Source organism: Mustela lutreola, chromosome 3 (genome assembly GCF_030435805.1).
Source record: "Mustela lutreola isolate mMusLut2 chromosome 3, mMusLut2.pri, whole genome shotgun sequence".
In the NCBI taxonomy this organism is placed as follows: domain Eukaryota; kingdom Metazoa; phylum Chordata; class Mammalia; order Carnivora; family Mustelidae; genus Mustela; species Mustela lutreola.
In genome coordinates, this window is record NC_081292.1 from 60445870 (window position 1) to 60678933 (window position 233064).

The following is a 233064-nucleotide window of genomic DNA, read 5'->3' on the forward strand; positions in this document are numbered from 1 at the left end:
CTCCTAATCCTGAACTTCAGAATTGGACAAATGTACACATTCAAGCATTATTGACAAGCTCACCCACCACATCAGGGCTTTTTCTGCCAAGTAGGGCAAGGCATTTCCACTGTGTGGACAGGCTGAACCCTGAGGGGAGAGATGGAGACTTGCTCCATCTCTAGGGAGGAGGAAGGAAGGTCTAGGTCAAGAGAAAAACCCTACCTTCAGAAAGCCTTGAGGAGTGGGGGATACACATCCATTATACATGTCCCTCAGATATGGGAAGAAATCAAGGATACCAATGACTGATCCAGTGAAGAGTCAGATACAGGCCATAAGAGAAAAGAACTACAAAATGTTACAGAGCTTCAAAATCAGGGCAGTAACATCCAGTGGGGTGGTCAGAGAAAGCTTCACAGAAGGTAACAGTGTTTGAAATGAACTTTAAAGACAGGCAAGATGGAGGGAGAGAGCATTTCTAGAAAGATGGAATAACATAAGCAAAGATATGCTTTGCATTTGGGAATGATACATTTGATGGGGACACTAGGTAGTATAGGGGAAGTGTCATCAATTCACATGGTTATAGGCACCCAGCCAGGACCAGATCGAGAGGTAGAGCACCAATCAGATAGAGGCTGTGGTGAACCAGGGCTTGTTTCTCCATTTAAGAGGCCACTCCCGCCTAGCTTTGTGCCATGTGGCAATGTGTAAATGTGAGCCACTAAGTGAAATAAGCAACTAATTCCATATGTATAAAAGTATCTGTAGGTCGAAGAAAATTACACGGGCAAACTAGATCTGCCTTTGTGGGGCCATTCATTTATGCATTCTCAGGGTCAAAAGAATTGAGGGTGATACAGCTCAAAAGATAACCTGGTGACACCTAGTAGGAAACCTCAGATGCCAAGCCTGAGTTTGTATTTGCTCTGTTTCACAATGGCAGATTTTGAGAATGAAAGCAAATTATTGCATTTGTGATTTAGGAAGGTTCATGCACGTTATAACCTGAAGGCCAGGTTAGAATGGAAGAGGGCTGGAGGTAGGGAAAGCATTTAGGATGTTGGTTAAAACTTGAGGTGAGACTTTGTCAGTAGAAAGGTAGAAACGGGAATGGGAAGGAGAGACTAGATAATTAAGATGTTGTGGCAAAGGACTTCAAATTAACCGGTTAGCATAGGGTATCAGGAGAGAAAGAGCCAAAACCAGTTCATTTCTAATTTTAGACATAAGATTCTCTGAAGGAGTTGCTATTTGGAAGGAATAAAATGATGAATGCAACTTTGGGTATAGTCCATTTAGGGTGCCATCAGGACGGAGATGCCAAATAAGTAGTTGGAAGCAGTCTGCAGCTCTGGAAAAAGATACTGATGGGAACTAGATCTTGGAGAAACATTTGCCTAGCAAAGCCCATGGTTCTCCTAATTAAAAAAAAAAAAAAAAACATAAGAGAAGAGAGCCCAGATTTTCCTAAGGGATGGAAGGAAATAGGAAGAAGACAAAAACAGATGTGGGAGAACGAACATGTTCCATGTTCTTGAATGCTTTATATTAATGTGTAAAATACATTATGAATATGTATGTGTTTGTATACATTATTACAGTGCATTCATTCCTGGAAGATAGCCAAGTAAACGTAAGTGGATGTTTGTGCTTATCTCTGAATTTCAATTGAAAATGGCTTAGATATTATTACCTGTACTACTTCTGTCTGCTGATCAACTACTCAAAGTGTGGTCAGTAATTTGAGAAATGGGAAACAGGAGAAAAGCTACTCTCAAACAAAAATTTGATGAACCCTTCTAAACATCTTTGATTATCAAATGGATTTCATTTATTCAGCTCCTAGTATGTACTCTTAACATTTTATATTACTTTGTAAGCATTAGGAAAACCCTAAAGAGTAGGTATGTGACATTTTTGCTGTTTTATAAATGAAGTAAATAAAGGGTTTTTATTTTGCACTGGGTCTGTAGCTAGAAAACAGGAGAGCTAGAGATCTAACCTACTAGGATTCAAAGCTCATATACATAAACTTAATAGAATTATAATTTTTTTAAAAACTTAAATTTATGTGATACATCATGATTTAGTTACTTAAAATTTATGTGATACATCATGATTTAGTTACTTAAAATTTAGAGGAAGACAGTCTTTGCCCAGAGAGGAATATCTCCCGGTCTTCAGTTGAGTTTCTAAATTATGACACTAAAACATCCTGTAGCATTTATACTAGTGGAGTGAAAATCTCTGCCTCCTTCTCCCCCACGAAAAAGTTCAACCCAAGTCAATGCAAGAAACGAGTGGAATGTTTATTTCTTTCTAATAAAGCAAGATATGAGATCTACTGACAATAATTAATCACTTTTTAAGCCTTGGATTAAATTTAATTTAACTTATGTTTTTCATTAAATTTTCAAAAAGTTAAAAGTTCCCCCAGGCTCTACTTCCTTATATTGCACATACTCTTTTTGTTCCTCATGAACAGGATTTATTCAGTACCGAGAAGGCTCAACCACCCCCCTAATGAGAAAAACCCAAGGTTGCAGAGATAAGTATGAGATGCCAACTTCTGATATCGTAGCTACCATGGATGTTAAATTTATGTTTGAGTTGAAGACAATCTTGCAAGAAATGACCTTTTTGCATTTGTGATTTGGAAAGTCCTCCAGTGAAAGAGATATTAATCATAGTCTTGGAAAACTGTATCTTCTAGTAAATATTTAAGATAGGAAGATGGAGTCTTGATTTTAGGGTGAGAAAACAGTTCTTTACAAAGAATAATTGCTTCAGCGAAGGACAAATCATTAGCCAATGACAATTTCAAAGAAATTCCCTAAAAAAACCCAGACCTACTGTCTTTTCTCTAATTCTATGCTTTTCTATTAAGCAACCCTCTAATAGGTAGTTTAAAATCCTGAGTAAATATAGTCCCCCAAAAGTTGGTGCCTTCTTTGGATGATATATCTTAAATCTAGGATTGTGTATGTTAATTAACGTACTGTAATTCTGATTCCTCTGTGAATCTGGTTGGTGTGAGCTGGTATACAGATCCTGATTATTCTGGTCAAATTAGTGAATTGAGGATTTGCGTTTTTCTGTTTGTTCTGTTTTGGTTTTTTACTAGAAAAATCACTTCAGTATTTTTGGAAGAATAATTTTCATTTTCAGGAATTTCAACAGTGCAGAAGAAGAAAATTCAAAAAGTACCTCAAATCTCACCAGTCATAAATAAAATCAGGTGTATGTCTTTCTCTGTATATTTGCAGATGATATAGAACTACTTTTATTGTAATGGGAGCATTCTATGCATGCTATATCAAAGTTAGTCAACTTAATTTTACTCCAGTATAAGAAATAAACAAATGCAAGTGAAGACATGCATAAAATCCAATTATTATTAATTTTAAAATATTTTATTAATCTATATTTAGATCTACCTTTAGATTTATCTCTGAATCTAGATCTAAACCTTTTTTCCCCTGTGCCCAGCACATAGTGTGAACTGAGAACCATCTTAATCATTTTATGAGAAAGAACATCAGCACTAGAGGTCAGTTGGTGATGAGATGGCTCAAACGAAAGACACTAGACTCTCTAGTCACAGAGGGAGAGAGGACCAACTAATTGAATTTCTGAGGAGTGGGGAGCAAGTAGGAGATCCAGACAGGTGAGTGGCAAACTGTGTTTAGGACTTGACAGAAGGAAATTTGGTCTAGTCTGGCCGGGACTGTTGTCAAAGACTAGCAGCATGGAGCCACTACTTGTTGGTCTTTAGTCAGGAACTCATTGTCTCAGGACAGGTTCTTAGGAAACAGATACCGTGATGGAGATAATGTGCCCAAGAAGTTCACTGGGGAGTGCTGTCAGGAACAGCAGGTGGAATAAAGGGCAGAGGAGTTAAATAGCAATGCAGTGTCATTGAAATCTTTAGCCAATCTCGCATGGAGCGCTGGAGCTGGAAAGGCCCTTCAGTGTTGTACAACCCTGGCAAGGAGATTTCACTTTATAAACCTCATCCCTTTCCTCACTGATCAGTCATTGGCTCACTGGAGGTGGACCATGTTTGACGAAGGGTTTGACCCTGGGCAAGGTGGCTCTCTTCTGCTGAGGAAAATTCCTGAAGAGGCACAAAAGCCATGAGCACTGTCAGCTATGAACACCACCAACACCACCCCCCCAACAGGAGAGTGAGTACCACAGTCCTAAAAGAGAGATCTCATTGGCAGAGTCCAATATCCCTTTCCCCAGAGACAACCAAAATATCAGGTGGGGGATGAAGATGAACACCTAAGGAGAAGGGAGAAGATGACTTTACCACACACTGGTAAGGATTCTACTAGGAGAACCTACTAGGAGAATGTTCAAATGACTAGACTCCCTGGTCAATGTCAAGGAAGTAGATAAGATCACGAAGTACCCACAGATAACCAACAGTGGAAGGCTGTTGCCACCCTTATGGCTGAAGAGCTAAGGGAGGAAAATAGTATACCTGGGCCCAGTGGGAACTGAGCTGTAGAAGAACAACAGTCTGGCAGGAACCATAGTCATGAGGGATGCCAGAAGGTGTGCCAAGGGAGCAGGTAAGTCCCTGACCTCTTTTTACTACCACTTTCCACCTCCTGCCAGTGCCTCCCATCAGTCAAACCCAGCTGAAAGTCATTTGGCAATGGAGCCTACGTGAGGCATTCCACAGGAGTCAGGGTGACAGAGAGCAGATTTGGGGTAAGATCAGGGTGACAGCAGATTTGGAGTAAGCAAATGGGGAACAACCAGCAAAGACCACAAGTTACAAATAGTCCATGGATTACAACCAGGAATGAATGTTGAGATGCTGCTCCACTCTGCCTTCCAAACTTTCCTATTGGACAAGACTGAGGCTGACCTAGAGTCTGGGAGTGAGACTGGGTTTTGGCTGGGTTCTTGATGTGAGGACTGGATCTAAAGCATGGGAACAGGGTTGAACAAAGGATGGTGAAAGGATAGTGGGGCTGAGGGAAGGATATGGAGAGTAACGTGAAGCCCAAGAAATCAACAAACTCCACAGAATTCAGAGGCCATTTGACCTTGTCTCCACTCCCACCAAGCCCTCTTGTTTTTGTTTGGTCTCCAACTAAAGTCTCCAAAACAGGAATCAGATGGAGGACCTTCCAGGTGCATTTGAAAAGTGACCTTGGGGAGGGAAGCTTGAATATACCATGTACCCTGAAAAATCTAAGATGTAGGAAGGGGAAGAGGAGACTGAAAAGCTTTTTAAGTGTAGGAGTTGGACTGGATTGGGAGGGGGCTCAGGTGTGCAGCTGTAGTCCATCTTTATTAAAATACTTACCAGCATCTCATAAAGAATGCATAAGAAGTCCAAATAATGCCAGCAAGTATTTGTTCCTTTTCCTGCACAGCAGCTTGAATCAGGCATCTGGGAATCTCTCCCTCCTTGGTCTTCTCCTCTTTGTTTTTAATCCTTCCACCCCCCCCACCCCCATCTTGGCTCCCTCTTTAGTGGGAGGTCAAGGCTCTGGAGATGACTTTTCCTGAGAAGATGAGAAGATGGTGGCTTATAAACAGTCTTCTTTAGAGGTAGACTTGGTCTTTTAGATTTGTCATGGCGGAACACCTATAAGACAAACACACACCCCTCCTGGTAAATATGGTCACTCCCATAACACTGCTTTGATGTGTTATTCAGGTTAGTGTCTCTTCCCACCAGGAGTGAGACTAGGAAAGAAGGAAGGACGGGTGAGGGTGATGAAAGCCCTGTTCTTCCACGCTCAGAATAGTAATAATAACTATTATTCTAGCAGCTAATTATTGAGCAGAGGCTTATATATTGTGTGGTTGCTCTATACTGGGTACATATTAGATGCTGTGGTGGATTAAATGGTGTCTGCCCCCTCCCTCCTAAAGGTAGTCCGCGTTCTCATCCCTGGAAGCTGTGAATAGGAACTTATTTGGGAAAAGCGTCTTTGCCATTAAGTCAAGGATTTTGAGATGAGATTATCCTAGATTATCCAGGTGGACCCTAAAAGAGAGACATAGGAAAAGAGGGTGAGACCATGTGAAAATAGTAGCATAGACTGGAATTTTCTGCCCACAAGGTGAGAATGGCCTGGAACTCCTGGAAACTAGAAGAAGCAAGGAGGGGATTCTCTCCTAGGGCCTTTGGAAGGAGAGTGGCCCTCCAACACCTTGATTTTAATTTTCTGGCCTCTGAACTCTAAAAGGATAAATTCTTGCTGGTTTTTTTTATTTAAAAAATTTTTTCATTTATTTATTTGACAGAAAGAGAGAGACCACGAGAGAGGGAACACAAGCACAGGGAGTTGCAAGAGGGAGAAGCAGGCTTCCTGCAGAGCAGGGAGCCTGATGTGGGGCTTGATCCCAGGACTCTGGGATCATGACTTGAGCTGAAGGCAGACACTTAATGACTGAGCCACCCAGGCGTCCCAAATTTTCGTTGTTTTAAGTCACCCAGTTTGTGGTAATTTGTTTCAGTGGCCCTAGAAGTCTGAATAAATGCTTTACATGCATCATTTCTATCCCCACTATCACTGCCAAAGTGAAAGTATTGTTTTCTCATTTTATAGATGAAGAAATAGTGAGTTAGTAACATATCCACATTCTCACTGCTCATAAATTGCAGACCTAGGGTTTGAACCTAGGCTCACCTGTCCCAAGTCCCTGCACTCTCCATCGTATTACATCCTCTTTGAATATTATCGTTAATGTCCTACCAGTTTAAAAAGTGCTCTTCTATATTCCTGACTTATGGGCAGGTCCTTGCTTCCTCCACTCAGGCTCACTCATGAACAACATGTAATTGATGGGCCATTTGTGTTGATCACGGATACAAATTTGATTATCACTAATTCCCCTTCCTTACCCCATTTAGGGCCTGAAGCTTCAAGGGAGGGAAATATAGTTTCCCCATCTTGGAAAATAAATAGATATATTGTAGAATCTGAAGTAATAATTTAAAATTTTAGTAATAACTGGCTTCTGTACAGTGACTTATGGATTACAAAGCCCTTTCACTCATACAATTCTATTAGAGCTTTGGAAGATAACGGTTATAGTGGGACATTACATATGGATGAATTCATGGATGAGGACAACGGAGGGTTTCCCAAGCCAATGCCTCCCTGACTGCCACACGGTTACTGAGAGGCAGCTCCCAATAGTATGCAGTCTTCAGGAACACTTTATAAATCTCCTCTAGGCCCATCATAGATTCATATAATGAGTTGTCTAATCTTAAGTCCTTAACATTTATTTAGTTTTTCTATCTGTATTTTTCTCTTTTAAATATAAAAAGGGAGGTGTTGCCCGGCTGGCTCAGTCAGTAGAGCATGTGACTCTCAATATCAGGGTTTTAAGTTTAAGCTCCATGTGGCGTGTAGAGATTACTTAAAAATGAAATCTTACTACACTGTGGGAGGAGGGGAACTAAGAGGACAGCATCATTGGAGGACCCTAGGCTCATCTAGTCCCACAAAGACAACTAGATAACTATCAGAACATTATAAACACACCAGAAATCAACCTGAAGACCGATGGAACAAACTTCACAACTAAAGCGAGACAAGAGGCCCCATTGAAGAAGGTAGAAAGTGCAGAGATGTGGTTTGGGGAAGAAGTGTATCATGGGTGCTGTGGTGGGGAGGGAGCCCTGGTCATGGAGAAAGACAAGAGAGAGGAATGCACAGGAATATGTACGAGAAGAACACTTCCCCAAAGCCATTGGCTAGGAAAATGAGAGGTACTGATTTTCATGAGTTCTTGTAGCCAGCAGGGTTTAAAGATTGGAGATTTAAAGGTCAGAGGGCTTGGCGGGGATAGAGACCTGGGGCCACTGCCCTAATCCTGGAGAGAAGTTAGGCAGGCAAGCAACCCTGGGATAGATGGTGCAGAGACAGTGGCCTGAAGAATGCTTGGGGCACACAGTGGGGAGATTATTCTCACTTCTTGGAGCATGTCCCTGAGAGGTAGTGTTTGCAGAGACACCTCTCCAGGGACGAAGGAGCCAGCAGATGTAATTTCCCTCCCCTGCCCCTCAGCGTAAACATAGAGCCAACCTGTGGGAAGCAGCACAGCGCTGACATTGGCTGCCTAAACTGCTCACGCCACGTACCACAGCCCTGTGCTCTGATGGGACAGCACTTCTCAGTCAAGTTTGCCTCAGTCCCAGCAGGTCAGGCCTCTTTCCCAGAAGACCAGCAGAAACCCCTTTCTGGTTTCCTGACCAGAAAGGTCTCAGTTCTGGTAGTAGTATCAGGTCCCATTTAACAAGCAGACCAGAGCACCTCTAATTAAAACTTGCCACCTTCTTGCCAGGACCAAACACTGCCCACTGCCGGCAAGGAGAGCCTCTGCAGATGACTGGCCTGAAGGACAGAACAGTCAAAACACAGTAGCAGAGTGCATGCTACACACCAGAGAGGGCCAGGCTCTGGACACATGACCTCTTTCATAAAGCCATGACTTTCAGGAGCAGGAAGCATAATGGACTTTTTTAACACAGAGAAGAAGGCAGAGACTTAGACATAATGCTGAGTTGGAGGAATTCAGCAGAAATGAAAGAACAAAATAAGGTCACAGAAAGAGATCTAAGTGAAACAGATACAAGTAATGTGCCTGATGGAGAATTTAAAGCAATGATCATAAGGATACTCACTGGGCTTGAGAAAAAAATGGAAGACTTCAGGGAAGCCCTTACTGCAGAGATAAAGGATTTAAAAAACAATCAGAAATGAAAAATATAGTAACTGAGATTCAAAACAGGCTTGATGTAATGAACACAAGAATGGAAGAAGCAGAGGAACAAACAAGTGATATAGAAGATAAAATAATGGAAAAGAATGAAACTGAACAAAAGAGAAAAAAGAATTACACAACATGAGAATAGACTTAGGGAGCTCACTGACTTTATCAAACATAATAACATTTGTATTATAGGAGTCCTAGAAGAAGAGAGAGAAAAGGGGGCAGAAAATTTATTTGAGGAAATTATAAGGGAAAATTTCCCTAATCTGGGGAAAAAAGCAGACATCCAGATCTAGGAGGCACAGAGAGCTCCCATCAAAATCAGCAAAAGCAGGCCAACACCAAAACATATTGTAACTTAATTTTTGAAATATAGCAAGAAAAAAAAATCTTAGAAGCAGCAAGGCAAAAGGAGTCCCTAACTGAAAAGGAAAGACCCTTAAGTTTAGCAGCAGATCTCTCCATAGAAACTTGGCAAGCCAGAAGAGAATGACATGATATATTCAACTTGCTGAACAGGAAAAATCTGTAGCCAAGAATACTTTATCCAGCAATGCTATCACTCAGACTAGAAGTAGAGAGGAGAAGCAGAAAGAGAGATAAAGATTTTCCCAGACAAACAAAAACCTGAAGGAGTTCGTGACCACTAAGCCAGCCCAGCAAGAAATAATAAAGGGGACCCTGAGTGGAAAGGAAAGACCAAAAGTGACAAAGATTAGAAAGGAACAGAGAAAATCTCCAGAAACAATGACAAATCAAGTAGTAAAATGGCACTAAATACATACTTATCAATAATTACTCTGAAGGTAAAGGGGCTAAACACTTCACTCAAAAGACAGATGTGTCAGAACATATATATATATTTTAAAAGGCCCGTCTATATCTTGCCGGCAAGAGACTAATTTTAGACCTAAAGACACCTGCAGATTGAAAATGAGGGAATGGAGCATCATTTATCATGGAAATTAATGACAAAAGAAAGCTGGAGTAGCAAGACTTATATTGGACAAACTAGACTTTAAGCCAAAGACTGTAACAGGAGATGAAGCAGGGCACTATATCATAATAAAGGGGATAATCCAACAAGAAGATCTAACAATTGTAAATATTCAGGCCCCCAACATAGGAGAACACAAATAAAACAATAATAAACATAAAGGAAATCATTGATAATAATACAGGAAGAGTAGGAGAATTTAATACCGCATTTCCATCAACGGACAGATCATCTAAGCAGAAAATCAACAATGAAACAATGGCTTTGAATGACACACTGGACCAGACCGGCTTCACAGATATATTCAGAATATTATCCTAGGCCACCTTGGTAGCTCAGTCAGTTAAGCATCTGCCTTTGGCTCAGGTCATGATCCCAGGGTCCTCCCACAACCTTCTTCTCCCTCTCCCTCTGCTGCTTCCCCTGCTTGTGCTCTCTTTTTCTCTCTCAAATAAGTAAATAAAATCTTTAAAAAAAAAAAAAAAAAGGAACATTCTCCTAAAGTACCAGAATGCACATTCTTTTCAAGTGCACATGGGACATTTTCCAGAATACATCACAACTAGGTCACAAATCAGGCCCCAACGAGTACAAAAGAATTGAGATCATACCATGCATATTTGCTGACCACAACACTATGCAGCTTGAAGTTAACCACAAGAAAAAATTTGGAAAGATCACAAATACATGGAGGTTAAACAACATCCTACTAAACAATGAATGGGTCAACTAGGAAATCAGAGAAGAGATTAAAAAAAAAATACATGCAAACAAAAGAAAATGAAAACAATGGTCTGAAACCTTTGGGATGCAGCTAAAGTGGTCTTAAGACAGAAGGATATAGCAATACCTGCCTACCTCAAGAAGCAAGAAAAATATCAAATAAACAACCTAACTTTACACCTAAAGGGGTTCGAAAAAGAAAAACATGAAACCTAAAGCCTACAGAAGGGAAATAATAAAGTTTAGAGCAGAAATAAATGATATAGAAAGTAAAAAAAATAAATAGTCAATGAAACCAGGAGCTGGTTCTTCGAAAACAATTAATAAAATGGATAAATCTCTTGCCAGACTAATCCAAAAGAAACAAGAAAGGACCCAAATAAATAACATCACAAATGAGAGAGGTAAAATAACAACCAGCACCACAAATTATAAGGGAATATTATGAAAAACTATATGCCAACAAATTGGACAATCTAGAAGAAATGGATAAATACAAATATATAAGCTACCAAAACAAATAGGAAAAAATGGAAAACTTGAACAGAGAGATAGCCAGCAAAGAAATTACTGAGTAAATAAAAATCTCCCAAAAAACAAAAGTCCAGAGCCAGAGGGCTTCACATGTGAATTCTGCCAAACATCTAAAGAAGAGTTAATACCTATTCTTTTCAAACTATTCCAAAAAATAGAAATGAAAGGAAAACTTCCAAATTCATTCTATGGGGCCAACATTACCTTGATACCAAAACCAGATAATGACTCCAACAAAAAAGAGAACTATGGACCAATATCCCTGATGAACATGGATACAAAAATTCTCAATAACATAACTAGCAAACTGAATCCAACAGCACATTAAAAGAATCACTCACCATGAACAAGTCAGATTTCTTCCTGGGCTGTAAGAGTGGTTCAGTATTGCAACCAACATGATACAACACACTAATAACAGAAAGAATAAGAACCATATGATCCTTTCAATAGATGCGGAAAAAGCATTTGACAAAACACAACATCCATTCATGATAAAAATCCTCAACAAAGCAGAACTAGAGGGAACATACCTCAACATCATCAAGGCCTTATGGTGACAAGCCCACAGTTAATATCATCCTCAAGGGGGGAAAACCGAGAGCTTTTCCTCTACAGTGAGGAACAAAACAAGGATGACCACTCTCACTACTGTTACTTAACATAGTACTAGACGTCCTAGTCGTAGCAATCAGACAACAAAAGGAAAAAAGAGGTATCCAAATCAGCAAGGAAGAAATAAAACTTTCACTATTTGCAGATGACATAATACCTGGAAGATTCTACCAAAATATTGGTAGCATTGTTAAATAATTTCAGTGAAAGTTGCAGAATACAAAATCAACATACAGAAATCTGTTGCATTTCTATACACCAATAATGAAGCAGCAGAAGGAGAAATCAAGGAATTGATCCCATTTACAATCGTACCCAAAGCCATAAGATAGATAATTGGGAATAAACTTGACCAAAGTGGTAAAAGACCCATACTCTGAAAAGTATAAAACACTGTGAAAGAAGTTGAAGATGACACAAATAAATGGAAAAAACATTCCATGCTCATGGATTGGAAGAACAAACACTGTCAAAATGTTTATACTACCCAAAGCAATCTGCATATTTAATGCAATCCCTATCAAAATACCACTGGCATTTTTCATAGAGCTAGAACAAACAATCCTAAAATTTGTACAGAACCACAAAAGACCTTGAATAGCCAAAGCATTCTTGAAAAAGAAATGCAAAAGCTGGAGACAGAACAGTTCTGGACTTCAGGTTATATTACAAAGTTGTAGTGATCAATGGAACAGAATAGAAAACCCAGAAATGATTCCATAGCTATATGGTCAATTAACCTTCCACAAAGCAAGAAGGACTATCCATTGGAAAAAAGACAGTCTCTTCAACAAATGGTGTTGGATAAACTGGAGAGCAACAAAGGCAGAAGAATGAAACTGGACCACTTTGTTACACCATACAGAAAAATAAATTCAAAATGGATGAAAGACCTAAATGTGAGACAGTAAATCATTAAAATCCTAGAGAAGAACATGGGCAGTAACCTCTTTGACATCAGTCATAGCTTCTTCTTACTAGATATATTGCCTGAGGCAAGGGAAACAAAAACAAAAATGAACTATTGGGACTTCATCAAAATAAAAACTTCTGCTCAGCAAAGGAAACAATCAACAAAACTCAAAGGCAACCTATGGAGAAGATATTTCCAAATGACATATCTGATAAAGGGTTAGTATGCAAAATATTTAAAAACTTCTAAAACTCAATACCCAAACCCCAAATAATCTAGTTTAAAAATGGACAAAAGACATGAATAGAGGAAGACATACAGATGGTCAACAGATACATGAAAAGATGCTCGATGTCACTCATCATCAGGAAAATACAAATCAAAACCACAATGAGATACCACCTCACACTGGTTAGAGGGCTGAAATTAACAACACAAGCAACAACAGGTGTTGGTGAGGATGTGGAGAAGGGAACTCTGTTTCAAAGTTGCTGGGAATACAAACTGGTGCAGCCCCTCTGGAAAACAGGATGGAGGTCCCCAAAAAAGTTAAAAATAGAACCATCCCCTAACCCAACAATTGTGCTACTAGGCATTTACCCAAAGGAAACAAAAATACAAATTCGAAGGGACACATGCACTCTGATGTTTACAGCAGCACTATCAACAATTGCCAATGGAAAGAGCCCTGATGTCCATCATCTGATGATTGGATAGAGAAGATGTGGTATATACATATATAGATACACACATAATGGGATATTAGTCAGCCATAAAAAAGAATGAAATCTTGCCATTTGCAATGATATGGATAGAGCTAGAGAGAGATATGCTAAGTGAAATAAGTCAGTCAGAAAAAGACAAATGCCATATGATTTCACTCACGTGGAATTTAAGAAACAAAACAGATGAACAAAGAGGAAGGGGAGGAAAAATACAATAAGACAACAAGGGAGAAGGAGGCAAATCATAAGAGACTCAACTATAGGAACAAACTCAAGGCGACTGGGGGGAAGGTGGGTGGGGGATGGGGTAACTGGGTGACAGGTGTTAAGGAGGGTGCATGAGCTTCAGGTGATACATGAAAGTGTTGAGTCACTATGTGACTACCCCTTCCCCTACTCCATGTTTTGTTTGTACAATCCTTTGTGTGTTTGGTGAAATACACATAACAGAATATTTACCACCTTAATCATTTTTATGTGTACAGTTCGGTGGCATTAAGTACCTTCTCACTGACAGTCTTGTTTTGCTCAGGACTAACATTCTTCCCTGCTACTTTACTTTTCTCTTCTTGGCTTCACTTCTGCCATCCCAACCCATGGGCAATGTCACTGAAACAGACATTACACTGTATATTAACTAACTGGAATTTAAATAAAAACTAAAACTAAACTAAACTAAAATTAAAAAAAAAAAATTTAAGAGAGGACTGCCCACTGGGATTAGGAGGAGCTGGTTCCCATTTGAATGGGCTTGAGATGTTGAATAAATGGTTGATGTCAACAGACAGCCTGAGTCAGAAGAAAGCTAAACCAAGACCTGCTTTAGAATAAATATTTGTGATTCCTTGAGCAGTTCTTTCCTCTTAATGTATGCCATTTTCAATGTGCTTGCAGTCTGTACCTTGACTGATGCTTGTGTTTAAAGAAGTATGGAAATTGCCGTTGGTACCTGGTGATCTAACCAAGGAATTCTGCTCAACACAGAAAGTGTATGCGTGCCCCGTTGAGGGCACAATTCCTTTCCTGGGAATGCCAGTTGATATCTACACAAAACAGACAGTAAGGAGAGACATTAAGAGTGTGTTGTGGGTGCCATGCTTCCAGCTGAAACTAAAGAGATAGCAGTGTGTGGTTTTTCAACAATGCTATAAGCCTGGGTGTAATCTGAGACCTTGTGTACAATGAACAGACATCAAAAACCTGTCTTAATCTCACAAAACAAACTGAGGGTTGCCGGGGGGAGGGGGTTGGGGAGAAGGGGGTGGGATTATGGACATTGGGGAGGGTATGTGATTTGGTGAGTGCTGTGAAGTGTGTAAACCTGGTGATTCACAGACCTGGGGATAAAAATATATGTTTATAAAAAATATATGTTATAAAAAATAAAAAATTAAAAAAAAAAAAAAAAAAAAAAAAAAAAAAACCTGTCTTCCAAAAGCTGGGTCTGGTGAAATCATGCCTCTGGGGACCTCATCCTAAAAGTGATGATGTCTGAGGTAGGTGACAGACTTAAAGTCTATGCTCATGGGGTGTTGTTTTGACACCAACAAAAAAGAAGATAAGGCAAGAAACCTCTGGCTTATGACAAGTCAGTTTCACTTAATGTCAATGTACTTTAGCAGATTAAATAGATTCACAAGTTGATTTACACATGACAAGTTTTGCCACACACGCTTGGAACAATTTCTGACAACTACCTCCTTCCCCCACTACACGTTTTGTTTGTACAATCCTTTGTGTGCTTGGTGAAATACACATAACAGAACATTTACCACCTTAATCATTCTTATGTGTACAGTTCTGTGGCATTAAGTACCTCGTCACTGACAGTCTTGTTTTGCTCAGGACTAACTTCCTTTCTTCCCTGCTATTCTACTTTTTCTCTTCTTGGCTTCACTTCTGCCATCCCAACCCACAGGCAAAAAATTCTGAAGCTTTTGTACGAAAGGGGAAAAAGAATGATCCGCATGGCACCCCATGGTGGGATAGCAAGCAAAAACACAAGTCATGGAGTGAGCTGTGGAGGCCTTACTTGTGTATTATTTTCCACTGCCATGGTAAGAGGCCCCCCTCTTCTGGCCTGGGGGACAGTGATGGGCTGGCCAGCAGTGTGGAGGAGGGAAGGTAGTAACTTCTCAGGACAGAATGGAAGAGATTTCTGTTTCTAAAGTCAGGTCTTCCTTAATCCTAGGGAGGCCAACTAAACTTTTTATGTCTCAGGATCCTTCTGTTGCCCAACTCTGCCTAATAGGCTGTCTGGTTCTATGGTGGCAGAAGAGGAATGAGCTCTTTTGTGTTGTGGAGGACTCTGATCCGGACAGGTGGGAAGGAATTTTAAAAAGTTCTCTGTGTCTTGAGGATCAGATGCTAACATGATGCATGAGCGTCCACATAGGTCCCAAGACATTTGGGGCTGGTGGACACATGTGTTGTTACCCAGAAAGAGTGGTTTCCAGAAGACCCATCTATGTTGACTCCTCAGTTGTGCAAAGAGTGGAATTATCATGACGTCGACAATGGAAATTGGTCTTGGAGAGAGAGTTGCAAGCTCTCAAGGAAATCTAAGGACTCTGGTATTACTTGTATAGACCAGATAAGGCTAAGGACAAATAGAGTCCCAGTCATATATTGAGATGAAAATTCAACACATAGTGGGAAGGTGTGGCAAGCCTATGCTTTGGCCAGGGGCCTCCTAAGCAGGGAACAAAATATATTCCTGTTACAATGTAGTTGAACCCTTCCTGTGAAAACGATAATAGCTCAAGGAGTCTTTCTTATAATTTGGCAAACTTAGTTCCTGAATTCTTTTTTTTTTTTTTTTTGAAAGATTTTATTTATTTATTTGAGAGAGAGCAAGAGCAAGACAGATCACAGAGGGAGGGAGAGGGAGAATCAAACTTGCTGAGGAGCAGAGGGCCCGATGCAGGACTCAATCCCAGGACCCTGAGATCATGACCTGAGCTGAAGGCAGATGCTTAACCCACTGAGTGTCCCAGGCGCCCCTCCTGAATTCATTAGTAGAAGCTGTAGATGGCCTTGGGTGAGTATCTCCATCTAAGTGTATAGTTTCTGCTTATAGAGAGTTTAAATCAACACAACAACAAGTGAGTTGACCCCGTGCAAGGCATTGCAGCGGGCGTTTAAGGGTACGTAGGATACAGTTCTTGCCTGTGGGCAAGCTGCCTAGGGTCAAATCCCCACTCTGAAACTCGCTAGCTGTTGAACTGTGGCCTGCTGGCTTTGCCTCCCCAAGGAGCATCTAGAAACTGGAGTTGTAAAAACACCAAAGTAATAACAACACCTACCCCTTTGGGGGTGTGAGGAGAGTTAAGTGAAATAACGTATGTAAAGTTTTTAACACAGTGGCCACCACATGGTGTTTGATGGTGGTATTTTAATCCTTCAGGACAGTTCCCACCTCTCAGGGCTTGAGCAACCCCCTCGGAGTGTCAGGTGTCGGGTGTTGTGGGAAATGGAAGCTCGGTTCGGACAGCGTGGGAACAGAGAAGGACGAGTCAGCCACTTCCCCCTTCTAGACCCTCGTCCTGGAAGGGCTTGACTGGGATACAATTACCAATTTCTGGTTTTCTTTTTTATCTTAGCAGAAAGGGTGTAATTTTAATAAGATGAAAGAAGGCTTGCAGGCTCCTGACAACAAAGAAAATCACCAGCCGCCGCTGTGTGCCTGCACTTTCTCTTCATCTTCCGGGGCAGATTAAGGCATCTGAGGTGAAGGGATGACATGGATGCCCTCCACTGAGACTCGGTCTTTCCCGCCCGGGGCATGGGATGGGCAGGAACAGAGCTCAACAGCTCTTTCCAGAGCTGTTGTTGTTAGGGTGGAGTGTGTTTAGGGACACGTGTGTTTAGCGACCTTTTCTGAGCATTCCTGAACTCTGTCCCACCAGGGCTCTGATTCTTTCAACTACCTGGTGACAGTTTACAATTCTGAGTTAGGGAAAAATGAGTACATTTTTGGGTTTTTTTTGTTGTTGTTTTTAAAAAAATTTTTTTTCAGTGTTCCAAAATTCATTGTTTAGCACCATACCCAGTGCTCCATGCAATACGGGCCCTCCATAATACCCACCACCAGACTCACCCAACCCCCTACCCCTTCCCCTCCAAAACCCTCAGTTTGTCTCTCAGAGTCCGCAGCCTCTAGTGGTTTGTCTCCCCCTCCGATTTCCCCCAACTCACTTCTCTCTCCATCTCCCAATGTCCTCTGTATTATTCCTTATGCTCCACAAGTAAGTGAAACCATATGATAATTGACTCTCTCTGTTTGATTTATTTCACTCAGCATAATCTCTTCCAATCCTGTCCATGTTGATACAAAAGTTGGGTATTCATCCTTTCTGAAGGACACATAATACTCCATTGTATATATGGACCATGATTTCTTTATCCATTCGTCTGTTGAAGAACATCTTGGCTCTTTCCAGTTTGGTGACTATGGCCACTGCTACTATGAACATTAGTGTACAGATGGTCCTTCTGATCACATCTGTATCTTTGGGGTAAATACCCAGTAGTGCAATTGCAGGGTCATAGGGTAGCTCTATTTTTAATTTCTTAAGGGATCTCCACACTGTTTTCCAAAGTGGCATCAACTTGCATTCCCACCAACAGTGTAAGAGGGTTCCCCTTTCTCCCCATCCTCTCCAACACTTGCTGTTTACTGTCTGGTTGATTTTGGCCATTCTGTCTGGTGTAAGGTGGAATCTCAATATGGTTTTGAGTTGAATCTCCTGGATGGCTAGTGATGATGAACATTTTTTCATGTGTCTGTTGGCCATTTATTTGTCTTCTTTGGAGAAATGTCTGTTCATTTCTTCTGCCCCCAAAATTAGTATGTTTTTGAAAGATAAGAAGTACATGCTCATATCAGAGTTTAAATATTGATGCATAGTCTCTTGAATGAAACTTTACCCTGGCCCCTTGTTTTCCCCCTTGTAGTTTTCAAGTGAAGGACACTTAATATCCAACATTTCATTCAAGAAAAGAGCACACAGTCTAGGATTCCCTTCCACATACATGCCCCTGCCAGCCCCGTAGCGGTTTTCTCCTCCCCCCCCAGTGGTTTTGTCATTATTCACAGCCCTATTGTCCAGTGCTCAACACTGGCACAGGAAAAGACATATGAATCATGCCATAGATGTCATCTGTGAGGGAGTGACTTACTGGATCATGCCTCTGTCTTGGAAACAGCAACTTTCACTGTCCCCTCCCTACCTCTGCCTCTGGTTCTCAAGGAAGTAGTACCCAAAGTCAGAACACTAAACTGTAAGGGTTGTTAGGTTGCTAAGAGGGAGTATGACATCTCCACGGAGACCCGTGGGAGGAGGAGAGACCCAAGCAGGGAATATTTAGAGGCCGCGCAGACTAGTACCAATCACTGTCGTCCACCCAGGCTAAGTCAGGTCCTGTACCAAGTAACTAGCAAGCATTATTTGATTTCACTGATTCTTCATAATGACCCGAGGATCCAGGTATTTTTATTATTGTTCTATCTATGTTTTGGTGAAGCTCAGGAGGTTAGGTAAATTTCTCGAAGTCCCATAACTAATGGCAGTTCATGGCAAAACTGAGATTTGAGCCCATGTCTGTCCTGTGCCAAAGCCCATGCTCTCAGCCACTCTGCTGCACTCCAGGGCATGGGACCCTCTGCGAGACGATAGAAAAGAAAAGCTGCTCTTCCCAAGCAGTGTATGGTCTAGAATGAGCTGGAACATGTGTAATTATATCTTGAGGCAGTACCTGAACTTAACTTCACTATTTGTTTATCAAAAAAGACAAAATGGAGGATTGCCAGGTGACTCAGTGGGTTAAGCGTCTGCCTTCAGCTCAGGTCATGATCCCAGGTGCTGGGACTGAGTCCCGTATCGGACTCCTTGCTCATTGGGGAGCCTGCTTCTCCCTTTGCCTGCTGCTCCCCCTGTTTCCCTCCTGTGTTCCCCTCCACCTCTCTGACAAGTAAATAAAATCTTAAAAAAAAAAAAAAAGAACAAATGGAACATCTGATTTTGCCAGGTGAGGGAAGAGACACAGTGACAGATTCGCGTCCCAGTGTGTGGTTTAGACTCCCTTTCCCCAGCATCAATCGTGTAGAGATGTGAATATTTACACTGGAGCCACAAGCGGCAAATTCAGTGCAGTCCCACTAGGTGAGGAGGAGGCCTGGGGACTGTGGGGGGTTGAGTATGACGGAATGATTTGGCAATGATTATGAAGTGTTGCAGACAAATCCCAGTGGTTTTGTTGAATGAAAATTACAGTCTTCTCCAGGAGTGTCAAAGTCTGGGCCCATAGCATGACAGAAAGATGGGTTCCTCTAATTATAGCCGCTTTCCTTCCGTCAGGGAGTGATTTAGCCCTAGCTATGTTGTGGAAGAGAAAAGGATAGGCACTGGCATAGGAATTAGGAATACAAAGATAATTTGTCCCTTTGGTTCTTCGCTGAGGGAAATACAGACCCATAAGCCACCAATTCTAACACTGAGGTTCAAGTGCAGAAATGGAAGCGTGTACGGTTCTGTGTGAGCACAGAAGTTAGAGGGTCTAATTCTGCTTGTGACCCTCAACAGGGAGGAGGATTTGTGAGGCAGAGAAGAGAAGAGAAGGTCAAGGAGATGGTCTATTCAATGGCGTGGAGGTGTGAGCACGTACGTTGTTATTATGGGGGTATAAGGAATTTGTGACGAAGGCTGGGATGCATGTGGGGAGGTGAGGAAGATAGGACCCCCATAAATAGGGTTGATGACGGGGGCGCCTGGGTGGCTCAGCGGGTTAAGCCGCTGCCTTCAGCTCAGGTCATGATCGGGGTCCTGGGATCGAGCCCCGAATCGGGCTCCTTGCTCAGCGGGGAGCCTGCTTCTCTCTCTGCCTCTGCCTGCCTCTCTGCCTACTTGTGATCTCTGTCTCTCTCTCTCTGTCAAATAAATAAATAAAACCTTTAAAAAATAAATAGGGTTTATGACAAAGATATGTGGCAAATCTCTTCCTGTTATATTTTAGGGCCAGCTTCTTATCTATAAAAGGGGAAGAGAAGCTTTGTAATATAATTTTTGTGACCACTCTTTTTAGAAATAGATCCACATTTTCACATATTCAACAGCATAATAATCCTTTTGGGTCCTGGTCAATTTTTGGACACTGAGTTTCCCATTCCAATCGAACTCTGGAAGTTACAGCTACTCTTCTTTCAGTTACAGAGGACAAGACAGGATGACTTATTATGCCTTAAGAGATGTCTCTGGAAGATTGGGGTGGGGCTCTCAAATATTTTCTTGATCTTGCAAGGAAAGAAATGAAAAAAAAAAAAAAACAAAAAAAACTTCAAGACAAAATAAGACAGAGTAAACGCACAGGAGTTTTCTTCTTTACTCTTATCATCCAAGTGTAAATCAATGCTGTGCAAAGAATTCACTGGAGAATTATCTGTAGCCATTTACAAGATTGCTCTATTTCATAGTTTCAAGCTTTTACATGCACATTGGTAATGAACTCCAAATATCAAATAAAAGAATTTGATGCATGTCATGATTTGCAGGGCTTGCAGGCCATTCCAGTCTATCTACTACACAATTCATAGTGACACTTAAGCCAGTTAGAAACTGAAGTGAAAGGGATTTACTTTAAGAATGCACTTTGAGATAATGCGGAGGCAATCAAGACTCCCCAGGTGGAATTCCTGAAAGCCCCAGAACACCTCCTCCCAGAGTATGAGTGATCTGGTGCTTTAATTTCAGGTTTGGTTCTCTGAGCCTGTCCCAGAGGATGAAGTCCCCCCAGTCCTGGCTCCCGACTCACTCAGAAAAGTACTCAGCGAGAGAAGTTTCTGAAACGTGAGAAAGACTATTGCTATTCAACCTTTCTTCTTCAGTTATCCAAAGAGAGGTAGAACACAGTAACCACAACAGTTTCCGATGATAAACTTTAAATTAAATTAAAGGAGAGAGTGAACAATAAGTATAAAAACAAAATTCAAATTCCACGGAAGGAAGACCACGACTAGCAATTTCCCACTTCCACCCTTTGTGCGACGAAGCCTCCACGGGCTGGCATCACAGGGCTGCCCGTTATTGTAGAAAAGGAATTTGTTATTAGCATATCGATGAGTCTTCCCAAGCATTTTGTGGATTTGATTTTTCAATGCCCCTCTTTCACGTTCCTGAGTGTTTCTGGGACAAGATCGCTCCATCCAGCAGGATTACACATGGCCAAATTCATTTTATATTGGATGACAAATTGCATTTGAATTTGTAGGGTTGAAGGTCAGGGCTGTTCTCTGTGAGTCAGCCAGGCGCCCTCAAAGTGTCTCAGTCATGAGAATGTGTTGGAATTCCCTTTCTGCTGCAGCCTGCTCAAATGCTCATGAATCCCGAATTCTGCCCTGACTTGGATGCCTAATAACCGAGTGCTTCCTGAGGAGGAGATCACGCCAGGGGACTGACGCAATGAACAGCGTCTCGCCCGTCACCAGATTCTTCCTAGTTAACGGGAACCCAGAATTTTGAAAAAGACCCGTTTCCTGAGCCCTCAAGAACAGATGTATTTTGAGGGCTCGGCCTCAACCTGTCAACCCGAGAAACGCTCTGTGCCAGGGGTATGTCCAGAATTATCAGGAGGGGGAACAAAAACATCGCTCCACACTCCTAAAACGCTAACTAACACAGAGTCGAGAAGCTGCCAGTCCTAAAATGAATGAAGGACGTTTTGAATCTGAGCAGCCCACCGGCCCACCAGGTAAACTCTTGTGCTGAGTTTACACTAATTTGATTTAAAGTGACTGACCCCAAATGTCTGGCTCTCCTGTGAGCACGCTTGTTCACATCTCTGTGTGTGCTCCCAATAAATGTCAGGCTGCACACCTCCAAACACACGTAAGGAGGAAACCCCCATTAGTTCGGACTGCTCATTTTCAATTTCGTGACATCCACACAGATACTAGCTAGAATTTAATGTGGTAGTCTCTGTAATAAAATGACTTTTCATAGACCTTTAGTAGTGTATACTTACGTATACATGAAAGATTATTATTTTGCTCAGGAAAATAATTTTTCCAGGTACTTATATGCTCTAGCTGACATACAAACAGCTGAAAGGCTAATTCAAGTCATTTTTACATAGTCATTAAAGGACTTCCTTTCAAGACTTTTACTAGGTATATTAAGACCTATTTCTCCAACTAAATAATTATTCTCCCCTCCTTTCTTCAGCCCAGGGCCCTGAGTGCCTTGAACTGAATAAGTTTTCAGAAATGTCTTTTGAGGGGTGCCTGGGTGGCTTAGTTGGTTGAACGTCCGACTCTTGATTTCAGCTCAGGTCATGATTTTGGGGTTGTGGGATCGTGCCCTGTGTCAGGCTCCATGCTCAGCGGGGGTTTCTCTCTTCTCCCTCTGCCCCTTCCCCTGCTTGCTCTCTCTCAAATAAATAAATCTTTTTTTTTAAAGTCTGTAGATAATTATGTCCAAAATTATGATAATTAGATACTGCGCATAATTTAGTTACTTGGTTTTTTTTTTTTTAGATTATTTATTTATTTATTTGTTAGAGCAAGAGCAAGCACGAACAGTGGGGAGGGGCCAGGGAAGAGGGAGAAGCAGATTCCCCACTGACCCAGGAGCCTGATGTGGGGCTCCATCCCAGGACCCTGAGATCATGACCTGAGCCAAAGGCAGACACTTAACCGACTGTGCCACCCAGACACCCCATTACTAAATACGTATTAAAGCAATAAATTTGTAATAAAAATTCCATAACTCAAGCTTTTCCCTTCATGAAGTATTTAATAATAGTTATCATTTATTAAACCCTTATTTTATCCGGATGCTAAATGCTTTATATTATTACCTTATTTAATATTTTTGCAGTCCTATGAAGTAAGTATAAATATGGTATTTACATTGCAAATGAGATTCAGAGAGGTTAAGTAACTTGCCCCAGCTCACACAGCAGGTGAGTGGCAGAACTGGATTCAAATTCAAGTCCTTCTGATTTTAAACCCCAAATATTTAGCCACTATGATGTACTATATTCATGACATGGTTAAACCTATTCCCCATGTGTCTGAATTGGGTGGGATTTTTACTGGCCATCTCAATGGCGAGGCCTGGCCTTCGTGTAGTCATTGAGCGAGCATTTGTCCTGCCTTTGTGGACATGTTAGAATGAATGAAGAGTCAAGGTTAAAGACCAAACAATAGGTAATATCTACGACAGGAAAGGCTTTTAGCAAAATTATGAATTTTCATATTCTTGTATAAAACAAAACTCCAGAGCCTGCTAATTTTTTTGGAAACATGAATAGCCATTGTTATTCATACTTTTGTAGAAAGCAAACACTTTAATTAAATGGTCACTGGTGATAAAATAGAAGTGCATACATCTCATTTATTCATTTTTTAAATGTATACTTGAGTTCTTTCTAAGTGAAAGAACCTAAATCTTCCCTAAAAATCTTCAAGTGACAGAAGCTAACAAATGCATTTTTATTGATTATAATTGGTTCATTAGTATTTAGACCCATTCCCTATTTAAAGATATTAGAAATATGGTTCAATTCTCCATGTATTTATCGATAGGCTCCATATGGCATTCTCCGAGATGGATGTTGAAAACACTTTTCTTTACGGACATAGATTGCAAGTCATATATGCCAAAAGTATGGAACTGAAGTTTTAAAATGATGGTTAGGAATATTACAAATCGTATAAATATACTGGCCCAAGCATATCTCACCGATATTTAGCATAAGCAATAAGTGAGTAATGATAAAATCATGATAAATTTGGAGGTAGACACACACACCCAGAGAACACGTTGTTTTATGTTGTTTATGCCACCTATTATGGTCCCTAGTATGTGGTCCCTTGTTACGGGGGTGAATGTGTAAGGGTGAAGGCAGAGATCAGGTTGAGGTTTCTATAAGCCTAGGGCTGCAGAGATCGCCAGCAAACCAGAAGCTCAGAGAGAGACATGGAGCAGATTCTCTCTTACAACCCTCAGAAATAACCAACCCTGCTGACCCCTTGACCTTGGACTTCAAGCCTTCAAACTGTGAGACAATAGATTTCTGTTGTTTATGCCACCTAGTATGGTCCCTAGTATGTGGTCCCTTGTTACGGGAGTCCTGGCAAACTAGTCTGCTATATAATTCTGAGCTAACTCCTTAATTTCAACAAATTTTGGCTCATTCATCTATAAAAGAATAATATTATTACCCACCCTGTTGGGTTATGGTGAATTTGAGAGTGCGTATCACATTGTGTTAGAATGACTTCTGTGTCCACTTACTTGTTCACTTCAAACTCCTTGAGGGCAGGGATCGAGGTTGTTGTCCTTTGTTCTGTCACCAGTGGCTGCACAGTAGATGTGCAATATTTATTAATGATGAAGTGAGGTTTTAAGTGAGGAAACGTATGCAAAGTGTGAAGCACACGATAATGATAGCGCATGCTTATTCGGTACTAGCCTTGCGATCTTTTCTTCCCTGTCCACACCGTGTTTCGATTTAGTCCCCCAGCATCTCTGTGAAAGTTAGGTGCTCTTTAACCTCTTTCATTTTACTTAAAAGAAAGGGAGGCAAAGAGAGATTAAGAAAGTTGCCAAGAATAATATTATCCACAAGCTGAGCTTTGAACCCAGGCAACCTGGTTTCAAGTGCTGGTATTTTAACAACTACACTGTGCTGCCTTCTGGTGGTTGCTGTGGTGCGGCTGTAAATACTAGTTTCTTCCATAATGCTGTCTTAGTCACTGGGATGGCTCTGTGGTGTGTGAGACTGGCCGGGGTAAACTATAGTCTTTTCCAGAATTCCTTCCCTAGTATGCTTCTAGTAGAGTAGGTTACGAGAGAGATTCTCTCACGAGAGCTGAAAATAGAAGGGAAACTTCCGTAACACACACACACACACACACACACACACACACACACACTTTTCCCAGTTATTCAACCAAACCTAATTGAGATGCCACTGTGAAGAGGTTTCAAAGATGTAATTAAAGTACCTAATCTTTCAAGTTAAAGTATCCTGGGTGGGTCTGACCTAATCAGTTGGAGGGCTTTTAAAGAGAGACTGGAGAGAGAGAGACCAGAGAAAGCAAGAGAAACCAGAGAGAGGGAGCAGAGAGGGAGAGAGAGAGAGAGATCACAGAGAGAGGGAGAGAGGGAGAGGGGGAGAGAGACAGGAGTCTGGTGATTCTCTTTGAGATGATCTCTGGCATCACGTGTTGCTCAGGTGTGACCCATGACTTCTTTCAAGGATGACTATGTGTTTTCTGTTTGGTTTCCTAACGTTCACCTCAGTTTAACTCAATACCATTTATGAAGTGCTTGTTATAAGTCTGTACTGAGAAGGGCCTGAGATTGGATACAAATCCTCAAGAAGATAAATATGTAAAATCAGAAGAAATTTTAGCCAGCACCTTGCCTGATCCTTTTGTTCTGTATACTGGTGAGTGATTTTCTCAAGGTCAGACAGCTTGTTAATTTTGGAGCCAAATCTAAAACCCAAGTCATCTGATTCCTAATGTTGTTACCAAACTACCTCTCAGTTGTCATTAATTTTTAAAGTTAGTGTCTTAGACATTACTAACTTCATCAGATATGATGAGGTCTTTCTTTTCAGATCATCTCATCCTTCATACTTATTTAGAGTTGCAAATCCTAGTTAGAAATGACATCAATTCACTGTGGCCCATTGTCTTGTCGGCACGCACATCCGGAGGTAAAATTCAGATGAGTTCGGTCTGTATTTTATGAAAAGGCAGCAGCACACTTAGCACCGAATTATTGAGGCATTAGGATTAAATTTAGCTGTGAATCGAAGACCAAGAGGAAAGTAAGGTGACTCTTGCTCTCACCGGACAGGGCTTCCTCCCTTGGGTTGAGTTTTCTCTGAGATCACAGGGAACACAGGAACAAAGCTTCTCATGTACCACTCTGATAAGGACTTCTGGTCATCTTATGAGCTACCGGCTGGGTTCTCAGAAGCCCTGATTGAATTTCTCTTTCTTCATCTCTGCAGGTGCTCAGCCTCTTGTCCCTTATACCCCTTTGCAAATGGCTAACCTGGAGTCAGTCCCACCTTCTCTCTTCATAGTCTTTGGGAAATGTGGGGTGTACAATGTGATGTTTGATGGGTGTACAAATGTCATGGAGTATATCACTACATCAAGACATACGATTTTGCCATTGCCACAAAATGTTCCCTTGGGACACTTTGTCAACCCCCTCTCCCCAATCTCACCCTTGCAACCATTGTTGTTTTTTCTTTTAATATTTAATTAATTTATTTATTTGAAAGAGAGAGAGAGAGCACAAGCAAGGGAAGGGACACTAAGAGAGAGGGAGAAGCAGGCTCTCCACTGAGCAGAGAGCCCAATGCAGGGTTCAATTCCAGGACCCTGAGATCACGACCTGAGCCAAAGGCAGCTGCTTAACCAACTGAGCCACCCAGGTGCCCCTGTGACTCTTTACCTAGTTCAGGGTTGTAGAGATTTTCCGCTATGTTTTCTTCTAGCTGTATTACAGTCTTGGGTTTTATATTTTGATCCACAATCCATTTTGAGTTAATTTTTGTATATGATATGAGGTGTGAATTTAAGTTCATTTTGCATATGGATATCCATTTGTTGAAAAAACTGCCTTTTCCCACTGAATTGCCTTTGCATATGTCTATTCAACTGATTTTTGCAAAGGTGCAAAGGCATGCCTATAATAGGCCTTGTCTTCAGTTTCATCACTCTATTTGTCTGTGTTGACACTGATAGCACATTGTCTTGATTACTGTAGCTTTGTAAATCTTGAGGTCAGTTAGTGCTAGTCCTCCAACTTTGTTCTTTTTCAAAGTTATTTTTGGCTATTCTAAATACTTCAAATCTCCCTATAGATTTTAGAATCAGCCTGTAAATTCTACAAAAGAAGTGTGCTGGGGTTTTGATTGTGTCAAATCTATAGATACATTGAGATGAATTGACATCAGTTTTTTAAAAATCCATAGACCTGTATCTCTCCATTGGTTTATATATTTTAAAATTTCTCTCAGCGATACCTTGTAATTTTGAGTCTACAGGTTTTACAGCCTAAATATTTCATTTTGGGGGATGCGATTGTGAATGATTTTGTTCTTTATAATTCCAGTTTCTGATAATTCTTTGCTAAGATATAGAAATACAATTGACTTTTGCATATTGACCTTGCAGGTGCAACATTGCTAAACTCACTTATTCTAATGACATTTTTTGCAAAAGGACTTTTATTCCTTCTTTTCCAATCTTTTATATTTTGTCTTGCTTTATTGAACTGGCTATAGTGTAATGGAGAGAGAAGACATTCTTGCCCTGTTCCTCATCTTATGGAAACAGCATGCAGTCTTTCATCATCAATTTTGGTGTTAGTTGTAGGTCTTTCACTGATACCCTTTATCCGAACATGGAATTTCCCTTCTATTCCTGGATTGTTGAGGTCTTTTCTCAGGAATGAGCATTGGATTTTGTAAAGTGCTCTTTCCCTTTTAGGGGTGCATCTATTTAGATAATCATAGATTTGTTTTATTTCAGTTTTCTTTTTAATATTGCATTGATTAAGTTGATTGACTGTTTTTATTATTGGATGACCCTGTTGCCCAGGGAATAAATCTTCGTCGATCATGATATATTATTTCTTTTATATATTTTTGGATTTGATTTGCTAAAATTTTGAATTGGTCTTCATGAGGGATACTGGCCTATAGCTTTCTTCTCTTGTAGTGTCTTTGTCTAGGTTAGTATTAGGGTAATTCTGGGCTCATAAAATAGATTGGGAAATATTCCTTCCACTTCCTTTTTAAAAAAGATTTTGTTTACTTACTTGAGAGAGAGAGAGGGAGCAAGGGGAGAGGAAGAAGCAGACTCCCTGCTGAGCAGTGAGCCCAATGCAGGACTCGATCGCAGGACCCAGGGATCATGACCTGAGCCGAAGGCAGACACTTAACTGACTGAGTCACCCAGGCACCCCTCCACTTTCCACTTTCTCTGGAAGAGTTGTGTATAGTTGGTTATTATTTCTTTCTTTATTGTTTAGTGGAATTTACTAATAAAGCATCTGGGCCTGGAGTTTCCTTTGTGAGCAGGTTTTTAACCACACATTCCAACTTTTTCATAGATACAGGACTACTCTAGCCATTTATTTCTTCTTGAATGAGATTCGTAGTTTGTGATTTCAAGGGATTTAAATTTTTTTTAAGATTTTATTTATTTATTTATTTGTCTCACAAGCAGGGGGAGCAGGAGGCAGAGGGAGAGATAAGCTTCCTGTTGAGCAAGGAGCTTAGTGTGGGTCTTGATCCCAAGACCTTGGGATCACGACCTGAGCCAAAGGCAGACAGTTAACCAACTGAGCCACTCAAGGACTTTATTTATCAGAATTTTTGATATATAGTTCACAACATTTTATTATCTTTTTAAATCTTTTTGATATATGTAAGATTTATAGTGAGCTCTCCTTCATTCCTGATATTAGCAGTTTGTGTCTTCAAAATTTCTCTCTTTTTTCTTAATTGGACTGGTTCCAAGTCTATCAGTTTTATTGCTCTTCTTAAATAGCCAGCTGTAGATTTCATTGATGATTTCTATTGATTTTCCTTTTGCTTGATATATGCTCTTCTTCTTGTTGTTTCCTTTCCTCTGCTTGCTTGAGCTCGATCTGCTCTCCTTTCTTTAGTTTCTCAAGGGCAAAGCTTACATTATTGATTTGAGATCTTTTTTCTTTTCTTTTTTTTTTTAACTTTTTTTTTTTTTTAAAGAGAGAGTGTGTACACATGTTGGGAGGGGTAGGAAGGAGGGCCGAGAGAGGGAGAGAGAGAATCTTGAGGAGGGTCCATACTCTGTGGAGCTGACACAGGGCTCGACCTGACAATCCTGAGATCATGACTTAAGCCAAAATCAAAAGTCGGATACTTAACAGACTGAACCACCCAGGCACCGTTCTTTTTTACTTCCTAATGTAAACATTTGATGTTATAAATTCCCCTCTAAGAACGACTTTAACTGCATCCCTTAAATTTTGCTATGTTTTCTTTTTAATCATATTAAAGTATTTTCTAACATTTCTGGTTAATGCCTCTTTTAACTAAGGATTATTTAGCAGGATATTGTTTAATAGAATGTGTTTTGTGATTTTTTTTCTAGATATGTTTCTGTTATTGATTTCTACTTTTAATTCACTGTGGTCAGAGAACAGACAGTTATATGATTTTAATTTTTAAAAAATTGTTGAGGTTTTTCTATGACTTAGGATATGGTCTGCCTTGGTGAATATTTCCTAAGCACATCAAGTAAATATGTATTAAAGAGTTCTCTAAATGTAATTAGACCAATGTTTTTAATAGCATGGGTCATTATAGCCTTATGATTTTCTGTCTACTTTTTCTATCACTTACTAAGAGAGGAATGTCAAAATCTCCAATTATAATTGTATATTTATCTAGTTTTTCTTTTTGTTCAATCGGCTTACATATTTTGAAGCTCTGTTAGGTACATGCACATTTGGGTTTGTTATACCTTTTTTTAATTTCTTTTTAAGATTTTATTTATTTATTTGACACACAGAGAGAGAGTTATTGCGCACGCACAATAACAAGTAGGCGTAGCAGCGGAGAGAGGGAGAGGGAGAAGCAGACTCCCCACTGAGCAGGGAGCCTGATGCAGGGCTCAATCCCAGGTCCTTGGGATCACGACCTGAGTTGAAGGCAGACCCTTAACTGACTGAGCCACCCAGGCCCCCCTCTTTTGGATGAACTGACTACTTTGTCATTATGCAATGTGTTTCCTTATTTCTAAGTTTCTTTTGTTTCTGAAATACTGATATTCTAATAGTAATGTAACCAATGCTGACAATGTTGAGTAGTAATTTTGTGGTATATCTTTTTTTCCATCCTTTCACTTTTAATCAGTTTGTATTTCCCTGTTTTTAAAGTGGGTTTCTTATAGACAGCAAATAGTTGTGTCTCATTTTTTAATCCAATCTGACAATCTTATCCTTTTGGTTGGGACTTCAGCTCTACTCATACCCCAAAGAGGATCTGTTTCTGGTCCCTTGTTCTTTCCCCAATTCTCCTCATGAGCCTTGTGTGGAAACCACGGTAAAGAGCTTGTGGGTGAGTGCCGATTTTCCTTGTGTCTGGTGATCCTACTTATTCCAAACTGACATGCTAGCCCGCACTGACTTTTAAGAATATGTCACAATTTTAGATCTTTTTTTTTTTTTTGCACCCACTTCTAAGGTAGCCCCCTCCTCTATCCTTGGTCTGTCAGAGGTAAACAATATTTGTGTCCCATCTTCCCTCACAGGGCTTGTCCCTCTTTAGGGTTTCATTTATTTGATTGCCTTGTGACCGGAGTTTCTTGATGGGTTCGAGAAAATTATGATTGTGTAGATTATCTGCCGTGTGTGCATTGTTAGGGGAGCTCTGTTTTCCTGTGGCTTTCTACATCTTCGGATGGGAACACAGGTTCCCTGGAGGGTTGCAAACAACAGAGTGTTATTATCTGATTTACAGCTTAAAAACTCCCTCCAACTTGCTTGGTGGAGAATGCATTTAAGGGGGATAAGAGTGCATTGGTGGAGAATGCCTTAAGGGGGATAACCCCTGAGGAGGCTGCAAGGCAGTTCAGTTAGGAAAGCATGCTGGCCTGGACTCAGGTGGCACTGGAAGGAAAGGAGGGATTTGGGACACATTTTAGAAGTGAACCGAGAGGATCTGACAATGGACTAGACGAAGAGAGGCAGGGAAACGGAGGACTCACGGATGCCTCCTAGGCTTGGTTTGAGCAAAGGAATGAACGCTGATGCCACTTCCCGATAGGAAAACAGATCTGGAGGGAAAGTCAAGAATTTTTCTGTGATGGACATGTGAAGTTCTAAATCAAGCGGAGGTATCAAGCCAGAAGCTGGATACTCACATCCAGAGTCCGAGGAGAATCCTGGGCACCCATTTAACATAAGATCAGGGAGGAGGGAGCAGAAAGGAGACAGAGAGAAGCAGTGGCCAGGAACACAGAGGAAAGACTTTATGATCCCTTGGAGGAAGATTTTAATCTAGATTTGGTAAGATCCCTAAGTCACAAAAACACTGTATTTCATTCCACAGAAACTTGAGATACTAAAACTGTATTAACTCTTTTGATTACTAGGCGAATGACTGCCAGTTGCTTCTGGATTCTTGGGCCTGGGATTTTCCGTGATAACAAGCAGAAGTCTGCCATCACTGAGGGGAGGGCCAGAGCCTCTCTCCTTCCAAGACGAACTGTAGACAACGTCAAATTGGTTCTTGAAAGAAACCCTGTTCCACCTCCTACAGGATCAGAATGGGCCCTTCATTTGGTACAAGGTCGCCTGTAAGGGTACCTTGTGGAAACTTTATGAAGCTTGGCAGGTCTGCGCACATGTCAGAGGGCTGAAGCTCCTTTTAGACATTTGTGTCTCTTTCTTCTCCCTCTGAGGCGGAGGCTCCCCAGGCCGACGGGTCCTGGCTGCCTCACAGAGAGTCCTCCGGTCTTTGCATGTGTTATTGTGAAATCCGGTTCTTCAGAGGAGACATGCTCTATTGAGTAAGAGAAATGTGGCTAAAGGAACATACTAATGAGACTGATTAGATGCTTTTATTGGTTGTGACCTTTCTACTTAACCCTGAGAATGTGCTGTTTTGGGTTTTAAAAATAAATCATAAAGCTCACATTTCTTTCATTTGGCCTCTGAGTCACATACAGACTTACTCTGTGTAACAAGGTTTAGAGATTTAAAAAAGTAATAATAATAATTAGTGTGAATTTGGATTTAAATTCAGGCAGTTAAGAACAATGTCATGCCCCTCTCAAACTTCCGGATGAAGAGAATGATGTGAGGAGCTCTGCGGAGGGGGGCGCGTTTTCGTCTGAGAGCACCAAACACCATCATTTCTCCTTCGGTTTCCTAGCAACTAGAAAAGGCCACTGTCAGCGGCAGGCACCTAGCATACTGCAAACTGGTCCAAGCACCTGTCAAGAAACACTTCAGAAATAAATTCTGTTGGACTAAAGAGCACTGGTTGGTCCTCAGGTGAATGTTTCTTCCCCTCTTAAGGCACATACATGTGAAGTTCATCCTGATCCATATCCTTCCCCTTGACACCTACAAGGTCATTTTTTCCAAATAATTATTTTTAGTTAGTTGGGTGTCTCTGTCTTCTCATGCCATCTTAAGGACCTTGGTTCTCTCTGCCAACCCCTGGGAGTGGGCCTCCATGCTAGCCCCGTGGGCGGTGGCCCCCAACCAGCAATATCCAAGATGGCTCCTCTTCTCCTTCCACCCTTGCCTGGGCGGGGGGGGGGGGGGCACCGATGCGCCCAGCAGGAACATTCGCAGTGGAGAGCCCAGGACCAGAGTGGGAGGTGTTTTTCATTTTCCTCTTTTACAGACTCAAGATGCTTTACTCATCCTTTTTTGCACATTGCCTTTCTTCGTGTTTTATTTTACTTGTTTGATTTATCTGGTGTGTTTCCCCCTTAAATCTCAGAGAGGAGTATGAATAATTAGAAGCAAGCTGTGGCCACTAGCAACATTTTATCATCTAGCTCTGCTTCTTAACATGTTCGCTGAAGATGATTAATAGGAAGGTAGTCTGAATTTAAACGCAATAAATGTTTTGGTTTTTATGAAACGCAGATGTCCAGGTTGGTGGGGGGTGGGGGTGGAGGCGGAGGGAGGGGCAATTTCCTTGCCGCATCTTTTAAGAGCTCCTTGAGTTTGGCTGAACACTGTGAACCTATTGCTCTCCCTGAAGGTACGTGAGTTCCTGGGGAGGCAACAGAGAGGCTCTTTCTCATGGAATCTGGCTTCACATTCTTGCTTTTTCCTGGATGGGTTCAGGCTGAGGGTCGTCTTGCCATCGTCAGGTGTTGTTTTTGTTCTGTGCTATGACAACTCAGACACGGAACTTAGCTCGTTCCTTTGGGTCACACACACGTGCACACATGCACGCACACACATAAATACACACAGAATCACTTGAACAAGGCATGCAGGTGGGCTGCAGACGGAATGTGTTTGAGAAAATGGAGCAGAGATAGACTTTGCGGAAGCACAACATTTAATATTATACATTAGGGATGTATATTAGGGTTGTATTAGGGTTCTGCAGAGAAACAAAACTAATAAGATCAATCTATCTATCAAGAGAAATTTATTTTAAGGAATTGGCTCATACGCTTACAGAGATTGGCAAATCCGAGATCTGCAGTTGAAGTCTAAAGCTATCAGATTTGAGATTAAGGAAGGAAGGCCACCTGCTGGAGAATTCCTTCTGGCTGAGGTGGGGGAGGGGCAGTCTTTTGTTCTATTCAGCTCTTCAACTGCTAAAAAGAGAGCCACCCTCACAAGGGTGGGCCACGTACTTTACTCAAAACCCATTGATTTTAAAGATTTTATTTATTAATTTGAGAGAGAGTGCTTGTGTAAGAGAGAGCATGAGAAAGGAGAGGGTCAGAGGGAAAAGCAGACTCCCCACTGAGCAGGGAGCCTGATGTGGGACTCGATCCTGGGACTCCAGATTCGTGACCCAAGCTGAAGGCAGCCACCCAACAGACTGAGCTACCCAGGAGCCCCAAGCCCATTGATTTTAATGTTAATCTATCCAAAACACCATCACAGAAACATCCAGAGTAATGTTTGACCACCTATCTGGGAACCCAACTGCCCGGGAAAGTGGACACATAAACTTAACCTTCACCCCTACTATTCTTCCCACGCTGAGTTGCTCAACAATCCCAGGGTCTTTGCTCTTCACAGGGCTCAATCTCGACACCCTGAGATCATGACCTGAGCCAAAATCAAGAGTCGGACACTATGCCTGCTTATTGTCAACACTGTAACATCTGGCTGCTGCTTTTGGTTTAATCTTCTGAGTCTTATTCTGTATCCCGAAGTGGCTTATCAATCAATGTGTTCTCCTGAGCAAAAATGTTCCCTCCCTATGAGTCCTGGGTTCGGATGCGAAGATGATCATCTTCCCCACTCAGTTACAAATATAAAAATGCTATCGACGTAGTGGCGATTAAAAAAAGTAATCTTTCAGGAAGCCCTCTTTTAAAGAAACTGAACAATCTCTTGCATTTAATAAACATATTCGTAATTTAAATTATAAAAAGACTAATTGGAAAGAGTCCCTTTAAAATGGGAAATTCCCTTGCAAGTTTAATATATGGTTGTGTATAAAACTTGGTTTCCGTGCGATGTCTCAGGATGGGTCATCAATGAGAAAAGGAAGCATAACTCAAGTTTGTTTTTTAGCCAGCAAGAGTCTGTCATGTGCCGCCTAGAAATCTAGCTAGAATGACCTGGGGTACTTTCCTTCTGCCTTGGCTCAGTTCTGCGTCCTGCCTACAGCTGAAAATACCTCGCTCCTGGCCAGTCCTAGAGTGGCCGAGGACAGTAACTGCCTAGAGGCAGAGAACTTCTTTCTGTGATTTTGCTCCCGTCATCATTATCAGCACATGTTTATTTTTTATTTTATTTTTTTTTTTGAAGAATTCTTTTTTTTTTTTTTAAGATTTTATTTATTTACCTGACAGAGAGAAATCACAAGTAGATGGAGAGGCAGGCAGAGAGAGAGGGAAGCAGACTCCCTGCTGAGCAGAGAGCCCGATGCGGGACTCGATCCCAGGACCCTGAGATCATGACCTGAGCTGAAGGCAGAGGCTTTAACTCACTGAGCCACCCAGGCGCCCTCAGCACATGTTTATTAAGACGGTGATGGCTACCTGACATTTCTGCGGGTCTGCCGTGTGCCAGCACCCCTATCAATCCCAGTATATGCTTATCTCCCTCAATGTGTACAAATCTCTCTCCCTGGGTACTCTTATCAGCTTCTTTTTGCGGCTGAGGAATTGGAGACTTGAGTGCTCTCCACAAGGTCACACAGCTGTCCGATCCTGGGGCTGTGATTTTCATCCAAGAGGAGCTGACTCCAAACCTAGCCAATGTGCCGGGCTCTCTCTGAGCAGGTATGGGGTTTTGTGGTGCGGGATGCCGTCGACGACAAGCCTCCCGGTTTTGGAAAATCTCAGCTATTCAAATATGTGACGTACTTAGCCACTTAGTAGCACTTTGCAATGAAATCAGGAACCCCCTTTCTTTTTCTCAATTCCTTTTTGCAAATCAAGTTTTAGTGGGTGCAAGAGGGGCCCTGACTGGGACGGGGAATGAAGAACTCAGCCTCTTAAGGTTCTGGCCTGCAGTATCTCCAGGCAAAAAGTTCTGACTCATATCGTAGCGGTACGGCCTGGTGCTGGTGTTGGCGTTGACATGCCATAGTTCCATGCCAAAGGCTGAAACATCATCCCGCAAGACCGCCAGCTGCCCTGATGTCCCAGACGGGGTAATCTGTCTTCTCCTCCTCCTCCTTCTTCTTCGATTTTATTTATTTATTTGACGGAGAGAGATCACAAGTAGGCAGAGAGGCAGGCAGAGAGATGGGGAAGCAGGCTCCCTGCTGAGCAGAGAGCCTGATGCGGGGCTTGATCCCAGGACCCTGAGATCATGACCTGAGCCGAAGGCAGAGGCTTAACCCACTGAGCCACCCAGGTGCCCCTGTTTTGCTCCGAGTGACTTTTAGAAAAGAGGATTCTTGGACAATTCCCTAAGAAGTTATTCCAAAATCGGAGAGCTATCCAAGTCAGAAAGAAGAGAAAAATGTTAAGACAGAGCAGTAAACAAGAGCATTCTGAATTTCACACCAGGAGGGACTAGTGATCCTATCCGCAGCATCGATGGAGAGAAGGAAAATGAGAATTGCCATTTGCTGTCACTCTGGTCACTCCCACAGCCAGGGGCAGGCAGTGATCCCGCTGGCCTGTCACAGAGCTCCTCCTGAGCTCTTGGAGACCAAGAGGAGGTGTCTGTTTAGTAAGTTGCACAGAAAGTTTCTAGGCTGGAATGAATGATCCCGCTGAAAGGGGTTGGGAGCATTCTTGTACTGCCCTGCGCTGCCCTGGTGCCTGAGCCCCGGCAACCATAGGGGTGGGGACCTAGACCCACAGGACGGAGAAATGCAGCAGCTAGAGCATGGTCCCCTTCTCCACCAAGCAGTGCAGACAGCTGGAGAAGCGCAGGACACATGGAAGGGTGAGAGAACCTTCCACAGTAAGGAACCAAATGAAATTAGAGCCTGAGGACGCCCGCTGCCGTACCCCAGCCTGAAGGTAGAGAGAAGCTGTGAAAGCCCAGCCCAACCCTCCCCCAGTGCAGACGCTATCTGGAGGAAGCTAACCACCATGTGGGTGTGATTAACATTGTTGACATTGCTCTTAATCATTTCTTTCCCTTGCTATGCAGGTAATATATGATGATGGTAAAGGAGAGAAAGGAGAAAGGAAGGCAGGAAAGCGGTGGGCTGGGGGCATCTGGGGGAGGCTACAGAAGGGAAAGGAAAAAGCAAGCAAAGAGAAGGGGGTGCCATTGAGGGAAACCTAGTGAAGGGTACATGGGACATCTCTACCCCATTTTTGCAACTTCCTATATATTTATACTATACATTTATAATCATTTCCAAATACAAGTAAAAGAAAGAAGAAATCCCATAATGCCACCGCACAGAAATCCCACCATTGATAGTGCAACAAGTGCCTTTGGTTCCATGCGTGTGTCTGCATAATTCATGGAAATTACCGAAGCACGGTAAATTAAATGAGAGCTAGTTATAGAGCAGGACTAAGTCATTCTCATCCAGCATGTTGCATCTTAATAAAGTTCCCACAATTCCTCCACGTAAAGCTGTATATAGTCCTGAACCTCGAAGGCTTTGACTGACATAAGAGTAAGGATCCTGTTGCTTCAATTGGCAAGACTCCTGCACGCAGCTGCCTTGTGGAATTCTGCCTCAAATGTGTGTATTTATCTCAGGTATATGATCTGTCTCAGTCTCCCCTAGAAAACACTCCTGCCCCGAGGGCTCGGAATCCTGCCATTTAGGTAGGAAACAATTCTCGGACATTGGCTAGTATAGCCCAATGAAGAACAGAAAGAGATATAGAAAGAGATTTCAGAGAAATCCGTATCCTGAGCACAGAAGATGGAAAGGAAGGAGATGTGGTGAAGGGTGTGTGTTATGGGCCTCAAAGTCAGTCCAGTACTATGTGGTGTCTTGACATCTGAAACCAGAAGGGCCTTGAATGGTCTAACCACAAGTTCCCCTCCCCACTCTGTTCCTGTGGATAAGCTGCCTTAGCCAAACAAGCCTGCTTAGCCTTGAGTATCAGGCTTTAAAGTCCCGGCGGGCCCACGGAATTAGGCCAACAAGCCAATCGCATCCTCCCTTGGGAACAAGAGGGCGGCCCAACCTCTTCATAGTACACAACCTGGCCTCCGGGGCTCCGCTGGTTCACGCTGGTTCACCGTGCCCCAGGGCAACCCCTGCGAGGCTCGGTGTGGCAGGTGGATTCCTCCTTCCCTGCGCGGAGAACACGTGACCAACAAGCTGCTGCCAATCTCAGCGGTCCAGGGTCCAGTGTCGCCGGCGAGCCTTTGGCCATCCCCCAACCCAAGCTCTAGGTCCGGACTCGCTCCTTCACCCACAGGGGGAAGAGGAGGCGACCGCGACAGGGTGGGGTGCTGCATCAGCGGTCGGAGTTCTGCCTTTCCTACAGAGTAAACGTCAACAACCCCTTGCCTTGCAGGGGTGGCTCCGCCAGCGTGGGAAGAACTACCCCAGCAGGGTAGGCGGACAGCTGCAGGGCTGGGCACCCCCAGGCAGCTGCGGAACAGCTGGGCGGCAGAGCTGGGAGAGAGACACGGGCGCACACCCCACTCGCTCGCAGGAGGAAGGAAGCTCATTCTCGCTGCGCGGTCCTATTTTCTTGTTAGTGAGGTTTTTCCACATTAAATGTGTAAAAGGGCATAATCAGAAGCATGCTTCTGAGTTCTGGGCATATTTGAGTAATTCAGAACAGGCGTCTGCTATCCAAAGGGGCTAATAAACGGAAAGGCTAGGAAAACAATCTCCTGCCATTATCTTTCCTTCAAGAACCAAAGGAATGAGAGTAAATAACTTCATTAAAGAAGAAAGTGTCCTCAGTTGTGTTTTGGGATCATTAGTCATATCTGTCCTTTCGAAGACCTTCATACTTTGGTGGGGGCAGTTCTCCCAAAATGGTTCAGAATAATCCCACGAGGCGCAGGAGGAACTTAATATTTATTGAAGACAGGAGGAGGCGATGTAGACAGTATTCTTCTTGGAGACCAGAGAAGTCTCTTGTTCAGACAGAGCTGATAGCTGCGACCTGCAGAGTCAGCAGACAGCAACGTCAGTGGGAGAAAAGGCTGGCTGGTACTCAGGCCTGGTGGTGCCTTGGGGTTCTGTGCCCCACAAGCTCCAGGTGTGCCTTTCCAGAGCCCGTTGGGACCACTGCCTGTGCGCTTGGCTCTTCCCAGCTGCAAAAGGGCCACCAGAGTGTGGCTCTTTGTTTCCACACCTACAGGTTGACTCCTAGCCCCTGGTACTGGGCTCCATGTTTTCTTGACCCTGCTCGAGGTGCTTCTGTGACACCTTCCATAGACTTGTCACCCTGGATGAGGATGTGTGGACCCTGTCCTGTCTTCCTCCAGACAGGACCAGGAGACTGCACAGTGAGAGATTAAAGGACAGTCACTAAACTGCTTATGGGTCTGACTGCATCAACAAATCTCAACCTGGGTCTGGATTCCTTGATACCAGTGGGTGTCTACTGTCCTTCTTTAGTGACGAGGAGCAGAGGCACGCTCGCTTGGCTTAACAGGGCACTGTTGTCAGAAAAACCTAGAAACAAGGACAAAGGACTCTCCACCATAGAGGCCAGCCTTAGAGAGAGGGAGCTCACCTAGAATGGAAGTGGTTCAAGAATGGAAAGGTCTAGTGGCCAGGTTATTCTGGGGGTCCCTCAGTAGCATGAGAGCCCTTTAACCATGGCCAGATAGTCTCGGTCTTTGTTTTTAGAACGCTGTTCAACTTCTGCTCCTTTAGCCATTGCTCAATCCTCTTTCTGTGTCTCCTGTTCAAACCCCTCAGAATAGGATTTGATGAATGGACTATGTCATTATCATTATTGACAGGCAGTTTTGCCCCAAACCACACCACATGTGAAGCTTTAGGTCCTGGATGGGCTGCCTTAGATCAGATGTCTCCCCACTCTGGTCCAATAAAGTTGTGGCCAGGATGAAGGGGTCCTAGGCAGTAGTAAGTCATCTTACAGGGAAGACCTTTTGGCACCCCTGAGGGTAGGTGGGTCTCAGGAGGGTTTGCTGGCTCAGTCTACCTTGTTTCTTCTTCCTGGAAAGGGTGTCTAATGATGGTCAATATTTATGAAAACTCTTCTAATTGGAGAAACAGGTCATTTCTTTTTTGAAATCACTATGAATTTTATTCCTTCCCCTTTCAATTCAATCCCACACTACTGCAATAGTTGTCTGTAAATAGATCTTAAATCACATCAAGATAAAAATCTTTCGGTGACTTTCCATTACCTTCAGGCTGAAATGCTGACTCCATTCTTAGCACGGCATTCAAGACCCTTATGATCTGGCCGTGAACCTCTCATCTCCTCTTCCATTCCGCAATGCTCCCTTCCCCACACAGTACACACCTTCACACACCTACACACACACACACAATGTGCACACAGACACTCTATGCTCTAATCATGGCCAGACTCTTCAATCTTCTACATTTATCATAGTCTCCCATGTCTGAAGACCTTTCTAGAACACGGTTCCCTCTCTCTTCCGATTGACTCCTATTCACCCTTTGGGATTCAGAGTCCAGTGTCTTCATAAAACCTCCCCCACCCTAGAGAGCGCACTTGGATGACCTCTGTCTTGAACCCACAGCATATGACCCACCTAGAGCAGCTCACCACACTGCTTTGTAACTGTTGACTTGTTGATTTCTCGACTGGATGACATACTTAACTGTGAGCAGGGGTGATATTTTATGCACTGTGGTATCTTTACATGCTGTGGAAGCTCAAACATTTTCTGAATGAATGAATACACGAATAAATGAACCTCCTCCACCATGGGTTCCTGTTGCAGGAGCAATGAAATGAATCTTTAGAATCTTGAATCCCAGCTCTGCCACTCACTAGCTGAGTGACCCCGATTTCTCCGGGGCCTGCAGTTCTTGTTGGGTGGGCTGAAGGATTAGGAGTTGGAGGGTCTGCTTTCTTAGCTGTAGGCTCTCAAGGACCTGTGTCCACATAGGGCCATCAGAAGCCCTAAACAGAGCTTTCTGGCCCATGATGGCTAGTCACCAAAGAGATGGGGCAAGTTGTTTCTCCCACCTGTAAACCTTTGCACTATAAACAGGACTGTTCAGTAGCATTTTTGTGCTCCTTTAGCATTTTTACAAAATGGTGCTTTGACTCAGTTTATTTACTCTAATCAATCTTTTAAAAGAACAACACTCTGGGGGCGCCTGGCTGGCTCAGTCAGAAGAACATGCGTCGCTTGAAATCAGGGCCGTGAGTTTGAGCCCCGTGTGGGTGTAGAGATTACTTAAATAAATTTTTAAAAACTTTAAAATTAAACAAAATAAATTTAATGGGGATAGTGCTTTGATTCTATAAATTTGGAACTAGCAAAAAGAGAATGTAATTAGGATCTACCTACGTGTCTAGACTTTCTCCCTGCTCCATAACTCCCACTCCATACTCCTTTTTTTTTTTTTTAGACCTTTATTTAAAATATTTAAAAATCTTCCCTACTTGAAGCTTTTTGATTTGGTCTTTTTTCTTTTCATCAGAATGAAGTGTCCTGGGACCAAGACTGTCCTAGAGACTTTCTTCTAACAATGGTATAAAATTTTCGAAGGACCATGAAACAAATGGATTACCCAAAGAACTTGCCTGCTGGGAAAGATGCAGCTAAACTCACCCATTGCCAACTTACTGGTTAATATGTCTGTTGCCGGAATGTGCCGAATGTGCCCAAGCAAGTGATTTCAGTTAGTTGTTGATTCCAAACCCATTGTCTTTCAAGTTTAATATTGGTCCGCCTCGTCACTGTGGCCAAGAACTTTGAATGGAAACTAAAGATGAGGTGGATTATTGGCCCCCAAGCACCCCTCAAGGGCAAACCTTGCCTTTGATTGGGTTTTTATGTGGATACTCTCTCCCCATTATGGTGTTCAATACCCCTCGCTCTGCATGCCAGAGCTGAGTTATTGGTGGGGGCGTGTTTACTTGCCTTTGGGGATAAGCTTTTAATCACCTACAAAGAGCAGTTGGCCTCCCCTAAAAACATTTCAATAAAGTGGGATTCAGCCCTCAGTCGGCTCAGCCCTTGTCAGCCCCAGATTTCCTCATGCCAGTAAGCTCTGAAGCCAGAAACGGAGGTCAAAAAGTTACTAAGTGTTGGCCCATCTTGCTGGCTGGCTTGTTTGGTAGATCCTTATTAAAACATAGGTGAATGTTGGTTAGCCTTTTCTTCATTTTTATAAATACTGTCGTGTCCATTTTCATCCCTTTCTTCTCTCCTGCTTTTTGCAAAGATGGCTACTATGGCTGGTGGGCAAGCTGGATTCGTCGGTAAAGCTGTCAGCTTATAGGCGATTCCTGGCGTCCCAGATGATTAGTGCTGATGAAGGACATCAGGGGGTTATGTGATGAGATCACCGGGGAGCTGGCCAGATGGACCAGAACAGTTAGGGCTAAAGCCTTCCCTGGAATCCAGCTAGCTCCTCTTCGAGGGCTTCAAAGGGCGGCTGAGCTCTGTCCACTAGATGGCACAGTGACACTGGGCTCACACATCATGGCGCGCCTCTGGCTCTCGGGACCTCACTGCTCCTGCTTTGGTCTTCCCTGAGTGAAAGCTGAAGGACAGTAAAGGCAGAGAGCTGGGGATCAACTCCCTGAAGTTCTCTATCTTGGATTTATTTCTCTAAATCTTCATGTACGTGTCGTGAAAATTCTGCGGATTTTGTAAAACTCTGGGTGATAATTAATGACGGGGAGCCATAGATACAAAATTGCTTGATGATGTAGGAGACATGCCTTTTCAAGTGCATCTGATCATCTCTGATGCTTAGATAATGTATCCTGCTCTTTTGAAGAAAATATGTGACTTACTTAGCTCTTACTTTATGCCACATTTATGCATATGCATATGCTTTATATGCATTCATTCATTTAATCTTCATAATAACTTACAAGATAGGTGCTATTAACATAGTAATTTTGAAGACAGGGAAACTGAGGCACAGAAAGGAAAGCTGAAGGTCCCAGAGCTATTTAGTGATGGGGCTGAGACTGAAACTTCCAGAGTTTGGGCTCCAGAGTTCATGCTGTTAGTGACTATACAATCCACAAAAGAAAGCTCTGGGGAACTCTGCAAAATAAGTTTTTAAACATCTTCCTCTTTAATATCCCCCCTTTAACACTACTGTATTGGGACATCATGTATTCGTGTTCTCTTGTTCTAGTTCAACAGCAAATGTCATCGTCCTTACAGAAATAATGCTGGGATTTCAAAATTTTTTGCTCTATTTAGAAGAATGTTGCTGTAAAAATATCAGCCTGCTGTTTGGTAGGGGGGGGGGATTGGACAGCAGCTAGACTAGATGCAAAGCCCACTTAGGAGGTTTTGGCAACAGTCGAGATGAGCTGAGACAATTAGGATGGAGCATGCTGAGGGAAATCAGGGGAGGGAGTTTTAGGGACATTTCAAAGACACTTTATTTATATATGTAGGTATGAATAATTTGTAGCAAGTTTTCTCCTGCCAAGGATTTGAGGTCGCACTGCAGGATTTGATGATCAGACAAGTGCAGGGGCTGAGGGAGAGGAAAGCACCCAACAAGATTCCCAGTCTCTGGACTGGATGATGGGATGAACGGAGAGCAATTCATCCATATGGGAAATGAAGGGACAGGAGCCCATGCACAGGGGCTTGTCCAATGTTTGACTGCAAACATATGGCATCTGAAATGTTGTGGACCATCAAGTGGCTACTGGGACCGGCACCTTGTGAGCAAAGCTGAGGTCAGAAATGCAGAATTTGGAATTCTCAGCATATTGGTGGAGGGCAGATATCATTACAGACTCTGATCAAAAGACGACCCATGAAGTTGTTTGCAGATGTTTGGCTATGTCATATCTCATAGATCTCTCTGCAGTTTTTCACCTTTCTTCAAAAGTTTAAATGCCATAGAGACAGCTTCAGGGATAATAACAGAACTGAGTGACAAATACAGTGTCTCCAGGATTTCCCTCGGTCTGCTTTTTCTTGTGCCCAAAGACCCATGCACGTTTTATACTCAAAGTTCTTCCCAAGATAATTCGAAGATGGGTGCGGAGGGAGGAGCCCTGGAGATTTCACCCAGATCATCTGCAGATTCTAGACAGCACTTCCCCATCAGACCTTGAGTAATACTCTGGCTTTTTGAAGACCTGGAAATAACATGCTTCCACGGCAGGTAAAGAAAGGGGGAGAGTTGGAGCTGGCTTCAAGCTTGTATTTATTGTAAAACCATGTAAATGTTTAAAATATGATATGTAAACTTTCTTTTACAAAGTCGCCTTGATGGTTAGCCATTAGGTTTCTCCAGGGGCGGGGGAAGAAACACTCTGTGTTCTTTTGAGGAAGCAGAAGCAGAAACGTCACTTGCTAGATGGCACGGGGGGGGGGGGGGGCAAGGCAAATGGAGTTGCTATCTGCTCTCAGCTTTGGCAACAAAGAGAAATCTAAGGAAGGTGTGCCATCACTCGGGTGAAATGATGCACCTTGTTCCTCCAGTCTCAGGGCTTCTACCATGGTAACAGACAACTCCCAAATCCAAGTGGCTTACGCCAGCAGACATTCATTTATTCATAATGCAGCATGAGAGCAGCAGATGGACTGTGGCTATGCTCAAGATTGTGGGCTGACTCTGGGTTGGCATCTCATTTTCTTCTGGGGCTCAGACCACAGAAGCAGTCCTCACCTTCTGTGCTTCTGGCAGAGGGCAGAAGCACAAGGCTGAGCCAAGCCATGCAGTCCCACTTTGGTTGACTGTTCAGAAGTGGCTTGTGTCACGCCCACTTGCACCCGATTGGACAAAAAAAGGTCACATGGCCGAGCCCAAAAGAATGTGTTCTAGGAAAGGAGAAAGTGAATAGTTGAGCATAGTAATACCATGGGATACAGTTATACATTCTTTTGTCCAATATTTATTGAGTGTCAGCATTGTACTGGAAATTGATCTGTAGAATTAGATCTGTTCCCTGCTCCATGGAGTCTATAATCCAGTGTGGGACACAAATGATAAAACCAGCAATGTCAATAAAGCCTGAGCCCAGTCTCAGATTTCAGGGCAGTGGAAGGTTGGTGGAAGCTGCAGAGCATAAAATGATTGCCATGAACTTTTAGGAATGAATGAATTACTACATTAAGGCCTAAACAATAGTTTTCCATGGATGGGGTGGGAAATGGTGGACTAAGTCTGTTCTCGAAAATTCTACTCAGCTCACTGACCTTCTGGGACTTGTTATAGACTTCTCTGTTGAGAAGGTGTTAGGCCTAACATGTTGCCTGTCTTGACATTTTTTGTCCCACTTGCCACCTGCAAACCCAACCCTGTCTCACTTCCATGTCTGATCATGTCCTGAATCAGTAAGGACTTTAACAGATCGAGCTCTGTATTTGGGGAGCTGAGGATAAAGTCACCCTTGGCTATTTGTCTCTCAATGACCAGCTGTCCGAACTTGGAAAACTGTATTCCTGCATATTTCTAGGCCTTCTCTATTACATTCAATGCTCTTCTATACACTCATGCCCATACTTTGACCCAAACTCCAAGGTTCTCACCCAGTGATTCCTTTATACCTGTTGGACCCCCCGACCCTGTTTCCAGGGTTAAAGAGTCCAACCACTCCCTCCACATCTTCACAGAAAGCTATCCCTCAGAAGACTCTTTCTTTCTCTAGCCCTCTTGAACTCAGGACAAGGAGACTTGGGAATGTTCTCCTTACTCCTCAGTATGGTTTCGTATACCCTGCTGTGACATTCTATGTTCCTTGAAATGGTGAAATTATTGGTTACATATATGTAGACAGCTTCTTTGGGGTTCAGGGGAGGCGCTGGCAGAGGGCGACTGCTAATTTTCTTCATACTCACTACTTGGTGCAACCAAAATGTTATGCATGTATCAAGGGGTGAGCCCATGCACATGGCAAGCAGGTAATGCCCAGGAAGGGCTTTGAAATATGGAAGACCAAGAGTTTCCTTCAATGACTCATTCAAATTTACCTTTTATATGAGTTCTGGCTTCAAGAACAGTGACCCCAGACATTGGGATATAAATACACCCAGAGGTTCTAGAGAGGTTTACACAGGACTAGTTAAGGCTGAAAGCAAGCCAGCCAAGTGGGGAAATAGCTCAAGTGCCCTGTCTGCAAAGCTTTACTAAGATTTATTTGGAAATTTATGGTCTCTCCCAAAATGAATCCACAGCTTGCCTTGCTCTGATTATAAGAAGAACGTTGAGATCTTTATTAACCGTCATCATTGGATTCCTTCCCTCCTTAAGGAGATTAATTAGGTAAATTTCATTACAGTAACACCAACTTTCTTGGAAAGAAACCATGCAACTTCAGAATGACTTTGAGTTTATATCTGAAAACGAAGCAATGTTAATGTTTACAGTTGAGAATGTGAAACATTGGGTTTTAACAGATGTTGATGTCATTCTTGGCATCCTGCAGTGATATAAACTACCCTGTGAAGAGGTAACACATTGTTAAATGTAATCACAATGCAAAGAAAGAAGTTGAAATGTACACACACTCACTGTTCGACCCTGCCTCCCACTTACCCACCCGGCATTTGCCATTTGAGCCGAACCAGAGAATGGCACTTGACATGCTCCCATTTATCTCAAATGTCCAGACAGAGAAATGAAGGAATTTCTCCCATTCTAGTTAGTGGCTTGATGCTGTAGTATTTTCAGAGAAGCCCAAAATGGCCAAGGAAAGAGAGGTCAACTTTAGTCCTGGTTTAGCTATTACTTGTTATTTGACCTTGGACCAATCACCCTGTCTGGGCCTCAGTTTCCCCATACCTAGCAGGAGTCTAGACTCACTGGCTTCCAACAATCAGCATAAAACAGTTTAGAGAGTACTTTTCTTGTTATGTGGGTAGATGGTCCAATATGCAGTCATCTGACAACCACCATCCCCTTCAGCCCATGGTGGGGTGTGTCTCGGAACTTAGGGCCAGAAATCTGTCAGGTGGGTTATTGAGGTGCTGAACTGGCCTCATGACAGTTAGGTGCTGGGACAGTTCTGAGACAGCCTCAAACAGGACTCGGTGAAAACTTGCTCTTTAAATCCTCTATCTCCAGCTCCTCGTGTCGTCTTTCTGTTTTTATGGTTTTTAGAGTGATTGATTTCATATGGGATAGTATTTTCACATTTCTGCAAGGTGGGCAGGACAAGAGTATGACACAGAACTGCTAAATGATGCTCAAAGGCATTAGGTAAATTGACATTTTCAGCCACAGTGTAGAATTCCCCGCATAGTACTAGGGATAGGGACATCTCTTGGTGACTTCTTAGTGCGCCTAAAATCATTCCACTTAGCAGCCTTTGGAGGGAATTTGACAAGCCCCAGATTGACCTGTATGCCCAATTTCCCCTCACAGTGAGTTTCGTCCTCTTGAGGGGCTTTAGGACCTGGCCAACATCTCAGTTGTCCTTTAGACCACTGAGGGATCCTAGTAATAAACAGAACTTTCCACATGTGAAGTTCTAGGATAGATCTAACTTTCCTTCCATACCACCTTTCACCTAAAATATTGTGTGGATGAACTTGAGTAACTGAAGTTATGTTTAGGACTACAAGGATCCCAGAATAGATTTGTCGGGGCCTGGAGAATCCAGGGTTTCCATTCATACCCTGGGGGTTGGGGCCTCCCAGTGAAGCAGGAATGCTGGGCTTTTTTGCACTGGTTGAACACACCCTCAAAATACTGCACTCTGTTCTGGCCTCACAACTTCAGAGTGATAGGAAAAAACAACAGGAAAGCACAGAGGTGAGCCATGATGATAAGTGGATTGGAAAATCATTTTATGCATGAAAATGGAAAAACCGGGTGAGTTCACTTTGGGGAGAGATAGTCAAAGAAAGGACTAGTAATCATCTTCAAACACACAAAGATTATAGTGCAAAGGCTGAAGTCGTTTACTCTCCACACAGAGTTAACGAGGAAATGCAGACTCATATTCACGTTCAGATGGATTCAGTTAGCGGGAGGAAGGCTGTCCTCCCAGTCAGAGCAAGAAAGCCTAGAAAGATTCTAAGGAAGCTGTCAAATGCCCTCCTCTGGCCCTCTTGTAAGCAGAGGGACCTCTCTTCCAGTGAGATCAGATTTCCCTGATGGTAGTGGAAGGACTGGATCAGACATACACATTAGCACTCACCATGGTGGCTCTAATTTTTTGTGGAAGGACAAATAAAATCCACCTACAGACCTACGGAAAACAGTATTGAGTGAGAGCAAGAACATGAGAGAAAAAGGAAATATTTTAACTGCTGACTACAGGAATTTTAAGCATGAGAGCTGGGATCTAGGGCCACCGCCTCAGGACATGGGAATGCCCAGCTTTGTTTCCCTCAACTATTCCTAAAACTATTTACAAGAGTGAACTAGCTCTTCTTTCAAGCTTCTAGGATTCCAGGATCATACCTGCGTTTTTATTAAAAAGAGGGTTTTGAAGTTGTCTACAAACTCTATAGGAACGACTCACTCTGCTCCATTGGTCGCTTGGGAAATTAGACAAGAAGCAGCAGCACTGTTTCAAGGTCAAAGGTCTAAGTCAATAGTGAGGGTTGCTTTTGCTATGAGTGCCTAATTTGCAAAATGACAACCTAGTTTGTGTGTGTGTGTGTGTGTAGATAACACATCCATGGTGATAACAACGACGTGTGTTGTGTCCTGTGGTGTATTTCCTTTTTTTTTCCCCCAAAGATTTTATTTATTTATTTGACAGAGAGATCACAAGTAGGCAGAGAGACAGGCAGAGAGAAAGGGGGAAGCAGGCTCCTTGCCATACAGAGAGCCTAATACAGGGCTCAATCCCAGGACCCTGAGATCATGACCTAAGCCAAAGGCAGAGACTTAACCCATTGAGCCACCCAGGCACCTCTTGTGGTATGTTTCTTACTGTAGGGTTGGCACTCTTGTGTCTCTAGTCGCACAGCAATGGGTTGTGGTAGAATGGGTAATAGCCAGGAGAGCTTCCGACTCTGCATCCCTGACTCGTTGTCATCACAAGGGACTGTGTGATCTCAGACAAGCCACCCAGTTTTCAGAGTTCCAGGTTCCCTTCTATAAAACAAAGCCATTACAATAAAGCAGTGTTTCCTAAGCATCAGCCAATTTGTGATTAAATGTCATATCTTAACCCTCCAAATGCTACCTGCATTTTTATATTCATGTTTTTCTTTACATGAACCCATTTTTGATGATAAAAAATTATTTTAAAGGAAATTTTGTATCTTACCATATAAGGAAAGATACCCTACTTGCCATGAATAGAAAGTAAATACAATGAAAGCAAAATTATGCAATTCAATTCTAGCTAATAGCTGCTACTTGCCTAAGGCTGAGCCCTAGTCTTGCTCTCTCTTTATCTTATTTACACGTATGTATGTATGTGTGTATGTAAAGAAGTAAGTAAGCTCCACTCCCAACATGGGGCTTGAACTCAAGACCCTGAGATCTAGTGTAACGTGCTCTACCAACTGAGCCAACCAGGCACTCCTGTTCTCTATTTATTAGAGAGGGAGATTATCAAGTGTTCAAAAAATGTGAAAGATGCATTAGTTCCAAACTGATACTTTCTTTTTGACATAATCACAAGGGTTGAAAGAAACTTGAAAGACTGGCTAACTCTTCTGTAAGAAAGCTTTTTATTTTTTAAAAAAATTCTAAACTTACCTAAAAGGAGTAAGAATAGTGAAAAAGGACTCCAGTACACCTTTTGTCTGGATCTGCCAGTTTTGAACATTGGCCACATTTGTTTGATCATTCCCTCTCTTTCCATCTATATTTTTAGAATTTTTGCCTGAACCACTGAGTAGTTTGCATACACCATGTCCTTAATGCCCCAGGATGTACTTCCAAGGACAAGGATATTCTCTTCTATAACCACAGCATAATGATCATAGTCAGGAAATTTAACGTCACTGCAATGCTTCTACCTAACTGCAGGCTATGCTTCACTTTTGTCAGTTGACGCAAGAATGTTATTTATAGCTGTTTCCCCAGTACGGGAATTGGTTCAGATCATGTGTTGCGTGTAGCGATCACGTCTCTTTGGTTTTCTTTAATCTGGAGCCATTCCTCACCTTGCTTTGTATTCCATGACTTTGACACTCTGGAAGGATGCAGGCTAGTTCCTTTATAGACTGATCCTCAATTCTTGGTTGTTTGATGTTTCTTTTTGATTAGACTCAGGAGAGACTGGCGTACTTTCGGTTCAGCATTATGTAATGCCATGTCCAGGTTCCTAGGAAGTCGTCTTTTGTATAACAGAGAGAGCCAACCACACTTGACTGACTCTGAGAGAGATTATCTCCATGGCTCCATTGAGGACCTTTTAGTTTTTATTTCTAAAGAAACCCAAACACTGGTGTTAACCTAATTACACTATTCATAGTAAGCCACATGATCCAAAGTATTTCACGTTGTTTCTAGGAATTAAAGAGAAGCTCCTCCTTCATACCTCTCTATCTCTGACAGGGACCGAAAATGCCTTTTGAGAGTGAGGCAGGGCCAGAGACAGAAGGTAAAGAGAAAGGATTCATGAATTACATGTAGAATGAATGAGTAGTTGTAGCAGTAATTCCTGCTCAGTGTGAGCTCCATTGTGAATGGAAGTTGAAAATAAATAACGGGAGAGGTATGGAGATATTTGGGTCAAAGAAGAAGTTTCCATAACTAGTCACAGAGGTGGGTGGCAGACAGTGGCCAAAAAGTATAGCTCAGCTCTGCTGTCCCTTCTGCTATGGAAAGTATCTTTGGAGAGTTTATGTTGTTATTGTTTTTTTAATGTTTAGAGACAGAAAAGCAACTCGAACTGGCATAGGTAAAAAGAAAAATTTACTGGATCATTTACAGGCTTCAGGAATGGCTAGATCCAGGGGCTCTAGTGACATCATCAGAGTGTCTTTCGACTCAGCTTTATTCTTTGTTAGTTTCTTGCTCCATTTGCATAGAAAAAATGGTCCCAAATAACTCACATGACAATTGTAATCACAGGAGGAGAGACCCAATTCCCCATACTGGGTCTCTCCAAAGTGGACTTTGAATGACCTTGTGTGGGTCAAGAGTCCACCACTGGGCCCATCATTGTGTTTTGAAAGATGGGATACTCTGATTGGCCTGGGCTGTTCACATACCTCCCATTTACTGGGTAATTAAGGCATGTGGTTGATAATACCACCAAGTGTAGAAGAAGTAATTCCGCTATGGAAAGATGTTATTCAAGGAAAAAAATAGCAGATATTCAACACGAAGTTATGATGCAGTATAGAGGATGATTTCTCGAGCTCTCTGATGTTGTGTGAAGAAGAATTGGTGCAGTATGGTGGCTGAATCCAGGTTTTGGATCTGAATTCTGTACTGTATCAATCATTAGTTAGATACACATAGGCAAGTTCTCTCTGAAGCCTAGTTTCTTCATCTGGAGAAAGATGAAAATACCCCATTTTGCAAATACTCCAATCTGTAAAATGGGTAAAATTGCCATATTATCAGGGTTCTTACTTGCAAACTCGACCTAGTTTAAACACAAAGAGATTTACTGGAGATAGTGGATGGCTCATAGGACCCCAGAGGATTTAGAGACATGGGCTCTGGGGTACATTTCCAGAAATAACTCCCAGCACTATTCTGCCTCACTGGCTTAATGAAGGCCTTGCTGCCTGCATCCACCATTCGAGTTGCAGTGGTGTGAGAACTATGTCTACCCCAGAAACATACTGTACTCACTGGACACCATGCAGCAAGACAGGACTCCCCCCACCCCCACCACAGCCATCTCTCGACGCATCTCACTCCTTTCAGGCATGTGTCTGATCATCAGATCAGTGTCTACCTACAGAGCGACTTTGTGACAACGCAGCCTGTGCGGGTAAACGGGGATCCTCCCTCGGATGGGGCCTGTGCTTGGCTTACTGGTCTACTGCTGGTGCTGTCTTGAAATTCTTACCAATTTGATCTTTAAATTTGTGTGTTTCCTGTGCAGGCTGGTAGGACAGTGGAGCCCATGCACGGGCAGAGGAGATGCCCCAGGCAGAAGCGCACACACATGCACTCAGATCCGCAGGTGTGAGGGTGCCCAGTGCGCACGTTCTCACCCGTGACCCTCCAAGGCACCAGGAAGTTTCCAGGTGGTGGCTGGGCAGGGACCTGGGCCCAGATTGGTAGTGGTGATGGCAGTAGCAAAGCAGCAGCTGTGGCGGTAGTAGCTACTCCCTGGAGAGAGAAGCGGCTCTGGAGAGGGTAAAGCAGGGACCAGAAAAGGAAGCCACATTGTCTGTACGTCCTTGTCAACTTCTGTGCAAATATGAGTGCCATGAATGTAGTCTAACTTATACTCCCCAGCCTGAGAGCTGGAGATAGAAACTGCTGGTGCTTAGTGAATTATTACAAAATAAAAGCATACACATGGACATTGCAATAAACATATTAAGGAATAATTAGAATTCTTCAAAGAGTCTGGAATCTCTCATTTTTAAAACTCTGCAACATTGCAAAGCAAATACCAAATTTTGATATTGTCACATTTGATGGGAAAAGAACACTGTTTTCAGATGAAGCTTTAGAGGAATCAATTATCAACAAGGAAAATAGTTTTAAGGTTAGTCTCTTTTTGTCATTGAAGATACAGTGACGTAAGGTTTAAATAGTCCCTTTGAATCGTGTACAAATCAGGACCACACTTCCAGGTTCCTATATGGCCTCAACAAGTTATAGGAATTACCAAAGGAAACATAAAAATATTATTGTATATGTTGGCATTTAAAATTAATCAGACCTACACAAAACTAATTTTAATGAGGAATTAAATCTTTTTAGAGAAGTTATTCTGCAAGAACTATCAACTCTAGAGGTACTAAAATTTGCATTTCAAAATAACTCATCAAAAATGTTGTCAGAGACTATAAAATACTCTTAACAACTCCAATTAACAGTGGCATCAGAAAAGTCCTTCTCAAAATCAAAACTGATGAAAAATTATTTGTGATCTTACATTTGACAAGAACAATTGACATCCCATTTGATTACATGGGCTGAAAATCATCTTGCTAAAAGCATAAATTTTGAGGACCCAATAAATGGGTTTTTGGAAAAGAAAGAGAAATCTTAATATCAGTCAAGGTAGCACATTATAAAGTATTGTTCCTGATCTAATTTAAAATTAGGACACAATTTTTTTGCAATTTGTATTTTTATGTTGTTATTAACATATCACTATTACCCCATAGTACATTTTATGAGTAATATAGTATTTTTGAGGGAAAATGGATTATATCGAACTACCTTTAACTGCACCCTTCCCTTTACTTTTTTTTTTTTTAAATATTTTATTTATTTATTTGACAGACAGAATCACAAGTAGGCTGAGAGGCAGGCAGAGAGAGAGAGAGAGGGAAGCAGGCTCCCTGCTGAGCAGAGAGCCCAATGCCGGGCTCGATCCCAGGACCCTGGAATCATGACCTGAGCTGAAGGCAGAGGCTTTAACCCACTGAGCCACCCGGGTGCCCCCCCCCCTTACTTTTTGAATAAGGAACCCCACATTCTCAATTTTCACTGGGCCCCACAAATTATATAGCTGGACTTGATTATATGCTTGTGTACCAAGCACGTATGAGGGAAGCTGAGAAATGTAGTTTTGGGGGTTTCTACCTTGGGAAGGAGGGTTTCATAAGGCAAGAAATCAGCAAATCAGGAATGACAGAATATCGACACCCCATCCACCTCACTGGCTTCCAAGCCACTAACCATATTTATTTTCTCTCTTCCTTTGGGTAGTCCCAGCAGAGTCTGAAAAAGGATTAGATTCAGTGTATTAATCCCAACATTCTAAGGGAAGATCAGCAAATTCCCATGGCCAGGGTAGTGCATCAAAGTAAAGGAGCTCTCCCCTGCCTCCGTGAGGTGTGGTCTCCCTAACTACATGTGACCGCTTGGTGCTAACTCCGCTTTCCCCGTGCCTCTGGGCACCTGCCTGCCTCCCAGAAACTATTTTTATTCTTTGGTGCTTTCCTGATGCTTTAAAATGCACAGAATCAATAATCTGCAAATATTTACCTTTCTCAAAAGTATTGACTTAAGATCATTTAGTTTCATGCCATTTTTATTTTCAGTGAATGACTGCAAGTGATTCTAAAATTCTCCTCCGCAAATATCCTGAAAAGAGAGGAAGAAGAACATGTTGTTCTGAATTGAGGAGTAAATTTGATCCTGTGAATCAGGAAACTCTCCTGCAAACTTGGCAAAGATGCATTCACTGTCAGTGATGGGGTTTTGCTTTTTTATGCCCCAGAGGACACCATGCGTGTGGATGGCCAGTTTCCTCAAATAAATCTCCGTGTGTCTCATTCCTGCCCCAAGATAGACCACCAAGCTGCCAGGGCAAGAATGGTGGCTACAAAAAGAAGAATCACCAGTCTGGCACCCCCAGAAATTTGTTAGCGTTTCAGAGATAGCTGATGTCAGTTTCCTAAGTTTCAAGATAAGAACCCTGTGCCCGGGAGGCTGCTTTGTTGGTTGGAGGTAGAACTGGGGTCACCCGAGGCCTGATACAAGGCTCTTCAGCTTCCTCTCCATGTGGCTCCATCACTGTCAAGACCAAAGAAACGGGTGTCCAGGGGCAGCCACTGAGTGGGCATCCACTGCCTATTAAACCTAGTATGTGGTGACTTCTTGGTCCAGAGCTTTCACAGCAGGGAACATAATGAAGGAAAGGTCAAGACTAGAAGCCAGCTGTTTAGATTTGCAGCTGGAATGCTGGAGTGAAATGGAACAGGAATAGAGGTCAGAAAATTGGCTCAGGCAGGGATCGCGGAAGTAAGAAAGTGAGGGTGCGTGCCATTTCTGTGTAAGAAACATCTAAGTTTAGCACCCCGGGACCTGTGTGTGTGTGTGTGTGTGTGTGTGTGTGTGTAGCGTGTCATTTAAGAATGACAGTTGTGGGACCAGTTCCTAGCTCTATCATTTACTAGTTGTACACTCGGCAAATTAAGTCATGTCATCTCTCTAGGCCTCAGATTCCATAGTTCTGAAGTATGGAGAATATTCATAGTTACTTCATAGGGACACTGTGAGCATTAAATGAGATGATCTATGCAAAGCCCTTGGAAGAGTGCCTGGCTGTTGGTAAGTGACCCATAAATGTGGACATCATCACATCAGACAACATCTATGACCCATACTTTTTAGGTTGATTTTCTGGAATGGTGCCCAGCAGGTAATGCTTCTCATCTGTATATAAAACTAACACCTTCCATACAGACTGCATGTCAGCACTTTTGTGCCCAGGAAGGGACAAGTCCACCTAACAGGACCACTCCTCTGTGGGGCGAAGCCCAGTCCTCTAACCCCCCCACCTCAAACCTGCCTCCAACAGGCGGTGACGTGATTGGATGTCCACCAACCACAGCTCCTTTCCCCATCCCTCCATAAAATCATAGTCTCCTCCCTCAATAAGAACTTCTGTGTCTGAATTTTCCTTTGAAAAATGTGAGATCTTAGAACTTACGCCTCATAGTCGACCTTTCATTAAAAACAAAACAAAACCCTTTTGCATGACTAGAACAAGATCATCACATTGAATAGAAGATTTTATTCATTATAAAAACAAACAAACAAACTTGCTCCTTGTTCCTTCTTTCAAATCACTTTATGGGCCTCTGGAATTTCCTGGCCTTTGTGCCTTGGTGACTACAGCTATTGAAATGTCCCTAGTACTGAACTGACGGGGCACCCAGAGTCCTGCCCTTCTGAGGCTCCAGAGGGGGGTGGAGTACTGGCAGGTCACAGGATCGGGGGATCTGTGGTTTCAGGAAAGATTCTAGCCCAAGCAAGTTAGAGCGAGTCAGTAAAACAAGAAACTTAGAGGCAACACTGAAAAAATAAAGTTTAAAAAAAAGAAAGAAAGAAACTCAGAGGTGACAAATAACCTCATGGAAAAATGGAAGAAGATTCTGTGTTGGCTGGAGAAATTGTGTGCTCTCAGCAGGGCTGAGGCAGCAAGGGGTCACTGTCTGGCTGGAGGTCACGGGGACCAGTGTTGCTCCCACTGCCACCTGCCTGGACTGACGCAAAGCAGGCTGTCATGCGAGGACTCTAGTCAGGCAGCTCCCAGAGGGCCCATATCTCTGGTCCTACAAGATTCGTGCCTCCCTCTGCTCATTGTCCAGGCAGGGCAGCATCACTGGACAGACTCTGTGTCCTTAGTCATCTCTGTGCTCAGGGCAAGTTTCCGTTAGGTCTAGAAATGTGGGTAGAGTAGGGTAAATCGTGCGTTTGGGGTAATTGTGGTTGCCAGGACCTGCCCTTGTGTTGTGATATGGCTTCCTCTGAAGGCTAGCCAGGTCCCAGGCTAAGGGAACTTGAATGTAGATTGTGACATTCTGAATTGATAATTAAGTAATATCGTTGCCTGTCCTCTTAGCAATTTGCTCCCTCACTCACCGACACGCCCATCCTACATCTGCTGCACATCTACCATGAACCAGACCCATGCCGAGTGACAGAGGGATGGAAAGAAGGAGACAGAGCCTCTGTCCCCAGATGGTTGCACCTATAGGTGAGAAATCTTTAGTTATAGAATTGTGATGGTTAATTTTATGCATCAGCTTAGCTAGGCCACAGTAGCTAGGTATTTGGTCCAACAATATTCCCGATGTTTCTTCTGGGCAGGTCTTTTTTAGATGAGATTAAGGTTTAAGTCTGTAGACTTTGAGTTAGATAGGTTATCCTCCATAATGGGAGTGGGGCCCATTCGGTCAGTTGAACACCTTACTAGAGAAAAAGACTGACCTCTCAATAAGACAGAATTGGACCAGCAGACTGCCCTTGGACTCCAACTGCAGCATCAACTCTTCTCAAGGGCTTTAGCCCGCTGCTTACCCTCAGGAGTTTGGACTTGCCAGCTTCCATAATCATCATATGAGCTGATTCCTTACAACAAATCCTCTCATTTTGTTTCTGTTTCTCAGGTCACCCTGACCAAGACGGGAATCCAGTCTCAGTTTTATTGCCCTCTTGATGACTTTTGTACTTTATTAAGCAATCTTTATTTAGTTAGTTAGTTTTCTGATGATAAAATGCACACTATGCAAGGCAGGCAGTATGAACAAAGAGCATCAAGATGGCCGCCGTGAGCGTCTTCCTGAAAGTTCTTCTTTTCCTATGTGTGCAGTGGCATGTATACCCAACAAAATTGGAATCATGGGTTTTTATCCTGTCCTTTATTTTTTTAATAACATTAATTGTAAGCATTTTTGAAATGTCATTAAAATATATGGAAAGATGTTTAAGGCCTGCCTACTAGTCTGTTTTTGTTGGAAATTTAGGTTGTTTCCTATTTTCTGTTATTATAAATAGTTCTGCTAGGAAAGTTTTTGTCCATAAATTTATGTCTGCCTCTCTGATTATTTCCTTAGGGAAGATTCCAGGAAGGGGACTTACTAAGAACCCTGGCCTCATAAATGAGAGAATTATGAAAAATGGAAGAGGAAAATGCAATAAATTAAATGAATTGGGTTGCTCGACTCATTTTAACTGAGAAAATAAGAAACACCTGACCTTCCCCGGGGCCGAACTCATGGTCATCCACATTACTTAGGGAGACCAGGAGGCATGATAGAAAGAGCAACAGATTAGGATCCAGAGCTTGAGTTCTGAGCCCGCCTCATTTCTCTTGACAGCCAGGAGCTCCCGGACATCACACCGTGACACGTTCTGCTCCCACTTCTTTGTGTAAAGTGGAGATGCAGTAACTGTCCCGCCTACCTTCAAGAGATCCTGAAGAACCGATGGTGGAATGTGTGCGAACCACTTCTTAACCCACCAGCCTTTCTTCTCCCGTTAGAGCTAGGTGTGACACCGCTTTTTCTGTTAAGTCTTTCCAAGGAGAAATCAGAAGCTTCTACCCTAACCCTTGCTCCAAGCTTTTTTCTGACATCTGTGATGTGGAGTTACAATGATTTGTTCATACTTCTCTTGCTCCAGCAGCCCCTGAGCCCAAGTCTTACTCATCTTTTCTCCCCACTCATGCTTAGTATAGTGCAAGGTCTTCAATGATGCCCGATGAATGCTGACCAAAGAGATTGTCAAGTACTCCACAAATATGATATCATCCACAAGCATTTATTAGGCACCAAAGATGTGTCTCTGAACTCAAGGCACTCACCTTACTGTGTAATAAATGTAAACCCACTGAATGGAGCTGCCAAAAGACCAATGGGTTGTGCAGATACAAGTTGTGACAGGAGCTTGGAGCAGAGCAGGAAACTGCCATGGAGGGCTGTGGGAGCCAGAAAAGTCTTCTTGGCCCAGACCTGGGTCTTGGAGACACACCAGCCCTGGACAAGGGGAGAATAAAAGATGTTAACCCAGATGGGGGAGTCACATCAGCAAGGTGGTCCCAGGTCACTCTGTGGTCTGGTATACAGTAGGCCCTCCACGCCAACGTGCTCAGTGACTGAATGAAGAAGGCAGTGCGGCCCCACACATTCGGAGAACAAGATGGCCACGTGTGCCTTCCCAAAGAGGCTCTTTATTTTGTCCATTCAAAAATATCGTGTTGCCCAATAAATATGAATGTATTGTCTAATCACCTCATCGGTTTCCAAATACAGGTATAAAAGCTGTTTGGCTAGATTTCCTCGGTGCTGGGCACAAAATTACAGGCACATGTACTTACATGTGCTCACCCACCTCCCTCCATGAGCCACCTGGATCTTCCACAGACCCACGTCCAGGGACAAGCTACGGCTCTGTCAAGTCAGCTTCCATCAGCAGGTGACATGCAACTCCACGGTGACCTGTCACTATTCATTAGTGACATCAGATGAGATGTTTTTTAAAAACATCAGAGAGATGGGTTTTTTTTTTTTTAAAGATTTTATTTATTTATTTGACAGAGAGAGATTATAAGTAGGCAGAGAGGCAGGCAGAGAGAGAGAGGAGGAAGCAGGCTCCCTGCTGAGCAGAGAGCCCGATGCAGGACTCGATCCCAGGACCCTGAGATCATGACCCGAGCCGAAGGCAGCAGCTTAACCCACTGAGCCACCCAGGCGCCCCAGAGAGATGTTTTTAAAAAATTATTTATTTATTTTCAGATTTTTCTTTCTTTCTTTTTTTTTTTTTTTTTAAAGATGCTCTGTCGGCTCTGTTCCAGCTGACCTGGCCCAACCTTTCATTTGTGTAAGCCATATTGCTTGCCAAAGACCAAGAATTGGGAGTTGTGGGGCTTTATCACAAAGTCATCAGTAAACTGCCAAATAATCATGTGGGATTATATATTTTGCCTCCCAGCATCTTACTTTAGGAAAGAGATTCAAACTAGTCTTTAAAAATGACGGGTCTGGGGGACACCTGTGTGGCTCAGTGGGTTAAAGCTTCTGCCTTCGGCTCAGGTCATGATCCCAGGGTCCTGGGAACGAGACCTGCATCGGGCTCTCTTCTTGGCGGGGGGCCAGCTTCTCCCTCTCTCTCTGCCTGCCTCTCTGCCTGCTGGTGATTTCTGTCTGTCAATAAAGAAATTTTAAAAAATTAAAAATAAATAAAAATAAATTTTAAAATGACGGGTCTGGGGCGCCTGGGTGGCTCAGTCATTGAGTGTCTGCCTTCAGCTCAGGTCATGACCCCAGGGTCCTGGGATCGAGCCCTGCATCGGTCTCCCTGCTCAGCGGGAGGCCTGCTTCTCCCTCTCCCACTCCCTCTGCTTCTGTTCCCTCTATCATTCTGTCTCTCTCTGTCAAATAAATAAATAAAATCTTTAAAAAAAGACGGGTCACAGGGGCGCCTGACTAGGTCTGCCATATAATTGTTAAGTTTATCCCTAAGTATTTCACGTTTTTAAAATATTATTGTAAATTATATTTATTTTTTACTTCATTTTCCAATTTTTATTACTAATAGATAGAACTGGAATTAATTTTTATGTATTAATTTTATCTTGTGATCTGGCTAGACACATTTATTACTGTTAGCATTTTTTGTAAGTTCATTAGGATTTTTCATGTGCAAGACTATCATTTGTGGCCTCCAGTAAAATGTTGAAATGAAGTATTAAGTTCTGGTTCAAGATGGCAACCCCCAAATTCACCTCCTCCCACAGACACACTGTATCTCAGCTAAGTATGGAACAATTTTCTCTGAAAGAAATCCAGAAACCAACTGAGTGAATCCTATACATTGGGCAGATGAGGGGGGAAAAGGGCAGGAGAAGCTGGGACAGAATTTCTCCATAAACCCTACCCCTGGCATAGCAACACACACTCAGGAGGGCACTTACAACTCCCAGCTTCTCGAAGAGTGATGGGTTTGGACTCAACATTTAGCGCTGGGTGGCAGAGCGGTTAAGCATCTGACTCTTGGTTTCAGCTCAGGTTATGACCTCAGGACCATGAGATCGAGCTCTGAGTGAGGCTCAGTGAGGCCTCTACTTGAGATTCTCTCTCTCTTCAACTGTCCCTCCTGCTCATGCTCTCTCTCTCTCAAACAAGTAAATAAATAAATCTTTTAAAAAAAAAAAAAAAGATGGGTCATGCACAGAGAGACATTTTTCCGTTAACATTAGGTTCAACTATGAATAACAGAACCCCGCTGCTCCTACCCCCCAGCCCCCACCAAAAACAATCGGAACAGGATAGTAGTTTAATTCTTTCTTGCACATAAGAAGTTCAGAGCCAGGTCATCCCAGGGTTTGTCTGTCAACTCCGTTGTCACCAGATGAGAGTGAAGAGAGAAGGTGTGGCTCCTCCCCTCTACAGAACTCACAGAACGTCCTGGAAATCCCACACAGCACTCCTGCTTCACATCTCATTGGCCAGAGCTTCGATGGCCACCCAAACTGTAAGGGAAAATGAGACCTGTCCTCTTCTGGCTGCGGGTCAGTGTGCTCCGCTAAAAACCCGGCTCCAGCTCGTTTGAAAAAGGAGAAGCTGCATGTTTGATGAGCAAAGAAGATGCAATTTGTTTTCTGAATCCTAGGTTCTAATATTTCAGAGATTAGGGCCCTGGCATATCCAGTACCCTAGCGTGTATGTCTACATAGACAGAACTAATATTTGAACAGACCACTTTCGTTTTGCAAATTCAGCAATGTTTTATTGGCTTGAAAACATTCAGACCTTCTGTTGGTCACCAGACTAGAGATGAGACACCTGTTATGTTTTTCTGATTCAACATTTTTTAGATTTCAATTATTTTAGCCTTATATATTGTGAAATGTACCTACAGGCAAAACGCTTAAAGCAATGTAACTTACTTTAAAATAGAGCTTTCACGTGCATCTACATCATCATTTTCACTTGCTCTCCTCCGTAGCTCTGTGAGGAAGGAAGTGAGGAAACACGGCAGAGGTCTTTCCCAAGGGTCAGAGCCAGGGGTGGGTCCAGAACTTGAGCTCATGTCTTCTGCCCTCAGAGCCCACTACTGCCTCTCGCGGAGACTACAGAAATCTTGCAAAATTTGGCAGAGACAGAAAGAGATGTGACTTTCTGGAAAACTGTTGGCACTTAAAAACGACCAAAAAGGACTAGTGGTCACTGTGGATATTTAAATGGAAGATAACCCGAGAGCAGCGGTGTACATGCAACAAGATTGGCAGCTTGAAATAAACAGCGTCCAGCAAGAGGAACGTGCAAAACTGCTCTCAAAGATTAAAGATTTTACTATAAATGAAATAGAGGGAGGGGGAAAAGGACACGTCTTTGGCAACCCTTTCTCCTTGTCACTATTTTTGGTTCCCTGTCTGAAGAAAGTTTTGAAGATTTCCTTGTAAGGACAAGAGAAAAAAAATTATGCCGTGATCTCATGACCTCAGTAGGAGCAACCATGAGTGACTATGCTTCTTCTCTAGCCGTTAGAAAGAATTGATAGCGGACTGTAAAATCTTCCCACCCACCCACAAACGGCATAAACTGATGAAATCAGTTCAACAGTTTCAAAAAGTGGTCTCTGGGAATCATTAACTTCTCTAGTTCAGATATGGAATGTCCCCGGGGATTTGAATAAAGGGCGCATCTCAGGGAAGGAGCCGCGTTTCTTCCTTAAGTAGGCATTGGATCTGAGCCTTTGTAAGAGATGTTTGGTGATATATATTCAGTTCTCATAAACTCTTTCATTTATGGAATTTCTTCTAGATGGCGGAAAGAAGCAATAAAGCGAGTGACTTGCTCCCGTATATCTGGAGATCCATCGTAATTGTGTGAACAATCTGCTGAGGCACAAGTAATAAAGAACGATTCTTCTCTCACAAAAGAATGCTGAGCCTACCCAGCTCATTTACTTATGAAACACACACTTAAATAAACCCTTATTGAGTGCCAATGAGGTACTTTACAAATACGAACTCATTTACTACTCCTAACCACCTTCTCAGGGAGAGATTATTTTACTAGTGAGGAAACTGAGGCACACAGGTTTTAATTAGTTGACCCAAGGTAAGAGCTTGTCCGTGGGCCCAGGACTCACACAGCTCCCATCTTCCTGTAAACAGAAGTCCAAGAAGACTGTTGGATGACCGGATAACTTGGGAACACAGGCTAGGATAAGATACTTGTTAGATTAGTGCCTTGTATAGCACAAGACTAAAAAGAAAGCTCCATTTCTCTCACTACTACTACTATTTTAATTTAATTTAATTTAATTTATTTTTCTGACAGGGAAAGACACAGCAAGAGAGGGCATACAAGCAGGGGGAGTGGGAGAGGAAGAAGGAGAAGCAGGCTTCCCGCCGGGCAGGGAGCCCAATTCGGGGCTCTGAAGCCAGGACCCTGGGATCATAACCTGAGCTGAAGGCAGACGCCCACCGACTGACCCCCGCCCCCAGACACCCCTACTATTACTATGGCTACATCTGAAACAAACATGTGGGGCCTTCCCCTCATGACCCATAGAGCGAGGTATGGGGAAAGCACAGAGCTTCCATGACCTCTGCAGATGCTCCCCTCTTCTGGCATTTCCATGGGTTCACCAACTCCGAAGCTCTCTGAATCCCTTCCCGTAGGATTTTTTTTTTTTTTTTTTTTTTTTTAACGGAAGCTTCATTACACAGACACAATTAATGAACCATTGGCCATTCATGGTCAACGTCAACTCCGGGCCCTCCCCGCTCCCTGGAGGTGGAACAGGGAGGGGGGCACTAAAAGTTCCAACTCTCTAATTCTCAGGTTGGTTCCTTTGGGAACCAGCTCCCAACCTTAGGGACTTTCTAGAAGTCACCTCATTCATATAAGCTCAGGTGGGTGGAAAGGGCTTGTAATGAATAAGAAAAGATGGTTTGTTTGTTTTTAATCTTTATCGAGCCAGAATAATTTCAGGAACTGGGGACAGAAATCAAATCTTAAACCAAAACGTGCTCCTTTCATCTTTATTGCTTTGGGACTGTTTTAGGAACCAGGAATGAAGACCAATATAAATATATATATATATATATATGTATATATGAATGAGCTTATATGAATGAGGTGACTTCTAGAAAGTCCCTAAGGTTGGGAGCTGGTTCCCAAAGGAACCAACCTGAGAATTAGAGAGTTGGAACTTTTAGTGCCCCCCTCCCTGTTCCACCTCCAGGGAGCGGGGAGGGCCCGGAGTTGACGTTGACCATGAATGGCCAATGGTTCATTAATTGTGTCTGTGTAATGAAGCTTCCGTTAAAAATATATATATATATATTTCTTATTATACTACAGTGTCACAATGGCAGAATACTCAGCGCTCTACAGAAGGAAGGAAGGGAGGAAAGGGAGGAGGGGGGAGGGAGGATGATTTGGGCATTTGATGGTGTTGCTAAGGCTGAAGCTATATCCAATCATCAATTTCCTCAATTCTTTCGTAGGATTGTCACAGCGGACATTCCTTCATTATGGTTTATTTATAAATACACATCCAAATCAGCTTGATGCATGTCAAAGCACTTTAAAAAACAAATTGATACGTACATGAAGTATTTTTGCTATTTTATGGTCAAGCCAATCCCTTGTTTTCAATTTTTCCTTATTCCACCCTCCATTTGACTTTGGGGTGAAAAAAAAAAAAGAAGAGACTCAAGAAACGAAAATGTTCATGTTCTCTAGAAGTCATTAGAGCTAGCTACTAATCTTTTTGCCTTTGGCTGAACATTCCACATATTACACCACTTCCCCAAATGCAAAACATTCATTATTATAATGACACCTTCATGAAGGAAACATTTTCTGAATGGCATTCATCCAAAATCTTGAAGTACACTCATCTTCAAATGCTGGAGGATGTTTTATTGGCTTGCAAACATTCAGACCTTCTGTTTGTCACGAAAATAGAGATGATACACCTTATGATTATCTGTTATCTGCAGCAGCAGAACTTTCTTACATGGAGTTTCTTTTTTTTTAGGCCCCTTTCATAGTAGTCAGTTCTCAATCACAGAGCAAGGGTTCACCCCCTTTGAGGTATCTGTTGTCTCCTTTTCTCCTCTTTCTGGGAGAGTTGTTGTTGTTGTTTTAAGATTTTATTTATTTATTTGAGATAGAGAGAAAGAGAGCACTGGTCAGGGGAGGCTGGGCCACGGAGGGAGAGGGAGACGCAGACTCGCCGCCAAGCAGGGAGCCTGATGTGGGGCTCGAGCCCAGGACCTTGAGATGCTGACCTGAGTTGAAGGCAGGTGCCTAACCCTGACTGAGCAACACAGGTGCCCCCCTGGGTGAGTTTCAACTGCAGGCCTTCAGGCCATCTGAAAGGAGGGCTGGGACTTAGGGAGGGCTGTGAAAGAACACAAGTCTTCGGCGCCTGGGTGGTTCAGTTGGTTAAGCAACTGCCTTCAGGGTGGGGGGAGGATGATTTGGGCATTTGACGGTGTTGCTAAGGCTGAAGCTACATCCAATCATGTCTCAGGTCATGATCCTGGAGTCCCGGGGTCGAGTCCCTCATTGGGCTCCCAGCTCCACAGAGAGTCTGCTTCTCCCTCTGACCTTCTCCCCTCTCATACTCTCTCACTCTCTCTCAAATAAATAAAGTCTTAAAAGAAAAAAAAAAAAAGAACACGAGTTTTCTATGGACTCTATGTTCAGAGTCAAATAGAACTTTTGGGCTTATCTCTTTCTGTTTGTTTCTCCCACATTTCTGTTCTGTTCTCTTAGCTTGGATAATTGAGATTTAACATTTTAAATCCCTCCTCATCCATTCATTCCTCAATCTGTTCCAACCAGAATTCCACCCCCTTCAATTTGAAGCTATTTTTGTTGCCTCAGGCAATGGACAGGCCCTGACCTTGACGATCATGTCCACTCACAGGGAAGAGACAAGCAGTATATGACACAGTAAAGGCTTTGACAGGTGTTTTGGGGAGGACGGAGGGGGCCTACTGACCCAGCTGCATGTCTGAGATTGGTGGGCAAGTTGTCTTTACACTTCTTCTTTTGGTGTCTAGAATAATACATCTTGGGTTTCCTTTCTCTGGTCATTCCCTCTCGATCATTTTTCATGGCTCCATTTCCCCTATTCATCCCTTACCTATTGGTATTCCTCACGGGTCTAGACCAAGGCTTCTGGTCTTATTCCATAGACTTTCCTGACACTATCATCCATATTTCTGACTTAATGTGTCACGATAAGTTAGTGACTTCCACATTCCCACTTTCCAATTGTACCTCTCTCCTTAGCTCCAGATTTGTTTGTCTAACGCTCACCTGGATATCCTACAACCATCTCAAACCCTACACCTCCAAATCTGAGCCGTCATCAGGAGCCTTCTTTGCTTCCTGTTTCTTATCTCAGTGGTACCACCAGCCACCCATCCCCATCAGATCGGAAACCTGGGTGTCATCCTTGGTTCTTCCCTCTTCCGCACACCCTCAGTCTCCAAATCCCACCAGTTCTGCCTCCTCACGGCCACCATAGTGGCCCATCTTCAACTGACCTTTCATACTGTGGCTAGAAGGATCTACCATAACACAAATCTGCTTGTATTACTCGGCTGTTTAAATGACTTCAAGGATTGCTCATTGGCTCAAATAAGTCCTAACTGCTAGCGTTGCAGAAAAGGCTCTTAATTACTTGTTGCCTGTCCACTGCCCTGAGAAGCCGAGGCTCCCTTAGCCACACTAGCTTCACTCGGCTACAAATTACTTTGCGCCTTTCACTCCTCACTCCTGCACACTCAGCTCAGACAGCAAGCATTCGAGAGTGCCTTCTTGTGCTAGGGTACTGGTGACTCTTCATTTCCGAGGCTGGCCCGCAGACACACGTCCTCCCTCAGCAGATGTGCCTGTCTTCCAGTTCGCTTGAAATCAAGCAACTGCCACAGGTCATGCTCGGGGCTCGGACTTTGGAGTCAGACAGACGGGGTGGGGGGCGCTCAGATCCTGGATTTGCCACTTATTAGCTGTATAACTTCACCTCCTGGGAAAATGAGAATAATAACACTCATTATTAGGGGATTCACTGAGACAGTAAGTGCAATGTATGCACAGATCAAGTGTCCCATAAGTTGCAGCTAATAGTGTTATTAGTCCTACTCGCGAACCTTGGAAATCTATCAAACATCTTAAAAATCTACTACTTCCAGGAGAGAATGGTAGGCCTGAGCCCCTCCCTCCCTTCTACTGAAGAGCTGAGATGTGAGAAATGCAGCTGGGCTTTGTTTATTTTTCCTAAGGCCACTTCCAGCTGAATAGCCTATCATTCACATAGCTGTGCTGTTCTTCTTGGATATAAACACGCTGCAGGAAGCCTGCCCCCCAGCCTGGGCCTGCTGGTGTCTCAGGTGGTCCCTGCAACCCAGATGAGCCACGCCACACAGAATCAGAGCTTTGTTGCATACAGATTTCTGAGACGAGCACTTAGATGTCTCCTTTTACCTGTGCCTTCAATAACTGGGCTGTCACCCGCCATGCTTCTTGGAGAGAAGTGATTTCATTTTGGATACAAAGATGGAATCAGACAGTGAATGTGGACCCCTCCAGCCCCACCCTCTGCCCTGTAACGTTTCTCTGACATGTCCTGTTATTAGCAGCCAAGTCACAAATGGAAAATAACCTTCATCTCTTCCGTAAGAGGAAAGGGGGAAATATGATGAAATAGAAAAATGCTCAAAGAGCAGGGTCAAATTGTTCCCAATGTTTGGGAACAAGTAGGGGATATTTGTGTTATTTTTTTACACTTAAAAAGTAAATGCGGACTGTAAGAATATGAAAGAAATTGCTACCCAGTGTTAAATTAATTTTGGCGGAGGAGATTCTGATGCCATGTTGGCTGGTCTACTTAAGCAAACCCAAATCTAAGCCTGTTAATGTCCCAACATTAGAAAAACTAAACACTAAGGACAACCAATCACCCAATCACAGAAAGTCAATTAGGATTTTGCTGCGGCCAAATACTTTCCTTGCTTCCGAAGGTTCTGTGTCTGTCTTTGCTGTGATCCTACCTACCTAGGGTTCCTAACCACTTCTGGTTCGGTACTGTCTGATTTGAGTCAATAAATGATCAAATAAACTTAAAAAATTTTTTCGATGTGCCTCAGTGTATCTTTTAACACCAGAGGCTATGTAAGACTGGACCTCCAGCAGTGCTGCTTAGAAAGGTGGACCCATGATAATAGTGTGTGGTCGAATAAGTGATACTATATTTTCACAGAGGCTGGGCTTATTCTATGTGGGGTTGAATTGGCCACAGAACATTCTTATTTTTATTATGTATTACAAAATTGGTATAGAGAATAACTGGACCCAGGGGCCCTGAATGATTTTCTTTAGTGAATTTCACCCAACTTATATAATGATGAATCAGATTAATGGTTCATTTACAAACAAGACAAACCAACCAAGAAAACAAAAGCCAAAGCATAAATACAGAGAACAATTAGTGATTACCAGAGGGGATGGGTAGGTGAAGTGGGTGAAGGGGTTCAACTCTATGGTGACGGGTGGTAACTAGACATACGGTGATGATCATTTTGTGGTGTACACAAACATCGAATTATAATCTTGAATACCTGGAACTTATTGAAGTTAGACATCAATTTCACCTCAACCAAAAAAAAGAGAGAGAAACTAGTTAATCTGCATTTTAAGTGAGTAAGTTCCAGTCCTTAAAACAAATGTGTTCTACAGATTAAATAAACAATTCATGCAGCACTGGGTGTGGTGCAAAAACAATGAATACTGTTACGCTGAAAAGAAATTTTTAAAAAATCATAAAAAAATAATAAATTTTTAATAAATAAATAAACGATTCACTGCTCTACCTGCTCTGTGATTAAAGTGTACATTCTAGAAAATTTGTATTTTACTCTGAAGACCATTCTGGAAAGAAAAGACCATAATGGACTTGTAAATATCTCAGGAAACTTCATATTTTTTTAAGGAAACCTAGTAACAGTCATGGTCCATATATTTCAAATATAAATAAAACATTTTTCTGTCCTGATTTCTTTGTTTCTTATACTATGGAGATTACCAGAATGGAAATGTTTTTCAACCCATCTCCCTATCAATGAGGGTAATAGAATTTTGCCCCAAAGGTATTAAATTGATTTTCACCTGTAATTTCTTTTCATTTAAACTACGACAAAATCAAGGTGGTTATGTCTCTTTCTTATCACCTTACTTAATCAGAATATTGTATTTGAAAGTTATATTTTTTCACTACCAAAATGATTCTTCTTCCCTTCATTTCTTCCTTCATTTTTCCATCCATTCAGCCCCACCCACACCCTTCCTTCTTTCCTTCAAGTATAATTTGAGTACCTACTCTGTCATATAACAAATTAGAGGTTGGAGATTAAAAGATAATTCAAACACAGTCTGTCACAGAAGAGGCAAGTGTAATGGAGAAAACAGATAAGCGAACAGTGCAGTGACTGAGACATAGACAGGAAGCATAGGTGAAAGGCACATCTCCAGAAACCACCGCGGTTGAAAATCAAGCAGGGACTGACTGCCTCCAGGCAAAGTGAAGCCCTTCCTGTGCAGGTGGAGGTGAAGGTGGTCAAGGCTTTCCAGTAAGTGAACATAGGTTGAATGAAGGAAGAGAAGTCTGAAATAGTAGATCAAGGTCAGGGAGTAAAAGCAGGTCAACAGTGTATAGACTGAGGTCAGGAAGAGTGACAAATGATGTTAGGGGGGCGCCTGGGTGGCTCAGTGGGTTAAGCTGCTGCCTTCCGCTCAGGTCATGATCTCAAGGTCCTGGGATCGAGTCCCGCATCAGGCTCTCTGCTCAGCAGGGAGCTTGCTTCCTTCTCTCTCTCTGCCTGCCTCTCTGCCTACTTGTGATCTCTCTCTCTGTCAAAATAAATAAATAAATAATCTTAAAAAAAAATGATGTTAGGGAATTGGTCTGGTAGCAGATCATGGGGAAATCTCTGTGCCATACTGAAGATTTTTAATAAACATTTGTTGAATAAAGAAAATAATCTTTATGCCTCAGGAGCAGTTTTATTTACATATTAGATAATTAATTCAATTCATTTTAATACATATTTAATGAGTATCTAGTCCTATATGGGCTTAAACTCCCAAGAAATTAAAGAAATTCTCGGGGCACCTGGGTGGCAGAGTTTGTCAAGCATCTGACTCTTGATTTGGCTCAGGTTGTGATCTCAGGGTCATGAGATCAAACCCCAAGTCGTGCTCTATGCTCAGTCGTAAGCAGTCTTAAGTAAGACTCTCTCTCCCTCTGCACATCTCCCCATGTACACTTTCTCTCAAATAAATTAATAAATCTTTAAAAAAAATAAAAAATTCTCATATGGCTACAACAAATTCATTTATGCATTTTCTACAGCTGTTCACAAATAGGTCAAAATTAAGATGCACATGTAAATGAGGCCCCCACAGATTTTTGAGTGCTTTGTATTTGGCTTATGTCCTCTGCCTGAGGATGCTATGTTCTGGAGTAGACTAATGACTACTTAGAGTATAATGTAGGGCTTACCCTTAATGTGATGCCTTCACCTCAGTCCCCACATGAATAGATTCAATGCGAATACATTTCCCTTACTTGATTTAGACTTCTATGAAATAACTATGAGTATCCCCGTTTTACAGATCCCACATTCATTCAACAAATATTTACTGAACTAAGGCAAATACTATTCTAGCTATTAGATTAAAAACTGAGTGAAAATCAAGTTCTCTACTCTCATGGGACTTCTATTCTTTCAGGAGGCAGACAGCGAGAAACCAGAGAACTAAACAGAAGAGGATGGTAATGGCCATGAAGACAATCAGGTGGCTATGTGGTCCAGAGGGACTAGTGTTGGGGACACCAATGACTTTTCTGAGGTGGTGACCTCAGCTCAAGTAATTGAGCTGCTCCAAGATGAGGATCAGGAGTCAGTCCTGGGAAGGTCCTAGGGAATAGTATTCCAGACAGAGGGAACAGCAAGTTGAAGGACTCTGACATACAAATAAATTGTGTCTAAGGGATGCATGTAAGGCCAGTGTGGTTAGAGCCCAGTGGAAATGAATGAGGTGAGACTGGAAAGGTAGGCAGGGACCAGATCAAGTAGGACCTCCTGGCCCACAGCAAGGTAGAGCTGGATATTATTCTAATGACAGAGGGGAACGACCGAGGGCTTCAAGCAAGCAAGCGACTGCTGGATGACATTATCTATGGGATCCTCATGTTCCTACACAGCCCAGTTTCTTTGAGCAAAGGAATTGATAGCCAATGTTTATATAAAGAGACATTCCAGGATAGTAAAGCTTAGTAAAGTCTCCCTCTCTCTGGAGACAACCCAGTAATAAAGATAAAGCTTAGTTCTTCCCCTCTCTAGAGATTTGCTTACATTCCAAGGTATTGAGTAAGCTTTCCCCTTAGAGGGGAGGCTGGGAGGGTTACCAGCCGCACTATATAAGATCAGGTTTTCCTAATTTCCAAGCTCATCAGCTCTAACCCACCTCACTGCATGTACAGGAGCCATTTGGCCCTATCACGCTGGGGACCAAAGCAAGACATTGCTCCAGCTGCTGCTTTTGCTGTGAGGAATAGATGGTCTTTGTCTCTGACCCAGAGCTCTCATGTCTCCTGACTGTACAAGTATATACACCTGTGGCAGGCTAACTTGTTAGCTTGCAAGTAGGGTAAAATCTCAGACCCTCCAGTTTCTGACTTAGCAATGACCTAATCTAATTTGCTTCTGAAAAAAATATAATTAGGAGACGCAGGGTAGAGCATGCTGAGACCGCTTGCCCAAAGTGTAGGAGACGAGGCTCTCATTGGGACTTCCAACACCAGAAGGCTTCTTAAGCACTTTTTTGGTGCTTCTCAGAAGAAACCATCCTGGCTTCTCCTTCTGAACTCCCCAGGTAGGTTACAATATAGTTCCTGCTCATGATTACTCACGCCATTCTTCTGAAGGTCTTCTATATACTCAAAAGGTGATACAAGAAACAGCCCAATGGAAGAGGGACATAGAAAGTCAGGACATTTTGCTTATTTAATTTTAAAGATTTTATTTATTTCAGAGGAAGAATGAAAGAGAGAGAGAGAGAGAGAGCACGGGAATGGGGAGGGTCAGAGGGAGAAGCAGACATCCCGTGCTGAGCAGGGAGCGCCATACAGGACTCAATCCCGGGACTCCAAGATCATGACCTGAGCTGAAGGAAGTTGTTCAAACAACTGAACCACCCAGGCACCCAAATCAGAACATTTTAAAACAAGTTATGAAAAACAAGGTAAATAGACATGTTACAGGTTCCTTTGAAAAAGAGGATTGAGGCTTGATCGATTCCCCTGTGAATTGAGTTTATTGAAAAGAGACTTTCTATAAAGAAGCCCTCACATCATGTGAAAGCAGCTTCTGAGGATACCATGCACTCATCCCTATCCTTCTGTCTGGGATGGTCCCAGTCTGTCGGAGACACTGGCTGCTTCCAGCCCACGCACAACAGAACACTCTGCAGGCGCCTCCCCAGAGGCCCAGGGCTCAGCTGGAGTGGGAGGCTGTGTTTGTTTCATGTCACCTGGAGAAAGCAGTCACAAAGGGAAAATTCTCTGGAGGACTTTTTCTGCTTATTTGTTTTGACTCTGTGTGTTGAACACGAAGCGAGTGACGCCCTTGATTGAACTTACTACTTCCAGTTTCTGTTGAACATCTGTTCTCCAGTAAATAATATTGTTTGGACCCCAAAGCAAAACAAAACAAAATAAAAATCACTATTAAGGTGAAGAATCTTGTACTTTCTTTTGCAAAGTCCTTTCCCCACTAAAGTCTTCTATAATCTCAGGGCTCACAGTCAGTATTTCCATTTTGGACTCACATATTCAAAGGAATTTGTCCCTTCAGAATTTGTTCTGCATTAAGCTGCCATTTACTGCCATATTATGTCCTATTTCAGGAAGCTCTTAAGAACTGAACATTTGATGTGGTATATCTGCAATGGAATATTACTCAGCCATGAAAAAGAATTTAATCTTGCCATTGGTGACAACATAGATTGAGCTAGAGTGACCATTATGCTAGATGTGTATGGTCACTAGAGTGACCATCAGAGAAGGACAAATACCAGATGATTTCACTCAGATGTGACATTTAAGAAACAAAACAGAAGAATATAGGGGAGAAGGGAAAAAGAGAGAGAGAGAGAAGAAAACCACAAGAGCCTCTTACCTGGAGAACAAACTGAGGTTTCCTGGAGAGGTGGTGGGTAGGGGGTGGGCTACACTGGTGATGGGCATTAAGAAGAACACTTGTGGTGTTGAGCACTGGTCTTGTATTTAAATGAAGAATCATAAAATTCTACTCCTGAAACTAATATTACACTGTTTGTTAACTAAGTATAACTTTAGTAAAAACTTGAAGCATTAAAAAAAAAAGAGTTGATCATTTGGATCCATTATAATTTTATCTGGGTGGCCAATAGGGCTGTGGTTTTCAGCCTTCTGTACTGAACATATTACCAATTGCTAGATGAAAAACCTTTGTTTCTTTTTTTATAGAAGCAAAAATAGTAGTTTTTCTAAAAAGTCATTTCCACATCGGCATGCAGTCTGTCAGCGGCTTAGAACTTCTGTGGAAACAGTTTCCCACCCGACTACTTCGAAGAATCAGTTTACAGTATCACCAGCTCCCATGGCGTTTCCCTTACCCCGCAGTCTTGATCACATCATGGTTTTCATGACAAATCTTGATGCTCAATTACACAGCTACATGGGATGCTATTTATTTATTTATTTATTTATTTGACACAGGAGAGAGAGATCACAAGCAAGCAGAGAAGCAGGCAGAGAGAGAGGGGGAAACAGGCCTGATGCGGGCTCCATCCCAGCACCCTGAGATCATGACCTGAGCCGAAGGCAGAGGCTTTAACCCACTGAGCCACCCAGGTGCCCCTCCATTTTATTTTTAAAATATCTATTTAAAATACATTTATTTTCATTTTAGAAAACATTTTTATTTCTGTGATTCAAAAAAATATGTGGCCACAGCAAAAATTCAAAAGTTATAAAGTGGCACTGGATGAAAATTGCTATTCTATGTTCATTATTCAATATATTTTTTTTCAGTTAACTTTACATCGTGGAGATTGTTTACTATCAGAACACAGAGAGCTCCCTTGTTCTTTTAAGCATACATCATCTACCATTGTATGGAAGGAACATAAATTTATTTCTTGCATTTATTTCTGAATATAATCTGACTAGATATAATATTCTTGAATTACACATTGCCTCAGAATTTCACACACTGTTCAATTACCTTTCACCATTGGATGTTGGTTTAGAGAAATTTGGCAATTGCCTAATTTCCTTGTAGGAAGTTCAATTTTTCTTCATGGTTGCCTAGAGGTTTTTTGTTTTGTTTTGTTTTGTTTTTATTCTTCAGTTTTAATACCCCTAGCATATTTCATTTTGAGTGTTTGGTATGAATTTTTCCAGGCATATGGTATGAACTTTTGATTTGCCAACTCACTTTTCCTCCAATTCAGGAAAACTTTCCCCATATAATAGCTTACAATACTTTTTTCTGATACTGATCCTTTTTATCAGGCTATTTAGTTCAAGGATACCAATTATTCTTATGTTGGAACATCTGTGTCTTCTGTAGTTATCATACTCAAAATTGCTTTCATCTCTTTGTATTTTTCTTTGAGATCATAATATTTATATCCTACTTCCTTCTTTGTCAGCAATAAAAGTTGTAGTCATAGCTACCGACAATGCATATTTATTATTATTTTCTTAAAGATTTTATTTATTTATCTGACACAGAGAGAGAGAGATCACAAGTAGGCAGAGAGCCAGACAGAAAGAGGGAGAAACAGGCTCCCCGTTGAGCAGAGAGCTGATGCGGGGCTTGAGCCCAGGACCCTGAGACCATGACCCAAGCCAAAGGCAGAGGATTAACCCTCTGAGCCACCCAGGTGCCCCGAGTACACTGCATATTTATTAAACTCTTATTAAAAACCTAAGCACTGTCCCAGAGTTTCCACCATTGCGACAGCTATGTGGTCTCAGACGCATTTTTAACCTCTCCACCTCAAACTCTAAGTCCAAAGAATGCTGTCCAGTCACCTGGACACCTTGTCACCCCAGCCCAGAGACCCTTGTTGAAATTGTACCTACAGAACTGTAAGATAAGAAATTTGTATTATTTTAAGCCACTAAATTTGTGGTGATTTGTTACAGCAGTAATAGAAAGCGAATACAAGCTTTAGTTCCATCACTGGGGTGCTGCTCTAGTAAATACCCCAAAATGCGGAAGGGGCTTTGGAATTGGGCAATGGGTAGAGGCTGGGAGAATTTTGAGGCCCATGACAGAAAAGCACAAATGACCTTGAGCAGATTGTTGTAGAAATTCAGATGTTAACAGCTCTGCTAGTAGGGACATAGGAGAAGTGAGGAACATGGTAGAGAAAGCATAAAGAAGGAATAAAGGACAGTAGTTATGGAAAACTAGAGGAAAAGGAATCCATGTTGCACAGAGTCAGAAAGCTTAGTGGAATTGTATCTTGCACTTATGTGGAAAGCACAACCAAAGAGTGATGATCTTGGGCAACGGGTGAGATTTCCAAGAAAGGTGTTGAAGGTGTGGCTTGGTTTCTCTGCTTAGAGTAAAATTGTAAAAAGGACAAGATAAATGAGGGAAGAACAGTTAAACCAAGAGAAACCACGACCTGAGGATTTGGAAAATTATCAGCTTATCCAGATTAGTAAAGATGTTTAAATTCAGAGAATCCCTGGCAGGAAAGTATGCCATAGCAGAAAACTGAAGGTGTGGCTGAACCACATTTAAACAGCACCTTAGAAAGACCAAACATTCAAAATATTGGGTCACCAAAAAATCTCATTTTAGATGAAGGCTCATAGATCCCATAGGCAACTCAAGAGAGACCAAAAATGAACATGGGGTTATCTGAGAAAGATCTTGGAACGACTCTCTTGTCTAATGGAGTGAATCACCAAGACTTACCTGGGAAACCCACCAGGTTCTGGAAATCTTAAACCAGCAGAACCCCTTCCAGCTTGGTCTGAAAGGTTCAGAGAGATCACGAAATGAAAGAAGCCCATTGGTGCTCCAAAATTCAGTAAACAGGCTGATACAGCTACTCGGTACGAACACATGCACACTGACCCAGAGAGCAAAGGGACAAGCCACAGAAGATTACTCCCAGGTCTTGAAACCAAGTGGAGTTTGCCCACTTGGATTTGGAAATTGCTTGAAATCAGTGATTCCTTTCTCCCTCCTTTTGTCCTTTTTTGAGTAAGACTATTTCTCATCATTATCCTATGCCTCTCCTACCATTGTATCTTTAGTTTCACAGGTCTGCAAAAATACAGAATTGTGCCCCAGGGTGGATTACACTCAGAGGCTCACCCATACCCTATTTAGATGACTTAGATATGAGACTGGGAACTTTTGAGCTGAAGAGATTTAAGTGAGATTTTGGACCTTGTGTTGATGCTGCCATGCATGGAGGCTTTGGGGACCTGGGTAAGGTGAGTACATCCTGCATGTGGGGCAGACATGGAACATTGGGGGTCAGAGGATGGACTGCAGTAGGCAGAATTACCCACCCCCACCCACGCTGTCCACACCTTGGACATCCCCAGAACCTGGGACAATGTCACGTGGCATGGCAATGGGGATGAATGCAATTGAGGTCGGGAAGAGCCCGCTTTGAAATGAGACAGATTGTGTGGGTAGGCTCCATCTAATCACAGGAGTCTTTCAAAGTGGAAGAAAGGTTAGAGAACATGAGAATGGAAAGGACTGGACCTGCGTTTCTGGCTTTGGAAATGGAGAGTAAGGCCCTGGGTCAAGGAATGTTGGCAGCCCATAGACACTGGAACAGGCAGGGGAACAGTCCTCCCTTGGAACGTCCAGAAAGGAATGCAGCCCTGATAACCTTGTGATCTCAGTCTGTGAGACTGACATCAGACTTCTGACCTTTAGAAGGCAGGATAACCCATCAGTGTTGCTTTGGGCCATCAAGTTTGTGGTAATTTGTTATGGCAGCAGGAAAAGAATTCTGTGTGCATCAGGACACCTAGAAGGCTTATTAAAATACAGATTCTCACAGTTGCACCTGGGCGGCTCCGTCATTCAAAAATCTGATTTTTGACTGCAACTCAGATCATGATCTCAAGGTCCTGAGATCAAGCCGCATGTCAGGCTCTGTGCTCAGTGCAGAGTCTGCTAGGGATTCTCTTTCTCCCTCTGCCCCTCCCCCGCAAAATAAATCTTTTTAAAAAAATACAGATTCCTGGGCCTCATCCCCCAGAGTTTCTGATTCAGTGGGGCCCGAGAATTCTAAGCAGTTCCCAGGTCACTGGACTAGAAAACCCTACTTACAATCTCTGCTTTTTTTCATCAAAGCCCTAAACCGCCCTAGGTCGTTCAGTTTCACAAGCGTGTCATTTGATGGATCTGCCATCCTTTGTATTCTTCAGGTAGGGAAAATGAAATGAAGTGAAAGAGGCCTTGAAAGTATGGGTATCATGAAGCAAACATCGCCCTAAGCATGCCCACAGCAGTCTGTAACAGTCACTTGTGTTCCCTGCAGCATGTGTTTGGGGACACACCCGTATTGGAGAGATCAGTGGTGGCGCATTCAAGAGTGTAATTAGAGATAACAACATCTGTCTGTGTTAAGCTTCTCGTGGTGCAGAGCGGGGTCCAGGGGCCCCATCACTCAGCGTGGCAGTAATCCTTGGCATGGAGCTAGATGGAGCAGTGACTTCAGAAGGACAACATTGACCTTGATTTTAAACTGAGCTCAGGAATTATTGCATTCTCAGGTTTCGCCGCATGTCTGGTATTGCCTGAATTCTTCAGGCTTTCTTGCTAGAAGTGGGTCTTTTTAAACTCCGAAATAACTCTATAGGCTGAGTGGAGCTTCTGACCCAATGGCAGGCACAACAACGGGAGACTGAACAGATTTCTTATTGTTTTGGGGCAGACCCAGCCTCACTGTGGCTTAAGAAGAATAGACTATTGTACTCTGTACTAATTTTCAAAGCACATTTACATCTTTCATCTTATCCTGTCTGTCACAAATATTAATGACAAAGCCAGGCGGAGAATCCAGGTTTCCTAAACCCTAGCCCCATGTTCTGTCCACCTCAAGCTGCTGGAAGATGTTTATCTCAGTCTCTCGATCACTGCCCAGAATGCTCGTCCATCTGCAGAGAAGACATAGCTGGAGAGAGAGTGAGACAGAGACACAGAGAGGGGGAGAGAGTGAGAGAGAGACTGACAGAGACAGAGAGAAGAGAGAAAGGACAGAAGGAATAAAGGAGGGGAAAGGAAGAAACAGAAAATGATAAGGACAAGAAGAAAAAAGAGAGAAGAAGAAAGGAGAGACCCTGAACATCCTAAAGGACAATTGGGAGCCATAACACTCCATGTCTGTTAATAAGAATAATGGTCTGTTCTCTTGGAAAGAAAACATCAGGGCGCCTGGGTGGCTCAGTGGGTAAAGCCTCTGCCTTCAGCTCAGGTCACGGTCTCAGGGTCCTGGGATGGAGCCCTGCATCGGGCTCTCTGCTCAGCGGGGAGCCTGCTTCCCCGCCCCCCCCCCGCCTGCCTCTCTGCCTGCTTGTGACCTCTCTCTCTCTCTATCAAATAAATAAATAAAATCTTAAAAAAAAAATAAAAAGAAAAAGAAAACATCATCCCAAGCCTAAGCGAAGCATAGGGTGTCTCACAGTGGTTGGCATTATGGGTAGCAGTTGTCATCTCCTTCCTGTCCCCTTATGACAGCAGCTTGGCTCAGAGTCGCTCCTCTCCACCACCTTGTCTCCCTGGCTGACAGGGTCTGAGACGGCCATGTCTGCAGGTTACTTTGCACCGTCCACCAGCCATTCTTGGGGATATAGTGGGGCCAGGGTGGGCTAGGAAATGACATGGACATGCAGACCATGTCTAGGCTCTTAGATGTCCTGCAAGGTGCCTGGAGTTATTTTCAATAACACCAGATGGAGATGCAAGAGAACAGAAACTGGCAAAACAACCCTTCCCATCCTTTTTCTGTACTATCTTGATTTTTTATAGGAGTTAGATCATGAAAACTTTCCACAGGGAATGTGGGTCAATTTAATACTACTTGAGTGGCAAACATCAATGGAGACCTAAGACCCATTAGGCAAGTCTGCTGTAGCAGCTGTCACTGTGGCCAGGTTGGGAGAGGGAAATGCCAAGCAGAAATTCCTGACGGGGATTATTGGATGCACTGTGTTTTGTTTTGACTCTTAGCATCCAGAACCATCTCTCTCTGTTCAAGGATCTCTTTTGCCTCATCTGTATTTTTCCTATTCTCTCTACCCACAAAGTTCTCTCTTGAGGTCATCTAGCCCCTCACACAGCAGCGGGTACACCGCAGGCACGTAATAAATAAGTAGGGGAATGCACAAGACAGGAAGGATCTGCTCCCAGGAAATCCAGAACAGAGGGCGCTTGACCCTCTATTTGTTGGAACCCCGAGAGTCATGGATAAGATGCATGGTTAGACTCCATGACTTTCCAATACCTCAAAACCCAAAAATTCTGGGACACCTGGGTGGCTCTGTCGGTTAAGCCTCCAGTTCTTGATTTCACCTCTGGTCGTGATCTTGAGGTTGTGGGATTGAGCTCTGTGTCCAGCTCCCCGCTTGCTGCAGAGTCTGCTTGGGACACTCTCTCCCCTTCTCCCTCTGCCCTTCCTCCTGTTCATGCTTGCTTTTGAATATTCTTTCTCTAAATAAATAAATAAATAAATAAATCTTTTTAAGAACCCCTAAAATTCTCTAATGCTTATGTATTTGGGCAAGTTTAGGAATGCCAATATCTGCATCTGAAAGGCCATTTGTTAAAGATTTATGGTAAATTTTCTTGTCAGAGGTTTATTTATTTTTTTTTAAGATTTTATTTATTTATTAAAGTGAGGGAGAGCACAGAGCAGAGAGCCCAATGTGGGACTCCATCCCAGGACCCTGAGATCATGACCTGAGTTGAAGCCGGACACTTAACCAACTGAGAGCCATGAGCCATCAGGCATCCTGTGAGAGGTTTATAAATAGTGCTATAATTTGTCTTTAACATAGTTCCAAATTTTTTTATTTAATTATATTCTATTTTGATAACACAATTGGAAAATGTAATCTGTGATAACTCTTCCCATTGTCATATCTTACTTCACAAAATTGAAAGGACACATTTTTAGAATTCCTAAAGAAAGATGACTACTTCAAATGGAGCAAATACCAGTAAAACATAAATTGCCTCTGCCCAACAAGGTATGTAGTTTTTAAAAAGGATCAAAACTTGGATCTTTCAAGTCTTTCCATGATATCATCTATCAATTCAAGCTCTGAGGGGGCATGTATCGCTAAATAAATGGCTTCCTGTGATGATAATGTTTACCTATAAGAAAAAGGGAAAAAGGGGCACCTGGGTGGCTCAGTGGGTTAAAGCCTCTGCCTTCAGTTCAGGTCATGATCTCGGGGTCCTGGGATCGAGCCCTGCACCGGGCTCTCTGCTCGGCGGGAAGCCTGCTTCTCCCTCTCTCTCTGCCTGCCTGCTTGTAATCTCTGTCTGTCAAATAAATAAATAAATATTTAAAAAAAAAAAAAGAAAAGAAAAGAAAAAGGGAAAAGTCTGAGGTTCTACAGGTGAAGAAAAAGGAAAAGATGAAAGGAAGCAAATATGATAACTATAAAATATAAAGAAAATTTGAGAAATGTTTGACTTCTAACAACTATCATTGCTTTGTGGAAAGTGCAGTACCAAATATTCAGTGTCCCCAATCTTTTCTAAGATTTGCCAGGTTCTATGCTCTCGAGGAAGAGAAAGAACAAGGGGCTGGATAAGAGGAGCATAGCACATTGCAGACACTTAATTCACACTAAAGCAAAAACGATCCAGTCTTGTCTAGGAATTTCCATATCGATCATACTTCCTGGGGGGCTGGAGGCCAAAAGCTTCACAGAAATATTCCATATGTTTTGGAAGGAAAGTTAAATGAAATAACTTCCCACATAAGAAGCTCCACAAACTCAAGCTTTAGCCAGTTACTGCAGAGGTAACCTTCTTTGACACTTGGTAACACTTCATATCAATTCACCCATGATTTGTTGGTCACAAATAAAGAAGTGTGTTTTTACAAAGGAGGGATAAAGTTGTCATCACCTGAACCCACTATCAATTTTCATTTCTCACTAAAAGTGAGAGGATAAGACATTATGTCTCCAATGTCATGCATTAGGAATACATTGCATCATTATCAAGTATCTTACCAAGAAGTTTGAACTCAAATTTTATCAAGACTCTGGATCTAATGTAGCAGTTTTTAGGAAATAATAAAGGATAGATGAGCTGGTTAAATGACACCATGAAGAAGCCAGTAGAGACATCCAGAACGTGGAAACTTTGATAATACACCTGTGCCATCTTTTCAACACATCAATGGCAGGGGAGAAGACAGCATGTGTGTGCATGTTGAAAGGGGAGAAGCTGTTGAAGATTATAAGAGACTAAGGAAAAAGAGCAAACAAATACAGCATATGGGCTTAATCTGGACCCTGCTGAAAACAACCAACTGTAAACAAATATTGGGGGAATGACTGAGGAAAATTAGAATGTAAGGCATTATTAAGGAATTATTGTTACATTTTCTCAAATGTGATATTAGCATAATTGTTGTATAAAAACTGACTTTACTTTTTAGAAATGTATTCTGAACTATCTAGGGAGAAAAGAGCCTTTAAAATGCTTCAACGGGTTTTTGTATGATCATAGTATCAATTCCTTTCATGATTAAGTCAGTTTGAACTGACTTTTCTTAACAGTATGAGTGAATGCTTATGATAGTTATCTAGTAAAGAGGGCAAAACTGATGATTCAGTAGAGTGAAGAGAAATTTCTGGAGTACTGTTCCTGAATGAAGAAGCTGGGCTCTGATACAGGCCTGGCTACACAGGGGGGCTCACGGACCCATACCGGCCTACAGAGTCTGTCACTGATCCTTAACAAGGTAAGTTCAGAAGCTGAGAGTACACTCTTTGAAACTTTTTTTTAAAGATATTATTTACTTATTTGTCAGAGAGAGAGAGTGCAGAAGCAGGGGGGAGCAGCAGGCAGAGGGAGAAGCCGGCTCCCAGCTGAGCAAGGAGCCCGATGCAAGACTCAATCCCAGGACCCTGGGTTCATGTCTTGAGCCGAAGGCAGACATTTAACTGACTGAGCCACCCAGGCATCCCAACTTTTTGAAACTTTTATAACAGTTTGAGGGTAATTTTATGTCCATTGCTCTAATAATTTTAAAATTTTGCTTATAAAAAACAGACGGGCTTTCTGTTACTTATGATAGAAAGATTCATAACCAACATATTTGTTATTTTACCAACACTCTTTCCAAGGATTCTTTTTTATTATTATTAATTAATTTTAAAAATTTAATTATTTCAGTTAGCCAACATATAGTGCATCATTAGTTTTTGATGTAGGGTTCAATGATTAATTAGTAGCGTATAATACCCAGTGCTCACCACAATACGTCTTTCCAAGGGTTCTTGACTTGGGTCCTTGGACATGCTTCAGGAAGTCTGTGAACCCACTGCACTTGTATGCCCAGTGCATACAGTGCCCAGAATTGCACACAAATCCCTGCTCACAAACACCTCCGTACATGTCTTATGCGTGCAGCACAATACCTTTCATCAGATTCCGCTAGAGCCCTACGACCCACACAAGTGGACAAACCCTTGCCTTTGAATAATCCTCCCCATGCTGCTTAGGGTTGCCTGTATGAACACTTTTTTTTTTCTCCCTCCAGATTTTCAGATTTTAAACTTCTTGAAGACAAATTCCTAGCTCTTGAAGTGTGTGGCCCCATGACCTATAGTCATTAAAGTCCAAATGTCTTTGGTTGTTCTCATCACTCTGCCAAAACGGAACTCTTAAAAACACTAGGTTTTTGAGAGGTTGTCCTCATGATGGACAAGCTCCCTCACACCCAAGTCGCGTGAAGGGCAGGGCTGTAGGGAGTTTTCTCAAGCCTCAGGCACCAAGCACTCAATGCTTGCCCATCTCGGTTCTACCAGATTGGCAGGCCCCATTTGAACAATCCTTTTTGGCTTAGCTCCTCACCACACGATTAACTGTTTAAACAAATTCCAGAAAGCACATCAATTATTACTAATGAATTCCAAATCAAATCATCCAGAACTACAAAGGGCCGCCAGATGTTTGAGGCAAGGAGAAAAGAGGGGGTGGGAGGCGTGGGGAGAGGGGGGATTCTTTCCCACCGCTCTATTAACTTGGATCTGAAAGCTATAATTTATCAGGCATCTGACACAAAAGGGAATCACACACATTTAAAAATATTTCTTGGAGGTTGTTCTAGCATTAATTTCGTGTGGAATATTACTTTATATTGATATCAGCCTTAACAAAAACTTTCAGCCCTCTGTTCCCTATATAGCTCATTTTATCCTTACAATATCTGAGTGAGGGAACAAAGGCTGTGAGTATTTCCCATTTTTCCAGATGAGTCAAATAAGGTAAAGTGAAACATACAGGTTCCTTTCTTTTTTTTTTTTTTCTTTTTTCTAATAGCAGGACTATATTTAGAAACCAGATGTTCTGAGATTATTGTTGAATACTACCATTTTTGAACAGCCAGTGAGCTAATAGAAATAAAAACTTTCTAAGGAATAAAGTCACTAGGGCTCGTACAAAATGAGCACAATAAGTTTTAAGGTATATATCTAAATGGGACTTACCGGGGCAAGGAAACCAACTTGCAGTGGTGAGCCTGAGGTTCATAGTGAGAAAGTGGGGAAGGCCATGGACAATTGAAGGCCCCCAGGGGCTGGGACCCCTGGGTCAGGGGTAAGAGCTGGAAATCTGTAGGCATCCGGATGCCATCAGCAAAGACATAAGAAAGTTCCCCATAATGTATCTAGGGGCAGCTCATCGGCGGTCAAATACATGGTCTAGTCCTTCTCCGAGCAACTTAACTTCCCCTGGAAGCTGGTTCCATTATCAAGCCAGTGGAGAGAGTCTCACTGGACTTGTGTCTAAAATAACACTCCTCCAAATGGATGTGGGGTCAGCGTTATATAAAATATGGATGACTGAATGAGATGGTTAATAGACTAGGGAGTGAGAAGTAGGGAATCATGAAGGGGAGACCAGGAAGGAACCTGAAATAACAAGGTTCAGCTCTTTTATCCCTCAGGTGAGGGACTGAGAAGAGTGTACAGGATTCACAAGGCTACCTGGCTTGTTTTTAGGTACAGAAGTGATCACGTGCCAATGAATTGCTTTCTTCTGCTTGTTCTCATTTTTATGCTCATTTTAAATATCTCTGTATCTTCAGTGAACTTAGAATATTTAAATTTGTGGTCCCCAAATGCTGGAATGAGTAAGAATTAAGTGTTGTTTTTTTGTCTCTCCTGTTACATATTTCTTCAAATAACCAAATTTTCTTTAAAAGTAGATTTTTAATTTTTTAAAAAATAATAACATGTTAACTATCTCAAAAAGTTCCCAAAGTTACAGCCTCATGAAGGAAAAAGTTTAAGTGGCTACACTTCTGTTTCTGCTGTGTAAGGACTGCAGAATCCGGCTGAATTTTTATTTGTGAGCACATTTCATGCTGCATTCCATCTCTACAATACATCTGATTTATAAACTCTAAAAATAAGACCTATTTTAGAGAAAGACGTGGGCTTGGTCAGAGTGAAAGTAATGGAATAAACAATCTCTTGCAATCACAAGCATTCCAAAATCATTTTCCAGGGTGATCATCAAGCCAAGAACTACAAAAACCATTTTCTGTAATTTGCACTCCACGAACCAATGCAAAAAAGGGAAAAGCCCTACTTACTGACTCAAGGTCCCATTTGTTTATTTTCTAATCCCAAGATCTAACCATACACTTCTTTTAGAAAAAAATGAGGTGATAGGACAGTTCGAACCACACCTTGCTTCTTTCTCTTTTTTCTTTCCTCTTTTTTATTGGATTTTAAATGAACTTCTATTTAAAAATTAGAATACATACATAAACACGCACATTAAAAATTTCAAGCTTTTAACATTTCAGTTACTGTTTTGAAATTTAAGGAGGGCTGAATGCAAGCATAAAATCATACCTCCTGGACCATCCACCTTGCGGTTTTTGAATAGAACAGTCATTCAACAAGTATTTATTACTGCCGGACATTTACCAGGAGTTGGATTGCAACGATGAGAAAGGGATAGTCCCCGCCTCACAGGAGGTCCCAGTGCTGGAGAGGAGACAGGAAAGCCGGCCCCATACTGTAACAAGCACTGAGATGAAGAAATAATAATAATCACCGCTAACATTTATGAGATGTTTGCTGAGGGCATGGCACGGGGCTAATTACACACCTGGGCTCCAACAGCATGGGAAGGGGCAGAAGTGTTTAAGAAAACAGAACAGTCTGTTATACAGAAAAACAATCATGGGCTGTGGACTGTCCCATGAAAGAAAGAAAGAGGAAAGAAAGAGAGAGAGGGGGAGGGACAGAGGGAGGGAGAAAGGAAGGAAGGAAGAAGAAAGGAGGAAGGAAGGCTTCATATCTGCATATATATGACAGATGAAATGTATTATGTTATAGAACAGAGATGAAGTCAGACTAATTGAAAGCCATCTTCTTTTCATTGCCTCCCCGACCCAAACCTAAAACAACAGATATTTCTGAGCCTCACTCAGCTTCACCATCACCCAGGCAATCAAAGAAGTGAAGGTCTGGAACAGACCAAAATGTCATCGGTTAAACCAGACAGCTGAGAGTTGAATGAGCTTTTCTCTCCGCTGCAGAAGGTGCCAGATCAAACGGGCTCTGGCATCACAAGGGATGTTGAAACAATCCCATCAAAAGAGGTGGCCTTCGGATCTCCAGAGCTGCCTTCTAAATCTCACTAAGCCCGCCGAGGGGCTGGCTGAGTGATCCTGGATACGCTTCTAATTGAATCTCAGCGTCTCCCTCTGGGAACGGATCAGAGAACACCCACCTCCGGGGCTGCCGCAGAGATGAAATGAGAGATAAATAAAGAACCATACCCAACACCTGACCCCCCAAAATTGGTAGCTGTTACTATTGTCATTATTCGGTCACTTGCTAGTCTCCAGATGACAGCCCACACAACCTTGACACCTGGGACCCAGACTCTGATTCCCGAATTCACTGTGTGTGTGTGTGTGTGTTTGTGTGTGTGTGTGTCCTGGGCATGAGGTGTAAGAGAAGGAAAATGGTGGGTCAGTCTATATCAGAGCTTCTCAACCTTGGCACTACTGACAGTTTGGACTGGATAATTCTTTGTTGTGGGGGCTGTCCTAAGCATTGTATCCCTGTCCCCCATCCACTAGCTGCCAGTACTGGTCACCTCCCTGCCACAGTCCTGACAACCAGCAATGTTTGCAGGCATTGCCGAATGTCCCCGGGACGCAGCGCTGCCCCCAGTTGAGAGCCACACCGCTCTACACATTAGACTTCTACCTTTCTTGTTGCCAACCATATAAATCATGGAGATGGAAATGATAATTAGTCTGCCTAGGTCAGTGTTGCGTTAAAGGTTTCCAACATCTGCTGAAGGAAAACAAAACCTGCTTTGACGGACAGACCTTGCCGATGTGACCTGCGGGCTTTCACTCACACTCTTAGCAGCTCAGTGCTTTTGGTTTCTCGAGACCAAATACTTCTTTTAGAATTATCTCACTCTCCAGGCTTCCTGACCCAGCCACAGGCCACCTCCCCCTTCTGTATTTGTGCGCGGGGACAGTATGACGTTCTCATCCCGCTCACCTCACTGGGCTCCTTTTCGCGTCTTTCCCAAGCAGACACATTCATGACCTTTGCCTTGTTCCTCAGGATGTCTCTGTTCCCCACTCCCCACTCCAGCTGAAAGAGCCTCCCACATACTTCCTGCCTGGTCGCCCCTTCTCTTCCTTACAGATCCTCTTCCAAACCATACTCCGCAGGGACATCTCTCCTAACTCTCTGTCTAGCAATCTCTCTTCCTCCAGCCACTTTCCCATGACCACATCCACTCAACTCTCCATGAAACAGATTCTGAAAAGAGCATCATTTGATAATATGCCTAGTGGCGTAAGAGGCCATTTCATTAAACACAAGGAAACAGTCGCTGCTCTCTGCCCCCTTGCTGAGCGGCATTTGCTTAATGGTGATGGTGAGTTTCATAGTCGTCTCTGATATTTATCTTGGTCAAACATCAGCTTGTTCTACGTGTACTGGTATTTCAAAAAGGAATGCCGATGCATTAGATGATTGGCTATTTATAAAGTCCATTTACTCTCAGACATGGATCACACCGCCAAACCCGTGCCCTCGAGCAGTCTGCTCTCAACCTGCTCTTTGCCAATTTTGCACTCTACTTTGGTCCAAATTGATTTTGTTTTCCAAGACTCCTCCCTTCTTTTCTGGCCTTTAGCTCTCCGGTTTATAATAGTTTCTTATAGACCTCAATTCTTGCTATGAAGTTGTAAGTCATTTTTAATGAGGGAAAAAGACTTAAAAGAAAGGAATAGGAAGTAACTAAAGGGATGGAAGTGGGTGGTGGAAATGAAGGCTTTGGGGGAATAAAGCTGTATTTCGTGTTCATGAGTCACTTATATTAAGACATATTAACATTTTTAGGTTTATTAATGCATTTCATTGAGCCAACAACATCTTCAAAGACTACTTAGCATACTTTCAGGAAGAAGTTTGGACACATCCTGTGCTAAATGAATCCAGTTACCAAAAAAAAAAAAAAAAAAGGAAAAAAAAACCTTAATAATTAGCCTGGCCTTTTCTTCTGTGTTAAAATATAGAACATGCCACTGAGCTTTTTTTTTTTAATTCCTTGGTGAGCAAATGTTAGTCTCCTGGTTTTCATTAAGGTAGCACGTGATGACGCACCTACCAGTCTTGCCAGTTGTTCACCATGTCCCTGATGGCAAGGGAGTAAACAGTCCACGGGTTCTTTTTATGGAGTCCTCTGCGTCTTAGCATCTCTAAAGCCACATTCTTACTCTGCATGTCCTCCATCATCCACCCCATTCATGAGTGGACATTCCTACATTTCTTCACAGAAAGTTGTCCATTTTACCCTATGGATGTTTATTTTTGTCAACATATTTTCTGTTTGCACAGACAAAATTTTAAGACTCACCTGGTTGCCCCTCTTTTGAGAAAGTTCAGTTCTGTACATGGTCGTTCATCTTCCTGTCATAATAGCTTTATAGAACTCTGGAGTATAAACCAACTGAAAGCCACCTTTTAGGGATGATCAACAGGACAAAAAGTTGAGTTGAGGACCACCTTGATCTAATCTTATTTTACCTCTACTAATGTCTGTCTGAACTGGGTTTCAATCCCAGTTCCACCACTTTCTAGCTATGTGATTTGGACCAAGTTACTTAATGCCTTTGAGTCTTGGTTTTTTCTTCTATGGCTCCTATTTCCATAGGTTATGATGATTTGATGAACTAGTAATATACATGAAAGCCCTTAAAACAATTTCTAGCACATAGTAGAGACTCAGAATATTAGTGTGGTTATTATCTGGGACTGTGATCTCAGAAGAGCACCTCTTGAAATAGTGTCAAGGTAAAGATATAATAAGTCAGGAGGCTTGCTGACTATCATTACCCCCACAAGTTAGAAAATACTAACTATGAATGGTTTTTTGAAGCCATAAACATCACTTTTCAAAGTGAATTACTTACAAACAACGTAATTAAAATATGGGTGAAATACTTAAACAAACATTTCTCCAAAGAATATATACAAATGGCCAATGATATACAAATGGCACATGAAAAGATGTTCAACATCCTTAGTTATTAGGAAAATGCAAATTACCACCACAATGAGATAACATTTCACGTTCACTAGATTGGCTATGACAAAAAAGAAAAAGAAAAGACCAAGTATTAGGGAGGATGTAGAGAAATTACATATCGCCATGAGAAAGTCACGGCGATATGTAAATGTTACAGTTTCTGGAAAACACATTAACAGTTCCTCAAAAAACTAAACATAGGGGTGTCTGGGTGGCCCAGTTGGTTAAGTGACCACCTCTTGGTTTCAGGTTAGGTTGTGATCTCAGGGTCGTGAGATCAAGCCCCATGCAGGCCTCCATGCTCAGCATGGAGTCTCCTTCAGACTCTTCCTCTCCCTCTGCCCCTCCCTACCTCTGTCACTCTCTCTGTCTCAAGCTTGCTCTAAAATAAATAAATCTTAAAAAGAGAGAGAGAGAGAGAGAAGAAGAAGAAGAAGAAGAAGAAGAAGAAGAAGAAGAAGAAGAAGAAGTTGTTAAATAGGGACCCCTGCATGGCTCAGTTGTTAAGCATCCAACTTTAGCTCAGGTCATGATCCCAGGGTCCTGGATGGAGCCCCTTGTTGCACTCCCTGTTCATTGGGGAGCCTACTCTCCCTCCCTTTGTCCTTCTCCTCAATCATTATCTCTCTCTCAAATAAATAATATCTTTTTAAAAAGATAAACACATACTTAACCATATGACCTAATAATTCCATTCCTAAGAATATATCCAAAAGAATTGAAAATATGTATTCAAAAAAATACATGTAAACCCATGTTCAAAGTAGTGGTATTCACAAAAGCCAGAAGATAGAAAGAACTGGAATGTCTATCAACAGATGAATGGAGAAACAATAAATGGTATATCCACACAACAGAATATTATTTGGCCATGAAAAGGAATGAACCACCAATACATACTACAACCTGGACGAACCTTGAAAACCTTATGCTAAGTGAAAGTAGCCAGACTCAAGAAGTCTCAAACTATATGATTCCGTTTATATGAAATAACCAAAACAGGTAAATCCATAGAGATAGAACATAGATTGGTAGTTGCCAGGGGCGGGGGGGGGGGGGTGGGGACAGGGAGAATTAGAAGTAACTGCTTATTAAGCACAAGATCTTCTTTTCGGGTTGTGAAAGTGTTTTGGAACTCCTTGGGAGTACTGGGTGCACAATACTGTGAACATATGAAAACCTCTGTTGTCTAGCTTCTATGACCCCACTGCAGCCTCTAACAGTCTGGTGGTAACTCAATGTTCTTTTTCTCGGTTATCTGTACAGCTCAATGAAACCAGATTGTACTGAGTCTGGCTTTGATGGCTGAATTGCTTCTAATAAAATGGTTAATTTTGGGGGCGCCTGGGTGGCACAGTTGGTTAAGAGTCCACCTTTGGCCCAGGGCATGATCTCAGGGTCCTAGGATCAAGCCCTCCTGCTCAGTGGGGAGACTGCTTCTCCTTTTACATATATATGAGTATATATTCATATACTCTCCCTCTCTGTCTCTTAAATAAATAAATAAAATCTTTAAAAAAATTAGTTGGGGTGCCTGGGTGGTTCAGTCATTAAACCTCTGCCTTCAGTTTGGGTCCTGATCCCAGGGTCCTGGGATCGAGTCCCATGTTGGGCTCCCTATTCAGCAGGGAGCCAGCTTTTCCTCTTGAACTCCCCCTGCTTGTGTTCCCTCTTTCCCTGTCTCTCTCTCTCTGTCAAATAAATAAATAATATCTTTAAAAATTAAATAAAATATGATTAATTTTATGTTATGTCAATTTCACCTCAATTTTTTAAAAAACCTGCAGTGAATTACTCATTTGTTAGTGAGGGTGATTTTTCGGGAACTTTAATACATTATTGAAAGAGAAGGTAGATTTTTTTTCTACTGTATTTCTGTAAACCTAAGAAAATTTTGCAGAAATACTTTCTTTGAAGAGCAAATATCCCAGGCAAAACTGGTAGTGAACTCTGGACTTGATATTGCTTTTCAGAGTCCAAGTGCCTTCTCCCTGCCAGGGTAGAGCAAAACCATGACTGTAGCTGCTCTTGCTTAGAGAGTTGCTGTAGCACTGGTGGCCTGACCAGGGGCTGGGAGTCTACTGGGTGGAAAAAGGAAACTGAACAGGATAGTTAGGTTACTTTTTTTTTTTTTTTTAAATGAAAGAGGAATGGTTGGTTCTCTTGTTAGAATCTTGCAACCTACTATTAAGGTACACATTATAACAGCACCTGGAGTGCCTCAACCCGGAAGGGTAACGAGTGGGGGGAATTTGGGACGCCGCGGCTGAGCAGTAATCACGCAGATGGCATTTGCAAGGTGGGACTTTCCACTCATTTTCCGTGCATCTCATCAAGCCCAGGGGTACAGCCCGCGCTGCTGGAACAGAACCAGTTTCAGAACAATGGTTTAGCTAATCCAATGCCCCTTTTGACTGCCAACGCAGAACTTTCGAAAGCTCAGTTAGCCCTGTGGTTTTAACCACATAAAGCCTTCCACTGTCCACGGGCCACATAGTATTTTCTGCGATGTCCCATCTCCAAAGCATCTGTCGCTTGAGTTCAGCGGCCCCTGTCTACATGGCTGCTCCATGTGGCTTCCAATTTCCTAGCTCCTCTCTTTGGTTGCTGTCCAGCTTTCATGACTGCACTAAAGCCTGAATTCTCCAGCGGTGACTACATGTTCTCTCCTCCTCCATTTGTCCAGCTCCACGAAACCAAATTGCATGGAGTCTGGCTTTGGTGCCGGTTGACTGGCTCCTCTCCAGGTGTGAATTAATGAAGAACTTGTCTTACTATTTGATATTAATTACTCTGTGTGGGCTTCAGAGGGGAAAAAAAAAAAGTCTAAAAAAGGAATGTGACATTAGAAACAGATTCAAACCCTGAGTATCCTGCCCACCAGACCCATGTGTACTGAGCTTTTCAACCCTGGGAGGAATGAGGCAATCCTCATGGGTGCTTTTAAGGAACTTCAAAGACGGGTGCACCTAAAGCACAATGAGAAGAGCCGAAAGAGGACGATCAAGGGTGGGAAGGACAAGAAAAGGTCAGGTTAATAAAGGGGCAATGACTCCTGAAGCATTACCTCTTAACCATCCTTAATATTAACATGAGACGTAGATGGTTACTTTTCATGTGACTTTGCTGCAAAAAGGCTCAGTGGGTAAGACCATTGACTTGAGAATCAGAACAGCATGGGTTTTAATTCAGGCTCTTCCAGTTAGTTATACACGGGTGGACAGTCTAACCTGCCAGATCCCTAGTTTCCTTTGCTGTAAAATGAGGATACAATTTTTTAAAAATAAGGATACAATTGACCACAGATTGTCTCTATTATGAGGAATGTTTCAGTTAATGTATGCAAGGTTTTTTATCACAGACTAAGTAAGCAATAACTGATACCTGTCCCCATAATTATTATAGGAGTGGCTGTTTCTAGAGTGTTTTACCTCTTCTCCTTCTCTTTTTGGATAACTTGGTAGAAAAGGAGCCCGCAGAGGTAGTGGAGATGACCTCCTTATTTAGGTTTGAGCTATTAATACAAAGCTGACCAAGTATGCTTAAAACAAATGTCTGTTTCTTGTTTGTTTGGGTTTTGTTTGTTTTGCACTAGACTCAAGCTGAGTTCTGAGGTGCTTGGCTGGAAAAGAGAAAAAGGATGGAACTGACCCTTGGAAGGTCACTGTGGAGCCAAGAGACCACACAGAGATTTGAGGGGGCAGGCAGATGCCAAGGAAATTTACAGGGGGCAGAAATAAGAGCTCAGAAGACAGATAAATGAGAGACAGGGTAGAGCTTGAAGATGACCTGGGCAGTCCCCAAGCTGGAACACAATGGAAAACCTCAGCGTCCCATCTGTGTGTTTCTGCCCTGTGTGTCTCCTCTACTACTTTGGCCATCAAACATGTAGAGTTTGTCCCACCACAAGCAAGTCTCTGGGACACCAGCTAGGTCTCCTTTGATTTAATTGAATTTCAACACTTTACCCAGAGATAGCACACACACACACCCATCAGATGTCTAACATAAGCCCAAGTTGTCACCTGTGCTGCTCACCAACAAACCGCAGATTGAAGGTTCCTATAACCTCCTCCTTGGGATCAATTAATTTGCTAAAGCAGCTCTCAGAACTCAGGAAAACAGTTTACTTACATTTACTGGTTCATTACAAAAGGATCTGATAAAGGATACGGTGAGCGCCAAGATGGAAGAGATGTGTAGGGTGAAGGTATGTGGGAAGAGGCACAGAGCTTCCATGTCCTCTCCAGGCATGCCTGTCTTCTAGAACCTCCACATGTTCACCAAAAAGAAGCTTTCCAAGCTCTATACTTCGCCGGTTTTATGGAGGCTTCATCCTGTACGTGTGATCAATCATTAACTCTCTTTTCAGCCCTTCTCCCTTCTCAAGAGAAGCAGGGTGGGTTAAAAATTCCACATTTCTCATCATGGCTCAGGCTTTCCTGTGACTAGCTCTCAACCGGGAGCCATCCAAGAGCCCACCCAGAGTCACTACATCAGGTGATCCTCCCAAACCCCAGGAAATTACAGGAGTTTCAGGAGTCCTGTACCAGGAACCAGAGGTAGAGGCCAATATATGTTTTCCATGATCTCACAAACCCTTTACTCGGGAGTACACAAAAACTTTCCCAAGAGCATGCAGTTCGCAGATAGCTTTAGGAAAATGATGTTCTAAACATCAACATCATATACGTAGTCTGCCCCACTCATATCCACGGGGAATCCATTTCAAGACCTCCCCGGTGGATGCCTGAAACAGCCCTTAGGACCCAACCTCAGAGAGACTATGTTTTTTCCTATACATACATACTTGTCATAAAGTTTAACTTATAAATAATGCTTAGTAAGAGATTAATGACAATAACCAATAATAGCACAATTGTCACCATCTACTTTAATAGAAATTTTGTGAATGTGGTCTCTCTCTCTCAAAATATCTTACTGTACTGTACTCCCCCTCCTTCTTGTGAAGATGAGAGATGATGAAATGCCTGTACGATGAGACGACGGAGGGGAATGATGTGGGCACTGCGACGTAGCATTAGGCTACTCTTGACCTTCTGACCACACATCAGAGGGAGGGTCATCTGTTTCTGGGCGCGGATAACTGAAACCACAGGAAGTGGAACCACGATAAAGAGTGGACTTGTGTATATACTTCTTCATATGTCTTTGTCCAGTGGCGCACAGATAGGCTGGAAGATGGTAATTTTCCACCTCTCCTTTCTAGGCTGTCCCTCCATTTTAAAGAAGAAAGCTCTCCTCCATCTCTAGTCTTCCTACACTGCTTTGTCCTGGGGCTCACAAAACCCTGGGCTGCCTAGCCAAGTTCCTGCTAGTGTTGGTGTAGAGAAAGTCAACTCAGGTGTTTTTCCAAGTATTTACTTTGAACAAAATTGAAGAATGACCTTTTTGAGCTATAAGCTGCTCATTAAAAAACACTTTTGATGACAGAATACTCTAACCGAGTTCAAAGAGTCGAGGGACTTTCCCGTAACAAAATATCTTCCATTTCATGTACTTATGTGAACAATTTTCTCAGTTCTCCTATAAAAAAAGAATAAACTTTATACTGCCCTATCTCATTATAGGAATAAGTATATTTATTCATGGTTATATGAATGAATTAAAAAAAAATCTCAGCTGACTCATTAAGAGATATATTTCAGGAGCACTCCTGCACCCCTGGCTGCCTTCCCCCAAGATACCCTAGGGCCTCTTGCTACTGAGATCCCTTCTTACAGGTTCTGTGGATGTGAGAGAAGCACTTACTCTACTGTCCCTTTCCTGGAAATGTGCACTGTCTGGACTAATCTACAGACAACCCTCTATGGCTCTCCTCAGCCCTCTCACACAGCCCAGCTGAATTAATTAAGGGTAAAGGTCTTTTTTTTTTGGTGAAAATGTGGTGTAAGTAGATTCTTGAACCTCAGAACTTAGTTAATAACAAATACAAAACAGTAAAATTTTTTTTTTTAATCCAGGTGTTCTTTTTTTTTTTTATTTATTTGTCAGAGAGAGAGAGCACAAGCACAGGCAAACAGAATGGCAGGCAGAGGCAGAGGGAGAAGCAGGCTCCCTTGCCGAGAAAGGAGCCGGATGTGGGACTCGATCCCAGGATGCTGGGATCATGACCTGAGCCAAAGGCAGCTGCTTAACCAACTGAGCCCCCCAGGTGTCCCCCAGGTGTTCCTTTTAAAAATACTCTGTCAATACTCTGTCCTACAACTTTTGGGTCATCTTTGGTTTTTATTTTTATTTTTGTTTTTTTTTTTAAGATTTTTATTTTTATTTATTTGACAGAGATCACAAGTAGGCAGAGAGGCAGGCAGAGAGAGAGGAAGGGAAGCAGGCTCCCCGCTAAGCAGAGAGCCCGATGCAGGGCTCGATCCCAGGATCCCAGGATCATGACCTGAGTCAAAGGCAGAGGCTTTAACCCACTGAGCCACCCAGGCACCCCTGGGTCATCTTTGGTTTTTAAAGTCAGATCTAGTGGAGTCTAAAATGAAGTCTCTTATTGAAATTAGTGATTGACTTGTATTATTCCATTGAAAGTTCCTTTCTCTCACTACATAGTTCATTAAGACAAACACCTTACCCTACCCATCCCACACTCAGATTAGGCCACAACTGCTTAATGCAGTGGTTTTCAAAATATTTGTTTATATTCCCACACCCGCAAAAAAAATGTAGTAAACTTCGTAACGCTCATGTCTAAAAAAGAAAATGCATCTAAGATTCTCTTATCATTGATATAATTTGAGGCAAATGATGCAATTCCCACTGTAGTATAAATATTGATACTTAAAAATAATACAATTATGTAACTCTTTTAAATACATCCACGGAACTCCAAGAACCACCATTATTTTACGACTGCGGTCATCCCTTCGTAATACATGGAAAAATTCCGCTCTAATGGTGGGAAAGTTTGCAAAGTTCTTTTGCCTCCTCGAACTTGTATTTCCATCCCACTTCTCCCGTAGAATTTTATCCTATTATCTTGTTATGCTTGGAAGTTCTATTAACCATTCCATCATAATTTTCTACAATAAAAATATGCCTATAAGTTTAAATGCTTCGAGTTCCTATGACTCTAAGACTGTATAGGTTAAAAATGTATTCCCGAGTGAGTTATCAAAGATTAGGATTCACTGGCTCGAAACATCATATGCATCTAAAAAAAAAAAAGTTTAATAACTATTACACACATTGCATACAGTTTTACTGGAAATATATTTCAGAGCGCTTCCAACTTCTTCCTCAACAGCACCCTAACCACAGTGTCTGTGGGCAGCAAAGTAAATTCCAGGAGATGAGCTTTTTTTCTCCGTGGGAACTGAGCTGAGCGGTGGCCGGTTCAGAACAGAGGCCGAGACTTGGGCCAGAACAACTGTGCCTCAGTCCTGTCCCAGAGGCTACCTGCTTCCGTGGATCACCTAACCTCTTGAGTCTCCATTTCCTGTCCTTGTACCCTGGAGATAACATACCACATGCCCTGTTTCCAGTGCAGAGCTCTAGAAAGTTCTTCCCAAGAGAATGTAAAAAAGTTTAGCATGCAGCAAAAACAAAATACAAGTGCTCCTCACAGTTATTCATAAAGTTATCCAGAAATGCTCTTTCTGGAAGGTTGACCTTGGAAGCCTAGAACCGAAAGAGCCGTTGGATCATTACCATGCTAGTTTAATCTGACCTGTCAGGTATCATTTTAGGTTTATTATTAGGTTTATTATTTAGGTATCTGAGATATTGGAATAAATGTATTTTTCTGAGGAAAAATAAGGGTCCTTGGGGGAGCCTTGAATTCTCTTAAAAATAAAATGAAAAGGATTCTTAGAAGCCTAAATGATTCGGTGTTCTTCTCGTGAGAAGTTAGCTCTCAGCCCTCAGCCCCATAAGGAAGGCAAATCACCACTGGACAACCAGGAATGAATTTGTGAGTCACAGAATCACACCCTGTGTGCACAACGGCCAGACAGCTTCTGGTTTTGAGGACTTTTCATCTTAGATTCTTGGGAAGGAAAAAAAGAGAGAGAGAGAAATCTACAGAGTAAATAGACACAAGGAAATCAGCAAGTCAGGGAAGAAGGGGGAAAGAAACACAAAAATGCAGCGTGTTTGAAGTCTCCCCATCTTGATTCCATCAGTTCAGGCCCCAGGAGAACACCCCAGGTGAGGGGGCGTATTTATCTCCCCCTCTCTCCCAGGGAGGGAGGGGGGCTACGAGGAGGGAAGGTGGAGGAGAGGTGGGTGGAGCTTGCCCTCCGAAGACAGAGCCTCCTCTCGGCTCCACTTTGAAGCTGACCTGAACGGTCCTTTCATCAAGTTCTCAATATCACTGTGGCTATAATTTAAACTTGAAACAGGAACAAAGTGTTTTTGCTCTTGAGTAAGTCCTCTGTTAGAAGAGCAGATTCTCCCCGGGGCAGATGGCGTCTCTCTGCTTTTGGTCTTGGTGGTGCGCCTAGCCTCCACTTTCCACACACAAAGCCTGGAGAACCGTCCATCCCTCCATAGCGCGCAGAGAGCGAGTCAACAAAACCTACCCCAGGGACCGGCCACCCCTAAAGCGCCCCCTCCCTCCCTTCCTTTCTTGCTTGCTTCTTTTCTTTTTTCCTTAGAAAAGTACTTTTTCATTCGTTTGTTTCCTCGTTGATCATTGAAATCGTCTGGGGCTTTGTATCGCACAGAGATTCTTGGTGTCCTGTCCCAGACGACACAATCAGAATCTCCGGAGAGACAGTAATAAACCAGCACATCTCTGTTTGGGCAGCCTCTGTCATGGCTGCTGGCTAGTCGCCCAGCTGTCAGGGGTCCATTCAAGGCCACTGAGCTGTGGCCAGGGCCTCTGGGCTTCAGGAGGCACAGGGGGTCCCTTCAGAGTTGAGAGTGTGACAAACTTCATAACACCTGTCTGTGACAATCCTTCCAGGCCATCCTCTTCTTGCCACCAGGGGATTTTAAAAATACATCCTAATCAGGTCATGTTCACTCCAGCTTAAAATCCTTTGCTCACGCTTACATCTTTTTAGACAAGGACTGACATCCTTAACATGGTTTACGTGAAAAGAGAGGTGGAGAACAGATTTTTTTTTTCAAGATTTAATTACTTATTTTAGAGAAGTGGGGTGGGGGGCAGAGGAAAAGGGAGACAGGGAACCTCAATCAGACTCCCCAGTGAGCATGGAGCCCAATGTGGGGCTTGATCCCAGGACGCCAAGATCATGCCCTGAGCCGAAATCGAGAGTCAGACCCTTAACTGACTGAGCCACCCAGGCACCCCTGGGTGATTTGTTTTGTTTTGTTTTATTTTTTATTATTATTATTTTTTTAATGGGAAAAACTAATAGCAGAACTGAGTACCTAGAGACCTGGGTTCGGGTTTGGATCTTGCATAACCATATCAATCCTGTGACTTCTCTGGACTCAGCTGTGAAAAGTATATGGTTGGGTAAGATGATCTCTAATTCTCTCAGCTTTAAAAGATTTCTTGGGTCTCCAGCACTGTTTGGGGGACAGGAGTAGGAGTAGCAGATATTCCAGAGTAGGAGATAGGATTTGGGATTTGGTTGGAGCAACCAGGCTCATGAATATGTCCACCTCATATTAATTGATGAGAAGTAAAAGTGAAAAATCAGTGGTAATAAAAGATCCTCTGTGCAAGATCTCAACCAAAATTTGCTGTCCTAGACAACAAACGGAGCAGATATGCTCCTTCTGGCTTTCGATGACACAATCAAATGGTTATAATGAAAACTGGGATTCTTAGACTGTCCTTTCAAAGAAATAATTCTAAAGCCTGCTTATGAGCATGTCCAGGTTTTAGCTCAGTGAGCACATGGCAAATGCTGAAATAACTCAGTCCCAAACAATCTGTGTGAATTGCTACAAGTGGGAATGTTGTGAGACTAACTACCAAGAGAAAATGAAAAGTTTCTACGGATGACTGGTCACATTGCCGCCCTTAATAGTCATCTGCAGGGTAGATGAAATAGTGTGTCAACAATTCACTGGTTGGATGATTATAATGACCTGGTCAATTGATGAAGAGGCTTGAATTGCAATTTTTAAATACTTTTAAATACTTCATGCACTTCCACCGGGCAGTGTGTCTGTCCCTGAGGTCAAAGATGGCATCCGTCACTTTGACATACTTGGGCCTTTAACCAGTTCAAACTAATCCACAGCAGTAGACGGAGGCCGGTTGTTGGAGGGAAGATTGTTCAAAGACTCTTTCATCTGCTGTCGCACTTGTGTCTGCCCTCGACTTTCCAGTTTGCCTTCAATGTGCTAAAATGCCCTTCTCTTTGGCATGCCAGACTTTCTCTGTCATCATTCAATCATTTTACCTTCACCAAGAATGCTGTCCTTTATTGGATGGATAGGGGTTGATGACTTGTGATTTCTAGTGCTTTATTAACCATTCCATCTTCTGTGTTGCCATATCATCTTATAAATACCACTATTATAAGATTTAGAGTATTAGTTCTGTCTGTCTGCGCCTCTAGTCTAGATTGGATATTTCTTTATAGCAGACATCATCACACATCATCACCCCCATGTTCTTATCTCCCGCATCTACCACAATGCCCACCTTAGAGAACAAGAATTGTAGTGATGACCTGGCAGGGGGAGGGGGCGTTAGTTACCACCTCATAAGGACTTTTACTTCTATTTATTTTATAATAGGTAAAATACTACATATCGACAACAAAAATATAGCAGAATGTAATACAGTTTGACTATTAGTGATTGAAATAGGAAAATGCTGTATTGGAAATCCTTGAACGATGGTGTTTAAGGAAGAGAAAATGAAGTGGTTTAAATAAAGGAAGTGAGGAAGGGTCTTCTGAAGATTCTAGGAGGCACTCACACCTCTACCCAGGTCAAGATAGATTTCAAAGCACAAGGACTTCTTTTTCCTAGACTTGAACATTCTTACATGTTCCCATTATATATAGGATAATTTACAGGCTGCCAAGGTAGGTAGAAGGAGGCACAGCAGAGAGAGTGAAATAAAAGATTGCTTTGAGGTATTTGAGCAAGTTAAAAGGAGGGAGTAGGGGAGTTGTTATGGGTTGAATTGTTCCCCTCCACCATCTGTTGAAGTCCTGAGACCCTCAATTGTGTCCTTATTTGGAAATAATGCCATAGATGTAATTACTTAAGTTAAGAAGAGGTCTTCAGGGTGGGTCAGTTGGTTAAACATCTGCCTTCAGCTCAGGTCATGATCCAGGGTCCTGGGATGGAGCGCCTCATTGGGGGTGGGGCGTCCCTGCTCAGCAGGGAAACTGCTTCTCCCTCTGCCCCTCCCTCTTGCCTCCCCCAACTCTCAAGCTCTCTCTCTCAAATAAATAAATAAAATCTTTAAAAAAAAAAAAAAAAAAAAGAGGAGGCCTTTATGCAGTATGACTAGTGTCTCTTTTTCAAAAAAAGGGAAACTTGGACCCAGAGACATGCATTCAGGAAGAACACCATGTGGACATGAAGATGCCCGTCTACATGCCAAGAAGAGAGCCCTGAGACGAGCCCTCCCCTCACAGCCTTCAGAAAGAACCAACTCACTGACAACTTGATTTCAGACTTCTGGCCTCCACAAATTTCTGTTGCTTAAGCCAGTTTGAGGTGCTTCGTTACAGCAGTACTCACAAATTAATCTAGGAATGAAAGAGAATGTGTGCATACATGTAGAAGAACAATTTCCTAAAACAGAATGAACTGAATTGTGAACTGTGAGATCCACAAATAGGGGGAGACAGTTCTGAGGAAGGAGAGGACATGGAGTGAGTTCCAGGTGCCAGCCAGCAGATGGCGGTGTTGATCGGACGAGCTCTCGGGGAGCGAAGAGAGCCCGCGGGTCTTTCCAATTTGTCAGAGGCTTGCAAGTGGAGTCGCCAGAGGTGGTAATGACTGGACATGCAGACCGCTGCTAAGCTGCGTCCAGCATCCTCTGTGATTCTTGGAAGAGTGCAAGCGGGGGCTTGTGGGAAATATTTCTGGCCGGTTATAACCAGATGGGTGAGCAGTGTGGTATGTGGACATGGAATTTAAACTTTCGCTGCATTAGACTAAAGTGCAAACTTCTAGAGGGTTTGTCACTGTGGTTGTGCCATTCTCTTTGCATAGCATCTTAAACAAAGTTAGAAAATATCTGTTCTTTGTGATAATAATTTTATCCTTTTAAGCCTACTAAAAAGAGGCACCGTTTTTTCTTAAAAATTACATTTTGGGGGCGCCTGGGTGGCTCAGTGGGTTAAGCCTCTGCCTTCCGCTCAGGTCATGATCTCAGGGTCCTGGGATTGAGTCCTGCATCAGGCTCTCTGCTCAGCAGGGAGCCTGCTTCCTTCTCTCTCTCTCTCTATCTCTCTCTGCCTACTTGTGATCTCTCTCGGTCAAATAAATAAATCTTTAAAACAAAGACTATATTTACATCTACTTAAGTCTTTGAGGCATTCTCCTATTTACTTCTTAGAATTTTTTTTTAAAGATTTTAGTTATTTATTTGACAGGCAGAGATCACAAGCAGGCAGAGAGGCAGGCAGAGAGAGAGGAAGGGAAGCAGGCTCCCTGCTAAGCAGAGAGCCCAATGAGGGGCTTGATCCCAGAACCTGATCATAACCTGAGCCAAAGGCAGAAGCTTTAGCCCACTGAGCCATGCAAGCTCAGAATATTTCTTAGAATATTTCAAATATTCTTAGAATATTTTAAACTACAATTTTAATATAGAAACTTCAATATTACAGTGACCAAAAAATAATAAGAAGTGTTTACAAAGTACTTTTGCGCAGAGCCCTGTAGGCTCATCAACATAGACCTTATAGCCAGCTTTACAGATAAGGAAAATTGAGACTCCTAGAGTGTAAGCACAAGTAGAAAGTAGCAGAAGAAAAACCAAAGCCTAGTTCTTCCAACCCCCAGTTCAACATGTTCTGTCACTGATTAAATGTTTAAGGATTTAAGGAACTGTTAAAAGGACACATGGAAACCACAGTGAGATAACCCCACACCTGTCAGAATGGCTATTATCAGAAAGACAAGACATAATAAGTGTTCATGAGGGTGTGAAGGAAAGGGAAACCTGTGCACAGTGGGTGTGAATAAAAATTGGTGTGGCCCTTCCAGAAAACAATATGGTTCCTCAAGAATTTAGAAATAGAACTACTGTATGATCTAGCAATTAATTCTACTTTTCTGTATTTATCTGAAGGAAATGGAAACACTAATTAGAAAACGTCTCTGCACCCCGAGGCTCACTACAGCCTTATTTACAAGAGCCAAGACATAGAAACAAGCTAAGTGCACATTAACAAGTGCATTAAGAAGCTGAGACATTTATGTAAATATACATATGTATGCATACATATCTATTATTCACCCAAAGAAAAGGAGGAAATCCTGCCGTTTGTAACATGCAACGTCCTTCATAAGCTAAATGAAATAAGACGGAGCAAGCCAAATACCCTATGATGTCACACATATGGGGAATCCAAAAACAAGAACAAAAATGGAACTCATAGATACAAAGGACAGATTGGAGGTTACCAGAGGTAGAGGGAAGAAAGAAGGAAAAAATGGGTGAAGGGGGTCAAAGGTACAGACTTCCAGTCAGAAGTCATAGGGATGTGACGTACAATGTGGCAACTACAGTTAATGATACTGTGTTGTATCTTTGAAAGGTGCTGCGAGATTAGATCTCAAAAGTTCTCATCCCAAGAAAAGAGTTTGTAACTAACAAAACAAAACAAACAAACAAACAAAAAAACACCACAAGAGATTAAGGAACTGTTAATAGAAAATTATACCACATGGTTTAATGTCCTCAGTTTTTTAAACGATTGAACCATGTGCTGTTTCTCAAGATATTTATCATTAAGAGCCTGCGAATTTTAATAGAAATACAGTTGTTGATTCTATACTTAGCTCTGAGTAGAAAAAATGTAGACTGTTGAAAGTGCACAGAATGGGTTTGAACCTCTCTAGTTTGGGCAAGAGATTCAACATCATCAAGCTACAGTTTCTTAATTGTCAAAAATGAGCAAGTAATACTTGGCCTCTTAAGCTTTCACAGAATAAGATACAATAAGTATTTAATGTAGTTCCTGGAACCAAGCAGTCCTTTATAAATGGTAGCTCTATAATTCCCTACAAAGGAGAGAGTATCTGGAGGTCTAGCGTGCAAAGAACACATCTTCTCTCAAGCTAAGGCCTAGGATCAAGGTCAAAGTCATAAAATGCAGCCGTGGACCGACTTCACACCCACGCAGGGCTGCTGGGCAGTCAGTGAGCACACTCACTTCCCACTTCTTAGAACTAAATGGAGTAGGAACATTCCTCTGCCTTGAAGGGGCACATTTCTGTCCGGCTTGTCATGTGGCAGGCACTTCTCGGGGCTTTGTGCCCTGCACGGATTAAGTGGGAGTTTTGAATGTATGAAGCAAGAACAATTTGCTGTAAAGATCCCTGCTGTGGATCGGAGGAGGTTATTTTACCGTAAAAGGAGCAAATTACATGACTTCTTTAATGTCATCCAGATGATTTTCTCCTTCTCATATTTTAAGCTTTGCTTACAGCTCCTCGGAATTTCTTAGCAGCACGGGCCGCACTTGGCACTGTCCTAGCTTCACTCGTCATAAACAACCCTTGCAGGGCATGAGTTTTCTGGCTGTGCCTTTTTAATTTCAGAATTTCATTTTACATGAACCCCTTCCATATGGATGAATGCTATGTAGTTTACAAAGTGTTTCATGGACATCAGTTCACAGAATTTTAGAGCAGATATATTGACTAGAGGTTGGCCAGACATTTTCTGTAAAGGCCCACGCTGTAAATGTTTTCAGTTTTACAGGTCATGTAGTTTCTGTATACCCTTGTAACAAGAAAGCAGCCATAGACAATATGTAAACGAACAAGCATGGCTGTGTGCCAATAAAACTTTATTTGTGGACACTGAAATTTGACATTCATTTCCTCGTCACATGACACTAAATAATTTTTAGGGGTTTTTTTCCCCAGCCCACCGGCAGTACAAAAATGGTCATAATTTGTCTATCCCTGCACTAGAAGATTATAGTCACAGAATCAGTGTTAGATCTGCTGGAGACCTTCTAGAGCTTCTCAAGTCCCCCTCCTTGTAGAGCTGAGATTCTGGAGCACAGAGAAATGAAATACTTCCCTCAAAGGCATACAGTCAGTGAGTTAGAGAGACAAAACTATAGTCCCTAACTCCTGCTTCTTAAGTCAGATTTTTTCAAAACCATGGCATTCTTCAATAATTACCATGACTTGCACACATCCATGCAAGCTTTTATGATGAACTTGTAATTAAACTGTGGGCATAACTGTCTGTCTCCACATTAGCTCTTCTGACCTCAACTGGGAGAGATTTGGACTTTGCGTAATGACTCAACCGTTGCTTGCAGCCTGCTATTAGGGTCAAAGACAACAAGTGAGACCTCTCTCTCATGACTTAACTTTCCCCTTAAGTTAAATATTAGAGGGGTACCTGGGCAGCTCAGTTGTTAAGCGTCTGCCTTTGGCTCAGGTCATGATCCCAGGGCTCTGGGATTGAGCCCCGCATTGGGCCACTGCTCAGCAGGAAACCTTCTTCCTCTCCCACTCCCCCTGCTTGTGTTCCCTCTCTCACTGTGTCTTTCTCTGTCAAATAAATGAATAAAATATTCTTTAAAAAAAAAAAAAGTTACATATTAGTGGGGCACCTGGGTGGCTCAGTGGGTTAAGTCGCTGCCTTCGGCTCAGGTCATGATCTCAGGGTCCTGGGATCAAGTCCTGCATCAGGTTCTCTGCTCAGCAGGGAGCCAGCTTCCCTTCCTCTCTCTCTGCCTGCCTCTCTGCCTACTTGTGATCTCTGTCTGTCAAATGAGTAAATAAAGTCTAAAAAAAAAAGAAAAAAGTTAAATATTAGAATTTCTGAGCTAAAAAGTTCCCATGAAGATTTTCTTGGCTCACACCATAACATTGTATGGGGGAATTTAAGATCCAGAGAGCCTAAATGCACTACCCAAGACGAGTCACTTCTGGTTCCAGAAGCCAGGTCTTTGGACTCCTAGGACAGAGCTGTTTCACCTGCACCAGATTGCCTGACATAGATTACAATTTATGTAGAGCCATTACTCAGAATGAAAGCATGCTTTTTGTGTCGAAGTCCAGAGAACAAATACAATGATTACCATTGATTGCCAACCTGCTGTTATATATTAAGAACTATACCACTCATACCTGCATTTCAGGCTTTGCTTACTAATTTCCACTCGATAATTCAGAAAGCTGAGGCTTGAAGAGTTTACAGTAATTTATTCACGTTACATGTTACATAGCTAGTATGTGACAGAACCTCAGCTCAAAGCTACTTTTCCCTTTAAAATCTGAGCTTTTCACCCTCCATGGCACCTCTGTTGGATGCTTTTGTTTTCAGCCACAGAAATCCCAACCAAAAAAGGCATAAATAAGAAGGACTTGGCGCAGGGAACTGCGAAGGGGAAGTGTGACTTCAGGCGCCATCCAGCCCAAGCCCTGGGCCTCCTGGCTCAGCCTTCCTTGGCTTGTTGGCTGAGATCTGGGGCTGGCCTCATTGAGGCCACTCTGCATCCTCATTCGCATCCAGTAAGGGTCAAGATGAAACCTGATGACGTATGGAACAAACATCTAGATGCTAGAGCTCTGACTGGGCGAGTCCCTGGACAGGGCCATAGGCTAAGGATAGAATTAGCCCTCAGAGCCCATCCCTAGAGCTAGGAGTGGGGTTCATCCACCCAGAAAGATCTGTCATGCAGTGCAAGGAAGGGTTACTCTCTCCACAAGTGAAAATCTGGGGGCTTTAGAAAAAGAAGGGAAGAATAAATATTTGGGGAGCAGCCGGTGAATTTCCTTACCACTTCCATATCCACTCCATGTTTGCTTGTTTGTTTAAGTCTTATTTATTTATTTGACACAGAGAGAAAGAGCACACAAGCAGGAGGAGTGCAGAGGGAAAGGGAGAAGCAGGCTCTCTGCTGAGCAGGGAGCCTGATGAGGGGCTCGATCCCAGAACCCTGGGATCATGACCTGAGTCGAAGGCAGACGCTTAATGACGGAGCCACCTAGGCATCCCACCCACTCCATGTTTATTTAACTGATACCATCAAAGATGCAAAGCTGGCAGCATAAAGCTTGGCAGTGGTGTTCTTGACCACTTATTGGAAGGCGGTAAGGGGAAAATTGCTCCAAGTACATCGTGTACACCAATCTTAAACAAGTTTCTTTGGATACTTGCCTGCTTTATGGCATTATTAAATGAATATGCATCAGCCCATGAAGGCAGGACCTTCCCCAAAGGTATTCAGTCTTTTCCTAGTGGCTAAATCTGCACTTTGCAGGAAGAAAAGGAAAGAACGAATAGGGACCCAATCCTCGTCTTGTATGATTAGGATTTTTATAACTCCTCCTAGTCTTTATAACTAAGAATTCATTATAATTCGGTGTCCCACTTGTCGGGCCAGCTCCAGTCACTCCAAAATCCCCCGGCATTCCCATTCAGGACGACTCTCACCACAACACACTGTGATAACTTTATACGCCTAGCATGTCCAATGGGCCTCAGTCTCCTAAGGAAAGAACTATTACCCATTTTTTGGTCCTCGGCCTGGAGGAGCATCTGACCCAGTGAGTGACTATAACCAAATGAGCCGCGCTGGTACTGATGAGAGAGCTGGGCTTGTGCCCACAGACTACTGGGGAGCTCATTTAGCCTCTCAGAAGCTCCCCTTCCCCAAAATGAGAACATTAACCACAGCTGTCTTATAGGAGGAACTGAAAAACATGCTATAAAATGTAAATTATGGAAATGTCATCTCTTTCAGTTTCTCATGAATTCTAAGATGCACATTTTCTCATATTTTAACGTCTCTGAAACTGAGATCCATTCTTGCAATGGATCGAACAATTATGTCCTCCTCGAATCCATATGCTGGAACATAATGCCCAAGGTGGTGGTATGAAGATGTGGTGCCTTTGGAAGGGGCTTAGGTCATGAGGGTGAAGCCTTCATTAATGCGATCCGTGCTCTTATAAAAGACACCCCACAAAGTTCCCACTCCCTTCTGGATCCTCATATCCTGGATATGAGGTTACAGCTAGAAGTTACTGACTATGAACCAGAAAGCAGGTCTTCACCATACACCTTTGATCTTCAACATCCCAGCCCCCAAAACTGAGAGAAATAAATTCGTGCTGTTGCTAAGCTGCCCAGTTTATGTTTTGGGGTTTTTTTTGTTTTGTTTTTTATTTTTTTTTGTTACACAGCAGCCCAAGCAGACTAAGAAAATCCTGCAATCCAGGCATATTTATATGCATCAAACTTATTATTCGATGGTTGTTTTTTTCCTTATGTCTTATGTACCAGATTTTAGTGTTGCATAAGAGAATGGTGACTCTTACCATCAAAGGTGTCTGGCATTCAACAAAATTATGAAGCTCTTGAGATCCATGCAGTACTCTGCCTCTGACACATGTCCCCAAACCGGTCAGAATCAACTGCTCTGTTCGTCAGCCTCAAGAGGGTCCCTCCACCTCGCTCACAGCATTCTGGATGCCTTTCATAACCCCTGATCCATTTTACATTCTAAATGTATCCAAACACTTTGTGAAGTGATTTGTATTTTCATTTCCCCATATACTAGTTACAGTATTTAGTATAAGCACTTAATCTGACCTGTCTCTACTTTGCATTACCATCTCCCCACCAGCAGCACTTGAAGTAATGGGAAGAACTCTGTAATGCTTTGGAAAGAATTATTTTAGTTCTAGTCCACTTTTGTCACTAATTAGCTACATATCTAATCTCTGTCATCTGCTAAATGGGAGTGCCAGTATTTTCCTCACAATTATGCAAGGTTGAATGAGATCATATATGTGAATGTCCTTTAAAATGACTGCATTCTAGAATCTGATGAACAGAAAGGCCTCTGTTCCCCCTCTGTAATTTTACCCATTTTGGATAGCTTCCAAAGACAACACTTCAGAAGAAAGAATGACTTTTTTTTAAGGTGCTTTTGATTACTTCCTATATTCATCCACATGATCACGGGGATGACTCCCATTCTCCGAACACCTACAAGACCGGAAAACAAAGTGACAGACTGTTACGTTGGACTGCACCCAGTTTCCAGCAAGTATGTGGACTCCATTGCTTTAAATGTCAGCGTCCCCCGACCTTGCCCCATCCTGCAGGAACTGTTCCCTTTGCTTGGGCCTGCTAGGGGAGCCTTATCTTGATGTTTGCAAGACAGTGCAAGCTTTAACTGGAGACCATTATTTTTTTTTCAATGTTACGTATCAGAGACAAGCTCCCTTTTACGTCTGGTGTTAAAGTAGTAATCTTTTATTTGTGGTTTTCTTCTTTGACTTTTTTTTTTTCCCACATTGTGCCTGCCTCTGTTTTGCACACGATTAAAACCAAGTTTATCTTTTGCTTGGTTTTAGGGTTAAATTATGGAGCGGGAGTGGGTGTGGGCATTAGGACACTAGTAGATATCAGTGCCCATTTTGTGCTCAAATTACACCTATTTCCTTGTTTCGGTAGCCATCTCCCAGCGATCTCAAAAGTTGTAGCGTTCTGTGTTGGAAGTGAGGACACTGAGGTGATTTGTCAGAAATCATAGAATCAGAAACAGACCCAAACCTCCTGAGCACAGACCCCCCAACTTTCTTTTTTGGTTTTTGGCTTTGGTTTTGTCTAGGCATAAAGAAAAGGGCAGTGGTGGGGGGAAAGGTATTTGACATTATATGTTTAATCCTTTTAAACTGGACATCATCTTTTTCCATTCCCATATCACTTCATTTCATGTTTTATTCCTGAAAATGAACTTAGTGGATCATTTCCTTTACATTTTTCTGGAACAACTCCAGATTCTTATGGCATTACAGAATCTGTCTCCAGCTACAGGCATTCCATAAAGGAGACAGCCTTAGGGAAGAAGCAGGGGATAACTTACATGAACGAGTAGTACAAAGCTGCTAATAAAACCTACAACACAGGTAAAAACAGAGGGTGTAATTTGCTGACAGAATTATTTAGTACCAACTACCAAGAACTTAAAATACAAAACATTTTAAAACTATGTATTATTTATTTAAATTGCTAAACTAAGAGAGACTTAAGAACGAGTAAAGCAAAAATGAAATTCCAACCCTGAGATTTATTTGTATGAATAATCACCAAGAATGAATTTCTTTTGACTTTAGAGTGTGCTTTCCTTAAAGTTGATAAGATACTGTTCTTATGATGTGTGAAATCTTTTTCACTTCACAACTTCTTGTTTTTTATTGTCTTACTACTTCTATAGTGAAGAAATTTTTTAAAGTTTTTGTTACTTGTCTCTCTAACGAGTAAAGGAAAATCCTTTATAAGAAGTCTTTGCATGAGAAAGGGAAAAAGTTCATCTCTGAAATTCATTAGAAATCTTAGATTCACAGATACAGGAAACGTCATGTTCCTGGCTTCTCACCCAAACCATAATAGTTCAAATGATTTAAGAACATAAAATCAAATGAAACTTCCAGGATAATTTTTGGTTAACAGAAAGAGTGAGGTGCAGAAAGTGTAATAAATCTGGAGAGAAAAGGGGAGCGAAATGTATGAGGAGTTAGATGCGCGCTTTTTCAAAGCGGGAATTATTGCTACAGTATCATTAAGCAGGGTTTCTTTGGGGAAATCTGCTGTAACAGAAAGCAGAACACAGTTTATTTTGTTATCCTTTCCTTAACATCCATCAACTGCCCCTTCAGGGAAGCAAAGTGGCATTTCCTTGGGCCAGGAAAAAAAATCTCATCATAAAATACGGCAAAGAAAGGATGCTGCTTTGGTCTTATTTCCTTGCTTCTAAGGAGCCTCTGTGAGCCGCGGGGACTGGGGTCCCGCAAGAAAATACAGCGTGAGTTGTCCCCGGCGAAGACGGGGGTGACCCGCTCACACTGTGCGGCGGAGACCGGTTTGTTGCGCATCAAGCGACAGTTTTTCGTCTCCAGGATTCAGAGTAAAATGCCCACTCATGATCCTGAGCCCCGGCGTTAGGAAACAGAGGCTGGAGGCAGGAAATGTGGCCCTACTGGCTGAGCCGCTGGCGGATCCGACGCTCCTGGGTCGCGGGGATCCCGGAGCACCTGCTGCTCGGCTCTCTCCTAGGGCGGTCCCCGCGGGCGAGGGGCGCAGGGCGGCGAGCCGGCTGGCAGCGGGCAAGGGGCTGGCACCCCGAGCGCTGATCCGGGCGCCCCGGAGAGAGGCGCCCTGCCCACCTAGGAGCCGGCAGCAGCAGCACCCGCCCGCGCCCCGACGGGCCCGCCGCCAGGGCTGGGGAGGGGCGGCGCGGAGGGCGGGGGCCGGGCGCGGGGCAGGGCCGGGCCGGGCGCTGAGCAGGGCCGGGTCGGGCTGAGCATTGCCGGCCGCTCGGGCTGCTCGGGCCCGCAGCTTTCCCAGGAGCTCGCCACTCTCCCGAAGGTCTGCGCCGTGGCAGGCGCCGCCGGAGCGCTGGCCATGAGGACCCTGTGGCTGGCGCTGTGCGCGCTGGCGCGGCTGTGGCCGGGGACCCTGGCCGGTTGCGCCGAGGCGGGGCGCTGCTGCCCGGGCCGGGACGCCGCCTGCTTCGTGCGCGGCTGGAGGTTGGACAGGGTTTACGGGACGTGCTTCTGCGACCAAGCCTGCCGCCTCACGGGGGACTGCTGCTTCGACTACGCCAGGGCATGCCCAGGTGGGTGGCGGGGCCGAGGGTGGGGCGCCGGCCCTTTGCCAGCAGCCAAGGGACACAGGATCTCACACCAGGGACCGCAGCTCAGGCGCTAGGATCCCCCAGCCCCTTGCATCTCGGCGTGTCCAGACGTCTATCCTGGCCTACCTCTCACCCCTCCAGCCAGGTACACCTCACTCCATTCTAGGGTCCGCCAGCCTCCTTCATCCAGGTGCATTCAGCTCCCCGCATCCTGGAGCCAGCCCCCTCCATCCAGGGATTCCCTCAGTCCTCTCTGTCTTGATATAGCACCCCAAAGCACCTCTCCCCACGAAAGCCTGGATGGAAAGGGCCGGAGTCATCCGTTCTCCTCGAAGTGTGTGCGGTTCAGGAATCTCCTACCTGGAAACATGGCATGTCCGCTTGTGGGGCATGCCCCTGGCCCAGGCTCCACCACGTTCCTTCTGTGAACCCTCAGGGATCTTCCGGGCCTTATGAGGGGTGAAAAGAGAAGGGATGTGTAATTAACCCACTTGGTGCCCAGGCCTTGCCCTCGTAGGGTACTTACTTCTGCAGAACAAGTTTTTGGAGGATCACAGTGGCCCTCATTTCTAGACTCCAGCATGTGGCACAGCCCCCTTGCTCCTGGGAGGTGTTTGATAAGCTCTTTACACTCAGTTTTATCTCTATAGCATGATAAAGGTTTTTATCTGGGGATTCCCATTATGTTTTAATCCTGTTGGCTTTCCTGTAGGGTCAGTCATTTTCTTTCTTTCTTTCTTTCTTTCTTTCTTTCTTTCTTTCTTTCTTTCTTTCTTTCTAAAAGATTTTATTTATTTGACACTGAGAGAGAGTGAAAGAGGGAACACAAGCAGGGGGAGTGGGAAAGGGAGAAGCAGGCTTCCTGCTGAGCTGGGGGCCTGATGTGGGGCTTGATCCCAGGACCCTGGGATCATGACCCAAGCTGAAGGCAGTCACTTAAAGTCTGGGTGCCACCCAGGAGCCCCACGTCAGTCATTATCATCTCTCAATTTCCCACAGTGCCACAGCCCCTGGCAAGGGCTCAATAGATGTTGATTTAACTAAATGAAAAGTCCTAAAGAACAAGGTTTACCTGAGAGAAGCCAGCTCCGGAAATAAGAGTAACCTTGCTCATCTCTTCACCCCAAATGCCTCACATATGTCAGGGTTTGGCCTCAAGGATCCCCGGGTTGTGTTATCCTCCACATCTTCTTGGGAAAATAACCTGCAGATCTGTGTCATTAGTTGGTGAATCAGATTCCTGTGGAAAGGAGCAGGCCTTCTGCCTCTGTGAAGCCAGAAGAGGCTACCTCCCCAGGCAAGGTAGCACCCAGACCTGCTCCCGAAAGGACACAATTGAAAAACATGAAGAATTTTTTTTATCCTGTTTGAAAGCTAATGATTAACCTACAAATATCCATCCTCTTTTTGATAAGCCTGTCTCCCTTTCCTGCTTCAAGGCCAGGGTATTTTACTACTCAAGTAAGGTGAAGAGTCACTTATTTAGGAAACAAACGGCCCTCAGGCCCAGTCTCTAGGCCCATCAGAGGTAGACTCCTGTATTCCTGTACACCAGATAATGTGCCCGGGCCTGTGGGAAGCACAGGGCTTACACAGAGGAGGAAGACACAGGATCTGCTCCCTACAGGTTCACAGTCAAGCAGGGGAGTACACCAGCGAACCACCTACAATATGCTTAGTGCCCAAATGAGGGCTCCCAGAGCAAGGAAACGAAAACTCGGAAGACCCAAGGGATTCAAGGAAGACTTCCTGGAGGAAGTAATCTGCAAGCCTGGTTTTGGAGAATGAGCAGGAAGTCTCCAGAAGGAGAAGAGAATTCTCGCGGGAAAGCACCATGTGGTTTCTCCACAGACCTGTGGGTGTCTGCCTTTGGTGCAAGGAACTGGACTCGGCCCCGAGGCGGGACAGGCGGCAAACCCAGCTGGATACAGAGAGATTCAGGTATAGAAGAGGCTCAGTAGGACAGCCTAGTGTCGTGAGAAGAACTGGCTTTCCAGGGACGCCTTGCAAGACTGTGAGGGGTGGCAGAATCCACCCCTTTATTTGGTCACAAAGAAATCCCGTCTTTTCAGTACAGGAGGTAGAACTATTCCAATGAAAAGCCTATCATTTGGAGCGGGGATGGGTTGGGTAAGGAGAAGCAGAGAAGCGATGACCTTCGCATCCTGAGAGGGGCTCCCCAAGAAATCACAGCATCTTGGCGCCTGAGGAAGGAAGAGCTGCGAGCAGTGGGCATGGAAACCAAAACCAGGAAAAGAAAGGAGCCCCCAAAGAATTTTAAAAAGAGCATATTCAGCCTTCATTGCCCTTCCCCAGGGAGTTAGCGAAGGCCCTCGCTGGCCTGAGCAGAAGCAGACACAGGACCAAAATGCTCCTCTGCGCCCGGAGTTTCTGGGGAGAGGAGGATAAAATAGAGACAGCTGGAAGCTGGCCACTTGGAAGGCTGAACCCACTCGCTCTGCAGGGCTGAGGGTGAGAAGGGGCACGGCAGAGCCAAGATGCTCCATCTCCTTAGCCCTGGAGAGGCGTCCTGGCCTCGCAGGAGCCTCATACAGCCGCGGGAGCGGGGCCGTCCCAGGGCCCGCCCATCAGTCAGTTAACGTGAATGGGCAGCACAGTGACGTCTGGGCCCACAGCGGACCGGTTTTGGGCTGCCATCTGCCACATCTGTTGTGCATGGCTGTTACTGATGCCTAAAGATGTCAACATTCGGCACCTCAGGGACCACCAGCCACTCCAAAGACATAGAACCATTCGGTTCCTTAGGAGCTCTTCCCCTTACCCAATGCTATGTTACCTGTCAATGCCATCTGAAACCTTTTGGACTGAAATGACATTATATGGGAACCAAAAATGGAGCTGTGTCAGGAGAACTGAGAATGCCTTATTTCTCTTCCTTCTGATTTTTTCTTCTTTGTGAAGACTTTGTGTGTGTGTGTAGCTAAGAAATGAAATACTGGAATTTCTTTTTCTGAAGAAGACTTTTTATCTTTTACTTTGTAAAAATAAAAATAAGTTCTTGGACTTGTGGAATTACTGAATTGCCCAAAGTATCTGTTCTGAAACAAGTCTCAGAAAAATCTCATTATGATGTTGGTATCAGTTTCAACACCAATTATATACCTCTATTTCCAACCCCCGCCCGCCCCCCCAAAAAAAGGAATAGGAAATTCTCCATTGACTGTGCCTGACCAGAGATGGGGAGTGGTACAGGAGGAGACAGATCCAAGTCACCTGTTCTGAAAGAACTTCTTAGAAGGCTTCCTCATCAGGCTTAAGATGCCCCAGTCTCTAGTTCATCACCTGGGTTCCTAAAGTCTGCATTCTAAGATCATAGAAACAGCAGGCGGCACTAGATTTGTTGATGAACAAATTCAGGAAAGAGTAATAATGAGCCCAAGGGGAGCAGGGCACACGTTGAGTAGCCTGTGTGAGTAGCCCAGTCTTTTCTTCTGGATTTCCCAGGGAATCTAGGAAACGAACTTGCCCAAATCTGCTGACCGCATACCTGGCAGGAGAAAGGACGAATGTACTGGAAAATTCAGGCTCCGAAACTCCACCATGTACGTTGATTTAGAAAAGTTGAGGCTTTACTGGAACCACAGAGGTCGGGAGCAGCATGCGGCTTCCCCTGCCTTTGTCTCTGGAGGAGAAATGAGCAGGGCCTGGCGCCAGCATTCAGCATGACTTGACTTTGCAGGCTTGGGCTGCAGCCCTGGGCATTCAGCGGAGGAGGGTAAAGTTGTTAACCCTTCTGCCACACTCATTCCGTGCCAGGCACCTCACAACTCTAGTCTTACTTAGGTCTCCCAACTCACTGCCATGGTCATCAGAGCACTGGGAGGTTGGGGAATCTGTCCCAAGTCATGGTTAGCCAACCTGTGATGAAGTGAGAGTTGAACCCAGGAACTCTAATTCCAGAGCCCACACACTGAAACATTATGTTTTGACCCTCAGAGGAATGAGGCTTTATGAGAAGCTGTGTACTTGGAAGGGCACATCCCTGATCAATTCTGGTAGAGTGAGTGAGCCTTCTCTCTCTTTTGGCTGATACTCCTCAAAGGCAAAAAAGTGTGTCCTGCCCCTCCTTACGATCCCCAACAGCCATGGTGGTGTCACTGAATTATGTTTGTTTCAACAACCCGAGCAGTCTTTCCACTGAGGGGATGTTATCTGTGGCTGCAGAGAGCTCCGCCAGCTGGGTTCTAACCATCTGTGCCTTCGAATATGACCCTTGCCGCCCTTGTCTGCAAAATATGTTTGTTGCAGAAAACTTGGAAAATACAGAAATGCAAGAAAGAAGAGAACAGCTCACCTGGACACTGACTACTGAGTAAAAGCCCAATTATCTTTTTGATACATGTGCCCTTTTTCCTCTGGGGTTGCCTGGTATATAAATTTCTGTTTTTTTCTAATGAAGGAGACCTTTTTATTTCTCTCTCAGATTTCATGAACTTATCTGGTTAATATCTCAAAAGGGGGGGGGGGGAACAACCACAGGGGCCTGTATTCTGCACGAGGAAAAAATACTTGGTCATTTTATTGGCGCTTTTGGAGGGGGCGGCAAATAGGCACTTGGGCAGTGTGGTCCCTCTTGACCTTCAGAGAAGATTTGACAAGATTTCTCAGAAAAGGGGATACATGAGGAAAGAGAAAAAGGCCCATAACATTTAAAATCATGTTGCCATGAGGGGTGTGTGTGTGTGTGTGTGTGTGTGTGTGAATTATTTTTCTTCCACAGAATCTCAAGAATCAAATCTACGTGTAAATACTAAGACTGTGGGTAAAATGTAGGAATACTTTCATAGCAATGACTTAGGGCTATTTGAACTTAACGTGAGGGAGAAGGGTGCCTTGGTGGCTTAGTTGTTAAGTGTCTGCCTTGGGCTTGGGACATGATCCCAGAGTCCTGGGATCAAGTCCCACGTCAGGCTCCCTGCTCAGCTGGAAGCCTGCTTCTCCCTCTCCCACTCCCACTCCCCCTGCTTGTGCGATCGCTTGCGCTCTTTCTCTCTCTATCTTACTGTGTCTCTCTCTGTCAAATAAATAAATAAAATCTTAAAAACAAAAACCATGAGAGGGAAAGCACTTGCTTGTGGGTGGCCTTAAACTTTTAGGTGGCAAAGAGCCAAGCAGGCAGGGCCAGATCTGTGATTAGCCAAGGAGACGGCACATGAACATGAGAGCAAGGTTTTATGTTAAGAAGAAAGAGCCCAAACTCTATGTATGAAAGGAAGCACTGACTGTCAGCTCAGTTTGTTACTGTGTGTGTGTGTGTGTGTGATCATCAAGCAAAACAGTAGAAGATGGGTTTTTTAGTTACCTTTTGGCACCTAAGACTGAGAGTAGTGTGTCTAGCTCTGGTTGCCCCTGCTCACAGAGGCTGCAAATGGACCTGGACAGGGCCCGCTGGTAATTCTGAGGCGGGGGAGGAGGGGTCTAGAAAGATGGGTCCCTTTGCTGGAGTCGTCAGTCTTGAAGGTCCCTGCCAGAGAAGGAAGGGGGCCTCCTGAGACATTAAGTCCCTGAGCTGCACGGCTAAGATAAACATAGTTTGTTTGTTTGTTTTTTTTTTTTTTTTTTTTTTTTTTTTTTTTTTTTTTTTTTCCCCCCCACCGTATTCTGAAATTCTTGAGTGAGGAAAATTTAGATCAAATAAGAGGAAATACTGCTCCATACCACTGATAATAAAATGAAAGGAGCTTGTTATTTTCGAGATGCGGTACTGCCAGGAGCTATAAATGGACTTAAAAGCATCTGAGGGATTTGTGGCTGCCAGGAGAAGCTGGGATCTATGTAACCTGAAGGCACTGAAAGCCATGGCCCTTCCCAGGACACTCCTTGGGGCCACCGTTGCCGGGAGAGCCCAGACAGCTCTCGCCCAGATTAAGAATTCCCATACTTTTGGCTCTGGGATTTTCTGATTTTGCTCCTGTCCTTCAGCGGGCTTCCCTTTCCCACTCTGGAGCCTTAGTGCTTTGGCTTCTAACTAATGATATGAGCAAACCAAAATCTGTTTCAATGTAGAAAATTTGTTTTGGAAGGAGGAGGAATTTGTCCAATGACATCTCATTCATTCATTCATTCGACAAATATTTATTGATTTATTGAGTTTGATTTTATTTCAAATTCAACAGCAATGCACTGAGAGAGTTTAAACGCCATTTATTATTATGATTATTATTATATTTTTAAAGCTTAGTTTTAAATCTTTTAAGGTAATTGTACTTGGATACGACTGGCTATTCCTGTGAGGACATGTGAAAATGGGCTCTATTCTTGCTTTGGGCAGATTCCCTACTGAAATATAAGACTTATTTCCCCTTGTTGGCCATTCTCCTTTTGGGTGTGGTAACCCCACAAACCCCATCTGATAACCAGAAAGTTGTTGAGGAAGGGGGACTAGCCAGAACTTCAGAAAGGACTTGATATTTCCTTGTCCTCTGCATCTATCCATTATCTCACGTCCTAGTGAGTGGAGAGCCAGACGTGCCCAGTGGGCCTAAAGCAGGAACTTAGGGATCTATGTTTATGTTCTCTTCTGTGTCTACATCTCTGTCTCTGCTCTTATTACACTTGTTGGGACCACCTCCCAAATAAATTACTTGCATTGAAATCCATATCTCAGGGGTGTCTGGGTGGCTCTGTCATAAAGCCTCTGCCTTTGGCTCAGGTCATGTTCCCAGGGTCTTGGGATGGAGTACCACATTGGGCTCCCTGCTCCGAGGGAAGCCTGCTTCTCCCTCTCCCACTCCCCCTGCTTGTGTTCCCTCTCTTGCTGTGTCTCTCTATGTCAATTAAATAAATAAAAATCTTTCAAAAAAAAAAAAAAAGAAAGAAAGAAATCCACGTCCCAGAGTCTGCTTCTGGGAAACTCCACCTGAATATTACATTGACTTTAAACAGGAAAAAAGAAAACCGCTGTTCACGGAGCATCCTGGCATCCATTAAACCTAAGCTTCTTTTTTTTTCTAAAAGGGGTGGGATGATGTCATTAAATCCTACCATTAGGACGTTGGGAAACTGTGACAAGCTTGGAGTCAGGAATGACCGTGTCGCTCACTAGGTCTACTGGCCTCCAGTGATAACTAGGGAAATGTGAAGATTGAGAAAGTCAGATTTTAAGAAAGAATATTTTGACACGCTGGCTATAGATGTGAATACTAATGGAATAATTCAAAGGAAATGTGTGTCATGCAGCTGTAATATATGACTTAAGCTGATAAATTTGTCAGAAGTTCCTGTACTTCCCCTGGCCTCTGCGGCCAAAGATCTCTTGTGATCTGTGATGAATTGCACTGCAAACAATTAGAAGTTCGCAAGTTAATCATGAATTTAATCTTTTGTGCGGAATAGGAATAAGCACCTCAGATTTGCCTTCTGACTCAAAATATTTTGTGGAATCCCCTTATATTTGTATAATTCTATGTGAACTTTTTTTCATTTTGTTTTATAATGAAGCCATCGAGATGACGCTCAGGACCCAGAACTTTATTGATTTTCTTTATGAGGCTGTTAAAGTCATGGACTGAAAATATAAAACAGGGACGCCTGGGTGGCTCAGTCGGTTAAGCAGCTGCCTTTGGCTCAGGTCATGATCATAGGGTCCAGGAATCGAGTCCCACATCGGGCTCCATGCTCAGCAGGGAGCCTGCTTCTCTCTCTGCCTCTGCCTGCACCTCTGCCTGCTTGTGCACTCTCTCTCACTCTCTGACAAATAAATAAATAAAATCTTAAAAAAAGGAAGAAAATATGAAACATAGCTTTTTCCAAAGTCAAACGTTAACTGATAGGAAAAACAACTGATTCAGTGATTCTGTGATTTGAGGATGTTAATTGGGGGGCAAACCAAATAAAATAAATAAACATTACACATGAGAAACAAATGTTGAAGAAATACTGGGAAACTAAATTCTGTCAGAAAGCTGCCCCCAGTATGATCTTTTATTATATGGATAGCGTGTACTCAAACCGAGGCCATATTACTACATTCTGAGTTAATGCCATGGCAAAACTATATTTCAGAGTGGTGTCTAATGTTGATCTATGAAATAAGTGTCCCATTTTGTTTTTTTTTAAGCGTATTAGTAAGTGTTGTTCAAGGTCAACACATCAGGGCCAGACTAACTAGGCTCAGGGATGAAGAGATTCAGGTAACAGAAAGTTGTTGAAGACTTAAGGATAGAATGCATACTTCTCAACCCGCTCCTAGCCCAGCAGGCAGTCTCCTTCAGTGCCTCTGGCTCTAGGGCCCAACTGAGATCATGAAAATGGGAGGGATCCACAAGAAATGACAAGAGCAGGAAGTGGCCTGTGACTGATTTTCCAATGGATGTGCGCGCGGCACAGGCAGGTACAGGGGACAAGTCTCAGGATCCAAGTCTCTTGCTTCCTTCCCTGCCTGACGTGGGATGCCTGTGAGTTTTTAGATGATTAATAAAAGCATGTTTTAAGACAGTCTGAGGTTTTTGAATTACTGACAGATGTTTAGGTTGTGTGGGACCCTTTTCGTATCAGGGTGAGCTGCGCGCTGCCAGAGGATGGGTCTTCCAAAATCCATGAACCCCAGAGAGAGTGTGCTGAGAGGTCAAATGAGTTTTCAAGTACAAGCTGTCAGAAGTCCAAGTCGAGATTTCGGAGAGGTTAGAGTGCTTTCTTGGTGAAGACTCCGTAAGCTGAAAAGTATGAGGATGGTAGAGAAAGTGGATCTTATTTTGTGGGAAGGGAATTATCTGGGCCTCTATTTCAGAGGCACATCTTTTGTTTCCTTACTCTTGTTCTTATAAACAATCTCAAGTCCTGAAATAATTCCACTGACAAACTCATTATAGTCCTTTTAAAAGGTTTGTTAGGACTTTGAATGGGAAAGTTAAAAATGCAACCACAGAGATTTTCCAGTCATGGCCAGAGAATTGCCAAATTCTTGCCCCGGACTCCGCCCCTTCATGCCTGACCGTTTGTGCTCTTTCCCTCTGTGGGCTCTGGTTGCCTTCCTGAGAACTTCAGCTCTCCTGGTCTAGGGGGTCTAAGAGCCGTGGAGGATGAGAATGGAGCACGGAAGGAAGTCCCAAGTCTAGAGGTCCCTCAGGGTGGCCCTAACCAGGTCTGATGGAGGGACAACTTTGAGGATAAAAAGTGACGGGCATTTTCTTTTACATTTTTTTTTCCCCTTGACGTTTTTCCACAATGAATACCTATTATAAAAATGTTCCGAGCAGGGCAGGATAAACTTAAAATCAAGGAAATGAAAGAGCAAAGATCTTATCTAAGCCCACAGAGTATGAGGAAGTACCCAAAGGCGTCACTCTCTTAACTGGGCTGTGCCCTTGGCTGACACCCACCTTCATGACCCCAGAAGAGCAGCCTGTCTGGCTCGGAGGGACGGGTTATCAGCTACCCCATCCGGGCTGAGCGGGGTGGGGTGGGGGTGGGGGGTCCCTGCCCACCGAGCCCCGCTGAGACTGTGCCCCGGCTCTCATGCAGGGCGCAGTCAAAGCGCAGCGTGCATGGGCTAACCCCGACTGTTGATGTTGGCGGGAGCGGCCTGGCAGGCGTCGGGGTTTACCCAGGTGAGCGCCCCAACCCGCCGTGCTGTTTTTCAGCTCGCCCGTGCATCGTGGGGGAGTGGAGCCCCTGGAGCGGCTGCGCCGACCAGTGCAAGCCCGCGGCCCGCGTGCGGAGGCGCCCGGTGCAGCAGGAGCCCCGGAACGGCGGCGCGCCCTGCCCGCCCCTGGAGGAGAGAGCCGGCTGCCTGGACTACTCGACGCCCCAGGGCCTGGACTGCGGGCATTCCTTCGGTACGGAGGGTTTCACCGCGGCCGCCTTTGTTGTCTGTGTTGGTTTTCCATCTCTTCCTCCCCCTGAAAGGCCCTGTAGCGAGCCGGGAAAGTTCCGTGCGCGCGGCGGGGGAGTGGGATGGGCCCGTCAGCCCAGAGCGGACAGGAAGCTCAGGAAATGCTTGATAAAGGAGTGCCCGCGGCATCAGGGCCTCCCTGCTCCAGCCCTCCGGGTCGGGGCGTTCTTAACCCCGGGGTGGCCCCCCCTTCTGTGCTTGAGCTTGGTGGAAAGGGCGCGTGCTTCGGGGTGTTTAGCCAACTCAAGCTGGCGGCAAAGGACTGTAGGTACGATGATAGTATTTCACACCGGATAGTAAATGTCCATAAGGACATTTCATCTTGCTTCTATTCATCTTGCTTCTTTAATGCCTGTGTAGTCAGGAAGGCTCATCACACACGTGGGAAGGTAGTAGAAAAATGATTAATTCCCAAGCAGTGATACATGATTTCCATAAAACACCTGCTCCTCCTCTTACCTGACTGCAGTGGGGCTGATGTGATCAGATCTGTGATTTGAAAAGATCATTCTGGTTGTGGAGTGGCTGGTGGAGGGGCCAGAATTCCACAGATGGGTGAGTCAGGAGCTGTATAAAGCTCACAAAGAAATAAGCATCAAGGCCAACACCAAGGTGTTGATCTACGTTGAACCTGATAGAGCAAAAACATTGACTTCTCTGGATAATAAAGGCCATATGTTTTTCCTAGGAAACTGGAAATTTTTATGCTAGCATGACACCTGTCAAGCCATTTTGCCCCCCCCCCCTTTTTTGTTCTATGCACAAATATTTATTGAGCATCTACTGGTTCCTAGGCACTGAGCTGGGTGCCAGAGTTGCCTTGGTGACATAAGCTGATGGGAGCCTGCTGTCATGCAGATGGGGGGTGGATGGGGGAGAATGGGGAGGTTGATAATCGATGATCTTAGGAAATGGGTCCCAGAAAATTACCACTGCAATTTGGTGCAACTGGGCCTGAACAAGTGAGTTGTTTGGAGCTATGAGTGTGTGTAATAAGTTGATATCCCCCGGTCTTGGGGGAGGAGGAGAGCCACACGGGTGGAGAAGGGAAGGGACTTCTCTAAGGAGGGACAGGTAAGGCTGAGAAGTGTAGAACTTTCCAGAGACTTGCATGGTGAACTAGGTAGTCATATAGAGAGGTTCGAGGAATTTGGGGTTGATGTGGAAAAAACAGGACCACAAGAGGCCGTAATGCCCAATAAGCCTTTTTGGGTGGTGCTTGGATGGAGTTGAGAAGGAGAAGTCCAGAGGCTATGGCCTCACCATCCAGAGACAGAGGAGAGGAATCTTCCAGGAGCCATGTGTCTAGGGGATGGCAACTAGGCAGCACAGTTGGGAGTCTCTGGGTCAGAGTTTCCAAGGCCAAGAGTGGTAGCAGCTTGGGGTCTTACAACTCCCAGACTTTTTAGCTCATTAATAGCCAGCAGGTGTCAGGTATAGTTTCACAGGGTAAGTAAAGCAGGCAGGGCCCAAATGGCTAAAAATATGCTTGTTTGGCAATTTTTAAGACAATTTGGGAGGTGTCTTGGTGGCTCAGTTGCTGGAGGGGCTGACTCTTGGTTTCCACTCAGGTCCTGATCTCAGGGTTGTGGGATCAAGTCCCCCATGGGGCTCTGTGCTCATGAGGGGGAAGGCGGGTGGTCTGCTTAGGAATCTCTCTCCTTCTGCCCCTCCCCCCATGCTCACTCAAGCACACACACACTCTCTCTCTCTCAAAATAAACAAATGAATCTTTAAGAAAAGAAAACAATTTGGATGCATAAAAATTTGAGTTTGCTGCCAGTGGGCTTTGGAGCTAACAGTTGTCAGCCTGCTGTGGGGGAAGTCAATGACCTAGAGACTATCTTTGACTCATCTCTTTAATGGTGGGGAAGCAAAGGCCCCTTTGAGAGGTTGAAGGGCAGCTAGCATCTGGGGAGTGCAGAGAGTGGGGCTGGCATTGAGAGGGGAAGCAGCTCCCACTCTCTGTTTAGGATTTTGGTCTTTATCTTACAAACCCTGGAGAGCCACTGTAGCATTTTCTCGTGTGGTCTGATCTGGGATTTGAAACTGTGGCTGTCTTAGGGGCATGGCTAACGAAAGGGCTGAGGGATCAGGGAGGGGTCTTGTGGGCTCCCAGGGAAATAATTCGGTGCTCACAGAAACAGTTGTGGAACAAAACCATGGTCAACTCATGTCCTCAACAGAGCACAACAAAAAGGCTATTGGGGAGGAAGTCGCTGGAGGCCATTCCTGATTTTTTGGATGACCCTTAAAACCTGTAGTTGATCCATCAGGAAGCAGCTCCTTTGCTCACCTATGGGGTCTGGCTGCTGGAAGGTCCTTCTTAAGTACATTTGACTCCTCAGTGCTACTCCAGGCTGTCACAGACCCGCTTTGCAGTCCAGGTATCTCTTTATAATAGCCTAATGCAGGTCGCAGGAAAAGGGACAGGAAGGTCAATGAGAGAATGCTGTGGAACGTGGGCCAAGGACACCAGAGAGCACTAGGCCCACCCCTACATCCCCCCTACCCCCCCCCCTCCCCCCCCCCACACCCTCCCCCACCCCAGCTAGGGTTCTGGTCTCTGCCTGGAGCTGTCCTCCTCTCTCCTCTGGGCAAACCCCTGGGCCTGTCCTCCTCCACCTGTCCTCCCGTTCCTAAATGACCCCTCTCACCCACCCCTCCCACCAAACTCCACATAAGGCAGCAGTCTTCATAGGTGACTCCCCACAAGGTGTTAGTGACTTAGCAATAACACCAGCAGGAGAGATCTGTACTCAGCCTCCGCCTCTCCTAATAAGGTTGGGTAAAATCCAGTTTGGGAAGAGAGGAGAAATCTCTCCTTGGGGACTGGGCACCAGCATTTGCAGCCCTGATTTAGGTTCCTGAGATGCACTCTGCTGTGATAATGCCGTGGAAATGATGACTGCTGTCACAAGCTGGTCAGAGAAGATAGGACCCCTCGAATATTCCAGTCTGGTGGTTCCTAAACGGTGGTCCCCGGCCAGCAGCGTTGTCCTCAGCTGGGAAATTGTTAGAAAACAAGTTCCTCGGGCCCCACCGAGACCCACAAGATCGGATTCGCTGGTGCTGGGTTTAACACTGTGCTTGTATCCGGGCGTCCGGGGGACTCTGCCGCTCACCAAAGCTCCAGAACTGCTCTAGCCTAGCCTGGGTGTGGCTGCCCCATCCTTCTCAGCCTCGACTCATAGCTGGATCCCTCACATGCCACTTTCCTGAGGGCAGAAGCTCCCAAATGCAAAACAGGGCTTTAGTCAGGAAAACATGGGGTAAATCAGACTATCTTCTCTAAGGAAGACCTTCTCAGAGGCTTTAATATGCTGATAAGCGTTTTCATTCTATAAGAGAGAGATAGGATATGGGATGCTTTCCCACCTTACTTGATTAAATGACCCCGTTTCCCAGGGGATCACACTGAGTCACTAGTGTTCTGTGGAAGACACCTAGGAAAATGATGGACAACAAAAGGGAAATGAGAGTAGGGACATGGTGGATTGCCCTGAGCCCTGTCTCACTCGTGTTACCACACATGGGTCATTCATTTAAGGTTCACTGAGCATCTTCGATAGCCAGCGCTTTGCTGGGTTCTGGAGATACAAACTCGAGTACCAAGCCTGTCAGCTAATTCCAGCTCAGGGTGAGGAGCGAGCGGATTGGTGTGGAAGCATGGAGAAGGGGCCCCCTCTTCCACTGGGGGCTCTCAGTCCGGCTGCATGGTCACTGGTGACCACCTCCCGGCTCCACTAGACTTCTATTTCCCGAGCAGGAGACTTGGGTGCATGGCTGAGCAGTCCCTCGCAGCTGTGGAGTGGAGAGCTTTGACCAACATTATTGACTCAGTGCTCATAACCATCCTATAGGACAGCGTATTCGCTTCCTATGGCTACTGTCGCAAATGACCCCAAACGTTGTAGCTGAAGACAACTCAAATTTATTATCTTGGGGTTCCGTGGGATACAAGTGCAACCCAGGTATCCCTGGGCTAAAATCAGGGTGTTGGCAGGGCTGCATTGCTTTTGGGGAGGCTCGGGGAGGGGAGAATCCAGTTCCCTGCCCTTTCCATCATCCAGAGAGGGTCACAGTTTCTCTCCTCACGGCCCCTCCTCCCTTTTCACATCCAGCTACATTGCATCTCTGCCTTCTTCTGTAGTAACACCTTCCTCTTCCTCTTTGAAGGACGTGATTATACTCAGCCCACCGAGAAAAGCCAGGATCGTCTCCCCATTTTAAGGCCAACCGAGCAGCAACCTTCATTCCATCTGCAACTTTAATTCTTCCTTATGAAATAACATATTCACAGGTCCTGGGGATTAGGATGTGGAAATCTTTGAGGGGCCAGTATCCTGCTTACCTGGAAAAGGGGACTGCCTCATTATCCTTAAAACCAAGAGGACATTGGAGCTCAGGAAGGTGACAGCATTTGTTTTTGTTTTTGTTTTTAAGATTTTATTTATTTATTTGACAGACAGAACACAAGTAGGCAGAGAGGCAAGGAGAGGGAGAAACAAGCTCACCGCTGAGCAGAGAGCCTGACTTGGGGCTCGATCCCAGGACCGTGGGATCATGACCTGAGCTGAAGGCAGCCGCTTAACCAACTGAGCCACCCAGGCACCCCAGGTGACAGCATTTGTAAAGGACTTCCAGAATCCAACCCTGGATCTCAGCCTTTAAATCCTGTGGGATTTTCCGTCTTGATCTTGCTTTGTTGCTCTTGTTATCATTAGAGCTAAAATTGCAGATCCAGGTTCCGGTAACTAAGTAGAAATAGAAAGGCTCTGTGAGACCCGTGAATGAAACAGGATCACTGACACTCTCTTATTAACGATAAAGTAGCTATTGAATTTTTTGCATTTCCTTTAATGCAGATCTTAACTCTATGCTTACTGCAAAAACAAGCCCCCAAAGCCCTGTTATTGTATTAGTTGTACATCCTGACTCCTCCTAAAAGGAGATCTATGTGTATCATAAGCTGTATGCTTCTGGGCTGCTGTTATTTGTCACATTTTCATTCTGTTCCCTTTTACACTGTATCTACAGAACAGTGGTTCTGAGCCTGCCTTGGTGACACCCCATTGTGCCAGAGAACTTTTTATGAAATTCCCTAAGCAAACTCAATTTACTTTCATGTTCAAAGTAAGTATGCACGGTGCCACGCTTTTAGAAGTGGACTTGTTGTAAAACCAAACAATGCCAGGCTGATAGGATGCCAGGAAAGTTGGCAAATGGCCTCTTAAAAAAGAATCTATTACATCTGGATATTGTTGCCAGGAAGAGGGAAGGCGGGGGAACTGGCTTTTATTGTGAGCCTTTGTCCCCGGGCACCCAACTATGTTCTTCCACACATAAGCAGCAGTGGGGCTGAAGGCAAAAATAATTCTAAATTACTTACCACTCTTAAGTAATGGAAATTAAATTTGGGGTAGATATTAAAAAGTCATGCTGGCTTAGAGACCCCCAGGCAATCTGGCTGCTGGTGTAGTTTCTGAAGACTAGTTCAAGGAGGAAGTGTCTCCTCTCAGTAGAAATGTGCCAACGAGCCAAGCCAGAGCAAAAGGGGGCAGGACACAGAAGACACAAGGCCCAGGGTTACTAGCTGGCTTTTAGGATCGGTCCTACCTGCAGAGGCTTGACGCTGAACGTGGAGAGTAGATCGAAAAACCAGAAGCAGTCTTTTGTGTTGGGGTCCTTGCTTCATCATTTACTGTGAATTTCCCCTTTCTTTAATCTTTTTTTTTTTTTTTTTTTAATTTCCCTTCCTTTAATGTCTTTGAGCCTCAGTTTTCCGAGAACATCTCATCAGGGCACTTCTTCACAAAGTCTTTGTGGAGACCAGTCACAGACGATGAGAAGGTACTTTGTAAAGAAGCAGGCTGGAAACATACAAGGCGCTGTCCTATCAGGCATTCCTCTGTGCCCACCGTGAGCAGCCGCCCTACCCTGGGGACCCCAGGCCCCATCCCAGCCCTCCCCCTCCCCCACCCACTCCTGGGTGGAGGCCTCATGATGTCCCTTTTATTATTTTTTAAAATTTTTTTAAAGATTTTTATTATTTATTTGACACAGAGAGAGAGATCACAAGTAAGCAGAGAGGCAAGCAGAGAGAGAGGCGGAAGCAGGCTCCCTGCCGAGCAGAGAGCCAGATGTGGGGCTCCATCTCAGGACCCTGAGATCATGACCTGAGCCGAAGGCAGAGGCTTTAACCCACTGAGCCACCCAGGCGCCCCTCCCTTTTATTCTTTTAAAGTTAAGTTATATTAGGGACACAGTAGGACCAGAAAATGAAAATAAAACAGCATTTAAGCAATCTATAGGAAATATGCTGCGTAAAACAATGAAACATCATGGTTCACTTTGCAAGAGTCTCCAGGCAGTGAGGCGCATGGTTTTAGAGATAACGCCTAACACCGCTGTGTTTAGATGGAAGCCTTGAGCCTATTCCTTAACCTCTCTGTGCCACAATTTCCTCATCTGTGGAATGGGGAAATAATAGTTCCTATCCCAGAGGGTTGTTGTAAGAATTAAATGCATTCACCCGTGAAAGGTGCTCAGCATTATGCCTGGGAACTTAGAAGGGTATCATTGTTAGTTTTCATTATTAGTATTATATTATATGATATATTATAATATAATTATATTATTATACACAATATATATGTATATTATAATTGTATTATTATTACTATAGGGCTTATTATTACTATAGAACATTTTCCGAGGATTGTATATCAGATATTACAGTCATATACTGCCCTTTCCCCTCTCTCATTTCCCTTCCCTGCCCCAAGCTAAGTACTAAGTGCATTGCCTTTGAACTTCTGTGATAATATGTGCGGTACAAATAAGGAGATCAGATACGTGTTTTGAGCTAAAGAAACACATCCTGAAAATTTCATAGTTTGGCTGGTCCGACGCCACGTGGACTGAGCGGCAACTGTATTCTTCAGGTACTGCATGAATTCCTAAATGTGTCAGAAGAACAGGAATGGAGACCTATACGTGGGAAAGCTAAAATCCTCTCGACGTTTGCGTTCCAGAGAATCAGAGCTAAGAGAAAACAACGAGTTCCTAACATATATGTGCTCCCTCATTCTTTCTGATTCTGTCTACGGGTTTGGGAGGTCCCAAAGCTACCGGTCCCGTTTAGGAGGAATGGCATGTTCTCTGGAAAACGATTAAACGTGTGAGTGCAGCAAGGAAGAGTCTCGCGGCCTCGACTCTTAGGCTGGATGTGAGTAATTCTGACACCGAAGAGACTAAGCACCAAACCACGTAGGACAAGAAAGATTACTGCAACTCGCAGGAGCAGGTGGCCACCTGTTTTTCAGCCACTCAGGTCTTCCATTCCCTGGGTCCTAGCAAAAGGCCTCCCTGAGAAAATCTAAAAAAGAATTCGGGCTGCCATCTTGTGGCCATAAGGAGCCAGTAAGCAGCGGGGTCAAATGAACGCGTAGGCTCGACCCATCTGCTTGGTGGTCCTCTGGCCACTTTGCTCACGTGGATGATGGCGTGGGCAGTGCACAAGCCAACATCCGCTGGTCCCTACCTTTCCTGGGATGGTCCAGTTTCTGGAACGAAAGGCAGGAAGGATGGCTGAGCCGTCTCAACCACAGGGCTCAGTGTGGGAACAGAAGATCACAGAGAGGTAGGACCCGTGTGGCTTGGTGGCAATTCTGAGACTTCAGTGAACCGCCATATGTTGCCTACGAGCTCACTGCGTGTGCCAATGTGTGAGGGCGACGGTGATGACCAGGGCAAAACCCTGCCTTCCTTGAGCTGACAGCAGACCGCACTGGGAGGTCATCTCCAGGCGCAGTACCGTACCTAGCATCAGATGCCTCCCCACACCCCCACACTTAGCGGCAAACAGGAAGGAGACACACAAACAAAGTCAGGGAAAGAAGAGAGCACAGATGGGGGATTCCTGGCTCCCTTTCTTCTGTCTGGTCCGGAGCTTTGGAGTTGGGACTGGGGCTGGGGACCGGGGAAGAGGACCAACCGGACTCCTTCCCTGTGGCTGAGCGTTGGCGTGGCGGGGTGGGGGGGCTCTGTGCTGGCCGGCACCAGGCAGTCACCCTGAGGCCACATGGCAGTCAGGGAAGCTTCCTGGCTGGGGTGTTGAGGACCTGGGAGGGGTGGGGGGACTCGCACCACCTTCCTTGGTACTTCAGCTTTCTCCTTTTTTACATTTCCTCTCTCTCTGGTGTTTGGTTTTGTTTTTTCTCCTTACATCCCCATTTCCCTCTCTTTTGTCATCTTCATCTGTCCTTCCTCCCTCCTATTCTTGTACTTTATTCTTCCTGTGTTTCCCTTTTTCCTTCTATTTCTCTTCCTTTCATCTTTAAAAACCTTCTCTCCCGAGGCATCTGGGTGGCTCAGTCATTAAGCTTCTGCCTGTGGCTGGGATCAAGGTCCCAGGGTCCTGGGATCGAGCCCTGCATTAGGTTCCCTGCTCAAAGGCAGGGCAGCTTCTCCCTCTCCCACTCCCCCTGCTTATGATCCCTCTCTCGCTGTCTCTCTCTCTGCCAAATAAATAAATACATTCTTTAAAAAAATGAAAAAGAAAAAAAAGCCATCTCTCCCTTTCTCCATTCCCTTCCCCCCCTTCTCCTCCTGACTGCCCTGCATCTTTCACTACTTCCTCTTGGTTTTTATTCCAGGCCCCCCATTCTCCCCTTTCACACAGAGTCAACTTATTACCAAAGACAAGCCCACCTGTCAGAGGCCTGCAGTTAGTTCTCCGCGCCCATCGGCGTGCACACAAATCTTCTTCAAACTGGGTTCTGGGGACACGGTAACTTGGCCCCATCCCATTCCTGGGGGTGTGCCGCGGCCCGTTGCACTCAGGGTTGGGGGGCTCGAGACAGGATCGACACCACGGTTGGGAAAGGTCACTGTGAGTACTTTAGGCTGCAGGTGTCCGACGCTCTTCTCTCTTTCCTAGTCCCTGCCTTTATAACTACCTCTGCGTTCAACAAGGAGAGAACAAGACAAGCCGCGTCTCCACGGTGGTCTACAGACACAGAGGACACTGGGTAATTTGGTGTTTTTGTTTTGTATGGTTTGGTTTTTCAATGTATGCTTTTCCAGGGGGTGTGGCCAAGTCAGCCCGCAAAGCTCGTCTTGGTGTGGTGGCGTTTCTTCTGTTACTTGCTCGTTGACTTTGGGTAAAACGTGACTCTTTACCACAGAGCTGGGACCTACTTGTTTCTTCCCTGGTTTTGTGCGGCCACAAAGATTTGTCTCTGAGGGTCCCCTCAACAGGAAACCCACTATGTAAAGGGATGGTATCACTTTATCAGTCATACTCAGGATGTTTCTCTTAGAATCATTAGGAGAACATGGACTCTAGCACCACCTGTGTTTGGCTAATTTGAAAGTGGCCCACACGCGAGCTCTGAGGATTTCTGTCAGGACAGAAGGCACAGACTTGGGGGGACCTCCATGCTTACCTGAAGTCGGCTCTTCAGCTGTCAGCAGAAGGATCCCAGGCAGCTGCAGGTTCAGACCCCCCCACTGCCACACACTAGCCGTAAGACCTTGGATATGTTGTCCCACCTCAGTTTTTCTTCTTGAAAAATGAGAATATGAATGCCTAGCACATGGCATTGTAAGGAGAATTTAATGAGAAAATGATGAAGAGATGTCTGGGTTAAGCTGTCTGGCTAAAGTTGATTGAAGCTTCGCCATAGAATTTCCTACCTCAAGACCTAAACTGGCCTACTGCTGTTAAAACTCATGGAAGCAGACCCTCCAATGGCTTTCCATCTAACCCGGAACAGCTCATAATTCTAGGGATAAGAAACTAGTCCGTTGGAGCTTAATTAGAACCAAAACACAACGTGCAGGAATTTTACTATGTTTTACTTCCCTGAAGAATTTTAAAATTATGTTGCTTTTTAGTACAAGACTCTAAAGTATTCACCCACGTCTGGATGCTCCCCCTGGGCCTTCAGAGTCTAGTCACTATGGTGCTAGAGATTTCCCCAGTTCAGTGTAAGGTGACACTAACTTCTGTCACAGAAAAATGTCTCCAGCTTCCCATTTCCCTTTATCTCTGAGGCCCAGTAGAACTTTGATGCTTGGATTCAAGTTCCCAACTCATCATTAGTCCAGATTATGCGGGTGAGCGAGTTGGGGAGCTGGGGCAGGCCCCTGGGAACATCTGCAAGGCAGAACGTCTTGGGGGCTGGGCAGGGCACTGAGGACCAGCCCTCCAAGGGCTCACATGGTCTCAGACTCCAGACTCAAGCAAGTTCTTATTCTATTTCTATTTTTCTTTACCAGCAAAGTTATTAAGGGCTATTTTCCTACTGAAATGTGCTTTTTATACATAATTTGGTTGTCAGATGAGGTAGGAAACAGGCTATCCCGATTTCTGCCAACTCACGTCGACCAGGTAGTTCCATCATGGATGGGAGAAGAGCGCCAAGCCTCACGGCAGTTGCCCGTCGGGCATCATCCATCATCGTGGTTCCACAAATGAGAAACTTGACAGGGCGTCCTGCGAGGGTGGCCAGGCTGCGAAGATGCGCACACCACCTCCTCCCGTCTGTCCAGTGTCCTCGTGGGTTGCGGGCTTCCTGAGACCTTTTACGGCTTTAGGCTCTCTCTCATTACAGCCCGTGCAAGTGTCCTGTGTCTTTGCTCTAGATACTGTATGGAGTTCAAGACGGAGTCCTTGACTCCTCACTGCGCTCTGGAGAATCGCCCCCTGACTCGATGGATGCAGTATCTCCGAGAGGGGTACACGGTGTGCGTCGATTGTCAGCCCCCAGCCATGAACTCTGTGAGCCTTCGCTGTTCCGGAGATGGCCTGGACTCAGATGGGTGAGGGAGAGACATCGGCTAAAGGACTTTCCTTATTTTCCATTGACACACATCTGTCCTCTCTTGAACAGCAGACCATGATGTAGCATCCATGATGTAGCATATCAGGGCATGAGTCGGCAGTCAGAACACCATGTCAGGAGAATCCTCTGTCTAGTAAGTCCTGAATCCAGGATCCCGTTTACACGATGGGACCCAGAGGCTCTATAGTGGAGATGACTGGGTAAATTTGGATGTTGAGTTCATATCATGCTCCCGAATGACCATTGAAAACCTGATCACTCCAAAGCAGTGTTTTGAAAACCACTTGAATCAGAACCTCTTGGGATGATGACTTAAAATTTTCCGATTCATCGGGCCCCTGGGTGGCTCAGTTGGTTAAGTGACAGCCTTCAGCTCAGGTCAGGAGCTCAGGGTCCTGGGATCAAGCCCCACATCGGGGATCCCTGCTTAGTGGGGCAATCTGCTTCTCCTTCTTCCTTCCTTCTTCCTCTGCCCCTCCCCCCTGCTCGTGCTCTCTCTCTCATAAATAAAAGATCATATATATACGTATACATATACACACACACACAAACACACACAGATTCCTGAGCCCCACTTGAGATGAAGTGAATCAGAATCTTTGGGTTTTGTTTTGTTTTTTTTTTAAGATTTTATTTGAGAAACAGACAGAGATAGAGCATGGACAGGGAGGAGAGGGAGAAGCAGGCTCCCCATTCAGCAGGGAGCCTGATGTGGGACTCCATCCCAGGACCCTGGTATCACGACCACAGCCGAAGGCTGACGCTTAACCGACTGAGCCATGCAGGTACCCCTGGGGGTGGATTTTTAACCACCTTCTAGGTCAGGACTTGGCAGATAGTAGATTCTTCCGCTTTGTGGGCTATATAGTCTCACTACTCAACGCTGCCATCATAGCATGAAAGCAGCCACAGACACTGCGTGAAGAGGCGAACTTGGCTTTTTCCTAACAATACTGTATCTGTGGACAGTAATATTTGAATTTCATGTAATTTTCATGTGTCATGACATATTCTTCCTTCGATTTTCTTTAAGAAACAAAAAACCATTCTTAACTCACAGACCACACAAAAACAAAGGGTGGGCTGGATTTGGCCCATGGGTTGTGGTTTGCTGACCTCTGCCCAGATGGTTCACTCCCACAGCATTGTTTCAGAACCACTGCCCAATGGGGGGGGGGCATCCTAGAACCATGACTGAGATGGTTGTGGGCTCAGCTTTGTAGGATCAGAAACCTACAGAAATCTATAGATTGTCCAAAAGAATTGACCCTCAAAACATTTTTTTTACCCTGAAAAATCTGTTCCAATCCTGTATTCATTTATCAGTTAAATCTGGTAATAGCACTCTTCCTAAGAGAGGGCTTCATGCTTGTCAGCTATTAGACAAACACCAATTTCAGTAACACATGGATTATGGTTTTAAGTATGTTAGGTAGAACTGGTAGAAATACAGATTAGGAAGTAAAATACTGACCTTTCTAGCTAGTTGTCATTCCCTTAGTGCATTTTAATATTTAATAACTTGAATTTGTTTATCAGTCACTAGTGCCTAATAAACTTTGTAAGAAGTACACCACATGAACAGTAAAGTATGTAAGACATTCCTATCAAATAGAAACCAATCTTTAGACTTAACATTTTTCTGAATTTCTCATCCATAGTTTGTCTTTAAACGACCTTATAATTGAATTTGTACTCAGAAAGCACCTTAAACCCTGGCTGAGGTTCCAATAACTTTAAAAATAATAAATTCAACAATCTGCCTTTGCTCTTCCTGCTTCTCCTGTTTTTTTCATTATGGAATCAAGGAGTTCAGGATTACAAGAGCTGATTTGGGCAGACCCCTCTAATTTGAATATACATGAAACAGGGAGCCACTTTCCTTTATGTAACACTTCGTATATTCGGATCGTATATTCGGATCAAGTGGGAGAAATGAATACAGTAACCTCAAACTGCTCTCTCCACAAGAAGGTATCCTCAAATAGAGACTAACTTGTAACTTGTTTTGATGGAGCCCCTAAGAAGGGAAACTGTTTGTGATCATTTTTTTTTTCAATTTCAATTTTTAATGCACTTCAGAACTCCAGGTGTGATCATTCTTTGAACAATAAAATACCTCAATTTATGATTCTATAAATTAGAATTCTTTTTGGTTTGCTTTCAGCATAACTAACATTTTCCAAAATACCGTTTCAGAAATCAGACTCTCCATTGGCAAGCCATCGGCAATCCTCGGTGTCAAGGAACCTGGAAAAAAGTTCGGCGAGTGGATCAGTGCTCTTGTCCAGCTGTTCACAGTTTTATTTTTATATAGATTGTGATGTAAATAGTTCAGAATGTGTTTGTAAACATGCTAAACCTTACCATGTCATGTTCAGTGCTTCATAAAACTTCAAAAACCATTTGGCCTAAGTTCCTGAACACATGTCATTGCCACACTCTGAAGCAGAGAAAGAAAATGCATGGCCAGTTCTCCAGATCCCCAGTACCTTTATTTTTACTACCTTGAGGACCCGCCCCAAAGGTTCCTGTGGTTTTGTGTCCTTGGCCTTCTACAGAATGAGACCCTCTCATTCGAAGGTCACCCATGTAACACAGAATGGACATCTGTTTGCAATGAAATTACAACAATATGATCCGTTTTCTGGTGAGTAGTTGTCATTCAAGGGCACCCGTGTTTTGAATCTTGCATTCCTTCTTTCTGTTCTGTAATCTCTTAAAAACTTCTCGCTTTAAAAAATGTATATGGATATCTGTATACTCTCACACACACATTTCCCATATATTATTCCATAAATTGTCAAATAATAATTTCAAAAGAAAGCAGTCACAAATAATTTTCCACAGGACAAGTTAAGATTTAGTAAGCATTTTGTAATGAAAAACCAACAGCTATGTTAAAAATACTTTTTTGAAGAAGAAATTTTCTTTGGTTAATTGACAAGACCAATCCGATGTTCATTCTAGGTTAGTACAAATTCCTTCAATGCTATGATTTTCATGAAGAGAATTCTGGCAGCGATGAATGAAACAAAGCTTTCATTTTGCAAATTTTGCCATCATTAGCACCTAAGATTGTTTCCAAGGCTTCCAACTTGAAGCTAAAATGATCTTTCAGATTTAAGTTTAAGCTAAACTTTTTTCTTAGTTTTGTTTTTTTTTTTAACCTACTACTTTTTTTCTATAGCATATTTTCTTCTGTTTGGGTGGCAGGCAGTTATAAATTATGGAAGATGTGGATTTTATTACAAATGTGATGAACACACACACATAGAATACACAGAAGTATTCGTCCTTTATTTTATGATTGGAAAACCAGTGAGCCAGAGACAAAGTGGCTTAAGGATGGGTTACTCTGCGGGTCAGCCACAGAGCCTGCTCTCAGTTTCTCATCCGGGATTCAGCTTCGATGAAAGGCCTGGCTATGAAAAGCCAAGCCCTTTTCAATTCTGAAACAAATTTTAAATTTAGGACATTTTCTCTGGAGAACTGCTGTTTAAAATTTAAACTCCTTCGGGTTCATTTGTATAAGGTATTATTCACTAACAAATGATTTACTAAAATACATATTTCTTGGTACTTCCATGTAATGACAAGAATGACAATAGCAAACTTAATAGGCCTGAAAAAGTCCCTAATATTTAATGCTGAGAGCAGCAGTATTTCTCACTCATTTAACTGTCAGAGTTGTTTTCATGGTAAATTCTTCAGAGATGAGTAATAAAAAATTTGAGTCTCCTCGAGGTTAGGACCTTAAACTCTTAAGTTCAGTATTAACATTTTAAGACCATTTCTAACATTTGTAAAGCAAGATTTTTGAAGGTAATTTTAATGTTACATAAAACTTTTATACCAATTAATAAACTCTCTGTTCACATTTGTAAGAGGTCTTTACTTGTTTGACTAGAAAATACCTGTATTTTCTGGACTGGTCAAAATTTTACCAAAACCAAAATTTAAAAAGTCCCTCAGAATTGACAGGCATATAATATGGAGACTATCAGCCACAAAGCTATGCTGTAGTTATAGTTCCAGGCTGTGTTATATCATGATTAACATATTTGAGTTGTATAAAATCATTTTTCACCTTATGTATTTAGTTTTCAGTGCTGACCATTTATTACTTTCACAGTGAAGTACATTTTTGTTATTTCTATTCTTGAGAACAACTTCATAGGCTAGAAGGCTTAACTATTACTGTTTTTGAAAAGCTTGTTATTAGTTCTAGCAGAATCCAAGGAAACAGTTCAAAACTGAAAATTGTAGTCCAAGTGATTAAGGAAGAACCAAAAGTTTTATTTTCAAGGTTAAAGATCAAAGTATTTAAGACCCCTTCAGTATTCTTTCTCATTGAGTACCAAAGGGCTGGGGTCCCAGCCGCAGGCGCTCTACAGTGATATGTGGATCCTAGAATTACTTAATAGGTTGATTTTTCAAAAGTGTATGTGGTAAATAATTTGAGCAAAAATAAATATGCCCCCAAATTATAATATATATGTATTTAATAAAAATTATATACACACATATATATTTAATACACAATACATATATGTATACACATGTCTACATATACACACATATATGTGCATATACACACACACACACATGCACACACACACACACACAAACCCAGGGAAAGATGAAGAAAGGAATTAGGGATGGTGATCACTTAGAAGGGGAGAATGATAAAGAGATGGGGGAAAAAAAGGAAAAGGGTCAGGGTAAATAATAACCACACCATTCTCTTTTTAGGATCTTTCTTGGGATGTTTTTGAGAATGCTGTAATTAACCATAAATATCAACAGCAATAATGTAGCCATCTTTCCTGGTTATGCATAAACATGATACAAAATAAAACTGTTTCTATTCTCTAAGAATATTCTAGTGAATATTCATATAAATAATAGTCAAGTTGACTTAGAAAATAAAGACCTGGACATTCTGAGGTATAAGTAATCGGGTGGTGGGAATATTGAAAGACAGGTGAGCCCTCTAAGCTAGTGACAAGTGGGTAACATTTACTCTTTCTCCTCCTCTAAAGCCCACTGAGATTGCAGGATTCACAGCAGAGAAGTCCGTAACACAGATGAGGAGGTCAGAATTGGTGGTGGCAGGAATCAGTCCCAAATCAGAGATTTTGAGGAATTTTTTTGATGATTGCAAGTAAATTGGCTACTCCTGATGGATAAACCAAAATGGAAAGAGTATATACCCTTTAAAACATGCAGACAAGAAGGTAGAAACAGAGGTGAGAGCCATTCTTCCTGGGGTGGAGAGGTCCCACTGAGCAACAAACAAGATGAATTTTAAACATCCTACCACTAGGGACAAATTTGTGAAATTTAAAATCAAGGATAAAGAAGACTATGAAACCTTCCGGAAAGAAAAAACACAGATTACCTACAAAGGAACAAGAATTTTCATGGGAAGACAGCAGTGTTCTCATCAGTGTCCTTTGATGCTTGAGGTCTAATGGAATAAGGCCTCCAAGCACTGAGGGAAAATAATTTTGAAGCTAGAATTTTCTGTCAGCCAAACTACTAATAAAGTGTGAATGCAAGATACAGACTTTCAGAGGCACAAGGACCCAGAAGCCTTATGAAGGTCCTAAATAGGGTTTTGGGTTTTTTTTTTGTTGTTGTTGTTTTTGTTTTCATTTAGACATAGCAGGTTGAACATACTTTTGCCTCCCAATTCCTAATAAACTTAAAGAATATTTTTTTAAAGGCCAAAAAAAAAAAAAAAAAAAAAGTGACGATAAGAGAATTGAGAGAGACAAAGATAGCAGAAAAGGACGGTCACCAGACTTCGGGACCAGAAAAGCAGATGGCTAAGATGAGAGGAGAAGCCAAATGCCTACTGGAGTGAATCTGGATGAGCAAGGTAATTTACAGCACCTTGGAAAGGTTCCATAGAGTTCTTTTAATGGAAAGGTTGACAGTTGGTATAAGAAACGGTCTTAAATTCTCTGCAGCCAGGCAACAGCCTGACAGGTCTACTCTTGGGAGGGACTCCAGATTGGAAGCGCCAGAGACAGCAACTGAGAACGGAAACTGAGTAAGTCCCCATCCTGACTGGTGACCCCTGGGTCTGTTCTCCACGTGCTCTGAGAATACTGCAACCAGTGTACCCTCCCCCCACTGCACTCCCACTCCCATCCGCTTACGGCAGTTACATTCCCCTCTGAGGAAATCCATCATCCAAGAGAAATGACTGCAGGTAGTGACAGCTCGAACAGCCAAGTTCCTGTCCCATCGCTAAACAGGACGCCTTAATCGTGACATGGGAGCACCCATCAGTGCTCACAGAGCTTCCTATCAACTTTTTCATTCTCCCTCATAAATGTAAATGAACAGCCCAGGACAAGAAGACGTTTGAGGAAAACCACTAACAAACACAGAAACCAAAATTAAATAGAAAAAAAAAAAGCAATATAATAAAATTTAGGGTCAGTAAACAATGCCAGGATCAAAAGAGATGAAATAATATCAATCATGAAGTAAGAACAGGATGCCCAGAGAAGGAAACATTAAAATTTTAAATAGGAGAATTAAAATCTCTTGGATATTATGAAGATTGATAATAGATATATAAATGCTGTAACATTTGGAAGTTAAGCAACATTTTCCCCAGAAAGTAAACAAATTAAACATAGCAATTAGGAGACAAAAGATAAAAAAATTAGATCAAAGAGATCCAGCATCTGGATAATGGGAGTTCTAGAGAGAGAGTACAAAGAAACTGGGAGGGAGATTACTCAAGAATAATAAAGTATTTTCTAGAACTTAGTATATCCATTGCCAAGACTACGGAGTGTCTGTCTCATTAGTTTAAATAAAAAGAAAAAAGATTCTCATTAAAGCACATTGCCATGAAATTCTAGATCAATGGACTCATAAAGAATCTAAAAGCTTCCAGAGAGAAAAATTAGGTCACAAGCAAAGGATCAGTAACCACAATGGTTAGCAGACCATCTGAAGCAACATTCGACCCTAAAGACAAGAAAGCAATGCCTTTGAAATTCTGAGAGGAAATATCTCCCAAATTAAAATTCTATATCCAATAAAATTATCAGTCAAATACAAGGATAGAATAAGAATATTGTCAAACCTGCAAGATATAATAGTTTTTCATTCTTTGCTTTTCTTGAGAAGGTACAGGAAGAGAGGCTCTACTTAAACGAGAGCATAAACCAGGAGAGGGTACAGGAAGTATGAAATCCAATGCAGGAGAGATGACTGGGATCCCCAGGGCAAAGCTAAAGGGACATGTGAGCTCGACAGCTGTACAGCAGGCCTGGAGGGCAGCCAGACACACGAGAGTCACTAAGAAAACAAATCGACAGAGTATCTGACATATTTCAGTGTATTCAGAGATTTTTCACAGTTGGGTCAGAGAATTTGGAGATGGTAAATGATAGTTACACATAGCTCGGGTGTAAATAACAGGGAAGTAGTATAATAATAATAATACAAACACTGATTACTGATTTAACCAAAAATGGATATAGGTACTCTGGAAGAACTGGGGAGGAGAAGCATATGCATGGTACAATGTGTGTGTTTGCTGGGGCTTGGGGGCAAAGCATGCAAGAGACCTAAAACCTCTCCCTGTATAGCGGGGGGGGGGGGGTGGGATTCAATAATCTAATACCTTGAACTAGAAAATAAACAGCAGTGCGGGCATATTTTTATTAAATATAAAAAATCAATACTTGAGAAAAGAGTTGAAAGAATTCAAAATGATCACCTTTAGGGAGAACTGAAAGGCAGTGGAAGGGAAGAAATGTTTTCCATTTTATTTTATTTTATTTTTATTTTATTTTTAAAGATCCTATTTATTTATCTGACAGAGATCACAAGTAGGCAGAAAAGCAGACAGGGAGGAGGAAGCAGGCTCCCTGCTGAGCAGAGAGCCCCATGCAATGTGGGGCTCTATCCTGGGATCCTGGGATCATGACCTGAGCTGAAGGCAGAGGCTTTAACCCACTGAACCACCCAGGCGCCCCAGAAATGTTTTCCATTTTAGCCATGTAGAACAATTTTACTTTTAAAACTGTGAACATGGATTACTTTAGTAAAAATGGCAATAAAAATTATAAGAAAAAACAAAACGAAAATATGGTTAAAATGTGGCATGGTTTGGAGCTACTAGGGTAGGGGGAATGGATAGGAGGACACAATGAGAGAAAGAGAAAGAGAACACAATTTAGCTTGACACTTCTTTAAGTTGCAAGAATTCAGGATACAAGATTACATTTTTTGAGTTAGTCACATTTTGAAGATCTAATGTGAATAATATAGGTATAGTCATAATACAGGCTTATTGGCTTCTGATTTTTTAGAATGACTCCATATCTAAAGCACAAAATATTTCACTATTAGATTGAGTGCTAAAAATGAACCAAACCAATCCAAACAAACAGAACCTCTTAGCAATGTAATGGTGATAGGAGGGCTGGGAAGAACTAAGTGCTGAGTTTAGGGAAGGGGCACCGGAGGGGAGTGAAATGTCTCCTGTGTCCTGTCCGGGGAGTAATGGTGATAGCAACAGCCATGCCGAAGGAATCAAGATACAGAAGCATAAGCAAAAGGGCTCATTGTAAGATTCATTTGAATAGCAACTCCTCAAAGTTGTTACTGTTGTTTTTAACCACTTAGTAGTGGTAGAAAGCGTTAGAATTAGACTTAGAAAAGCATCTCTGAAATCATTAAAAAAAAAATACTTGACAGTGAAAAATACACTTCAATTACAGGTGCATTTTGAAGAATTCTTGTATATTTTACTTGCTGCTGCAGCTGCCAAGTTCCACTGGAATTGAGAATACTGAGCTGGGCTTTTTTATGAGAGACATCAACATTCCTGGACTAAAGAAGGAAGAGAATTCTGCCCTTTTTTTCTGATAAAGAAAAAATAAAAGTTGTGTCACCAATGCGATTCTGCCAATGCAAGTCAGAAAAAATGAAGCTTGATTCCTCCTCTGACATGTAATTATTAACACTGTTCCGGCCCCTCATCAGGGTTTTGCAAGAGTTATAATTCATGCAAACCAAAGTGCTCACAGACTTATAAAGACAAAGACAGATGTGAGCTCTTCAAGGACTCAAGTGGAAAGGGAAAACATTCTTTTCTTTAAATAATTTTCTTGTAAAAAACAAAGACACTGAAAAAGGATTCTTTTCTTTTGAGAAGTGTAGATTATATAAACCATCACATTCCTTATGTCAAATTGTCTTTTTATTTTTGCTCTCTCAACACAGGATAGGTTTAAATGAAGGCTTACTTTCATATTCAAGTATTTTGACATATGAAGGTGTTACGTGGTGGGGAACTGTTAAGTAAAACAAAACAAAAAACAGAAGCAATTTTTTTGGCTCTTAGCAGCAAACCTCTTTCTGTGCCCTGAGGTTTGTGATCCTGGAGCTAGAACTGCACACACGTCTCTTGACCTAACGGCTAAGCTTTATCAAGAGAGGGCACTGGAGTGACTCCAGTGATGTTGACAGCAAGCCCACTCCCTTCCGTAGTTAAACAGTGTGGGAGCCGCGTGGATGAGCTCCAGCCGCACCCTCTGGCCCCCGCTCCATTGTCCCCACACCACCCAGGAATGTTGGGTGGGCTGCTTTTCCAGACCAGCACCACCCGTAGCCCCTGCCAGTCTCTTCACCTCCAGCAGACTGTGCTCCACCACTCAGCAGAGGCAAGGGGTGCCCGTTCACAGTACTTCATCTTCTCTTCCTCAGCAACAGGGGCAGAATGCAAAGCCCAAAGCCAGACTAAAGTGGGGTATGATTAAACAAGGATGCCACAAGACTCTATTCTTACAGGAAGACTGAACTGGAAATAAATAAAAAATGGTCCCCTTTTCTCTAAGGAATTGTGGGAGCACATTACTTTGGCCTAATTAAGGCTGTCACTACAGTCTGCTGTCTTGTGATTCTGCACCCCATATTCTCATCACCAGGCTGGTCTTCAGAAACCCTACACTGTTGATTTACTTTAAAAGTGGTTCCAAACTTGGAAATTGCCAAATCTGGAAGAAAAAAATAGGAACTGAAAGACATTCCCAGTTTCAGAAGTAACTGCTTACCAGAACAAAGTCCTACGCATTTATTTATTTCTTTTTCAAAGATTTTATTTATTTATTTGACAGACAGAGATCACAAGTAGGCAGAGAAGCAAGCAGAGAGGGAGGGGGAAGCAGGCTTCCCGCTGAGCAGAGAGCCCGATGCAGGGCTCAATCCCAGGACCCTGAGATCACGATCAGAGCCCAAGGCAGAGGCTTAACCCACTGAGCCACCCAGGCGCCCCAAAGTCCTACATATTTTAAAGAAAACAAAATTTAAGAATTCAAAGGCCAGGGCCAGCAAACTATAGCCTGCAAGCTAAATCTTGCTGCTTGTTTTTGTAAATATAAGTTTATTGGAACACAGCCACAGCCACTCATTTATTACCTACGTGTATGGCTAATTCCAAGCAGACTTGACACACTGTTCTACCCACAAAGCCTAAAATTTTTCTGGCCCTTTATACGGAAAGCTTGCCAACTCCTGGCTCAGACCACTGACATTTAATGTAATTATTGATGTGGTTGGATTCCAGTGTACCAATTTTTATTTGTCCCTGTGGCTTGTTTTTGCTTCCTGTTTTCCCTTTCACTTTTGGATTATCCGAGTAATTTTTAATATTCTATTTTTAATTTATCTGTTGGTAGATATGTATTCTTTAAAATGGTTGCTTTAGGGATTAAGTATCATACCTAGCCTTTCCATTTATTTAAGAGTCAATATTATTCCTAATATAAGACTTCATGTAATTTGGAAAAGCCTTGCAGCAATAAACTGAAACAACTCTGAGACGGAATATGAAAATGGACAATGGGGAGACCTTGTAGGACAACAAACTCTGACCCACGACCTTTGTGGCAACAAGTTTAGGTCACCAAATGGGACCCTGCAGCAACCACTCAGAATGGTGGAGACTCGGTTGATGACTGCCAACATCCTGATTTTTTTGTCCAAACTCAGGACCAAGCAGAGAAAGCCAAATATTTTCCCCCCAACAATCACATAAGATGCCTGCTGCTCCAGCTTCCTCATGCCAATGACCTCCAACCAGAGCATGCCTGCGGCTTTGTCACCTGAAAGCCTTCCCCTTACAAACTTCTGTATCTCCGCACATCCCACGTAGTCGTGGCTGACTCCCTTGCTACAGCAAGCTGAGTGAACAGCCTGTCTTGTTCTCACTTCTGAGTTTTTATTTCCACAACTCAAATGCTCAACAATGTAATAAACGTAATACAAACAGATATTACTATATACACGAACAAACTATAGCTACACTCATTAATTCAAAGGAAAAAGGCCAAGTAGTTATTTCATTTGATTTCCTTAAGTGTCTCAAGTCAAAAAGAAAATCAAGATATTCTCCTGGCCTTAACAGATGAGCTGGGGCTCATTCAACAGGTATCTGGATCACTGACAATCCTGCCTTATCCTTCACCTCCTGTACATATGAAGCTCAAAGACCAGAGGTAGAGACCTAGGGTCCTCCCAAGTCTTTCCAGAGACTGGGCAGTCCTGGGCATCCGGCTGCCTTCCAGATTCCCTAATTTACTCCAGTGCTTCAAAGCCCCTTCACTGCCCCCTCCCTCACCACCCCATGTACCTTCTTCCGCAGACTTCAGGTTTGTGTGGCACCTCTGACACTAGGCAGTTGTAGGTCACAGGGGTTTTGTTTGTTGTTAAATTTTTTTCAAGATTTTATTTATTTATTTGACAGAGATCTCAAGTAGGCAGAGAGGCAGGCAGAGAGAAAGGGGAAAGCAGGCTCCCCGATGAGCAGAGAGCTCGAGTGGGGCTCGATCCCAGGAACCCGAGATCATGACTTGAGCCAAAGGTAGAGGCTTAACCCACTGAGCCACTCAGGTGCCCCTAGGTCATAGTTTTTAAAGCCTGAGAGCTCAGAGGGTGAAAAACAAGGGCCAATTTCTGAATTTGACCCTCAGGGAAATGTCAGACAGGTCAAAACAAGGCAAGAACAAAGTGTCCCCTTTGGCACCATCAAGCCATACCAAGAATTTCTTACAAAACTTAGTGTCTCTTTATTAGGCATTGCTCCAGTTGTTTTAGGTTTTGATTATAACCCAGAGTTTCAAAAATTAGATTTTAACAGTTTTTGTCAGTTTAATAGTTGTCTGAGTCAAGGGAAAAGCCTTGGGAGCTCCCCACCCCACCATTTTTGGTGATGTCACTGTCACTTTTAAAAATATGACATTTTAGAAATGGAGGACAGATGAGTGCCTGCCAGGGGTTGGAGGAACGATGCAAGAGGGAGAGGAGCAGCAACAGGAGGAATCCTTACGGTGCTGGGAGCTGCTCGGGTCTCGCCTATGCTGGTGAATACGTGAACCTACACAAGTGATAAATTATTTAGAACTAAATACACACCTACCATACAAGTAAAACTAGGAAAATGTGCATGGCGGTATGCTGTAGTTTTATGAACACTAAGGGGAAGAAAAACCAGAGAGAAAAAAGTATAAAGAATCTCTCTGCATCATTTCTTAGCAACTGCATATGAATCTATAATTATCTCAAAAATTTTGATTAAAAAATTCAGAAGATTTCAGACTTAATAGGAGGTAGTTTTAGAAACACATTATTGAACTTATTTTGCGTCTCCTTTTTATGCATCCATAAATTATGTGATAGAAATTTATTTTTAAATAAATTAAAATAGCTCTTCTAAGAACTAAAAATTCTCAAGAAAGCACCACACTACAGTGTAATTACTCTAATCTTTTTTAGGAGCACATAAAATAATTGAGCATCTCACATTTTGTGGAAACTTAGGATTTGATGATTTATGGTATGTTTGGAATGAGGTTTACTTACGGGTCCATCTTGGCTCACGTCGCTAACTTTGGCACTACCATCAACATGTCTGTAATAAACACTGACAGTAACTAGTGGTAATGGGGTAGATGGAATCAGGAAGTATACAGTAATTATCCACATTTCTGTTTACTATATGCATAAAGACATAACTTCAGGAACAACAGGAAAGTAATGTATGCAACTTTAATAAGAAATGAAATTTAAATTATTAAATACTACCATTTAACTGTGTACACCAGTACTTCAGTATTTCCATTCATTAAATAAAACACATGTAACTCAAAATGCTAATTCTTCACTTGTGACTAAATTCTCTAAAGAGTAAAATGCTGTGAAAACTCAAAACTGTTCAGTATATTATGGATGACCTTGTTTATTTAGCAATTACCACAGACATTAAAATGATCATGAGTAATACTAATTTAAGCATTTATAGAATACCACTTAGGCCCAATACTGATGTATTAAATGAAAATACAGAAAAAAAAGTCAATGAAACTGGCATTTATGACACCAGGTTAAAAGCAGATTTAAAACCATGTTTATCAAAGTTTCAACACTGGAACAAAGTTAAATGTACCTAATGAGACATGAAGCTGTTCTTGATAATAGTACAAACCTTTTCCTCCTATGGGTATTACTATTTTTAAGTTACCTCCTCTATATGAAACAACTGAAAGGAAAATTTAAGTATGTTACAACTCATGGATTACTTTTGTACAGGCATCATTCTATATACAAATGTATTAGTAACTAATATATTAAGGCCCTAAATCAAGTTGTAGAGAAACTTCACTTGAATGTGTGTTACAAAGATGAAGTGAGCCTACAAACACAGAATAGGTTAATGGGAATAAATATATTTTTTCAACTTTCTTTTAATAGGAATAGGATTTGAGGACAGGGTTACTGAAAGCACCAGGGTTCAACAAATTTATATTTCATTAAAGGAAAAAGATTCTTAAAGAATGATGGCATTTCACCTTACTCTTATAGCGTAAGTTAATGCTTTAGACAAAAATTTTAAGATACATCAATGACCACCAACTTTCAAACAAAAGGCAGTGACCAAAATATTTAACTGTCCTTTTACCAAGCTTTTACAAAAACATTTAGTCTTCACTGTCTGAGCAAATGAGTTTTAGCTTCTTCATAGTCCTCCATCTGTCTTTCAACATGACGCCTGTTCGGTTGTTGAACTTATAATGTAATAATATTTTAGACCAGTTTCCTTCTCCGTATTTCCTCACACCGGATCTCAGATTCTTGTCTTCTTCCCAAAGCCATGCCTTTTGATAAAATGCAGAACAGTTATTCACAGAAACAATTCTTTAAAAAACATACTTACTATAAATCCAACATTTTTTTTTTTAACATTTTATTTATTTATTTGACTGAGAGAGTAAGTACAAGCAAGGCGAGTGGCAGGCAGAGGGAGAGGGAGAAGCAGATTCCTGCTGAGGAAGGAGCCCAATGCTCCTTAGCAGAGCTAATCCAACCCAATTCATCAGACTTTAAGCCTACATTGTCTCCTGCCATGCTTTCCTACAATTGTTATCAAACTGCTATTCTCCCTTCGCCCTTTTAAAAAAAGATTTATTAATTCTGGAAAGAAAGAGAAAGAGAGAGATGGATAGAGTACATGTTCACAAGAAGAGGCAGAGGGAAAGAAGCAGATTCCCTGCTGAGCAGGGAGCCCAACCCAGAGCTCACCTGGATCCCACAACCCTGAGTTCACGACCTGAGCCAAAACCAAGAGTCAGACGCTCAACTGATTGAGCCACCCAGGCATCCCCAGACTAGTACTACTTAGTACTAGTACTTCCCATGTAACTCTAAATAGAACTTATGAATATTTAATACTTAATATTTAATTTTAATTTTTAATATTTAAATATTTATTATTTTACTAATGAACCCAGTAAAAACCCAGGTCTATGTTAGGTAAAGTATACACAGCCATAAACCTCAAATTTTCCCGAAAACAAATTCTTAAAAATGCAACTAAAAAAGATTAATTCAAAACATACTGTTTTCTTTTGGAGAAAATGGCTAAAAATTTTTTAAAAATCAAATTAGTACCATACATGTAGCTTTTGCTACAAGTGACCAACTAACCTACCCCTTTTGCTGACATGCTTAAGGAGCAAATGACTATCTGAGTGATTATGTACTGTGTCAAGACTAGGATTAATTTCCCCAGCTGAATTTCCTATTTTCTTTAAAAATCCATTCATCAAGTCATGAAAATATAGTGTAAGGATTTCACTTACATGAGGTATCTAGAATAGTCAAACTCACAGAAACAAAGTAAAATAGTGGATTCCAGGGGATGGGAAGAAGGGAGAATGAGAATGTTTAATGGGTAGAGTTTTAGATTCACAATATGAAAAAGTCAGAAACTGGTTGCATAAACAATGTGAATGCATTTAATGCCACTGAACCATACACTTAAGAAGGATTAAGAAAAATTTTGTTATTATGTTACAAAGCTATAAAAAAGTTTAAAAAGGAGCAAAGAACTTTACAGACATTTCTCCAAAGATCCACAAATGGCCAATAAGTAAATGAAAAGATGCTTAACATCACTAACCATTAGGGAAATGCAAATCAAAACCGCAAAACACTACCTCACACCCATTTTCACATCTATCATCAAAAAACCCCCCCAAAAAACAACAAAAAAAATACCACAGAAAAATACTAAGTATTGGTAAGGCTGTGGGGAAATTGTAACTCTTACGCACTGTGGGAAGAAATGAAAAACTTGTGACCACTGTGGAAAGCAGAATGGTAGTTCCTCAAAAAAAATTAAATACAATTATTATGTGATCTGGTAATTCTACTTGTGGTAAATTCTAGAAGAACTGAAAACAGGGACTTGAAGAGAAATCTGTACACACATGTTGGTAACAGCGTTAGGAGGCAAAAGTTGGAAGCAATCCAAGTTATCTGCTGATGGATGGATGGATAAACAAAATGTGGTATATAAATATAGTGATATCATTTATCCTTAAAAAGTAAGTTAATTGTGACACATACTGTAACATGGATGAAACCTGAGGACATTACGCTAAATGAAGGAGGTCAAACACTAAAGGACATTATTGCAGGATTCCACTTGCAGGAGAGGTACATAAAACAGTCAAACTTGGAGACAGAAAGTAGAATGGTGGTTGCCAGAGGCATGGGAGAGGGGCTAAGAGGGAGTCAGGGTTTAATGACTATAGCTTTGTTTTCTGTCTTTTGTTTTTAAAGATTTTATTTATTTATTTGACAGAGAGACACAGTGAGAGAAGGAACACAAGCAGTGGGAGCGGGAGAGGGACGCCAAGCAGGGAGCCCCATGGGAACTCAATCCCAGCACCCTGGGATCATGACCTGAGCCGAAGGCAGATGCTTAATGACTGAGCCACCCAGGTGCCCCTAATGGATATAGCTTTTGTTTTTCAAGTTGAAAAGTGTTCTGTGGATGGATGATGGTAATGGCAAAACAATATGAATGTGTTTAATGCCACTGAACTATATACACTTTAATACAGTTAAGTGTAAATTTTGTTACGTATATTTCACTACAATTAAAAAATTTGAACTCAGTTGTCTGATGCACTATTGAAAAGAACTCAAGGTAGCTTCAAGAAGACAAACCTGAGATGAAAACTCTCGTGTACAGCTCAATGCCATAAAACTGGCACTGACCATAATTAAACCCCTTGCAGAAGTTTGTCTGAGGTGCCATGTCTTGGCAACCGGGCTGTCTTGAGTGCATGGTGCGCATGGCTAACTGATCTCTAGACAAAGACCAAGAGGACATCCTCCAGTGGCAGTCTGCGGTGACCAGCCCAGCCACTTCTCTCATCAGTCACCACTCCTACAAATTTCAATTCACTGCTTGACACTGATGCAAAATCAAAGGAGATGTAAATTTTCCGTGTGTGGGTGAGGAGTTTAAAAAAGAGAGAGATGGATTTACCGATTAAAAGTACTTCAGCAGTGGATTATTAATCTTTGGGGTCACATAAATCTTTGAGAATAATAAAACCTATGGATCCATTTCACAGACCAGTGAAGACATACACAACCTCACATAACATTTCAGAGGCCACTTACACTAACCTTAAAATATCACTTTTATAGTCCCCAAGTTAAGAATTTCTGTTGTGTAAGAAGCTGCTACAGTTTTGTTCAATTTTAAAAAGTAGTCCTTGGTTCATGCAAATTTCATATATATGACAGTATTTCTTGTTCAAATATGAATGAATTACCTTTAATAGAGTGCACAGATGATATCTGATACAATACAAAAGCTCATGAAGTAGGAATTGCTTGCTAGGTTCACTTCAGACACAAAAGATAGTCCCAGTAACCTGGAATTTGACCCTAGCCTGTGTCTCAACATGAACTATTAACAAATAGCTTTTCAAAGGGGTAAAAGAAAATCTCATTTAAATAAAGGAGAATAAGAAAAAAGTACTAGATCACCTTCAACTTCTAGCTATGATAAAAAGGACTAGATTTATTCACTTGCTATAAAAAAAAACTAGAAAATCAGATAAAATACAAGAAACAATGGTTTGAGGCACTGGACAGATGGCATAGGACTATAATCACTGAGTGCAGAAATGAAGTGAGGCCTAAAATTGACCCATCTTAACTTTCTGAATAGAAAAATTCCCTATCAAATGGGTTCTTCTTTTTTTAAAGCACAGAAGGACCATATTTAAATTGGATCCCCAGGGGCGCCCAGTGGGTTAAGCCCCTGCCTTCGGCTCGGGTCATGATCTCAAGGTCTTGGGATCAAGCCCTGCATGGGCTCTCTGCTTGGCAGGGAGCCTGCTTCCCCCTCTCTCTGCCTGCTTGTGATTTCTCTCTATGTCAAATAAATAAATAAAATCTTTTTAAAAATAAATAAATAAATAAATAGGATCCCGATTAGGAAGATATGACTATAAAAGCTTATAATGTGGATTTAAGTCCCACTTTACATTGATAAATAGACCTTATGATAGTATCACAATAATTCTAAATAAATGTCATTATCAAAATCCAACTTAGGGCTGTTTTAAAAATACAAGTGAAGTATTTTTTTTTTTTTTTGGAACTTAGGATTGGCCAATTAATCCAACATGGCAAAATCAAAGATGGTGAAGTGGAAACATTTTACATTCAAGATCTTCCATGGTTGGGGTGCCTGGGTGGCTCAGTGGGTTAAGCCGCTGCCTTCGGCTCTGATCGTGATCTCAGGGTCCTGGGATCGAGTCCTGCATCGGGCTCTCTGCTCAGCAGGGAGCCTGCTTCCCTTCCTCTCTCTCTGCCTGCCTCTCTGCCTACTTGTGATCTCTCTCTGTCAAATAAATAAATAAAATCTTAAAAAAAAAAAAAAAAAGATCTTCCATGGTTGAGCAGAAATAATTTGAAATAATTGAATTAATGTCCATTAAGTTTTATTTAAATATAATAAATACCTGTTTTTTCCTAGATTGTGGTTTTTTAGAAGTTCCTGGCTGACTATTCAAAACATGTCGTCTCTTATTTTCAGCAGCTTTTCTCCTAAGTTTTTTCATTCTTTCACCTAGAAGTAGAAAAAATCATCAAAAATTGCTTCACATTAAAATAAAAAGGGAGATATTTTTAAAGGTTACCATGAAATTCTATCTAGTACTTAGCTATTTTAAATAAAAAGAACTCTATCTGCTTAATTTTTTCCCCTTTGAATCTGGAAGCAGCAGAGTACAATGCAAAGATAAGTTTCTGAAAATAGTGGATATTGAATGCTGATTCTTTTATGTCTTTAAACAAGTTATCTCAACCTCCCAGAACTTGTCCTTTCTCATCATCTGTTAAAAAACGGAATAATATTTTATCTTAAAGAATTGTTGAAATTTTCTTAAGATAATATTTAAGGAATATTTAACCTAGTTTAAGAACTACAGCCCTTCCTTCATTTCTTCTTTCTTAGTTATAGTCAGTTTAGTAAGACAAGATGTATACGTAACTGAAAAGAGAACTGTTAACTGAAAAAAAACCTGTATATAAAAAATCTTAAAGAATCTACAAATAGAATTAAAGAGTTTAAATGGCTGGATAGAAGATCAATAAACAAAGCTCAACGGTATTTGTTCATTAGCAATAGTTAAAATATTTGAAACAATCAAAAATAATATTTACAATACTAACAAAATATATAATATTCTTAGGGATAAATCTAGCAGTGGTCAAGATCTCTATGTAGTAAAATAAAAACCTCCATCATATATGTGTGTGTGTATATATATATATACACTATACATTTTAAGAAAATATATGACAAACTAAATAGAGTAATGTGCTTCTGTTCGTGCATAGGAAGACAACATAATTAATATAAAGTCTATAATTAATACCAATATATAATAATTGTGTTTGTTCTTTCCAAAAGTATTTACTGTTAAAATGCAATTTCAAATGAAAATTTCAACAGGGCTTTTTGTAGAACTTAACATTATTCTAAAATTGTATGTGTTATGAGTAGTTTACCACCAGCCCTGAGCATCCCTGCAGTTTTTGCTGAATGTACAAGGTTTATTTGTTTCCTGATACTAAAGAGTTTTGTAGTCAAATAGGCACCCAAGTAGGTCAAAGGAACCAAAGCCTCCCCCTCTCGTGGGGAGGGGACTGGATGTTTGCTATCCCATTTTGCAATCCTGTTTTGCTGCTTACTCCAAAAGAGGCAGGCCCCTGGCACCAAGTTTCTCAATTACAGTACAACCTATCTGCCTGCACAGCATCGATCTGGGGCCTACCGCACTGCCTGTGGGACTTCGAATAAAGAATCCAGCACAATTATGCTGATACCATGCTACTTGTGCTGTAATAAACTGTTTTGCTCTGACTCGTTAAGTCGTATTGGCTACTTCTGACACCTGTGGAGTGGTAGCAGGTTTTCCCTGACAATATGGAAGATTAAAACACCAAGAACTGTCAAGATATTCCTGAAGAACAGTAAAATGAAGGGAATTTCCCAACCAAATACTGAGTTATTATGAAACTACAGTAATTTAGACAATCTGGCATTGTTGCAGGAACAGACCATATGTGCTGGTCAGGCTCTAGTCAGGAAAATGGAAACCACACTAGTTACAAACAGAGATTTTCATACTGCAAATTGTTTAAACAGGTGCTAGAAGACTAAAAAGGCAGAAAAGGAAATTAACAAATTAGCACAGATTAATAATTAATAACAAAATTCGTAATTACAGGTTTTAATATTGTCTCTCAGTAATTGGTGGAACGAACAGGCAAAAGTAGGCAAGCACACACAAAATCTGAACAGCACTATGAATCGACTTGACCTGATATTTTACAACAGAATTCACATTCAAGTGCACATCAACACTCACCAACACAGACCCTACCATGTACTAGAAAACAAATCTTAAATTAAAAAAAGAATCCTACAAAGTATATTCTCAGTCCCAAACAGAATTAAATTGGAAAGCACTAAAAGAAAGATATTTGAAATACCCTTAATTATTTGGAAATTAAACAGACAGCTTCTAAATAGCCCAGAAGTCAGAGAGAAAGTCTTAAGGAAATGAAAAAAATATTTTGGACTAAATGAATAAACAACATCTCAAAATCTGTGGGATGAAACTAAAGCAGTAATTAAAGGGGAGTTTATAGCATTAAATGCACATATTAAAAAAGATCTGGGAATCTATGAATAATAGGCAACTCACATACAAAGAGAGAAGAAAGGCTGACATTAGACTTGTCCATAGCAGCACTTACAAAGTCAAAAAATGGATCGGTATCTGCAAAGTTTTAAGAAAAGTATCTCTGAAGAATATTACGTTTAGCTAAATTTCCCTTTAAGCAAAAAACAGTACACACTCAAGGTACAGCATAGTCCCTATGTCAGTGGTTTTTTTTATTGTAATAATGAAGTATGGAGACAGATGGTATCTACCGTTGGAGTAAGCACAGCATAATACATAGAGCTGTCCAATTATTACACTAAACACACATAACTAACGCAACATTGTGTGTTAACTATACTTCAATTTAAAAAAAAAAGAAAAGAGAAAGAAAAGAACATCTTCCACTTCAGTGATGACAGGAGAATCTGTCAGGGGTTGCCACTTGAAGAGAGTCTTCCCGGAAGGGAAGCCATCACAGAGAAAAGTGGAGCTGAGGGACACAGAGGAACCAGGTCTGACAAAAATGCTTGAGTAGCTGGATCCAGCCAGCCACACTTGTCGCTAGCTAACGTACCTCTGAAATTATGAGTACGAGGCAGTAAATAAATTCCCTTTCTCACCCCAAAAAGAAAAAAGAAGAGCAGAGCTTCTCAGTGATGTAAATATTTAGAAATATAGTACTTATAATCCCATCTTTTTAAAAAAATGTAGCAGAACAAGAGGTATAGAATGAGGACATGATGGTCAAAGGATTGGTAATCAGCAATAAATCAGTTTAAATAGATTAAACTCCTTTGGAAATTATGGCTAGAGAAGAGAATTCTACAAACTTTTATCATACAAAATAATTAAAAATTAATTCAATTATTAATTTCAAGTAATTGAAAAACTGGGAATTAGTGGGAGAAGTTTTTGTTGTTGCTGGCTAATACCACCCTTTTTATTTATTTATTTTGATTTTTTAAAAAGATTTTATTTATTTATTTGACAGAGATCACAAGTAGGCAGAGACACAGGCAGAGAGGAGACAGAGAGGAGGAAGCAGGCCCCCACGCCGAGCAGAGAGCCCGATGCGGGGCCCAATCCCAGGACCCCGAGATCATGACCTGAGCCGAAGGCAGAGGATTAACCCACTGAGCCACCCAGGTGCCCCATAATACCACCCTTTTTAGATGAAGTCCTTCAACAGTCTAAAATTTAAATTTAAGATTACAGAGGCAACCTGATTCAACCTCTTGAAGCATTTCAAATTCTATATCCCTTCATTTTGGAGGAATCATACAGATTACTGAAATACTTCTTATGAAATAGCATTTACATGAAATTCAAAATGTTAATGTGTTTTAAAGTAACATGTAATCTAATCACATTTTTCTGAATTTTTGACTATTTTTCCACTGACATAGTCTAGTCCAGCAATTAAAAGCACAGGCACTGCAGTCAGTGTCCGATTTTGCCCGGCCAGTTCAGCTGGCAGAGCATGAACCTCTTGATCTTGGGGTTGTGACTTCAAGCCCCATGTTGGGCATAGAGCTTACTTAAAAAAGGTCAATTTTTTTTTTCTTTTTTAGATTTATTTATTTGAGAGGGAAAGAGAGAGAGTGCACAGGTAGGGGGAGTAGCAGATGTGGAGAAGCAGGCTCCCACTCAGCAGGGAGCCCCAACATGGGGCTTGATTCCAGGATCTTGAAATCATGACCTAAGCCGAAGGCAGTTGCTTAACTCACTGAGCCACCCAGGCACCCCAAGAAGGTTAACTGCAAATTCTAGTTTGGTTCACTATTTCTGTGACCAAGTATATTTTACTTAATTTCTTTTTGTAGTGGCTTCACCCGTAAAATGGGGATGAATTTTTTAAAAAAAGGTACTTGTAAGGTTGTTGAAGATTAAATGAGTTTACACATCATTTCACTGAATGCTGGTAAGTTTTTTCTGCACAGAAAGAATTTAGTTGATTTTCTTTCTTTCAAGTTCTCTGAATCACCTGATTTTTTAAAAGTACATGGCAATTTTACAAATCTGAAAAAATTCAGCATAAACAAAACTAATATCCTCTATGAAGAGAGAGGATACTGCATACCTTTTAAGCAAACTAGAAGTAAAAAAAAAAAAATGTGTACGCATATATTACTAACATCTAACAAAAAGTTGAAAAATGTACTAAAACTCAGGATCTTCTAGGCTCAATATCCACAGTCACTGTCAAACCAGTCTGTAATGAGGTTACAGTTCTTAGAGTTTAACTACTAATCAACTACTTAGAATCTAAAAAAATGTGCCTCTACTTCTTTGAATTTTGTATTATGAAATTAAAAGTTCAGAATCCCCAAATTATTTTAGCTTAGAATTATGATTCCTAGCCATTTTGCAGTAATAGATGCAGACACAATTTTGGAATAACAACATGAAGCAGTTATTTGAGTTTAACTTTACCATTTTTAAAATGAAGACAACAGTATTTATGGATGTAAATGTTTTAGAGCTTTAATTTACAAATACTAGTTAATACTGGCCCTGTCACCAGCCATCAATTATGAATGTATTCAATTAATACTTATTGCAGGCCTACTATGTCCCTGTCATCAAGCTGGTGCATCTATTATTTTCATATTGACCACAAGCTGCTAGGTGTGGATCAATGAAGTTTAAAAAAAATCCTTGCATGCATGTACTTGTTCATTCATTCATTCACACAGTATCTAGAATGTAGTGTAGGTTCTGTGAACATTTGCTGACTGAATACATACCAAGGAGAAACTTACAATCAAATCGTAATTTAAAGGACGCCTGGGTGGCTCAGTCGATTAAGCCATTGCCTTCAGCTCAGTCACGATCCCAGGGTTCTGGGATCAAGTCCCACATCAGGCTCCTTGCTCAGCAGGGAGCCTGCTTCTCTCTCTGCCTCTGCCTGCCACTCTGCTTGTGCGTGTTCTCTCTCTCTGTGACAAATAAATAAATATTTTTTAAAAGATTTGTAATTTAAAACAATTATGGACTTTTTAAAAGATTTTTTAATCTATTCATTTGAGAGAGAGAGAGAGAGAGACAGAGCACAAGAAGGGGAGGCAGAGGCAGACGCAGACTCCCCACTAAGCTGGGAGCCCGACATGGGGCTAGATTCCAGGACCCTGGAATCATGATCTGAGCCGAATGCAGGTGCCCAACCGTCTGAGCCACCCAGGTGCTCCTATGGACTACTTTTAAGGATTTTTTGTTGGTTATTGTTGCGTGTTTTTTAAATCAAGCAATGTCTTTTATAAGAATAAATTCTAAATCCAATAAGGAGGGTAGCTAGATTCCACAGTCAATCGTCATTATTCATGGATTCTGTATTTGTGAATTTACTTCCCTGCTAATAATTTGTACTCTAAAATCAATACACTTTTGTATATTGTGCTTTTGTGGTCACTGATGGACATGAACAGAGCAAATAAAAAAGGGGACGCCTGGGTGGCTCAGTGGGTTAAAGCCTCTGCCTTCGGCTCAGGTCATGATCCCAGGGTCCTGGGATCGAGCCCCACATCCGGCTCTCTGCTCAGCAGGGAGCCTGCTTCCCCCTCTCTCTCTGCTTGCCTCTCTGCCTACTTGTGATCGCTGTAAAAAAAATTATCTCACCTGATATGTGTGCTCCCAGCTAAGCTTAAGCAAAGTGATGCTTTGCCTTCATGTTTTAGCAATGTTATAAATAACTGTCTTTTTTAGATTCTACTTAATGCAACAATTTGTGTTTTGGGGTACTATAGCTTTTTAAAATGGCCCCAAGATGTATTGTGGAGATGCTGTTCCTAAGTGAAAGAACACTAGAATGTTCCCAACAGAAAAAAAAAATGTGTGTTAGAAAGCTTCATCTAGGCATGAGTTACACACTGCTACTTTACCACAAATTCAAGGTTAATGAATCAACATTATATATTAGTATCTTTAAACAGAAACACAGAAACACACTGAATAAGGGTATGTATTTATCAGCTGACAAAACTGGTGACAAGAGGCTGAAAGGAATCTAACCCTGCAATTCCCCAGTAATGCTTAGTATTCACCAACCACAGTAACTTTACAGAACATAACTATCATGATAACCATGGTATGTTTCAGATTAAGTAAATATTTCAAGTTGTTGAATAAAGTTAAGGTAGAGAAGCAGTGTACCATCATAGCATAAGTACTCTGAGTTAGGCAATCAGAATAGCTAACTTTCTAAACTAAGTAATAACTTTCTAACTCTATGAAGGTATGGCATTTAGTCCTTTGTGCTTTGGCTTTCTGAAGTGTCTCTGGCTATTGTAGTAGGGAGGGCAAGGGCTGGACCACTTTCAAGGACACATCAATTCTCTACTTCTAAAACTGTACTATGAGTACTCACTTTGAAGAATTTCCATTCTTTCTTCTTCCCTTCTAAAATCCTGTTGTTGGCTTCCGTGTTTTGACTTAGATAGAATGAGCTTCTTGTGACACCTAAATTGAACAAAAAAGCATGGGATTAGTTCCACAAAGAGTAGAAAAGCAATGAAAGAAGCTAGCTGACTTGTCTTAATCTCTATTTCAGGACCTTCTTCTACTTTGGCCTGTTTCCTCGGGTGCTCCGAGTGCTCCATCTTAACTTTTGGCCTCTTAAAACTTCTGTTGAGTGGCTTCCCTCTCCTCCAATCACTTATTTTCTCCATCTCAGCTACTTAGAAATCAAGATTCATTTGGCCTTCTAATTAGATAGGTGAAGAAAAAAAAAAATCCTCAGACTATCAGCTATTAACTTTCATTCTCTCCTAAATTCTAAAATTTCTTTACACATAATGATAGGTATCACTTATCTTCACGGCTTCCAAAAGGAGTGTTTTTGAAATGAAGGTTGTTTGGAAACTGTGTGGCAAAATTTTGACAACCCTGCAAAGTTGGTATTATTCCAATTTTATAAAGGAGCCAGTTTAGATGAAAAAATTAGTTCACCTAAACTTAGGAAATGATTTTGTCACCACCTAAAATCTGTATCATTACCTAAGTACCCATGCATGAAACCTACTAATCCGTTCCCTTCTTCCCAAAACTTTCTACTGTGCTCTTTGGAATGCCATTATCAAACTCTTCACCAGTTCTACCTCTTCGCTTTGCCTAAAATTTCCTTTACAGAGAATATTTCTCTGTGGCTGGCTCAAGTAGACCGGCCTCTACCTTCTTTGAACACAGGGTCCCAGAGGTGGGTATCTATACTTTCCATTTCCTAACAAATGCCACTTTCAGGATCCTGCCTCCATAAGAAATCTTAGCCCTTGTGGATTCATTCTACTAATGTGTACCATCATCTACCATACTTCAGAGTTATTCAGACCCTTGCAAACACTTTTCATCATTCATGGATCTTTTTCTACACTCAAGTGATGGTTTTATCATGTTATTTCCATGTTCTTGTGGATATCCCATATATAATCCTGACCTCTCAATTCCTCATATCGAATGACTCCCCCCCCACACATACACTAAATCAAAACCTCCCACTATGGTTCCTATTCAGCATCCTAACTGCTCTATCTCTAAAATCATTGATGTAGACCTTTTGTTCTCTGAGCCATGTTATATTGTCTGTCACAAAATTTCTAGTAGATTAAACACAGTGTTTCAAGTAATTTCATAAAATTAGAATTTGAGATATACATCAGAAATGTAACTGCCCCCAAACCCCTGGCAACATAACCTTGTTTCTAGGACACAGTAGGAGTTTATTAAACATCTGCTTTAAGTTCAAGCACTCCCTATACATGTATGCCAATAATGGCCTTGTGGAAACAATGTGTAACAACTCAGGATCCCAGAGGCAGGTCTCCATAGTTTGGAATTTCAAGACACATGAAGGTCTTGAATATCTGTTGAGAAAAGCAGGCACCTACAGCATTCTCTAAATTACACCATCAACATGACAGTTATTATAAAACATCTAGGTCTGCAGGAAGTACTTCAATCAAAAACCTTAAAGACAAGAAAAGAAAAATGTCCATTTACTTCACCTCAACAAGGACACTGTACTCCCTGAGAAGTCAGTTGCAGACTGTTTGTCACTAACACTTTAAAAAAAGAAAAAATATGTAAGAATGTAAACAAAAGAAACTTTTCACAAGGTCAATACTTACTACATAATCCAGTCATATTTCAATTTATACAAAGTATCTTTGGAAAGAAACCCTGGTAACATCAGGACATACAGAGTCCATTACAACATGGATAATTTTGCCCAGATGTACTTACCAGATATTAAATCAAGCTTTCACAAACGTAAAGTTAAGCAGAGTTAATGTAACCAGGCATTCATGTCACTCTTTCAAAAACTCTCCCATGTCTCTTTATTTCCATGGATTTAAATTTAATTTCTTGCCCTCCCCACCAGCCTCCAACTGAACTTTTTAACAAGTCCCGCCCCAAGTTAAACTTAGCTTCCACAAACACAGCATAACCATTTACACCTTTGTGCCTTCACTGGAACTATTCTTCTATCCTAAAATGACATTTCCTCTTCGTCCAACTGTAAAAATCGTAACTATCCTTCAAGGGCCTGCACAATACTCACCCCTCCTTGAGGCTTTCATCTCAACTTCTTTAGCATTTAAGTCTATACATTTTAACAACAAATTATGTAATGTCTGCCTCAGTTCCTGTTTCCTGTCTATAATTCTTATTGCTTCAAAATAGTTTATAAGCTTTATCAAAGTTTTTATTTCATTTACCATTGATAATATGAAGGTTTCATCTTTCCTATTGTCTGATTTTACAATCACATTTCTGATTCTACCCTTATTCGCCTGTGTCCTGCTGATTTTTGTCCTGATACTGGTGAATCTGATGCTTTACTTGTTCTGATTCTATTTGCTCCAGGGTGGTCTTGAGATTTGCTTGGTTCTTGATCTTCATTTTGTCTCTAATTTTATTCTCTGGGTCCAGTGCATTGCAAATTCTAATATACACTTGGTACTTGAACTAAGTACCAAGGATACACAGCTAATTAAGAAACTTTGAAAGATTCTCAGTCTAGTGAGAAATACATAAAGATAAATAGGTATGTTACCATCCAAGAGAAGTCCTTTTATAGAAACGTGACTCAATGCTGTAGGAGCACAAAAGTGACAACTGATCAGAGCTCAGTAAAACATAGGGGATCTTTGAGCAAGGCCCTGAAAGGCAAGTAAGGAGCTGCCTTGAGACAACAAAAAGAGGGGAATTCAAAATTGAAGCAAGAGACAGGCATGAAAAAGCTTTTAATATTTGAGGATCAGGATGAAATTCTGTGTTGCTAGAAAGTACCATGTATGTGGGCAGGAGAGGGTAAGCTTAGGGATAAGGTTGTATATGAAAAACAAAGAAACAAACAAACAAACAAAAACAAACAGAAAGGGGCCTTGTAAGGCTTGCCATGCCAATAAACTCTAACTCATCTAGCAGGAAAAAGAAAGCCAAAAGAGATTATTAAGTTGGAAAGTGACTTAAATAGGTTTATTTTTATGGGACACTAATTCTAGAAGTCATGTCAAAAATGGATTTATATGGTACAAAGCTAAGTAATAACCTAGGATACAAGTAATAAGAAGAACTATATTAAAGAAGCATGGAGATGGGATTTACAACACTTGGGGAGTTAACTGGATGTGTGAGGAGAGTCAGGATACAGAGAGAGATGAGAACATCAACAGTTCTGTTTACACGTTAAATTGCGTCTTGTGTAAGAGGCATCTGAAATAAGCGAGCAGTACTACATGAGAGTACATAGGAAATGTGTTCATTATCTGCATGAATCATAGCAAGCTTTAATATGATTTTAAAGCAGTATTACACTGCGCTGGAAGGCTAGGCTCCACAATGTACTTGGTCTTGGTATTACTACTTAACTTTGGTTTCCTAAACAGAATGAAATAATTTAGCCAATAAAAATGACCTCTACTTCTTAAAAGGGATCTTAGAAAACAGTAAGACCTTAATAGAGTTTGGGTTTGGGGGAAGATCAGTGAGGGAGCAGATCACAGATAGGTAGGGACAAGGATAGACAATAATGACTAAGCTTAGTCCTGAGGTATAAGCAATGCATGTCCGTCCAACATGAAACCCAATCCCCACCTCTAAATAAGGAGTTGAGATGAGGAGCCTGCAGCACTCAAGTCACATGACCAAGGAAAAAAAAAGAGTGATATTACATCCACTGCCAAATCCATCCATCCAGAGATGACATGGATTTGACATGTGGCCTTGGGTTAAGGGTAGAAGAATAGAGGGAATGGACCACAGGTTCAACAGAAAAGAACTTGATAGTGGTAGAGTTTATCTTCTTCAATAAGGTTAGCTTCTAAAGCCAAAACAAAAGGTAAAAATTTGAAAATCCCTAAAGAAATAATTTTAGAGACTGAATTTGTCTCTCAATACAGTAGTCCCCCTTATCTGTGGTTTTGCTTTCCAGTTTCTGTTACCCATGGCCAGCTGCACCTGGAAGATGATCCTCCTCTTGACGATCTCATCAGCCTAACACTATGTCATGATGACCAGGTCATGATGCCTGCATTGTTCTTCTTGCTTCATCTTATCACGTAGGCATTTTATCAGCTCACATCCTCACACTGTCTCAGAACTCAGATGTTCTGAGAGAGAAGAGACCATAATCACATAACTTTTACTACATTATACTGTTCTATTGTTGTTGTTAATCTCTTACTGTATCTAATTTATAAATAAACTTTATCACAGGTATGTATATATAGTTAAAAATATAGTATATATAGAGTTTGGTACTTCCTGTGGTTTCAGGCCTCCACGGGGGGTCTTGGAATGCATCCCCCCACAGACAAGGGGAACTACTATGTATAGGACCGACACAGCCCATTTCCCTCCAGCACTGAAGCAAATCACAATTTCCCCGATTGAGCACCAGATGAAGTGGTTAGGCTACTACTGAAGATGTAGGAACAGTATCCTTTTTTCTTTTAAGATTTTATTTGTTCATTTGAGAGAAACAGAGAGACAGAGAGAGAGCACAAGCAGGGGAAGAGGCAGAGGGAGAAGCAGACTCCCCATTGAGCCAGGAGCCCTACATGGGGCTCTGTTCCCAGGACCTAGAGATCATGACCTGAGCTGAAGGCAGAGGCTTAACCACCTGAGCCACCCAGGTGCCCCACGAACAGTATCTTAAAATACTAAAGGGGCACCTGAGTGGCTCAGTGGGTTAAAGCCTCTGCCTTCGGCTCAGGTCATGATCCCAGAGTCCTGGGATCGAGTCCCGAGTCAGAATCTCTGCTTCAGCCTGTTTCCTTCTCTCTCTCTCTGCCTACTTGTTATCTCTCTCTGTGTCAAATAAATAAATAAAATCTTAAAAAAAAAACAAACAAACACTAGAATAACCCTTAGTATAGTAAGGCACTGACAACGGCATGTGAGATCTGAGATCTAAGGGGCACAGAGGATTCAAGTTTCCAACCTCAACACTGTTCCAGAGCCTACGTTGCCTAGGAATGGTAAATGGTATTACTCACACTATTTAAACTGTACTATTTTGCTTAGTACATATAACAATTTGTATAAATTATGAAGTAACTGTACAGTACTCCAAATATCCAAATGTTACTAATCAGTAAAACATACCCTCTATAATAAAATTATTTTTGTTAAAAATGGCTCACTAGCAATACTTTCACATAAACATGAATCCATGAAAACAAAAATGTATTAATTAATTTACGAACCTTTTTCCTACATCCAAATTAGCTTCAGTTTCCACTTCAACACTGTTACCATTAGGTTTATCTTGAGTTGTTCTTGCCCTTCTACTTTCTACTACTTTTGCTGCTGCCTTAAAAAATGGAGTTGTTGAAGAGAAAGGAATCCATTACACCATTCTGAACAAATAACATTAAAATTAAGCCTTCTAATTCTTTGATAGTCATAACTAAAGTATCTGGTTACCGGTCAAGAAAGGGACTGTGTTGTGTTTTCTCCAGTAACTATCATCAACAGCAGCTGCTTTAGTCACCTGCTTGGTTTATAAATCGTACGGAGAAGATTTCTTTGTATATGTTTGATACATGGGGCACTCAGTAGGCAATTTTAAGATAAAAGGTTACTTAGGAAAAAAAAAAAATCAATAAAAAGTCCAGATAGGGGCAGCTGGGTGACTCAGTCCTGATTTAGGCTCAGGTCATCATCTCAGCATCGTGGGACTGAGCCCTCCATCAGGCTCCATGCTCTGCACAGAGTGTGCTTGGGATTCTCTCTCTCCCCTGCCTCTCTAAACAAACTCTTTTAAAAATTAAATAACAATTAAAAAATAAAAATTCCAGGTATTTATACTCAATCAGTGCTCCCCTATAACAGAAGTTAAAACTTTTTGAGGCCAAGACTGAGGATAAAATGTTACAAAAAAAACTTTCTAAAGGTCCTTCTTCAGTCTAAATCTTTTTTCTAAAAACATGCTAAAAATTCCTTTGATCTATTCTCCCCTCAACTTTTTATTTTGAAAAATTTCCCCAACTCTTATTTCAAAAAAGTTAAAAAATACTACAAAGATCACCAATAAACCCTTTAGATTCACTAATTGTTAACACTGTCATTCTACAAAAATCACTAAATAAAATTCTGATTAGTTTTTAAGGATTTCTATTCCAAGTATTCTCCTTTATTGTAATAATCTCTCCTTACTCTATTGTTAGAGTCTCTCTGAAATATGCATACCTTCATAAGAAAGGCTGATGATTTTTCATTTATCACAGAATTCACATAACTCTTAATTTTCTCCATCATGTTGTTGTAGCTGAAGTGCTGAAAAATTGAGTGGAATGTATCTCTCTGAGAGATTATCTTATGCAATTTCCTTTTTAAAGGCTAAAGACAATAGGAAAAATAAATTAACATGTAAATCACAAATAAGATGGTAGAAATCCTATCTTATTTAATTCAAAAAAATCACATTATAAACTCAAAGACACATGAGATTTTTAAAAATTCTGTTTTAAATGGCCCATCAATGCATTTTTTTCTTACTTAAACTACTTTGTATTTCACACATACAGAAGGATTAAAAAATAAATTATGAACTTGAAAGTCCATTGCCAAATTTGAGAAATAAAACATCATCTGTACTACTGAAGCCCTCTTTTTCTACCATAATGATTACACCTCTAGCTTCTCCTCTCAAGGCAGCCATTATCCTAAATTAGAATTTACCATATCCACACATTCCTTTACACTTGCACTAAGAATGAAGGTAACCATAAATATATGGTACTATTTAGCATATGCGTATTTTTCTGGAACTTGCTATATTTGCTCAACTCTGTGACATTGATCCATGTTGATTTGATTTTTATAGGACTAGCTTTCACTCTCATTACAACATTCCACTTATCAAAAATAGCATTTATTCATCCATTCTTCCAGCCTTTTGAAAGCATTTAAAAGCTATTTTCTATTACTGCTATACTGTTAAACATTTTTCTATAGGTCTTCTTGTGCACAGTACAAGCTTTTCTTGGACATTAGTTCTTTCAAGACTGGTTTTGCACAGTAAAAGCTACCGGACCTTCAAAAAATTCTACTTCTTAGTCTCTACTCCAGACCAACTGTCTTAGTGGGACCTGTTTGTTTGTTTTTATAAAACTTCATGGCTTTTAGGGGTGCCTGGGTGGCTCAGTTAGCTGAGTGACCAACTCTTGATTTCAGCTCAAGTCATGATCTCGGGGTCCTGGGAATAAGTCCCAAGTTGGGCTCCATGCTCAATGGGGAGTCTGCTTAAAAGTCTCCTTCTCCCTATGTCTTTCCCCCGCTACGTGCTTTCTCTCTAAAATAAATCTTTAAAAGAAAATTTTCATGGCTTTTAAAAATGTGCAGTAAAAAAAAAATTACTCTAGGGACTTATCTAGAAGTAGAATTGCTGGAAGGTATACTCAGATTTTGCTAAAATGCTCTCAAGTTTATGAGCTAATTTACAGAACTGAGAAGGTATGGCAGCCTTACCATTTCTCCACTCCTTGAGCCAACTGTTAGTATTCTAAGGTATTTTAATCATTGCCAGCCTGAGGTTTAGTTAATACTATTTCAACATATTACATGGGATTGCCCTGATTACTCATGCTAGTGAGGTTAAGCATTTCCTTTTACGCTTATTGGCTGTAAGCTTTTTTTTTTTTTTCTGTGCTGTACAGAGTGGGGTTTTTCAGTAACCTCACATGTTAAGGCAAAAAATGTAGGGGCATGGAACCCAATAAACACATCAAGCTTTCAGGTGGAATCTCTGTGGCGGTTTATACCTTAGAAACAAAAGCAAATTAGAAATAAATGGAGCCTTAATAAAACTTCAACCTACTCTTGACTCTGCTCAGTCCCTCAACAGATTAAGGTGATCACCCCCAACTCTATACAAGCACGCTCAAAGGTGCTCAACTTCACTGTTCAAAGGAAGAGAAACCAAAACCCAATGTGATGCTACTACATATTTGCCAGAATGACTACAAGGAAAACTACAGAGCAGGTCTGTAAAGCAAGTGGAACTCTTCCACACTACTGAGCGAACGGATATAACATAACCACTTTGGAAAACTGTTTGGCAGAATCTACTAAAACCGAGTATATGTATATCCCACAACCCATCAATTCTATAAGTATATATCCAACAGAAACACGTGTTATTTGTTCTACAAAAGATGTGTAAAAGAAGGTAACAGCCCCAAACAGGAAGTAAATCAAATGTTTCTCAACGTAGTATTCTTTTTTATTTTTTTTTAAAGATTTTATTTATTTATTTGACAGACAGAGATTACAAGTAGGCAGAGAGGCAGGCAGAGAGCGGGGGGAGGCAGGCTCCCTGCTAAGCAGACAGCCCGATGTGGGGCTCGATCCCAGGACCCTGGAATCATGACCTGAGTTGAAGGCTAAGGTTTTAACCCACTGAGCCACCCAGGCGTCCCTAAGTTGCATATTTTAATAATGGAACAATGAGACCACGTCAACTATTGTTACAAGCAACACCACGGATCAATCTTACATAAACTTGCTATATGGAGGCACCTGGATGGCTCAGTAATTAAGTGTCTGCCTTCGGCTCAGGTCATGATCCCAGCGTCTTGGGATCGAGCCCTGCACTGGGCTCCCTGCTCAGAGGGAGTCTGCTTCTCCTTCTCCCCCTCCCCCTCCATGTGTTCCCTCTCTCACTGTCTCTGTCACATAAATAAATAAAATCTAAAACAACAACAACGAAAAAAAACCCTTGCTAAATGATTACATTACATAAAATATGGAAACAAGTAGAACTAATTTTGGATGTTGCAAGTCAGGATAATGGCTATCCTTGAAAAGATGGGAGGGACATGGACAGGAGGGTGTGGGCAATGTTCTTTTTCCTGATCTAGGGGGTCATTACAAAAGCATGTTTCTTTTGCAAAAACACATCTTTTTATACACTTATAGTACAGATATGCTATTAATAGTATGCTACTGTTCAATAAACTTCACTAAAAATGTATAAAACTATTTTTTATTTCTTTAAGTAAAAATAAGCTCAATTTATTCTAACATTTTATTTTTAATCTTTAAAGAACTAAGTTCAATTGATCTTAACATTACACATAAATACATAAACTACTAATGATCATGTAAGAACCCTCTAGAAAAACGAGCTATACTGTTGTTTTTTTCTTTTTTTTCTGTGGGTGCCTGGGTAGCCCAGTAGGTTAACTGGCTGCCTTTAGCCCAGGTCATGACCCCAGGGCCACTAGACTCCCAGACCAGCGGGGAGCCTGCTTCTGCCCCTCCCACCTGCCCATGTAGGTGCTCTCTTTCTCTCTGTCTCAAATAAATAAATAAAATCTTAAAAAAAAAAAAAGCAGCTTTTTTTCTGTACCTGTGCTGCCCAATATGGTAGCCATTAGCCACAGGTAGTTACTGAGCCCCTGAAATGTGAGACCTGAATTTAGACATAGGTAAAAAATACACACCAAATTTCAAAGACCCACTACAAAAAAAGAGTATAAAATAACCCATCAATATTTTTTTATGTTGATTAAATGTTAAAAATGATGTTTCTGGATATATTGGGCTAAATGAAATATTAAAATCCGTTTCACTAGTTTAACTTTTTTTTTTTTTTAAAGATTTATTTATTTATTTGACAGACAGAGATCACAAGTAGGCAGAGAGGCAGACAGAGAGAGGAGGAAGCAGGCTCCCCACTGAGCAGAGAGCCTGATGCGGGGCTCGATCCCAGGACCCTGAGACCATGACCTGAGCCGAAGGCAGAGGCTTAACCCACTGAGCCATCCAGGCACCCCTAGTTTAACTTTTTTAATGTGGCTACTAACACATGTGTGACTTGCAATTATATTTCTATTGGACAGCACTGTTCCATACTGTTTAAAAGATAAAGCATCACTTTCTTTCTCCATTGTTCTTTCATTTACCTCACTCCATATAAGCAATTCTAAAATTCTGATTCTATTATAAACAACTACCTCATAAGAATTCGGGTCATCAAATATTCTTTCAAAGACTTCTTCTGCTTCTTTAAAATTGCCATTTTCCATACAAACAGCTATAGCCTAAAAGACAAGATGACAAATACAAACCTTAGATTGCTTTATTTAAATGTATAACTATTGTTTAATATCGATATAAATCCTGTTAAGTCTAAACTACGTTACTTAAAGTAGTTACTTATCTACTACTTTACTTACTTTCTGATACATGACAGGAAATATCTTTACAAAGATGAAATAACTGTGGTTTGAAAAAGATGTAAAAAATGTTTCACTGGCCCCTTGCATATTTACTGATAAATGCACAGATTTCTAGCTCTTTCGAATTTAGGCCAATTAAAAGGAGACATTAATAAATAAATTAGGAGCTACATTATATACATTTAGGACCCACCTAAATATTAACTTGGGCAAAAGGGAAATGAAAGAGGAGGTAGCTGGCATTCATGATGATTAGGATACATAAAATTAGCTAGTTAGAATTCCTGGAAAATTTCTAACAGAAACAGAAGCCAGATGCTTCTGAATGAGCATTTGATAATCTGGCCTTTCTGATAATGTATATAATAAAACAGGGAATTTCCAATATCATCTGGGTAGCTCTGGCAAGCTATTTAACCTCGTGTGTCTCTGTTTCTTTGTATGTAAAATGGTGGAGATACTAGTACCTATTCTTAGGGTTGCCGTAAGGACTGGATTTCTACATGAAAAGTGCCTAGAACAGTACCTGACAAATAGTATGCAATGTATTACATGTTTGCTATGGTAACCCACTCAATGTTAAACTAGTATAAAATGATGGCCTTCTTCTCTGGAACCCCCCAAAACTGAGATAATATAACACATTTCTTTGTCCCAGGCTGAAATTCTTAGAAGTAGTAGTCCTATTTCTGCCATTCTCTTCTGGTTTTAATTCTCGTTGGCAGTCACCAAACTAACAATAATTAATTTGGGGGAAGGTGAGAGATCATTCAGATTTTTTTCTCCTACCCCACCATAAAATAATTTTCTAAAAATGAGGACAAATATATTTAATTAGAACAATCCTTAGTATTTGCTTTGCCTGCTAGCAAAACACATTTTCCCTGCTACTGTATCTTTGAATGACTGTTTTAGCTTCTTACTCTTTAATAGAGTAAGTCATCTTACTCTATTAAAGAGTAAGTAGGTGACTTCTAAAATTCCCTCTACATACCTAAAGTTTTACATTCTCCTATTTACAAAAATCCATTGATTTCTTTTTAAAATTTTTTTTTTAATATTTGTAACCTTGAATAGAAACTGTGAGAGCACAAGCCATTTGTTTTTGAAAGTTGCTTTGTGATCTTTAAATCAATGTGATGTATTTTCTCATATGGGGGCAAATATATACTTAGGTAGCAAACATTAAGTCCCAGTTCTTAGAGCCTGCATGAAGATTATAAACCAAAGGTCAAATTTCTGAAGAGAATTATTATATTAAATTTTACTTTGGGTTTACTGCTCAACTTCTGTTGAGTGGCTCTTAATTTCTTTTGATGTTATATGCAAAATAGTAATAATAATATAACACACATACCTGAATTTTAACTAAATTCTCTATTTCTTCATGAAGTTTGTCATGTTCTTTTTCAATTGAAGCCCAAATCATCAGGGCTGATTCCAAGGGTGTAATTCGTTCATCAGTTTCAAACTGTGCATCTTTTAAAACCAGAACAAAAATAAATAATTTAGGAAGCTAAGCAGAACCTTATTTTGTCAATTTTTTATGATTTCAGTTCTTTAAATATTTACTGAGTATATACTATGTGCCAGGTACTATTCCTGTATACAATAGTTTAGGCAAGTGATATAACTTTTCAAGTTAATTTCCTTTTTTTTTTTCCTTTGAAAAACTGGAAGGAGCATGAAATTTAAATGTTAGCAGTTTCAACAACTCTTACTTTGTAGAAACAATTTCCTGTTATCTTCTAATTGTTTATCCAACATTTTAAACATAAACATATAATTCATATACAAAGAAAGTCTCTTTATATTCCAGGCCTTATACCAGATACTTAGGATCTGACCAGGAAGAAGAAACAGTTCCTGACCTTATGAAACTTACATGCTAGCTATGAAGAAAGACAAACCAATTTGACTGGTACTCTACTAGAATTATGTGTTATGCCAGTGCTTCTCAACCCTACCTATACCTCAAAATCACCTGAGGAGCTTTTATAAAAATGCAGATGCCTCGACCCACCCTTTAGAGACTGATTTTATTAGTACAGGGTAGAGCCCATGCATCTATGTTTTCCAAGGAGACCAGCTCTATGAAAGGATACTAACAAAAGAATCCTTTGTGAAAGAGAAACCATCCAAACTGGGACACTGAGTATAAACAGGAGATAACTAAGTGAAGAGGAGAAGGGTGGGAAGAATATTTCAGAAAGGCAGTGGTAGAACATAAGGAAGAAGAGGACAAAAGATATTCACATTCTGGACGCCTGGGTGGCTCAGTAGGTTAAAGCCTCTGCTTTTGGCTCAGGTCATGATCCCAGAGTCCTAGGATCAAGCCCCGCATCAGGCTCTCTGCTCAGCATGGAGCCTGCTTCCTCCTCTCTACCTGCCTCTCTGCCTACTTGTGATCTCTGTCAAATAAATAAAATCTTAAAAAAAAAAAAAAAAAAGATATTCACACTCATAGTCAACACATACTAAGGTACTATTAACCTGTTAGGCTCTATGCTAAGTGCTTAACATGCAGTATCTGTTTTATTCAAACAATTTCTTTAGAAGGGTTTATAACATTACCAATCCTGTCTTATAAAGTAGAACCTGAGACTTCGGTCACTCAGCTAGCGAGTAGCAGAAAGCAGAAACCAGAACCCTTAAAAACCACTTACTCTATATCAGAAAAAAGGTATGTTTCAGGAATAACAAGATGCTTGGTAAGGTTAGACTATGTGCTGGAAAGCGTGAAATGGAAGGGCAGACTGACTAATCCATCTTCATTTCACATTTGTTTTCCTTTTAAAAACTCATTTCAGTATTTATATTTCCTATTAAGTCTTTCTTTTTTTTTTTTTTTTTTTTTTTTAAAGATTTTATTTATTTATTTGACAGAGAGAAATTACAAGTACACTGAGAGGCAGGCAGAGAGAGAGAGAGAAGGAAGCAGGCTCCCTGCTGAGCAGAGAGCCCGATGCGGGACTCGATCCCAGGACCCTGAGATCATGACCTGAGCCGAAGGCAGCGGCTTAACCCACTGAGCCACCCAGGCGCCCCCTATTAAGTCTTTCTTGACTGACATTAATTATCTAACCCATCTCATTAATCTGCTGCCTTCTTATAAATGTGAGATACAGAAAAAAATGTACCTATGTTAGATCTTAACTTCAAAAATTTTAGAGTAGCCTTTCACCTTCTAGCAGAATATAGGATATTACAGTAGGCCAACACTCTTGTTACAACTAGAAAAAAGTGGAGTAAGTTGCAAAATCATATTGCTAAAAGACATGGGATAGTGATGGAAGCAAAGAGAACCAGATGAACTACATTTCCAGGAGTTAGTCAGTGATTTGCAGCTTTTCTTCCCTGGCCATATTTGCTTATAAGGATGAAGATTCAGTGTATTCCAGGCAGGGAGATTTCACTGGGTTAAGAAAATGAGGAAAAGCTTCTGGTGGTTTCCTTGGGGCTACTTCGGTGGACTGGAAACTAGAGGAACTGAAAACACATAGTTGGTTTTCCCCTCAAGACATCTGCTGAGTTCTGGGGTGCTGCAGAAAGCTGGAGTGGAAAGGAAGAAAAGTCTCCCAGAGTTGCACGTATCTTAAAAAATAAAGTTCCATGAGATGAGGGTGGCTGCCATAGACAAACATTTCACCTTTAAGACATTTACCATATTTTAAAGCTATCTGCAGCAGGAAACGAAAGTTAATATGGTAGCCACTGGCTGTATATAATTAATGAGCTGTCAAAATATAGCTAACTGCAAACTGAGATGCACTTTAAGTATCAAATATACCCCAGATTTCAAAGACTTACTGCAAAAAAAGGGGTAAAATATCCTATTAACATGTTTTATATGGATTACATGTTGATATATATTTTAGAAATATTGGGATAAGTAGGATACTGCTGAAATTAATTCCACCTATTTCTTTTCAATTACATATGTAGTTCACATTATTTTTCTATTAGGCAGTGCTGCTGTTGAGCAACCCCTTAAAAATAAGACAAAAGAGTTATGTATAGCTAAAAATCCAACATATAAATTAAAATTTTGTGGCTTCACTTGAGCTCATTATGGTGAAATACACTGACTCTTGATAAATGACGTGGGCCTATTCTAAGATATACTTAAAAGGGGGATCCTGGTGAATTTCAAGATTAGTGGGGTTACACATAAAATCTGCATTTCTTTTCAGAATGAAGACAGGTTGGGGGAAGGGTTGTCAGGGGAGAAAGTAAGAACTACTGAACAACTGCTAGTATGTGAAATGCAGCTGGGCACTTTAGAGTATATTGTCATATTTTAATTTACAAAACAACCGTTAACAACCATGCTAACTTACTGTCTACATGATCAGAAATTCTCTGTGTCGACATCAAGATGGTTTTCTTTTTTAGTTATAGGCCCAGACTACTTATAGATCTCCCCAACATTAACTCTGCTTCTAGTCCTGTTCACTTATGGTCATGGCACCAACTCCAGACCCAGCCTCACTCCCAGAGAGTATGCTATATGAGCCAGAGCTAGATAGTGAGGGCCATGAGAATGGAATAAGCACACTGGGATTTCATATAATACAACAGGACTGTAAGTAACTGGTTTCATTTTAAGTACCGCCTACCAACTGGCACTCTGGGAAAGCATTATGTAAATTATAAAAACCAACATAAGTATGTAATTATTTGCATCAAGAGGTCCTTTAAATGACCATGTTGTAAATATCAGGCATTACTCAAAACTGAAGCAGTCTTACCCATTACAATCTAAAATAACCTGTAGAGATAAAGGAGAGAGCTATTATAGCTACAAATCATATTCGCCTATCTAAAGAAGTGCGGAAATCCAGTTCAAATAAGAGGTGTCAATTATCATAGTTGCTACGAAAAAAAGTGTGTATGATAGTAAGAGTTCACCACAAACTTACCATACAGTCCAGTATGAGGTGAACTCTCCATAAAGTATAGCTTAGCAATAGCAGTGTCAGAAGCATCTGGAAATTCTAATACAAACACAAACTCCAACAGCCCCTCCCATCCATCCTACCTCATTAGGAATTCATGGTGGAGAATTCTGATTTTTGTTTTTGTTTTGTTTTGTTTTTTTAAACAATTTCTCTAATACTTCTGAAGCAAGCTAAGTTTGACAACCAGTGCTCTAAGAAGACTGTAACTATTATTTCTTTTAGTTGCTTTAGATATGCTTGTATAGATGAACATCCCAAACACATTGTACAAACTCTCAAAAATAACAGATCTCATCTGTTCTCATTGTTTTACCTTTAGGCATAGATTAAAACATTTCCAAAATAAGATAAAAACACATACTTACCAAGGGCTTTTCCTGAGGCAATTCTTGTCAAAAACTGACATATGTATATCGTTCTCAACTGATAAGCTGTTAGACTGGACAGTCCATGAATAATAGCTGAAAAAGAAAAACATTAAAACATTTTTTTAAAAAACCCAAACTTGACCCAGCAGCGCCTCTGTGTGGTTGGCTGAGTAATAATAGGTTACACACAAAAACTATCACAAACTGGGAACTGTATACTTTTGTTTACAGGCAATTTTTTAAAAATGAGAAAAATAGCAATGAACACTTACAAAATAAAATAGATTTTCACATGCAGAATAATAAATATTTAATAGTACTTCCACAGGTAGCACTCTATACTAACAAAAAGGGACAATTAGATTCAAAACTATAAAATGTGTCAAATCATTAGCTGGAAGCTTATTTTATACCTTAAAACTCCTATTATAGGAAATACTTCATATTATTTCAGTCAAGGTTTCAGTTAAGTGAGTCTCTTAAGTTCACAAAGACTTTAAAAAAAAAAAAAACATTTACTGGGGCAAGCTGGCCGAAGACAGGGATGGCCCGGTGGCGACAGGGTACTAGACCCTAGGCCCCCAAGTCTTTTCCAGGGGCTGTGCGGGTCGAAGAAGTGAGCTCACAGCCGAATCCAACAAACAGTGTGTTGGTCTTTCTCACCGTGGGGATGGTGCAATAAAGCCTCTGCCCCAATAGGCAACTCCCGCATTCGGTAACCCTGATGCGGAAGCTCCAGGAGGGCTACAGCGTAGCACCAGAGGGAGGCAGGAGGCCAGTGAAGCTGGTCAAGCTGGTCCTGCAGTCCCCACAGGTGCGACACTGAGCCCCCCAGGCCTATGGGCCCAGAGATGCATGACCTCCCTCAGGGCAGCCACCTCTGGCGGTTGCTCTGCACTTTCACCTTAACACTCTACTATAATGCTCTGCTAAGCAGAGGCTCCTGGGCAAGCGGAGAGGCTGACAGTGAGCAGGTCAGACTTGCCATGTTGGCTGGTAGAAGAGTTTGTGGTGGCAGAATAAGATGCTCCATGTTCCAATTCCCAGGCTAAAACCACCTTGAGTGTGGTTCCTCAGGGCCAAAAAAAAAAATCATAACGCAGCTCATCTAAGAGGAATGTTTCAAAGCTGCCGCTTAGCTCTAACACTTACTCTGGAAATTTGAAGGGGCTGTCATGGGTGTGCCTTGGTTTTTGCTTTGTCCACTGGTGACTGCTAGATAGAAAAGCTCTGGAAAATGGAAGCAAACTGAGTCCATACAGCTACCTTTTACCCTTTGATAGGGGTCTTAGGGGTTGTACCTCAGATAGAGACAGTAGAAGAATGGACTTATGTCCCTCATTCTTGGGAACTTGTGGTCACCCCCTTCTCTGTCTCCAGTCTAGATCATCACCCAGCAAAATAAAGAGAATAGTTCCCTTCCCTATTGTAATTAGGTTTGAGACAGGTTTAAAACTTCCAGGATACAATCTCAGCAATTAAAAGTTTATTTTTCCTTCAAAACCTCTGTTTCTCCACAACCCTAACTCCAAAGAAATAAGATTGCAGATGTATAGAAACAAATTTATTAATATTAATCTCCCTGCGCCTGGATGGCTCAGTGAGTTAAAGCCTCTGCTTTTGGCTCGGGTCATGATCCCGGGGTCCCTCTGCATCCTGCTCTCTGCTCAGCAGGAGGCCTGCTTCTCTTCCTCTGTCTCTTTGCCTGCCTCTCTGCCTACCTGTGATCTCTGTCTGTCAAATAAATAAATAAAATCTTTAAAAAATATATTAATCTCCTAACTACTTGAATGCCCACCCAGATATTGTGTTAGGCAGTGAGTATCATGGTGCATAAACCATAATCCTGGGCCTCAATGAGTTTATTACTATGTAGAAATGAAAGACAAATGATTGAGTAATTAAAGTAAAAACATGGGGAAAACTGAAAAAGACAAGTACATAATGCTGCGGGTGCAATATAACAAACCTAGTGTGTGTTTTAGTAGCTAGCTGGAGGGTAAGATAGGAAAGCTTCTCTGAGGAAATAATGTTTATAAAGTAAAACCTGAAGATGCCACTGTTATACTTCACTCAGGGCTTGGCTATTGTATATAAAGATTAAATCAGCTAGCAAAATCAAAAAGCAGTCCTGCAGTTACTAAGGAAGTAAGAGGCAAATATATTTATTTGTATTTATTTCAATTCTAAAATAGCATACTCTTGTGCTATCCTAGAGATTATCTGGACCAAATACAGCCACAATATAATTAAACAGGATTCAGAGAGAGCACAAAACTTATATAAAATTTAAACAATTCATTCAATATTTAGTAAACATCTATTGCTAGCCAATGTTAGGAACTGATAAGATAGCCCCTGCTCCTCAGGAAGGTTTTAGTTTGAGAAGACACAACCCCAAATTTATGCAAGTTATTAAAATTTTAATGTCACAAAGGTTAAAAGTATGGTACAAAAGCAAAACAAAAGAATATATTCTAGAGAAGAAAGACCTCTATCTTTACTTCCCTTCACTTCCCTTTAGTCCATTATGCAAAAACTACAAATTATCTTACGCACCACTGCCCTTCTGTTCTTTGTACCTGTTAGACAATAAATAAAGCAAAAACAATGAAAACCTGGTTGAACCTTGCCATCTGCTTTTTCCTCAGTTGTAACCAAACACTGCTGACAGAAAGACACATAGCAAGATCTAGTGACTAGCTACAACAGCAACCAGATTTAAGCACTTCTAATACCAGGTACTAGTCTAAGCACTTTACACCAGTGGTTTTTAACTAGGTCTTTTTGACCCCTAGAGGAGTTCTGGCAGTGTCTGAGACAATTCTGATTATTATGAATGTAAGGGGGATGCTCCTAGCATCTGGTAGTTGAGGTTAGGGAAATGCTAAACATCCTACTATGTACAGAAGCTCCACCTTCACCCCCCTCTACTCTCATACATACACAGAACAAAGGATTATGTGGTGCAACCTGTCAACAGTGCTGAGGCTGAGAAACCTTACTTTATACCGATCAACAGCTCTATGAGGTAGATACTACTGTCACCATTCTAAAGATGAAGAAATTGAGGTACTGAAAGGTAAGTAACTTGATTCACGTTTTACAACTAGAAAGTAGAAGAGTCAGGAATCAAATTCAGACAATTTATTCTGGAGCCCATGCTCTTACCCACTATCTTACACTGCTTCCCATGGAAAGAGACAGGTTAGGAATAACAGTCTGGGAAAGGTATTATCTGAATTAAGTGAGGTGTGAGAACAATTCTGAGTCAGAATGAAAGTGCTAAGAATTTTTGAGAAAGCATCAAGAGTTGTATATTTTTATAACACTGAAAATTGTAATACATGAAATCCTATAAAAGATAAAAGGGAGTCCTTTTGGTCAAAAATGGAGACAGATAACACTAGGTTCAAATTTATATGTCACTGATTAGCAGAACAACTTTGAAAATAGTTTACTTTCTCTGGGTTTCTGTGCCCTTAACTTCAAAATAATAGAGGTGGCCTAGATTATTCTTTGGGTGTTGTTCTAGAACCTCAAAAGGAGTCTATTTTTTAGAAAGGTTTTTAATTTAAAATATTGTGAAGATTAAGTCCTATACTCCCTCCACCCAGTTTCCCGTTAGTAACATCTTAATATTAACTAGAGTCCATGCTTTATTCAGCTTTTCTTAGTTTTTACTTCATGTCCTTCTTCTGCTGTAGATCCCACCCAGGACATTACATTCAGTTATCATGTCTCTTTAGGCATTGCTTGGCTATGAAAGTTTCTCAGACTCCTATGGTTTTGAGGACCGTGGCAGTTTTGAGGCATTTTGTATTGCAGTTTGATGTTTTCCTTACAATTTGAATTAGTGAAGGGGTTTTGGGAGAAAGATCAAAGAAGTTCTATCTTCAACACGTCAAATAAAGTGTACATACCACCAACTGGCACTGTTCCTGTTGACCTTGCTGCCTAGGAGTTAAGTATTGTTTGTTAGATTTCTCTACTGTGAAATTAACCTCCCTCCAATTCCATACTGTTGTCTTCAAAATAAAGTCCCTATGCACAGACCGCATTTAAGGAATGGGGTGTTATACTTCACTTCCTTGAGAACACAGTAGCTACTACATAAATTACCTGAATTCTTCTGTATGAGATTTGTTTCTTTTCCCACTTATTTATTTTTCCCACCATTTATTTCCATCATTATGGGCTCATAGATAATTATTTGACCTTTGGGTTCGAATCCAGACTTTTCTTACTCGAGTTGCTCTGGCTATTGGCAGCTCTTGCAGTTGGTTCCTGTCCCTTTGTAATGTCACTGCTGTGGGGTTTTTTTGTTTGGACGATTTTTGCATTTCCTTATTTTCTGGTACAAGATGCTCCAGGTTCATCTTGCACACTTCCTGTCCCAGTCCCAGAATCAGGCCATTTCTCCAAAGAGCTCTGGTTGTCTTTCTTAAGGACTGATATTAGAAACCAAGACTTGAGTGATAGGTTGCTACTTAGGGTTACATTGCTTCAGTGCACTTTCACCTAACAGAACGAGGAAATACATGCATATATATTAACCTGTATCTAGAGATGTATAGAAATACCCATATATATATGGGTATTACATACATACTTCTGTATGTAATCATTGTTAAAAGAGAACCACTGGCCCAAACTGGGGCTTAACACCTAATCTAACTGCACTTTCAATGTCCCCCAGAAATACAGTCTTAACCTGTTGGGAAGGAATTTTGTGACTGGAGCCAGAGTCTGCCAAATGGGTCGTCTTCAGCCCCAAAGGAAGATGAGGTAATCTGCATACGACTCCCTGCTCTTCCTCCTAAGGGAAAGTACCTAGCCTAAACCAATCCTTTTCTTTTGCTAATAACATTCTTGCCCCACCTTCCATCTATAAAAATTTTCCATTTTGGGGGCGCCTGGGTGGCTCAGTGGGTTGAGCGGCTGCCTTTGGCTCAGGTCATGATCTCAGAGTCCTGGGATCGAGTCCCGCATCCGGCTCTCTGCTTGCCAGGCAGCCTGCTTCCCTCTCTCTCTCTGCCTGCCTCTCCATCTACTTGTGATTTCTCTCTGTCAAATAAATAAATAAAATCTTTTAAAAAAATAATAAAGAAAAAACATTTTTTTAAAAATCTTCCATTTTGTACAACACCAAGCTCTCTGCCTACTCGCAAGGTGGGATGTTGTCAGCCCAATTCATGAAATTGCTTATTAGCTCTGCAATTACATCTGCAAATTTACTTGGCTGAACTTTGTTTCTGAACACCATCTATACCTGTATTAAGGTATTAAGGTAATTAAGCCAAACCGGAAGTCATACTGACCTTTCCAACCCAAATTCATTGACAAGTAGGTAACTGTACCCTCTTCCCCAAAGTGGACTTTTTCAATAAATCACTGTAATACACTAATTTACGACTTAACTTTCTCATTCATGTTAACTAACCATGGGTTCAGGGTTACCCGACAGAGCTGGAGGAAGGGTTCTTGAACTGGAAGATAAGGCACAAGTGTGGAACATTCCCTTGAACCTACCAATACTGGAGGCTGCTTAATTAGTCCAATTTATAAACTAAAATTACTTGCCTAAGCAATGGGATTACCATGAAGATGAAATGTGTCCATATAGTTTTACAAAATATTTAATTTTATATTAAATAGCAGGGCACCTTTCTGTTACCACTAAAAAAGCCAGGCTAGTCTTCTCTAGGAGTCTGTGTCTTTGTCGGTCCAAGGCTGTGTTGTCTAAGGAGCACTTTTCACTGACAAGTTATTTTTTCCCTGCATCCTATAATGTGCAAGCAGGCCAAATGGGATTGGAAAAGCTCACAAAATAACCGAAAACCCTGGTGCTTGGGTCACTTGGAAGCCATTGTGACCGCTTCATAAACGCCACCACAGGAATACCTGAGTCGAAAGAAACACCAAATACAAGCGCCAAATTAGAAAAAGAACTTGGGACACTGGGCAATTTTATGCATTTTCACTCACCGAATCCTCTATCAGTTCTACAAGCGGAGGGGGGGGGGGTCTTATCCTTTTTACTGAAGAGAAAAAACAAGAATCTGAGAAGAACTGAGAAGCCGAAAACGGGCCAATGCGAGATTCGAACCGACGTTCTCCTCAGAGCCGCGGTCTCTCCGGTCCACCGCCGCAGCAGCCCCCGTCGCCGCCGACCCGACTAGGTAGGTGTACGGCGCGTGGCAAACCAGGCCTCGACCGCCCGCCGCCGTTCCCGCCCCGCGGCGCATCGTCGCCCCGGCCCCAGCGCAGCCCCCCGCCGGACCTGCCCAGCACTCACCTTCGGCACTGTCGCGGGTCCGGCGGAAGTCCTCGGAGCGACCGTCGCGGAAGGCCCGGCAAAGAGAGAGGCAGAGGAAATCGAGCATCCAACCGGCAGCTATCGCCTCGGCCTCCGCCACCGGGCCAGAGGCCTCTTCTTCCCCGGGGGCCCCCACCTGCACTTGCCACTCGAGCAATTCCTGGCACTCAAATTGCTCCTGATCATCTCTCGGCGTTTCTGCCATCCCCTCTTCTGGGGGGTCTGCGTCCTCCCCATCCGCACAACCCCGCGGACTCGGCGCCTCTACGGTAGCACTTTCCGCCATGTTAAATCACTCGAACAGGTCCGCCCCTCCAGGCGCCGAGCGAGGATTGGCTGGTGCTGAAAGACCCTGGGCGTGCCCCCCTGGGTCGCGTCCGCCGGTGGGAAACAACCAATCACACTGCCAGGATGGGCGAGCGCTGCTTTTGATTGGCCGATGCCTGCTCCCGCCTCTGGATGTTGAATTCGTCGCGGCGCTGGGGCCGGGCTTTGCGGGTCAACTGGACTAGTACAGCCCGGGCTACCGGGGAGATTAGGACGTGAGGAACCTGCTTTCTAGTCCTGATAAAATGCAGTATGGACGGGAACGGAAACGCGGTTAGTTAAAATAGAAAAGCATCTTACCCGCGGTGTGCTTCAAAAAGGTAGGTTATTGGAATTTATTTAAGGGTAACGCTTTATACGCTAGTATTCGCGTAAGACAGCATGCGATCCCCAATCAAAACCATCCCAGCGGACGTACATCCATGCCTCTCCAACCTTAGCGCGCGTCACAGTCCGCTCGGGGGTTGTTGAAACATCATTGCTGGGCTCCACTCCCAGAGTTTCTGTTCTGTAGGTCTGGCTTGAGTTCCTTGAATTTGCAAGTCTAACAAGTTCCCAGATGATGCTAGAGCGGCTGCTTGTCTGGGGACCACATTTTGAGGATCACTACTCTAGAAAGAGTATATTACTATGGAAATGAATTTAATTAGGGTTTTAAGTAGATTATGGAGTTCAGCTTTTAAACAATAAGGGGATACTTATTTTGGACTTTGAAACGTAAGAGCGTAGGAGGGAACAGCGGGCTCTGGTTATATTCTGTTTCTCTACGTGAGTGACAGTTACCTCTGAACATGATTTATGCACTTTTCAATATCCAATATTATTACAAAGTCTACTTTGAAAACACATCCAACATTATCAAGGCTTTATGTGTTTTAATTTTACACGTTTGTTATTGCTTTAAGGCCATAGTTTAAAATGTGGAGTCATTTAAATAAAGCACTATATTGTAGCCATTAAGAATGCCTAGTTTGTAATAACCTCTGCCAGTTATCCACTAGCTGGGTGACCTTGGACTAGTTGTATCTCAGTTTTCTCTTGTGTATGTTGGGCATTATAATAATAACCTCATCATAGATTTTTGGGGACGATTAAAAGACTTGACAAATGTAAAGGGTTTAAAGGGAAACCAGGTGCATAATAAGTGCTCAGTTAATATTAGCTGGACAAGCAGGACATTTGGACTATCTCGAAGAGAGTGTTAAGTTGGAAGGGATTGCACCTTAGGGCTCTAATGGTCCCATGGAAAGTAAGTCGCATTTGCAAACAATACAGGGGAATAGAGTCTAAGGAAATAAGGGTTAAGGCACATTATGAGCAAAGCAAACAAACCCCTGGTTTCCAAACTGAAACTTTTTTTTGTCATTCAGGGCTCTCACACAAAGGGTCTGCTTTTTCTTTCTTTCCTCCAAGCCTCCGCTTCTTCCCAGCCTGGAGTTAAAGGTTATTCTTAGGTATAACACCAGTTTATTCAAAACCATAAAGTAAACATATTTTCCTGTGGCATCATTTTACTGAAAGATTCAGGAAAGTGAAACTTTTTTTAATATTTAAAGCAATGGTATGTAATGAAATGAGGTGAATAATTTTTTTTAAGATTTTATTTTTTAAAGATTTTATTTATTTATTTGACAGACAGAGATCACAAGTAGGCAGAGAGGCAGGCAGAGAGAGAGGAGGAATCAGGCTCCCCACCAAGCAGAGAGCCCGATGTGGGGCTCAATCCCAGGACCCTGGGACCATGACCTGAGCCGAAGGCAGAGGCCTCATCCCACTGAGCCACCCAGGTGCCCCAGGTGAATAATTTCATTAAGATTTAATCATAATCATCAAACAAAATTTTAGTTTAGGGGCTACTTACAGCTACATATTGCACTCTCTGTCCTCTTCTCTTACTGGTATTTCACTGAAGAATATTTAAGAAGGACTGGCCTAAAACTGTGGATCAAAAATTATTTTAAAATTTTATCCCACCAGAAAATCGGGCACCTGGGTGGCTCAGTGGGTTAAAGCCTCTGCCTTCAGCTCAGGTCATGATCCCGGAGTCCTGGGATCGAGCCCTGCCTCAGGCTCTCTGCTCAACCGGGAGTCTGCTCCCTACCCGCCCCCACCAACCTCCCTGCCTCTCTGCTTACTTGTGATCTCTGTCTGGCAAATAAATAAATAAAATCTTAAAAAAAAAATTTATCCCACCAGAAAATCAATAATACAGAGTTTTATTGAGTGGGCCAGGAAAAGGGTCTGGATGAGGAGGTCTCAGAAAAAAGAATAATTTTTTAAATCTGCCCATCAACATGGATGCTAGGTTATTCTTCTGAAATAATAGTTGACTCTGCTATGATCAGAAAACTCAGCTGGATTAAGTGTAAAATTACAATAAAACTTGTAATATATAACATCCCAATAACACTTCAGCTGTACGTATTTTAATTTAATGCTATGATAGATATATCAAACACATGACATTTCAGGAAATCTTATGTAATTAGTAAGCATTCTGAGATGGGGGAAATTTTTTTGATAGAAAAGTTTAGGGGCGCTTGGGTGGCTCAGTGGGTTAAGCCTCTCTCTTCGGCTCAGGTCATGATCTCAGGGTCCTGGGATCAAGCCCCGCATCAGGCTCTCTGCTCAGCAGGGAGCCTGCTTCCCCCTCTTTCTCTGCCTACTTGTGATCTCTCTTTCTGTCAAATAAATAAATAAAATCTTTGAAAAAAAAGAAAAAAAGAAAAAGAAAAGTTTATAAGGTATCATTTCCTTCATGACTGCTTTTCAGGAGCGAGATCCTAGTAGTTTGAGGTAAAGGAATGTGTGAGTCAAGAGAAAATCTTGAATGTGATTTTGAAGTCCTCCCTTGGGTAAAATTAGGAGATTATATTTCTTGCAAACTTGAATTTGTGGATTGAGATCCGTAACTGCTGCACTTATTTTTAGTTAAAGCAGTTTTATGAGAGGAGAGATTTGAAGTGTTTTGGGATGTTCCTAAGAACACATCATGAACCAAAGACTGAAGTTTTGGGGATACAAATGTGACTTCATATGGCATGTGCTTTCTAACCATTAGAGCTTTTCCACAGTAACATATTGACAGGTACTGATTTCTCACCACTAGAATCATTGGTGTAATGGCTGGCTGATCACCAGACAAAGATAACTGTGGAAAGATTCTGAATTGTGTGACCCACCCCATCCCTCAAATTCATCTATTGAAACCCTAATCCTCAATGTTACTATACTTGGATATTGGGCCTATAAGGAGGTAAGTAAGGTTAAATAAGGTCATAATGGTGAATATCTGATCCTGTAGGATTAGCATCCTTGTAAGAAGAGACACCAGAGAGCTCTCTACCCTCTTTGTCTCTCCAGCCATGGGAAGATGCAGTGAGAAGGTACCCATCTACAAGCCAGGAAGAGAGTTCTCAGCAGGAACCAAATCAGCCAGTACCTTGACCTTGACTTGCCAGCCTCCAGAACTGTGAGAAAATAAATGTATGTTGTTTAAGCCACCCAGTCTGTGATATTTCATAGGGAGCCCAAGCTAACCAATATAGATTCCCATAAAGGCTACATGACAGTCCCTGTATTGTTGCAATTCCCAAGAGTGTTTTTGCCTTGAGTCCAAGGTAAAGGAACACTTTGAAACCTATAAATTTCTTAAATTATGTTTACCATGTTAAAAATGTTTCACTACTATAAGCTAATGATCTCATTATAAATAATATAAACTTTTATTTCTGTAGTTATAACTGTCTTTTGATTATTCAAATTACATACAGATTTTCCTTGATTTACAATGGGGTTCTGTCCCAATAAACCCATCCTAAGTTGAAAATAATGTTAAATCAAAAATGCATTTAATACATGTAACCTACTGAACATAATAGCTTAGTCTGCTTTAAATGGGCTCAGAACTCTTACATTAGTCCACAGTTAGGCCAGATCATCTAATACAAAGCCTATTTTATAATAAGGTGTTGAATATATCATGTAATTTATCAAAAACTATACTCACAGTAAAAAATAGAATGGCTGTATAGGTAAAGAATAGTTTTAAGTACATTGGTTGTCTACTCTTGTGATCACATGGCTTACTGGGAACTTCAGCTTGCTGCTGCCTGGGGTCATGAGAGACTATCTTACCAAATACTGCTAGTGGGAAAAGATCAAAAGTCAAAGTATGGTTTCTACTGAATCACGCCATCATGCAGTTGAAAAATCATAAGTTGAACCATTGTCAATTGGGGATCATCTTGTGTACTTTTAGAACATCCTTTGTAAAAAATTACCTCTTGTGTGAAGTGTACTTGGCTGGAATGGTGCATGGTGAACATAAAGATGTTATCCCTCTCCTTCAAGAATCACAAACCAGGGGCACCTGGGTGGCTCAGTCATTAAGCATCTGCCTTCGGCTCAGGTCATGACCCCAGGGTCCTGGGATTGAGCTCCACCTAGGGCTCCCTGCCCCCCAGAAAGCCTTCTCCCTCTCCCACTTTCCCTGCTTGTGTTCCCTCTCTCACTGTGTCTCTATTAAACGAATAAATAAAATCTTTAAAAAAAAATAAAAAATTAAATTAAAAAAGAATTGTAGACCAGTTGGGACACACCCATGCCCACATACACACACTGTATGTAGACATCAGACTAATGAATGATGCTTGCAGTAACCCTAATAGGAGTTTGGTGGAGGGAAAGGATCTAAGCCAATGAGATTTTGGTAAGAAGGTTTGAGGAGATGTCCTTGTATCCTTGCAGGCAGAGAGGACAGAAGAGAGAGCTGGGTGCACACTAATTCCTTTTTTAAAAGTAAGCTTTAGGGGGCGCCTGGGTGGCTCAGTGGGTTAAGCCGCTGCCTTCGGCTCGGGTCATGATCTCGGGGTCCTGGGATCGAGTCCCGCATCGGGCTCTCTGATCGGCAGGGAGCCTGCTTCCCTCTCTCTCTCTCTACCTGCCTCTCCATCTACTTGTGATCTCTCTCTGTCAAATAAATAAATAAAATCTTTAAAAAAAAATAAAATAAAATAAAAAAATAAAAATAAAAGTAAGCTTTATGGAGCCTAAGGCACTACTTTGGCTGTCCTCACAAACAGTTCTCAACTTCAGTAATGTATCAAATTTTCTCAGTTGGCTGAGGTAGACTTCAGAGTCACTAAATCAGAATTTCTAGGGACAAAGTTCGAGCATTTGTGTTTTTCAAAATTTCCCCAAAAGAGGATTGATAGCTACTGAACCACAGAAATAAAATGATAGTAGATAAATGCCAAATTGCCATGCTACTTTGAGGTAGTGGACACTAACAGGTAAACACACAGAGACACAACACTATAATAGGAGTAAAAAAGAACACTCTTATGAAGACTTCTTTCTTTTTCAGAATCAGTAAATTAATACCAAAGACTAAAGGAATGTTTAGAACTAAAACGAAGCAGGTTTCAGGAAGGAACATATTATTTTAGACAACTCTAATTCTTTAGAACTTTAAAAATATTTAGAAGATCTTTGAAGCCCCTTGAGATATTTTAGGAGGTATTGTGTGCATTTCAGGATCCTTGTGGGATGTGGCTGACACAATACAAGCATCAGAGAGATGCTGGCTCGCCGTGCAAGGAAATGCAGCAGGTTGAATGCTGGAGTCAGGATTGACTTCCCGTGATCATTGTATTTCACTGCTTTATTTTATTTTATTTTTTAAGATTTTATTTATTTATTTGACAGAGATCACAAGTAGGCAGAGAGACAGGTAGAGATAGAGGAGGAAGCAGGCTCCCTGCTGAGCTGAGAGCCTGATGTGGGGCTCAATCCCAGGACCTTGAGATCATGACCTGAGCTGAAGGCAGAGGCTTTAACCCACTGAGCCACCCAGGCGCCCCTCACTGCTTTATTTTTAAAAAGAAAAACCTTCTGGTATATGCCTTTAACAAATCATTGAGCAGCTAATATTTTGAATAAAATGCATCTGCTAAAAGTGAAAGCAGTAACATTGTGTGGGAGCACAAGAATATGACTGCAAATAGCTGTAGGCCAGAGGAAGAATGCCGTTTCCATCTATTTGCTCTGGAAATAAACCAGTTCTGGATAAAACAACATATCCCGGTGATATGTTCTACCCCCGGATAGAAAAATAAAGGGAAAACTCTTGACCATAACACTAAGAAATAAATTCTATGGACAGCCTCTACTTATTAAAGCAGTGCATGAGCCGCATATGTAATTTTTAATTTTCTAGGAGACACTTTTATTTTTTTTAAAGATTTTATTTATTTGACAGAGAAACTTTTAGAGAGGGAATACAAACAGGGGGAGTGGAGGAGGGAGAAGGAGGCTTCTCGTTGAGCAGGGAGAGGGATGCAGGGCTCCATCCCAGGACCCTGGGATCATGAGCTAAGCTGAAGGCAGATGTTTAATGACGCCTGGGTGGCTCAGTTGGTTAAGCAGCTGCCTTCGGCTCGGGTCATGATCCCAGCGTCCTGGGATCGAGTCCCACCTCGGGCTTCTTGCTCAGTAGGGAGCCTGCTTCTCCCTCTGCCTCTGCCTGCCATTCTGTCTGCCTGTCTCCCCCCCCTCTCTCTCTGATAAATAAATAAAATCTTTAAAAAAAAAAAAAGTAAGAAAAAAGAGGTGAAATTCATTTTAATGTTATAGTTTATTTAATCCAATATATCCAAAATATTGTTTGGATATATAATCCTTATAATAAATTACTGGGATATTTTACATTTTTCAAAATGTCTTCAAAATCCTGCATATATTTTACATTTATGCACAGATCAATTTGGAGTAGCCACATTTCAAATTCCCAGATAGCCAGATATGGCTGGTGGCTGCCATATTGGATAGCACAGTACCATGCAGCTTGAATTTCAGGCTCTGAACTCAGAAAGATGTAGATTTGAATTTTTTCTCCATTTTCTGTTTACTCTTGAGCAAACTGATTAACCCCTTAACACTTATTTAAAATCAGTTGGGATTGTGGCGGTAGTTACGTGATTGTATAAAAACCCATAAAGTTGTATACCTAAAATGGTTGGATTTTACTGCTTGTAAGTTACTCCCAATAAACTTGATTAAACACACACACACACACACACACACACAATTTGGGAAATCCTGGTTTTAAATAAGTGTCAGTTTTCCTTTCCATGGACTTCTCAGAGCCACATATTTACCCATACACTAATGTGGATTATGAATTTTTTTTAAAAGACTTTATTTATTTATTTGACTGAGAGAGACACAGCAAGAGAAGGAACATAAGCAGGGGGAGTGGGAGAGGGAGAAGCAGGCTCCCCGCAGAACAGGGAGCCTGATGTAGGACTTGATCTCAGGACACTGGGATCATGACCTGAGCCACCCAGGTGCCCCTTTATTAGCTAATTAATTGGGTCCCAAACACAGGTTTCATCCTTAATTCCTTTCCTTACCTCACACAACACGTCTAGTCCTTCAATAGCTTTGGTTGGCTCTACTTTGAGAATAGATCCAGAATCTAGTTACTAACCATCATCTTCATCTCCACCCTCACTCAGCCACGGATCTTCATCTGGTTTGGACCCCACGAGTCTCCCAATAGATCTCTTTGCTTTTACCATGGTCTTTTTTTTTTTTTTTTTCCCACCTGCTCAAAACCTGTAATGATTTGTGATCACTCTTAGAATAAAATCCAGACTCCTTAGTAAGCCTAAAATGCATGACATAAACTTATTTCTATTTATGTTTCTAACAATAGCTGTTAGAAACCCTGCCCATTTCTTGCTCTGCTATAGCCATTCTAACCTTCTTGCTACTTCTTAAATAAACCACATTCACTCTTGTCTCAGAGCCTTTGCACGTGCTGTTCCCTCTGACTTGATTGTTCTCTCAAATAATTGCTTGGATCTCTTGCCAACCCATTGCATTCAATGCTACCTTCTTCAGAGAGGCTTTTTTTTTTTTTTTTTTAAGTTTTTCTTTAAATTCTAGTTAGTTAACATACAGTATAATATTACTTTCAGGTGTACAATTTAGTCATTCAGCACTTCCATACAACACCTGGTCCTCATTACAATAAGTGCACTCCTTCATCCCTATCCTCTATTTAACCAGTCCCCCTACTTCTGCCCCCCCAGGTAAACCATCTGTTCTCTGTAGTTAAGAGTCTGTTTCTTGGTTTGCCTCTTGCTCTCTTTTCTCCCCTCTATGATCATTTTGTTTCTTAAATTGTACATGTGAGTGAGATCATATGGTATTTGTCTTTCTCTGACTGACTTATTGCGCTTTCTGTAATACCCTCTAGCTCCATCCACACCATACGCAAGAAATAAATTCAAAATGGATGAAAGACCTAAATGTGAGACATGAAACCATTGAAGTCCTGGAGGAGACACAAGCAGTCACGTCTTTGACATTCGGCCGTTGCCACTTCTTACTAAATATGTCTCCTGAGGCAAGAGAAACAAAAGCAAAATTAAACTGTTGGGACTTCAGAGACGCTTTCTTGGATCACTCTGTCTAAATATCGCTCATCTGCAGTATTCTGCGCAGCATGTATCACCAACTGATCAAACTCACAGTTTAGTTTTTCCTTTAATTGTCAGTTTCTTTCATTAAAATGTATGATTTTTCTAGGGCAGGTGTTTTGTCTTGTCCACTGCTGTATTCCCAATGCTTAGAAAAATGCCTGCACATGATGGTAGGTGTTCAATTAATATTCATTGAATGAATGGATTCATTCAGTACAGTTTTCTTAGACATGACTAAAAGATAATTGATACTCAAAAGAAAGGAAAACATTCTTACCCATGAAATTCTTTTCAGAATTTGAAAACTTCAGCTAATAAGGACTAAGGGGTACGCTAAGTTTTGTTGCATCCATTCACCAAAAAATCCAGAGCCTTCTGTTTCTGTCTTTACCCCCTTTAACTTTAGGAGGTCAGACCAAGTTCCATCAGCTAGATACTACTGATGATGATGATGATGATGATAATGATTGTATCAACCACATCTAACATTTAGTGCATGTTTCATGGGCGCCAGGAATTTTCCTAGGTGCATTTTTAATGTATCATCTAATTTAATCTTCACATCAAGTTTTTTTTTTTTTTAAGATTTTATTTATTTATTTGACAGACAGAGATCACAAGTAGGCAGAGAGGCAGGCAAAGAGAGGAGGAAGCAGGCTCCCTGCCAAGCAGAGAGCCCGATGTGGGGCTCGATTCTAGGACCCTGGGACCATGACCTGAGCTGAAGGCAGAGGCTTTAACCCACTGAGCCACCCAAGCACCCTTCACATCAAGTTTATTAGGTAGATGCATTATAATCCTACAGCTTTATAAAGGATGGATCTGCAACACGGAGGAGTGCTAAATCATCCATGACCAGTAAGTGAGTTAGCTAGTTAGTAAGATAGAGACCCAGGACCTTGAAACCAGGTGGTCTAACTATGCTATTCCTGCTTTTCACTAGAAGTCTGCCCTGGGGGAGCAGACACTAACCAGTTGGTTTTCCTTGTTGCCCTACTTGGCCTAGAGGTCTACTTCCCCTTTCTCTCTGCTAAAGAATTAAAACCAAAAGCTCTCATGCACATTTGCTTCTGTCAGTAAGTGCCTACCACTTCTCCATCCACCTATTTAATGACTTATGATGTCACAACACATTAAATTATTCTTCGTCACAACAAGATCATTTCAAATGGAAAAGGATAATATTTGCCTTATGTAAAAGAATGGATCTGGAGAAATTATTATATTTGACTTAACTCAGGTCACACTTGCTGGAGTCAAGAACAAACCTTAGTTTTTCTCGTGCCAGGGGACCAAGAGGTTTTGCATGGAGGAGGATGTTCAATTTCTGGTTGCTGAAATTTCAGAATAGAGAGAAGAGAGCCACTGTCAGCACCGTTTGGGGCCTGGCGGGGAGTCTCAGAAAGCCACAAGAGGGGAAACAGGTAGAATTCAAGAGCATCCACGTTGGCCCTACATTACAACTCTACATATGAGCATGTTCAGAGCAGGGAGTCAGAGGGGGTTGGCCTCCTGGGCGGGCTGGCCGCTCAGCAGCGTGACCTACTTGTTACCTACAAACTAGGTAACCTCTTTTCACTTCGGTTTCCTTCTTTGTAAAGTGGAGGTCACTGTAGACGTTATCTTAAAGATTTGCTGTGTGTATTAAATTACTAAACCCAAAAAACCCTTAAAATGCTGTCTGGCATATTGTAAATGCTCTTAATACTAGCTCATACTGATTTTCTCCTTTGTCCTGATTCTCAAACATTTCTGTACAGAATCCCTTTGGAAACAATCGGAAGTACCTCTATTATGAAGAATCATGTTTTCCTTATCAGTGTAAGTCTCAGTGTTTTGTTTTGTTTTGTTTTCCCCTGAGGGAGGAGGGGACAGGATCACAATAACAGGACAATTCAATGAGCAGAAAAGTGTACACTTCAGAACAGTGTATCTGTTGTGCGTGTGTTGTGTGTTGTGTGTATGTGTGTAATCCTATTTGTATAAAAATTTGAAACTTGGCCCACATCACTCTATATTAAATATGAATACATTCATGTGAAGGGGAAGTAGGAAAAAATTCATGAGAAAGATGAAGGCCACGTAGGGCCCTCTTTCGAGGGGAGGAAGGAACTGTTTTCTAGAAAGGGGATGTAAGAGACCTCACACAGAATTATTTTACTAAAAGAAGATCTGCGTTAAATATGGAAAAATGTAAACATTTCATAAAAGTGGGTGGCATGTATATATTTATTAATTATTCTCTATACAACATAAGTTTGAAATACTTCCCAGAATCTTTTTTAAAATAAAAATAATCAGAGTACAGTTGGGCCTTAACAATTCTTAATAGCAGACTTAACCAGCATTACCTTTCCAGATTAACCAATTCCTTGACTGAACTGACTAGTTTGGCTGCTTACTTTGTCAGCCCTGGTGATCTATTTCTTCTTCCCAGTAGAGGTCACTATGGAATGAAATATTTGGTTACACAATAGAATACATAGTATATTCCTCCCTCATGCAAATATTTTAGATCTTAAAAACAACAAAAATGCTGTGAAATTCTTTCTTACTAGTTTACTTGTAAGTCCAACAATCAAAAGAGTAAAATGTGAGGTAGGCTGCGGGCCAGAGATCAGCGAAGCTGGTTTGAAAACTTCTGCACAAATACAAGTAATATACATCAGTGTGGCCTTATGTTTCCTCTTTTGGCAACCAACATCTGGAAAAGCTGTGCCCTTACCCTATGCATGGGAGGTGACTGTTCTTGCCTAGAAATACTGTAATTCTCTCTTCTCACTGGAAGGATAGTTTGAATACAGAATGCACACTTGGAAATTGCTGGAAGATAGTTGCTCCATTGTCTTTTAGCATCCAGGAATACCCTAGAGAGATCTCTTGCAGTTTAAGTTTTTAATCTTTGTCTGGAAACTAACTTTTCTCCTGTTTGGAAGCTTTTATACAGTTTCTTCTTTATTTATAGTCATCTGCAATTTCATGATACTCTTCTTTGGTGTAGTTTTGTTTTTATTGTGCTAGACCCTTCATGATTAGTTTGAATTAAAAAGTCACGTACTATTTTGTATGTGTGATAAACTATCTTCTATAGTTGATAAACTTGAAATGATAAATTACAATGTATATTTTTAGACATTTAAAACACAGTACATAGAGGTTTCCAGAAAAATTTCTTACAAATCACTTTTTGTAAGTTTAATGTTTCTACCATTGAGTGATTAACTGAGGAATTTTTTTTGTCCTAATTGAGAATTATCTTTCCATTTCCTGTAATTTTTGTTTTAAATTTCTGTTTTCTTCTAGTTTTTCATCTTTGTTTGTAACTGTCAATTAACTATGTAACATGTTAAAATGCCAAGTACATTGCCGCCAAGAAATAATAAACGTGAGATTTCAGAATGAGAAACCAAATCACCATAGGTATTCATTTTTAGAGGAAATAGTTTTGAACCTGTTCTAATTTCCTTGCCATTTTAAGGCAGTAGAAGGGTCTAGAAAATAGAAAGGGGGATTCATGAAAAGTTTTTGTGCAGAGTTGTCATTATATTTTGAGACTGCCCCCCTTCCCTGCGAAAGGTGTAAGAGTAGTTTCTCTGTCCTTTCATATAAAGCCTAATGAAGCTTCCACGGAGAGCTGGTGAAGTTTCTCACACAGGGATCTTCATTTGCAGCCCTGCAGTTGCGGGCATAGTAGACTGAGATCTATTCCCAAAGAAAACAGAGTTGACAGGAAGAGCCACCTCTTGCTTTGCTGGGAGTGCCAAAGAATATTGCTCCTTGGGGAGTTTGTTAGGGCAAGGGTGGTCTGAGTGTTTCTCCTGGGCCAGCAGTGGGCAGCTCCCAGCAGAGTCCGTGTGGGTGGTCTTCCTCCCACACCCTCGGCCACTAAAGCTGACTTGAATAGTAAAGGCACTCGAGCAGCAAGAAGCGGAAGGTGAATGCCTACAAGACAAAGCAATGCTAATGATCCATCTTTCATAGAGATAATCCTGCAATTTATCTAAGGAAGAAGGAAGTACTGCATCTATCCCAAGACACTAACCCACTAACCACCTTGAGTCAGCGTGAAACTACAGGTTTCCCTGTAGGGCATGGTCCGCAACAAGACTGCCTTTACGCTGCCTGTACTTTGGAGGTCCCCAGGTCATCCGCACTTCTGACCAACTTGCTATAAATTTGGGGGTCTCCACTATCCCCTCAATTATTTGCTCTAATGCTCACAGAACTCAGCAAAGTGCTGTACTTATGATTATGGTTTTATTATAAAGGATATAGTTAGGGCAAAGGAAACAATGCAGAGCTTCCATACCCTCTCCTTGAGCCAGGGTCTGTCACTCTTGCACATCGATATATACACCAAGCAGGAGACTCCGCTGAGTCTCTCTGTCCAGAGTTTCTACGGGGGGTCTTACTGCATACGTATGATTGATTAAGTCATTGGCCATGTGATTGAACTTATTCTCCAGCCTGCTTTCCCTTCCCAAAGGTCTGGCCGCCCAAAAAGTCCCAACCCTCTAATCTCTTGGTTGGTCTCTCTGGTAACCAGCCCACAACAAGATTAAAGGCATTGTAAACGTAATAAAGCTATTAAGGGCTTACTAATAGTCACCTCATTATCATAACAAAGATCCTTATCTTTCAGAAAATCCTAAAAGGAATTTTAGAAGTTCTGGGCCAGGAATTTGGGACAAAGACAAAATAAATTATGCAGTAAAAGGCTCTTGGTTGGAAACTAAGAACCCATGAAAACACCAGGAGACTTGAGGGTCATATTGAAATTTCTGCCTGACCCAGAATGTGAAAAACCAGCTAATGATGGGAATAGTTCAAGTAAGACCTTTCCTACTTCTCTTCTCTTCCAAGGTGCCATCTCTAGAGGGATAAGACTTAAGGGAACAGAGAAACAGACGCCAGCTAAGTTCCAATCCCCATTCCACACCAGGCTTCCCCCTGAACCAAACTCAACCTATAGGAAGAGAGAAGATTTGACATTAAATCACATTCAGAGCTTCGATTAGCCTTCCGAACTGAACATTCTAATTCCTGTATTTGGCCTGTGTTTGCCCATTACAGCAACCATAGGACCTAAGAGTGAAGAATAGAAAAATCAGGGATTTGGCAATGGTTTTCATCAAGGGTTGGGATGAAATTATCCATGCTAAGTGAAACTGAAGAGAAAGATAAAATGAAAAAGTAGGTAAGTTTTGATTAAGTCATGCTTGGTGCTAGGTAACCTACCCATTTCAAACACTTAAATATGCCCAAAAAAGTGCATGTAAAGCAATGTTTGACAATCTCAGCACTATCGCCATTTGGCATGGTGCCATTCCTTATTGTGGGGTGCTGTCCTGTGCACTTGGGGTGTTTATAGCAGCCCTGACCTCCACGCATTAGATGCCAGTGGCTCTTCCCTGCACTTCCCATCAGTTGTGACAACCAAAAATGTTGGGGGTGTGGGGTGTGTTGCAAATTGCCCTCAGTTGAGATGTGCTGATTTAAAATAATGCTTTTCTATTTAAATGAAATAATTTTTGTGATTCAAGTAATCCTCTTCTCTCTTTTTTTTTTTTAGATTTTTATTTATTTATTTGAGAGAGAGAGAGAAAGCATGAGGGGGGGAGGGTCAGAGGGAGAAGCACACTCCCCACCAAGCAGGGAACCCCATGTGGGCCTTGATCCCAGGACTCTAGCATCATGACCTGAGCTGAAGGCAGTTGCTTAACCAACTGAGGCACCCAGGTGCCCTCAAATAATCATCTTCTAATTTACCTGTTTGGAAAACTTAGGTGGTTACACATTTTGTTTTTAAAAATTTAGCAGGAAGAGCTGCAGTCCTACTTTTGTAGTTGTTCTCATTCTGACAGAAGTTCATAAAAATTTGTCTCACATTGGTCAAAAACACTGAGTTCAGGGCCAGTCAAAATGAATAGTCTGTTGCTTAATAGCTGTATTATGTTTACAATGCCTTTAATCTTATATGAAATTTAAACAATATCGGTGCTGCCTTTTATTTTGTGAAATATCAAACGACGTTTACATTAACCCAATTTATTATTGTTATGGGACTCTCTTTTTTTTTTTAAGATTTATATATTTTGAAGAGAGAGAGAGTGAGTGGGAGGGGTAGATGGAGAGGGGGAGAGAGAATCTCAGACAGACTCGGTGCTGAGCGTGGAGCCCAATGCAGGGCTCAATCTCACAACCATGGGATCAGGACCTAAGTCAAAACCAAGAGTCCGACACATAACCAACTGTGCCACCCAGGTGCCCCTTATTGTGACTGGACTCATGACAAAATATTACCCAAGGAAAACCCTCTTGCTGGGAAGAAAACTTAGATGTATCTCTAAAGAACAACGCAACTTGTTTCTCAAGATAAAAAATAATGGGAACAACTATTTATTTCTCATTGCTACGTTGCAGACACTGTGCTAAATGCTTTACAAGAGCATCATGCTAATCCTCACACAATCCCTGTCATGTTATCCACACATTCTAAATGTGGAAAATGGAAGGTCACAAAGCTAAATGACCTGGCCGAAGCCATGCGTTTCATAAGTGATAGAGCTAGGCTTAGCGTCCATTTGCAGGGACATCAAATCCTTACTCTCTTCACTCTTAAAATGACTTCTTGGAATGTACGAATACACCAATAAAATATTCTCCTGAAAAGACTAAATCTTCAGCCTTTAAAGTCTTCATTAAGCTATGCTCTCAGGAAGGAGGCAATCGTGTTAGGTACTACATCAGTGCTACTTAACTTAGAATGTGCTTTGCAGCTCGTGCCAGCCTGTGCCCTGGTCCACAAAGCACAAAGCTAAAATTAAGTCTTTAGAAACTTCCATTGCAATTAAATATTACTGTGATATCCAAGTGCGTAACCAATGGACTTGTCTTATTGAACAAAGTGAAGAAACCTCGGAGGATTATGGGGATGGTAAACAACAATATTCAGAGAGACAACTCTAATGAGGCAATGGATTATGTTTATAAAATGTCCTATATAATCAGGAGCCAGTTGCCTGTCTTGGTTGATCTGGGGTTAGTGGGTGGAGATAAGTGAGGACATTTGACTGGATCAGGAAGTGTGAGGAAAGAGGAAAAGGCAGCTCTTTTCAGGCAGAGATTGGTGTCTTAAATTAGAATCAGATACTCCATGATAAATTTTACATAGAAAATTGGAATCATTTAAACTCTTGTTTGTATTAATTTTGTTTCCAGAGAGGGTTATCTATTAATCTGTCGGTCAATTGATCTATATCCCTCTGTCATCTACCTCCCTTCCTATCTCCTACCTGTCATCCATCCATCCATCCATCCATCCATTCATCCATCCTTTTACTCATCCAGTCTCATTCCACAAACACTTATAGCAAAAATAAGGCATGCTTTTATAAGAATGAGGTAAAGAAAAGATGGTGCTCTTTACCTTGATATGATGCTAAAATATTAACCATGTGAAACTCTATTAATGAAAAATGTAATAACCTCAGAAGATACATAACATTTAAAACATAGTACTCAAAGGGTGAGGATGTTGACTAGAAAGATCCTGATAAGTCCTAAGATACTAACTAATGTTAAAAATATTCCAGTTGCCTTCATTATTTTATTTAGCATGTCAATGGCCTGGCAAAAATTTCTTGTTATAAGTTTTGTTGTGTTGTAATATAGAAATTTCTGAGTAGAAATAAAAGCCATTATTTAAATTTCTTTTACTAATTTGCCCCAGGGCAAATTTCTCCTAAAAACCTTTTCCTATAAAGCATTATAGCTATGTAATATATACATATATTGATTCTTTAAAAGTAATATTCTTACCCTGTCAAATGCATTGAAAGCTTACATTTATTTCAGAAATGTTATGAAAGGATCAATAATTATGTTCTTTTATATTCTTGCTATAAAATCTTGGAATTCGAATTTATGTTTACCGGGATATTTTTACTGGCATAAGAACTGTGGAAATTCTTCATGTCAGATTTACTGGTAACTTTGTAGGTGGCCACAATGCACTGCCACTAAGGGAAGGGCCTCCTGGAAGGGCCTGTTGTCACCCAAAGATCCTCCACTCGGCTCCATAGACCAAGTAATGAGGCATTTGAGAATAAACTAACTACAGAAGTGTTTTATCAAGCCCATAATACTACTTATAAAGGTGCTAATCTCTGCATCTCATGATATTGGATACATGGATGATGGGTTAATTGAAGGCTGCCTAGATAGATACGGTAACAATTCTCTGTTGCTGTGTAGCAAGCCATCTCCAAACTTAGTGAATTAAAAAATAAGTCATTTGTTTGTCTCGTGAATCTTCAACTTAAACAGGGCTCAGAGGGATGGCTTGTCTCTGCCCAGCACAGCATCAGCTGGGGTGGTTTGAAGCTAGAGGATCTGAATTCAAGGTGGCACGCTCACATGACTATCTGAGTTTGTTCTGGTTGTTGGCTGAGACTTCAGCAAGGACTAAGAGCTAGCTCTGATTCTTCCCCATGTGGGTTCCTTTTTGTGGCCTGGGCTTTTCATTGCATGGTGGCTGGATTCCAAAGGAGAGCAATCTCCCACAGAGAGAGTGCTAGGCAATAGTTGTATGGCTGTTCATGACCTAGCCTGAGAGTTATAAAGCATGACTTCCACCACACTCGATTACAGAGTTGCTCATTCTCCACACTTTTGACATTTTGGGCCTCATAATTCTTTGTTGGGGGGCTGTTCTATCCTCCTTAGGATATTCAGCGGTGGTTACACCCTTCCCACCAGTTTGTGATGACTAAAAATGTCCCCAGACACTGCCAAATGTTCCACCATTTGGAGAAAGCACCGCCAGGTAAAAACCACAGTTCTATTTTTTGAGGCAGTCACAAAGGCCTGCTAAGGTTCCATCTATTTATAGGGGAATAGCAAGGTTTTGGAAGAGCATGTAGGACAAAACAAAATATCTGTGGCCATTTTTGGAAAATATAATTTGTCACAGTAACCTTTTAACTAATGCTATGGTCCGAATGTACCCCCCATCACCCGATTTATATGTCAAAACCCTAATCCCCAATGTGGTGATATTTAGAGATGGGGCTTTTGGGAGGTAATTAGGTTATGAGGGTACAGCTCTTAGGTGGGATTAGTGCCCCTCATAAGAGGAAACTTACCAGGAGAGAGCTTGCTCCTTCCCACTCTCCATGCCAACAAAAACAGGAAGAGGACTCTCATCAGGAACTGAAGTGATGGCACCTTGATCTTGGACTTCCCAGCCTCCAAGATTGTGAGAAATAAATTTGTGCTGTTTAAGGGACCCCTTTGATGGCATCTTATTATAGCAGCCTGAACTTAGACAACTGGAGTATAAATTTTTTCCTACATATTTTCTGTGCTGATTATTAAAAATATCCCAGACATGAGGTGTCATCTCTCTATGCATAGAATCCTCATCTTGTTTCTTCTTATTACAGAAGATGCCTCTTTTTGAATGCGCTGTCTTGATAATTTTGTTGACATCTCAATTATATGAAGCAATACTCAAGGCAAAAGCCCTTAATACCATTAAATGAAATTATTTGCATTACCATCCGAGAAATTGGGGCATTTACCTTTATCTCGCCTGGTATTCCCAGGCTACAATTCGTGATGCATAGATGTAATATCTTTTCATTAATTTTCAGTCTTCATCAGTTATTTTCTAATTTTTGGAACTACTTAATTCCCTTTCTGTGCTTCTATTGTCAGATCACCTCTGTGCAACCTCTCTCTCTAGTCAATGAAACTTACTAAAAGTCACATTTTTAAAAATGTTTTATAATTTTTTTTATTTTTTTATAAACATATAATGTATTATTAGCCCCAGGGGTACAGGTCTATGAATCGCCAGGTTTACACACTTCACAGCATTCACCACAGCACATACCCTCCCCAATGTCCATAACCCCACCATAACCCCACCACCCTCTCCCTACCCACTCCCCCACCCCCCTACCCCCCCACCCCCCCACCATCCCCGCAACCCTTGGTTTGTATTGTGAGATTAAGAGTCCTTTATGGTTTGTCTCCCTCCTGGTCCCATCTTGTTTCATTTATTCTTTTTCTACCCCCCCAAATCCCCCACGTTGCATCTCCACTTCCTCATATCAGGGAGATCATATGATATTTGTCTTCGTCTGATTGAAAAGTCACCTTTTTTTAAAAGATTTTATTTATTTATTTAACAGAGAGAAAGAAGTCACATGCAGGCAGAGAGCTAGGCAGAGAGAAAGGGGGAAGCAGGTCCCCCGCCAAGCAGAGAGCCCGATGCGAGCCGATCCCACGATCCCGAGACCACAACCTGAGCCAAAGGCAGGCGTCCCAAGAGTCATATTTTCATGTCCTTTCATGTCCTTTCTCTAGTTTATCATGTCTTTCTTCATGTCCTTTCTCTAGTTTATCAGTGATTATGTTGTGCAGCATCAGAAAAATTAAGTACTAATTTAAGTAATAATTAAGTAATTATAAATTAATCAGTCGGTTAAGCGCCTGCCTTTAGCGCAGGGCCTGATTCCGGGATCCCAGGATCCCGGGATCAAGCCCTGCATCAGGCTCCCTGCTCAGTGGGAAGCCTGCTTCTCCTGCTCCCTCTCCCTCAGCTTGTGTTCCCTCTCTTGCTGTGTGCGTCTCTCTCTCTGTCAAATAAATAAATAAATAAAATCTTAAAAAAAAAAGAAGAAGAAATGAAGTATATTAGATGCCTATTTTCATATTGACAGGAAGTCTGAAATTTTAAAATTCCTAGTTTAAGAAGTAATTAAGAAGTAGCAATTTTCTGTTTTAAAGCATAGCTTAGAGCTTTGCCCCAAAATATTTAAAATTATCATTTAGAAGGATCCCTCCTACAGATCTACCCCATGAAAGATGCCCTGTACCATTTCTTCTCCAATCCTTCCAGTACTACCATGACAACTCCCTGAAGGAGGTTTGGAGGGCTAGGGAATGTGGGCTTTTCATTCTCAGTTTCATTTTATAAAAAGATTTTGAAGGATATGACTTCATTTCAAAACTTGTAAAGACTTTCCATAAAAACATATCTCATCCTTTTGAAAAATGAGGCTAACATTTCTGAGTATCTTCTATGTAGATTATCTCATTAAATGTCCACAAGAACTCAGTGAGTGCTTACTATTATTATTCCTATAACAAACAGGATAACCTGCCTCGGGTTGCTCGTCTGATTAAGGGGCAGAGCCCTAATTCACTTGAGGGCTCTATACTTCCAGCAGTCAAAAATGGAGGCAGAAACTTCGCTATGTTATTGGGCTACACTGTGTGCTTAGGCGTAGCATTAGGGTGGGGAGGTTGGGGGAGCCAGGCTAGATGAACCAGCCAGGCGCCACGTGAGTGGCATTTTTCCTAATTATTATTATTTTCCTAATTATTTCCTAATTATTTCCTTTGCTATGTGAAATGCCATTCCAAAATTTAGTGGCTTAAAACAGTAGTTGTTTCTCATGATTCCATGGGTTGGCAACCTGGATAGTCTTGACTGGGATTACTCATATGTTCACAGTCATCTTGGATGGATTTTGGAGGCCTCCCTCACATTTCTGGCTGATGGTGCTGGCTGTTAGCTGGGGTACCTTGACTCCCCTCCACATGGCCTCTCCTCCACCACTAATTTAGACTAGGCTTTTTCCAGTGTGGCGATCTCCAGGTTCCAAAAGTGAGTGTTGAAGCTGCATCATCTCTTGTGGTCTCGGCTCTGGGACTTGCACATTCTTTTGGTCAAAGGAAGTCACAGGCCTCCACCTGTGGATGAGGGGTGAAACAGTATTGTGTTGCAAGGGGACACAGATGTCGGGTATCATAATTTGGGGGGGCATTATTATAACCCTCACCATAGTATTTCTGTATCAGGTATATACTGCTATATAGCAAATCACTCCCAAATTTAGTGGCTTACGAGAATAATCCTTTTATTGCTCATAAATCCGTAGGTCAGGAACTCGGGCACATCTTGATGGGGTTTGCTTTTCTTGGGTCCACATGTTGCTGACTTGGGCAGCCAGCTGGGACTGGAGGGCCCAAGGTAGCCTCAGTCAATGTCTGGCACCTTATCAGGGATGTCTCAAAAGATGGGCCTCTGTGTGAATTGACAGGGCCTCTCTCTTCTCTTCTCGTGGTTTCAGCTGGGCTCATGCATATGTCTGGACTCTTGGTTTTCTCTATGTGGCCCTTCCTTTCACATGGTGTCTCCTTCAGATCCTTCATAGCCTCTCTTTTCAGTCGGATAGACTGGACTTCTTACCATAGCAGCTAGGCTCCAAGACTGAGAACAGATGTACTCAGGCCTCCGATGGCCCAGGCCCAGAGCTGCACAGTGTCACTTCTTCCATGCCCTTTTAGTCAAAGCAAGACATGAGGTCATCCCACATTCAATCGTAGGTGAGTAGACTTCAGCTCTTGAAAGGAGGAGGAACATGATTTGTACAGGGATGAAAGGGATGGTTGAAACCCATCTTTGTGAACTATGTGCCAGAGTGTTTGTGAAAATATGGGAAGCTGGGGTCAAAGGGTTAGTCTGGGTGGATGGCTACCCAAACAGGTTGTAGCTACTAGCCAAAATGACTCAATAGTAAGAGAAGGCAACTATGCCTGAAGAAAATACCAAGATGTCTATCAAGTAGCCAATCAAGTAGAAGGAGCCAACATAGGACAATGATGGAGAAAGTAGGTGGGATATGTTCTGGACGTGGTGTCACCCTGTTAGTTGTCTATGAGGTGGTCAAACAGGAAAGCCTTCCACCTCTGCAGCCAGAGGGAATGTTTAACTGTACCACAAGAAGCACCAAGGGGGTCCATGTGTCTTCCCCAAAGTATTTTGTCCAGATCAGGAAATGTGGAATTTATCCTCCCACCAAATGAATGAGATCATAAAATACCTCTTCTATCACCACAGCTTGGGCAAAACCCAGAAGCAGATGGCCAGACAATATGGAGGATCTAATTAGGGAGAGAAAGCTGCAGGGCCACCAAAATAGAAGGAGACATCTTCTGTTGGTAGTAACTAGGCAGTTGTAGGCATTTTGTAGAGTGTTTTGGAAGAAAATAAAGGCTTATTTTGTCTGAGTGTGGTATACAAGGTCCAGGTGAAATTTTATTGCTCCAAATGCCTTTTTTTCTTTAAACCATCCATTCCACATAAAAGTATTTTGGGTTTTGATTTTTAAAAATTTGAACAACGTCTGATATTCCTGACCTTGGCAGAAGTGAAGGGCATACTTGCTTTCAATTTTATGCATGTATTATTCTATGTCCGTACAGACTCTCTGTCCAATCCCAAGGGCAAGTATTTTCACGACAACAGCAACAACAAAACTGTTAAGTCATATTTCAGAGAAAAGTTTACCTTTTTCAATGTACATTCCCATTTATTATTATTATTTTTTATCTTATTTTGTCTTATTGTTCATCTGGGTTTCCCAATTCATGGAACTCTGGAGTACCAGAAGCTGTGAAACAAAATGGTGCCTCACACATCAATTTCCTTTTAATCATTTGAGCATTTTATTATTTCCTGCCCTAGTTTACAAGTTCCCTATTTTTAGTGAAAGGCAAAAACATCATATTTGGAAGCCAAAATTTAATTAGAACCCGTAAATGCTAATTTCACTCTTCCTCTAATGAGAAACATTACTTGTTACTGTATGTGTCCCCATTAACACACAAGATGAAAATTAGTGGTATTATCTGTTTGATTAGATTATTAAGGTTTGTTCACAGCTAATGAGTCCAGTGCTCTTCAGTAGGTTGACTTAAAGCAGGAGAGAGCAAGGGCGGGATTCGTCCCTTGCTCTCTCTCTCTCCCTCTCCCTTAGCCTGGGAGCTGCCACAGAGTGTGGCTGCAAAGGCCCCCTTGCAGTGCCCAGATTCAGGAAGGTTCAAGTCACCGGAGATAGGCCCAGAGCAGATCCAGACTGGGTGTGGCCTGACACCGTTGCTCCTTCAGGGACTTGGAAGCGGCCCTTGTGGGTGAGTCACTCTGAAGCTTAGAGATACAGCAGCTTCACGGAAAGTGGGGCGAGAAGAGCTGCCAGGGCTGGGCCCTGCGAAGCAGAGAGAAGTGAATGGGGAGAGGGGCTCTGGAGAGGGAGAGGTAGGAAGACCTCTCACTGGAAGACTGCTATAACCCAAAGATTAACGAATACTTTGTTTTTAATGTTCTCCTGCTCAGTCACAGCACATGTGGGACATTTAGAAAACAGTTACAGCAGTAAGTACATGCCACATTTCTGTTTTGGACACAAAACTTGGACAAAGTGAAAAATGGCCTTCTGAATCTTTCTTTTTCCTTTTTTAAAAATATTTTATTTATTTGACAGAGAAAGGGAGAGAGAGACAGACAGACAGAGATCACAAGTGGGCAGAGAGGCAGGCAGAGAGAGAGCGGGAAGCAGCTCTCCGCTGATCAGGGAGCCCGATGTGGGGCTCAATCCAGGACCCTGAGATCATGAACTGAGCAGGAGGCAGAGGCTTGACTGAGCCGCCCAGGCACCTCCTTCTGAATCTTTCTGATGCCTGCACTTTTGGGGGGGGGGCAGGTAATTTTGTTCTTTTTGAAAAAGGAATCTAAATTGTAGTGAAACATTATAACCTGAAATTTAACTGTATCCTGGACATTTATTGTCTCAAACTGAAAGGGAAAGAATGGACAAACTCGAGAGGATACAAAGTAACAAACGACAAAGGGCATTCAGCCTGGTTGTCTTTTTCTCAACCAGAGAAATGGTTGAGAAACCAGAGAAATGGTTTCTCAACCAGAGAAATGTCCCAGCAGGGACATTTCAGAACTCTCTCCCCAGCGAAAGGCTTCTTGGGAGAGAGGGGGTTGGTTATTCAGGGAAGACACCTCAGGTTGCCATGCCGCAAGCATTAATATGATAAGAACGGGAGGCCACAATAAGACCAGGCAAAGGAAAACATTTGTAAGCTCCTGCTTATTCTCCAGACCTTCGCCCAAGTGTCACTTCCTTTAAAGACCTTCCTAACCTTGCCAGGGACTGCTAAGTGCTTATCCTTTGGCTTCCCTGGGTCCTTGTTCATATTTCTTTTAGGATACTTGACACACTGCACAAATTGTTCCTCCATACCCCATGCTGACATCTTTTAGCCTTTAAGTCATGAAAGGTGAGAACTGCACTTTAACCATACCCCCCTCCTTGAAAAATTCCCAGGTCCTCACTTGATAATCGGCTTATGGTAAACCTTAATGGAGTTTATGGAGGCTTTCTGGTTTTTATAAAATGAAGTGCACTCACTTGAAGGTATGGTTCCATGGATTTTTGACAAATGTTTATTCTTGTGTAACCAATAACCCTAAATCACTTTTTCAGCACTCTAAGTATCTCGTTTCATTTTCTTCTTTCATGCGTGGTTGGTGATGAGAAGTCCACTGTAATTGCTATCCTTATTCTTCTCCAGGTAAAGTTTCCTTTTTCTCTGGCTTCCTTCCAGATTTTTCTCTTTGTGTTTGGACTTTGTAGGTTGAATATGATATGCCTACAGGTGCCTAGGTGGCACAGTTGGTTAAAAGTCTGATTTTGACTCAGGTCATGATCTCAGGGTTGTGGAATCAAGCTTTGCTTGGGATTCTCTCTCCTCTTTCCCTCTCTTCCCCCTCCCCCACCAATTCTACTCATGCTTTATATCTTAAAAAAAAAAAAAAAAAAAAAAGATATAGTATGCCTAGATGTAGATCTTTTGGTATTCATTGCTTGATGTTTGCTGTGATTTGGTATCTACCATTAATTTGGAAAATTCGTAGCCATCAGTGACTTCAATTATTTCATCTGCTTTGCTTCCTCTTCCCCTTCTGGTGTTCTAAGTACATGTATGCCACAATTTTTCACATTGTCCCACAATACTTGAATGCTCAGTTCATTTGTTTTGTTTTGTTTTCATTCTTTTATCTCTTTGCCTTTTAGATTGAAAAATTTCTATCGACATATCTTCAAGCTCACTTCTTTTTTCAATGTCCAGTCTACCAATGAGCCCATCAAAGATACTCTTCATTTCTGTTAGTGTTTTCTATTTCTCACATTTCTTTTAGCTTCTCTCTTAGACTTCTTGTCTTTCTGCTTACATTATCTATCTGTTCTCACATATTATTTACTCCTTCCAGTAGAGTCCTTAACAAATAAATTAGTTATTTTAAATTTCTTGCCAGATAGCTCCAAAATCTGTGTCCTATCTGGCTCTGGCTCTGATGATGCTTTGTCTCTTCAAACTATATTTTGGTTTGCCTTTTATCATATTTTATAAATTTCTTTTTTTATTTGGTTGAAAGTCAGGCATGTTGTATAGGATAGTAATAGGAACTGGGGTAAAGACATTTTGTCTGGGGCTTAATATTAATTTAGCTAAGAGTTGAGCTGTATATAATGTTAGCTATAGATGCAGACTTCAAATTAACCCATTGTCCTTGTTTTTGCCTCCCGTGTTGTCGTTCAGCTTCCCTCAAGGCTTCTCCTTAAATAGAGTCTGAGCTCTGCAGCTCCTTTGCCTGTAATCACTGTAATTATACGGGAGTCTTGCTGAAGTGGCTCTGGGAGGAAAATATTCTAAAATCATGTGATTAAATCTCGGGGGAGTCTGCGTCCCTAGGTTGTCACCTTCACGAATGTTTCCAAGCTTTTTTTTTTTTCCCCATCCTTAGGTGATAAGGAAGGCTGGATGGAGTGGAGTTTCTAGATGCCCTTTCTGCTGGTGGAGTAGGTTCTGGTGAAATCTTTCTGCCTGGGGAGTGAATGAGCCTTTTTTAGATGGCAAGTTCTGGGGCTGTGAGTGTATTTCAAAAGAGCTACTGCCTTCCTGTCCCTCCCAGAGCCACAAAAGTGGCACATGGTAGAGTTCCTGAAGGTAAAGCCCATGAAAGTGTGAGGGTCCCCCATCACTGGTGTTATGAGGAGCTTCTTGTTCTCACACTCATCTGCACTTGGCCCCCAGCTATTCATCGCTGTTACCATTAAAAGTGTTCTGACAAGTCCAGAACTCTAGTGGGGTTCTCCCCGACAACCCACCTGGAAGCAGACCTTGGCTGTGATTCTCTGTAGTCACCTCTGTCCCGTTTTCTGAAAGCAGTTTGCCCTGTGACTTTAGTTCTCTGAGGGGCCCAAGAAAAGTCCTTGATTTCCAGTTTGTTCAGCATTTTCTTGTTTTTTGAAGATGGAGCAACAACTTTCAGGCTCTTTACATGTTGGAAATATGTTGGAATTTCTAGTTGACTTTTGTATGTATTATTATCCTGAATTTACAGATGAGGAAACTGAAATTCTGATATCGAGTGACTTATCCCCCCAAAAAACTCAGCTTACAAATGGCAGTGATAACTTCAAACTTAGATCCTCCAACTTCAAAGTCAGAGCTCTTTGATGTATATCTTATTACCATATCAAGTACACTTCTATTTTCTCTGGAGTTTATAGCACAGCTGGGAAATAGATGGGGCTGATTTAGAAAACAAGTCTAGGGGCGCCTGGGTGGCTCAGTGGGTTAAAGCCTCTGCCTTTGGCTCGGGTCATGATCTCAGGTCCTGGGATCGAGCCCCGCATCGGGCTCTCTGCTCAGCAGGGAGCCTGCTTCCTCCTCTCTCTCTGCCTGCCTCTCTGCCCGCTTATGATCTCTCTCTGTGTCAAATGGATAAATAAAAAATCTTAAAAAAAGAAAACAAGTCTACATGTTTAATAGAAGGCTGCAATTCCTTCTGGCTGGAGGGAAACTGAGAAAGTCCTAATTAATAGACAATTTCAGATAACTAAAACTTAATTTTTTAGTTTAATTTTTAGTCATCCTGATACCTATCCTCTTATCAAGTACATTAACATACCACCTAAATTATCTAACCGACTATTATAAACTTCACAATTCTACTCATTAGCAGTTTCTAAAATAAACTTAGGGGGTCCCCAATTTTTTTAAGAAGACAAAATGGAATAAAACGATTTAAAAAATCAGCCTCAGCTTGTAATTTTGAAATATTGTTTCATCAAACTTTTGCTTATGAATCTTGATGTGTTTTTATGTATGTATGTGCTGGGTCCCAATGTACAATGTGTTTCTTGCTGTTAGTTATGGTAAAATAAATTTTATAGTACTTGATCTCAGGAAATAAAGGGAGTGAGGAATAAATCTCTCTTTTTTTTTTAAGATTTTATTTATTTATTTGACAGACAGAGATCACAAATAGGCAGAGAGAGAGAGAGGAGGGGGAAGCAGGCTCCCCGCTGAGCAGAGAACCTGATGCAGGGCTCGATCCCATGACCCCGGGATCATGACATGAGCCGAAGGCAGAGGCTTTAACCCGCTGAGCCACCCAGGTACCCCTAAATCTCTATTTTTAAAAGAGTACATACACTACATACACTAGTTACTTAGCCTTCCCCTTCTTACTGAATTCATATAAAAGTGAAGAAAATCAATTACATGCCAGATAAAACATGAAGATATTTGGAAATGCCCAGAGGGTTAACAAAATTTTCACTTTTCATGAGGTGTTTGATGATAAGATTTTGTTTGATGCCCCTTTGAGTATTTAATATTTGGGGGATAGAAGTCCCTGGGTTGAATCCAAATGTTTCAAGATGATACAAAGTTAGTTTGGAGAAACCTGAATATTTTGGCGAATTCTCATGATAAATCAGATTTTACTTAAAGCCAGAATGTTATATTAATGAATGCCATAGTGCTGTCATTGTGAATTTAGACCCAGATGAACGTAAAATGACAAAAAGTTTCATTGTTAGTAATTAGTCGATCTCTTTTCTTTACTAATGTTTAAGTTATTAAGATATTGGTAAACCTCACAATGTAAGCATCTAATAGATTGTTCCTTTTTGAAATAGTCCTTAATGTACATTGACATTTTGGAAATAGCATTTATATTTTCATTCAGATAATTCCTCTTTTTCAGATGCTCTAAAGACACCAGGATTTATAAGTTTAACTATTTGGCCTAACATGGGTCATATATACTTTTGTGATGTGGTAGGATTTTCACTGTGCACCTGGATCTAACAGGTCTGAAGCTATAGTGGTTTGGGGATGCCAGATCCATGCTTCAGTAGCTTGGAGGACTGCATGGATATAGCAGACTTTGATAGTTTTTATCTACTTTTAAATATAACTTGGACTAAGGAGCCTTTGCTTGAAACTTTTATTTAGCTAATTAAAATGCCAAATGCTTATTTGACCAACTCAAGCAAAGGAAAATAATGTCCTGAGTTTTTGGAAGGGTAGGGGAGGTCTTTGAAGGGTGAGATGGGATATTTAAATAAAAAATATCCAGCCTGTCTTCAGGATCTCACTCTCTTTCTTCATTCGTGTTGCTGTTGCTTGCTTAGTAACTGCCAGCTCCTTTACTAACATAATAGTGCCATAGGGGCGCATGGGTGGTTCAGTCCTTAAGCAACTGCATTCAGTTCAGGTCATGACCCCAGGGTCCTGGGATGAGCCTGGCATCAGGCTCCCTGCTCCGCAGGAAGTCTGCTTCTCCTTCTTCCTCTCCCACTCCCCCTGCTTGTGTTCCCTCTCTCGCTGTCTCTCTGTCAAATAAATAAATAAAATCTTGAAAAAAAAATAGTGCCAGACACTTTTCATGTATTAAACTCTTTAAGGCTCACACAACCCCATAAGGCAGGTCTGTTATTACCTTCACTTAAAGATAAGAAAACAGATTATGCAAGTTGCCTAAAGTCATATATCTATAATGAACAGAGGTAGAACTTGGATGAGGCTCTGGTCCAGCTTCTTCCCTCTAAATGCATTCCTAACACCATCTGTTACTTAGAGATGAGCTCTGAAGAGGTAGTCCAGATGAAAGAAAGACTTTTCTAGGGCACATAGAACTGATGGCAACAAGCAAATTTTCTGTTGAGTTGTTGCGATTGTTCTTAGAAACCACAGATGTTCAGTGAGGCTTTAGAGATCATCCAAGCCAACCTTTTCATTTTTATAGACAAAGTAGCCAAGACCAGAAAACCAAACACCAGGGAGTCAAAATGTGGTAAGAACAAGTTTTCTTTTTTGAAAATGACTCTAGAGTGTCAGAGACAATGAGTCTTTTTTGTTTGTTTTGCTTTTTAAAAGATTTTATTTAGTTATTTGACAGACAGAGATCACAAGTAGGCAGAGAGGCAGGCAGAGAGAGAGAGGAGAAGCAGGCTCCCTGCTGAGCAGAGAGCCTGATGCGGGACTCGATCCCAGAACCCTGAGATCATGACCTGAGCCGAAGGCAGAAGCTTAACCCACTGAGCTACCCAGGCGCCCTGAGACAATGAGTTTTAATATCTACTAGAGATTCCAATCTAGACAAAAGAAGAAATTTCTTCATATTCACACCTGTTAAGCACTGAATGGATAAAAGGGGAAATTATGGAATCTTTTCAGTTTCCCTAATAATTGAAGAAGTGTTTGCCTAAAACAAGGGCGATTGAACCTGGTATAAGTGGTTATCTGTTGTTTTCTCTGCTTCCACTGACTCTTTTCTTAGGAATGATATCCTGATTTTTCTCAGGATATCTGAGAACATTCCCTCAGATACCCCTCTGTCCAGGCCTGTGAGGATAATCCTCTCCATCCTGGCAGATTCGGGCTGGGCCAATCAGAGCTGTGCATTCCCTTGGCCACAGAGATTGGTTCGGGGTTGGGCACAGTGTGAGGCACCAAGACTCTAGTCTGGGACTAATATGGAGGCATGAGTTTTCATTCAGGTTTCTGAGAGAACACACCCTGCTGGGAAGAGCCTGCTTGAGAATGGAGCCAAGACAGGGAAAGCAAGGGGGCATTATTTGAACCCCTGGATCCAGCCTTCTCTAAAGCCAGAAATCCTTACATTTTTGGATACTTGAGTCCATATGATTCTAGTCATAGGGAACATATATTGTAATGCTGAAAGAACCATATGTGGGTTATTTCATTCATTTCTCAAAACAGCCTTATTAAGCAGTTATTATGGGCACCTGGGTTACTCAGTAGGTTAAGCCTCTGCCTTTGGCTCAGGTCATGATCTCAGGTCCTGGGATCGAGCCCCACATCAGGCTCTCTGCTCAACAGGGAGCCTGCTTTCCCCTCTCTCTATCTGCCTCTCTGCCTACTTGTGATCTCGCTCTGTCAAATAAATAAAATCTTAAAAAAAAAAAAGACAAAAAAGCAGTTATTATTATTTCCATTTTATAGGTGAGAAAACTGTGGTTTGGAAGGGTCGAACTAGTAGCCTAAGGCCCAAAGGTGGACAGGAATTTGCACTCAGCTCATCTAACTCTTGGACTGGGATTTTTAACCATCTGCATTTTCATTCAATTCTAAAAGACAGTTTGAACTCAAAAAAGACTAGAAACCACTATCACCCCCTTTTTTAGAGACTAGATAATTGCTCCAGATCTTTTTTACAATTACTACTATTCTATATCATATTGCTTTTATGTTTTGCAAAAAGAGCAGCTGCTTTCATTTTAACTCTGTGTCTTGCTTCAGTCTAGATAAACAGAGTGCTTTAATCTTGTTGAAGTGATATTTTTCCCTCACAAATTCAAATCAGCCTGATTTTCTGTTGATGATTAAACTATTAATAATACTTTGGGCTTTGGAATTGCTTGGCCCATTTTTAAACACTGCAGCCTAAAAGGCAATGTAGACAATTTCTCAGAGCTGAAGGAATTGTTCCTTTATTACCAGACCCTTATTTCCTGGCTTGCTGCTTCCATCTTTGATGGTGGAGTGGTTCTTTTGATGGCGGCTCATTTATAAAACAGTTACATTTATGAAAACTCCTAAAATGGGCATCGGTGCTCACAAAGGGGAAATGGCTCTTTGGAGAATAATGGCTGATTACTTGTTCAGTGAGAGCAAAGATTTCCATTTCCGCGAAGAAGAATTTTGAGGCTGTTTATGAAATGTCTTTCCATGCCTCAATATCTAAGAAATTCCCAGGGCAATTTCAAACAAGTTTAAGGAAAAAATCCAAGTCCCCAAAAGAAGGTTTGCAGGAGGTGCTTTTGGGAAGCTTGTCTGGAAGCAGAGTGTTCTCAGCAGGCACTCAGTGGGGAGGAGGAAGCAGCTAGCATTCAGGGGCCAAGTCCGGGTCAGCACTGTGTAGCACAGATTACATCACCTTACCTCCTCCTGCTTGTCTCCCCTTTTTATTTGGCAAAGATTTTTCCAGCCCCGAAAGAACATAAGTCACAGAGTGGGCTATGATCAGGATTAACTAAAAGAAAGGGAGACGGTGCACACCCACCCGCATTCCCTGCATTTCTCCATTTTGATTACCCAGTTGTTCCGGTGCTCTCCTGCTGCGGTCTCCCCCACTTTCCTGAAATGCTGCAACTTTTCAGTTACAACTTTTTCAACTTGTTTTGTTTTGTTTTGTTTTAATTTGGGGGAAAAAAAAGGTACAAGCCTATGAAAAAGTCCAAACAGTATAAAAAATGTATAACAACCAAAAAAAATGTATAGCAAAAGTATTACATCTCCTCTCTAATCTACCCCTAACTGTCTCTCCAGGTGGCTCTGGTTACCATTCTCTTTTTTCAGTTAAGGACTTGTCTTGGAGATGGTTTTCATGGAATTCTATTCTGTATATTAGGGGTAGTAAAACTCTCTATTGATGGGCTAGCAGAGGAAAGACTTTCTCTGGTTAAAACATAAAACTCAACTGAGTAAGTTAAGAGATTGAACTAGCTTTTTTTTTTTTTTAAAGATTTTATTTATTTATTTATTGGTCAGAGCGAAATCACAAGTAGGCAGAGAGGCAGGCAGAGAGAGAGGAAGAAGCAGGCTCCCTGCCAAGCAGAGAGCCTGACTCGGGACTCGATCCCAGGACCCGAGATCATGACCCGAGCCGAAGGCAGAGGCATAACCCACTGAGCCACCCAGGTGCCCGAGATTGAACTGTTTTTTGTTTTTTGTTTTTTAAATTCAGCATCTCATCTAGTGAAGCAGGAGAGCAAGGTCTTGTCTCACAGAATCAAAGAATGAATCTCACGGACAAAGGAGAGTGAGCAAAGCGGTAGAATTTTATTAAGCAAGGATACAGAAAAAGCTCTCAGGAGTGAGAGGGACCCAACAGGTTTGCCAACATGGGCCTCCACCAACAGTCTTTTATTTAAACCGACCAGGGAGCTTGGGGCCTTAGCATTCTTGTGACATCTTGGTTTGGGTAAGGACTGGTGATAACGTCATTAATGGCTTACTTCTTTGGGGTCTGGTCACAATGTGACTGCCATAAAAAGACCCTTCCTTTGACACCTGGGCAGGGCAGGGTGGTCTGGTTTGTTCCCTTATCTCTGATTTCCTTACACCTCAGCATTTCTGGGATTTTTGGTAAGCCTAGTCCCCTATCTATCTCTCCCTACCTAGCCCCGCCTGGCCTTCATCAATGAGACCCTTCAGATGTATATGGGTGGATCATATACTGGGGGATGACTGCCAACATGTACCTTGGTGGGTAGAGATAGGAAGTTTCCAAAATAATTTTTTTTTAAAGATTTTATTTATTTATTTGACAGAGAGAAATCACAAGTAGGCAGAGAGGCAGGCAGAAAGAGAGAGAGGAGGAAGCAGGCTCCCTGCTGAGCAGAGAGCCCGATGCGGAACTCAATCCCAGGACCCTAAGATCATGACCTGAGCTGAAGGCAGCGGCTTAACCCACTGAGCCACCCAGGTGCCCCTAAAATAATTTTTCTATGTTAAAGTAGACTTACAGGATCCTGGGGGCGGGGATAAGATTGTCTTTTGTCCTTTGCAAAGTGTCAACATCCAGGCAGTTGAGTCCCTAGAAAAATGTCACTCTGCCTCTTTCAAGGACTTGTCAAGGGGCTGTAAGTCATTAAGAAATTTAATAATTTTTATTCTGCCTTTGTTTCCCACATCACTAGCAAATAAAAAGGAGCTGTGAGGAACTTTATTTTTACAGGTGGTAAGGAGGTGGACGAGGAACTCATAAACACAAGAAAGGATTGTTTCAGGTAGGGTCGCCTTCCTTTGTGGGAATGTGGGGGTCTATCATGCAGGTGCCTCATGAGTGCTGACTGGGTTATTACAGATTGGTGGTTAAAAGTTTCATTCCTGGGAGTGAGTGATGATGTAGGAAATGCTTGGAGTTCAGAGCTGATGGCCAAGAAAGAACTTTTCAGACATCTTTGGTGTGAAAAAGTAGTTTTATTAAAGCATAGGGACAGAACCCGTGGGCAGAAAGAGCTGTACTGGGGTTGTCACCAGTTACCTATTACATACTTCCAAGTTGGGAAGGGGTTAAGGATAGCATAAGTCTCTAAAGAATTTTGGAAATGAGGTTTCTAGGACCTTGAGGGGGCTAGGTAATTTTAGGAAAAAGGTTATTAATACTGTCTAATAAAACCCTAGTCATGAGACCCTTCAGATGTATATCAATGGGCCATATGCTTGGGGGATGAATGCCAACATATACCTGGGGGATAGAGATCAAGGAAGTTTCCAAAGGAATTTTTATATGTTAAATTAGACTTACAAGACCCTGGGTGGGGCAGTGGTCAGGCTAAGATGGCCTTTTCTCCTTAGCAAAGTGTTAGCATCAAGGCAGCTGAATTCCTAGAGGAATGTCACTGTGCCTGTTTCAAGGACTTGTCAGTGAGCTGTAAGTAGTAAGGAAATTTAATTTTTTCTCTTTTACCTTTGTTTCCCACATCAGGGGACGCTACCATTAAGTTTTGACTTCCTGTGGTAGAGCAAGGAACTCCATTTTGGGCCTGTTCCTTTTAAACACTCTCTACTCTCTAGTTTGAAAATAGCCGAGTTTAGGGGGCCTGGGTGGCTCAGTGGGTTAAGGCCTCTGCCTTCGGCTCAGGTCATGATCTCAGGGTGCTGGGATCGAGTCCTGCATCGGGCTCTCTGCTCAGCAGGGAGCCTGCTTCCCCCTCTCTCTCTGCCTGCCTCTCTGCCTACTTGTGATCTCTGTCTGTCAAATAAATAAATAAAATTTAAAAAAAAAGAAAATAGCCAAGTTTATGAAATAAGCTGACACAAGGCAGATTGACAGGAGAAAAGCTATACAGATGTGCTTAGTATTACATGCATAGGGGCATCACAGGAAAAATGAGTGAATATGCTAAAAGAAAAATTCAGTGGGATTTGAGAGCTTATATACCATCTTATTAGAGGAAGGGGAGTGGGATGTAAACCTCCTATGGGAGAGTAAATGATTTTTAGGAAAGAAGAATGAGCCTTGTTGGGGAGGAAGAATTTACTCTGTCCTTTTAGTTTCTTCTAGCTAGACTAAGAATCAAATTTACAAGAAACAGGTTAACAGGAGAAATTAAAATTTAATACCACGCATACAGGGAATTCACACACACATAGAAATTCCAAAGACAACAATGCAACATGATGCTTATTTGAGCCAATGAGGGGTAGGAGTCTGAGAATACAAAGGGGAGAAAGAGCATTAAAGGAAAGGTGAGAAGAGATGTTTGGGAAACCAAGTTTGCCCTGTTGTGCAGATAAGGTAGTGACTCTCTTCCTATACACACTGGCAGTTGAGGGGGAGGTAAGGAACTTTTCCTGAATCTCTTGGGTTTTGATTGCTTTAATTCAAAATAATGTTTTTTTTTTTAAAGATTTTATTTATTTATTTGACAGAGAGAGATCACAAGTAGGCAGAGAGGCAGGCAGAGAGAGAGAGAGGGAGAAGCAGGCTCCCTGCTGAGCAGAGAGCCCGATGCGGGACTCGATCCCAGGACCCTGAGATCATGACCTGAGCCGAAGGCAGCGGCCCAACCCACTGAGCCACCCAGGCGCCCCTCAAAATAATGTTTTGATTGCTTTAATTCAAAATAATGTTCAGGTCCAAGTGGCCCATCTTGGGACCTCTACAGTCCTTAGAAATATAGATGAGAGGTATGATCGTTTGTGACAAAATTTGTCTGCGTGTAGTGTCCACTTCTCGTCTTCCCTCCTGGGATAAGAGATTCTTGACAGCTGGAGGATGTGTCTTTAGAGCAAAGAAGTGGAATTCAGGGAACCTTGTCGCTGCATTTGCTTTTCTTCCATGCCGGCAGCTCAAACAAATCTACACACTGAAGGCCCACGTTGCTGGCAGCACGTCTGAACTCCTACAGGGGATATTAGGCTTTTCAGTGTTGCTTTTTTAGAGTAAGCTGTGGTGAACATCTTTTTGCTCATGTGGGAACATTTCTTTAAGATAAATCCTTAAAAGATGAATTGCCACCTCAAATTAAATTTTCATCTTTTAATAGATACTAAGTTTTCCTCCAAAGAAGTTATAGTGACTAAAGACTCCCAGTGTATGAGAATGCCAGTTTCCCACACATGGCCAAATTATATTATTATTTAGAACAAGTCTTTGTTATTCCAATTGGAGAAAAATGATATCTAACCATCTAATGGTGGTTTCATTTGCATTCCACTTGTATGAGGTTAAGTACTTTCTAGACATTTAAAAGTCCTTAGGAGGGGCATCTGGGTGGCTCAGTGGGTTAAGCCTCTGCCCTCGGCTCAGGTCATGATCTCAGGGTCCTGGGATCGAGCCCCAAGCATCGGGCTCTCTGCTCAGCGGGGAGCCTGCTTCCCCCTCTCTCTCTGCTTGCCTCCCTGCCTACTTGGGATTTCTTTCTCTGTCAAATAAATAAATAAAAATCTTTTTTTTAAAAATGAGACTACTCAGATGGGATTACAATGCTTATTATTTAGTTTATTGATTTATTTAAACCCCAGGAACGATTTTAGGCAAAGGGAAGATTACATACAAAGACTGGTTAGTAAAATTAATAAAATAATTAGAAATACAAAAGAATAATGGTATAGTTTGAAAGGTCCCCCAATAATGGGTCCGTGATTAAAGGAGCGAGACTGATACAAAGCGAAGTTCAAGCAAAGCTTTATTTCGAGCCAAGCATCAAGAATCAAACCGAACATTCAGGGCTGCACCTCTTACAGAGAGGGGGACCCACCCCTCCACCTTACTGACTAACTTTTAAAGGGCAAAGGCCATGTGGTTGGGCCTGGCCACACCCAGGGGGCCAATGAGATTGTAACACACAGAGAAAGCTGCACAGTCAAGCTAGGTCACACATAAGTGACCAATTGAATTACAATTTACCCTAGTAGACAATAGAACTAGCCTATCACCTTGGTCAGAATTGGCGCCCAGAAGACGCCCAAAGGGCAGGGCCTATACTCCTTGGTAACTGGGGAGACAGTATGCCCCCCACAACCCCCCACCGATCGGAAGTCTCCACCTGGCCTGACCCAGTCTTGTATTTGGGCTTTGTTACCTGGGGCTGGTTTCTGGGACTTGTTTTTAAGTAAGTCCCCTGGGGGGAGGGAGGCAGGGACAGTTTAAGGGTTAAACAACAAAGTCACTGTTTAACCGGATGGAAGCGCTCTGGCGAAATAGGTCCTTACCTAGTTAATTCTCGGCTAATCAGAAACATAATCCTTTTGACTAATGTAGTGTAGGAGAGGAAAGATAATTTTCCCTTTACCCATCTAGGTTCTAGATGGCCGTGATAAAAGGCAGACTAACAAGATAAAAATAAACAAATTTAATAACGTGTACTTCCTGATCTCCATTTCTTTATAAAGAAGAACAATATTTAATCTTTTTCAAAGAAAGAGATTCAAGGTATAACTCAGTGTCATCATTCTGAATCTCACTTCTTTTTTTTTTGGACTCTCACTTCTTAATGGTCATTAACAGATAAGTGGTTCTTAACCATGTGGCATTTTTATTGTTACCACTGGGAGTGCTACTGGCATCTAGTGGCTGAGGCCAGGGATGCTAGTAAACATTCTAATGATCCTGGGACCTCCCCAAAACAAAGAATAACTCCTCCAAAATGAGAAACCCTGGTTTGGATAAGAGACAAATGGGGCTGAATGGATCCTAAAGGTTGATACGAGGTGAGAGATGCTTGTTTCTGAGTTTAATACATTCTTATTTGATTATTTTTCCTCAAAATGATAGCAGAAATGCTCCATTCCTTTGAAAATTCTAATTAGTTGAAATTTTACTGTACTCATCTCCGTGACCATAGTGATTTAATCCAGGGCCCATGTGGGATTTGTGTCTGTTGTCATGCATACTCTTATCTCCCTTTTAAGGGATAGAAAAATATTTTTCCTTCTACCCTTCTAAGTTCTTAGATGAAACCCCTTTGTAATAAAATGATGAAGCAGGAAGAAAACCAAACAAAAGTTTAATGACATGTACTTCTCATATCTCCATATCATGTAAGATACTCATGAAAACTGAGTAATTCCCCCCAAATGGCCAACAACATCACCTTATGTACCATCTCCAGCTAAAGGAAAAAGAGGATGTTGGGGGGTTGAAGGTGCAGAGGGCAGCCAGTGGTGGAAAGTACAAAGCACAGTAAGGGAGGGTATGGTTATTTTACAGATTTAAGGTTGCTTTCACTGTTAATAAGAATTTCTAAAGATTTAGTCATCCTTAAGTTCCTGGTATAGGGAGACACTCTTGCAGATGGAGATTTCCCTTATAAATGTAAATGTCACTTACAAAAGGGCAACTTCTGCTCAGTTTTCTTATGTCTGCTGTTTATTATAAATATCAGCCTAAAATAATTCTTTAAGTCAAAGAGGCATATTTCTCGGTGGCAAATTCTGTTCCCCTTCATGCTTTTTTTTTATAACTAACCAGATTATTATCTCTAAATCACTAAGTCTTGCTTTTCTGTTTTGATATCTAGAACATTTAGAAACTAAAGAATGTCTGCTTCTCCTCCATTTAATTTAGAGGGTAGAATAATTTTTCAGGGGGGAAGAAAGTGAAAGCAATAGCTAACTTCCGTTTTGACATCACATCACAAAACGTACTGCTTTTCCCCTCCTCCCAGTGTCTGTTAAAAATAAAACCTGGGCAGGGCGCCTGGGTGGCTCAGTGGGTTAAGCCTCTGCCTTTGGCTCAGTTCATGGTCTCAAGGTCCTGGGATGGAGCCCCACATTGGGCTCTCAGCTCAAAAGAGTTATGAAACTAAAATCTCAGAGCCCTTCACAGGCCTGGGTCCCCTCCAAGGCTCCTGTTCTCCAGGGGCTCTGGGAGAAAGCAGCAGCCCCAGCCATGTATAAAGGCATGGCATGCTGCTCTGGAGTATGGTTTATTCTCTGTGCTGGACTGGCTGTTCTCAACTTTGTATTGAAGGGGAACAGGACACCTGGCCCCAAAATACGCCACTGTGACATGTTAATTATTTTGAGTTAAAGGCAATGAAGACCTAGGAGATCCAAGGGAGAAAACACACACACACAAACACCAAGAAAAACACTTTACCTTACCCTTAACTGCCCAAAAGAATTCAGACAGGAGCCTGACCCAGAAAGAGAGCTCTCACCAGGGGTAACTCCACACCCCCCTCGTCTCAGGTCTCCTCTGCCAAGAACTACACTTCCCAGAATCTTCTTTCCTGCAGGATTCTGGGTTTGAATTTGCCAGTGAGAGGAATTTGCATGAAATTTGGAAGGTGGTGGTGAGGAGAGGCCATCATTCTTGGGAGGCCTTTGTGGATGGCCAATGCAGCTTCTCATACCTCTTCGGGGGCATATTTCATTGCTGCAGACCAAGAGAGTTGGTAGAAGCTTCCTCAGAGAAACTCAAGAGTTATAGCAGTTTGCTGGTGAGATTTCGGAGCTATTTGCTTTGGAGTCAGGTTACAGCCTTCCTGTCCTTTGCTTTCCTAGCTCTCCCAACACACTGGCCTAATTTCTATATTAAACAGCTTATAGCAACTCAGTTTTCTTAACCGTATGCAGAATAGGACAGTTGGTATCAGTAGTAGGGTGCTGCCTTAAGTGCATGTGGCATTAGCTTTGGGCCAGACAGTGAACAGCAAAGAAAAGGTTAGAAAAAGTGGTCACCCATGTGATGGAGAAACATTCAATAAAATTGTTGTCTATGATGACATGGAAGGAAAATGTACCTAATGAACTTCTGGTATTGGACAAGGTTTCAAGGTGGAATGTTGAGGCCAAGAACTTGTCATAGTTCTATTTGATAAGGTGCTCCAAGAAAGAGATGTGCTCAGAACTGATGTTGTTAGTTTGCAAGCTGAATTGAGAAGGACTGTAGAGGAACCAGAAATTGTGTTCGAAAAATGGGACTTTTAAAAAATCTCCAAGCAGTAAAAGATAAAATTGAGAAATCCTATGAGTTAGAAAGGCTTACAAAACTCCATCTCTGGACAATAACTAAACCAGAGATGTAGCCATCATGTCTTTTGTTAAGGCTTCTGAAAGTTCCTTTCATCAGGACAAAATGGCCTTAGCAAGGAGACTAAGGGCATGGTCTTAGGAAAACCTGACATGACCAAAGTCTCTGAAATTAGGGAGAGATGCAGGTTTCCAAGAAAATTCTTTTTTTTTTTTTTTAAGATTTTATTTATTTATTTGACAGAGATCACAAGTAGGCAGAGAGGCAAGCAGAGAGAGAGAGAGAGAGAGAGAGAGAGAGAAGCAGGCCCCCTGCTGAGCAGAGAGCCGGATGTGGGGCTCAATCCCAAGACCCTGAGATCATGACCTGAGCTGAAAGCAGTAACCCACTGAGCCACCCAGGAGCCAAAATTCTTAAAGCCAATGGGAATCAACTACACTTTTTCTTTTTTTTTTTTTTTAGACAACAAAGTTTTGAGAGAGCTCTGATGCCGTATGTATCATCAGGCTAAATGAGATTGTGATTGTTTGAGATGTGAAAGAACTCTTGGGAACCTGCCATTTCCAGGATGACAAGATAGCAGCTCCAAAGAGTCACTCAAGCAAAGCTGGTGGAAAATATTTTTAAATAACCATTTAAACTGTTACAGAACCCGGACTGGATCCTGTCTGAAAAACCAAGCAGCACTCAGAGAACATGGAGGATGAAGAAGGTTTATTTAACACCAGCGGGCTCAGAGGAAAGTGATCTCCAAAGGTCTGAGGCCTGAGCACAAGCAGGGAGGGTAATTTATACACTTCTACTTCCGCACATTTGGTACTTTTGGTGCACGTACGAAATGGGTTAGGGAAGAAGAACCCAGAAGGGCTTTGAGACAGGGACTGGAATTCCCTTGCTGGTTTGGTCAGCCATCTTAGAGTACAGTTTTTCCCTTATCAAAAGTTTCTGGAGATTGTCCATACAATCAGTGAAGAGACACTCATTCAAGAAAATTTACTGAAACTTGGTAAGAACAACAGTCTCTGGTACTTGAGCTGTTACCGGCCTTCCTTCCCTCCCTTCCCCTTTAGCTTGATAGAAGCACCACTCCAGTCAGGTGTAGCCAAGAACACAGGACTCCCCTTCCCCTCACCTCTCAGTCAAGGCTCACCATACCTCACTGGGAGGGGTAGACTGCCAGCACTTCTTATCCCCTTCAACTTCCGAGTTGATGAAGCTAAAAATTCTTGCTGAGTGTGGCTGCCATCTACCCTGAGAATAATAAGTCCTGCGTAGCCACTTGCCCCAGAATGAGGTAGATGTGGAACCACTCTAAATGTAGAACTGCTGCTTGAGTCAGAGCTGCCTGAGTTCTCCTGTGGACACATGAGTTAAAAGAAAAAAATTAGTATTTGTAATTTTAGTCACCTAGATTTTGAGGTGTATTTCATGACACTACTACAGTCCTGAAGCTGGTCCTGGGGCTAGCGGCAACCACATTCCCTCAGTTCCTGGACATCACTGCACGTCCAAACCCTATCTTTGACACCAAGGGGAAGTTGCCGAATAAGAAGCTGCTCCATTCCTTGCTCAGGTGTGTATGTGGGAACCAGAGGGGGCAGTGAACCAGGACTACCAGCTTCAGTGTTGGCCATTGGAGACCATGACTAGCAGAGTCAAAGAACTGCCCTTCCTGAGGATTGAGAAGTGGTACATGGGCAAAAAACCATGCAGGTTGTAGAAGTGGCATTTCCAAAAACAACATGTAGAGAAATCTTTTCCAAACTGGAAATAATAATAATAAAAAACTTTTATTATTATTATCCCTATGACCCAAGAAGAAAAACCGAGTTAATTTCTGTAGTCTCCACAGAAAATAATTACAGGGGCACCTGGGTGGCTCAGTTGGTTAAGTGTCTGCCTTCAGTTTAGGTCATGATCCTGGAGTCCCAAGATCAAACCCAGAACTGGACTCCCTGCTCAGTGGGCAGTCTCCTTCTGCCCCTCACTCTGCTTGTACTCTCTCAGTTAGATAAAAATCTTAAAAAAAAGAGAGAGAGATAAAAGTTTAAAAAAAATTGCAAAATCATCATATGAAGAGGTGTTCAAAGAATATGTAGCCTAAAGTATAGAAAGGAGATATTCTAGAGATGTAGAAGGCAGTTAAGTAATAATACAGTGTGATGCGAATTTTAATATTCTGGTGTTTGTCAGCTTTTAACATTTGTACTTTGTTGTGATTTTTCTTTTGCATTCTAAGATATATTTTCCTTTGCATGTAATTTTTTCACATTTTCCTGAAGAGAGTCACAAAGTTGCACAGGGACATGAAGCTTGAAACTGAGACAGTCCAGTTATGAAAGGAGAGCTGAGAACTGCCACAGTCTCACGAAGTGGCTGTGGGTGAAGCTGACCCCAGCAGTGGCAGAGCAGGGAGATGGCGAGCATCCGGGTCCTTGCTCAACAAGGCCACATCTGAAGTTATTACTGGCACTGGAGCTTTCACATTCTGAGTCAACAGGTTCCTTTTATCATTTAAGCTGATGTGAACTTACTTTCTTTCTTTGTCACTTTTAATACAAAGTCTCCAAATGAAAGTGTTAGTGGACAATGCATATAAAATGTGCTTCCCTGCTCCTACACTGTTGGTGAGAATCCAAGTTGGTGCAGCCACTCTGGAAAACAGCATGGAGTTTCCTCAAAAAGTTGAGGAAAACTTCAAAAAATTCAAAAATCTCAAAAAATTGAGGTTTCCTCAAAAAGTTCCTCAAAAGTTTCCTCAAAAATAAAGCTCCCTATGACCCAGCAATCTCACTACTGGGTATTTACCCTAAAGATACAAATGTAGTGATCCACTACATCCCGAAGGGGCACGTGTACCTGAATGTTTACAGCAGCAATATCCACAATAGCCAAACTATGAGAAAAGTCTAGATGTCCATCAACAGATGAATGGATAAAGAAGAGTGGTATATATATATATATATATATATATATATACACACACACACACACACACACACACACATATACAATGGAATACTATGCAGCCATCAAAAGAAATGAAATCTTGCCATTTGCGACAACGTGGATGGAACGAGAGGTATTATGCTGAGTGAAATACGTCAATCAGAGAAAGACAATTATCATATGCTCTCTCTGATATGGGGAATTTGAGAGGCAGGGCGGGGGCTCGTGGGGGCTAAGGAGGGTAAAAATGAAACAAGATGGGATCGGGAGGGAGACAAACCATAAGAGACTCTTTTTTTTTTTTTTTTAAAGATTTTATTTATTTATTTGACAGAAAGACAGTGAGAGAGAGCATGAGAGAGGAGAAGGTCAGAGGGAGAAGCAGACTCCCTGTGGAGCTGGGAACCCGTTGCAGGACTCAACCCCGGGACTCCGGGATTGTGACCTGAGCCGAAGGCAGTTGCTTAACCAACTAATCCACCCAGGCGCCCCATAAAAGACTCTTAATCCAATGAAACAAACTGCTAGGAGGTCAGAGGTTAGGGATAGGGTGTCTGGGTTATGGACATTGGGAAGGGTATGTGCTATGGTGAGTGCTGTGATTTGTGTAAGCCTGAAGATTCACAGGCCTGTACCCCTGGGGCGAATAATACATTCTGTTAATAAAATGCGCTTCCCTGAAATATCTTTGATTCTTTTTGTTTCTTTTGGGTCTTGTTGGGTCCTAGTTTAGACCCTCATTTCTCATCTAATTATTTTTTGGGGGGGCTATAATATCTTTTATTTTTATTGAGGTAGAGTTGACATACAGTGTTACATTAGTTTTAGGTGTGCAGCATACTGATTCAACAGCTCTACACGTTTGTGGTTATGCTGTGCTCGCCACACGTGTAACCTCCACCTGTCACCCTACAGCACTATTACAACACCATTGACTATATCCCCTATGCTGTGCCTGTCGTCCTGGTGGCTAATTCATTCCGTAACTGGAAGCTTGTACCTCCCCCTCCCTTTCACCCACTTTGCCCAAACCCCTCTTTTCTCAATCATTATAAAATTATTCCTTGGGGAATAATTCCTGGGTTAAAGCCTCTGCCTTCAGCTCAGGTCATGATCCCAGGTCCTGGGATCGATCCGCATCAGGCTCCCCGCTTCCTCCTCTCTCTCTGCCTGCCTCTCTGCCTGCTTGTGATCTCTGTCTGTCAAATAAATAAATAAAATCTTAAAAAAAAAAAAAAAAAGAAAGAGTATTCCTTCTGCCAAAACTCAGTTTCTCAGCCTCAATTCCCATCCTATAAAGTGGGGGTAGCAGGAGCCTTTTCCCCACTCATAGGGTTACTGTGATAACCTTATTCATGGTGTCCCTCAAACTGGGAACTTTCCTTTCCCTTCTTGTCTTTCAAAAAACCCGTTGGCACAGATGTCGCTGCAGAAGCTCTCGGAGAGCTCCATATGGAATTTCTATATTCCCAGTAGCACCACTGAACTCTGCTTGCAAGTCGTCTGGGTATTTGTTTTATTTTGCCTTTTTTTTTTTAATAGGTTATAATGTACAGGATGTCTCCCTACTAGGCTGTAGACTCCCTCCAGGCTTCTATTTCTTCTGTGTTTTTCCCGCAAGACCTTGCGTGGTGGGAGGAGCCCAGTTTGGTGTGACTCTTGGAAGATATCAGCCCTCTCAGGGCACCTGGGTGGCTCAGCGGGTTGTGCGTCCATTCTTGGCTTTGGTTCAGGTCATGATCTCAGGGACATGGGATTCAGCACCGGCAGTCCTGCCGGACTTCCCAGGCTCCCTGCTGGGTGCGGAGCCTGCTTGATACTCTCCCCTGCTGGCCCTGCTCCCCCTCGCACACACGCTTGCCCAGAAGGGTCTGTGCCCTTGAAGCGTAAGCATTTTGATGTGGTTGGCATGTGGCTGGAGGCTGTAAAGTGTCTAAAAGGCGGGGATACTCAGGAATCATGATATGCTAGACCTCTTCCTTTACGATTTTTACAAAACGCTGTGCAGAAGAGAAAAAGGTAGACGGAAAAACTCAATTCTATCAACGAAGGGGAAGATTTCATACGTTTTCTTGTCCTGTATTTCTTGATTTGAGAATGGTCTGGAAGTTGTAAATTGCTTTTCCAGCTTCTCCTTTCTCCTATGTCCCTTTTCTTCTCACCATGGAGCTGGCATGTGTTTTGTTCTTTCCCTAAATTATTCCGTGGAAATCGGAATTTTAGTTTATTTGGGAAGATCTATGCCAACCTTACTCTGACTGGGGATAGGGATGAGAACAAAGAGCCTAATACACAGGACTTCACACTGTAGACAAAGTTTTGAGAATTGATAAAGTCAGATGGCTGTATTTACGTAATAGCTCATAAATGTTGCAATGACATTATTTCAAGATGAGAAATAGAATGGGATTTTCTTATTTAAAGGGCTTCTTAGGGAAATGACTTCTACCATGAAACATTATAAAATCAATTTCTTGCTAAAATCAGATGCAACAAATTATGGATTTCTGCATTACAGCTAGCAAAAAATTTGAATTCTTAAAATCGAAAAATGTTGTCTAACGTTATTCTTTGATTTTCTTTTTTAAAATCACTCAGATTCAGATTGCAGAATCGGTTTGTTTCTACAAAGAATACATAGTTATGAAATCACATCCATCGTTAAGATATTTTAGTCCAGATCGGTTTATTCACACATTACCATGACTCGTTTCCTTGGGTTCCTAGGCCTTTACTTTTGCATCGTGTCCAGTGTGTCCTTTGAGATATTTTTGAGAAGAGTAATTCTCTAAACAGGATTTGTGCTTCAGCATAAAATGAGATATGTGATTAATAGAAGTTTTAAAAATATGTTTTTGCAAATTGCTTGCCTTCCCTCTTTACGGATCTGTCCTTTGTGCTAAGTGGATGTGGAGACAATTTAATAATGAATACAATTTACCACAGACTTTAGTAAAAAATAAATTTGGTTCTGGAGCACCACAAATTGTAGAATCTCGGAAATAAAAAGAACACTGAAAGGTCATCTGGTTTGTCTTTCACTCAGACAGGTTTGCACTTCTCATTACAGCTGGGTAAGAATCTATCCTAATTCTCAAGACATCCTGGAGAGAAGACTTACCAGCTTTCTCGTTACCGCTAATGTGAAACATCCATCACTTGTGGAAAATTTGTCTGAAGGACATGTAATTTCCTCATGCTAGAGTTTATCCCATTTCCTTTAAATGAGTCTTCAGTGATGACCGCATACAATTTCTGTTAACCAACCATTTCAAAGACAAGATTGAAGAAGGGAAGTGCGTAGAACAGTGTCTGGAACATAATAGGCTCTATAAAAGTACCATCATAATAATTACCATGATTCTCGTTGTAGGGGGAGACATCAGGGTCTTTGCCTGGTGATAAAGGAACTTCAAGTCATTTGGAGCTAAGCAGCTCCAGCTGCCTGGTGATGGTTGATTTGGGTGTTGTATCCCGAGGCTGCATCCTGGCTTGGGGAAGGAATGGCGTGATTAATGGTTGGCACGGGGGAAGGAGGGGGCATGGAAGGAATGGCCACACTTGTGCCAGCTGTTTGCCGTCCTCATAATGATGACGGCAGGCTCTTTGGGGGCAGGGACTCCAACTTACAAGTTTTGGGTCTGTAGGGCTTAGCATAGTGCGCAGCATAGAAAGACACGATACGAATTGAATACGTAAGTGTTGACTGTTAGAAAAATCACTCAACAATCTGTTACCATATGAGTGGTATTCCTGTCTTTCAATATGGTTTTATAAGTTTTACAAATTTGTCCTCGAACATATTGCTGTTGCTCACGTCAGCCTTCCCTTTTCCATCTTCTCTGTTTTCTTTTATTTGGACAAGGAGCTCCTTGTGACTCTTGGAACGTGCTTCAAGTTCATCCAGGCTATTTGTGAGTTAGAAAGGCCAGAATTAAACCCTGGGTCTCATGACAACCTTGAGCATTGTGAGGAGTTCTGATATTTCACACTCTGTGCTGATGCCTCCTGACATCACACTGGCTTTGTACGCACGTAAGGACGGATCAAGTTCAAAGTCATGTGAGGTATCACAGTATTTCAGCTAATGGAATCAGAGGCTTCCATGCAACATTTTGCCCTGATCAGAGTTGCTGATCACTTTGCAAATCTAGCTGTGAAGTTTTTGCTGGGGGACTTGAACATCTTGAGCTCAGGTAGCTGCCACAGGCACCTGAGTCATTGTTAAACCTGTCTGCATACATGAGGCTGGAGATGAGAAAAGGAGGAAAGGGAGCAAGGGAATGCTTGTTAGTTCCTCCTACGGTAGATATCATGCACTCCCCTCCACCTCCATCGTTTTGTGGCCCCAACTGTGCACTATGAGTTTTGTGTTTCTAGGGCGGAGGGTGGAGGGTGAATAGGGTGGTCTGGAGCAGAAAGAAGGGACCGTATCAAAGACACAAGAATTTTTTAATCACCTAGGTCAACAGGGAGGAGCCGAGTGCTGCTTTTATTCCATTTCTCTCAGGTTGGATGGATTTGAGAGAAGGTGACTCTTCCCCTGACTGCTCCCTATTATCTTCTCTCTTAGTCTGTGCCTCATGAATTTCCAGAAAAGGAGGGTTCTCGAAGTGGACTGCGGTGGATAGACTGGAGAAGCTTTTGTATTTCCTTTTTGTGACTCCATTGCCTTTGTCCTGGGGTCTGCTGACCCTCTGGAATGACCAGAGAGTCCTATGGACATTTTGACTGAACCAGCTGCTCCTGGATGGTACCAGTTAAACCTGCTGGGTGTGGGAACACTAGGCTTTTGGGGATCCCTCTGTCTTCATCAATGGCCTTGGACCTTACACATAGCCCAGAACAGAAGGGCTCTTGCAGACTGATGAGCAGTGAGTACATTGCTCTTGTCTGATTCTTAGAATCCACACTGACTTTCTCTACATCCCAGCCCTAAACTCTTTTTTTTTTTTTTTAATGAGCAATTATCTATTTATTTGACAGAAAGAGATCACAAGTAGTCAGAGAGGCAGACGAGGCGGTGGGGGGGGGGGACAGGCTCCCCACTGGGCAGAGAGCCTATGCAGGGCTCCATCCCAGGATCCTGAGATCATGACCTGAGCCCAACGAAGAGGTTTAACCCACTGAGCCACCCAGGTGCCCTGCCTAAACTCTTATATCCATAAAAATGCATCCTTCATGTGCGCTTCCTCTTCTTTTAAGTGAAATGACAGCCAGATGGGGGCCCTCTTGCTTTTAGGAAAATGTGTGGTGCTGAGCTAGGGAGGCAGAGGAAGTGAATAGAGGAAAGCATCAAGTCCAAGGTCAGCCTATTCCCCTTGTCACTTCTTTCCTCTCTGTCAGCAGTGCAGGAGTTGGGCATAGAGTCTGGGCACTATGTAGTTACTATGTATTTGTGTTGGGCCACAAATACAATGGTGATACTTAATTCAATATATTTTTTTAAGATTTTATTTATTTATTCGACAGACAGAGATTACAAATAGGTAGAGATGCAGGCAGAGAGAGGAAGAGAAGCAGGCTCCCTCCTGAGCAGAGAGCCTGACGTGGGGTCGATCCCAGGATGCTGGGATCATGACCTGAGCCGAAAGCAGAGGCTTTAACCCGCTGAGTCTCCTAGGCGCCCACTTAACTCAATATATGCAGTCATCTCATTGATTTAACTCAGGCAAGTGTCCTCGGCATTAAGAGCAGAAAAACATTGCTGTGGAGAATTGGAATTTCTCAGAAGGTATCATCCTTGAAACTTTTAGACTGTTCTGCAAAGGTCTTCAAGGTAAAGACCATAATGCATGTCCTCAGGACTCATATTAACAGACAAAATAAGGCAATTTTCTTTGGTGGGAAGACAGCATAGCAAAGCAAGAAGCCAGCATTGACCTATATGGTCAGCTGTCCAAACTCTAGCCAAATGCCTAAGTTCAATTTCTGGGTTTATTAGCTCTGTGACCTTGGGCGAGCTACTTAACCTCTTCTGTGCCTAAGTTTCCTTTTCTGTAAAGTGAGGGTGATATTATTATCAGGATTAAATGAGCAAACCTATGTTTAGGACTCAGCACAATGGTTAAGTGCTATAAAAGTCTGTTAGACACATAAGCCTCTCTCCTACCTGTTAATCTCTTGCCTTGGAGGGCGTGACTCATTTGGTGGTCTTATCATTTGCCTCACTGGTCAGCCAAGACTGGGTATCTATTTTGTGGTGCCTAACACAACATGAAAAGACAGGGTCCTTTGCTCAAAAATTATTAAAAATAACAAAATGGCAGAAATGTGGCATTAAATGAAGTGTGGGCTCTTCAGGGTACCCCCACTTCTGAGCAACTGCCCAGGTCTCATGCCCAGGAACAGGCTGTGGGGTCAGGACTTAAGACTTTATGCACCTGACAACGACTGTCCGGAATTGATTTCGGGAATGGCAGTGGCACACGATCCCGAAATCCTCTGCTGATTTCACCCCAGAGTTTCAGCAAGGTGCTTTGCCTTGAGTAACAAATGTAAACCAAGCAACATCCGTCGGTAGGCTGTCGGAAAGGATTGGTTTGAAAGGGAGAGGACTTTTGATGGCAATGGATCCAGCTTTTATTTCTTTTCCCGACTCAGCAGTTTTATCCTACACTTCCTCCAAAAGCTGCGTGCCTCCACAGTCAGTAATGAGGGGTCAAGAAACCATGGATCATTGGGTGGGGGGAGGGGCATGTGTGCCATGCGCAATGTGAGTGACTTCATGCAGAGAACTGAAATGACACAGATGATTCATTTACACATTTATTTTCTATCTTGCTTATTCTACCAGACTGAAATGGAGAACAATGCCAGCAATTTTATAGACATTTTGACATAAAGGAAACAAGTATTTTGATGTTGAACAATTGTACAGACTACTACATGCATATAAGTATGCTGATTGGTGCAGAAATACTGAGTTGATCAGCAGAACTACCCACACAAAGATCACATTTTCTTGTTATGGAGTCAAAATGCAGCAGATATGGGGACATGGATACAAACACCATTAAATGGGAGAGGAGGGCATTGTAGTAATGGTGCAGGATGGACAGTGGAGCAGACACGAGTATGCTAAATTGTACCCTCTTCACAAAACCGAAATCAGTACACCTCGTTTGCAGAGAGAATGAAAGAAAGCACGTGGAGGCAGATGAATGACTCTAGACGAGACTTACCACTTCCGCGTAAGCTTTAGTTTTTATTGAGAGTTTGTAATGAAAAGTATTTCAACACAGTACGAGATGAAATGCTAACGCTGTCGCGTGTATGGACAGGACGGGATAACCCAACAGAGAAATCTTAAAACACAGAATACTGATTGTGCTTCTTTTCCTCGGCAGCATTCAGAGCATTCACAGGGTAGTATGAAAACTCTCAGAAACATTGAAGTGAATGAAAGTGAAGTGAATGATGCTTCGTGCGACTGCCTATAAACCTAGTACCGTGTGTAACTTAGAAATACGCAATCATATTACTTAATGTGTACAGCGATTGTAGGAACTATTTATTTACCTTGTAATGTCTGATACTCTATATTCCTTAGGTTTTAAAAATAACTTTGAGTGTCTTAAATCTGGGAGATGTTAGGGATTTAATAGAAACTATTAAAATCGCTACAACTTGAGAAGAAAAAAAAATAGGTTGCCCATCAACCTGTTTTATAGGGAAATCACCCATGATTATTCCCAGCAAGGCTGTTTATGTGCATTAATTACTGATAGCTTTGTAGTTTTGACATAAGGTTTCATACAATTACTTTGTACTCTTCACAGAGTTGTCCTGAGTTTAACAATAAGATTATAATTCTAACATTAAACATTGAGTTAATGAGTCTGGGAGTTAGACGTATTTGTTTTTAATAATATGTAACTCTATTTAACCAAAAAAAGCAGTAGATGATTCAGGCTCCCCCTCCTGATGCTAAGCACACTCACAATCACATGCTCACATAGACAGAACTCATACAGCCTTCCCAAAAGCAAATCAGCTTTTCAGAAAACACACACAATGAACTTTAGTACCCTCCCCCCCAACTCATTTGGAGATGTGCCTTTCTCTATTAGCTTTTCTTTTTTTCTTCCCTCTCCCTCCCCCCTCTCTTCTTCCTCCCTCCTCCTCATCCCCACCCCCCAAATACTGGTCTTTGAACATCTATACATGTTAATTTTGTAGATTCCCAACTTTAGTTTCAGGAGACCAAAAGAAAATAAGGTACCCTCTTGACTACTGGACATCACTAGACACGTCACTCCTGAGGAACATATATCCTCTGACTGGCTGAAAACAGCTAACGTCAGACAGGTAAGTTCACCACAACATCCTCTTTTTATTTCCACATATAATAGTGGTGAAAGAAACCATTTAAGGCAGGTCTACGTTGGCAATGGCAAATGATTTAAGCAACTCAATAGGAAAATCAGTAGCTACTTCTCTTTAGTTTGTTAGTAGGCAACACTTTTCAAACGGAATTATTCGACGTATTTTAGACTACGTAGATATGGTATAGAGATTTGTTTTACAAGCCTGAAAAGACAGTTAGAAAATACTACCTCAGTATTTATGGTAAAGAACACACAGATGGAAATGACTCAGTGAGCCACTTTAACTAAAGGCTTGAGTGCACTGCCTCAGTCCTTTTTTGGGCTAGATGTTGAGGAAGCAGTTTATAGTCACTTTTGTACTGTGGCCTATGTACACGACACTGTCACATTAGTGTGTCGACAGAATAAGATGAGACAACCACTCAGCAGCTTTTAAATGCAGCAGACGTGGACAGTCAATACGGAGCTTTTATATAAGCTACGCAGACAGTTAATAACTACATTTAGTGAGCTGGTTGGGTGGTATAATGGTTTATCTGAATGTTATTTAATAAGCTTTATTTTTTCAGAAAGATAGGAACACAGTATTCGTTAGGCTATAACTAAATAGTAAGATCTAAACTGTCATGCAATTATGCTTGAGATCATGAATTACTTTTCTAAGCATCAGACAACTGATTGAAACCCCAAACTAAGTAATACATTGTACTAAAGCTTTCATAAAATCACTAGTCAAAACGGAATGAAAGAAAACCCCCCATTAACATCAAAATACTATTTTTAATATACCAGTGATGGATACTGGATACTCTGAAGATGAAATTTTAGTGTACCTTGGAAGCTCCTTTGCAGGTTCAATGGAAGATCTTCCTAAAGTCAGTCTCTAATACTGGAGTTAGCTGCCCATCCCCCCGCCCCGTTCCCCATAATTTGGTCGGAGTAGTTGCACTTCGTGTGAAGACTCTACGGTATGCTTTGTTATATGTACTCCTTGGGCATAACTCAGCTCTGAAGCTCTTTGTAGGAAATAAGGGTTCTTTCTAAAATTTTTGTGACATGGCATTTTAAATAAATTGAAATAGTAAATGGATTTCTTCCTGTTACTTTTCTTGGTCCACAAGATTTTCACATGGACAAAAAAGCAAAACAAAAAGTGTCTGGTGAAGCCTAATGGTAATCTACCGTTATATTATAAAAACGAAATTTAATAAAGAATTCTTTTTAAATCGAGAGCTTTTAATTCTCATTTTATAGTTTATTCTGGTAAATAGTCGATTGTAGCAAATCTGGAACCAAATTTGGTTAGGAATTACTTTGTATGTAAATATATATCTATCTCCTTAGGTTCACAAATATGGGAAGGATGAAGATGGAAGAGGAGGTGCAGTCACATACCTAAGTACGTTTAATTTTTTGGTAATAAGGAGAGTGTAAAAGAATCTTCAAATAGATAATAAAGCTAAAGTCATATAACTGTAGGAAACTGATTTTTCTTTAGAAGAAGTTGACATTTTTCTATTAAACATTAAAAATGTAAGGCTGTTAGGTTAAAAAAAAAAACACATTACCTAAGTTGTCATAGCATGTTATTTGTCCACATGAGCTGGAGACACATATATATGTAAACAACTAGAATGCATACATATGTAATTTAGGAAATAAAATATTCTCTACTTTAAAGTAATAGTAAGTGAAAATCTACATTTATACTCACACACGTTTAAAATTTTGAGTGTTTAGGAAACCACAGAAAAGTTTTAGGAAACGAAGTAATTAGCACACAAATGTGAGTTGAATGATTTCTCTTGGAGTAAAAACAAAAAACAAAAAACACGAATACCTCCTGTCAAGTATTGTGCGTGGTGCTTTCCTATATACCATCTGGTTTAACTTATCATAGTCTTTTTAAATAAAAACTCACAGCCAAATGAGAAATATTAATTACAAGATATTTTTATACAAAGAACTTAGAAAGAAATCCTAATCCATGATTTCTAATTGGATGTACATCAAAGTACATTATTTTGCGATGGCCTTTTCTTCAACCCTAATATCTTTTGCTGAAGTTCTGTTTAAATTGCTCTAACGATTTTGGCCAAGAACCGTATAAGAACTACAGAGTTATATCAATTTTCCCTGACTGAAATGTTTGCTACCATTGAAAGTGAAAAGATATTTTCCTTTTTGGATACTGCCCTGAAAACAGACACATGAATTGGTTGCCCATTTAGGATGGTGTCTGGTGACAAATCAGCGAGGTAGACACCACCTTTCTCCTCAACCTAGCTATTTCTCTTTGAAGTTCAAGAACTTAATAGAGGCTTTAAAAATTATTCTTTTGTTAACAGGGGGAGAAAAATAGAGTGTCATTGCTTTGATGGTTAAACCATGCTATGACAATGTGTTGGCAGTCCCTTTGTCCTTGGGCTTCCTGACCACATGGAGAGCTTCCTATTACTCTTAGTTTTGGGCTTCAAGTTGCCATTGCTAATGACTCAATTGGTTGTGCCCTTGACTTGAGACCAGAAGTACTATAGTCAGGCAGACCCTGGGGGAAGATTGCTGGTGGGCACTGCAGACAGGAGAGGAATCAGAAATCTGGATAAGCAGGATCTGAGTTTGATCAAAAGGATGTTTCCAAACCCGGATGGTGAAACTTGAGGAGAAGTTAGAAGGGAGTGAGGTCAAGTCCCTTCTACAAATGGTTCCCATTGTACCCCGGGCACAGTAAGTAATGTTCCCACGTTGTCCAATAACTTCCCCTTCAAACATGTTTTCCCACTTGCCCTTACTTCTTCAAACAAAATAAAGAAGCAAGCAAACACACAAGCAATAGTGTAAAATAGAAAAGCTTTCGGGTTGAAAAGAAGGTGCTAAGAGCAAGACACAGTCATTAGGCTGTCAACTGAAAGATTATTAAAAATGCTTCAGTGTGCTAATGGTACCTTATATTTGCTCAATAAACCTTTTTTATACATTCACTGTTGAATTTTTAATGGTTTAATATAATGCCTCTTTAAAATTGCATAAATTTGAAACTTGGCTATTGTATGACAAACCTAAGTGTTTTGTAAATTGCAGAGGTTTTTTCTTTTCTTTTTTTTTCTTTCTTTGGCTTTGAACTAAATAGGAAAATTTTGCCAATTCTTTAGTAAGATTTTCATGCTCTCTCTCTCTTGCTATATATATACATATATATATATATATACACTAATTTTGGAGCATTCTTTTGGAGAAGTAATATTAGTAATGCTAGTATATATTACTTCCTATGTATCTGTTTCCTTTAGAAAAATTCTCCTAATTTCAATTAAACATTTTGATGTGAGTACTTGTAGGTTAAAATCAGCCTAATCCATATGTGGCAAATAAGAACATTAGAAGTGTCTTGGTTTAAATCTGACAGTAAAAGAATTTCTGGCCAGCAACCACAGATGTCTCCTGAGAGTTTAAAAACCATCTATTTTTTTCACTGAGGTCAATTCTGGGGCATTGTGGGTTCTATTTGTAAACTCTGGGAGGAACCGAGACTGTGGGTTTTGGAGTTAATCAACCGAATGACTTTATTTTCACAGGTTTATGATTCTTAAAAAAATAATTAATTAAATAATTAAATAATGAACCGAAAAACACTCTTTTGAGTTCTCTCTAGCTTCCCATTCATAGCGGGGAGGTCACAGTAGCATTTGCTGTGTAAATGCCCACAGTAGGGCACCGCTAAATATTTAGCAAAACCTGTGATTCTGTTTTGATTTGGAGGTGGCAGGTAGAAATACTGTGAAAGAGCTGTGCAGAAAGTAGCAACAGTTTTATCAGATACTTTGGAATAAGAAAACGAAAACTGAGAAATGATCGCTGAAAGCAACGTCTAAGACATCGTTGTGATTTTGGCTACATGCACGCGTAATGGAAGGTGTAAAATGCCAGAAAACGTTCCAGTCCTCATTACGGCTTCCTTTCCAGGCAAGCAGAGAATTACATTTCCCCTCAGACCAACCACTAGAAGGTACTTAGCATGGAAAATAAACAGATGACAGCCCATGACATCCTTTTTGAACCTGCGTGTCGACCTCTGGTCTGTTTGCACAATTCCGTGCAAGATTCCCTGAATCTTGATGGTGAAAGTCTACTTTCATTGTTCAGTACGGTATGCCATTCCAAAGCCTTTTAAGGTTAAAATGAAACACCAATAACTGAAAGAAAAACCATTTGGCCATATTGTTTGCCATTACTGCCCATAGTGGATGGGAGAGAAGCTACTTGCTCAGTAGATTTTCATCAGACCACAGGTTGTGATGGTTTCTATCACAGCATGTAGGCTGAGATTTAGGGGAAAAAAAAAAAAAAGCAGCAGCAGCAAACAGAACAGTTATGGGAATATAAAAAATGATTTTCAACATCATTTTTGTTAGAATCGTATTTCCTTTGGTGGAAGAGAGTACTGTTTCCACTGAAATACACTGTCACTAGATCTCAGACAGCTACTGTGATTTTAAACATGTATGTGTAGAAAGCATATTTGATGGTCATTCAGATCCTATAGTAGGAAACGAAATAAATAATTTGTGTCTGAGGGAACATAAAAATGGATTATAGGAATTCTCAGACTATAAATTCAAACATATCGCCATACTATTTCCAGCTCACCCTGTGGAAGTGGATTTCACTTGGGAATATAATCTTTTTAAATATGAAATCTCTTCTAGATGATAAAATGGAGGGTATAAACTGTGCATAGATTAATTTCTGGCCCAGGGCAAACAATAAATGTTAGTTGAATGAAATATTGTATCACAGCAATCTGGTACTATCTGTTAAATCATAAGAAATAATTTTTTCAGGAGAGAGATTAAACTTGGAATGATGGTCTCAATTGTGAATTTCATGTCGATAGTAAGTCTAAATATTACAAAAGCTTATATATGTACCTAATATAATTTTCTCTGCTTAAAAAACATGTTTAATTTATTCACATATTTGTCTTTCTTCTTTTCTGTACTTGTAGTTTTTGCTGGACTTGGGTTGTCTTATTATGAAAGAGAATCTCCCCATCTCCCTTTATATGTATTTTTTTATTTATTTTTTATTTTTTTTTAAGATTTTACTTATTTATTTGACAGAGAGAGATCACAGTACACAGAGAGGCAGGCAGAGAGAGAGAGAGAGGGAAGCAGGCTCCCTGCTGAGCAGAGAGCCCGATGCGGGACTCGATCCCAGGACCCTGAGATCATGACCTGAGCCGAAGGCAGCGGCTTAACCCACTGAGCCACCCAGGCGCCCCCCTTTATATGTATTTTTATAGATTAAAACCCTTTGAGATTTAAGAAGGAAGAGATTATGCATTAATGGTAATGAAGGAAGAGATTATGCATTAATGGTAATGGTAAATAAGGATTTATGCAATTAACTCAGCCTGTTTTAAAAAGGCAAGTAGAAGAAGTGGTTATTGAAACCAACAGCATTATATTGCAAGATAGCATTACATTACAGTAAGCATGAAGTTCAATAATACAGAACCAAGGTTTTGAAGTTGGGGTCTTTCTTCTTTCCTATTAGGGATGGGCCTTGGAGCGTTTCCAATTTTTTACTTACATTTTTGAAGAGTCCTTTTTTTCTTTCTTTCTT

General features: G+C 41.7%; 2 protein-coding genes and 2 long non-coding RNA genes across 8 annotated transcripts; 2 read left to right on the forward strand and 2 right to left on the reverse strand.

The window, feature by feature from the left end:
- Nucleotides 1-57631: 57631 nt before the first annotated feature.
- On the reverse strand, nucleotides 57632-110839 carry LOC131826711 (uncharacterized). Its single transcript, XR_009351712.1, has 3 exons — nucleotides 110619-110839; nucleotides 109907-109995; nucleotides 57632-57867 (listed from the first exon to the last, which is right to left on the reverse strand). It is a non-coding gene; the product is annotated as an uncharacterized LOC131826711 (long non-coding RNA).
- On the forward strand, nucleotides 109181-134132 carry SBSPON (somatomedin B and thrombospondin type 1 domain containing). The gene is made up of 5 exons (XM_059166225.1): nucleotides 109181-109528; nucleotides 119149-119343; nucleotides 128344-128434; nucleotides 130053-130229; nucleotides 132452-134132. Exons 1-5 carry the CDS (start codon nucleotides 109315-109317, stop codon nucleotides 132567-132569), a joined length of 795 nt encoding a protein of 264 aa, XP_059022208.1. The 5' UTR covers nucleotides 109181-109314; the 3' UTR covers nucleotides 132570-134132.
- Nucleotides 134133-143324: 9192 nt separating this feature from the next.
- TERF1 (telomeric repeat binding factor 1) lies at nucleotides 143325-177491 on the reverse strand. Of its 5 annotated transcripts, none has more exons than XM_059166227.1 (10): nucleotides 177146-177491; nucleotides 170845-170940; nucleotides 166876-166997; nucleotides 165294-165380; nucleotides 161524-161673; nucleotides 160539-160645; nucleotides 156831-156887; nucleotides 155198-155289; nucleotides 148621-148727; nucleotides 143325-144444 (listed from the first exon to the last, which is right to left on the reverse strand). In XM_059166227.1, exons 1-10 carry the CDS (start codon nucleotides 177450-177452, stop codon nucleotides 144268-144270), a joined length of 1302 nt encoding a protein of 433 aa, XP_059022210.1. In that variant the 5' UTR covers nucleotides 177453-177491; the 3' UTR covers nucleotides 143325-144267. The 5 variants fall into 5 exon arrangements, with proteins under 5 accessions (XP_059022210.1, XP_059022209.1, XP_059022212.1 ...); XM_059166226.1 differs by having other exon boundaries at nucleotides 165291-165380; XM_059166229.1 differs by lacking the exon at nucleotides 156831-156887.
- Nucleotides 177492-177572: 81 nt separating this feature from the next.
- On the forward strand, nucleotides 177573-186095 carry LOC131826714 (uncharacterized). Its single transcript, XR_009351713.1, has 3 exons — nucleotides 177573-177813; nucleotides 180857-180979; nucleotides 185760-186095. It is a non-coding gene; the product is annotated as an uncharacterized LOC131826714 (long non-coding RNA).
- The last annotated feature ends 46969 nt before the right edge of the window (nucleotides 186096-233064 follow it).

Bases quoted from the DNA above. Each gene is read 5' to 3' on its own strand.
- SBSPON (XM_059166225.1), top strand. From the start codon at position 109,315: ATGAGGACCCTGTGGCTGGCGCTGTGCGCGCTGGCGCGGCTGTGGCCG. The intron at 119,344-128,343 runs GTACGGAGGGTT...TCTCTTTCCTAG, and splicing joins GGACTGCGGGCATTCCTTCG to TCCCTGCCTTTATAACTACC. The intron at 128,435-130,052 runs GTAATTTGGTGT...TCTTTGCTCTAG, and splicing joins ACAGACACAGAGGACACTGG to ATACTGTATGGAGTTCAAGA.
- TERF1 (XM_059166226.1), bottom strand. From the start codon at position 177,452: ATGGCGGAAAGTGCTACCGTAGAGGCGCCGAGTCCGCGGGGTTGTGCG. The intron at 156,888-160,538 runs GTTCGTAAATTA...CTTTTTTTAAAG, and splicing joins AATTTGGATGTAGGAAAAAG to TGTTAGTGACAAACAGTCTG. The intron at 148,728-155,197 runs GTGAGTACTCAT...TTCTACTTCTAG, and splicing joins AAGAATGGAAATTCTTCAAA to GTGAAAGAATGAAAAAACTT.